The sequence below is a fragment of the Anolis sagrei genome, chromosome 6, assembly GCF_037176765.1.
Source record: "Anolis sagrei isolate rAnoSag1 chromosome 6, rAnoSag1.mat, whole genome shotgun sequence".
Taxonomy (NCBI): domain Eukaryota; kingdom Metazoa; phylum Chordata; class Lepidosauria; order Squamata; family Dactyloidae; genus Anolis; species Anolis sagrei.
Genome location: NC_090026.1, coordinates 51763215 through 52029873, shown reverse-complemented (window position 1 = coordinate 52029873; position 266659 = coordinate 51763215). Strand labels below are relative to the sequence as shown.

General features: G+C 39.8%; 3 protein-coding genes across 4 annotated transcripts; all 3 read right to left on the bottom strand.

The window, feature by feature from the left end:
- Positions 1-8094: 8094 nt before the first annotated feature.
- On the bottom strand, positions 8095-65288 carry MAP3K3 (mitogen-activated protein kinase kinase kinase 3). Its single transcript, XM_060781318.2, has 17 exons — positions 65029-65288; positions 49255-49373; positions 45577-45666; positions 43989-44029; positions 37571-37670; positions 36078-36191; positions 34524-34644; positions 32090-32223; positions 31069-31142; positions 29678-29745; positions 28405-28497; positions 27704-27895; positions 19534-19682; positions 18173-18304; positions 17927-18056; positions 16995-17172; positions 8095-12120 (listed from the first exon to the last, which is right to left on the bottom strand). The coding sequence occupies exons 1-17, from the start codon at positions 65030-65032 to the stop codon at positions 11892-11894; spliced, it is 1968 nt and encodes a 655-aa protein (XP_060637301.2). The 5' UTR covers positions 65033-65288; the 3' UTR covers positions 8095-11891.
- A 6914-nt stretch (positions 65289-72202) lies between these two features.
- Positions 72203-92283, bottom strand: DCAF7 (DDB1 and CUL4 associated factor 7). Its single transcript, XM_060781317.2, has 7 exons — positions 92010-92283; positions 80900-81058; positions 79931-80042; positions 79072-79190; positions 76803-77012; positions 74934-75051; positions 72203-72668 (listed from the first exon to the last, which is right to left on the bottom strand). Exons 1-7 carry the CDS (start codon positions 92145-92147, stop codon positions 72496-72498), a joined length of 1029 nt encoding a protein of 342 aa, XP_060637300.1. The 5' UTR covers positions 92148-92283; the 3' UTR covers positions 72203-72495.
- Positions 92284-101247: 8964 nt separating this feature from the next.
- Positions 101248-253842, bottom strand: KCNH6 (potassium voltage-gated channel subfamily H member 6). 2 transcript variants are annotated; one of them, XM_060781315.2, is made up of 16 exons: positions 253499-253842; positions 220866-221096; positions 187839-187994; positions 175157-175260; positions 157235-157553; positions 153016-153221; positions 136808-137233; positions 134957-135356; positions 128132-128331; positions 122883-123135; positions 120505-120698; positions 118127-118226; positions 115853-116140; positions 110980-111178; positions 105524-105713; positions 101248-103088 (listed from the first exon to the last, which is right to left on the bottom strand). In XM_060781315.2, the coding sequence occupies exons 1-16, from the start codon at positions 253572-253574 to the stop codon at positions 102804-102806; spliced, it is 3627 nt and encodes a 1208-aa protein (XP_060637298.2). In that variant the 5' UTR covers positions 253575-253842; the 3' UTR covers positions 101248-102803. The 2 variants fall into 2 exon arrangements, with proteins under 2 accessions (XP_060637298.2, XP_060637299.2); XM_060781316.2 differs by lacking the exons at positions 157235-157553; positions 175157-175260.
- Positions 253843-266659: the final 12817 nt, after the last annotated feature.

Genomic DNA, 266659 nt, shown 5'->3' with positions numbered 1-266659 from the left:
GGCTAGCAGTTCGAAAACATGCAAATGTGAGTAGATCAATAGGTACCGCTCTGGCGGGAAGGTAACGGCGCTCCATGCAGTCATGCCGGCCACATGACCTTGGAGGTGTCTATGGACAACGCTGGCTCTTCGGCTTAGAAATGGAGATGAGCACCACACCCCAGAGTCAGACATGACTGGACTTAATGTCAGGGGACTATCTTTACCTTTACCTTACAATAATAATAATATAATAAAACTTTATTTATATACCGCTCCATCTCCCCGAGGGGACTCAGAGCGGTTCCCAAGTAACATCACAAAACATACAAAGTAAAAAACAACATAACCATAAGATTAACAAAACAAAATATAAGCATAAAATTTGTCGCCATAACACACATATATTAAAAGTAGTCCTGCCTGATCAAGGGAATTAAAACATTTTAAAAGGCCGGGCCAAAATTTGTGCAAGCCCAAAAATTCTAGGGAGCCCGGGAATTAAGTGCAATGCTATGGCAGGCAACAATAATATTAGGTACGCGTCTGTGGCTGTTCATTCTGGGGCCGATTAGAGGAAAGAATCTGGGTAATTGGTAGGAAGAATAAGGCCGTATTCGACAATGTGTAGGGCTGAGTTAGAACTGGCCATTTTCAAAGGCTTGTTGAAACCAACAGGTCTTCAAGCTCTTACGAAAGGAGGGGAGGGATGGGGCCTGTCTTATTTCCTTTGGAAGGGCATTCCAGAGGTGGGGGGCCACCACTGAGAAGGCCCTTTCTCTCATCCCCACCAACCGCACCGAGAGGAGGGCCTCCCTGGAAGATCTTAGAGCTCGTGCTGGTTCATAGAAGGAGATGCAATTGTGGACTTAGGCGGGATCCGAACCGTTTAGTTTCCCTGCTACCATAGAACGGATGTGATTGCGAAGATAGGCGGGGCCCGAACCATTTAGTTCCCCTGCTACCGTAAAACGGATCCATGGCAATTAAAAGTGGCATCAGACTGCTATATCTTGTGTAGTGGGAATGTTATATACAGTAGACTCGGTCAACTGGCACCATTGAAGATTGGTAGATGCTGGATAACTATAGTTTCCGTTTGCTTAGGAGTTACTATTAAAATACTCCTAATATTGTACTCCTTAGTATACCATACTCTGTGTTGACTTGATATTGAAATACAGTAATTAAAAGCAAATCAAGACAAAAGCAAACTTGCATTTCTGCTAAAATTAATTCCGTTTGATTTTTTATTTGAAATATAACTTCTTCAATGTGTTTGCCAGTTGCTTGAGAGTTTTGGTTTGCCTGAGTTCTGGTTAACCAAGGCCTCTTGTACACTACCACATAAAATTCAGATTATCTGCTTTGAATTGGGTGATATGGCAGTGTAGACTCATATAATCCAGTTCAAAGCAGAAAATGTGGATTATCTGCTTTGATAATCTGGATCATATGGCAGTGTAAAAGGGGCCTGAGACTCTACTGTATTTAACAAGTAAGTCTAAAGTTTCAGAAAAAATGGAAGACTTGGGCAGACAGCAATGTGGAGGTGAATCACTTTTGCAGGAATAAGCTAAGTGTCCCTCACATACAGCCCCCAAGACTATTTTTGTGTCCCATATCTTGCACAATCATAGACACATGCTCCCGCCCTGTGTCTGTTTTTGGCAGAATGTCACCATCTGGTCATTTCTGACTGGGAAAAAGATACCCATGGATTGAAATAAACCTTAAATTATGAAAATGGCCTTAATTAGCCCATAATATTGTCTAGTCACTTTGTGTTTGTGTTAGTGCCCACTTTTATATCCCCCCCTTTTTTTGTAAAATATAGATGGCGGCGAGCAAAGAGGAAAACAAGTCAATAAAAGACAGATGATTTACATGTTATTCTAAAGCAGGGATCCTCAAACTATGGCCCACGGGCCAGCCCCAGCCCCCTGAGGGCATTTATCCGGCCCGCAGCATGTGGAGAGGGGTAAGTCCTCCTTTGGGGTCGTGTCGCTTGCTGCTTCCCTTGGCCCGGTCTGCCTTCAGGACGGGGCCTCGCCTCATCCCGAAGGTAGGAGATGGCGAGGGAGGCGGTGGGCAAAGCGGCTTTGGAGCCATGTCGCCTGCCGCTTCCCTGGGCTCAACTTGGCCTTCTCCTGCCTTTGGGATGGGGCCTCGCCTCATCCCAAAGGCAGGAGATGGCGAGGGAGGTGGTGGGCGAAGCGGCTTTGGGGGCATGTCGCCTGCCGCTTCCCTGGGCCCAGCCTAGTCTTCTCCTGCCTTCGGGATGGGCCTTGCCTCATCCCGAAGGCAGGAGATGGCGAGGGAGGTGGCGGGCGAAGCGGCTTTGGGGCCGTGTCACCCGCCGCTTCCCTGGGCCCAGCCTGGCCTTCTCCTGCCTTCGGGATGGGGCCTCACCTCATCCCGAAGGCAGGAGAAGGCGGGGGAGGCAACGGGCAAAGCGGCTTTGGCGCCACGTCACCTGCCGCTTCCCTGGGCCCAGCCTGGCCTCCTCCTGCCTTCGGGATGGAGCCTCACCTCATCCCGAAGGCAGGAGAAGACGGGGGAGGTGGCAGGTGAAGTTTGAAAAACTTAAAATTTGTTATGTTGCGTAAGTTTGCTCAAGGTGCATCTTTGGTGGGATTCAGTCCAGCCCTCCAACCATCTGAGGGACAGTGAACTGGCCCCCTGTTTAAAAAGTTTGAGGACCCCTGTTCTAAAGTGTGTAGAAAGAGTAGGCATGAACATCAGTTAAATAACACACATGCTTGGACTATAGGATGTCACCACCTTTAGATCACCCAACATTTAGAGCAGGAGTCCTCAAAAAGTAAGGAAGGAAAGAGGAAAAGAGTGAATGAAGAAATGAAATGCAAAGATGATGCCTGGCTTGACAACAGTCCATGTGAGAAAGATCTTGGAGTCTTCATGGACAAGAAGTTGAACCCAAGCCAACAGTATGATGCAACAGCTTAAAAAGCCAATGGGATTTTGGGCTGCATCAAAAGGAGTCTAGTGTCTAGATCGAGGGAAGTCATGGTGCCTTTCTATTCTGCTTTGGTTAGACCTCACCTGGAATACTGTGTCCAATTCTGGGCACTACAGTTCAAAAGAGATTTTGACAAACTGGAAGAGGTCCAGAGGAGGGCAACTAAAATGACCAAAGGTCTGAGACCATGAATCCCTCTGAGGAGCATCTTAAAGAACTGGATCTGTTTAGCCTGAAGAAGAGAAGGTTGAGAGGAGAAATGATCACCATATATAAATATGTGAAAGAATGTCACAAGGAAGAGGCAGCAGACTTGTTTCCTGCTGTCCTTGAAACTAGGATTAGGAGCAATGAGTTAAATTACAGGAAAGGAGATTCCACCTGAACATTAGGAAGAACTTCCTGACTTTAAGAGCTACTCAGCAGTGGAACTCTCTTCTTTGGAGTGTGGTGGAAGCTCCTTCCTTGAAAACTTTTAAACAGAGGCTAGATGGCCATCTGTCAGGGATAATTTGATTGTGCTTTTCCTGCATGGCAGGGGGTTGGACTGGATGACCCATGCGGTGTCTTCCAACTCTATGATTCTATGAAAAGGGAGGGAAGAGAAAGAGGGAAGGGAGGAAGAAAGGAGAAAGGGAACAAGGAAGGAAGGAAAAAGAGAGGGAGTTAAGGAGGGAGAAAGAAAAAAGGAAGGTAGCTAGGAAACAGAGCAGGAGGGAAGAAAAGAAAGAAAGGAATGTAGGAAAAAGAGGGAAAGAAATCAGAAATCACGGTGTAGTGGTTTGAACATCAGACTGTGACTCTGAACCCACTGGTTGACTTTAGGAAAGTCACACTCTCTGTCTCATATGAAGACAAAGGCAAATCCCTTTAAACAAATCTTGACTAGAAAACTCTGATAAGAGTTGCCTTAGGGTCGCTCTAAGTCTGCAACAATTTGAAGGCACACAACCATAACAATCCTAATTAACCTGAGGTATCAAATTAGCCAAAAGCAGACCCATACATTGAAATATGTTGGTTAAAATTGGTCTTCATTTTAAATATTCTTTCATGCTTTTTGCACTACAAATAAGGTATGTTTAGTGTGCACAGGAATTCGTTCATGTTTTTTTTCAAACTTGTTTTGACAGTCTGAGGGTCTGTGAACTGTCCCTCTGCTTTAAAAAGTTGAGGACCCCTGATTTAGAGATATATAGTTCGTCTGCCAGGTTCTGACATGGACTTCTAAACGTAACATCCGAGGAAACCAACTGCTGCTCACAACAGCTTCCACCAACAAATGCAGTTTCTTTAGGAAGTCACAGACATCATAGCTGCTCTTCTAAGACCGGGACATTGATTCTTACCCTTTCCACTTCATGGAGCAGAAACAACATAGATCATATTAAATGCAGGACATACCAGGAAGGTTTGCAGTAGACAGAACTCAGTAAAACTCCCTGCAGTATCACACGATGAGGGCTTTCCAAGTTGCTTCTGGAAAAGACATTTACCGACTACCAGAAAACTTTTGTTGTTGTTCATTCGTTCAGTCATTTCCGACTCTTTGTGACCTCATGGACCAGCCCACGCCAGAGCTCCCTGTTGGTCGTAGCTACCCCCAGCTCCTTCAAGGTCAATCCAGTCACTTTAAGGATGCCATCCACTCATCTTGCCCTTGGTCGGCCCCTCTTCCTTTTTCCTTCCACTTCTCCCAACATAATTGTCTTCTCTAAGCTTTCCTTTCTTCTCATGATGTGGCCAAAGTACTTCCATCTTTGCCTCTACTATCCTTCCCTCCAATGAGCAGTCGGGCTTTATTTCCTGACGTATGGACTGGTTGGATCTTCTCATGGTCCAAGGCACTCTCAGAACTTTCCTCCAACACCACAGTTCAAAAGCATATATCTTCCTTCACTCGGCCTTCCTATGGTCCAGCTCTCACATCCGTAGGTGAGTACAGGGAATACCATTGCTTTAACTATGTGGATCTTCATTGCCAGTGTGATGTCTCTACTCTTCATTATTTTATCGAGATTGGTCTTTGCTCTCCTCCCAAGAAGTAAGCGTCTCCTGATTTCCTGGCTGCAGTCTGCGTCTGCAGTAATCTTTGCACCTAGAAATACAAAGACTGACTGCCTCCACGTCTTCTCCCTCTATTTCCCATTTACCAATCATTCTTGTTGCCTTAATTTTGATTTTTTTTTTATGTTTAGCTGAACCCAGCTTTTGCACTTTCTTCTTTCACCTTGATCAGAAGGCTCCTCAACCCCTCCTCGCTTTCAGCCATCAAAGTGGCATCATCTGCATATTTAAGGTTGTTAATGTTTCTTCCAGCAATTTTTACCTCAGCCTTGCATTTGTCAAGAAAACTTTACAAACAATAATAATTGAAAACAATATTTTATTGTAAATAAAAGTTATACATTGGCCTAGCTTTGCACTGCAAGCCCTGGTCAGTATAAGTACTTATAAAAATTAGAAAGACACAAGTGGTTCAAGGTCTTCTGTACACTTCAGGTTCTTCATGATTGCAAATTGCCCAAATCTTCCACTTACAAATGAAGTTCACATGACATACTTTTGAAAATATTATATGGATTTTTTCTTTAGTGTGAATCTTAAACAAACTTTACTATAGGCCATTTAAAATGTAAGGATTCTGTGGGTTTTAATTCATATTCTCAATGACCTTGTAGACTAGAGATGAAGAACATGTGGTCGATGGGAGACTGCTGAACTACATTTCCAACACTCTACATTTCTGGCTATTTTGGTTAAGGATGATGGCAGCCCAACCTCAATTGGATATAGGTCCCCCTGTTCTGTTCTTCATGTGATAATTACAGAACTATGCAGGTGTGTGATCCATATTTACATCTTGGTAGATATAAATGTGTTGAAATCTGCTTGTTGGGCTATAAAACCAAACCAAAGTCACCTGCAGACATAAGCAACCAGATCTACCATTTTGGGGATAGGTTCCCCACCCGACTCCCCGCACCCTGAAACTTTGATCAGAGAACAAAAATTAAGCCAATCATTTACAACACACTAGGGGACACATTAAGAAATGAGAAAATTTTGTTTGGGAAAACTAGCTTTCTTCAATCCAAAAAAGTCATTTAGATATGACATTCCTTCCTGCAATAATAAGGATATAATACTGCAGTTCAGTAGAATACTGTTAGGTGAACCTGGAGTATACAGAATCGTCGTGCCAAGCCCAAACATCTTTGTTTCCTCACATATCATTAAGACTCAATCTGGGGAAAATTTGCAAATTATCATCAAGAAATCTCCGCTCTTTCACCTACACCCATAAAGATCAGAAATATTCATTGAAAGCAAAAATGTAAGACTCAGGATGCCACCACAAACAACCAAATTGGCTAGGGGGGCTTCCAGTACAGAAGAAAATAGCAAAGTATGTGCAACAAAAGAGAAAGCGGGCAATTGTTTTTAATACCAACTGGGAATGCAATTTCATTTAACTCAGTGACTTATTTTTGAGTTAAAACATAACCACACTCCAGCCCTTCTTGGTTGTTCTCCCTTCATGTCAGCTCTATCCTTGAGGAAAATGGGAATGAGCATGCTACCTTTACCTGTTAATTTTGTTACCCCCATATATCCAAAGGACAATCACATTTGCAAAGGAGACATGCTTCAATGATTAAGACCATCCTCAATATGTGAGTTCTGTAACCAGCTACATGGAGAGATCATAGATGTATATGGTAGGCTATGATTCCAGCCTGATCCAGAGCTCCATGAGGATCAGGATATTCCTGCACTCTCCATCCTCCCCTTTGGACAAATGGACCACAGGCAGCACCTCTCCAGACCCGTGTGTGAGGGACCATAGTAAATGCTCTCTGGGAAAGGGTGAAGGCAAAGAAGAGGGAAGTGGAGCTGGGTCAGGACCAGAATTCTATCATTGAACAGGAGACCAAAAGGAAGCACATTAACAGTTGAGGGAGCATACTATCGGAATCTGAGCCAGTTGTATGGCCTTCATGCCCCTTGTGGCCAAGCTCAACGATTCAGATGACATTCCTGGTCTTGATAGGGCCTCCTCCTCAAAATGTCTTATTTGCAGAGACATTATCTATGTCTAGCAGACAGTGAGACTAATGGAGGAAGAGAAGTTATCTTGGTATTCAGAATTTGCATGCAAGAAACAGGCCCAAATACGAGGGGTATTTTTTAAGTAAGGTCTGTTTTGTTGTAGTCACTAGTAGTTCGCACGCATACCGCAATGAGCGCGTGCGTCATGTACCAGCATGCCTCGGGAACAACTGTGCTCAGTTTCCACTCTGTAGCTAACCTGTACGGTTCTGTTCTCTGCTTTAAAAATGTTTAAGACTATCAACTCACCCTCCGCATGTGAGGTTCGCTCACTTCAACTGAAGCCACCAAATCGTCTGTAATCAAAGAAGGGCGACCGGAGCGGTCCTCATCATAGACGTTGTCACGGCCATCTTTGAATTGTCGTACCCACTTACGCACTTTGCTTTCACTCATAACAGTATCACCGTATACTTCACAAATCTGTTGATGAATTTCTGCAGCAGGCAGGTTCCTTGCTGACAAAAAACGTATCACTGAGCGAATCTCACATGCGGCGGGTGAGTTGATAGTCTTAAACATTTTTAAAGCACAGAACAGAACCGTACAGGTTAGCTAGAGAGCGGAAACTGAGCACAGTTGTTCCTGAGGCATGTTGGTACACGACGCATGCGCTCGTTGCGGTATGCGTGCGAACTACTAGTGTCTACAACAAAACAGACCTTACTTAAAAAATACCCCTCGTACATGACAGAGACCTATTTTATTTTTTAGGGAAAACTATTCTTCCTCCATATTGCTCTGAGTACCAACAATGCATGGATCTTTACCGACTGCATGCCACAAACCAAATGGCCTTCTCTTCCAAAATTCTTGTATTCCAGAATTCATATGGATCTGATAAGCGTGAAAGTTTGTTAGAAATATTGGATTAAATTCTGTGACCATACAGTGATCCAAGAAAGGATGGAGAGTGACTTCATTTGAGACTGTTGGCTACAAATGTTTTTAAATAATCTGCAGTAAATATTATTGCATCTCAGAAATGCATCCTAGAAAGTGGGATAAAAGCCCTGATGTTCTGTATCACAATTTATTTCCTATTCCTGTAAACAAATGTGAGATTTTCCCCTCTCCTTCCTCAACAGACCAGTGAGAAAACAAAGAGGCATTTTGGCTTGACACATCTTATTATAAAACTATAATATTCTTTGCAAAACCAGCTGCTTTTCTTCCCTTTTTCAAATTCATAAATGTTTCAATTTCCTCCCTCCCCACCCCAATAACCGTTGCTGTACATATCTATAAAACCAACAAATTATGATATAAATAAAAAAGTATGAGGCATCACAATTTGCTGACATGATGTAAAAAGCTTAACAAAGAGTGATATAAATACATTTGTAAAAGTGCATCCATACATGTAATGCTTTGGCTAATTTCTCATGCTGAATCAGCAGCCTGGGTCCAGGTACTGGAGTATATCATACAAATAGGTAGCCAAACCAACGTTTATCACATTCTTGGAGACAGGTAGAGGGAGGAAGTCTGCTGTTGGGTATTTGCTTAATCACAGCATATACTACAAGGGAGCAGATGCATTTCAGGACATAGAGACCTTCAAACTTCTCAAGCTATCTTCAAGATTTATGAAGAATAAGAAAAACTGCTGCTTTTTTTGGATCTCAGCTGAGTTAAGGACAAGTCATTCTACCTTGATCCTTGTGCTACACAAAAGCAATTATCTTAAAGCAATGTCCTGGAAAGGTGAACTATTCCTGGATCGTGGCTTCACACCTTGCCAATGCTACAAGGCCGTGGACTGAAGACATTTGCTGAATTTTTTTCCACTTCAACTGCATTCTGCTTTAAAGATACTTCTACTGGTAGAAGGCACTTCCTACTGTATTTCATCACATAATAACACATTTTATCTCTTTTTTGACATTATGCAATAAAAGAAATTGAGCAATTAATTCAATCTTTTGTCCGTTTTCCTTTTATGCACAGTGCTTCTTGCAGCTGAGTCAGAAAGCACTGCCTCTGAATGAAGTGCTGTGATTGAAAGGGGAGGAGCAGGCAAACAAGCACCCTTACTGAATCAATGTGCGAAAAAAGGAAAAATATGAATGTTATGAATTTTATGACTATTACGTGGTGATGACTAATATGCAATTACAAGTATATTGTTGTGTACCTTCAATCTGAGTTTATCAGGGTTTTTCTTGGCAAGATTTGTTCAGAGGAGGCCTCTGCCTTTCTCTGAGGCTGAGAATGCAAGTTGCTCAATGTCACCCATTGAGTTGCGATGACCAAGTGGGGATTCAAACCCTGCCCTATAGGATCCTAGTCTGACACTCTAACCCAGGGGTCCTCAAACTAAGGCCTGGGGGCCGGATACGGTCCTCCAAGGTTATTTAACCAGCCGTCGCTCAGGGTCAACCTAAGTCTGAAACGACTTGAAAGCACACAACAACAACAACAACTCTATCTCATCACCCAAAAGCAGGTCCACGCTTGCCACTGTAATACTAATAAGTTTATATTTGTTAAAATTGTTCTTCATTTTAATTATTGTATTGTTTTAAAGTGTTTTTTGCACTACAAATATGTTCAGTGTGCATAGGAATTCATTCATGTTTTTTTCAAATTATAATCCAGCCCTCCAACATTTTGGGGGACTGTGACCTGTCCCTTGGTTCAAAAGGTTTGAGGACCCCTGTTCTAATCACTATACCTTGCTGTCTTTCCGCTGTTCAGCTTTGCTGCTATTAGCAACTATTTGTGATTTAAGCATGCCTTATAAAATGTTTGATATTTGGGAGTAAATTTAACTCTGCACAAATGCCAATACCTTGACTTATCTTGTCAAAAGGTGTTGTCAAATCAAGGGTACCAAGGGCATATGGAAAAACTTAATGTGCAACACAATATTCTTTGCAGCATAACACATTTCTCATCTATTTTAAAAAATGAAATCTCAAATTGTTATATAGAACTGGAGTTTCTCAAAGATGGTAATTCTTACAGAGGCCCTGCATGAACCTACTTCTTTAGTTCCAAATCCAAACTTCTATAGCACAAACAAGAATATTTGTATTAGCAGCTCAAAGTTTGAAAGGGTCTCATGGGAGCCTCACGGGAGAATTATTTTCAAAACAATGCCAGGATTCCTAATGAAGACCTAATTCAGCATTGGGAAACAGGAGGTCTTACTCTTTATAACTAGAACTTTTGCATATATTTTCAAATTGCCTGTTTTGCTCACATCGCAAAAGTTCCACTGAAAAATCATTACATCCAAGACTAGGCTAAAAACCAAAAATTATTAAGTGCAGATGAGTAAAACAAAGAGTTCTGACAGATGCCTGCTCACCATGGAATAGAAAAGTTCTTTGTTTAGGCTCAACAACAGTGATTCGCCTTTCCCAGAAATAAATTTTGGTAGCACTGAAATAATATTTGTTTAGAAGGCTTGGCAAATCGAAATATGGCACCATTGGCATTCTGCCCAAGGGTGGACAAAGCCTTCTAATGGAGGTATAGAAGATTCCAATGTCTTACAAAGATTCAAGTCAGGATAATATCAAGGCTGCAGTGATAGTTCTCAAATATTTTTTTCTCAGCTGCAAAAAACAGCTATCCATGGGGAAACACATGCATGCCAAACGTATTTCACATTTCCATCATTTGAATGCATGTGCTAAAATAATCTATAAAATTGTGTTCTATGGTCTAAATAAATTAGACAAATCATGTGAAATTTCATATATATTCTTGGTTTTGATCATTTGGCTTTTGCTATTAATGGAAGGGGCACTGAATGTCTGCCCCAAACCAGCACCTGCTCAGTACCCCATGGCTTCTAGGAAGTCACAAGGCACATTCCATAGTTTCAACATTTATAGTTTCTCTGTTGCCGTAAGGACTAGAAACTTGCTTTTATTTTTTTAAAAAATAAATAAAGAAGTTAAAAGTGTTGAATCCCAGGATGCTGATCTTTGTGTGCCAGATAACTAAATTCTGTGTTAGCACACAATTATTGCATAGACACAGAATGCACAGTCCTGAATTGCACCCTCAAACAGGCCAGTCCTAAATAATAACAACAACAATAATAAAGCTTGTTTCCCTCATTTCATACAGGGACCCTACACTCCTTTGGCCCCATTGTGCTTGCGTTCCATGGGAACCCCCTATTTCATCATCCAGATATTTGGATAAGAGAGGGAGAAAGGTAAAGAAATAGAAAGAAGGATCAAAAGACCTTGCCTCCGGTTCTTCGGCTTGTCATTACAAAATAATACTATTCACATGTTTATCCAAATCAATATTTTCTGAACACTTTCAGATGCTGAATACTTAAGAAAAATATATAATAATTATTATATATAATAATAATAATGGAGTGCATGTTCTTTGTGGCACTTGACTTGATAAGGTCCTGGGGAGTTGTGAAACGGAGAACGAAAGCATGATCCCAAGACACGCTTTCTTAGCAGTCATCACAAGTTATAAGTACTCCTTTTTCACTTTGGTCCAGCATCTGGCACAGAGCTACATTCAAATGAGATGGCTCCCAACTGGCTTCCAGCTCATGTACTTATGGAGGCACACCACGGCATCATGTCAGCACCCCAACAAGGTCAGAGATATGGATTTATAGCTGCTGAAAACATCGATCTTAAAACGAAGATGTCAACCTAAAAAAAACTGACATCCTTGTTTTCTTCTGACACGATGTCTTTCTAGGCAAATGCCAAAGCTGGGTCAGCCCTTGGGGTTAACACTTTGCTATGGCTGCTGGACAGCATCTTCAGAAAGTTGAGTTTCAAACTGCAGGTAGAAGTGCTGTTTGCAGTGGGAAGGGGAGAGTTCAATATGGCAGTTGTGCAAAGGGATGCTGGAGCAGTTCTTCGGCTGAAGGTCTCTGCTTGGCTTCCACAAAGATCCGCCTTAGAAAGTCTCGACAAGTTTCCGATATGTGAGAAGGTAGCTGGGGATTTGTTGGTTGTGTGGCAATTTTGAAAATGGCTGCCATGGCTTCATATTCTGCCCAAGGCGGTTTCTCTGTTAACATCTCCACCACAGTACATGCCAGGCTCCTGGAAATAAACCATACAGACAAAAGCTCATATCACTATTAATTAATTGTTTTGAAAGTTCAAAGAAACTTAACTGTGGTTTAGTAAAACTGATAGAAAGGTAGATGAAATTCATTAAATTGTTTAGCAAAAGTACTTTGATGTCTTTGATACTTGTTTGTATCATCTAAATGATTTTAATACTTTAATGAATAAAATTTTTGTCACCAGCTTAAATAACAACAAGAACAAACACAGACCACACCAACTGGTCAAACCACACCCTGAAAAGTGGAGGCCTGAAATTTGGTATACAGATAGACTGTGCATGGAATGTCTGTTTTAAGTCTCCTTCAAAACAGAGGAAATAGTTTTTCCTCAATAAAAAATGTCAGCCCAGCGCAGAACAAGCCAAATAACTTAGAAAGTAAAATGTTGTGGTGTAGGTATAATTTGAGAATTTTGGGCCAGAAATGTTTTGGAGTTTTTTTCGACTTCAGATTATCTTTATTTGCATATACACTGATAATGCGATATCTTGGAGATGAGAGCCAAGTTCAAACATGAAACTCATTAATGCTTCATATATACCTTATACACTTAGCCTGAAGGTTAATTTTACAATTTGTAATAATTATGTGAATGACACAATTTTTTTTTCTACAGAAGGCAACAGGGTCACTGCCTCAGCAATTCACGTGAGCTACTTTGGAATATTTCAGATTCTGGAATTTCAAATAAGAGATGATCCACTGATATTTCCATTTATCCCTTAAATAAACTAGCCGTCCCCTGCCACACGTTGCTGTGGCCCAGTCTGTGTATATGTGTTCTGTGTTTGCATATATGTGTATAAAATGTGTGTATATATTTGTGTATATGTGTATTTGTGTGGTTATGCACATGTATTGTAATGGGGTTTTTTGGGCTTTTTAAGTCCCTTACACTATGTTTTTCAATATTTTTATGAGTGATGGTCACTTGTTAGCCTGATAGGTGTCTTGTGTCCAAATTTGGTGTCAATTAATCCAGTGGTTTTTGTGTTATGTTAATCCCACGAACGAACATTACATTTTTATTTATATAGATGCATACCAATACACACACTGTAAACTACACACAATGTATTAAAACCACTGTGGTTCCATCACTAGTATAATAAAAACACTATATCAGCATTTGTTTTCAATATGTACGTGGCAATAAAAGACATACAGGTTAAGCATTCCTTATCTGGAATTCCAATATCCAAAATACTCCAAAGTTGTTCAGATGGATAACTGACATAGCAACATCTTTGCTTTCCTATCATTCAATGTATGCAAACTGCATGAACACATTAAAAATATCATATAAAAGTAAAAAATACTACTGGTAATAAGCGTTTTGAATGAGAATACCCAACTTGTAGTGTATAAAGTTTCTGGGATTGCAAAATGAGACTGAATTTACTCTCCCTGTTACCTTGCCTTATAGTCCCTTCAAGTGTCTGCTCATTTTGATTACTTCTAAGTAAAAAACTTCCACTTCTGAATGCCAGTATTTCCGTCAAAAGTATTTAGGCCAGATAATATTAATGGTCTCCTAGAATCATAGAGTTGGAAGAGACCTCATTGGAAGAGACCTCATGGGCCATCCAGTCCAACCCCCTGCCAAGAAGCAAGGGGTTGGATATGTGATTTTTGGGGGGTGGGGGTTGTAGTTAAACGCTGAAATGAAAATATCTACTTTTATTATCTACTACAAGTAGGTTTAGAAAGTGCAAACCTTTTAAGCAGGAAAACAGGAAGCTTTCTGATTTTTTTTTTTACTGAGTATGAAATCCTGTTTCACTGTAAAATTCAGCATACAATAAGCAAACAGTGTATAGACTCTCTTCCCACAATAAAACCCATATATTTCACCATCTAATAAAGCACTGGGGCAGTGGCCAGCTTGAGAATCCTGTTTCACCCTGACACACACACACACTGGCCTTAGGCCTCAAGATCTAATCCCAAAAATAGTTGCTGTCAGTGCAGAGCTGGTATACAGCCCTTGACAGCTACACTAAAAAAAAAAAAAAAGGGGGGGGGGGAGAAGAAGCAGAATTCTACAGAGAAAGAACAGAATGTGCTCTACCAACAAAAATGTATCTGACTTAGGGCTAGCAGTTACCCAGAAGTCACCAAGAAGCTAGCAGATATGTGGAAGTGTGACAGATTCCATTTTTAGGCTGGCACTGCAGTTTCTAAATTTTAAAAACTGTTAATTCTCTGATAATGCTCCAAACCAAAGTTCAAGACCAGATTAAATATTTTATTAAGACCAACTGTGTTGTATAATTTGAGTTCACAACAATCTTTACAAAGCTGTCTGCATTAGTCTGTATCAGAAAAGCTAATAATGTTATTACAATGGTGCAAATAGCATGCAACTAACAAAAAGAATCATTTTATGATTTTCAAATAATTTTCAACAATATGCAGTGGACCCCTAATATTTGCAGGGGTTTGCTCCCTGCACTCCCCATGGATACAAAAAAAAAAGGATGCCCTAATCCCATTACAATGGCCTAGTACAATGGCATCCCTTGTGCCGACAAGACTCCAGTCATTCATCCTTCTCCTACCCCCACTTAATCCCCACTTGGATTGGGTATTTGGGCCTAAGGATAAACCCTCCCCCCACCGCTCCCCCCAGGCTTTGTTGTTTCATGAGCAGGTTGTGATGGCTCTGTTTTCAAAATGGCAGTTACAGCTTACTGGGAGAGGTATCATTGGTTATATTGGTTATCCTTATTTTCTTACTAGCATTCTTGCATTACTGACTGGATTACTGTAATGCACCCTACGTGGGGCTGCCCTTGAAGACGGCTGGAAATTTCAATTGGTACAATGGGCGGCAGTCAGGCTACTAACTGGAGCGACTTACAGGGAGCGGTCAACCCCCCTGTTTAAGGAGCTCCATTGGCTACCATTCATTTTCCGGTCCTGAACGGTTTGGGACCCGCCTACCTGTGTGACCGTATTTCTCTTCGATCATCTGGAGAGGCCCTGCTTTCACTCCCTTCGCAGGCGCGATTGGTGGGGACAAGGGAGAGGGCCTTCTCTGTGGTGGCCCCCCAACTTTGGAACTCACTTCCTAAGGATATCAGGCAAGCCCCCACATTGGCAGTCTTTAGGAGGAGCCTGAAAACGTGGCAGTTCCAGTGTGCCTTCCCTGAATAAGGAAATAATCCCCAGCAAAATGTCCTCAGAAGCACATTAACTACTCGTTTGATTGCTCTCCCCTCATTCCTTTTAAAACCCTGCTATCAGATACATCCTTCCTCTGTTCATGCCCAGCATTTATTTTTTAAATTTTAAATTATTACAGTTGGCCTGGCCATAGGTTTTTAAATCCTTGTGTGTTACTGTTTACATGTGAGTGATATTAATTGTATTGTTTTTGCTTCTTGTTTTTTGTTTTATTGATGTGTTGTCGGGCTTGGCCTCATGTAAGCCGCTCTGAGTCCCCTTGGGGAGATGGTGGCGGGGTATAAATAAAGTTATTACTATTATTACTATTATTATTATTGTCAGAGAAGGGGAAACATGTCTAGAGAAGGGCAAACACATCCAGTTGATTAGGTAAGATAGAAAACAAACTGTTGGAGAAGTGACCAGGGGCTTAACAGCTCAACTGAAAACAATTATTGGATCCTGCCATTCCAGTTGGTGTGCAGGGGTGAAACCCAATGGTTGGGGATTGTTCCTTCTTTCTATCCCAAGAATAGAAGTTTATTAAAACACAAAAAGCAACATGTAAATCCTGGCTGACCTATTTTTGTTAAAGGTCTTCCTATTCCCTATCTTTCTCAAATCAAAGTTGCCTCACTATGCAAATTCAACTGTATATCTGTGCATCTCACAGGGTCAAGCCTCTATTTTAGTAAGGTTTCTTCCCTGCAGGCCTTGTCAGCATTTCCTGAGCTGGATTGGCTGTCCACAGTCAGGCTTGTCCAGCTTTCCTTTTACACATAGCAACTCTCATCATCATAATTATCACCACCCTGTTCAGGTGAACCCTGGAGAAGTACAATGCAGAAATACAAAACACAACATACACACAAGCCCGCCATAGTGACAGAAGAAGCAGCTTCATACCTTATCATTCAAAACAGTGGTGCATTTTGTTTCACTGCAACTTTCATCATCCCTCATCGATAGTTATGGCAGCCCGAGCTAATGGAAGTTGCAGTTCAACAACTTGGTAAAGTATGGACATCTGACTCTGTAAGTTGTCTCTTAAGCACAGTGCTTAAAAATGTGGAAAAGATAACCCAAGTAGTAGCCTTTGGTAGGAAGAAAACACCCCAAACCAAGGAAGTTGCAATAATAAATTGAAATATCCTTTTGTTTTTGCTCGTGGAGACTATTTGGCTCATTGGTAGTAACTGTATTTTATTTAGATTATTTATACTGAGAGCCACAAATACTCTCAGAACAGTTCACAACATCACTGGACTCTCGTGCTTACAATATCATGCTTAAGATATAACAAATTAGGAAGACAGTGACAGGAGGAAAGATGACCATGAAGTCTACTCCTCAGCAGAGTTAAAGATGATGAAGATGGCATTCAGTGCTACTCCTATGATGTCTGTGCTTTCTAGAACACTGGAAACAAGTGTTATACCTACCTAGAGTAAGTGGTCTGAGTTTGAAAGAGAAAACAGTATTTTTTTTTCTTTTAAAAATCAAGTACTTACTACCAAGTGAACCAAATCCCTGATCATCCACATAGCAAGCAAAAGGCGTTATAAGGCTAATAAAGTGTCAGATGACTGCAACGCAACACAGAGGAGAAAGTCTTTGCAAGTCATAAACTTAAACATATACCAATCCCAAGGCAACAGCAAACCAGCTTCTTACCAGACATCGGCTTTTCTTCCATAGCCCTCTCCACTGATCACTTCTGGACTCATCCAATAGGGTGTCCCCGTGACAGAACGGATGCCAGTCCCAGACATGCAAATTGTCTGTAACCGTTTGCTGGCCCCAAAATCACCAAGCTTCACGTTACCAGCAGAATCTCGGAGAATATTTGCTCCTGAGTTCAAAAGCGGAATAAAAAAGTGGTATGTGTACAGTGCAAAATTCAGAGACACAACCTGCAGTTATAATTTAGTTTAAAATGCCTAAAATCTGATATAGGTTTACTATCTGATACAGATACTAGCAGCTTTTTATATGAGCACATATAATCCATACCATAGCCCTAACGCAGCCTATTGTAAAGGAGCAGAGGTTGTTAGCTTTTAAGTACATCTTTAATACAATGTACCTGCTGTTCAAGTTTGTTCTTCTAGGTTTCTCTCTCATTAAACATTTAGGCACCTTTGTGTAATTGGTCTAGTGGTATTTTGTGTCCTCAGACACCATGTTGCTTTTTCCATTAAAAAATATTTTTATGTCTACCTTAAAAAAAAATCTCACGACGTTCTTAAGAAAAAGTTACATTTGCCTACTTCGCGATTCCAGTTCATGCTTCTTAGAACAATAGCAATTGTGGGTTGTGCGGGCCAGAGGTTCAACACCAACAAAATTATTGGTAGTATTTTCAAGGTAAGAAAGTTGTAAGTAGATTGCTACTGGAACAGAAAGGGCAAAACTGTAAAGCTATGCTACACTACGCAGCAATCACAAAAGTGCACTTCTCTGGACTCTGGATGCACTCTAACAAATCCTTTCCTGTCAACATTTATTTCATTTTGAGATTTTAGGCATAAAAGGAACGTGATTCTCAAAGCACAGCATACAAATATGTTTATATAAAAGCTCCTTTCTTCAGCTGTGTCGCTTACCCTTTATATCCCTGTGTACAATCATGTTGCTGTGAAGGTAACAGACTCCTTCTAGAATCTGCCGAGTGTACTTCCGGGTCACATTTTCCGTCAGAGCACCATAAGCCTTCAGCTGGTCTTTGACAGAACCCTTCGGAGGAAAAACAGGAAGGCATTAAAGAATACTTTAATAAAAAAGAATGTTGCATCCCACTGTGGTCAGAAGCAGATTATTTCTACTTTCTGAAGGGCCAAATCAATTCTTACCCCTGGCATATACTCCATGAAGATGCTCAGAGTCTTCTCTGCTCGGTCCCTCAAGCATCCGTAATACTGAACAATGCGCTCATGTTGGAGGTTCTTCAGCAACTGAATCTCACATTCCAATGCACTCACTTCCTGCAGGCATGGAGAAAGCCACTTTATTTACCGTGTAAAGAAAGACCAACCTGGTCTTTGTACAGTTTTCTTCAGAGCAAGTAAAAATTACACAAGATGGTTCAGAGAGAAATTAAAGTATATTTAATTGGCCTTGCCCCTCTGTCCATACTTCTTTCCGGTTTTGAGAAAGACCCTGCAGTTTATTAAACTAGTTTGCTACTTTGGCTGAGCCTAAAAAATGATTGAAATTCAGCTTACAAACCATGATCCAAATCTGCAGAAAACAATTAGCCAAATATATGTGGTCTAATCAATCCTGCTTGCAATGAGAGCAGCTAAACAAACCATGGAGCATCAATCACTGATTTGTATTAACATGTAATACAAACACAGGAAACTGCTCTATCTTGCCTTCCTTTTCTACTAACACACCAGAAAAACAAACCTAGAACAAGCCATAGAGCCTGGCTTTAGCCTATAAAGTCCTAAACGGTTTTGGTTCAGCTTACCTATCCGAACGTATCTCTCCTTATGAACCATCTAGGATGTTAAGATCTTCTGGGGAGATCCTGCTCTCGGTCCCACCTTCTTCGCAGATACATTTGGTGGGGACGAGAGACAGGGCCTTCTCAGTGGTGGCCTCTTGGATGTGAAATGCCCTGCCTAGGGATATAAGATCGCCCCCTTCCTTCTGAAGAAAGGTTAAAACCTGGCTTTTTGAGCAGGCCTTCACTAATGCAGCATAATTATATGAAATCACTGAACAACTTGACAATGCAATTCAATAATGACTTTGATGAGGAGATGCTCATGACAATGTTTTATGGCTTTGTACGTTTTTTTATATTTTATACTAAATGTTTGTAACAGTATTTTATGGTTGTTTTAATTGTTTTATAATCGCTGAGGCATCAAACTGTTGCCAACTGTGAACCGCCGTAAGTTGCCTCCGGGCTGAGTATGGCAGAATACAAATATGGTAAATAAATAAATAAAGCGAAAAGGGAGAACACTTCTTTTATGATGACAAGTACACAGTTTTTAAAAGCACTTCCATTAACATAAAATACAAGAAAACAGTTGCCTGATAAAGGGAAGTTATTAATAAATTAGTCTAAGAAATTACTTGATTATAAACCAGGTCAATTAATTAAAAATCTGGTTGCAGTGACTAGTAGAACAGTAAGGATGATACAGAAGCATACTGAAGCATACTGATTGTCATGACATTATAATTACACAAATACCTTGCTGGTTTCAGGGCTGTCTGGGTCAAACTGGACTTGCTTGGCAGCGAGTTCTCTCCCTGTATCCACATCGTAGCATAAATACACACGACCAAAGGCACCTTGTCCTAGGAGTTTCCCCCTTCTCCAGTTCACTGGAGCACTTGGAGCTGTCAAGCAGAAGAGCGTATTCTTCTCAAAATGTCAATAAACATTATTTATTATTCCTCCCTGTTGGGCTCCTCTCCTACAAATGCACTTTTATCCCTATCTCACTCAGGGTTTTAACTTTTTAAACATTTTACCTCTTACATTTGGCCTGCCCTCTGTGTCTTGTTTTATTACGCTGCTTTATATTGTTGATTTTGTTATTTCATATTTTGTTATGATGTATTTTTATTGTGTGTTTATTATATGGTATTATTTTGGGCTTGGCCTCATGTTAGCCGCTCCGAGTACCCTTTGGGGAGATGGTGGCGGGTTATAAATAAAGATGATGATGATTACTATTATATAGAATGGCTTAAAACAAGGTCCTCAAAATGAACAAGGGAAAAGTGCCTTCAGTCTCTAAAATTCTGCTTGGGATGCCATTAACAGTTTTTTCTTCAGTTTATAAGAACAGCTAAGCCAAGACCAATAGGGCCTTTGTGTATCATTGGTCACCTAAAAGTTCCCAGAAAATGTATTAGCATGACCAAATAGCATTTTTTGTGTTCACCTTAGCACTGAGAAGCAGAAATGTTGAAGACACAGAAAATGTTGCCCATTCCCCGCCCCCCAAGAAAAAAATGTGAATCGAGTAAATATATATGTAATATATCTAATACTAATCTATTTTAAGCATCCTAAACACACATTACTACCTTGAAAATGAAATGCATTACTTTATTTATTTATTTATTTTTATAGATTTTTATTGAAGATTTTAAAGGGGGTACATTAAGGGGGATGTCAATCACTGACTACGGTATAAGATAAAAAGAAATAAGTAGATAGAGGTATGGGTAGGGTAGGGGGGGAAGTGGGAGGTAGAGGGGGTTAAAGGGATTTGGAAATGTGCAAGGGTGGAAGTGGGGAGGTGAGCGGGGGGTGAGGGTTAGAGAGGAGCAATATTGGTGGTATAAGTCTACTGATTGGGGTCCATTGTTCTGGTTAGTATATATGCCAAATAGGATTTCCTGCGCGGGCTTCTTCTTTTACTTTCTTAGTTAATATTTAGGTAAGTTTTGACTGGAGACCAGTCTGATTTGTTCTTCGTCCTTGTTTGTATACTTTTCAAGTATTCTGTTAAACTGTCCATATTCATTATATCTAATAGTTTATGTGTCCATTCATCCGTCGTTGGGGTTTCTTTCTTTTTCCAAGTTTTGGCCACCACAATCCTCGCAGCCGTCATCATGTGGAAAAGGAGTCTGTCTTTGTTTTCGTCCAACTCAAAATCGAAAATCCCGAGGAGAAAGTATTCTGCTTTCATCTCTTTGTTTATGTTCAATATGTTGTTTGTTAGATCATGAATCTCCTTCCAGAAACTTTTGATTTTTTCACAGGACCACCAACAATGGAAAAATGTTCCCTTCTTTTTCTGGCATTTCCAGCAAAGTCCTGAGACATTTTTGTACCATTTTGTTAATTTGCTGGGGGTAATGTACCAGCGGTACATCATCTTTAGCCAATTTTCCCGTAGGTCGTATGAATTTATCCATTTTAGCTTTTTGTTCCAGATCTCTTCCCAATCTCTTGTTCTAACTGTATGACCTATGTTTCTTGACCATTTCGCAAGGCAGTTTTTATTTTGATGCTTCTCCAGCTTCCATTCCAGTAGAGTCCTATAGGTTTTGGTTATCCCTTTTCTCTCTAGTCGCATGATCCTGTCCCATTGTTTTTCACCCGGCTCAAACCCCACTTTTTTGTCCGCATTGAAAGCTTCTATCAGTTGTCTATGTTGAAACCATGTGATTTCTCCATATGTATGTCTTATTTCTTCAAGAGTCTTAATTTTATATTCTTCTCTACTTTTTGTTAGGATGTCCTTATACCGGGGCCAGTTCTCCCAGCCTAGTTCTCTCCTTTGTGTTGCTTCAAGTGGCGACACCCAGAGAGGGGTTTTTGAATAGAATTTCGTTTTATACTTTTCCCATATTTTAATCAGGGAGGACCGGATGAAGTGGTTACCGAAGTTTTTTTCGATCGACCTCTTTGCATACCACATATATGCATGCCAGCCACGTAGCAGGTCGTGGCCTTCCAAAGTCAAATCTTTTATATTATTTATGTTGGACCATTCTCTTGCCCACATTAGACCACATGCATCGTGGTAGAGTTGGAGGTCCGGTAGACCCAGCCCTCCTTTTTCTTTCCTTTCAATTAAGAATTCATATTTAATTCTTGGTTTCTTTCCGGCCCATATAAACTTTTTGATTTCCGTGTTTCATTTCTTAATTATTTGAATATTTCTTATTATAGGGATAGTTTGGAAAAGGAAGAGGAGTTTGGGCAATACCACCATTTTAATGGCTGATATTCTTCCAAGTAGCGATAATTTTAGACTCTTCCATTTTGTTATCTCTTTATTTATCTCACACCATTTTGTTTCGTAGTTGTTTTTCATCAGATGTAGGTTTTTGGCTGTTATAGTTATCCCAAGATATTTTATTTTCTTCACTACTTGGATGCCACTTTCCTCTTCCAGCTTGTTTTGTCTTTCTTTAGTTATGTTTTTTGTTAATATTTTTGTTTTGCTTTTGTTCAGTTTGAAACCCGCTAATGCTCCAAATTCTTCTATTTTCTTCATCCACTTTTGTATAGACTCTAATGGTTCTTCTATGACACATATGACATCGTCCGCGAACGCTCTTATCTTATAGGAGTGCTTCCGGATCTTAATTCCCCTAAGTTCTTTGTCGTTTCTAATTTTGTTAAGTAGAATTTCCAGTGTCATTATAAAAATTAGCGGGGAAAGTGGACACCCTTGACGCGTTCCTTTCTGAATTTGTATTTTTTCAGCTGTTTGTCCATTTATGCATATGTTGGCTTCTTGTTCTTTGTAAATTGCCTTAACCGCATTTATAAAATGGTATCCCATGTCTAGTTCTTGCATTACCGCCAGGAAAAATTCCCAGTTAACTTTATCAAAAGCCTTCTCCGCGTCAATTGCCAGAAGGGCGCATTCTTTGTCGATGTTTTTTTCATAGTACTCTATTACGTTAATGATATTTCTGACATTATCCCTAATTTGGCGGTTAGGTAAAAATCCTGATTGTTCTTCCCGGATCCAGTTCCTTAAGAATTGTTTTAGTCTTTCTGCTAATACGGCCGAATATATTTTGTAATCTACGTTTAATAACGAGATGGGTCGGTAATTCTTGACATCAGTACTGTCAGAGTTCTCTTTATGTATCATTCTAATCGTAGCTTGTTTCCAGGTGTTGGGGATTATTTGCATTTCAAAGGCTTGGTTTATCAATTCCCTAATTTTTGGGGTCAATTCTTTTTCATATGTTTTGTAGAAAATTGCCGAAAATCCATCTGGACCTGGCGATTTGGTGGCATCCAATCTGGAAATGGCTATTTTTATTTCCTGATCCGTAACTTCTTTATTTAGGTGTTCTCTTTGGTCCTCAGTTATTTTCTGTAGCTTTTGTCTTCCTAAGTATTGCATAATTTCTTCTATTTGTGTCTGATCTTTCGAGTATAATTCTTTGTAGAATTTGTTAAATTGGCTTATTATTTCTTTATCTGTGTTATATTCAGTATTATCTGATATGATTTTAGTGATGAATTGTTTTTGTTTCTTTTTCCCGATTCTTCTAGCCAGCCAAGGTCCCACCTTATTAGCATTTTGAAAGTAGTTCTGTTTCGCGTATTTAATTTTCTTTTGCAAGCTGTTCCGTTTCTAGCTCAATCCTCTGTCTGTGGAATATCTCCATTTCTTTTTTGGTCTTGTTGTCTCCAGGGTTTTGCTTAAGTTTGTTTTCTGCCTCTTCCAAGTTTTGTAATATTTTTTGCATTTTCTCCCTCCGTTTTCTATTTCTTATTGCGTTCTGTTGTATGCAGATGCCTCTTATTACCGCTTTCCCAGCGTCCCATACCGTTTGGATGCTGACATCGCCTGTTTCATTGCTCTCGAAATATTTCTGTATTTGTGTCCTGATTAGTTGTTGGGTTTCCTGGTCCTTGAGTAGGTTCTCGTTAAGTCTCCAATTTCCTTGTTTTCTCCTATAGTTGTAAGTTGTTTCTATGGCGCTGTGGTCCGAGTCGAGTCTTGTAAGAATATTAATTTTTCCTATTTTTGAGGTGAGTGATTTCGTGGTCCATACCATGTCAATCCTTGTCCAGCTCTTATGGCGAGGAGAGTAAAAAGTGTAATCTCTTTCTCCGCGGTGGTGTTCTCTCCAAGCGTCTTGAAGGCTGAGATCTTCCAACAAATTGGTTACAGTTTTGGGTAGAATATTTGCCTTTTGGTTGTTCTTATTGGAGTCCGTTTTCCTATCCCACTGACTGTTTATTATGCCATTGAAGTCTCCCATGATGATTAGATGATCGTATTCTTGTTGTTGTAGGAAGTGTTTTAATTTTTGTGTAAAAGAAGTCTTCGGGCCGTTTGGCATGTATATGTTGCATATCAGTATTTTTTCCTTATCTACTGCTATTGTGACTCCTACTAGTCTGCCCTCCTCATCTCGAAATGTTAATTGAGGGTTTAGGTTTGGATTTATGTATAGTACCACCCCTTTTTTCTTTTCTGGTGCTAGTGAGAAGAATTCGTTCCCTAATTTTTTTTGGATTATGTGCGTTGAGTGTCTCTGAGCGATATGTGCTTCTTGAATCGCAATTATGTCATATTGTTTTTGACCTAGTCTATGGAAAATCCTCCTCCTCTTGCTCGGCGAGTTCAGACCATTCACGTTCTGGGAGTAGCAGTTAATTGTTCTTTCCATCATTGTCTGGTATTTCTGGGATTTTCCCCATTGCTGTTGGAATGGGGCCTGTTGCTATGTCTATTTTTTCCGGTGATTCTGTCCTTGACCTTTTAACCTGCATCATCATGCCTGGGACGTATTGGAAATCGTGGTCATCCTTGTCTTTTTTCAATTTCTTTAGAAAGTCCTGTGCTTTCTCTTCTGATGTAATCCATATTTTTTCATTTTTATACGTGGCCATCAGTCCTTCCTCTTTCTCCCAACGATATCTGATGTGACGTCTCCTTAGTTCTTCCGTTAGTGTAAGATACTTTCGTCTTCTTTGTATGGTTGATTGTGCGTGCTCCTTTAAGATGGTTATTTTCTTTCCTTGGAAGTATGGTGGGTTTTTGCTACTCTTTCTTAAAATTTCATCTCTTACATGTTTTCGTCCAAATTGGACGACCACGTCTCTGTCAACGTTGTGCCTTTTAGCGTAATTTGTTGAAACCCTGTAGGTGCGGTCGATGTTGGTCTCCGCGTCCCCTTCTGGAATTTCAAGTACAGCTGCTACTATTTTTGTTATTACTTCCCTTAGATTCTCTTTGGCCTCTTCCTGTACGCTTCTGAACCTTAGATAGTATTCCATATCTTTCTGCTCCAATTGTGCTTGTTTGGTTTCCAATTTGGCTTCTGCTAGACCCATGGTTTCAACTTTTTTCGTTAATTCTTCTTGCTTCCTTTCTATCTTTTCTATGGTTGTCTGATTGTTTCTCATTTCTTGTCTCATTGAATCCATGTCCTTTTTCATTTCACTCAATTCCGCTGTGATTTCATTTTTCAATTTTGTCATTTCCTCCTTAAAATCTTTCTTTAAGCTCATTCTTTGGTCCTCCGCTATCTTTTGGTAAGCATCTTGTTTTTCCTGTGAGCCTTCTAGCTTTTCTTGTATCTTTTGAATTTCTTTCAGTATGTCCATTGCAGTTGGGTTGGTGGTTGTTGGTGTAGGTATAGGTGTTTGTATAATTGGGTTTTCTGGTAGTAATCCTGGTAGAGAGCCTCTCCTTTGTTCTAGTTTATTCTTTTTGTTGGCCATTCTAATCCACTTCTTTATTAATTCCCCTATTTTGCTGTCTTGATCTTTCTTGCCGGGGTACTTCCCTTGTCTTTCCTTTTTGTTATATAATATGCGTATACTAGTATATTAGTATATGTGTATGAATGTATATATTTGTTTGTATATATTTGTTTATTTATTTGTATATTTATTTATGTTCTTTGGTTGCTGTTGTTTTTGCTGCCTCGATTATGTATGCTTTCTCCGTCCCTTCTCAATCTGTTGCTTTGGAGCCGCTTCTTTCTTACTTGTCTTGCTTATCTCTCCCTTGTTTCTATCTTTGATTGTTATAATGTATATATCTTTCTATATCTTTCCTCGTTATTCTTTCAGTAGCTCTCCTGAAATGCATTACTTTAAAATGTTTCCCCAAGTCAGAATCAGCCTCCAAAGTATAAAGGTAAATATATTAAGGAAAAAATTAAGGCGAAATTAAGTGGAAAACGCTACTAATTTTAGAGGGAATGGACTTAAGAGGGGGGTGGCACCTCTATATATGGTATAAAGGGAAAGAAAAAGAAAAAAAATTGGAAACCATTTCACAAGATCAGCGATTCTAAAAATATGGGAGAGATACAAAAAGAAATTATATAGTAAAACACCACTCTGGTTATCCCTATTAGAAGCGGGACAGAGAAGGTGCATGGGATGGAAGGAGTGGCCAGTCTACAAGGATATATTGAAAAAAGAGCAAAGAGAATTAATATTAAAATCACAATATGAATTAAATACTATAGACCAGAAAATTTCTTGGCTCCAATACTGGCAAAAAAAGGAGAAATATAAATCAGATAAAAAAGTAGGATTTACACAAGAAAAACATTTTTGGGATAAAATTATGGAGACGGAAAATAAGCTAATAACAAAGATATATAAAAAATTAGTAGAATGGTCCATGGAATCCAAAGAAGTTAAAAATTACATGAAAAGATGGAAAGAGAACATCGGGAGAAACATCAAAAAAGAAGAATGGGAAGAAATTTGGAAAAAGAGAATAAAATACATGTACGCATCGTGTGACAAAACAAAAGAATATTGGAGGAAAATACAGAAAGAGATCCAAAATATGCTAAAAATACAATTGCCATGGAAACCAGAACTATTCTTATTAGGCATGTACAATAACAAGAAAAATACAGACAAAATCTTATTTCAAATATTAACAGCAGCAAGAATATGCTTCGCAAGAAAATGGAAGCAAGAGGAGATACCAGAAGAGGATGAATGGCTAACAAAAATTTTAGAAATTAGAAATATGGACAGCATTACTTTTCTACTATTGAAGAATAAAGAAATGGGAAGGAAAGAAACAGATTGGAAAGAAATTACTGAATATCTGAGAAAAAAGAAAGAAACGATGATTTGAAACTGTTAAGAAGAAATGAAAGGTAACACAAAGAGAGAAGGGAAAGAAAGATGAGAGAAGGATAAGAAATGAAGACATAAGACAAGATGACTATGTAGAAGACTTCGGAAAGATACCAGAAGGTCAAAAACCTCTCACTAAATCATTCTTTTTTTCCTTTTTTTGTCTTTTTTCCCTTTACCTCTACATTTTACATTTCACCATTTTCACCTTTCTCACCTTTTCTCTTTTCTGGTTATTTTTTTTATTTCATTCACTATGGTGATTTTATAGAATATGTACTTCTTTTTAAGAAAACCTCAATAAAGATTATTTTTAAAAAACAAAACAAAGTATAATGGTAAATATACTCGTGCCTACTCAGAAATGTAAAGGGGACTAAGTCCTGAGTAAATGTAGATAGGTCTTTCAGCTTGCAGTAGCAAAAGGGTAGCAGATGCTGGTTGCAACTGTTTAAAAACCAGAGGCCACCAAGAGACCAGGAGAAATTCACAAGAAATCAAACACCCTGGCAGCACTCTCCAAGCACAAACATGGATTTTGAATGCGAGTGCTGCATGTGTCTACAGCATACACAATATCCATCAGTCTCCTGTGCCCTAGCCTTGTATGGTGAAGGTCTGAGTCCCTCTACGGAGGTTGAGAAGATCGGGATATAAAAGTTTTAAATAAATAAAATAAATAATAAGGCGACCACAAAGGTCCGATCAAGGGTCAAAATGACACACTTGCTTTTATCGATCTTGAATGTACTGGCAAATCATTCTATGGAGTTTTCTCTCTCAAAGTTTAGGACTATTTCCTTACATTTGGTTGGGATGTTCCTCTCCTGTACAGTAAGAGTGTTCTCACTGTCAGCACTTCGCAAGCGCCCACGAGGATCGAGATACTGCACCGTCAGGCCCAGATTCTCCCCGTTGGTGCTCAAAGAACGGCTTGAGGGCACCAGTGTAAAGAGGTTGCCTTGGTGCCGTCGAATGCGAGGAAATGTCCTTCGACCTGCAAAGTCAGCAAGTGTCAGAGAAGGAGAAGTGAGGTTTTCAAATAAAACAATAATCCAAAAACTAGGCTGTTGAGGGGGGGGGGGGGAGGGGAGAGGTGCAAAAATATTCTGGTACTTAAAAAACATTTTTCTAGTGATTACTTCCCAGAATCTGGTATCTTGACACATTCTCAGCACATGTTCTTTTCAGGATATAGCAAGGCTTATTCTCAGTAGACATGACATCTATCTCCTTATACCATACCAGTAGTTAGGGGAGATGCAGCGTGATTTCCATCACCCATCCCTTTATTTTCTCTAGCTATTTTACTACAGGAAACGAGAAAGCAAAATGCCAACTCACTTATGATCCTTTACCTACGTCTGTCCATCTACACAGATTCAAGAGGAGTGGAAGGTTTGGTAACTGAGGAAACTGATAGGTCTCTTTGGAAGAAACATGAAATGGCCACCTTATCATGAAGATTAAAAGTAGGGTGATTTATAACAGATAAAACACACCCACCGTCATTGTAATCTTTATGCTGCATGGAGACATGGTAACGTCGAGGGTACGTTCCACCTTTCTCTGCTTTGTCATAGATTTGATTCTCACGATCTAGAATGGAGACAAAGTAAGGTAGAAAAGTTTTATTAAATAAATACAGTAGAAGTTGCAGAAAACTACATTCCTCTCATGTAGGTCCTGTGATGGGGTTGAGCAATAAATGAACACTAGCACAGAAAGTAATGTGTAAGAACCTTAACAAGAGCTACACAGATAGATGTACGATCTTTTTTAAAGCTACAAATCAGCTGAGATGATGCAAACTGTCTTAATCTAATCAAGGCACAGGCTACTCCCCCCCCCCCCCCAAACTAATTTAGAAAGAGCTAAACTATGCGGCTTGGCAACTCATTACAAAAGAGAACCTCCTTCCTCACTGCTCAACCGACACACAATTTGTCCCACATTCATGCATATTCAATATACACAACCCCTACCCTTCCCCTTCCCTCCCTAATTCCTTTGATCTATCCGATTGCCCACCCTTTCCCTTTCCCAAACACTCACTATCCTTCAACCTAATCCTTTATCCCAATCCTACTATATTTACCCTCTTTTTACCTTTTTTGAACCCTAATTTTAAATGTATGTATAAAAAAGTCTCAATAAAAATATTATTTATATATATATATATATATATATATACACACACACACACACACACACAATCACACAAATGGTTACTCTCCCACACAAAAGTCCAAAGAAAAGTATTTTCTTGGAGAAGCTTTCCTATGGGAATGAAAAACACAAGACACATCAAAACTAACCCACATTTTTGCCTTGTTTCGTCCACTGCCCTCAAATGATTTAAAATTTGCGGAAGGGAGATGGTATCACCCCTGGATTGTTTGGAGCCTAGTGAAGCCCATCAGGTGTTTGTGAAAACTGTCTCTTACTCCCTGTACAGTTCCCCACTTCACTGTAGTAAGTAGTTCCAGGAAAATGAAGAAACAAAAGACAGATATGTTTTCTGAAGATTCTGATAGGCCACACCCAATCTGGAAATGGCAAGAGTAGGAGAAGTAACCTGACCCCTCACCCGTCTTCATCCAGTTGGGAATTGTCCAAAAACAGGTAAAAGTTGACAGCCCTATTGCTTATATACTTCTGAACATCATTATTTCATCGGAATCCATGTGGAAAACATAAACATACAGCAGAGGACAATAAGGAAGTTCTTTATCTCCTCACCCTTCCTAAGAATCGTCCCATTAAATCACTGACTTACCTGTAAAGTCTTGCCTATTGTCTGGGAAACTCTGAGCCCTGGATATGCAGGATTTCAGGAAAGAAAGGCTGTTGGAAAGAAAACACACTGGAAATTAGGGGAGGAGATAATTTAATTTAGTATCTTACAATTGGCTGGAATTATCTATATTACATTGGAACACAACAACAACAACAACAACAGCTCACTCCCTAAGATTAGACAAAGACTAGGAAACGTAAACAGTAGCAAATGACAGTAGAGTATTTGCATCGAATATAGCATTTTGGAATTTCTGCAATGTCAAATATAGGTCTTCTCATGACACTAAACAAAATCATTCAAATTTGGCATGAATCTGTTTTCATGTCTAGTTTCATCACAGAAACCCATGTCAAGAGAGAAACTGATTCTGCCACCTTCCCTGTTATTATTTACACCACCAACCAGGGTTATCAGCAACTGAGGAGAAGGAATCATCCAAACCCAAAAATAGAGAAAGAGTAACCAGAGATGTATCCTGAGTATCCTTTTCCAAGGAAGCTTCACGGTTTTTGTGAGATGGACCTGACAGCTGTCATGAGAGGTCTCCATCAGCTGAGGGGGTCAGGGTCCAGGACAACCAGAGAATGGCTTTACTGAAGCATTCAAGAAATTTACATGGCAAAGTTCCTTATCAGAGACATCTCATTTTCCTCTACATCTATTTCTGGCCTAGCCAGTTATGTAACTTAAATAACATATTAATTCCAGACTCAGGTTCTTAATTTTTGGCTTTATCAGCTTATCACTGCTCACTATTGACACTGGGGCATGGATACTGTAATGATGTGAGTGATTATAGTCTCCCTATCCATGAACAATTTCAATGTTAGGACACACATCAAGCAGCCCTAAAAATCAGCTAATACAAGTTCCAGAAGCAAATAACTGATGTAAATATAGGGAAGGGGTTACAAAAATAAGCCATGTCAAATTGTGTAAGTATGCATGTGTAAAGGTGTACAGTGGAATTCCAAAAGCTCATAGCCAAACTCAGCAGAGGCCAAACTCCTCAGAAATCCCAATATGCTAATCAGATGCATGAAGATAACACTGGACAACACAGATTTTGAAGCTTAAAATGTTAACCCTGTTTCTGGGTATATTTGACCTGAATATTCCAAAATGACATCAGTTTTACCCCATCAGCTCTAGTTTTTTGAGATTTGTACATCATATACCTGTCGTCATCTGCTCAACCATTGAAAATCATGATAACCATACCTAAGAAACTAGAGCTGATGTGGTCTATCCAATGCAATTTTCTGAATCAGTGCCCAAATAACCCCAGGATCAGGACTAAAAACAAGACATCGATATTTTTTTTGGTTGGGCTGTGTAATCTATTCCAAACCCATCCAAGTCCATACCTGTCTCCTGATTGGCTCAAGGACTGGCAGCTCCCAGATATAGAGTTTTCAGCACTGCTTAAAGGATCCAGCATCTATAAGGGAAAGCCAACGAAATGAATGTTGAATCTGGCCTGGTTTTGAAAGTATGATACAAAAAGGAAGTATGGAACATCTAAGAGACCATTCTGATTATAGTCTAGGACAGGGGTCCTCAAACTACGGCCCGGGGGGCGAATACGGCCCTCCAAGGTCATTTACGTAGCCCTTGCTCAGGGTCAACCCAAGTCTGAAATGACTTGAAAGCACACAACAACAACAACAGCTCATCAGACAAAAGCAGGCCCACAGTTCCCAATGAAATACTAATAAGTTTATGTTTGTTAAAAATGTTCTTCGTTTTAATTATTGTATTGTTCTATTGTGCATAGGAATTCATTCTTCTTCTTTTTTTTCAAATTATAATCCAGCCCTCCAACAGTTTGAGGAACTATGACCTGGCTCTCTGTTTAAAAAGCTTGTGGACCCCTGATCTAGGAGTCTGATCCATCTTAGTCATGTGACCCTGATTATGAGAATTATAATACACAATCTACTATTAGAATAACATAGTCAATTTATCTGTATTGTCCTCTAACATAAATTTTACTTGACTCTTATCTTTATTTACTGTGTTGATGGAGGAATGAACAGGGAGGGGAAAATCCAGTAACCAAAAAACCGTAAGAAAAACCATAAGAAAACCAAAAGAAATAGCCTTTCCCTGCCATACATTTCAGCATCTCAGGTAGCAAGCAGATTTTAATTTATTTCTGGTTGATTTTTCGAGTAAAGGCAGCGCTGTGGCCCATTAAAGGGAGGAAATTTCATCCCTGATGCACCACACTTGCATGGCTCTCATATAATTTACTGACAAAAGGAAACTAGACAATCAGTGGTCTGACTCCATAGTAGTGTATAGCAATACCAGATGAACAGCACAACTGAGAAGATTAGAAGTTATCACTGGTTCTCCTTTTTTTCATTTTTACTTCAAACTCACGCATTGTTCACTGGTTTCTGGAATGAATTCTCCTTCACTGTTAATGCTGGTATAGGAGCCCTGACGAGCAATTCGCTGCTGCCTCTCTGGGACATACCCTGGAGGGGGTGAACTTCGGCCCGTGTTTTGAGAACCTGAGGGTTTTAAAATGAAAAGAATGCACACATTTGAAAGGAAAATTGGACAGTTGTGTTCTCCTGTTCTTTTAACACTCCTGTTACAAAATAGTACGCATGCACTGTACAATAAGGGAAACGTGATGACTGTGACCAAGTGTCAGTATCTGTAGGTAACAGAGAAAATGCAGCGGCAGTGGTGTTCAGACATATATTAGGAATATGGCCTTAACAGAAAATAGATTACTTGAACTTGTTTGAATAATATTGTAAATAGACATCAGAAAAATATGTGAAAAAATATGTATCTTTTCCCACTGAGAAGCTTTCATGATTCATAACCTAAGACTACTATAGGTAGAGACAACTTGTATAGAGCAAGTCAACTAACTTAATTTCACAAGCTAAAAAGTATAGAAGTAGCCATATAGATGGACTCATTTACTGAAATCTGGTGGCCTTTTATTGTATATTCCAACAATTACAACATAATTTCCCATTACTCCAGTAACTCACAGTCACCTTTGGAATAATCAATTGTCCTAATTATCTATGACATTCCCAATCATTTGCCAATCAGCATTTCCCTCTTGTTTTTCTTGTTTATTTTTTGTGTGTATCTTCTGTTATTGTTTCATTCAACAAAACATAATAATAAAATCAACCACATTGCACACTCAGCCTTTGGCATAAGATAGGAAGGTTACCTAATGAAATAATTAACTGGGGACATTTGAAACCAATTAAATAATGTCAAATTCAGAATGGCAGGTAAAAGAGGCACCATCTAGCATGCTGCCTGCATTTTTGCTGCTATTTTGCTGGCTTCCTATGCTTAGGAATCTTTCCCTGATTACCTGACATACTTTGCTGGTCCCTCGTGTGCCATTTTTGTTCTGTTGATAGTATAATAGAAACAACATTTACTTATGCTTTAACATTATCAAAGGGATATGAAATTTTAAGAGAACTCTGTATTTCCCCTCTCCCCAAGCTAAAGCCTGTTGTTGTTGGCTGTGATCCAAAGCAGCTTCCAAGGCCTCATATACAGTTGGGCACTTGTAGTGACCATTCCTACCCATTCCCTTCTACCACTGTATCTGCAGGAAATGTTTTTGAAGTTGGGGTGAGTTTTGGTGCAGCTTATTATATATGAAGAACTGATTCCAGAAAAATGGGGTACTGTATTAGTAGCATAATTAGCCAACAGAATATATATTTATTGTTGTTGTTGTTGTTGTTATTATTATTATTATTATTATCTTTTTTTACACCCCGCCTTTTTTCCTGTGAGGACTCAAGGCAGCTAACAATCCACATTAGACAAGTATAAAAAGTACAATACAAAAGTTAAAAAACAAATAAAATAATAGCAGTGTGGAAAAAAGAATTTAAATAGAATAACTACACTAAAATTGCCTTTAAAACTCATATCAAATAAAGTATGATACCATGTTGTGTGTCTTAAAATATTTATATGTGTACAATTAAAAGTACTTTTTAAGTAAAACTTTGTTTGAATAAGACATTAAATCCATACAATGTACAAATGATTGAATTTTTCACCTTAATACTGAACATACGTGCCTGTATTTATTTCTAAGACTGTGAGCACACACACATGTATGTGTATGTATATAGCCTAAAAGATGGCTGTCTTGATTTTATCATAAACATAATGTTTTAGCTGTATGTTTAAAATATAGCCATGCTAAGTACATTTGCACCATCTACTGGTTATTAGAGGAAACAAGCAACTAAGAATTTTATTTTTGAAAGAGCTAATATGCAATCAAAAGAAAACCAAAATCCAACCCCTTTCAGATGGAGAACTGTGCATTTTTATCATGAAGCCCAACCACCAGACGACTAAGATAACGGAATAAAGCCTCTCTCTTAAGAAGTATGTCAAAATTAAGAGAATAAAAGTGGGGCTTTGCCTTATTCTGTCTGAAATCCACAGAATGGGAGAATGTGAGTGTGTGTCTGTGAGAAAGTGGGAGCAAGCAGGAAAAAAACCAAAACAAACAGTCCACATCTGAGTCTTTTCCTCCCAGGTAATAATAATAATAATAATAATAATAATAATAATAGTAATCTTTATTTATACCCCGCCACCATCTCCCGCAATGGGGACTCAGGGTGGCTTACATGAGGCCGAGCCCAAACAACAAATTACAATAAAATAAGATACAAATTGCAATAAAATAAACAACAACAACAACAACAACAACACTGGTTTGCATGACTGTATTTACGGTATTTGTGCTGCAGCATTTGTGTACCAAAAGTGTAGGTGCCAGATTATCAATACTCACTGATTGAGAGATGCCTACTTCTGGTTTCAGGTGGCTGGTAAGTAGTGCTCACATCACCCACAGATTGGGAAGTTTTGATTCTGACTTGCTTTGGCATTCCGGAATGTGATGATGGACTGGTCTGTTGAAAACATGTATACCGAGTGAGACCATTACGATTTTAGGAATTCAGGTTAAGGGTCTAATATATTACATCAAATAAACACAAGGTCAGGAATTCCAGGAAAAGCAGGGCAGATGTTTTGGACAATAATTAAGCATAGTGTCTGAAGTTGTTACAGGCAATATGGTAGTCAATGGAAAATATTACTTCTGCCAGACAGGAGATGTGGTTTTGATTCCTCTTGAGCTAGGGAGGATACCAACCTGAAGCACTTTAAAAAGTTAATGGTAAAAGGAGTTTTAATTTTATATGAGAAATATCCTGAATTCAATACATCTTGGAATTTAACCATGGGAAGACAAAACCCTGGACTATTTTTTGTATGAGGGGTTCAACATTAGCAGAGAGATTATTCTACCTTGGTCAGACCACACCTGGAAAACTGTCCAATTCTGGGCATCACAATTTAAGGGAGACGTTGACAAGCTGGAATGTGTTCAGAGAATGGCAACTAAAATGATCAAAGATCTGGAGAACAAGCTTAAAGAGCTGGGCATGTTTAGCCTGCAGAAAAGAAGGCCGAGAGGAGATGTGATGGCCATGTATAAATACACGAGGGGAAGTTATAAGGAGGAGGGAGCAAGTTTGTTTTCTGCTTCCCTGGAGATTAGGATGCGGAGTCAGGCTTGCCTTGCAATCCTCTGGTCTTAGGGGGAGAGTTGCCTGGTAGCTACGTGGGCCTCATGGAGCCGCTGCGGTGGCTCCAGCTGCTGCTGGGGCTTGCCTCGCCAAGCCCCCACCCCTCCGTTGGGCCAGGCCTTCTCCTTCCTTCCCTCTTTCCTTTCCTCAATCCCTCCCCTCCCCAAAAGAAAAGGACTCTGCCTTCCTGCATGGAAAGGGACATTTTTCTTTCTGGGGAGTTTTAAGTTATTTCCACTTCATTTTAAAGGTATTTTGTTTAAAAGGCATAGATCGGATTAGAATGTGTTTTGCTGTCAAATTTGGTGTCAATTCATCTAGTGGTTTTTGAGTTCTGTTAATCCCACAAACGAACATTACATTTTTATTTATATAGATACTCATATGTCCTATATACTTATTTGTAGGGAGGATACGTTTTCAGCCTTTACGTGGACACATTTAAACCATTGGTAATAGTGGGCCCAGTTCATATGAAGGACTTTTGGACAAAGAATGCCACAGTTGTATTGGTAGACTTGGAAAATATCAAGAGAGAACATGTTTTATCAGACATGGACAACTGAATCCAGTCCCACAGATATGGGAGTTATACTGTGCCAACAGTGGGTGGCCCTTCTGCACGTTGGAGTGTGGTCTGTCCATTATTGAGATGTTTGTTGTTGTCAAGATTCCCCATATGTAATCTAGGCATGACTGCACTACTTTCTGTTTAACAAGGGTCTGTAGCGAATGAGCCTGATTTTACTCACATGGTTTCTGTCCTGAGACAGCAGTAATATTCTAAGGCTTTTCACGTTTGAACTTCGGTCTAAAAGGTCTACTGCTTTGTCGAGATCATCTTGACTTTTCAAGGGAATAGATAACTGCAAAAGAAGAACAGAGACGTTTAATTAATAAAGATGCATTGCACTTTGAATTCTTCCTGGCACGAAGAGAACTAATAATGAAAGAATTACCTCTGAGTTTGGTGTTATTTTAAAAACGTAGGAGAAGTTGAAATCAGTATTGTAATACTTAACATTTTTCAGCACTTTAAATTAGCCTTCAGAGTTGTTGCGTTATATTATATAGTTTCAGGATTTACAACAACTGTACAGTCTAGTTAGAAGTATTAATGCCATGCTGTAGACTACAATTATCCAAATTACAATTTACAGTATTCTCTGGTGCTTTAAAAGGCAGCCAACAAAAGTGCTGAAATTATCAACTCACAAATATGTTTGCAAACGGCAAATTCTAAGATTCTCGCCCATGGGATGGCTTTTATTTTATTTTCATCTTGAGCCCCCTCGAAGAGATAGGGAAGGACAACAACAACAACAACAACAACAACAACAATAATTTAAACCAGTGGTTCTCAACCTTCTTAATGTCATGACCCCTTAATACAGTTCATATTGTGGTGACCCCCAAGCATAAAATTATTGTTATTGCTACTTCATATCTGCAATTTTGCTACTGTTATTATGTAAATATTTGATATGCAGGATGTATTTTTATTCACTGGACTAATTTTGACACAAATACTCGATACGCTCAAATTTGAATATTGGTGGGGTTGGGGGGGATGATTTTGTCATTTGGGAGTTGTAGTTGCTGGGATTTATAGTTCACCTACAATCAAAGAGCATTTTGAACTCCACCAATGATGGAACTGAACCAAACTTGGCAAACAGAACTCCCATGACCAACAGAAAATACTGGAAGGATTTGGTGGTGAACTACAACTTCCTTGAGTTTTGGAGTTGTAGTTCATCTACATCCAGAAAGCACTGTGGACTCAAACAATGATGAATCTGGACCAAACTTGGCTCAAATACTTAATATGCCCAAATGTGAACAGTGGTGGAGTTTGGGGAAAATAGACTTTGATATTTGGCAGTTGTAGTTGCTGGGATTTACAGTTCACCTACAATCAAAGAGCATTCAGAACCCCACCAATGATAGAATTGGGCCAAACTTCCTACACAGAGACCCCCAGGACCAACAGAAAATGCTGATGGTCATGCGACCCCTCTGAAACCTCCTTGTGACCCCCTAGGGGTCGCGACCCCTCCAGGTTGAGAAACACTGAATTAAACTGTGTTAATATAATTAGCACTCCATTTGAAAAGTTTGCTGCTGTTCCAGACAGGATTTGTTCAAATCTTTCTGTGGATTATTCAAAAGTATTTATACTACTACTACTACTACTATTTTCACTTCAGACTTCAGAAGTATTAATTTTAGTGAAAATTGGTACCTCATTATTCATATAATGGAGATCTAGCACTTGACCAAAAGCTGTTTTCACTTTCTGCTGCACATCTTCATAGCGGACAGGCCGGGTGAAAGGAATAATCCTGGAAAGGAACACCAAGACATTAACTATACAAACAAAATTAATTTTGCACAATAATTCATACAAAAAAGAGTTGAGAGACAGTCCACAAACATGGGTACTTCTCTTTAGTTTAAGCACCACTACATCAAAGTTCTTGAATAATGTATAGTAATATGGAGTTTGTCCCTTCCTCCATTAGAGAAATAATTTGATCATTGTCTCTCTAAAATTAATCTCAATTAGGTGATGGAAATTCTATGGAAAAGTCAGCGTTCAAAGATTATATCTTTAGATGTGCAATTAATAGCATATGCTACATAAAGATGATTAGCAGTTAGATTTTTAGAAAACTGCAACATCCAGGATCAGCTTTTTCCGTGGCTAGAAAGCCATGAGCAAGCAATGCTCAATACGATTTTAAAAGGTATACTCACATGGAGTTGTATTCCACTTTCCTTAATATTTTATCTATATATGAAGTTTGCATGAAAACAGCAACTCTATCCAAGATTATATGGAATTAAAAAAATCAATTCTAGCCTTATGGTCACCACAGAGACATTAGAATAGAAATCACAACATGACATTCTTGGCTAATTTATCCAAATGCAATGGTACACATGGAAGAGAACAAGAGTCAATATAGGATAATATAGTGTACTGCAGGAGAGTGATGTTCAGCCATAAAGAGATTGTGTGTGTTTGTGCACCTATGTATACATATACATGGAGATTGTGACTGTAAAAGAGTAGCTTGATTTTAAGTGGTGTGCTCTGCAATATGATTTCTTCATTTTATTCGGACTAGATGTGTTTATATTGTCTGTTTCGAAAAGGCCAGTTGGCTGATCAACACAATTGTTTCCTTTCAACTTCTTCATTTATATAACAGTTAGAAAGCAAAATCACAAAAACATTGGGTTGTTGTAGGTTTTTTCGGGCTATATGGCCATGTTCTAGAGCAGGGGTCCTCAAACTTTTAAAACAAAGGGCCAGGTTACAGTCCCTCAAACTGTTGGAGGGCCAGATTATAATTTGAAAAAAACATGAATGAATTTCTATGCACACTGCACACATCTTATTTGTAGTGCAAAAACACGTAAAAACAATTCAATAATTAAAATGATGAACAATTTTAACAAATATAAACTTATTAGTATGCCAATGGGAAGTGTGGGCCTGCCTTTCGCTGATGAGATAGAATTGTTGCTGTTGTTGTGTGCTTTTACATCGTTTCAGACTTTGGTTGACCCTGAGCGAGGGCCAGGTAAATTACCTTGGATAATTACCCTCGGGCCTTAATTTGAGGACCCCTGTTCTAGAGGCATTCTCTCCTGACGTTTTGCCTGCATCTATGGCAAGTATCCTCAGAGGAGGTGACTACCTCTGAGGATGCTTGCCATAGATGCAGGCAAAACGTCAAGAGAGAATGCCTCTAGAACATGGCCATATAGTCTGAAAAAACCTACAACAACCCAGTGATTCCGGCCATGAAAGCCTTCGACAATACACAAAAACATTGTTGTATCTATTCAGATATACTACCTTGGTTACTTTTTATTTTAAGCAAAAAGCGAACCACAACAACATTTTTTGTATGTCAATTAGGAATCAATCCAACTTCAAATCACTCCGACACTGGGTAAATATAGCTGAGCTCACAACTGCAGCACAACTCTTCATAAGACAAATGCACACTACTCATATACACACACCTGATGTTTTTAAAGTCTTAATGCATTTTGGTACTTTTAGACAGAACATTCCTCACTTAAATATTTGTGGCTAAATCTGGCAGCTCTGCTGAAATCAAGCCAGTGCATTTCAAGAGCAAGACTACATAGCTGCATAATTACTAGTTACATACAATTGAGCTTTTCATTTCAGTGGGTATGTAAAACACACACTGCACACCCTACTGAGCCCCCTGCCATGTCATTTCAAAGACACCTGCTTCACACCAGGAAAAGGCAAAAAATGGCAAAAACCAGTGAATGTTTATCACCACTGCACTGTAGATTCCAAAACACTATGCCTCTGTTGAACAGTGCATCCATCTGTTCCTACTGCGACAGTACACAATTATATTAGACATCCTGTCACTGTATTAACACATCTAGTAATCTCATGGCTATGGCTGCTTGTATTGCTCCATGTTTAAATTCCACAGTTAATGCCAAATAATTCTATTTAAATCTTCATGTCCAAAAAAATCCCATGTTTAGATATTTACTTATGGTGTAATGTGAATATTCTGGTTTATCTGGAAGGAGTAAAGTTCAGATTTACTTTATTTCACTCTAGCTGTCTCTGTTGTTCCCCAACTACTTGACTGTCTCAGCCTCTGAGTCTCAAAGAAATAGGGCTATTTGCATTTAGGAATAGTTGTTTTAACCCAGATTGGATTACTGTAATGTACTCTATGTGGGGCTACCCTTGAAGATGGCTCAGAAATTTCAAATGGTTCAACGGGTGGCAGCCAGGTTACTAACTGGAGTGACTTACCGGGAGCGGTCAACCCCCCTGTTTTAGGAGTTCCATTGGCTACCGTTCATTTTCCGGTCCCAATTCAAGGTGCAGGTTCTTACCTACAAAGCCCTGAATGGTTTGGGACCTGCCTACCTACGTGACCGCATTTCTGTTTACGAACCCACGCGATCTCTTTGATCATCTGGAGAGGCCCTGCTCTCGCTCCCACCCCTTTCACATGCGTCTCTATGGTGACCCCCCCCCCCCGACTCACTCCCTAAGGAAATCAGACAAGCCCCCACATTGGCAGTCTTTAGGCACACGTGGCTGTTCCAGTGTGCCTTCCCTGAATAAAGGAAACAATGCCCTGCTCTGACCAATTCCCTGCAAAATGTCCTCAGAAGCACTTTAACTACCCGTTGGGTTGCTCTCCCTACATTATCCTTTAAACCCCTCCTGCTTAGATACATCTACCTCTGTTCACGCCCAGTGTTTACTTTAAAATTTTAATCTATTACATCTGGCCCGGCCATAAAGGTTTTAAATTTTTGTGTGTTACTGCTTATATGTGAGTTATATTAATTGTATTGTTTTATTTGTTTACTGCTTTGTTGTTTTACTGATGTGTTGTTGGCCTCATGTTAGCCGCCCCGAGACCCCTTGGGGAGATGGTGGTGGGGTATAAATAAAGATTATTATTATTATTATTGTCAGAGAAGGCAAACACGTCCAGAGAAGGGCAAACATGTCCAGTTGATTAGGTAAGATAGAAAACAAATTGTTATTATTATTGAGATACTCTAAGATCAGTGGTTTCCAGAATTTTTACCTCTCCTTTACATCTGAATGTGAATATACCCCTACTCTCTGCTAGATATAGTATGTGAATAAAAATATTTTGTTTTTTTACTGTACTTACTATTGTGATATATAGAGATAGATAGCATGCCTATTATACTTCTTTATTTATTATTTATTCATTTCAAACATTTATATCCCGTCCTTCTCAACCCGGGAGGGGGGACTCAGGGCGGCTTACAACTGGCAATCATTAGATGCCAACAAACAATCACAATATGAACAATTAGCATTAAGTAGACCAACAAGATTATAAAATACATTAAAATATAAACCATTAAAATATTAAAACACAACCAAGCTTAAGTCCCCAATCCAAATCATAGTCCAGAATTCCAGTCTAAGGTATATTCATCGACAATTCTCAGAAGTTATTGCAGTTGCTGCTTGGTCAGCTGCCCAAAAGCTCGGTCCCAGAGCCAAGATTTAAACCTTTTTCTAAAGGATAGGAGAGAGGGAGTCGCCCTGATTTCAGGGGAGTGTGTTCCATAGATTGGGGGGGGGGGCACCACCAAGAAGGCCCTGTCTCTTGTCTCCACCAGTCGCACTTGTGAGGGTGGCAGGATCGAGAGCAGGGTCTCTCCAGATGATCGCAAACTCCAAGGTGGATCATAGAAGGAGATACGTTCTGAGAACTAAACTGGGATGGAACAGTAGAGGGCTTTATAGGTCAAGACCAGCACTTTGAATTGTGCTCTTTGCAACCTTCCTCTGTCATAATCCCAAAGAGAGACAGGGCTCCATATTTATACAATTTACACAATTAATTAATTTATGTAATTAATGTTTCAACCACCACATTTCCGCCACCATCTTGTAATAAATGGTGATAGAACTTTTCCTGTTTTTCTCTTTAATAAAGCTATATAAGACAAAAATAAAACCTGAATATTAATTACAATTATGAGTCTTTCATATCTGAGCAGAAATTCTTACTAGTGTTAATTATCACTGCTTTCAAATTTAACCTGTCTTTCTCGTCCAACACGGGATACCAATTACTGTATAAAAAACTAAGATAAAGGCTCGCGGACCAGAAGAAAGAGAATTTTCTCCTTTCACTGCTCTATGGCATTTCTTAAACTGTGGGAGCTAACTCTAAAAGGGTCTCCTTAGCTCAATGTTGGGGTCCCCAAAAATTTGGCAACAGTAAAAGTTTTCTGAATGTCATCTAGTGGCTGTTTTAGAGATTTATACTAATCTGTTGTGCAGTGTTTAGAGCAGACTCTGCAGAAGATGCTTCAGCTGTACTTTATAAAAAGGAAAATCAGCCAATTTGGCAAGTCTTGCAAATGCTGATTTATTATTAATACATGTATATAAATTGTATATACCTATGTACGCAGGGTCACATAATCATTTCTTGGGCCAAAAGGGGCCCCAGGTTTAAGAAGCAATGCCCTATGGTAGTGGTTCTCAACCATTTCTTCAATATTGGAAGATCAGCAATACCCCTTCACTTGATAAGAAAATTACAATTTTATAAATAAAGCAATCTTAGAGTTCTTTAAAAAAATGAAAGCAAGACTATAGAAAAACTGGGTAATTCAGTATGACAAAGCCATCACACTGACATGAACCCTGAAGGTGCCTCCTCAGAGAAAGAATTTAAAATATTAACACGACGGGATGTAACCACGCTCTGGTTACATCCCGTCTTGACTACTGCAACGCTCTCTACGTGGGGTTGCCTTTGAAGACAGCTCGGAAGCTCCAATTAGTCCAACGGGCGGCAGCCATGTTACTAACAGGAGCGGGGCGCAGGGAGCATACAACTCCTCTGCTGTACCAGCTCCATTGGCTGCCGATTTGCTACCGGGCCCAATTCAAAGTGCTGGCGTTGGCCTTTAAAGCCCTAAACGGTTCTGGCCCAACTTATCTATCCGAACGTATCTCGGCCTATCAGCCCACCAGGACCCTAAGATCTTCTGGGGAGGCCCTGCTCTCTATCCCGCCTGCTTCACAGGTGCGGCTGGCGGGGACGAGAGACAGGGCCTTTTCTGTGGTGGCCCCTCGGCTTTGGAACGCCCTCCCCATAGAGGTAAGATCAGCCCCCTCGCTGATGGTGTTTCGAAAAAGACTGAAGACATGGATGTTCGAACAAGCATTCGGTTAACTCGGTGCAATGAATCTGATGATCAAAGACTGGTAATCACAGACGATGAAATTGGACTGTGTTTTTAGTTAAGAGATGCATTGGTTCGATATTGGTGGCCCAATATTGTATATTATGTATGTGTTTTTATGCTTTTTATATTGAATATTGTTGATTATTGTAGTGTTGTAAACCGCGTTGAGTCGCCAATGTAGGCTGAGAAACAGCGGTATACAAGCGCAGTAATAAATAAATAAATATAATAATAGTAGCTATAGCAGAACAGTAATAACATTGATAGACAGAAATAGCAATAACAATAATAATGACACTTCTTTTCTTTCAAATTGCCCATTTTGGGAGCATTTATTCAGATTTAATTGCAAAAAAATTGTAACATTTCTTCAATCATTTGTAGACCCCATGATGACATCATGGATCCACAGGGGTACTCGGACTCCAGGTTGAGAACCACTGCTCTATAGTACTAAGCTCATAGGCCAAATTATCTCCCCACCCCATGAAGAAACTTCTGTTCCTGACTAGGAAATGGTGAAGATATAAAAGAGATGGTGCAAAATGGGGCTTGGGAGGGGAGATAATATGTTAAACTGGAATGACAGGGCATTATTGTCAGGTACCTAACCACACTACTTCTACTTGGCTTTTAGGCAAGTAAGTCTGGGAGTGAAGGGAATCCTTCACTAGGAGATTATATACTGTAAATGAGAGGAAATCCCAAATGATACCAAATTCTTCTTTCACTCTTTTTGAGAAAAACCTAGCCTTTCTGATGATGATGCACATGTAGAAATCTTTATTAAGCGAAATATAAATAACAATTTCATCAAAATCAAATCCAGTAGCCAAAGTGGAAAGAAATCTGAGAAATATATAGAAAGGTCAAATACTTACCTCCTTTCCCCATTATATTCAAACTTTATCCTTACGTCATTCTGTCAAAGAAAATATAGTTAATTCATTTGCTGAATGTTTTATTCCCTTTGTTTATTTTACAGGAAAATGATCAAAGGCCTTATTGACATGATCACAAAGTGTCTCAAGAGTATACATCTTTGTATCTTATTGAGAATGGTATGTGTGACCGCATCTCCCCCTCCCCCACACGACTTCAGTGGAGGCCTCCAGAACCCAAGGTCCTCCATCCCGATGGGTGCTATCTATTTGCATTCAGGGGGAGGGGTGTATCTTGGGGAGTTAGTCAATTCTTGACAAATGTCAGGGAGGAGTCCTAAAACTGTAACTGGTGCAAAGCTCGGCAGCCAGATTGCTAACTGGAGCTAATTATAGGGAGTGGATGACACCCCTATTAAAACAGCTCCACTGGTTACTGATAAGTTTCCGATCCCAATTCAAAGTGCAGGTCATCACCTACAAAGCCACAAATAGTTCAGGCCCTGCCTATCTTCGTGGCCACCCCCCCCCCCCCCCCAAGGTCCCGTGCAAGTGTTAAGATCTGCCAGAGAGGCCCACCTTGTGGTCCTGCCACCATCACAAGCGTGGTTGGTGGGGACAAGAGGATCTTCTTGGTAGTAGTCCTCCTACTTTGGAACACCCTTCCTAGGGAGATTAGACATGCCCTTACACCGTCCTCCTTCCGGAAGGAATTAAAGACTTGGATGTTTGGACAAGCCTTTGAGAATGGCTATCCTCAATGGTTCACAATTAATGACAGAGCATTGCACTTTTGTCCCATGCCCTAGTTCATGAGCTACAACTTGCACTATCTTATTCCCTTGTTCCTGTTTACAGTTGGTCATGTTTTACAACAGTTTTCACCATAAGTTATCGGGCGCTGTTTTGAGTTTAAATTGTTTTATATTCTACTGGTTTTATCTTTTATTGTATTTTGTGTTTAATTTATGTGTTGTATTAGACACACTGTGCTGTATGTAAGCTGCCCCAAGTCCCTTCAAGGAGATGGAGGCAGGGTACAAAAATAAAGTTATAATTATTAACATCTGTAAGGCTGCAGTCAGGCTAGTCAGTGTTTCAAATCATATCTGTGGATTTGATATCTGACTTTAAAGCACCCTTTAACCTGTCCCCAACTTCAGAGCCATAAGTGCTGTTGGGCTGCAATTCACATTTTCAATAGTGATGGCAGTTAGCTGGGGGTGTCGGGGGTACTTTGAATGCAATTGTCCTGCTTCTTGGCAGGGGACTGGACTGGATGACCCATGAGGTCTCTTCCAAATCTATGATTCTAGTGATCAATTAACATCTGGGGACCCAAACTGGCTAAAAACAAAAGAGCAGCAGCCACTATATAAAAAAATATAGTTGGCCTCCTTTATCCACAGATTCTCTGTCCATGGATTCAACAGCCCTTTAGAGGCAAACCTAAGGCTGTTGTGGTCCTTGACGAAAATGAGTTTAACATTCCTGCACTAGCAGAACAACAGCATCATATATTGTCTTTTCTATATCACATTTTACATTGATGTCTTGATTTCTGATTGAAAATACCAAGGCTGCTTACCTGAGCTCTTTTGTCCTCTCCTGCACGAGTGCATTGATTTGTTATTGTAGGGTTGTTCAGGACGCTTGGGTTGCTTGTACTATGTTTTTTCTTAAATGGGGAAAAAAACCAAGATGACATTTATAAATGAGGTTACTTTCTAAACAGTGAGCAAGAAAATTGGCAGTGAATGCTTAACGTCTCCAGGATTATGCTGAAAATTACCTGACCTATTTTCTTCCTCTGATTTTTTTTTCAGATTTTTATTTATAGACACATTTCACTACCAGATTCTCAAGGAGACATAATTTGAAGGATAACATACAACAAAAACACAGAAGTCCACAAAAGTAGCCTTGCTAATCAATCAAGTCAAAAAGACAAAATGTCGTCAGTTTGTCTTTTTCATTTGATTGATTAGCATTAAATATTTTGGAAAGTATGGACAAATTATTTTAAAAAGGCATTGCCAGGCATAAGAAAGTCAAAACTGGCAGCAGACAAATGTCTCTGGGAAAGGGCTAACATTAGTAAATGCTAGTAAGAGAATTCTTCTCTATTGTTTCTAGCACAACTTGGATATGGGATTCACTGAGAAGCTCCCCACACAAATGAAAGGCACAAATGTTGACATGTGCCCCAACATTGAAATCATGGGTGAGCATGGCGAGGTTTCCAGATGCTCTTGGGTTATAACTCTCACCAATCCTAGCCTGCACAGATAATGATAAAGATTGAGGGGAGTTGTAGCCAAAAACATCTGAAGGCCTTCACTTGCTCAGATTAACTTAAACCATAAATCCCTGTAGTTTAAGACCCCAGAACACAACACCAGGTGATCCATGAACACATCTGCCATGAACTTTATTTTTTCTCTCTAAGATGCGGAGTACTTTGGGGAACTTTAGAAAAAGAATGACTAGGCCCAAGGTATGGTTGAATGACCATGACAGAAGCAACAGCACAGGGACAGAGTTTTAGATGATATACATTATTTACATATGACTGCACAACAATTTCTTTATTGTAAACATATTCTTCAAGTAATCAAACAGATGACTTCAGACATGGACATCATCAGATGGCCAATACAGAAATCAAATGAACAGAGGAAGCAGAACATGTAAAAGCTCTTATCTTTGAAAAAAACACGGGAACAGATTATGTTACAGGCATGCCAATATCAAAATTAGAGTAAAGCTAAAGAAAAAGATTGAAGTCTCTTTCATACTACACAGTTTCAGTACTTTCATCCCACATTAACTTCCATGGCTGCATCTTAAGGAACACTGGGATTTGTTGTTTCATGAAATATTAAGAATTCTCTGCCACAGAACTTTAATGCCCAGTTAATGTAGGATCAAAGTGCTATAAATCTGTGTAGTATGAAGACAAAATACGATCTGAATAATATCCCTGCAGAAATTAGAGAACACATAGAGAACAGAAAAATGTTCTTTATGTAGCCTTGCTAATCAATCAAGTTAAAAAGACAAGGAATTAGAAATGAGGATTGGAACTCAGGTGTATACTCAAAGAAAAGACTGTATCTGTGATCAAAAAGAAGAAAAGCCTAACTGCACAAATGATTAACCCTTCAAACAGTTCTGAACAGAGGAGACACAAAAGTAAAAGGTGGTAACAGTAGTGTTAGAATATGGATTAGAATTGTTGAGCAAACTGTACATACAGACAAATAGAACAATAATCAAGATTCAAGAAATCAAAGGGAAAATTGAACCAAGAGTATAGATCAGGGGTCCTCAAACTAAGGCCCGGGGGTCGAATATGGCCCTCCAAGGTCATTTACCCAGCCCTCGCTCAGGGTCAACCTAAGTCTGAAATGACATGAAAGCACACAACAACAACAACAACAACAACAATCCTATCTCATCAGCCAAAAGCAGACCCACACTTCCCATTGCAATACTAATAAGCTTATATTTGTTAAATTTGTTCTTCATTTTAATTATTGTATTGTTTTTAAGGGTTTTTTTGCACTACAAATAAGATATGTGCAGTGTGCATAGGAATTCATTTATGTTTTTTTCAAATTATAATGTGACCCTCCAACAGTTTGAAGGACTGTGACCTGGCCTTCTGTTTAAAAAGTTTGAGGACCCCTGCTATAGATACTACATAATCAGCAAGGGAAGGAATTATAGGAACAAAATGAGAAGAAACTAAATATTAACAAAGTAATGACTACAGAAAATTATTTAACTTTACAGTAAGCAATTAAGATACCAAATTACTAAGAATAAATCAAGCCTGAACTCTTACTAGAAGGTAAATGTTTAACTCCTGTATTTTGGGCATACAATCAGATGACAAGACTTATTAGAAAATATGGTAATGCTCCATAAAATTGAAGGCATTAGGGAAAGAAGAATATGAGTTGACTCAGGCTGGATTTACACTGCCCTGTATCCCAGGATCTGATCCCAGGTTATCTTCTTATCCCAGATTATCTGGCAGTGTAGACTCATATAATCCAGTTCAAAGCAAATAATCTTGGATCAAATCCTGGGATACAGGGCAGTGTAGATCTAGCCTCAGTTAAGGAAGTTACAGCTCTAAGTTTTCAAGATTTGAGGAAGGCTGCAGAAGACTGAGATTTTGGGATGTACCTCATCATAACAGCAGAAGATGTGACAGCACATAGTAGCAAGAATAACCTGAATATCATGCATTAGGAACAGACAAGGAAATAAAACAAGAAATGGACAATCTCTTAAATCACCTCCTCTTCCTCCCATAAAAAACCCCCAGCAGATAAAAGATTAAGGAGCAGGGGAAGCAGGACCAGGCATGAGGGACAGATTTGGTGTATGTGCCCAGATGATGAGGTGTGTCACTCTAAAAAAATATGATACTATTGCCACTTGTAGTTTTCCTTACTGTAGAAGCAGCACAAATGGAGGTGAGAGGAACAGCTAATTCCAGACTCAGTGATATCCTTTCCTCTCCTATGTTTGTGTCTCATGTTTGCTATTTTTTTTTTAGATAGGAGTGCTAAAAAGAAGCAACTGCACAACAATAGATGAAAGTAAAGTAAAATGAAGCAGGACTAACAAGAGGATGGATATTTAGGGACAAAGACTTTGAAAAGTTTCAATTGCAAGCAGAAGCAGCCAAGAGCCCTTGCTGCGAAGGCAGAACAAGAAACCTTAGAAAGGTTTACTTCTTGGGAAACTTTCCATTTTTTATTATTAGGAAGTAGTTCTTTCCTACCTGGTCCTTTTCTTGATGACAGAAAGAAAGAAAAGAGAAGGGAAAGGCTTTGGACAAATTAGATGACGATGGATTCTCTTTTGATGTGTCTTTTTATACAGGTTGGATGGTCATCTGTCAACAATTAAGATCTGAATCTCATGCAATCCCCATGGGTGGCTGGGTAACCCTTGAGGTCTCTTTCAACTCCACAATACTAAGCAACTACAAAGGCATGTCAAATAAAAAACAACACAATCAAAAGCAAACATTCTGATTTCTAGATACAAGGACCACACACAGAAAACCTGTGCTTGGTACCGTCCTCATAATACTTCTTGGCTCCTTAGTAGTGAGGTAAATAAGGAAAATTCCCAAATAACATTTCTACAACAGACTATAAAACCAAGTTGGCTTGGAATATTTGGTTAGTAACAGCCAAATATTTAAAAATGGGCAAAGCCTTAGTTATGAGGCACATACTACCTGTCTGTTGGAATGACCATCCTTGTGCTTCATGCTATCAAAGCCAGATAATCTGGGACGTCGGCTCATCTGGAGTGCAACCAAATCCTTCATGATAGAATTCAGGGCCTCCTGTTCATCTGCAATAAAAAGTAAGGAATTCCTGTGAGTGTCCAACCTTCTTAAAGAGTGAGAACAAGCTTGCTCATATTTTTTTTTAAAAAACTTGTGCTCATGTATACACTTAAGATATTTTAAATTCTTTGCAAATATATTAAATGACATCCTGCCAACAACTGGCTCTCCAAAACAGCAAAACTGAAACAAAGGCAAATTCCAGTTGTTAGATCCAGTTAAAGTAGAGCAACTGATTAAAAAGAAATTTGATAAATGCCTTCTCATTAGGTTCTCATTGCTTCTAGTTGGGGGTCAAAACCTGGCTTTAGTCACAAATATCCTTATCAACAATGAAGCTGCAAATTTACAAATAAATAGCTACAATCATCTTGGTGAAATTTATTGTTGGGCAAAAATGACCTAAATCAAATTACTACTTTCTATGGTATACAGTGAAACACAATTGGAGACTTCAAAAACAATTGCAGTAATCCTGTTTTACCCTTTTAGCAGGAAATATTAATAGATTGTTAAAATCACCTCCAGATTTATTTATTTATTTACTATACTTGTATCCTGCCCCTCTCAGCCCGAAGGCAACTCGAGGCGGTTTACATTTGGCAATCAATGCCCCACAAGATAAAATGCAGCCAAAAACAATTACATATAGTATAAACCAGGGATCCTCAAACTTTTTGAACAGAGGGCCAGGTCACAGTCCCTCAAACTGTTAGAGGGCCGGATTATAATTTGAAAAAAAAAAACATAAATGAATTCCTATGCACACTGCACATATCTTATTTGTAGTGCAAAATCCACTTAAAACAATACAATAATTAAAATGAAGAACAATTTAACAAATGTAAACTTATTAATATTTCAATGGGAAGTGTGGGCCTACTTTTGGCTGATGAGCTAGGATTGTTGTTATTATTGTTTTGTGCTTTCAAGTCATGTCAGACTTAGGTGGATCCTGAGCGAGGGCCGGGTAAATGACCTTGGAGGGCCGCATCCGTCCCCCAGGCCTTAGTGTGAGGACCCCTGGTATAAACCATATAAATACAATAACAATCATAAAATACAGTTCTCAGCATCTCATCATTAAAATAATTTTCCATCGCATCATCCTGTTGTTCCACGAGTCTCAATTAATCATATTTATGAAAAACCTTACTAATTGTGAGGTATAAATGTTCCCTTTTATTAAATCTCAGGTCATTTTAGGTAATGACTTGACATATATTCCAAGGCAAGGGTTGGCACAACCAGGTCAATCTGCCTTTCAGTACAGCATTCCTTTCTTCAGCATGCAAACAAAAGACTAGGACATTCCCCACTACCAGCAGTTTCCCGAAAGTCACAAGTCACCTTAGGATAACCTCATGAAGTTTATAGTTTTGATAGGCAAAGAACACTCAGAGGTGGCTTTGCCAGTTCCTTCCTCTGTAATATAGCCTATAGCACCTGGTATTTGTTGATAGACTTCCATCCAAGTACTAACTCAGGGCTAATCCTGCCTAGCTTCCAAGGTCAGAAAGGAACTGATGCCTTTAGAGTTTTCAGGGACAAGTATGTATCACTGGCTAAATGGGAAGTTTAAAGACAAACATGGATATAAAATAAGAGGAAAATGTGTCAGATATAACAGGTTTTAAAATACTGTAGACAAAAAATTAATGTAACAAATAAACATTGTCAATTGCTCCAAAGTAACTATGAAAACTTATGGATGGATATTTAAAAAAGACCTATTATGATGGGATAAGTTATAATTATCACTGTTGGGCAGACTCTCTGTGATAAAAATGAACGTATTACCAAGGATTCAGTTTCTTTTTCAAACAATCTCTGTGACAGTGATAAATAAAACATTTAAATATTGGCAAAATTATACACATGCATGCACACACACACACACACACACAAATAAATTTCTATGGCAAGGGAAGAAGCCAAGAGTTAAATTTCAGGTGTTACAAGATGCAAAAGAATGTGTTGAACCAGGTGCACCTGATCTGAAACTTTGTCACTTGCTGTTTAATTTGAAAAGACTAGATATTATTGAGTAATACTAAGATGTTGGAACTGGAAGGACACGATTTGAGATATGGCTGACATGGGGACATGTGGTATGACAAAATAAAAGTGAATGTGGACTTTAAAATCATTATGTTAGACAAGCTTTATTACGAATATGGGAGAGATATAGATGAAACTTATGTCCAACTATGTCAATATGGGTATTTGCTCAAGAAGAATTTTATAGAAAAGAGACACAAGGCAAGAAGAAATTGTTAACTTATCAAGTCGTTCTAGAAAATGTACATGAAGAATATAGTTAAAACAAAATAACAATTGAGTACAGAGGGTTTTGGTTTTCAGTAGTTGTCTTATTTACTGTTAATGGAGAGATGTAGGCAATAAAAGCAATTATTTGGTCTCAAATCAGAATTTGAGTTGCAATTGTGTGCTAATCATAAACATTTAGTTGCTAAAATGAATAAGATGTTAACAAAATGGGAAATGAAAGATGGGCAAGTTAAATAATGTATGACAAAATGAGCACAAAATGTTGGGCACAATACAGGGTTAGTCAAAATGCATAGGCCAATAAGCCATTCAATTGAATGGCTTATTGGCCTATGCATTTTGACTAACCCTGTATAGTGTTGGATCACAATGGGAGAAATGTGAACTAAAGGGCTAAAATTCACATTATGTTATAATTTCAAAGAGATTTTCTATAAAATGATGTACCGATGGTATAAGACCCCTGAGAAGTTTTCTAAAATGTTTTGTGAGGTTTCCAAATAAGTGGGCCCTTTCTACGATATGTGGTGGACAAGAAATACTGGATTCAAATCCATAAACTGACCCAGATAATTTTGGGGAAAAATATCCAATTTTAAGTTTTGAAGACTAATTCGAAGTATTCTTGCTTGAGAAAAGAGGTAACTTTAAGAAACTTAGAGGGTGATGCCAATGTTATTTCTTGTAGCTAAATGAAGATAGATCGGAAGTCAACTATCGTACTTTTCTTTCTTTTTTTTCTATTTTCTCTTTCTTCTTTTTAATGTTTATTTCTGTGTTATTTCTTTTTTTTTTTGGCATTTGAAATGTTTTTATTTTATTCGTGTTTTTAACATTTTATTTTGTACATGTGGCCTGCCCATTGTCATTGCAATTGTGTTATTGTATGTTATTTTGTTACTGCATCCATTTTTTTTCTTTTTTGTTAATTTGATGCTGTTGCTTGTTGTTTATGTTTTGGTTTTATTTTTGCTGTAATATGTTATCCGGGCTTGGCCCCATGTAAGCCGCTCGGAGTCCCCGTCGGGGAGATGGTGGCGGGGTATAAATAAAGATTATGATGATTATTCTCTACTTCTTTTCTAAATTCTCTGTTTTAACTTTTAATGTAACTTTTAAAATGTTTCAATAAAATGATTTTTTAAAAAAGTTTTTATGGTAAATGAACATGGTACTTATAGTAGAAACCAAGAAAAATAAAACAACTGAAGCTAATTTTTTTCTTTAAAAAAATAAGTTTACTAGGTTGATGCTCCCTTTTCTTTTGATTGCTGATCTGTTCACTTCTGTTTTGTGTTCACCTAAAATTTAAGACCAGCATAGCCACCAAACTGCAACTTCAAAAGTGTTTCTGTATATTTTCCTGTGTTGGTCAGAAATAGGATATATATTTCATGCAACTCCCTAAAAACCATACCTCAAATTCAGTTTTTAGAGCAAACTTTTGAGACACTGGATTAAACCCAGTAGTGAATACAAATGAAGGCTTGGCTGCTGCTTAACAGCACAGAGGCAGTTTTGCAAGGTCTCCAGTAGGTCTGGGGGAAACAGTTCTGCTTTGTGCTGGAACGATGTTGTTCAGGAAATGCTTTTCATGTTTTAAAAGCCACACTCCACTTTATAATCATTGATAAAAAGAAATTTGAACATACATGGAAAGTTATTGCTTTGTGTCAAATATTTATTTTCCTTAATATTTAAAAATCATTTTTTTAAAATAGCAAGGCTACAAACTAGCAAAAATACAAAACTAAGAGTAGGAACATTTACAGAATTGTGAAACAGGAAGTTTGTCGACCAATGCACTACATAAGAAAAGAAAACTGGGCAAAATGTTTTATTTTCTCTCACAAGTAAATATTTTAGGGTATAGTAAAGTAAACCTCCTTAAAACTGCTGAAATTTGGGATATTAATTGGACATTATCATGGCATACACAGTGAGGCAATGGCTATTTTCATGATGCTTCCAGGATTAAGATCATAACAGTATATTCTGTGCAGTATTAGTATGCCATTGATACCAAATATATTTTGCAATCACAGAATCTTAAGGCCAAGCTAGCAATATATTATTAATACGTTTTTGTGTGTAGATTTCTTGACAAATATGAATACCTGGAGATATGCACTGAAAAGGTTGAATCATAAAATATGTTCCAGATGTCAAGGCAATTTTTAAAGTCTGAAAGCCACCCTGCAACAAAGAGGTACTAGCAGGAGGGTGAATTGGTTTAAATGTGCTTATTTGTAAGACTGCTGTAATTATGTACTTTAACTGTCTAAATGGAATTTTAACTGGAAATGTTATGTTTGCCTTATTCATCAGTTCAAATTACCACCAGCCATGAGGGCTGCAGCATATAATAAACTCAAGCAGCTACAATAAATTTTCAGCAGCTTTCTTTGGAAAACTAGGAAGTTATGGTTTTAACACTTCATGAACACTTTAAAAGGGACTGCTTTATAATTAACAACATCCATGCAAAATGATTCAAAGATACTCCTCTCATACATTCTTACAGAATACTAGAATCATAGAATTGGAGAAGACCACATGGACTATCAAGTCCAACCCCATTCTGCCCTGCAGAAAAAGGATAGACAAAGCATTCCCAACATATAGCCATCCGGCATCTGTTTAAAAGCCTCCAAAGAAGGGGCTTCCACTATACACTGAGGCAGTGAGTTCCACACTTGAACAGTTCATACGGTCAGGAAATTCTTCTCAATGTTCAGGTGGAATCTCCATTCCTGTAATTTGAACCCATTGCTCCGAGTTCTAGTCTCCAGGGCAGCAGAAAACAAGCCTGTTCCTTTTTCCTTATGATATTCTTTCAAATATTTAAACATGGCCATCATGTCTCCTCTCAACCTTCCCTCCTGTAGGCTAAACATCCCCAGTTTTTTAAGCCATTCCTCATAGGGCATGGTCTCCAGACCTTTGATTATTTCAGTGCCCCTCCCCTGGACACAGTCCAGCTTGTCAATATCCCTCTTAATGTGTGGTGCCCAGAACTGGACACAATATGGGTTGTTGTAGGTTTTTTCGGGCTATATGGCCATGTTCTAGAGGCATTCTCTCCTGACGTTTTGCCTTCATCTATGGCAAGTATCCTCAGAGGTTGTGAGATTGCATATAGCCCGAAAAAACCTACAACAACCCACTGGAGTTAGGAATGTCTTGCATTCTTTTGTCACAGAGACACAATATGTGGCCAAAAAGAAAGCAAGCTCTCATGGGATGACATACTAAACTCTTCAAACAGTTAAGGAGAGACAAGAAGCATAACTAACAACAGACAGAAATAGTGTAAGAATCCTGAACATAACTGTTCAATGACTTATGTGAAGAAAAATAACAAATTATGCGAACAAAGAGACTACTTGCACAAGATTTGAGAAATCAAAAGGAAATTTAAATCATGAGTGGGGATACTCTATGATCAGCAGGTAACACACTGCACAATCAAAAATAAATAAAAAATATATAATGGAAACAATAAACTGAATAACTATATTAGAAATGAAAGAACAACAGATTCATTCAAGGAAGAACCATTTGAAGATGAACCCACAGATGAAGTAGATGCTGCACTCCAAGTACCAGGGAAAAATAAATAATCAGAACTAAATGATATGCAAAGAGAGGTGTTACAAACAACAAAACAAATGATATGATCTACTCAATTCCTACTATAATTTGTCAGTAAATAAGTGTTCAGCTAACAAACCCCACTGAGGGAGCCAAGTCACATTCTCTCAGCCTCAGAGGAAGCAAAGGCACTCCCCCTATAAACAAATCATGTTAAGAAAACCCTGTGATAAGTTTGCCACAGGGTCGACACAAATCAGAAATGACATGCAGCACACAACAGTGTAAATATTAACAGGAAACTGATTTTTTAGAGTTGCAATCAAGTACACAGTTTCTCTTGTGTACAAAAGCTAACAAATTTCACTTATGTTATCTTGGAAAAGACTTTCAGTTTCAGATTTTTGCATGAATTATTACTGATGAAGCAGTCCTTGAAATATCCTGGTCCCAAGTTGTTTTGGGCTTTAAAGGCTAAATTCAATGTTTTAACTCGGAATTATATTTCCTGCAAGTGTGGATGGGACAGAATTGGAGTTATGTTTTGTGATCCCCATCATCATTCAAGCAGCCACATTCTATACCAATTGGCATTTCACATGAGTAACTGAAGCAAGTGTGGATGGGACAGAATTGGAGTTATGTTTTGTGATCCCCATCATCATTCAAGCAGCCACATTCTATACCAATTGGCATTTCACATGAGTAACTGAGGCCAGGTCTAACTAGTATGTTACGGCTCAAACTGGAAGACAAATTAAAATTTGCAAAATGTCCTTTTGACCATAGTTCTATCTATAACTAAACAGACAACCCCAGGAGAACCTATTCCGATATATGCCCTGAGTCGCCTTCGGGCTGAGAAGTGTGGTATACAAATATGGTAAATAAATAAATAAATATGTCAACATCTCACCCAGATATATGCCAACCTGCTCTTAAGCAGGTTTGAATCCATGGAGCCATATTAAAACGCATCAATCAAAAGATACAAAAGTTCTGATTATCTCGTTTTTGCTGTGTACCTTTAAGTTGTTTCTGATTTATGGAGACCCTAAGGTGACTCATGGGGTTTTCTTGACAAGATTTGTTCAGAGGGGTTTGCATTTGCTGGCCTCTGAAGCTGAGGAAACTTGACTGGCCACAAGGTTACCTTGTATGTTGCCATGGCTGAGCAGGGATTTAAACCTTGTACTCCAGGATACTTTGTTCAATGCTCAAACCACTACACCAGACTGGCACCTCTGATTACCATACATAGAAATCTTATAAAAACCGTTGCATTGCCAGAACTGTCAGTGTTAAGACAATATTGTGTGCGAACTAATGAAAATTCCTTTCTGAGAAAACCAGTAAAATCAAAAGGTAAATAGGGGAACCGGAACTTGCTGGGGAACAGTGCGCATGTTTCCATACAAACCAGTTTTTGAGTGGAATTATCTGTTTTCTTCTTCCTCTGAAAATGGGGCTGTTCATTATAATGTAATATAAATGGCTAAAACTGGCATCTTGATATTGATTACTTTCCTGTAGCCTAAAATACCAATCTGAATGTTTTACACAGGGCCAATCGGAAAACAAACTGGTAACTAGCTGCCTTGAGTGTCAATCTTGGAATAAAAATAAAATAAGTAAATAAAAAATAATTATGGATCCATAACTATTTTCACTGCTGAGTTTAGTGATGCATGATTCACAGTGATATAACAGCTCCAGAAATGCACCAGTGCTTCTATTGCCTGATGAGATATAGTGTTGTTTTCCCGAGATGCTGTTACAGGCATGTGAAGAGATTTGGTGTTGCAACGAAAAGTACAGTAGCAACAGAAAGATGCTAGAAATTTTTGATTACGATGTACAAGGTGTCAGACTGGAGGAACGTGTTCACTGAACAGGTGACCAATTGTTCATGAAGCAATGCACATGATCCTCCAGTCTGACACCACAGGAGGTTATCACCATGGCTAATAAGAGTGGCCTGCTATACAATCCATGTGACTGTTGATGCCAAGGGAATTTCCATGACACAGTAGCTATTTTCAAAATATTGCATGGTTATCCTTAGACAAGGGCAAAGCTGAGATTTTGCCAAGGATCTCAATAATATAATAGAAGAAACCTGGTTTGCAACTGGAGCCATATACATAGGCCCCATTCACACTGCTTTTTATCTCAGGATCTGATCCCAGATTATCTGCTTTAAATTGGGGCCCCTTCCACACAGCTGAATAAAATCCCACATTATCTGCATTGAATTGGAATATATGGTAGTGTGGACAGAGGGTCCTTCCATGCAGTCTTATAACCTATAACATCAAGGCAGAAAATCCCACAATATCTGATTTGAACTGGAGTATCTGAATCCACACTGCCACATATTCCAGTTCAAAGCAGAAAATGTGGGATTGTATTCAGCTGTTGGATGGGGCCTCAGACAACTCAATTCAAAGCAAATATTGTGGGATTTTCTGCCTTGATATTCTGGGTTATATGGCTATGTGGAAGGGCCCTGGAATATATGTGCCCTTCTTGTTCATTCGCTTCTGACTCTTCATGACTTCATGGACCAGCCCACACCAGAGCTCCCTGTCAGTCGTCACTACCCCCAGCTCCTTCAAGGTCAATCCAGTCACTTCAAGGATACCATCCATCCATCTTGCCCTTGGTCGGCTCCTCTTCCTTTTTCCTTCCATTTCCTCCAGCATAATTGTCTTCTCTAAGCTTTCCTTTCTTCTCATGATGTGCCCTTCTACACAGCCCTATATCCTAGAATATAAAGACAGAAAATCCAACAGTTTCTGATTTGAACTGGGTTATCTGAGTCCACACTTAGATAATGTGGGATTTTCTGCCTTGATATTTTGGGATATAGGACTGTGTGGAAGGGCCCTAAGACTCCCTACTGCCAGATTACCTGGGATAAACAGATAATCTGGGATCAGATCCTGGGATATAGAGGCAGTGTGGAAGGGCCCATAACTAAACATACTTCCAAATTGACAGTTCTAAGTGTGAAGTTATTCTAATTTTTCTTATTTAACTATTTTTTTTTTTAAAAAAAGGAGCTATGGGAAGGCACAGAAAAGAGACTAACAGAATACGAATTTGGGGCCCCTTCTCCAATAAAATTATATTAAAGAGTCATGTCAATTGCAAGATAAAAATCTCATCTGGAATCACTCCAAATATCGAGGAATACATTTATAAGACCTGTTGAAGGCAAAGATTTTGGATAGTTATTTTCATTTGATGCTATGCAGATGGCTTCACTGGTATGCAAGATAAGAAAGACCGCTAATGCGAGCAAACTGAGTTTCTAAAGTTTTGGTGAATATACTTTTCCGATAGAAAGTTATGCAACTCACACAAATCAACCAATTCACATTGAGGGGCATGGAACACCACTAAGTAACCTTAGGAAAGTAACTCTCCCTTACCTTCTAAGGAAGAATATGGAAATCTTGCTTTGAACAATTTTTGCCAATAAAACCCTTGGTAAGTTTATCTTAAAGTCACCAATCAGTAGGAAAGGACAACACTGACCTCCAGGAAGAACTAAAATCACCTTTCTCCCTAATTTCGGATCCGAAAGAAAGAAATCATGACTGAAGGTATCAAATGCCTCTAAGATATCCAGAAAAATACAGAGGATGCTACTACCACTACTCTATCTGCAACACATATTCCTAGTTGGAACATGGAGTGGACTTAATCTAAAAAAAACACCACTTAGATGGATACATTTTTGAGACTACATGGAAAAGAAGCAGCGCCATTCCATCATCTCTGCAGGGAGACCACTCATTGCACTTTAGCTTAGTCCTACCTAGCTGGCAACTTATTGAGACCATTTCTAGCTGAACACAGTAAGATTTCTGAGTCTTTTTTTCTTCCTCTCCTTTTTAACTTTTGTGTCATATATTTTAGAAGATATTCCACCTGAAAGCATGCACTGTCTTACTACAGATGCCAGTGAAATGCTCTGTGAGCTGTTTTGACTGAAGACGCTTTGAAAACATACTGTAATTTTCTCTTAAAACAGTATGGAATTGAGAGGTCACCACCTTAACCTAAAATAGGGTTGAGTATGTGTTTCATGAAGAGCAATGAAAGCCACCTTCTTGTATAGGAAATATGCTATTAGGTAATTAGGTTTGAGCTATTTTCTAAGAATTGGGGAATCAGGGTTTTATTTCTATTCTATGATGGAGACCTCAATGAACTGTATTTTCAATACTAATTTACGAATGCAAGGACTGACACTTATTTGTAGAGGTTTTCAAAGTCACTTGGTTTTCTTCAGAAATCATGTTTTAGTTGGTTTTCTTTTTCATATTTGGAAGCAGAGAGCATCACTCAATGTGTGACCACTAAGGGCCACGACTATTTGAGTTTACATTTAACTCTGTGCTCTGACCCTTTATCTCCCATTTTTGGATTATTGCCATCTCCAGTGTACATATTTTACTACAGTTAAACTGTCCAATAATGTATATCATAACTCAAGGCTCAGATTATTCCTAGTATTCAAGAGTCAAGCTAAACAATACGACTCCAACCTCTGCAAAGCATTGGGATGTTTATCATCTTACCTGGAAGCATTTTATTGAAAAAGGAACGAACACAGAGAAGAAGTCAATTATTTCTTACAACTAGATGTAGCTCTACTTAGAATGTAAACACAAAAGAAAATGAAGCAGAAATGTGTACAGTACCCTCCATCCACTACAAATTGTAGAGCAAGAGGTGGTCAAGAAATACATGAGAATCTACTTACTGGGAAGTCTTCAGTACATAAAAAGTCTGTTGTTTCTAATAATAAAAAATCAACTTTCCCACATGTAGATCAAATTGTTGAAAGAAGCTTTGGGTAATCAGGAGTAACCGATTGTATGAAACAATTGTGAGCCAAATGAGTGGTTCATAGGCACATTGTTATTTGGCTTGCTATGAGTTTTCCAGGCTGTATGGGCATATTCCAGAAGAATTAACTTCTGATGTTTTGCTCACATCTATGGCAGGCATCCTTAGGATGCCTGCCATAAATGTGGGTGAACCATCAGGAGAAAAAGTGAAGACCTGGTTGTTTGAGTCAGTGCAATGAGTGTAATGAACACAGGAATGGAACAATGGATGACGGACCTGAATCATGTTTTTAGTGATGAGGTACTAGTGAATGGCTATTGTTGTTAATTGTATATTATTGTATAATGTGTTAGGATGCTGACTGTTTTATACTGTGTTATTATAGCATTGAATTTTTGCTGTTCTGTTGTTAACCGCTGTGAGTCGCCTACGGACTGAGAACAGCGGTATACAAATAAAGTAAATAAATAAATAAATGCAACCAGAGGACTGATGCAGGGCAGCTAAAACTCCCATACAGCCACCTCAAAAGTAGCATCAAGCTTCAGTCTACCACACTGTAGAATGAATGTAGTTTGACACTTTAACCCTTCACTGCCAAAGAGTGTTACCAAACTACATGGCAACTTTGAACTGCAGTTGTTAAAGCTGTGTCAAACTATACTCATTCTACAGATGTGTCCCAAATGCTTCACAGTACAGGTTGAGTATCTCTTACCCAGAATTCCAAAACAATCCAAAACTGAGAGGGTTGAGAAAGTGGCACCTCTGCTTTTTGATGTTTCAATGTGTGCAGAGTTTTGCTTCAGGCACAAAATTACTTTCAAAGGATCTCTCTCTATATATCCTTTATATTCAAGCAGGCTGTCAAAGATTAAGCCATTTAAGATCTAGTCAGGGGATGCTGCGGATTTTAACTTTGAATGTTTTGATGGATTTTAACTGTAAAAAATTCAGTGCTGTTTGCATTTAATTCTATTTTAATGGTTGCATATTTGTATACTTTAAATTGAATACTAGCTGCTTTGAGTCCCCTTTGGGAGAGATTTATTTATTTATGTTGTATTCAAAGCATTGCATAAATAAGTATAAAATTGAACAAATAAAGGGGGCACAAGCAGCTAAATGATTTTAGAGCAAAAATGGGCAACAGCAACTGCATTGTCTGTAGCAGGGGTCCTCAAACTAAGGCCCGAGGGCCGGATACGGCCCTCCAAGATCATTTAACTGGTCCTTGCTCAGGGTCAACCAAAGTCTGAAATGACTTGAAAGCACACAACAACAACAACAATCCTATCTCGTCAGCCAAAAGGAGGCCCACAATTCCCACTGAAATACTAATAAGTTTATATATATATATATATTAAAAATCTTCGTTTTAATTATTGTATTGTTTTTAAGTGTTTTTGCAATACAAATAAGATATGTGCAGTGTGCATAGGAATTCATTCATGGTTGTTTTTTTCAGAGTCCCTCCAACAATTGGAGGGACTCTAACCTGGCTCTCTGCTTAAAAAGTTTGAGGAACCTTGGTCTATAGCTTTAAGCCTGTGCTGGTCAATGACCGAAAAAAATGATTTGATTTGATTGATTTGATATAGCTTTAAGCAGTTCTTCCTCTGCGCATGAGGCAGGGCATTATAGGCTAGCATACAGATGCGGAATTGTTTGTTCTGCTCCACAATCGCACAAGGTGGAGGATTCTTCTCAGCAGTGCCAATTTGCCAGGTTTTCTTTTGATCTCCCAACACCACTTCCGAGACTGTTTAGGGACTTCCCAAGTTGCCCTGGAGGAAGACCCTCATGAGGGACCATCCAGTTGGAACTGCCTCATTTTGCTTTCCACAGGGATAGCCTTGCTTTTGCTGGAGGAGTATTTAGAGGAGTGGTGGTTCTCTAAATGTGGGGTTGCATTTGGAAGTTTCAAGTAGTACAACAGGCAGCAGCCAGATTGCTCTCCGGAACAGCATACATGGAATATACAACTCCCCTGTTATGTCAGCTCCACTGGCTGTCAGTCTGCTACCGAGCAGAATTTAAAGTGATGGCTTTAGCCTATAAAGCCCTAAATGTTTGAATGTATCTCCCCGTATAAATCAGCACAGATCTTCTGGGGAGGCCCTGTTCTCAGTCCCACCCTACCTTCTCAGTGGTGGCCCCTCAGATATGGAACTCCCTTCTCAGTAACATTAGGCCAGCTCCCTCCCCCCTGGCTGTGGAACCAAGCATTTGGGGAGTAGTACAATCACAGTGCAATATGCAACCATGGAGTTAATATAAACAAATCGGCTTGGACTATGATTACGGGATTAGGTGCAATGCTTTTAACAGTTTATTTACACGTACTTATATGGTTTGTTTTATTATTTTAATGCTTAACGTGTTGTTTATTTTGTATGTCTCTATGTTGCAATGTGGCACTGAATTATTGCCAAACTGGAAGCAGCACTGTGTCCCCTTCGGGGTGGAGATAGAGCAGGGTAAAAGTGCAGTAAAATTTATTTCCAGTATTTTTGCCCTGTTCAATCTCTACTCTCGAAGGGGGACTCAGGGCAGCTTACATTTAGCAACAATTCAATGCCAGTACATATAACAAAGCAATATAACAACAATTAAAACAATAAATAAAGCATTAATTAAAACAATAAAAAGTATTAACTGCTGTATCATAATTCCTTTAGAATTCCATATCCAAAGTGCTATTTATGCCTGCTGTCCAAAAGCCTGGTCCCAAAACCACGACTTCAATTTCTTCCTAAAAGACAGGCGGGATGAAGCTGATCTTACCTCGCTTACCTCTGTGGGAAGCGAGTTCCACAGGCGGGGGCCACAGCTGAGAAGGCCCTGTCTCACATCCCCGCCAGACATATTTGCGACGCTGGCGGGAGCAGGAGCAGGGCCTCCCTGGATTATCTTAAACTGTGAGGCGGGACGTAGCGGGAGAGGCGTTCAGACAAGTAAGCTGGGCTAGAACCGTATAGACCTTTATACGTCAAAACCAGCACTTTGAATTAAGTTCGGAAGTGGACCTGCTGCCAGTGGAGCTGGCATAACAAGGGGCTGGTATGCTCCCTGTATATCCCTAAATAAAATTCTCATGAAACTTTTCCTTAAGACTAGTGGGAGGAGGTTAATAGTCATACAGTGGGTGGCTTTCTCTCACAATTGGGGGCAACTTCCCATCGCAATTTGGGGAGGGGGGGGAGCAATGCCAGAGATAATCCCGACAAGACAGAGGTCCTTCTGGTCGATTGTAAACCTGACCGGGGTATAGGGTGGCAACCTGTGCTGGACGGGGTTACACTCCCCCTGAAGCCACAGGTCCTCAGTTTGGGAGTCCTCTTGGATGCATCGCTTTCGCTTGAGGCTCAGGCGTTGGCGGTGTCTGGGAGGGCTTTCGCACAACTGAGACTCGTGCGCCAACTGCGACCGTACCTCGCGAAGGCAGATCTGGCCGGGGTGGTCCATGCCTTGGACACCTCCAGATTGGACTATTGCAATGCGCTCTACGTGGGGCTGCCCTTGAAGACGGCTCGGAAGTTCCAACTGGACCAACGAGCGGCAGCCAGGATGCTAACTGGGGCCCCTTACAGAGAGAGGTCAACGCTTCTGTTTAGGGAGCTCCACTGGCTGCCGTTTATATTCCGAGCCCAATTTAAGGTGCAGGTGCTTACCTACAAAGCCCTGAACGGTTTGGGACCAGTCTACCTGCGTGACCGCATTTCCATCTACGAACCCACGCGCTCACTTCGGTCATCTGGAGAGGCCCTGCTCATGATCCCGCCAGCGTTGCAAGCGCGCTTGGTGGGAACACGGGACAGGGCCTTTTCCATGGTGCCCCCCCCCGACTCTGGAACACCCTCCCCAAAGATCTTAGTCAGGCCCCTACATTGGCAGTCTTCAGAAAGAACCTGAAGACCTGGCTGTTCCGATGTGCCTTCCCAGATTAGGAAATCTCCACTGCCAAGTCCCATAAGCACTTTACTAGAACCAATGTTTGCTGCACACCGCACTTGCCCTGTTGTTGTTGTTGTTCATTCGTTCAGTCGTCTCCGACTCTTCGTGACCTCATGGACCAGCCGACGCCAGAGCTCCCTGTCGGCCGTTACCACCCCCAGCTCCCTCAAGGTCAGTCCAGTCACTTCAAGGATGCCATCCATCCATCTTGCCCTTGGTCGGCCCCTTGCCCTAGAAGCCTCATATATACCACCTGTCACATCAGCACTTTTAATCTTGTACCCATCACTCTGGCTCGGCCCAGTTTTATTCTGCTTTAGTGTATTGTTTATTGCCTCTTGTTCTTTTTGCCTTATTTTGTTTTAATTGTTTGATTTGCTTAGTATTGTTGTATTGTTGTTGAGGCCTTGGCCTGTGTAAGCTGCATCGAGTCCTTCGGGAGATGCTAGCGGGGTACAAATAAAGTTTAATAATAATAATAATAAAGCAGGGTATAAATATTATAATCATAATATCAGATATGGGCAAACTCCCGTTGTTTTGGACTTCAACTCCCACAATTCCTAACAGTTCAAAACACCTGGAGGGCCGAAGTTTGCCCATGCCTGACCTGATATAATAAGCAAGTTGTGTTTAGACTTGGGTCCCATCCCCAAGAGATCTCATTATGTGCGTTTATGCAAATGTAAAGATTCCAAAATCCGAAAGAAAAACAAAAACAAAACAAAGTTCAACTCTTCTGGCCCCCAACATTTCCGATAAAGGTGTCCCCACCACGACTATACAGCACTGTCCAAGGGCTTCCTCTCTTGATCTTTCTGGACCCCCCCCCCCCCCCCCCGTTGAAAAAAAATAATCCAGGCCTCCTCCTCCTCCTGCGCCCCCTCCCACTTCCTGACCCCGTGACGTCAGCAGGCCCCGCTTTCCCTCAGCGCGCGCCCCCTTCCTCACCCATCTCGGCGCCTGAGTGCGGGGGCTCCCCTTCGCCGGCCCCTTTCCTTGCCTCCTTCCTTCCTTCCCTCACAGCGACCACCTCCGTCGGCGCCTCCGTCGCCTCATTCCAAGGCTCTGGCCTCAGGTGCCCGCTTCACGCAGCTCCTTCCTGAGGCCCCGGGCGAGAGGCGGCAGCTCCTCCTCCTCCTCCTCCTCCCCTCATCCCCGCCTCCCGTCGGTCTCTTCTACTTCTTCCTTCCTTCTGCGCTGAGATTTGCTAGACGAGCCTCTCTCGCGCTCGCTCGCGCATGCGCACTGACGGTGGTCAACCCCGCGCTCACTCCCCCCTCCCGCGGGGAAAGAATCCGCATGCGCACTCTCGAAGTGGGCCATCCTTCCGCAACTGAGGGTAGATGCGCCATCCAGCCAATCAGGAGCGCCGCTGTCTCTGTTGCTTTCAGTCCTCACGTGGCCACAATAGTCAAGAAGCCCTTCCACACAGCCATATCACCCAGAATATCAAGGCAGTTTTGACTATTAGCCGTCTTGCTGTGGCCCACATGGGGGTTCTGTGTGAGAGGTTTGGCCCAATTCTATCGCTGGTGGGGTTCAGAATGCTTTGTGATTTTAGGTGAACTATAAATCCAAGCAATTACAACCAGGCCTGTAGCGAGGGGGTGGTTTTAGGGGTTCAACCCCCCCCCCTAAAATATTTCAGATTTTTTTTAAAAAACCTGGTTTACTCATGAATTTTAACTGGTTAACCAAATCCCCATGCTAAGTCTATGAGATGCAAAAAAAATTAAGAGTTCCTCCAGAACGGCAAGCACTATCTCAGGCAAATATTGACAATTTATTCACAGTCATTACTTGCAGCAATAGCTGATGTAGTGAAGCAACCAAGTTGTGTGTGTGCGTGTTGAATGCTCTCATTAAGGAGGCCAGACTTGGTGGAGGTGGTTGACAGGGGCGGAGCTGCAGGCTATTCAAGGTTGCTCTGTGCGCTGCTGTGCTCTTTGCTTCAGTGTGATCTAGGAGGCAGGTTTCAACCCCCGCCTCCTGAAATTTTCAACCCTCCTCGAAATTTTCAAACCCCCCCCCCCAAATTGTCAACCCTCCCCAAAAAATTTTTCTGGCTACGGCCCTGATTACAACTCCCAAATGTCAAGATTCTATTTTCCCCAAACTCCACCAGTTTTCACAATTGGGCATATTGAGTATTCTCGCATTATCTGCGCCCTACACCACTGGAGAAATTACACGGCTTAGCCGGTATTGCACCACCTGACATCCGCCGGGAAGTAGCAGCCAATAGTGAAAGGACCAAGGCAGTGACATCTCCAGCTCATCCCGTTTGGGTATCAGCCAGCACGTCAACAACTTAAATCTAGAAATAGTTTTCTAAGATCTACAGAGACACTCGCTGGAACACCAGCAAGCGAGAGTCCAAAACTGGCAGGCTCAAACCCAGAACCTCAACCCATGGCTGATACCAAATGAGAGACTCCCCCCTGGACACACAGAGGACTGGGCGACCTGGAAGGCGCTGAACAGATTGCGCTCTGGCACCACGAGATGCAGAGCCAACCTTCAGAAATGGGGCCACAAAGTGGAATCCTCGACATGCGAGTATGGAGAAGAGCAAACCACTGACCACCTGCTGCAATGCAACCTGAGCCCTGCTACATGCACAATGGAGGACCTTCTTGCAGCAACACCAGAGGCACTCCAAGTGGCCAGATACAGGTCAAAGGACATTTAACCAACTACCAGACTCACAAGTTTTGTATTTTGTCTGTTTTTTGCTTTCTTCTATTAGAAATGTAATATAATGGACTGGTTGCTCTCTGACACGACAAATAATAAGGTGAGTATTATTGTAGAGTTTGGTCCAGATCCATCATTATTTGAGTCCACAATGATCTCTGGATGTGGGTGAACTACAACAAGATATAGTCGGAGCATCATCCCTTAATTCAGAAAAAACAGTTTGAGCATCTCATTTCCAAACTGCTTGGGACCAGAAGTGGCTTTTAGGGCTATTTGCATCTCCCCCCCCCAAAAAAAAATTTCAGAATACTCCCATGAATATAATTAAGATGGGTCAGAAGTCTAAACACAACATTCATTTATAATTCATATGCAACTGTCTTATACACATAGTCTGGTAATCACTTTATGTTGTTGTTGTTCATTCGTTCAGTCGTCTCCGACTCTTCGTGACCTCATGGACCAGCCCACGCCAGAGCTCCCTGTCGGCCGTTACCACCCCCAGCTCCTTCAAGGTCAGTCCAGTCACTTCAAGGATGCCATCCATCCATCTTGCCCTTGGTCGTCCCCTCTTCCATTTGCCTTCCACTTTCCCCAGCATGATTGTCTTCTCTAGGCTTTCCTGTCTCCTCATGATGAATCACTTTATATATTAACATTATTAATGATTTTGAGCATGAAATAAAATGGCATACACTGAACCATCAGTGCCATTGTCTCATCCACTCATGTGGATAATTTTGGATTTTGTGATTCCGGATAAAAGATGCTCAACTTGTACTGAAAGATTTGGAACCTTATTCCTAGCATAATTCTCAGAAATTCTATTTGACCATACATGTAGCACACAGGCACAACTGTTAAGGCTGTTATGTATAATACATTGATATTTTGTAGAACTGTAGGAAATTATATATACCTTCATGCATGTAGCATGAAGCCTTGCTGCTGCAATTTTTTCATCACACAATAGTCGCACACTCTTTTTTTCAAAGAGTGCAACTATTAATCGCTGAAATACCGTAACAGTTTCGTTATAGTTTTACTAGCGGTCCCCTGCCACGCGTTGCTGTGGCCCAGTCTGGTAATCTGGAAAATAAAGTAATTAGAAAGTGCTGGTTTCTAATATATGTAATGTCTTTATGCTTGTGAGTAAACAGTACTTCTTTATTGTTTCTTTGACAGTGTTGACGTAGAGATTGTCTGGTTTGCCTGCTCTGGAACATGCAATATATAATTGTCCTTCTTTAGGGGTCCCTTTCAAATCAATGAGACTATATCTGTGTATCATATCTATCTATATCTATGGCTTGATGGCTCTCTGTAGCAGGAGGGCTTTGATTACGTTTTCTTGCCCTGGTGAAGGGAGTTGGACTGGATGGCCTTAAGTATTTTCTGTTGGTCATGGGGGTCCTGTGTGGGAAGCTTGTTCTGTCATTCGTGGGGTTCATTCAGAATGGTCTTTGATTGTAGGTGAACTATAAATCCCAGCAACTACAACTCTCAAATGCCAAGGTCTATTTCCCCCAAACTCCATCTGTGTTCATATTTGGGCATATGGAATATTCATTCCAATTTTGGTCCAGATCCAACATTGTTTGAGTCCACTGTGCTCTCTGAATATAGGTGAACTACAACTCCCAAACTCAAGGTCAATGCCCACCAAACCCTTCCAGTATTTTCTGCTGGTCATGGGAGTTCTGTGTGCCAAGTTTGGTTCAATTCCATCATTGGTGGAGTTCAGAATGCTCTTTGATTACCCCAGCAATTACAACTCCCAAATGACAAAATCATAATTTTTTGAGTGATGGTCACTCCTTGTGTAGTGAGACATTTTGTTGCCAAATTTGGTGTGATTTCGTTCATTGGTTCTTTTGTTTTTAAGGAACTCATTATGCACAGAGCATTTTTATATATAGAAATAGATTTACACCTCTCTACTCAATATTTTGTTTTAGGAGCTGCTCTTGACTTTTCTTGATGTAGAACGCTAATCTGGGATTTGTGGAAGCTAGAGGAAGTTATGAACGTTCAAATTCCTTTTTAAGATTCAGAGATGAACCTTTGGCAAGGTAAAGCTGATTGGTAGATGTACACTTAACGTCTTCCCTGTCTTTTATCAGTATGAGTAATTTAGAAATATCCCAGTTTATTAAAACGTAAGAAAGACAAAATACACACAGGGAAGAAGAAACAGAACAAATTAAAATATACAGAGGAAGCAAGATCAATATTTTAAAAATTCCAGCATTCTACTTCAAACCTTTTAAAAAACTGTTTTAAATTTTTACAGTATTTCAATACAATTCCAAAAATCAGGAGATCAAAAGCAAGATAAAGTCCATTTCATTGTAATTTCTCCATAAAAATCAAATAAGGATATTGCAACAAGTTAACCATTGTCTGCCACGTTAAAGAAAGATTAAAACTAGTTCAGTAACAGCTTTGCCCGACAATATTAGATAAGAAAATATATTAAATGCTTAAACCAAAAAAAGAAAAGAAGGATATAAGTCAAGTCAGTGCTATTGCTTATTTGAAAGAACAAAGAGTTGGGGACTTTATACAGTCATGCTACAAAGTTCACACCTTTAGGAAATCACACTGGGAGTACACAACATAAGCTAACATCATACAGTTTAGTAGTGGTTAGTTAAAAAAAATCAGATCATATTCATATCCTGTACATTCTTGATCCTTTTGAAAGAGATACCACGCATTAATATTAATAACTCGACTAATAATCCAACATCTCCCCACATTGCATTACAAGCATGCCTTTGTTCTGTTCTTGAGTGTGTCCTTAGCTGTATTCATTTCCATGATCCACAAGCTTTGGACCAGTACTGTCCAGCCCACATAAACAAAATTAAACCGAACATTTGGATTTAATACTGTTCCTTGGTTTCTGCAAGACCATACACAATGTACTTGTACTTCTGTGCCTTAACTAAAGATGTTTAATAGATGGGTGGGGAGAAGAGAATTAAGACGAGAAAGCCAGCAGTTCACTCTCACGTTACAGGTTTGTCTCAGGGCAAGAACTGGTATATCTTAAACAAAGACATTTATACGTCAGCCACCACATTTTCCCACCACTGTACTCAAGTACTACAAAACAAATAATAGGTTTGTCATATGCCCTCTCATCTCATTATGTACATCATGGGTGACTACATCTGATAGGGTCTATTCACCATATTCCCTCATATGCCTCATGTTATAATCAAAAGTGTCCGAAAGGAACCATTTCTGCTCTCATCTTTGAACTATGGGAAAGCCGTCATTTTGAGAAGGCAGTGGAAAAATAATACATTCAGTTTTTAATGTGTTATAGACAAATGTACACAAGCAGGTGGCATTATTGAAGCTTCAGCATAGATAACATGGACAGGAAGAAAAACAGTATATCCGTATCCACAGAAGACAGCCTCCACCCCCCACCCCCAGATACCTGAAACAGGGAATTATAATGAATCCTGTATTTTGATTATACTTGGGCGGGAGCATACTATATAATCACACTTGCAGATCTAGAGAAGCCCACAAATGATTCTAGGACTGTTTTGTTAATCTTATGTTTATGTTGTTTATTCTGTATGTATTGTTGATGTTACTTGGAAACCGCTCTGAGTCCCCTCGAGGAGATGGAGTGGTATATTATTATTATTATTATTATTAACTAGCTGTCCCCTGCCACACATTGCTGTAGCACAGTCTGGTGATCTGGAAAATAAAGTAATGGTTTCTAATCTATGTAATTTCTTTATGCTTGTGGATAAACAGTATTTCTTGTTGTTTCTTTGTCAGTGTTGATGTGGAGAGTGTCTGGTTTGCCTACTCTGGAATATGCAACATATCATTGTCCTTCTTTAGGGGTCCCTTTCAAATCTATGATATTATATCTGTGTGTGTGTGAATCATATATATCTATCTATATCTATGGCTGGATGGCTCTTTGTCAGGAGGGCTTTGATTTTCTTGCCCTGGTAAAGAGAGTTGGAATGGATGGCCTTAAGTATTTTCTGTTGGTCAGGGGGCTTCTGTGTGGGAAATTTTCCCGATTTCTGTCGTTTGTGGGGTTCAGAATGCTCTTTGATTGTAGGTGAACTATAAATCCCAGCAACTACAACTCCCAAATGTCAAGGTCTAATTCCCCCAAACTCCATCTGTGTTCATATTTGGGCATATGGAATATTCGTGCCAAGTTTGGTCCAGATCCGTCATTCTTTGAGTCCACAGTGCTTTCTGGATGTAGGTGAACTACAACACTTGAACTCAAGGTAAATGCCCACCAAACCCTTCTAGTGTTTTCTGTTGCTCATGGGAGTTCTGTGTGCCAAGTTCGGTACAATTCCATCATTGGTGGAGTTCAGAATGCTCTCTGATTGTAGGTGAACTATACATTCCAAAAACTACAACTCCTAAATGACAAAATCATTTTTTTTAAGTGAAGGACATACATTGGGTTGTTAGGTGTATGCTGTCCAAATTGGGTGTCAATTCGCCCACTGGTTTTTGAGTTCTGTTAATCCCACAAATGAACATCACATTTTTATTTATATAGATCTTTTTTGAAGTGGGGTAAAGTAAAACTGTGGCTACTGAATCCATAGATTAGGGAGTTGTACTCTGTATCTATGCAACAGAAAGTTACATATTTGGTAATGAATCACACAAATCTAGTCATATTATTGTTCTAAGAATAGGGGTTCAATCCCATATTTATCAGCATAACTAACAGTGATACTAAGCGTATTTTCTACGCTACCTTAGGGAAGCCATTCTGCATAGTGTTAGATACACCACCATGGAAGTAAATAAAACTGGTCTTAAATGGTTGAAGACAACAGCTGTCTTACAAAAATTCTTGCTGACTCTCAGATTAAATAAGATTACCTGTGGTGAAAGGATTTCCTACATTTCAGTGAGGGGCATAAATGGATAGTGGATTGAAATGCACACACAGTGTAACACCAGAGATAAGAGTTCTCCAGCTACATGTCAGGCATTCACTTGTGCCTCAGCACTATTACTTCTGATGAGCAGGGATGAAACTATAGTCATATTCCATGCAATTTAAAGCTTCATCTTAGGATATTTTTGCAACAGAAACATGTGTTCAGTGATATTTGCAACATCCACAACTCCTGCACTTAGAGCGAGAGAACAGATCTAATAGTAACAGACCTTTAATTACAGAGAGTGCCCTTATCAAGAATCACTACTAGTATCAGCTGATAGAAGAGATGGAAAGAAACTAAGAATAAAAGTAGATATAGAAAGTTAGCTTTGTATCCCATCATTAGAACTTTGAACAGTATCATGAGGCATGTAGGGCAGTAATAAATAATTTCTGCTAGGATATTCATTGTGACTAAGAGCCATTGCTTATTTAATACAAATGCTCAACACAAAAGGCTGTCATATATACACAACTTTAATGGAAAGCAATAATAAAATCCCCAAAGATCAAAAAGGCTCAGCATATCCCTGCAATTTTTAAATCATTGGGGCAAGGGGGGGGGGGGGAGGGTAGGGGAGAGAAAAAGGGAGAACTTAGTAAAATATACCCATCAACTCCAGTTGTGAGTCTTCCTAGAACAAGTTGAAAAGAAGTAGTGACACTGTCTCAACACAGTTTTGTTCTGAACTTTAGAAGAGAGGAAAGACTATAATCTTGCTCCATTTTTTTTTCATGTGGCTCACATGTTTTTAAACTCTCAAGATTTCCAGACAGTTGTTGTAACAGATAGCTATCCAGTCCGGCTGAGTGGATGCCCACTGTACATTGTTGATTTCTCCCTCTGCTGTGTAAGCCAAAATTGGGTCCTCAATGGCACGAGGCATTTGCTGGATATCCCAAATAAGTGCTTGATGGTCATCCGCTGCCCAAATTAAAATACAGGGTTAGAGCTAAGGAAACAGTTTTTACACAGGTGTTTAGCAGTCCCTACAGTCAAAGTGCAACAAATAAGAATGTACAAACAGATCAAAAATTGGATTGTTGTAGGTTTTTTCGGGCTATATGTCCATCGTCTACCTCTGAGGATGCTTGCCATAGATGCAGGCGAAATGTCAGGAGAGAATGCCTCTAGACCATGGACATATAGCCCGAAAAAACCTACAAAAACCCAGTGATTCCAGCCATGAAAGCTTTCGACAATACAGATCAAAAATTAATCCTCAGCTAAGTTACTAGTTTCGCTAGTGTTTTTTTTTTTGGGGGGGGGGGGGGGGGATGGGGTGGAATCACAAGGAACAGCAATATTTAGATTGCTAAGGAACAACTATCGATATCACTATGCAACATGATTTTTGTTCCTGGGTTATAAATGTAATTTCTTAATTTGTTATATCATAAAAATGTGAGAAAATTTATTAAACTGCAAAAACTCTGCTTTTGTGAGACATTCTGCAGCAAATTTTGCAGGAGGTTTAGCACAGTTGGTAAATCATCAGCAATTATAAGATCTATCAACCAAAAGGTTGCAAGTTCGAAGCCCCGGGTTGGCGTGAGCGGCCAACTGTCACCCCTAGCTCATTGTTTACCTAAGCCAGGGGTCCTCAAACTTTTTCAACAGAGGGCCAGGTTACAGTCCCTCAAACTATTGGAGGGCCGAATTATAATTTGAAAAAAAGAAGAAGAATGAATTCCTATGCACACTGCACATATCTTATCTGTAGTGCAAAAAAAACCCCACTTAAAAACAATACAATAATTAAAATGAAGAACAATTTTAACACATATAAACTTATTAGTATTTCAATGGGAAGTGTGGGCCTGATTTTGGCTGATGAGATAGGATTGTTGTTGTTGTGTGCTTTCAGGTCATTTCAGATTTAGGTTGACCCTGAGCGAGGGCCGGGCAAATGACCTTGGAGGGCCGTATCCAGCCCCCGGCCCTTAGTTTGAGGACCCCTGACCTAAGCAATTCGCAAACAGCTTTAGCTGTGATTAGAGAAATTAGGTACTGCTAAAAAAGCGGGGGAGGTGTTTTATGATGCCATAAAAGAAGGAAGAACAGAGAATGCTGGGCGACTAAAAGGAAGGAGGAAGTCCGGACAGCTCTTCGTCATAGAGGATGGAGCAACAGCACCCCCTGGACTCAAGCCCAACCTTCCATGGCACCTCCTTCTATTCTGTCTATCTGTGTATTGTCTATACGAAGCGGAATTGAATGTTTGCCGTGTATGTGTGCTGCGATCCACCCTGAGTCCCCTTCAGGGTGAGAAGGGTGGAATATAAATAGTGTTGTTGTTGTTGTTGTTGTTGTTATTATTATTATTATTATTATTATAGTTTTTCAATGAATATCTCACAGTCTCAAACAATTCAACAACATTTGTGGTAGTCACAAAAACAAAGTTTCTGGAGTATAAACAGAAAATAACACTTTCAAACCAGGAAGAGAACATTTTTCAAATTGTTACATTATTATTATATAATCAATTATATAATATAATAATATTAATATAAAATATTACATTATACAATTTACAATTGTAGCAACTGTCCTAGCAACTGTCCTTTTAGGGAAATTTTTGATATTAAATTTGTGCTACTGTATCTCCTGCAAATTATTATTACACATCTATCGATTTATTATATTTAGGAGTAGACTAGTCATACATCCAATTATTTTGAAACCCAAAATGTATGTCTGTACCCCTTAAAGTTTGGAATATTAGGATTAGTTAAAATGAAATTAATTTAGCCAATTTCTATATAACATTACACTTTCACAAAATACACTTTATTCTAGTTTTTCCTATTACTTCAAAAATGTTAATTATAACTGATCTACTTTGGGGACAAATTAATTTCGATACTATGGGCAAAGTAAATGAAAGTCAAAAGCATAATCTTGATAGGAGATAACAAAAGATAAAGCAACTATAACATACAAACCAAGAAAACTATGGCTATGTAAAATACATAACCAGGACTGCACTCTCACATAACTCATGTAACTATAAATGATTTTTATGGAATGCCTGAACTAATATACATTGGATTGGGTGGTGCGATCTAATTCTGTTTAATATTCTGAGTAACTCAGAACTTGCTCTTATTTAGGCAACAACAGTTTTGAAAAATACCAAACAATCCACTTCAGGTTTGGAGGCAACAAGAATAAATTCATGTTTACCTGCTGTGCAGATATGACAAGAAGAGTGTGGTGCCCAAGCAATGCCATTCACACATGCTCTGTGGTTGTTCAGTCTAGCAACAGGTGTACAAGGAACTCTGACATCTAGAATCACAACCTTGGAAGAAGAAACATACAATATAAAGAATAATATTAGAAAAAATATAGTTTAATCCCCTCTGAAATTAAAGTATTCTTAAAGAATACCATTATTTCAAGAGACTACACCCTTTTCATGTACACTTTGCCTTTAACAGGCAACATAAAAATGACAGTATTTTATTTATTTATTTACTGTATTTGTATACCACCTTTCTCAGCCAATCGGCGACTCAGTATTTCCAGACTACAATCTTGAACCTGTTTTACTTTAGTTAACAATTGCAGGCTATGCACTGGTACACTTTCTCGTTTTAGATGTGGAAAAATTTGCACAAAATGCTATTACTTTGAAACAGTACCTTTTATTTTATTAGAAGACTGTAATACAGGGGTCCTCAAACTTTTTAAACAGAGGGCCAGGTCACAGTCCCTCAAACTGTTGGAGGGCCAGATTATAATTTGAAAGAAAAAAAACATGAATGAATTCCTATGCACACTGCACATATCTTATTTGTAGTGCAAAAAACCCCACTTAAAAACAATACATTTTTTTTTGTCGTGTCAGGAGTGACTCCTGGTGTGAGAGAATTGTCCGTCTGCAAGGACGTTGCCCAGGGGACGCCTGGATGATTTTGATGTTTTTTTTATCATCCTTGTGGGAGGCTTCTCTCATGTCCCTGCATGAGGAGCTGGAGCTGATAGAGGGAGCTCATCCGTCTCTCCCCAGATTCGAACCTGCGACCTGTCGGTCTTCAGTCCTGCCGGCACAGGGGTTTAATCCACTGCGCCACCGGGGGCTCCAACAATACAATAATTAACATGAAGAACAATTTTAGCAAATATAAACTTAATAGTATTTCAATGGGAAAGCCTACTTTTGGCTGATTAGATATGATTGTTGTTATTGTTGTTGTGTGCTTTCAAGTCATTTCAGACTTAGGTTGACCCTGAACGAGGGCCAGGTAAATGACCTTGGAGGGCCGTATTTGGCCCCTGGGCCTTAGTTTGAGGACCCCTGCTGTAATATCAGGAAAATTAATAAGAAGGGATGGACAATATTCACAATCAAAATGACAGTAAAATAACCAAGGGAAGGATGCCATAAGGGTAATGATTTTCTCCCACTTTAGCATGCTCATGCTACTGTCAGCATTCCAGTACAGCTGTTATCCTTCATTTAATATAAAGCAACACTCAAAATATAAGCACATATATCTGATCCCATGCTACAGTGTGTAGGCAAGATGGCTATAACGAATCTGGGAAGAAAAAAAATGAAATCCTTATATATAGCAAAAACACTATCTACTGCGATCTATTAGTATAGAGCAGGGGTCCTCAAACTTTGTAACTAGTGGGCCAGGTCACAGTCCCTCAAACTGTTGGAGGGCTGGATTATTATTTGGAAAAAAAAAACATGAATGAATTCCTATGCACACTGCACATATCTTATCTGTAGTGCAAAAAAAAAAGCCACTTAAAAACAATACAATAATTAAAATGAAGAACAATTTTAACAAATATAAACTTATTAGTATTTCAATGGGAAGTGTGGGCCTGCTTTTGGCTGATGAGATAGGAATGTTGTTGTTGTTGTTGTGTGTGCTTTCAAGTCATTTCAGATTTAGGTTGACCCTGAGTGAGGGCCGGGTAAATGACCTTGGAGGGCCATATCCGGCCCCTGGGGCTTAGTTTGAGGACCCCTGGTATAGTGTCAGTACTGTCCATGCACAAACCACACTGGACACCCACACAGAGCAGTCTCACCTCCATGCCATCCATTGCCATTGTTGCAAGATAATTGGGGTCCTGCTTATTCCAGCAAAGGCGGAGCAAAGGATGGTGCTGGGGATCTTCGTAGATAATAGTGCTGTGCTCCAAGTGACGCAGGTCAAACATTCTTACTGAGCCATCAGCACCAACAGATGCAAACATGTCTCTCCCACCTCCTGCACGGCTGAATGCAATATCATACACCTACTCAGGCAGGGGACAAAAAGGCAATACAATGATGTTGCCTTCCATACCAGATTTTTTTGCTTCACACTAGCTTTTGTGTAAAGACAAAAATATAGCAGAGGTATGTAAAAAACAATCTTGCTTTAGATCACAAGTGTTAAACACAAGACTCAAGATGCCAAATCCAGCCTGCCAAGTTGAGGACTATAACTTCTGTGTTCCTCATCATTAGACATCATGACTCAAACTGATGGGAAATGTGATATAGTAACATCTGAAAGGTTGCAGTTTGTTATGTTTATCAGGATAGTGGGGTTTGAACTTTTTGGGATAAAAGATTGGTTTTTCTTTTTTCAATTGCATGATAGATTTAGGAAGGATGTAAAGATAGGAATTGCAGCTAAAAAATTAGAGTTAGAATTTATCTTTGAGAAGGGCAACAAAGGACTAATATCCAGGCTCTACAAATATATCTTAGAATACAATTTAATAGACAACCAGATAAAAACTGTTATGATTACGTGGCCCAAAGATTTAGGAAGAAATATTGATTTGAAAGAATGGGAACATTTATTTTAATTTTTAATTTTTTTTATTTGAAACATCCCATCAACAAAATTTTGCCATACATGACTTATTTCAATATACATTATTCCAAAAGTAAATATTCCTTAAATGACATTTTATACAAAATATTTTATAAAATATAGAATGGGAACATTTGTGGAAAAAAGGATTTAAATTTTCAGTGGCCAGCTCAATGTTTAAAATGTTTTATAGAACTTACATAACACCAGATTTATTGGCCAAAATAGAGAAAACAGGACAAGGGACTTTCTGGAGATGTAAGAAGGTGGAGGGATCATTTCTCCATGTATGGTAGACTTGTAATATAGTTAAAGAATTTTGGAAAAAAGTGATGAAAGAAACAAACAATATGATTAACAAAAAGGTTAAGAAAAACCCAGAAATGTGCCTATTAGGACTATTTAGAATGTGTATCTGTGCAGGAGATGAAGAAATTTGTCAATATTGCTTTGTTGCTGCAAGACGAATAATAGACAAAACTTGGAAAGGGGAAAAAGAGTTATATATTAAAGATTGGAGAGATACATTATATAGATTATATCAAAATGGTCAAACTGACAAATAGCAGCAGAGGAGTATTTGGAAAACAAGACAAAAGTAAACGTGAAGAATGCCATAAAGGGAATTCAGTGAAAGAAGATATATGGGTAGTTGCTGATTAGTTATGTGATCCTTTTTTGAGGGGCTTCGGAAGTCATGGGATGGGGGTTCACGGGTGGGGGATAGAGGGTTGGGAAATGTTAAGGTAAGCCAAGTCTGATTGTTTGTATGTTTAACAAGCATTGAATGTACACCATTTTGTAAATCTTTTGCATATTTTTTCTTTTGTTTATTTCTTTTGTTTCCTATATACACTATAAAACATTAAATTTTTTTAAAGGATAGTGGTGTTTGAATTTAGATACAGGGCTTGTGGATATGATGTCTGATTTTAAAATGTTCTTTAACCTTTCCCCAACCTCAGAGCCAAAAGTGTTGTTGGATTGCAATTCCCATTATCCCCAGTCCACATGCTGGATAATCAAAGGTGATGGGAGTTGTCATTCAATAACATCTGGGGACCCACATAGGGTAAAAATTAAAGAACACAAACTGCTATATTAAAAATATAGTTGGGCCACTGTATCCACGGTTTCTCCATCCATGGATTCAGTGGCCCTTTGAAGGCAATCTCAATGAAAATATGTTTGATACCCCTGCTTTAGATAAAGAAGGTATTATCTACAAATTATAGAAGTTGATATGGGCCTCTCTCATAGGACTATTTTATGTTACTTCATTGTATGTGTTCCCTATAACCCATGAATCAGTACAAGGAAGAAAAATAAACTTATTTCTGGAGCACTAACAATGTCCTCAAAACAGTTAATGACAGGTCAATCAATACCCCGCCACTCACCCCCATTTTATAGACTGGAACATATTTCACAAGATTCACAAGTGTGATATCTCCCAGTAAATAAAGCAAGAGAAAAAAATGCACACTCACCTCTTTATCATGAGCAATCAGCTGGGTCTTGACATGGCCTGATACCAAATTCACTCTTCCCAAGACCTGACCAGTCTCCAAACCCCAGATGGTGCATGTTGTGTCGATACTAGAGGTACCTAAGGCAAAAACAACAGCAAACCCCATTGATATTAAGAACTCTGCTTGGCTTCACGGCATATGTAATCACAGCAAAATAGTTTAGCTGCTGCAGATATGGCCAAATAACTAGTATGTCAGTCACATAAGAAGCTGAATTTACAAGTGGGAAAATAAATAAAAGTTTGGAGAGATTCATATGATTTTTTTAGTATTCTCATTTGCTTCATTTATTTTCTGTTTATGTATTTGAGACATACAGGAAGCAAGAAGCAGTCATTAAATGTAGGGATAGGTGAACACAAAGAATTCCTTTTTGGACAATATAATTCAACAACAGAGCCCAACACAACCAAGCCTTTTAACCTGCATGCTACACGAGTATGCCAGTTTGCCTGCTTTGAGTGTCTATGCAATAGTAATTAGAGTCCCTGTTTAATTGAACTAATATAAAAACTTTCACCATATACTAGATGCTAATTCAACTTATTATTTATTAAATAAGTAAATGAAGTAAGTCAAGAACTGTTTTTCAGCTTCAAGGGATTATTTACTGTTTGGAAAGTACTCCAGATTCAAAGAACTAGAGAAATCTCTTCCAAGTCTATATGCGATTCCTTGTATCGAGAAGAAATGACAGCCAAATGACCTTGAAACAGTAGCTATTTTATCACCTTTCAGCTATATCCAGACTGGCAAATGTTAACTACTTGAATCAGTCTCCCAACAGCATTCTTCAGAATTAGTGTTTCAATCTTACCCAGTAGATAGGGATCAACCTCATTCCAATCAAAGGATGTCAATGGAGCACAGAAGTCAGAATTCTTATTGTTGTTCAACAAACACTCTAGTCTTGTCTCTGTTTCACCCACCTGTAGCAAGAGATGCAAATATATAATTTTATCACAACAGCAAATCTACTTGCCTGATGAAAATACTGGTAGTGTGAACCCTCAAGTGCATAGTTTAGGAGATACTCTGAAGTTTTTCTACCAGAAAAGGCAAGATAACAGACAATAAATCATTATTACTAATAATATTACAATATGATGGTATAGACAATATAGTAATATATAATACTGATATTGTATTATGCATATATATATATATATATATATATATACATACATATATATATATATGGTGTGTGTGTGTATGTGTATGTATGTGTATGTCTGTCTATCTGTCTATCTATCTGTCTATCTATCTATCTATCTATCTATCTATCTATCTTGTAAGCCGCTCTGAGTCCCCTTCGGGGTGAGAAGGAAGGCATATAATTTTCTTATTGTGGGCACTATTTATTTATTTATTTATTTATTTAGTACACTTGTATACCGCTAATATCTCAGCCTGTGCGGCGACTCATTGCGGTTTACAACATATTTAAAAATACAATATTCACTTTAAAAATATAAAATAAAATATAAAAATACATACATATACATACATAGTATTGGGCCACCAATACTATGCTGTGCCGGTTGTTAGCCGCCCTAAGTCCTTCAGTGGAGGTGAGATAGGAGGGGATATAAATGCCCTAAATACAATTTAAAAATTCCTTAACTACTTTGCCCAAAGTAGTCCTTCAACAGAAACTGCAACATGAATATTATTGTATTTCTTGTTGGCAGGCAAATATCATGTTTGTCTGCCATTTGTAACATTTCCAGCCTCCATTGGTGGTTCTGAGCTACCCCAGAAAATGCATTCTGAACAGCCAACTTACTCTCCATACGCGCAAGTAGTCACCACTGGTTGCCAAAAGGTCTGGATAAACTCCTTTGGTATCTGGGATCCACATGAGCTTGGTAGTGGGATATGGATGATCAAAGGTATTCCTGCACATGAACTCTGAGCTTTCTTCATCCAATCCAACAAGTTGGACCTAGAAGAAAAGATTCAAGAGTCAAGCAGACTATTAAGGATATTTGCAGAAAACACATTAAAACCAAATATCATTGCTTGGTTATGTGGGATGTTCCACATACATTTATCATACCAAGTTTACCACTACTGAAATGTAAACTGATGTGCATTTATGCACATGCATACACATACACACACAAATCAGTCTGTATTTGCATATTTATAATACATATATATATATGTTTGTGTGTGTACACAAACACACATATCTATACTTCTTATTCTTTCCCAATGACCAAAGACCTTATATTTGCAGAAAAAGCACTAAGTGTAGGTCATTCCCATCAGCTTTTTTTTTTTAAAGCTTTAGGCCAGGGGTCCTCAAATTAAGGCCCGTGGCCGGATACGGCCCTCCAAGGTCATTTACCCGGCCCTTACTCAGGGTCAACCTAAGTCTGAAATGACTTGAAAGCACACAACAACAACAATCCTAGCTCATCAGGTCCACACTTTCCATTGAAATACTAATAACTTTATATTTATTAAAAAAAGCTTCATTTTAATTATTGTATTATTTTTAAATGTTTTTTTGTGCTACAAATAAGATATGTGCAGTGTGCATAGGAATTCATATATGTTTTTTTCAAATTATAATCCGGCTCTCCAATAGTTTGAGGGACTGTGACCTGGCCCTTTGTTTAAAAAGTTTGAGGATCCCTGCTTTAGGCCATAAGGTATATTTTAAAGTACAAAAGCATGTTTACAGAGTTCCTGATGCTATTGCTATTGACTTCTTATCTTTTTCCTGTGCCTTTCCCAGAACCTCTTCCCAAACCTAAGGAAAAACTGAGCAGAATTGTAGTGCAATGTCTTTATGGACAGAAAATTGTGATTGAGGAATGGGGAGGAGTTCTGTCCAAGGTAGTTAGAAGACACTGCTTGCATTTGTGTTTCAGAGCTACTTGTCACATAAATCTTTACCCTATTATTTCCAAATCTTTCTATTTATCTCATTAAGTCCTCTCTTATATACACATATATGCATCCATACATCTATGCCGATATACTGTATATACTCGAGTATAAGCCGGCCCGAATATAAGCCGAGGCACCTAATTTTACCACAAAAAAGTGGGAAAACTTATTGACTCAAGTATAAGCCGAGGGTGGGAAATGCAGTAGCTACGGGTCAATTTCAAAATAATAAAAATAGATACCAATAATTACATTAATTGAAGCATCAGTAGATTAAATGTTTATTAATATTTACATAAAACTAATATAAGACTGTCCAACTCTGACTAAACCATTATTCTAACCTTCTTCCATGTACATGTGTTTACGAATCCTTCCAATAATAATAGAGTAAAATAATGTAATAATAATAAAAATAATAAAGCACCGGGATTGTGGCGCAGCTGGCTGAGTGTCAGCTGCATTAAGATCACTCTGACCAAAAGGTCATGAGTTCGAAGCCAGCCCGGGCTGGAGTGGGTGTCCAGCCATTGTGTAGCCCGTTGTCGACCTTTGCAACCCGAAAGACAGTTGCATCTGTCAAGTAGGAAAATAAGGTACCACCTTGTGTGGGAGGCTAAATTTAACTAATTTATGAGGCCATAAAGAAAGAAGACTCCGGGGAATGTGGAATGCGGAAGAACTTCATCGGTGTCGTTGATGGACAATGAAAAGCAGCAGCTCCCCTGGCGGCCAGAAAAAAAAAAGTTAAATAGCCTTTGTCTGTTAAATGTTGTTTGTCAAACTGGCATTGAATGTTTGCCATATATGTGTTTACTGTAATCCGCCCTGAGTCCCCTGCGGGGTGAGAAGGGCGGAATATAAGAACTGTAAATAAATAAATAAATAAATAAATAAAGTTAGCCTATAAAATGCAATAATAATAATAATAATAATAATAATAATAATAATAGAGTAAAATAATAAATAACCTTGACTCGAGTACAAGCCAAGGGGAGCTTTTTCAGCCTAAAAAAAGGGCTGAAAAACTATGCTTATACTCGAGTATATACAGTATATCTGAAAACATTTCACTCTCTGCACCAGTTCAACAACTTTTTGCTCTCATAGAACACATAATCATGACCTCCACGCCTGACAATAAACTATATAATTAAAGGATTCAACTATACTGTTTGCTTGCGTGTTTCTAAACTGCAAAATTCAGAGTTAATGAAATACAAGCACCGATGAAAAATTAAAACAAGTTGCCTTGGTGCAAGGCAGGAAAACTAGATCTTTCTTTTAAAACAGGGTGTAAGTGAAAGGAATTTGGTGCTCTTGAAGTTCCCTGTGAAGTGATGTGAGGATAAAGAAGCTCAGCTTCACTTCTGCTTCCATTTACTGGAACAACTACAGTGCTTGCTTCTAAGTAAGCATGGCTGGTGACTATGTAATATGGGAAAATCTTAGCATCCATTTTGAGAAAAGTCAATGCAACATTTTAAAGAAATGGTGGTGTATTCCCAGCTGGCAAATTGATGGTATGTGCCTTAAGAATAATTGGCATATTGGTGAGATATCAAAGTTTCTGAAATCAGCAGCAGCCACCACAAACAGAAGGAATGAGACAAGGCTGGCGCTAGTGTTACTTATTGGGCAAGTAAGGTGGAGAGTGTAAAGGAGAGCAGAAAGCCCAGTGCAGAATCAATTGTACCCTTCATTCGCTGGGAAATGACAGAAACAGAGGGGCGTTCAAAATCATACCAAGCATCCTCTGAGGACTTACAAGAATAACCCAATCTATTTTTGCTGTTTTTTCATATCAAAAGGATTGCATAAATTAGTATAAAACCGATAAAAATAGAAGGAGTGCAGGTGGCTAAATATCTTTTGACCAAAAACGGGCAACAGCAATGGCACTGTCTGTAATCTCCAACAATTCTTCATCTGTACATGAGGCAGGGCATAGTGGATAAGCATACAGATGCGGAGTTGTCTGTTTTGCTCCACAGTCACACTAGGTGTGAGATTCTTTTAGGTAGTGCCATTTTGTCAGGTTCTCTTTTGATCTGCCCACTCCACTTCTGAGTCTGTTCAGGGACTTCCAAGTTGGCCATTCTTGGTTTGCCCCTCGTGGGGGGGGGGGGGGGCATCCAGTTGGGGTTTCCTGGTTTAGCTGCCCAGAGGGATACCCTTGCTGTTGCTGGGGGAACGCCAAGAGGAGTGGTAGTTCTCATAAAGCTTTCCCTTGATTTGAGTCTACTGGGAGGAGGCTGGTAACCTTGTAGTGGGTGGCTTTCACAGTGTTCAGCCTTATTTCTCTCACATTTATCAGCAATTTCCCGTCACACATCGGGGGGGGGGGGGGGGGAGCCAGCTAGCTTGTAGAATTTATCAACAGGTGTAGGTTTAAGACATCCTGTGATTATTCTGCATGTTTCATTCAATGCTATGTTCACCTGCTTTGCTGTTTAGATTCAAAGAATCTAAATAAATAGAATAATAGTAGATTACTATGAATTTTTTTGGGCTGTATGGTCATGTTCCAGTAACATTCTCTCCTGATGTTTCACCTGCATCTATGGCAGGCATCCTCAGATGTGGGAATGACGCAAGTGGGGTGTATATATATCTATGGAATTTCAGGGTGGGAGAAAAAAACTCTTGTCTGTTTGAGGCAAGTGTGAATGTTTCAATTAGCCAGCTTCATTAGCAATTCAGTAGCTTGCTGCTGCAAAGCCTGGCTGTTACTGCCTGGGGGCATCCTTTGTTTGGGCGGTGTTAACTGGCACTTGATTGTTGGCTGTCTGGAATTCCCATTTCTGAGTGATGTTCTTTATTTACTGTCTTGATTTTGATGTTTTTTTTTAATACTGATAACCAGATTTTGTTCATTTTCATGGTTTTCGCCTTTCTGTTGAAGTTGTCCACCTGTTTGTGGATTTCAATGGCTTCTATGTGTAGTCTGACATGATGGTTGTCCGAGTGGTCCAGCATTTCTGTGTTTTCAAGTAGCATTCTGTGTCCAGTTCGGTTCATCAAGTGTTCTGTTATAGCTGACTTCTCTGGCTGAATTAGTCTGCAGTGCCTTTTGTGTTCTTTGATTTGTGTTTGAGCAATGCTACATTTGGGGGTCCCTATGTACATTTGTTTACAGTTGTATGATATAGGGTAAACTCCTGGAGTGGTCAGAGGATTCCTCTTATCCTTTGCTGAATGTAGCATTTGTTGAATTTTCTTGGTGAGTCTGTAGATTGTTTGGAGGTTCTCTGGTTGAGTTAGTCTACAGACCCACCAAGAAAATCAAGACAGTAAATAAAGTAAATAAAGACCACCACTCAGAAACAGAGGAATTTCAGACAGCAGACAATTTCAGGCAGCAACAGCCAGGCTTTGCAGGTCAGGAGTGCTTACTATCACCATTTCCACCAGCTGCGCCCCTTCCTAGATTTGGAGGACCTGAAGATGGTAGTGCACGCACTGGTAAATTCAAGGTTAGAGTTTTGCAATGGGCTTTACATTGGGCTACGCTTGTACCAAGTTCAGAAACTCCAACTGGTTCAAAATATAGCATCCAGATTGGTTACAGGATCATCTAGGAGTGAGCATATTACACCTATCCCAAAGTCACTCCACTGGGTGCCAATAAGTTTTCGGGCAAAGGATAAGGTGATGGTTTTGACCTTTAAAGCCCTACATGGTTTGGGTCCAGGTTACTTAAAGGACCGCCTTCTCCCATACAATTTGCTCCACTTCAGTCTTCTGGGGGTGTCTAATCCAACCAGACAGAACCCAACTGGCTACCGTCACTCAGAAGACCTTTTCACTGGCTGCCCCGAGGCTGTGGAATGACCTGCCAGTAGACCTCAACGGCTAAATCAGCTGTTGGAATTTAAGATACAAGTGAAGACCTGTCTCTTCTGGCAGGCCTACCCAGACAGTCTTTAAACATAAACATGAATTTTAATGCATGCCCTTTCCTTAATCTGTTTTGTCTGTTTTAATGTATATTTCATAGATGCATTTTGGTATGTAACTTTTATGGAGGTATGTTATAGTGTATTTGTAGTGTTTTTGGTGTATTTATGTATTTTAATTGTTTTGTAACCCACCTCGAGCCATGAGGAGAGGCAGGTAAGAAATAAAATTATTATTATTATTATTATTATTATTATTAATTTACTGACACAGCAAACGAGATCTATATGCTGGATTTCGTATCACAAGTCGAACACTTCCCAAGTGTCTAGGACTGTGTGATGTACTTTCAAATTATGCGTGCAGATCCAAGTAAGGTGTCCTTTTGCAGCTGACAGATCGTGATTTTGTCAATGTTTATTATTTCCAAATGCCGGCTGAGATCTTTTGGCACGGCACCCAGTGTGCCAATGACCACTGGGACCACCTGGACTGGTTTATGCCAGAGCCTTTGCAATTCGATTTTGAGGTCCTGATTACGGCTGAGTTTTTCCTGTTGTTTTTCCTATTATTATTATTATTAATAATAATAATAATGCTATTCAAACTTGCTAATTGCAACATTCACACTTGCTTCAAACAGACAAGAGTTATTTCTCCCACCCTGGATATTCCAGATATATATATACACACCCTACTTGCCTCATTCCCAACAGACCTCTGAACAAATCTGAGGATGCCTGCCAGATGCAGGTGAAATATCAGGAGAGAGTGCTACCGGAACATGGCCATACAGGTTGAAACACTCACAGCAATCCAGGGCCTTTCCTCAGAGTCATATAACCCAGAAAATCAAGACAGAAAATCCCACAATATCTGCTTTGAACTGCGGGCCTTTCCAGATATGCCTTATATCCCAGGATCTGACCCCAGGTTTTCTGCTTTATACTAGACTAGCCATCCCCTGCCACGCGTTGCTGTGGCCCAGTGTGTGTATATGTGTTTTGTGAGTGTATATACTTGTGTATATTTATTTTTTATTTATTTCAATTATTTGTACTCCACCCTTCTCAACCCCCGCAGGGGGACTCTTATGTGTATATACACACGGAAATGAGCACCAACTCCCAGAGTCGGACACGACTGGACTTAATGTCAGGGGAAAACCTTTACCTTTACCTATGTGTATATATTTGTGTATATGTGCATATATGTGTTTTTGTGTATATATCTGTGGTTTTGCGTAGACGTTGTAATATATATTTTATTTTTTGGCTTTTTAAGTCCCTTCCGCTGTGTTTTTCAGTGTTTTTATGAGTGATGGTGACCTGTTGGCCTGATAGGTGTATTGTGTCCAAATGTGGTGGCAATTCATCCAGTGATGTTTGAGTTATGTTAATCCCTGCCATGCGTTGCTGTGGCCCAGTCTGTTGATCTGGAAAATAAGTAATGTGAAAGAGTGGGGTTCTAATATATGTAATTTCTTATTTCTTGTTGTTTCTTTGTCAGTATTCTTGTGTAGATTGTCTGGTTTGCCTACTCTGGAATATGGAACATATAATTGTTCTTTTTTAGGGGTCCCTTTCAAATCTATGACACTATATATGTGTGTGTGTGAGAATCATATATATCGAGCTATATCTATGACTGGATGACTCTTTGTCAGGAGGGGTCTGATTACATTTTCTTGCCCTGGTGAAGAGAGCTGTTCTGGATGGCCTTAAGTATTTTCTGTTGGTCATGGAGGTTCTGTGTGGGAAGTTTGCCCCAATTCTGTCGTTTGTGGAATTCAGAATGCTCTTTGATTGTAGGTGAACTATAAATCTCAGCAACTACAACTCCCAAATGTCAAAGTCTATTTCTGCCAAACTCCATCTGTGTTCATATTTGGGCATATGGAATATTCGTGCCAAGTTTGGTACAGATCCATCATTGTTTGAGTCCACAGTGCTCTCTGGATGTAGGTGAACTACAACTCCCAAACTCAAGTTCAATGCCTACCAAACCCTTCTAGTGTTTTCTATTGGGCATGGGAATCCTGTGTGCCACATTTGGTTCAATTCCATCATTGGTGGAGTTCAGAATGCTCTTTGAGTGTAAGTAAACTATAAATTCCAGCAACTACAACTTCCAAATGACAAAATCATAATTTTTTGAGTGATGTTCGCTCCTTGGGTTAGTGGGTGTCTTGTGGTCAAATTTGGTGTCAATACGCCCAGTGGTTTTTGAGTTATGTTAATCCCACAAACGAACATTACATTTTTATAAATAGATATTATTATCATACTAGCCATCCCCTGCCACGCGTTGCTGTGGCCCAGTCTGTGTATATGTGTTTTGTGTGTGTATATATATATGTGTGTATATATGTGGTTTTGCGCATGCGTTGTAATGTAATTTTTTTTGGCTTTTTAAGTCTCTTCTGCTGTGATTTTCAGTGTTTTTGTGAGTGATGGTCACTTTTTGGAGTGACAGGTGTATTGTGTCCAAATTTGGTATCAATTCGCTGTGGCCAAACTTCCCTTCCTCTTTTTCTCCTCCTTTCCTTTCCCTTTTTCTTCTTCTCTCCTTCCTTCCTTCTCTCCTCTTCCCTTCCTTCCCTCTCTTTTATTTCCCCTCCCCTTTCTCTCCTTTCTTCCTTCACTACCTATTCTTGGATTGAAACCCCCAACAGTCCTGATCAATCAATCTACCTACCTACCTACCTATCTCTATCTAATCTATGTTATCTTGCTGGGAGTTGCAGTCCAGGAATAGGAAATTGGAAATATGCAGGAATTGGGATGCTCTCAAAGAAATCCAAGGAGAAGCAAGCTTGGAAGCAGTGCATTTGGATCATCCTCCCCTAAAGGGCCTGGTCTAGGGGATGCTGGGAGCTGTTGCTTTTGTGCATGCGCTGCATTGTCGTTTAGCTTTTGGGGGGGGGGGTTAAGTCCTTTCCGCTGTTTTGGGGAGGCGTTTATGAGTGATGGTCACTCATTGGCCTGATAGATGTCTTGTGTCCAAATTTGGTGTCAATTCATCGAGTGGTTTTTGAGTTATGTTAATCCCACAAACGAACATTACATTTTTATTTATATAAATATACTTAGCTGTCCCCTGCCACGTGTTGCTGTGGCCCACGTGGGGGTTCTGAGTGGGGGTTTGGCCCAATTCTATCATTGGTGGGACCCAGATTGCTCTTTGTAGGTGAACTATAAATTCCAGCCACTACAACTCCCAAATGTCAAGATTCTATTTTCCCCAAGCTCCACCAGTGTTCACATTTGGGCATATCGAGTATTCGTGTAGAGTTTGGTCCAGATCCATCATTGTTTGTGTCCACAGTGATCTCTGGATGTAGGTGAACTTAAACTCCAAAACCAAGGACACTGCCCACCAAACCCTTCCAGTATTTTCTGTTGGTCGTGGGAGATCTGTATGCTAAGTTTGGTTCAATTCCATCATTGGTGGGGTTCAGAATGCTCTGTGATTGTAGGTGAACTATAAATCCCAGCCACTACAACTCCCGAATGTCAAGATTCTATTTCCCCCAAACTCCACCAGTGTTCACATTTGGGCATATCGAGTATTCGTGTAGAGTTTGGTCCAGATCCATCATTGTTTGTGTCCACAGTGATCTCTGGATGTAGGTGAACTTCAACTCCAAAACCAAAGGACAACACCAAACCCTTCCAGTATTTTCTGATGGTTGTGGGAGATCTTTGTGCTAAGTTTGGTTCAATTCCATCGTTGGTGAGATTCAGAATGCTCTTTGATTGTAGCTGAACTATAAATCCCAGCAACTGCAACTCCCAAATGACAAAATCAATTTTTTTTTAGTGAAGGACATATATAGGGTTGCTGGGTGTATCGTGTCCAAATTTGGTGTCAATTCCCCCAGTGGTTTTTGAGTTATGTTAATCCCACAAACGAACATTACATTTTTATTTATATAGACTAGCCGTCCCCTACCACGCATTGCTGTGGCCCAGTCTGTGTCTATGTGTTTTGTGTGTTTACGTATATATGTGTGGTTTTGTGCATGCATTGTAATGTAATTTTGGGGTTTTTTTTTTTTTTTGCTTTTTAAGTCCCTTTTGCTGTGTCTTTTTTTTTAAATGAATGATGGTCACTCATTGGCCTGATAGGTGTCTTGTCTCCAAATTTGGTGTCAATTCGTCCAGTGGTTTTTGAGTTATATTAATCCCACAAACGAACATTACATTAGGTTCTTGTGGGTTTTTTCGGGCTATAGGGCCATATTGTAGAGCAGTGTTTCTCAACCTTCCTGATGCCTGATGCCGCGACCCCTTAATACAGTTCCTCATGTTGTGGTGACCCTCAAACATAGTGTTATTGTCATTGCTACTTCATAACTGTAATTTTGCTCCTGTTATGAATCATAATGTAAATATCTGATATGCAGGATGTATTTCATTCACTGGACCACATTTGGCACAAATACCCATATGCCCAAATTTGAATACTGGTGGGATTTGGGGTGGGCGGTTGATTTTGTCATTTGGGAGTTGTTGTTGCTGGGATTTATAGTTCATTTTCAATCAAAGAGCATTCTGAACTCCACCAACGATGGAATTGAACCAATTTTGATGCACAGAACTCCCATGACTAACAGAAAATACTGGAAGGGTTTGGTGGGCACTGACCTTGACTTTTGGGACTTGTAGTTCACCTACATCCAGAGAGTACTGTGGACTCAAACAATGTTGGATCTGGACCAAACTTGGCACAAATACTCAATATGCCCAAATGTGAACACTGGCGGAGTTTGGGGAAACTAGACCTTGACATTTGGGAGTTGTAGTTGCTGGGATTTATAGTTCACCTTCAATCAAATAGCATTCTGAACCCCACCAACGATAAAATTGGGCCAAACTTCCCACACAGAACCCCCATGACCAACAGAAAATACTGTGTTTTCTAATGGTTTTTGGCGACCCCCCTGACACCGCCTCACGACCCACCCAGGGGTCCTGACCCCCAGGTTGAGAAACGCTGTTCTAGAGGCATTTCTCCTGATGTTTCGCCTAACGTCAGGAGAAATGCCTCTAGAACATGGCCCTATAGCCCGAAAAAACCCACAAGAACCTAGTGATTCCAGCCATGAAAGCCTTCGACAATACATTGAACATTACATTTTTATTTATATAGATTATATGTGTCCTCACTACCAGATAATCTGGGATAAACAGAAAACCTGGGATCAGATCCTGGGATACAGGGCCTGTCTGGAAGGGCCCTAGATTATCTGAGTCCACATCGCCATATATTCCAGCTCAAAGCAGATAATGTCGGATTTTATTCAGATAACCAGGTCAAAGCAGACATTGTGGGATTTTCTGCCTTGATATTCTGGGTTATATGGCTGTGTGGAAGGGCCCTCTGGAGCCTTCTGCTTGGAATAAATGCCCCAACTGTCACTATGGCCTGTGCGATGATGGGATGTGTAGTTTGGGGAGGTAATTGGCAGAGATGTGTGGTTTTGTGCATGCATTGTAATGTAATTTTGGGGGGGGGGTGGCTTTATAAGTCCCTTTTGCTGTGTGTTTTTTTTTAAATGAGTGATGGTCACTTGTGTCCAAATTTCGTGTCATTTCGTCCAGTGGTTTTTGAGTTATATTAATCCCACAAACGAACATTACATTTTTATTTATATAGATCTGAGTCCACACCGCCATATATTCCAGTTCAAAGCAGATAATGTGGGATTTTATTCAGCTGTGTGGAAGGGGCCTCAGATAACCCAGTGGGATTTTCTGCCTTGATATTCTGGGTTATAGGCCTGTGTGGAAGGGCCCTGTGGAGCCTTCTGCTTGGAATAAGCGCCCCAACTGTCACTAAGGCCTACGCGGTGATGGGATGTGTAGTTTGGGGAGGTATTTGGCAGAGATCGACAGCCACACGGAACTACAAATCCCGGCGGGAGATGTGGCTGTGGAAAAGGGGTCCAGCCTCTGCCTTTCCCTGAGGAGAAGCAGAGGGAGGCCTCCCGCAGCAGGCAGGCAGGCAGGAGAGGGGCCAGGCCTCCGGCCTTGCGTGGCGCCTCACCCGCGGCCTCCCTCCCTCCTCCCTCCCCGCTCTCCGCCGCCTACTTTATTGTTGTATTCCTCCACGAAGCTGCCGAGCGCCAGCCTGAAGCGCTTGTCGGGCCTGACGCTCCAGTTCATGGCGTAGACGGTCCATGGCGCCTCGTACTTGTAGATCTCCTTGCGCTTCCCGTGCAGCGACATGGCGGGAGGGAGGGAAGGCCTCCTCCTCCTCCTCCTCCTCCTCCCGCAGCGGCGGCGGCGGCCCTTCTCCCTCTCCCTCGCACACAACGGCGACCGCCAACTACTCTCCGTCGCCGTTCGCCCACTGCGACTCGGGCCCGGCCCTCTCATTGGCTGCCCGCCACGCCATTCCACAAAGCTCCGCCGCTCATTGGTTCCCCGGCAGCGTCGACGCTATTGGCGGGAATACTTGTCGCTCTTGATTAAAACCCGCCCCTCTGACAAAAAATAATAATCAGGCTATATCATAGCCACAGGTAGATAGATGTATAGAGAAAAACATAGAGCAAGTAAGCCTTTAGGGCAGAGGTCCTCAAACTTAGACCCGGGGGCCAGATATGGCCCTCCAAGGTCATTTACCCGGCCCCTGCTCAGGGTCAACCTAAGTCTTAAACAACTTGAAGGCACACAACAGCAACAACAATCCTATCTCATCAGCCAAAAGCAGGCCCGCACTTGCCATTGAAATACGAATAGGTTTATATTTGGGTTGTTGTAGGTTTTTTCGGGCTAGATGGCCATGGTCTAGATCAGGGGTCCACAAACTTTTTAAACAGAGTGCCAGGTCACAGTCCCTCAAACTGTTGGAGGGCCAGAGTATAACTTGAAAAAATGAATTAATTTCTTTGCACACTGAATATATTTTATTTGTACTGCAAAAAATCACTTAAAAGCAATACAATAATTAACATGGAGAACAATTTTACCAAATATAAACTTATTATTATTTCAGTGGGAAGTGTGGACCTGCTTTTGGCTGATGATATAGGATTGTTATTCAATCAATCAATGATTTATTACGGTCTTTGACCAGCACAGTACAGAATGGGGCATCGGTGCCCAAGGAAGGGAATCGCAGTTCCCAAGTAGATAGTAGGTATAAAAGTAGGTATAGTTCCCAAGTAGATAAGTAAGTATAAAAGCAGATTAAAAGCAGACTAAAAACATGTTATAAAAGAGACAAATTAAAAAGATAAAACAGACTAAACTTACAGTTTAAAGTGCATGTATGAATCTAAAATAGGGGGCGGCTAATAACAAATATCAGACGACTGGGAAGTTATAAAAGGAATGAGAGGGGAGCATTTACAGGATTGTTATTGTTGTGTTGTGCTTTCAAGTTGTTTCAGACTTAGGTTGACCCTGAGCGAGGGCCAGGTAAATGACCTTGGAGGGCCGCATCTGGCCCCCGGGCCTTAGTTTGAGGACCCCTGGTCTAGAGGCATTTCTCTCCTGGCCATATAGCCTGAAAAAACCTACAACAACCCAGTGATTCCGGCCATGAAAGCCTTCGACAATACAAGTTTATATTTGTTAAAATTGTTCTTCATTTTAATTATTGCATTGTTTTTAAGTGTTTTTTGCACTACAAATAAGATATGTGCAGTGTGCATATGAATCCATTCTTTTTTTTTTCAAATTATAATCCGGCCCTCCAACAGTTTGAGGGACTCTGACATGGCCCTCTGTTTAAAACGTTTGAGGACCCCTGCTTTAGGGGTTCAAACCACACCTGAAAAATTTCCCATGAATTTTTCTTGGTTAAACAAATCTCCATGCCAAATCTATGAGAAGAAAAATTAGAGTCCCTCCAGAACTGCAAGCACCTTCTCCACCAAATCTAGATGGTTCATTACCCACTTTTCTACCAATTTACATTGTATGGGGATACTACATCACCTTGTCTGTCTCCTGAGGGACCTGAATAAAGACCAAGTAGCAACAGTAAGAACTGACCATGGAACAACAGACTGATTCAAGACTGGGAAAAGCGTACGGCAGGGCTGTATACTCTCACCCAACCTATACAGCTACGGAGCCCCCAGTGGCGTAGTGGGTTAAACCCCTGTGCCAGCAGGACTGAAGACCGACAGGTCGCAGGTTCGAATTCGGGGAGAGGCAGATGAGCTCCCTCTATCAACTCCAGCTCCTCATGCAGGGACATGATAGAAGCCTCCCACAAGGATGATAAAACATCAAATCATCCTCTGGGCAACGTCCTTGCAGATGGCCAAGTCTCTCACACCAGAAGCGACTTTCAGTTTCTCAGGTTGCTCCTGACACGACAACCCCCCCCCCCCAAAAAAACAAAAACAACAACAACTATTCAACTTGTAGGCAGAACACATCATGCGATGCGCGGGACTTGACAAATGCAAGGCTCGGGTGAAAATTGCTGGAAGAAACATTAACAACCTCAGATATGCAGATGACACCACTCTGATGGCCGAAAGTGAGGAGGACCTGAGGAGCCTTCTAATCAAGGTGAAAGAAGAAAGCACAAAAGCCGGGTTGCAGCTAAACATAAAAAAAACCAAGATTATGGCAACAAGAATGATTGACAACTGGGAAATAGAGGGAGAAAATGTGGAGGCCGTGACAGACTTTGTATTACTAGGTGCAAAGATTACTGCAGATGCAGACTGTGGCCAGGAAATCAGAAGACACTTACTTCTTGGGAGGAGAGCAATGTCCAATCTCGATAAAATAGTAAAGAGCAGAGACATCACACTGGCAACAAAGATCCGCCTAGTCAAAGCCATGGTATTCCCTGTAGTAACCTACGGATGTGAGAGCTGGACCTTAGGGAAGGCTGAGCGAAGGAAGATAGATGCTTTTGAACTGTGGTGTTGGAGGAAAGTTCTGAGAGTGCCTTGGACTGCGAGAAGATCCAACCAGTCCATCCTCCAGGAAATAAAGCCCGACTGCTCATTGGAGGGAAGGATATTAGAGACAAAGTTGAAGTACTTTGGCCACATCATGAGGAGACAGCAAAGCCTAGAGAAGACAATTATGCTGGGGAAAGTGGAAGGTAAAAGGAAGAGGGGCCAACCACGGGCAAGATGGATGGATGGCAGCCTTGAAGTGACTGGACTGACCTTGAAGGAGCTGGGGGTGGTGACAGTCGACAGGAAGCTCTGGCGTGGGCTGGTCCATGAGGTCACGAAGAGTTGGAGACGACTGAACGAATGAACAACAACAACATTTCTTTAAAGAGCTTTTTTCTTTGCTGCTTTTTACTTATCTTTAATAAAAGGATTGTTTTTTTCCTATTCAATGTGTGGTGTTTAAAGTCAGAGGATTATCCCTGTTCTGGAGTACAACAGTCATCGCTTTTACTTTCCAGGCCAAAACAAAAACTCTGTGGAACAAGGATTGGTGATAAAGCTTCAGTGTACATTTGGGGACTGCCTGTACTCCACTTGCCATATGCCTTCAAGTTGTTTCTGACTTGTTGCAGCCCCTTTACAGGACTGTCTTGGTAAGATTCGTTCAGAAGAGGTTTGCCATGGCCTTCCTCTGAGGCTGAAAGAATGTGATGTGTCCAGCATTACTCACTGGGTTTAAAGGTCAAGCGGAGATTCAAATCCAGAATTGTAGCCCAATGTTCCAACCACTAGCCTAGTTGACTTTCCACTTATAGGAGTGAAATATCTCATTGATCCTAGTAAAGCTTATTTCCAAGTGGATAAAAAAATATGAAATTATAAGTCAGCATTTCTCACACAGGCACTTTGGTCACCTGTGACATTGATATCAGCACAGACTTTAAAATACTGAATATACTCGAGTATAAGCCTAGTTTTTCAACCCCCTTTTTAGGCTGAAAAACCTCCCCTCGGCTTATACTCGAGTCAGTGTTATTTACTATTTTACTCTGTTATTAGTATTATTTTTATTGCATTTATTATTTTACTCTATTTATTATTATTATTATTATTATTATTATTATATTTATTATTTTACTCTTTATTGTTATTATAACATTTATTGTTTTACTCTATTATTGTTGTTCTTACATTTATTATTTTACTCTTTATTGTTATTACATTTATTATTTTACTCTATTTATTATTGTTATTATTACATTTATTATTTTATTCTCATTACTGTTATTACATTTCCATTATTTTACTCTATTATTATTTTTATTACATTTATTATTTTACTCCCTTTATTATTATTGGAAGGATATGTGAGCACATTTACGTTGAAGAAGGTTAGAATAATGGTTTAATCAGAGTTGGACAGCCTTATCTTAAATTACAATTTTATGTAAATATTTTTGAATATTTACTCTACTGATGCCTCAATTAATGTAATTTTATTGGTATCTATTTCTATTTTGAAACTTACCAGTAGCTGCTGCATTTCTCGCCCTCGGCTTATACTCGAGTCAATAAATTTTCCCATTTTTTTTGTGGTAAAATTAGGTGCCTCGGCTTATATTCGGGTCGGCTTATACTCGAGTCTATACGGGTAGTCCTTGTGTTTCCATAATGCACTGTCAAGAGTTTAATAAACAAACTATGGATGGACAAGACCAAACTTCTTGTTTCTAAAATAAGCTGAAATGCACACATACTGGTTTCATGTGATAAATCAGTAATGCAAAACGATGTTCCCTGGGGGCTGCATGAAGCCCCATCAATACTGCTATATAATCCAGTTACTGGCAGTGTAGACCCAAATAATCCAGTTCAAAGCAGATAATATTGATTCCGAAACTGGATTATATAGCAGTGTAGATCCAGCCTAAGGGAAAGGGCATGTGAGGGCAGTGGGGCTCTAGATTACTACGGGAACCAAAGAAAGGGCTAGAGGAGTAACTGGCCTAAAAACCCTAGAGAGCTGCTGTCTGAATTGACCATACTAGGCAAGAGGGACCAATGATCAACGAACCAATGTAAGATACCTTCTATGTTCCTGTCTGAAACTGGAGATGCCCCAAGAGAGTAATGTACTTAATTGAACCTTTGTTGATATCTCAAATATACTTTTTGGGGGGGTTGGGGGGATCTCCCATTGAAATCCAAACCAATCAGAAACCTGGGAGTGTAGTGGAAAGAAATCCTATCACCCAAACCGTTATAACCATTATCCACTGATAAACCTTAGTTGAAAGTATTCATGGGCTGTTTTAGTTAAGAAGGAACACATTTAGTACGTGCCCCGTGTAATCTCAGTGCAGCAGTGGCAGCTCATTTGAGTTGAATTGAACAGCTGAACAGCTGAAGGTATTGCACAAATGGCATGAGTGACGAAAAGGGATGTAACATGAAAGTAAAGCAGGAAAACAGGGCTCAGCACATTCAGAAGTCTGTGCATTGACAAAAAAGAAAAAAAGAAAAAGAAAAGAAAAGAAAAAAAAGAATGTTAAGCTGCACTCCACACTCCGAGGAAGCAAAAGGCCTAAGAACAGGGGCGGCTCAACCCGTTACGCAAAGTAAGCATTTGCAGTATAGTTGATTTTTCCCAGGGGTGCTCTTGAGACGCTCTTGGGGGAAAATAGACCTTGACATATGCGAGTTGTAGTTACTGGGATGTATAGTTCATCTACAATCAAAGAGCATTCTGAACTCCACCAATGATGGAATCGAACCAAATATGGCACACAGAACTCCCACGACGAACAGAAAATATATATCAGTGATTGGTTTGCTTACCATTGAAAATTACCTAGGGCTGCCTCTGCCTAAGAAGTACCAAATCAAGTAAAAGCTTTATCTCAGAAAGAAATCTTAATGTGCTTCATGGCCCCTGAATTATAGGTTCAGTAGAGAAAATATGAATGCTTGCAAGGTTTAGAAGAGATAACACAACCCATTTTTTTTAAAAAAAATCTTGATGTTTTTGTTTTCAGGCCTGTTAATGGGGCTATTTATTTGCTCTATTTGTATACCGCCTTTCTCTACCCCAAAGGGGACTCAAGGCGATTATTTGAGGCTCTAATTCAGAGAACTGCATTGGATAGATCACATCAGCTCTACTTTCTTAGATATGGTTGTCATGATTTTCTATGGGTGATCACGAATGTGGCACAGCTGGCTGGGAGTCAACTGCATTAAGATCACTACTGACCGAAAGGTCATGAGTTCAAAGCCAGCCTGGGTCGGAGTGAGCTTCCGACCAAATTTGTGTAGCTTGCTATCGACCTTTGCAGCCTGAAAAATAGTTGCATCTGTCAAGAAGGAAATTTAGGTACCGCTTATGTGGGGAGACAAATTTAACTAATTTACGAGACCGTAAAAATCTCCAGCAAGCATGCAAAGAATGAGGAAGTACTTCATCAGTGTCACAAATGTTTAGTGAAGGGACAGCTCCCCTGGTGGCCAGAATACCCTCAAGAAAAGCTGGAATGTTAAATCTGTGTCTGTCTATATATGTTGTGTGTCTATGGCATTGAATGTTTGCGATGTATATGTACATTGTAATCTGCCCTGAGTCCCCTGCAGGGTGAGAAGGACGGAATATAAATACTGTAAATAAAATAAGTAATTAAGGGTGTGTATTCAGTATCTCAAAAACTAGAGCTGATACGGGAAAACCAGTGCCATTTTTGGAACCAGCAGGTTAAATATAGCTGGAAACAGTACCAAAAATGTGTGTTTGTCAGTGTAACGGTTGATGGGGGCAAGTAGTGCAATTTAACTAGATTACCGTTTGGTATTTCTTGAATCTTGGAGTGTTTAGTTTCAACATGATTTATGATGAGATGACATCAAATGATTAAGATACATCAATACTATTAAAAACGTGGCCACTTTACATAGAGCCAGTTTCCCTTTATAAAATGAAATATTGTAGTCAGAGCTGGTATCTAGTATATTTTCTACCAAAAAAGATCACACAGATGATAGTATGAACCACTAACAGATGACAGGCTCTCATAAATCACTATCCGGCTTTCTACTTTGTGCAATAAGGGGGGGATGCTAATGAAGAATTACACTGCAGCGCTATTGCAAACAGTCTCATCAGAATCAGCTCTTCGCAATATAAGCATATAATATCTCAGACTCAAATAGGTCTATGTCTGGTTTGGAACAGTAAGACTTGGGCAGTTTATTTTTCCATTGCTAGTATAGGGAACAATTTTAAAAAAAAATTGTATAAAGTTTCACCCACAAAACCACATTGTTTTCCATAAAGGAAAAGCTGTGCTTGACAGAGATTGAATTCTTAGATTTGCTTTTACTTCATTAGGGAAGGTGAACAATACTAAATCACTACAGTGAACAATACGAAATCGGTACAATGGACTGTCCCAGACAATGATTTCTAAACTGGCGTGATTTTAATCAAATGTTTTTAATGTAATGTATTTTAATTATCTGTTTAAATGTGTCTATGACTGTAGTTAGCACTTGAATGAGTGCTTGTTGTAAAGCCACCCTGAGTCCCCACCCACCCCCCAGGGGTGAGAAGGACAGGATACAAATGTACAATAATAATAATAATAATAATAATAATAACAATAATAATACACAAATTTCTTACCTGTCCCTATGGGAAGCTCTCTGCTGCTGTAGTCAAGATGTCAAATATAAACCAAACAATAAACCTATTGCTTTTAAAATTAGCTGTAGGAAACAGTTGGTCCCAGTTAATAAACATTATAGTTGCCTGGCCCATAATTAGCTAGTCACTATCCACTTAGGTGACACCCACCTTTGAGGAAAACAGGCAAGAAGGCAATATTGGTTCCAGACAGGCCCGTAGCCAGGATTTTGTTTCGGGGGGAGCTGAGTTTGATTCGGGGGGGGGGGGGGAGGGCTGAGTCTGAGTGAAAGAGGGTCTACCCAAGCAAACGTTTTGTATCGTTACCCCAGTACCCCCATGCATATGGGATATATTGAGCATGGTGATCAGATCATGATATGAATAAACATAACAGTTTAAATAATATACCAGTAAGGCCTTCTCACGGACCACCATGAGAATTTTGGGGAGGGGGGGGCTGAAGCCCCCCGAGCCTCCCCTGGCTACATGCCTGGTTCCAGATTACCAGGTGTACATACACAGGAGTTTGAGAAATAAGTCAAAATTAGCTGTTCTGCTATATTTCCCCCTTCCTAAGGAAAGTCACTTTTTTTTCCATATATACACTTCAGCCTCAGAACCCGAAGGAGAGTGTCATCAGACCACATAAAACACAGACATGCGCCTTTCAGCTTAAGAACAGACAAGCATCCCGAGCTCTGAGGATTACCTGGGAAGGAATCCCACTGGAGCATTGCAGCACACCCAAATACCTGGGAGTCACTTTGGACCGTGCTCTGACCTACAAGAAGCACTGCCTGAACATCAAACAAAAAGTGGGCGCTAGAAACAACATCATACGAAAGCTGACTGGCACAACCTGGGGATCACAACCAGACACAGTAAAGACATCTGCCCTTGCGCTATGCTACTCTGCTGCTGAGTATGCATGCCCAGTGTGGAACACATCTCACCACACTAAAACAGTGGATGTGGCTCTTAATGAGACATGCCGCATTATCACAGGGTGTCTGCGCCCTACACCACTGGAGAAATTACACTGCTTAGCCGGTATTGCACCACCTGACATCCGCTGGGAAGTAGCAGCCAATAGTGAAAGGAACAAGGCAGAGACATCTCCAGCTCATCCCTTGTTTGGGTATCAGCCAGCATGTCTTAAATCAAGACATAGTTTTCTTAGATCTACAGAGACACTCGCTGGAACACCTCAGCAAGCGAGTCCAAAAGTGGCAGGCCCAAACCCAGCACCTCAATCCGTGGGTGATACCAGATGAGAGACTTCCCCCTGGGCACACAGAAGACTAGGCGACTTGAAGGCGCTGAACAGACTGCACTCTGGCACCACGAGATGCAGAGCTACAGGGTGGAATCCACGGCATGCGAGTGCGAAGAAGAACAAACCACTGACCACCTGCTGCAATGCACCTTGAGCCCTGCGCTGAACAGACTGCGCTCTGGCACCACGAGATGCAGAGCCAACCTTCAGAAATGGGGCTACAAAGTGGAATCCTCGACATGCGAGTGTGGAGAAGAGCAAACCACTGATCACCTGCTGCAATGCAACCTGAGCCCAGCCACATGCACAATGGAGGACCTTCTTGCGGCAACACCAGAGGCACTCCGAGTGGCCAGATACTGGTCAAAGGACATTTAATCAACTACCAAGTTTGCAAAATCTGTGTTTTTTTAAAAAATCTGTTTGTTTGTTTTGTTCTGTTAGAAATGTAATACAATGGTATGGTTGCTGATGACAAGATAAATAAATAATCAGACCACATTAGGTGTCAAAATAATCTTTATTTGCAAAGTGTACACTACCACTCCTGAGAAGAAAAGAAAAGAAAATGCTCACAGTTATTTTCCCTTGCTATTCTCCACTGGGAGTTTTAATATGTTATTTTGGGTAGGTGGCCTAGGGCCATTGCAGCATCTAATTGAGGGGTGGTAATGGGGGCGGGGATGGGAGGGAGGATTTGAGGATTCATTTACAATGCTTCTATGTAGTGTTTTGGCATGGGGATACAACCAAGAGGGACAGGCTACACACACATAGAAAAAAGAGAGTTGTTTGTTTTACTTTTCCTCTTCCAGGATTTTCTGAAATTGTGCTTATACTAGCTTTGCAGATTGGTAAAAAAAAATGTATAGCCTATTTGTACGTACCTGCATTTTGCATATCTGACAAAGTACAGTACTGGCCCAGAATATCAGTTATTCTCAGCAATTGGCTAAGTACAAGACAGACTTCTCCTGAAATGTAGTACAAAGCTAGCTAATTGGAATGTTTTCTCCACTCAGTATCTTTCCCAAAGTTCATGAGAAGAGTATTAATTTTATTTTAAAAATTCAGTAGATAGAGCATGGGTCAATAGAAGCTTAGGATCCGATTTGTTTGTTGCAGGGTGTTCAGGAGAACCATAAGTTTACTTGGAAACAGCAGTCCTATGATAGCTTATTTGGTATTAAAATGCCACAGAATTCTGTGGAACACAGTTCTGCACAATCGTGTATACAATCAGGCCTATACACAGGGATAGTTTAATTTAATGCCTGGGGGTTTAAAGCATTGGTAGGAACTATGTAGTCAGGGATGTGAATAGAAACAGAATGTTCAAAAGTCCTATTGAAATCCCTGCATGGGACTGAAGTGAACACTTTTCCCTGTCATCCTGTAGTTTTTATTCTACAGAGAAAATGTCCATGCAAGGAAAAACAAACACATGAATTGGTCCTCCCTATGAGCAGAACATGTATGGTTTAGTGTGTTGAAAATGATGGCCTTGTTTTAATTTTCCTTCCTTTACAGGGCCATACCTGATGAATTATAAAGCTCTGATACTAGATACATCAAAGAAAGTTACATTCATTCTTTGTAGCCTACAACTGAAGATTTTTTTCCACTTATCAATCTCCTCTTCCAGAAAAAAAAATCTCAATATTATATGACTAAAGTATGGAAATGCATCTGTGTCCCACCATGCTAGAAAGACAAGTGAATGTAAACCCTGGCATCACATTGCTTGCAGCCAACAGATGCAAGATTGAGAGTGTGGAAGAGAACGTCAGTCAGCATATACATGTCACTCCTCTCAGAACTGGTGAGGAGAAAATGTGCACCTGAAGTCTACTTTATGGAGTATCACTTCTGAGATCAATGGTCTTGGAAGCCACTCCATTTTTTAAAATTTCACTCTCTTCAGAGAGGGCAAGAGATGGCTAAGAGTAATCTCCTGAGCCATCAGTATCTTCTTCCAAGTGCAACAATTAAAATCAGCTAAGTAGCTTGTCAGTTCAACTTCCTCTTGCTTGAGGCTCTGAGCTGGAATTTGATTCCTAAGTCGCAGGAAGCAATGGGTCAGAGAGATGTCTCTGAATGTCCAAGTGCTCCGAAGGTGCCTCAAGGTGCTCAGGAAGGGAAGGGAAACGAGATCCTCGGAAGAGTCCCAGTTCACCTGGTGCCCTCGGGTGGGGTTCTTGGTTTGGCAGGATCTGTGGGTAGTGCTCTTGCTCTGAACTGATTGTCATGGTTTCATCTGAAGCCACAGTTAGGTGTACACCACTCGACAAGGAGTCCCTGGATTTCAGCTGGGTTTTTTCAGTTTCAGAGTAATTTGGATTCTAGTGAGAAAAGGGAACAAAGAATAATACAAACATGGTCAAACTGTTGCTATAGGAATCTGAGAATCTGTTTTCATTTGGGGGAAAAAAGAGTTTCCATCCAGATGACTGAAGAAAATATGCTCAGAGACATAATGACAATCAATGCTGAAGGTTCAGAAACACAGCAAGTGAAACACAGTCAAGCTTCGCAATGCTACTAGATCTCCTTCAACAAGACAAAGTTAAAATTGAGAATAGTAGATGTTGTTTATTTGTAGGTAACACTTGTCAACATACATTTTGGTACCTCAAATGATAGCCCTGTTTCTGGGTATATTTGACCTGCTGATTCCAAAAATGGCACCAGTTTCCCCTATCAGCTCTATTTTTTGAGACACAGAACATATGTCATCGACCAATCTTCATCTATTCGCCCACAGAACTGACTTGGCCATGGTAGTCTATGCTCTGGTTACATCCTGTATAGACTCTGTGGCCCCCCAACTCTGGAACTCACTACCTGGAGAAATTAGGAAAGCCCCTATCTTAGAAACCTTTAAAAAGGATCTTAAAACCTGGCTCTTCCACTGCGCTTTTGATGAATAGGCTTACATTCTCACACTATTGCTTAGCCTCAACGTTTTGTCATTGGAGTATATGTCCCCCCCTCACTTTGTGGGAAAGCCTGATTCCACAACCCCCACTATAATGAGTGCTCCTCCGCAAAGAATCTGTCTCTCTCTTATCTCGCCTGAGTTTTAATTAGTTTTAATCAGTCTCTCTTTTAATCATTACATGTAGCCCGCCCATTGTCATTGTGATTGTGCCCATTGTAATTTTATATTGCTATGTTTTCATGTTTTATGTAATTTGTTGTTTGTTGTTTATTGTTTGTGTTTTTGGTTTTATTTTATTGTAATTTGCTGTTTGCGCTTGGCCTTGTGTAAGCAGCTCCAAGTCCCCATTGGAGAGATTATTATTATTATTATTAGATTATTATTATTATTATTATTATTATTATTATTATTATTGCAACACGCTCTACGTGGGGTTGCCTTTGAAGACTGTTCGGAAACTTCAATTGGTCCAATGGACAGCAGCCAGGTTGTTAACAGGAGCGGCACTCAGGGAGCACACAACTCCTCTGTTGCACCAGCTCCACTGGCTGCCAGTTAGTTTGGTACCAGGCACAATTCAAAGTGCTGGCTTTAGCCTTTAAAGCCCTAAACGGTTCTGGCCCAGTTTACCTGTCTGAACGCATCTCTCCTTATGAACCATCTAGGTGCTTAAAATCGTCTGGAGAGGCTCTGCTCTCGGTCCTGCCTTCCTCGCAGATCAGATGGTCAGGGATGAGAGACAGGGCCTTCTGAGCAGTGGCCCCCCGGCTATGGAACGCCCTACCTAGGGATATTAGATCAGCCCCCTCCTTCCTAACATTTTGAAAGAAAGTTAAAACCTAGCTGTTTGAGCAGGCTTTTGCAGACGCAGTGTAATTGATTAATTGAGACTCATGGAATGATTGGATGATGTGATTTTAATGATGAGATGCTGAGGACTTGTACTTTATGGTTTTAATTGTTTTATTGCTTTTATATTGTTTTATTATATGTAATGTTTTTGACTGTATTTTACTTTGTGGGGCATTGATTGCCTATTGTAAACCGCCTCGAGTCGCCTCCGGGCTGAGAGGGGCAGTATACAAATATAGTAAGTAAGTAAGTAAATAAATAAATAGAAAACCAGGATAACCATATCTAAGATAATAGAGCTGATCTGGTTTTCTTTATCAGTGCTCCAAATAACCCCAGGAACAGAGCTAAAAACCAAGGCACCCTGGGTATATTTTTGTTGGGCTGTGAAGAGAAACCGCACATGCATACCTTGCTACAGATGTATATTAGGAAAATCCAATTAAAAAAACAGGAGTCGGGAATAAAGAGTGGGAGATTTTCCATTAGAATGTAACAATTCAGTTATGTAGATTTTAGTTATACTGTCATAACTAAAGGGTACACTGTACTTTATTCCTGCTATTTATATATTCTTTCAAAAGTAGCTTCTGTGGGTCTGGGTTTGAAAGAAAAATGCAGATATAATCCTACGTATACTTATGGGGAAGCCATAGGCATCAGATAGAGCAAGACCAAGTTCAAAAAGAATGTGCATAAAATTATACTCTAAAAATAATTGGTCCCTATATGAATGGAAAAAATGAAAAAAATATGAATACAGTTTTATGATGACTCTGCTTATTTTAGAAGAATGTACTGTCTTTTAGCTGCAGACACATTCACTCTTGTGATTCAAAGCAAGACATAACTATTTATACTTATGGGGGAGCCAGAGCCATTTGGCTTGTTCCCATTTGGTCAAACTCTGCAATGTTCACCAGTAGAATCCTCGTCCACCTTACTGTAAAGAAACCTTCTGGGTTCCCAACGCCCACGTCTTACCTCCTTTGTGGGAGTCAGCTCCTCTTCTCCTACAGGTGAGGCAGGTTCTGTGCTCCTCAGGCCCATGTTGTACAAAGCCAAATTGTGGGAAGAGGGTGAGATAGAGCTATATGAAGGTGGCACTTGAGACAGCTGTCGCTGCAACAGCTGCAGGATGAGATTCATGTCAGAAGACATCCTGGATTCCAATCTATGAAAGAGACAGTGACATGTTAGCTTGATCCAACTGCTGCTCTGGGATCAGAGTGAAGAGAGGGGCCAGGAAGACAGTTCCACCTTGTCTCCTGTGTCACCAGTTGGGAGCCCCTCCCCCCAGCACCAACTGTTGCTCTGGGACCAGAGTGAAGAGAGGGGCCAGGAAGACAGTTCCACCTTGTCTCCTGCACTGTGCTAGTAATATAATATAATATAATATAATATAATATAATATAATATAATATTTATTTATTTAGCAGTTTTGTATACCGGTCTTCTCACCTCTGTTCGAGGGACTCAGGCCGGTTTCCAACATCAATATTACAGACAGTCATTAAAACATCATATTCTAAATCACACTAAAACATTAAAATAGCAAAATACAATCATATAATTACAGTGGTCAGTCATCATCAAAAATCATTATTCGTCGTCATCCATCCATATCACAGGATCATGGCTCATTCGTCGAATGCCAATCCCCAAAGCCAAGTTTTCACCTGTTTCCTGAACGTTAAGATAGAAGGGGCAGTTCTGATCTCCAGTGGAAGGGAGTTCCAGAGTTGAGGGGCCACCACCGAGAAGGCCCTGTCTCTCGTCCCCACCAGCCGCACCTGTGAGGCCGGTGGGATTGAAAGCAGGGCCCCTCCAGACGATCTTAGCAATCTTGATGGTTCATAGGGGAGGATACGTTCAGACAGGTAAATTGGGCCGGAGTTGTTTAGGGCTTTATAGGTTAAGACCAGCACTTTGAATTGTGCTCGGAAGCTGACTGGCAGCCAGTGGAGCTGGCGCAACAGAGGAGTAGTATGCTCCCTGTACCCCGCTCCCATTAGTAGTCTGGCTGCCGCACGTTGGACTAATTGAAGCTTCCGGGCAATATTGATAATATTATAATGTAATACAATATAATACTACTACTACTAATAATAATATGATATAAATTTTATATTACATGTAATATTACTAATAATATTACAGTATAATGGTATAGTACAATATAGTAATATATGTCACGAAAATTTAATGTGCAGATTTTATAAATGTGGATTTAATATCAATGGAAGATTGGAAGAATGTATGGAGCTAATAATTTTGGAAACACCAGTAAAAGACCCAGGCCTGCAATGACTAACTACCTGCTTGCTGGACTATAATTAAAAGTTGCTAATGAGAAATGAAAAGTAAACTCTGATAAGAACTGGGACAGTGATAACAGAAATGTTTGCAACCTTCCTTATGTTAAGAAGGAAGTCAACACAAGCCTTGTGTTTGTCAACACCAATCAAGAAGAATCAACATCTGGCCAGGAAACTGAGATGGAGTCAGGATGGAAGATGTCTATCATTAATTTACAACTCTGGGACTACATCAGCAGAATATTCCTATAAAAGACTCAATCTAATAATGCTCAAAGTGTGGCAGACCAGAGGAGTCTGTTCCACCCGCTATGCTCTGCTCCATAGGAGGAGACAGATAGTGTACCTATGGATAGTGGCAGATTTGCAAGGGAGCAGTCTGGTCACTTTGGGGCGTCTTTCTCAAAGGAAGAGGAAGAAGTGCACTTTGGAGTCTTGGATTTTGTGCAGGGAGGCAGGTTCTGCTGTATGGAAAACAGAGATCTGGTCCTTGGCATTGTGCTCAGGGAAAGAAGTTATGGCGTTATGGAAGTTTTGGAACTATGCGTTGGAAGGGCTGCAGGAAAGCAGTGTCTGGCCTAACAGGTGCTTCTCCAAGGAGGGAGAAAAGGATATAATAATATTTGGGTGCATGACGATGAATGCATGTACATGTGTGTGAATGTTGAGTGAAAATGTAATTCCCCTTTGTTCATTTGTTAACCAATGTAATTGTAAATCCAACGTAGTTGCATAGAATCTGTATGTCTGTACGTACAATGTCATTCTTTGTCTAAATGTTTTCTGTAATTTGATATACCCTCTAATACTGGAAATTGCAATAAAAAGAACCTATGCTTCAAAGTTATTGAAAAGTAATTCATGACAAATGAGAGTTAGAAGTGGGCTATTCTTTTCCGATGTGGGAAAGTTATTCATAACATATATAATACTGATATTCTGTTATGGTAATAATATAATATATTGTATTTACATATTACTTGTAAGCTGCTCTGAGTCCCCTTCGGGGTAAGAAAGGCAGTATATAAATGTCGTAAATAAATAATAAATAAATTCATTATGATCTGTACAACTCCATTATACATGGATTTAACATCCATGGCTTCATTTACTCACGCTCCAAAAATATATATCCCTTCCCCAAAAGACCTGTGGGTCCCTTTAGATCAGGGGTCCCGAAATCCTTTAAGTGAAGGGCTGATTAATGGTTCCTCAGATTGTTGGAAGGCAGACTTTAAAGATGTGCGCATGTATGCATGCATGTCATGCGTGTGTTGTGTGTGTGTTGGCCATGTGTGCATGCATTGGCTGTGCCACACACAGGCACTTGCACTTGCCGCCACCACCACACACCCACTGCTGCCACTCACATTTATTTGCCATGGCTGCTGCCACACACATACGCTTGCTGCTGCTGCCATGTGCATACATCAAATGTGTGGTGTGGATGCATTCATGCATACTTGGCAGTATTGGCGGGAACTGGGGGAAAGACCTTGGAGTTCTGGATTTGGCCAATGGGCCTTAGAGTAACTCTAGGTCCTCCAGAGCTATTCAATGCTTTCAATCCAAATATAGTCAAAATATAGCATTCTTATCCATGGTTTCAGGTATCAACATTAGAGGCGGGGGTGGTGGTGGGGGTTATAATGTATCTTCTGTATATATGGGGACATGCCTTTTATGCAAAAGTAATCTTCAAACTTATGGAGTTTTCTTGGAATACAGTTCCCAATATAACCAGCAGGGAGAGCACGTATCATACTAATGCTCTTTCTTTACACATCTGGTTTTCGTTCAGGTTCTCAGGAGTCAGTTCACCACAACCAATTAGCTGTTCATATGTGAACAGTTCACTTGACCGAACAACATAGCTTGTTATCTGGATGCTCTCAGGTTTTTTCAAAGGAACAATCCATGTTATCCCAAAGCTTGCACACTTATAATTTATGAATCCAAATGTTATATGGTTCAGAGGAGTAGGACATAATGTGAAAAGCCACAAAGCAATTCAGGGGAATAAGCAAGCCTCATCTGAGATGCTCAGTCATATGAAATAACATGCTCTAACAAAGGGAAATTACACAGACAGCTATCCGATTAAAAAATCTAATAGCAAGCCTCTCTCAGTTCATAGCACATAGAAGCTAGCTTTTATTGCATGAACAAGGATAGGAAAAGTTCCTTGTTTGGACTAAAATTAATACAATTTCTCAACCAGTATGGGCCTTTTTGCAAACTCTAATATGTAGGCAGGCTTGTGTTAAACATTAGGGGAGGGGAAATTCAGTCCAGTGGGGGCACCTGATTGGTTTGGTGCCTTGGGAGTCCTTCAAACTGGGAGTCCTATGGAAGAATGGGCCAAAAGTATAATGAAAGGGCTTTAAACATTAGGGCAAAAATGATTACAAGGTACAAGTGTGACAATTATCTGAGATCTAGTTAGTTACGATCCATTTAGCATGCCACTAAAGTTGTCGTCTGCGTATTTCATTAATTGTTTAGCTGCTCCCCTGCTTTTGCTCTGGGTATAGAACAGCAGGCAAGGGACTTGCTCAGCTCCTTGTCCCCCAACTATGGATGGATTGCTCCTTCTTCATGAGTGCTGAAGAGCAGATATGATGGACACAGGTATGTCAATCAATGTGTTCATGGAGGAGCAAATCTGTCCTATGGTACATCTCCTCTGTTGTTGTGTATGATCCTCATTTGATCAGAACTACACTGTTGGTCTTGGTTTCCCTCTCCCTTGTCCAATCATACATGTATAAAGTGTCAGTGCCAGCAGAGGTCAAGCCTATATGCACACATTTATCTTGCAGATATCCAGACCTAATGTATGGACATTATGGATAGGAGGAAAAGGAAAGCCATGAGACCACAAAAGTGGGAAGAGTATTATGAGGACACCCCATCTCCTTATGAGTATAACCCATGAAGAGCTCTTCTCTTATCCCCTTTCGATATGTTTTATATTTACTACACAATATCCCAGAATACTTGTAGGGTAACAGAACAAACACAAAACAATCTATGTAATGAGAAAGTATAATAGCAAAAGAGCATATAGTATGCAATTTACTAAAATCCCCAGTACATAGCTCAATTCAGTGGCATAAAGCAAAATCAACAGGAGCAGACGTTCTCAAAGTAACATCCTGAAGAAGGGGATTTCTTTCCAGGGTACAAAAATATCAGGGCACCCCTGTTGAATGCTATTTGGACTTTTCCTTTAGAGACTTTTTTTTGAGAAGCAGTGCTGCATTTTCACTGGACTTGATTTGGATTTTATCCATGAAGATTATTTTGAGAGTGGTGCTCCATCTTCATTATTGTCTTCAGTCTACATATAGCTTCATGACTCAATACTTACTTTGTTTAAATAATTTTTCTCGTTGCATGTATCCCTGAAGCCTATATACAGCGGAACCCTTATTCAGACCTAGAACTGTTACGTTTGAGAGCAGCTGCTCCTGTTGATTTTGCTTTATGCCACTGAATTGAGCTATGTACTGGGGATTTTGTAAAATTGCATACTATATGCTCTTTTGATATTATACTTTCTCATTACATAGATAGTTTTGTGTTTGTTCTGTTTCATATTCACAACATATTAGAAATTAGTCATTTAATAGAAGCCAATGAGGGTGAGTTTTCACTTTTAAATGATTTCTCATTCCAAACATCATAGCAGTATGTGAAACCTGTATTTGCAAGTGTGTAGATTTGTACAAAAATGTAATGTATGGGAGACATTTTCAAAGGTATTATTTGTATTCAAAGAATTCTTGTCACAGATGTAGTTTCTTTCCAACAAATTGTTTCTCAAAACCTCTTTTGGTCCTTTCCATAAACTGTAGAAACAACTCAGTAATCAAAGAAGTTGCCTAGGAAACTTCTTGTTTACAAGAAAAGTTGGATGGATAGACATTTGAAATGAATGTGTTAAGAACACATAATCCATTTCGACAGCTCGGTTACATAATCTACCTTCCAGTTTTCTTATTTTACTTTTTAGAACATTGGTTTCTTTGTTTTGTAGAAATCAAGAGCTATTGGAATTGAGATTGGTGCCTCCCACTCCCACCCAATATTCCCAGACCTTCAGGCAACAGAACTTACCTGCTGATTTGTGCCTGGAGGCACTCCAATTTGGATTCAATCTGTTGTGGTCTGTTATCAGAATTTGGAGGCATCTCCAATGGGCTGTGCATGTCCAAAGGGCTATGTACCAGGGACATATGCTGGAGAGGCTCTGTAAGGGATGTAGGCCTCTTGTCCTCCCAGAATGTGAACAGGTTGGATACATCCAATGGTGTTGCTAGCAAGTAAAAGAAAGAAAGTTACTAATCTATTTTTAAAACTAGCTGTACTCACCACACATTGCTGTGGCCAACCTTCTCTCGTTCTTTCTCTCCTTCTTTCTTTTTCTCCTTCCTTCCTTCCCCTCCCTTTTTCTTTCTCTCCTTTCTTCCTTCTCTATCTATTATTGGACTGTAACTCCCAGCAGTCCTCCTGATTTATCTATCTACCTACAATCTATCGCTATCTAATCTATATATTTTATCTATCTGGGAGTTGCAGTCCTGGGAGTTTCTATTCCTGGACTGCTGGGAGTTGCGGTCCATAAATAGGAAATATGTACGGATTGTGATGCTCTCAAAGAAATCCCAGGAGAAGCAAGCTTGCAGCCTGGAAGCAGTGCATTTGAAGCATCCTCCTCTCCTAAAGGGCCTAGTCCAGGCATGTAGCCAGGGGAGGGGGGCTTTGGGGGCTTCAGCCCCCTCCCCAAATTCTGATGGTGGTCTGCGAAAAGGCCTTACTGGTACATTATTTAAACTGTTACGTTTATTTATACCATGATCTGATCACCATGCTCAATATATCTCATATGCATGGGGTAACAATACAAAAAGTTTGCTAGGGTAGACCCTCTTTCACTCAGACTCAGCCCCCCCCCCCCGAATCAAACTCAGCCCCCCCCCCCCACACCGGAATCAAAATCCTGGTAATGGGCCTGGCTTAGTCTAGGGGATGCTGGGAGCTGTCGTTTTCACGTATGTATCGTCATTTGGCTTTTTTTGGAGGGGTTTATGAGTGATAAGTCACTTGTTGGTCTGTTAGGGGTGTAGTGTCCAAATTTTGTATCAATTCGTCCAGTGGTTTTTGAGTTATGTTAATCCCACAAATGAGCATTACATTTTTATTTATATAGATGTATATAATAATATAGAGTTTGAAAAAAAAAGTCTTTTGGGACTGCAACTCTCAAATTCCTCCAGCTACCAAGGTGGCTGGAAATCTACAGGAACTTATCCAAGGTTGCTGAGATTTTCAGTCTTAAGCATGATAATGTCTGAAAATGCTATTCATAATAAAATCTAGGTGTTCTCCTATTATGGAGTTGGGCACTGAGAACTGATGTGGTGAGAGTTTCATCTGGCCAAATTTCAAAAATACCCAATAAAAACTGGCTGCATTACAACCATTCTTAAACACTAGACAAAATATCTCCAGCTTACCAAAAATGAGATGGAAAGGAAAGAAACATTTAATTCAAGTTGGTCCTGTACCGGCATCACTATGTCTTATGTACTTAAGACATTTACATTCAACCTTTTAAATAGATTTTTTTTCCTAAAGTGGCTTCCACCAAGTAAATTTCTACAACTATCAGCAGTGGAAAAGATAAAAAGTCTGTTACTCAGGAACAAAATAAAATGCTATAAAAAGCCTTAAATGGGTCAGTTCAGGATTAAAATGCTCTTTAAAAGTTGAGGGAATGTCTTTGCCTGTTATGAAGCACAAACCACCCTAAGCATCAAAAAAAGTGGGCATCACTGCTAAGAAGGTTGTCTCCCCAGTTGCCACCTGTGCTGTCAATGAATACAGAAGGCAATTCTTTCCAGCCCCCTGGATACATGTTTGAAGGGCTTTAAAAGGTTAACACTAGCATTATGAATTGTACCTAGAATGGTGATAGGGAAACAATGAAACTGCTTGGATACACAAGGAATCCTCTTTACAGACATTCTGCTGAAATGAAAACACAAGGAGTGGGTCAGCAGGGCACAGAAATGTCCAGCATTGTCCCGTGGACGTGTCTGTTCTGCCTCCCTTTTGATGCATTTAGATCTGGAAGGAATGGAAGAGGCAACAGAGTTGGGTGTCATCTTCCAACTGAAAGCATTGAATTCTTGAACTCCAATAGCCCATCTATACTTGCCCACCCAATACAGGTGGGCAAGTATAGCCCTCCAAATGATGTTGGTCTTCAATTCCCATTAGCTGCAGCCATCATAGGAAGGCATTATCGGAATTACAGTCCAAAAATGTTTGGTGAACCATGCTTGCCCACCTCTGATATAATAATAATAATAATGTGTGAGAGAGTGAAATGAGCTAAAGTATGTATGAGTGTATATGTGTAAGAAAGCAAATTAAGGGATATCTAATCACCTCTCAACAAAGGATTGCTCCAGGCACTGCCAGGCAATCAAATGCTAATCAAGGTGGTCAGTTGAAACATTCACACCTAGCTCCAGCAGACAAAAGTCCTTTGTCCTACCCTGGTCATTCCACAGATATATAAACCCATTTTCCTAGTTCCAACAGACCTCACTACCTCTGAGGATGTTTGCCATAGATGCAGGCGAAATGTCAAGAGAAATGCAGAACATGGACATATAGCCCGAAAAAAACCTACAACAACCCAGTGATTCCGGCCATGAAAGTCTTCGACAAATTAATGTTAATTATTTGGCCACAAATTAAACAACATTAAAATATTGAAAGTTCAGTATTTTATATGAGACATTTGTTGCTGTTATTGCTTGTGAGAGATAAGGCAGAAGGAATTTGTTATGTGGGATGTTCTATTGTGTTCTATTGTATATTGTGTTATATTGTGTGTAGAAGATATGCTGTAGCCTTACAGTGGGAGTGAGGACACTGGAGTGTATGTATATGAGAAGGATTGTGTGTGTGCACTTGTGAGAGAAAGTGAAAGGAAAGGAAGGAAAAAGGGAAGAGGACTGTTGCCGCCACCTGAGAACAACATGGGGGAAACAATAATATACATTATATGCTTGAAGTGCTCACACCTTGGAAATAACTGCCTCGTCATTTAAATCCTTAAATGCCAAAAGTGTCAAAGGGTTGAGTAATGGCTAGTATTTCATTTTTTTACTCTGATCATTATTTTGGATTTAAAAAACACTTTTAGTGATTCTCTTTTTTAAAATTTAAAAAAAAGTATTACTAATGTTCAATGTAATAAGCTAATTTTCATATTAATTTTAACAAAATACGTTTGAAACCATCAAACTACATTTCTAGAAACATTAAACTATAAAGATTTATCAACAAAATATGTGTAAAATGGGAAAAATAAAATGGTGTATATTACTGATTTAGGGTAAAGATTATAGCAATAATGCATATGAAGTACCTTAAAATCCTCACATTCTTTCAGAAGGGCTCAGTATTATTAGAAGCACAGTGTAGTTACATATTGCTGTTCCTGTCCTTCATAACAAGCCTCATGTAATTGTTCACTTTCCTTTTAAAAACTTTACAGTTTTTATTTTAGAGTATAGTTCAAGACTGTAGGTAAAGGTAAAGGTAGTCCCCTGACATTAAGTCCAGTCATGTCTGACTCTGGGGTGTGGTGCTCATCTCCATTTCTAAGCCGAAAAGCCAGCGTTGTCTGTAGACACCTCCAAGGTCATGTGGCTGGCATGACTGCATGGAGCGCCGTTACCTTCCCGCCGGAGCGGTACCTATTGATCTACTCACATTTGCATGTTTTCGAACTGCTAGGTTGGCAGAAGCTAGGGCTGACAGTGGAAGCTCACGCCGCTCCCTGGAATCGAACCTGCGACCTTTCGATCAACAAGCTCAGCAGCTCAGTGCTTTAACCCACTGCGTCACCGGGTAGACTGTTAAATTATTGCTTGGTAGTAAATCCCATTCAACTTGGAGCAGCTTACTTTACAACCAAACATGCATAGGCTCAGACTGCCATTAACACATTCTGCAGTTTCACACAACTATGTTCTGCAGTAACTTATCCTCTGTCTATTCCTCTCCCACCACCACCTACTTAACTTTCTGACCCAATCTTCTGCCTTTCTATGTTGAAAACAATACCAAAGTCCAGGCCACTATGGGAATACAACCATTTAACCCACCTAAATGGCCACGATAAACTATGCTGCCTATGTTTAAATTGAATGTTTTTTGATCCTAAAATTAATATTGCATTAGTTTGTCAAAAGTGAAAAAGAACTATTATTTGTTATTTATTTATTGGGAGCATTTCTATCCCATCCTTCTCACCTCCAAAGAGGGACTCAGAATGGCTACCAGCAGGCACCATTCGGTGCCGAACAATAAATAACAAAGCATAAAAACACAGGATACATAAAAACAATTTAAAATATACATTAAAATAATTCACCATTTCACGTCATCTTCCAAATCAGTCCAATGCCGTTCACTAAAACAATCTTACCATTAAAACAATCTATTCTGCAAACACTTGATCCCATAACCAACAAAAGATTCCCCCAGGCACTAACAAGCCACACCAAAAAACTGCCAGGCCATCAAATTCTAATCAAGGTGGTCAGCTGAAACATTCACACCTAGCTCCAGCAGACAAAAGTTCTTTGTCCCACCCTGGACATTCCACAGATATATAAACCCAATTTTCCTAGTTCCAACAGACCTCAATACCTCTGAGGATGCTTGCCGCAGATGCAGGCGAAACATCAAGAGAGAATGTCTCTAGAACATGGCCATATAGCCCAAAAAAACCTACAACTGGATAGCTCCTTTTTGCATCTGAACCTAAATCTGGAGCATTGTTGCTTTCCCACCAATATGGAAGTCACAAGCTAACAATGCTCCTAAGACAAAGTTATTACTAGATCACATAACTCAGGCCAAGCAGATTGCCTTATCCAATGAGAGTGCCGAGTGAGTGACATACCTGCGAAGGGTAGGCTGTCATCAGCCATCAGTTTGTCAATCTCAGTGTCATCACTAATCAGGCTTATCACTGCTGGTGCATAGTTGTTCTTTTCAGTCAATATGAAAGATTCACCCTTGGTGGGGCTGGGCAATTTGGCCTCCTCTTCACTTGTCTGGGAGCATGGTGTTGTAGTACTGCACATATCATCCCAATGGTCCTTGCTGTGGGGGCGCTGCAGCTGGGTCAGCTCAGAGTACGCATGATACTGCTCTGGGTCTGAGATTCCGGTGTCCAAGCCATCTGGGTCTGCCATGAGGATAAGGGTTATATCAGATTGTCAGAGAGATAGTACTGTCCACAAACTACAGTTTAAGTGCCTGCAGCATCTATGCTAAGCAAATGATCACAGACATCTGAAAAGTATAAAACAAAACATCTGATTCTAAATGGTCATCTGAATTATAAATTATAATTGCAAGCTGTTTCATACCCTCTAAATATGGCAGCACTAAAAGACAATATATTTCTCTGCTTTGCTGTTTTCACCTTTACCTACATCTCGAATAAACAAGCAGCTCCATCCCCTGGTTTGTTATGAGCCTCTATACAGTATCAGTATAGGGACAAACAGTAAGGCAAGCTTCTTGGCCTAGATCTTGTCAGTATCCCAGTGCCATCTGTCATGCAAAAGCCATGACCTAGCTTTTCACTCTTGATTTTCAAGATCCTCAGAAGGACCCTTTTAAGAAAGTCATGCTGCATAGAAGGGGAAGTGATGATGGGAAAGTGACTTGTCCCCAAGGCCATGATGAGTCCATTATACTTCACAAACAACTCTCTGGTATTTTCTTCTTTTCTAGCAATTGGACCACACTACATTTTAGACACTTAAACTAGACTTAGCAGGAGTGATAAGAACATTGCCCAGACTTTGTTTGCATTAGCAACACCTATCAAATTTACTCATGAAGCCCGAGTGGAAACGTGACAGTTTGTTAATGCAGGCTGGATCATCTTTGATACATGTGGGATAGGGATAGATACCACTTAGCTCTCCTTGTATTCTCTAGAAGAGTGGTTCCCAATCTGGGGGTCCCCAGATGTTTTGGCCTTCAACTCCCAGAAATCCTAACTACTGGTAAACTGGCTGGGATTTCTGGGAGTTGTAGGCCAAAACATCTGGGAACCAACAGGTTGGAAACCACTGCTCTAGAAGCTGTGGATCCTAGCTGGTTCCCCAGATGTTGTTGGACTACAAACACAACAATTTCCAATCAGCATAGGGAATGTAGCAATGCTGAGAGTTGTGGTCCAAAAATATATGTGAAACCAGGTTAGGAATCATCATTCAGTACCTTTAAAAAAATGGATACAACTCTTTGCCAAAAGGGATTGTCCATGTTGAGCATCCCTTATTTCTAAATCCAAAATACCCCAACAACCAAAATTGGTCACATAGGTAGCTGAGAAACTGCCATCTTTTCTTTCTGTAGGTTCAACTTTGTTTCATATACAAACGAATTAATAGTATTGCATGAAATTCTCTTCATAAGGTGTCTGTGAAACATAAATTCTGAATTTAGGTTTTGGTTCTATCCCATGATATCATGTATGTTTACATGCATTATGAAATTTTAAAAAACCCAAAACACCAAAACACTTCTGATTTTAGTCATTCCAGATAACGGAAACTCAACATGTACTATGTAGTGTATGTTGTCATTGCATCATTTGTTCTACTCTCAAGTTTAGAGATGACAAGTGTTGTGATGTACTCAGTGATACACAATTTAAGGAGTAGTTACATTAACGAACAACAGGCTTACCATAGTGATCTTCCAGGACAACTTAATGGAATTTCAATTTTCGGAGGTAATACATGTGCAAAGAAACAGAAGAATCTGTTCATCTAGCTCTTGCTAAAAGTTGTCTCAAAGTAATTGGTTTGTCATTAGCAGAGACAACCTCTGGACAGGCCGGACCTTGGATCAGATCCAGCCATGTTTTAAGTCAGTGATTCTTAAGTGTGGTGCTGATAGACTTTAGTACCCAGGGGTTTCAGGATGGATGATCAATGTTGAGGGACTGTAGAAGATATAGTCAAACAACATCTCAAAAACAAAAACTGAGGATCCCTGATGGAAATAGACAGAAAAATAAGAGGCCTGCTTTCTTCCTTGCTCTGTTGTTAATGCAGGAATTCTGAGCAACTGATGGAGGCTTATGGACTGAGCAAAGGTGGCTCAATATTTGAGATGCCAGTGGCTGTACCATCCCAAGAGTCTGACTCACCAATTTTGTTAACTTTGCAGAGGGAACGCTTATGGCGACGTGCCCGACGATAGTTGCAGGCGTACTCTTCGCTGAGTGGTGAACGAGGAACACTGTCTGCCTAAGAAAGCAAAGTGGTGAAAATTAATCTTGATCAGACAAGATCAGTGAGGCTCCTTTGAACAGTCTTCCCAACCTAATGCACTACAAGTATGGACTGCAATTCCCAGAAGCCCCTCCCCACATATCTGAGGGATTCTGAGAATAGTTGTCAACATTTCTGGAAAGTACCAGGTTGGAGGAAGCTATAGTGAATTTTCCACAGGCCTGCATTACAGTCGTTTGTAAGGAATCATCTTAATTAAAGTAGCTTTCTAGGACCTAACTTGTATCTTTCAGTATGGTAACCTGAAACTAAATGAGGACACATTCTAGTTGACTATGTACAGCAGGGGTCCTCAAACTTTTAAACAGAGGGCCAGGTTCACAGTCCCTCAAACTGTTGGAGGGCCGGATTATAATTTGAAAAAAAAAAAGAATGAATTCCTATGCACAAAGCACACATCTTATTTGTAATGCAAAAAAAAAAAAAAAAACCCCACTTAAAAACAATACATTAATTAAAATGAAGAACAATTTTAACAAATATAAACTTGAATTGTCGAAGGCTTTCATGGCCGGAATCACTGGTTTGTTGTAGGTTTTTATTGGGCTATATGGCCATGTTCTAGAGGCATTCTCTCCTGACGTTTCACCTGCATCTATGGCAAGCATCCTCGGAGGTAGTGAGGATGCTTGCCATAGATTCAGGCGAAACGTCAGGAGAGAATGCCTCTAGAACATGACCATTATAGCCCGAAAAAAACTACCACAACCCAAATATAAACTTATTAGTATTTCAATGGGAAGTGTGGGCCTACTTTTAGCTGATGGGATTGTTGTTGTTGTTGTTGTTGTTGTTGTTGTTGTTGTGTGCTTTCAAGTCATTTCAGACTTAGGTTGACCCTGAGGGAGGGCCGGGTAATGACCTTGGAGGGCCGTATCCGGCCCCCGGGCTTTAGTTTGAGGACCCCTGATGTACAGAGTTCTTTCTTTCTCTTTCATCATTGAATTACATTCTATTTCTTTATTTATACTCTGCCTTCTTCCTAGGGCTGAGATCCAAGGTGCTTACAAAATACTAAGACATATGTGCAAAAATCCACATTAATAAAAATGCACAGTTACATTTTAAACTGCAATTCCTTTACCTACAGAATTAAAATATTATTTTAAAAAGCACGTTGATTTTTCAGTCACTCTTTAGCCACATAAAATGCATCATATGAAGATATAACTAGATGTTATATATAATAAGAATTGAAGTGTTTCTGGTTGTTGCTTATGATGCTTGTCTTACTATTGTTATCATGTTGGTTTATGTTGTTTTTATATATTATACGCTATTCTTTAACTGTATGTGTTTGGGCTTGGCCCCATGTAAGCCACCCCGAATCCCTTTGGGGAGATGAGGGTGGGGTATAAAAATAAAGTTATTATTATTATTATTATTATTATTATGTGCAAAATTGTCATGGATCATGAAGAGCATGGTTTCTAAGCCCAGAAGTATTTTATGTAGGCTCAAGCATTAGGCGAATATGAGCAATCGGGATAATCTATCATCTGTCATGAAGAATTTGAAAAATTTTAACATAATTTTTCGATATGGCTCTTATGCACAACGTATTGGAGCTTATTTCTAAGTAGATATTATTGTACTGTACACATAAATTCAATATTGCTCTGCAGAGTCACAACTTCTCTTTCATACAGATATACCCCTTTACAGAAATAAACACATACACAGAGGAATACAGTCCCCTCTCTCACAAGAACACAAGTGCATTCCCAAACCACCTTTCTGTCTCTTTCAAAGTCAAACACTTCTCCCCTTACACAGATGTGCATCCACACATGCATCTACATACATATACAATCTTCCCCTTACAATGATAACACAAACATTGTCCTCCCACTCTTACACAAATACACAAAAAAATGGATACACTCTCCCCATAACCTTTCCCCTCAGACACGTGGATATAGAAACATTGCTCCCCCTGCTTTCTAACTAACAGGGGGAGGGTGAAGGAAGGAGAAAAAGGACTAAAAGATCCAACCAGTTTTAATTGGTTGAACCTGCCAATAGTTTTAATGCTGCTGGTGGCAAGGTCTGAATTTGTGGATCTGCCTGGACAAGAAATATATAAAGATCACTATGTATTCCCTGAAGCCTTCATTATTGGGACATTTGAAGGAGCAGGAATGTTTTTTGGAGCATGACTGCGGAATAATGAGGTCACACTATGTTAACTGCCCATTTCTCCCCCCCCCCCCCCGCCACAGCAGACACTCACATCTCTTAAATTGAATGTTATCTCTAGATTGCTCCAGAAATTGTCTGAGAAAGCTGGGTACATATCCAAGACTTCCAGGAGGTCTTCGCGCTGGATCTTGTGCAAATCGCAATAAGTGAGGGCTCGCACATCAGCGTTGGATTTCCCAGGCCTTGCGTACAGACTGATTGGTTCGCCAAATATGTCATTCTTCCCTATACAACATAAGAAATTCAGTTAGTGTGCAACTGTCTCCCTTTGCTCTCCTGGGAGAGACCAAGCATCCATAAAATCATAGGTTTGTCTCTAGTAGCAGTGGGCTCCAGTTAACATATTGCAAGAAACTATACTTCACTCACACATCTTGCAGCTAGGCTTTTGAACATCAGTCCCTGAGAGACAAAGGATTATTTGCACAGCTTTGTAAAGTGATTAGGTTGTATGTCCCTGAATTAATTTCCGAGGCCGGCAGATGCCTACCTACAGTAGGAAAATGCTCAGTGTCACCCCCTACTTTTTAAACATGAAAAAGTGACACTGTGCTATTTCCAGCTAAAGCAGGGGCCTGCATTCCCAGGGCAGGGTTTTTTTTGGAATTGCCGTATTTACTCAAGTATACTGTACCACTGAATGTAATGCACACTTCAATTTTAAAGGTACACAATACAAAAAACGGATTTGCTTTGAAATGCAATGTGCCCAATGCTGTACTCAACATGTCAGGGAGGCAGGCAGCATGAATGAGGCCTTTTATGTCATACCCCTCTATCAGGTTAAAGCTGACGATTCTCAACTGGCCTAATTCAGAAGGCCTTTGAAATTGAGGGAGAGGTTTTGAAGACCTTGTGAATGAGGCCAGTTGAAATCTGCATGGGACTGAGCTGGGTGTGCTTGTGAGAGAGAGACCTTGACAGTTGACCCGGAGAAAGGATCCAAGTCTAAGCATCAGGAATAACTCGGTTACCAGCTGGGCTCTCTTACTCCTTTTCCAGATGCCATGGAGCCCTGAGGCTGCCACCACCACTAGGAAGAGCCTCTTCACACACCTCTGCAGATGCCCACACCAGCATAATGGGGTAGCACCATTACCATATTTTTAATAAATGGTGAAAGAGAAGGAGTGCTTTTGGACAGATATTTTCCAGCGTTGTTCTGGTGAGCCCTCAAGTGATCTTGGAGTTTATTGGTAATATTTGTTGGGGTGGGGAGCGGGGGGGAGGTTGCCTTTGCCTTCCCCTGAGGTTGATAGAATGTGGCTGATCCAAGGTCACTCATGGCTGAGTGGGGAAACAAACACTGGTCTCCAGAATCATACTCCATTGCTCATACCACTACACTAGACCCATAGTACCACCTTTCAAAAGCATAGCCTATGGTATTCTATTTCTCTCTCCTCAAGTCCAGCATGACCAGAAGTCATAGTGGATGGCGGTTCTGAATAATGAGCTGGCTGGATTCGGTCTGCCTTTGCAATTTCTGGGTGTTTTGGGTCCAGGGGCAGGGCAAGTGATCAAGTGGCGCATTAGGGATGTCTATGCACAGCTGGACCTAGAGAGCATAGGCAGGTCTTCAGCCACAAGGTTTTTAGCTTCCCACAAAAGGAATATTCATTTAGAGCACTACCTAACTATTCCACTTCCTCTACCCTTAAGAAGAATATACACTAGGGCTAGGTTTGAACAACTCGGTACTATGGTGCAAACCGGGCGCTACTGTAACATCCCAAGAAGTGAGAGATTCTGCGTCTGGGGAGAACAAACAGTGGAAGACATTGAACATTTCTCCAGCATATACTGAACTGCGAGACAGATATTTACATCCAATATTATCCAACTGCAGGTCCCCCAACAGAAATGATATTCTGACATCCCTCTTGCAAGGGCAGGAAAGAATAATCAGAGTAAGCCTTTTTATTCTGAAAGCTATTAAGAAAAGAGCAGATTTCCTGAAAGAAGAACCAGGAAAAGAAGATTCTGACTATAAATAGGAGGTCAGCTGCTGTCTTCACCTTGTTGCCTTGTTTTTTACTCGTGTTCTATTTTGAAATGGTCATATGACTGATCAAATAAATAAATTTTACTATTTCTCTCTCCTTAATACAGATTTTCTGTATAAAGAAAAAAAGTTGGAAGAATTGGAACAAAAACATAGAAAATGAACAAAGAAAACGTGCTGTCACCTGGACCAATTTTCAAATTCTGCAAGCAAAGTGCTTGTACAATAAAAACCTTGCTTGGAAGTGCCCAGAGATGTAATATAACATTCTTCCATTTGACCCAGGGGCAAATTCCAACTTATCACACATGAACAGTGAGCTGAATTACAAAGAACTTCCTGCCACTCTTTCTGTATGGTTACCCTCCTTCCCATCACCCTCACTACCCGGAGAAGTCATTCACCTAGAATGGCCACAACGATGTCCTCCCTGAGGATCTCAATGGAGCCACGTGAGATGAAATATAGAGTGGTGAGAACATCACCATAATGCACCAGGGTGTCCCCAGGTGGTGCATGAGTTGTCCTGAACTTCATGGCCAAAGCCCTTAGGCAGCCTTTGGTAGCACCCCGGAAGGCCTTGCAGTTTTGGAGGAGAGTGCGGTTGAGGTGGAGGCAGATATCAGCCTGCAGGCAGTCTGGAAACCCTTTCAGCACCTGAAGAAGAATGAAAGTAGGCAGACATCATAAAAGGGTAGAATCTGGAAGGGATTCTAATGCCACCTTTTCTTCTCCAGATCCTTTTCTTATCCCAAAGAGGTACTTTTTCCTTTCCAAAATTAAATAATAATAATAATAATATAATAATAATCTTTATTTATATTCCACCACCATCTCTACAAAGGGGACTCAGGGCGGCTAACATGAGGCCAAGCCCAAAATTACAGTACAGCAAAATAAAATACGAGAAGCAAAAATACCATCAAAATAAATACATGAAATAACAAAATAAAATAAACAGTTTTAAAATATCATGATAGAGAAATAGAACACAGTGGGCAGGCCAAATGTACTAGGAATAAAATTAATAAAATTGATAAAACCCTGGATGAGATATGTAGTATGAGTTTCTGAGGGAGAATGGGTTTCTGAGGGAGGAACACAAAAGGACCGGAACAGTAGAGTTAGGCCCTCATTAAGGGCGGGGAGAAAGTGTCCCATGAGGATGGGGCAGTAGTTGGAACAGACTGCATATGGGAAGGCACATCGGAAGAGCCAAGTTTTTAGGTCTTTCTTAAAATCTGCCAAGGTAGAGGCTTGCTTAATTTTACCAGGCAGTGAGTTCCAGAGCCGAGGGGCCACAACAGAGAAGGCTCTCTCACTTGTCACACAAATCGTACATTTTATGACAGTGGAAGTGAGAGAAGGGCCTCCCCAGAGGATCAAAGAGTGCCTGCAGGTTTATAGAGGGAGATGCGGTCATGAAGGTAGGCAGTCCCAAACCGTTTAGGGCTTTATAGGTGACAACCTGCATCTTGAATTGGGACCAGAAGATGAATGGCAACCAATGGAGCTCCTTAAACATTGACTGATAGATTAATTTTGCATTAGAAAATCCTTTAATACATGCCGAAGCTCATATATAGTTTCAAGTGATTTGGAACTTAACAGATGGTCAGTGTGATGCATTCTTTTGCATCCTTATTATTGTAACAAGACATAGACTCCTGACTGTAAAGACGAATGCCATTTGTCTTTCAATGGTCAGAACATCTTATGGCTTTAGCTATGCACCAAGATATGTTTTACAAATGTCAGCTGTGAGCGAATTTATTCTTTGGATATATGAACCATTTATATTAGTGGATATACCTAATCCATAATTGTATCATAAAAATCCTACTGTTTCCCATTTTTCTGCATCCTTTTTCCTTTCCAACCTTTCAATATTTAGAATAAAATAGATGATTCATTTATTTATATCCCACCTATCTTCTGTTACAAGACCAGAGGCAATACAACTAAGAATAAAATTCAGCTGAAAACAGTGTGCTATAAAGATGGAAAGAACTGCACAATAATTGGATTCTAGAAATGTCTGCTTCTGATGCAGTAGGAGAAAATGTTTAGCGAGCATGGCTTTTTCCTGAGCTTGCAGAGGTATTTTAAAGCTATTTTGGTGATGCTTTTTATCTTTATTATATCTATATTCTATACTCCAGTGTGCTTTTTGTCTGGAAGAAATATTGGAGAACATTAGAATTTCATTGGCTACTGATAAAGATAAAGATTGAGTCAAAATGTGTCTTGCTTCTTTTAGTATCTTGGGCCATCTATTCTCCTCCCACAATTTATTTATGTCTTCCAGACTTTTCCTCATATTGCTCCTTATAGGTTTGGACTGTGTGACTTCAATTTATTTATATTAAAGATTTATTATATTTGTTCATATTTGTGGCTTACTTTGGCATACATATATACAGTATGTATCCCAAGTACAGTTCTTTCCCTGGCCCCACAGAGTCTTCATTAAGACAACATTCTTTCAGTGATCTGTCTTGACAGCCATGATTCACTTTGAGAAATTCCTTCTCAAGATGTGCATTTCAAGGTAGGTTGTGCTTATTGAGAAGTAAAGTTGACTTTTTTTTTGCCTCAGCCAGTTTGCAAGAGTCTGTTATAGACCATAATGAAGAATGTCTCTGCATCCCAACCCAATGAGCAAGAACAGCTCATCCTTCTTTCAGGGGATCTATACTGAGGTTTCCTCTTCAAATGCTACTTTCTGCTTTACTATTGATCCCCTCCACTCCCTTTTACAACAGACTAATTAAAATGGATTGAAGTTTATTTCGGCACAGTCCTATTCAGTTTTTGCTTAGCAACCAGCCCTTGGGAAGAAAAGTGGAATCAATATGGCTTTGGAACCTCTTCTTCATGCCCAGGAAAAGCTGACCCAGCTCACAATGAGAGGTTTTAGGTTGTCATCTTAATGTCCTTCCTCATGGACCATTTTTGGGGTCTTCGTGCTAGACTTGGAGACTTTTAACAGTCCACTTGTTCTTATGACCCAAACAAACTATCTGTTTTTGTTTCTGGTATTTATGAGAGCAGGATACAAATGCCCACTTAGATCTCAATTCAGAACCATGTCTCTTATTTCTTTTTGCTACTACTGAAATCACCTAACCTGGGGACTAATTCACACAACCAAATACATTTGGATAAATGTGTGAATGTATTTGGGTGCAATGGAAAACACCTCACATTGCAATAACACCCAAAATTCATTAAAAAGTGCTAACTTTATTGGGCTAACCAAAAATTCACAAATAATATAAATTTTTTTCGTGTCAGGAGTGACTTGAGAGAACTGACCGTCTGCAAGAACATTGCCCAGGGGACGTCCAGATGTTTTGATGTTTTACCATCCTTGTGAGGGACTTCCCTCATATCCCCACATGGGGAGCTGGAGCTGATAGAGGGAGGGAGCTCATACACACTCTCTCTGGATTCGAACCTCTAACCTCAGTCCTGCCGGCTCAAGAGTTTAACCCATTGTGCCACCGGGGGCTCCAGGTACTTGAATAGGTGGGTTTGTTCTACGGCATGTTGATCTAAAGTCCATGTATACTTGGGACAATGTCTATCAAAACCCATAATGCTAATCTTGGAATATTGACAGGTATTCCTGTTGGCAGTAGGTACTGAAAGCCTCCAAAAGATTCTAAAGACACAAACAAGACAGGGAGAAGAGCATTAAATCATCTGTGTACATCCAGATCAAAATCTTTCTTTTCCTAATTACTGGGGAAAGAGAATCAACTTGAGCTGAACAAGGCATCAAATCATTAACATAGATGTTAAAAAGAGTGGGAGCCAATAAGAATGTATTAAAACAATAAAGTATCAATCATAGTCTAAGATTCTGCATTATCGCATTCTATCGTCCATCCCTCTCCAAGTCACAGACATTTATGGACTACTTTCCTGTCAGTCTGTTTTTGTTGCTTATTCATTAAGTCGCTTCTGACTCTTCATGACCTCATGGACCAGCTCATGCCAGAGCTACCTGTCGGCCATTGCCACCCCCAGCTCTTGATACATTATTATCTATTATATATTTCTGAATAAAAGACATGTTGTACTCATCTAATAAAAATATTACTTGTTCTGAACGTGGTTTTAACTTGCTGTTAGACCTTGCACAAATAGCTAATAAATGATTTCCATATAGCCTTGAACAAATTCTCTTTTATTTCTCCTCCCTCAAATCTTACTTTGTATATTATTTTTTATGATGGAACTATGGCCCATATTCTGTTTATCTAATTCTGTATCAATACATTCTCTATTTTACACATACTTTAAGAATTCTATCCATGAAGTGAATACCAACAATACTATAAAGACTTTGTTTGATAGATTTTTATTTGTGTTTTCAAATAAAGAAAGAAGCAGTTATGCTCCTCTAAAATGGACTTTTTCTCATATTATACAACTTATTCCAAAACACTAGTACCTTTGGACATGACAGCCAAATATGGTTCCAATCTCCTAATGTTCTGCATCCTCTCCGGCATAATTGGGATAAGCCATTATTAATCCTGTGTAATGTGAGTGGATATTAATGCCATTTATGGATAGTTTTCAGTGCGTTTTCTCTCATTTGAACAGAAACTGTTTTGTAAGATAGATTTCCCCAAATTGAGTTCCACTTGTTTCCTTCTATTATTATTTTCAGATCTGGTTTCCAAACAAGCCTTGTTCCTTCAGAGTTGCCAAATGTAACCTCTTATATTATTCATTATAATTCTGAAGTTTGTCCTTCTGTATTGTTTAAAATATTTTCAAATTTAGTGAGAGCTCTAGATATTATTATTATTATTATTATTATTATTATTATTATTATTTTACTGACACAAAACCACAGTATGTTAGAGCAAACAGGATCTATATGCTGGATTTTATATCACAAATCACAAGTCAAACACTTCCCTGGCGTCTAGGACTGTGTGATGCATTTTCGAATCATGTGTGTAGATCCAAGTAAGGTGGCCTTTTGCAGTTGACAGATCGTGATTTTGTCAATGATGATGATGATGATGATGATGATGATGATGATGATTACCACTTTTGCCTGATGAAGCTGCTTGTGGTATTTAAAAGCTTGCATATGGGATTTTTTTGCATTTTAGTTGGTTCAATAAAACATTATGTCCAAACAGAAATAGTTGAAGTAAACGTGAAATGTGATAAAATGTGGTAGAAAGCCAAATATGTATTTTATCGATATTTGTATTATATATATTTTGAAATCTTCTATCAAATTAATTTAAAAACATTTTAATGCCTTGTCCTGCATTACCCCAGATCAGTTTAATGCAGCATTTGGTCACTACGGAGATGATCCAAGGCACATTAGACCAAAGTGTTCAGTGTAGCTGTGTTTATTGCATGCTTTAAAGGAGTTATCCAATGTGCCAAAGCCTATCCCCCAAATGCACCAAGAACAACTATTACAAAGTGAGTGAGTAGGTCCACTCAATCACTGACAACTATTGTATTAGCTGACAGATGGAGAATTCTAAGATGTTTTGTGCAAGTACAGATTAAATGTAGATTTATATTGGTTTTGGAGAATCACATTTGTCTGCTCCCATTCTCTAGTTGTCAGGCCTATGTAGGAGGGAATGCACCTTATCTGACATACCGCATTCATATCGATACCATTGGTATAGGACCAGGCGTGCTGGAAATATTCTTCAAGGCGCTGGCGTAGTGGGTTGGGGATTTGATGGAAACGGATAAACTCCTTAACCCTCAGCATCTGGGTGTGGTAGCGAGCTGTACCAGAATACAGGCGTTGGATGATGGCAGAGACATTGCCAAAGATGCTTGCATACATGAGAGCTGAAACAAGAGGACAAGGACCAGCGTTAGGAAGGAAGAGCACCATTGCCTGTCATGTTGGAACCAGAGCACTGACACATATGAAAGGTCTAAGATCTTGCATTTTAAGCATAATAGTGGTTTATAAATGGTAACACCGTTCCTATTTACAGGAATAAATATTTAACCTTCTTATCAAGCAGAGAACATTGATGATCTTTAAAAAAATTAAAATCCCTGTTTTCAAAACCAAGATGTCTGACTCACAAGACCAAAACTCTCAATCCTAAATATTTGGAGAGAGCAGTGTTTTTTTTATTAGTGAAATAAACATACTTTCCACATGCTTGGAGCCACTAATATGACTGCTTCTTGTGTGCCATTCTGAAACAATTACAGGCTTGAAGCCTGGCTCAGCCTGGTTCTCAGTCAGTACGTGTGAACAACAAATAACACAGAAGTCAAACATACGAATAGGAAGGCACTGCGCTAATTTGTCATTTCCCAAACTTCAATATCTTCTCACTGCGTAATTTTTGCAAAGCAAGCACACCAGCTCTAGGGCAGGGATTCATAAACCTTTTCTACTTGCAACCCTTTTTCGACCAAGAATTTTTTACATAACCCAATATATATAGGTATATAAAATAGATATTATCTATACAAATAAAAATGTAATGTTTGTTTGTGGGATTAACATAACTCAAAAACCACTGGACGAATTGACACCAAATTTGGATACAATACACCTATCAGGCCAACGAGTGATCATCATTCATAAAACACTCAAAAACACAGCAGAAGGGACTTAAAAAGCCCAAAAAGATGCTACAGCGCATGCACAAAATGAATCCTCCTGGCAAACAAAACACAGAATAGTATATCTATCTACACTCTCTTCCAGACTACAGCTCCTAGCATCCCTTAGACCAGGCCTTTTAGGAGAGGAGGATGATCCAAATGCACTGCTTCCAAGCTGCAAGCTTTCTTCTTCTTGGATTTCTTTGAGAGCATCCCAATCCCTGTATATTTCCAGTTTTCTATTCCTTGACTGCAACTCTCAGCAGTCCTCCAGATAGATAGATTAGATAGAGATAGGTAGGTAGATAGATAGATGGATGAGGAGGACTGCTGGGTGTTGCAGTCCAAGAATAGGTAGAGAAGGAAAAACAGGGGAGAAATAGGAAAGGAAAGGAAAAAGGGGGGATGGAAAGGAAGAAGAAGAGAAGGAATGAAGGAGAGGAGAAAGAAAGAAAAAAGGGAAGGAAGGGAGGAAGGGAGGGAGGAAAGAAGGAGGGAAGGAAGGAAGGAGAGAAAGAAAGAAGAGAAAGAGGGAGGGAAGGTTGGCCACAACAATGCGTGGCAGGTACAGCGAGTTATTAATAAATCTCAAAATATGTATTGTAAATTCTTTGTTATAAATATAATTCTATCATATATTAAAAATGAAAGCAAATTTCCATACAAAGGAGATGGATGTGCTTGTTTATTTTTACTTAAAGAATAAAATCTTGGCTCAATATTTGATACTGCAGTCCGTAGAGCATTTTCAACATATTTCATGCCACACTTGCATTCTAGATTTGCAGCCTCAAGTGGCACAATATAGTCTATTGGCTCTCCTTTTTTCTACTGAATTTTGGGAACACAATGGGGTGTTTGGGGAGTCTGTACCTCCAACTTAAAAGGTCTCAAGTTGCAGAGTGGGCCATGTGTGTCAAAAAGACTTACATTCACCTTCCTCTTGTTTCCATCATGGTCTTTTCACATACATGCATGTGATCCATATCACTTCCTCCCCACAAAACTCTGGTTTCTCTTCAGATCGTATAAATTTTTCACCCCACAAAACGAATATGTACTATTAACCTTTCACATTCTGCACAGATTACAGGCAATTCTTGAACTTTTAATGGCAGGTGACTGATTGTGTTGATTTCAATTGAGTATGGTTTATGAACCCAACTTCAGGCCCGTAGCCAGGATTCTGATTTGGGGGGGGGGGGGGGGCTGAGTCTGAGTGAAAGAGGGTATATCCTAGCAAACCTTTTGTTATCGTTACCCCAATACCCCCATGCATATGGAATATATTGATTATAGTGATCAGATCATGATATTAATAAACATAGCAGTTTAAATAATGCACCAGTAAGACCTTTTTGCGAACCACCATGAGAATTTGGGGGGGGGAGGGCTGAAGCCCCCCGAGCCCCCCCCCCCGGCTACATGCCTGCCCAACTTAATATTTTTAGAATCAACGTTTGAAAGAAGTATTTCTCAAACTGAAAAGAAATACATCAATCAAAAGTAGCATTTGTAAGTCTTGCTAAATAAGTCAGACCAATTAACCTTTTATGAAGTACAGCTAAAGCATTCACCACATGCTGCTGCTAACAGAATCATGTAAATGTTTAAAACAGCCATCAGATGGCAAGCTACAAAGATTCTTTGTGACCCCCCCCCCAAATTTAGTTAGGGACCCCAAATTGGGTTGTGACCCACAGTTTAAGAAACTATTTCCTAAAAAACTACATTCGTATCACAGCTGACATTTTTCCCTTTGCTCCTGCTGTCTCCTCCTTTTTTGTGATGGGAGTAGGAAATAGAAACCTCCAGGAGACATGATCAGCCACTTCAGGCATTTTTTTCATCATCATCTGTACCTATTTTAGACTCATAGTAGCTTTATTTTGAAAATTGGAAGTAATCAGAATTGTTAGGGTCAAGCCCGTAGCCAGGATTTTGATTCGGGGGGGGGGGCTGAGTTTGATTGGGGGGGGCTGAGTCTGAGTGAAAGAGGGTCTACCCTAGCAAACCTTTTGTATCGTTACCCCAATACCCCCATGCATATGGGATATATTGAGTATGGTGATCAGATCATTATATGAATAAACATAACAGTTTAAATAATGCACCAGTAAGGCCTTCTCGTGGACCACCATGAGAATTTCGGGGGGAGGGGGCTGAAGCCCCCCAAGCCCCCCCCCCCCCGGCTACATGCCTGTTAGGGTTGAGGTTGAGACTGAATGGTGCTTCCAGGAGGTAAGACAAAGGTTAACCATTGTTCTCAGTGAACTTGTATTGGATTTGAGAGGCCTCAGGTTAGCCCATCATCTCCAGGAAGAAATCACTGTCTTGAAAAGTTTATGTGTGTATTTTCATTTGTTAAACTTAGGTTTTATTTGAATGGCATTGATTTTTCAACTAAGGTTGATACTAAACATATAATTAATGACATTTTTCATGGGCTGGCCCTTGTAACATGTCCCTTGCAACATCACCAATACCCATCCCTGTGATTGTGTGTGTGTGTGTGTGTGTGTCAGGAGCGATGTGAGAAACTGCAAGTAATATACAAGGGGAAGTCACCTCAAAACCTCTGAGGATGCCTGCCATAGATGCAGGTGAAACATCAGAAGAGAATGCTTCTAGAACAGTGGTTCTCAACCTGGGGTCCCCAGATGTTTTTGGCCTTCAACTCCCAGAAATCCTAACAGCTGGTAAACTGGCTGGGATTTCTGGGAGTTGTAGGCCAAAACACCTGGGGACCCACAGGTTGAGAACCACTGTTCTAGAACATGGCCATACAGCACAAAAAAACCTAAAACAACCTCACCTCTAGGTCTCAGACTTGGTTCTGAGATCTCAAGTCCTGACTTAGAAATTCTATCCTCAACCCTGTTCTAGTCATTTGTTATCTGCACAGGATGTCTTCTCGCAGCTACTAAAAAACTTGGTTAGAGAGCTCAAGCAACTGACTTGTGAATAAACTCAAGGAAGAGTCTCATAGGCTGGATCTGTGGTGCAGGTAGCTGGGAGTCAGCTGCATTAAGATCACTACTGACCAAAAAGTCATGAGTTCAAAGCCAGCTCAGGTCGGAGTGAGCTTGTGATCAATTTGCGTCGCTTGCTGTCGACCTTTGCAGCCCGAAAGACAGTTGCATCTGTCAAGTAGAAAATTTAGGTACTGCTTATGTGGGGAGGCTAATTTACAACGCCATAAAAATCTCCAGCAAGCATGCAAAAGAATTAGGAAATACTTTATCAGTGTCACAAATGGATGGTGAAGCAACAGCTCCCCTGGTGGCCAGAATACCCTCATGAAAAAAGCTGGAATGTTAAATAGCCTCTGTGTCTGTCTATATATGTCTATGGCATTGAATGTTTGCCATGTATATGTACATTGTAATCCCCTGTGGGGTGAGAAGGGTGGAATAAAAATACTGTAACATAAAAATTTAAAAATAGGCTGTTCTGCCTTACAGACAAATGTCAGACTGTTATTCATTTCCATGGAGGAAAATAATTTAAAAGGCTGTACTCTGATATGCCAATGGAATTGTAGCAAAACCTGGACGTCAGGCATGACAGTCACAGCCTGTCTACCATGGATAGTGGTGGCCCTTAGACAAGGCTCCTTTGCTTACATCCTTTCTACTAACATGCGCACATCCTTTTTGTACAGTGGGACTCCAATACAGAATCATAGCCCTTTCTTGCTACATGGCTATACCTCTTGACTGTCTTAATTTGACAATGATTAATCTTGATTATTCCTCTGTCATTCCACTTCTTCAACTGCTTTAAAAATATTTCCACTTTTTTTCTTCCCACTTTGCCCTTTGCCCTTGGCATACTTCCATTGCTGCAAATTGAGTTTAAACTGCCAAAGTAGTTTAGGCCCAGTTAGCTCAGCAGGAGGCACAGATCAAAGCTAACCACAGCAGCATGTCTGTTCTTCCTGCAATTTTGACCACAGCTTGATGTTCTTGGCCACATGCACCCCAGTTTTCACCTGTAAATTGTTGGAGGATATAGCATGGTTTAATTTGTATCTCCCAAATTCGAGTCCAAATTTCCAGATTGCTTTAATGTATTCTTACAAACTGTGTAATGGACACAGTTCTTAGACTCAGAGCTTTCTGCTACAATCTGAACATTGCAGAATTATTATTGTTATTATGATTATTATTATGTTTATTTGTACTCTGCTTTTTCTCTCTGAAAGGGGACTCAAAGCGGCTAACATTAAAAGCATTTCAGTACAATTTAACATCTACAAATATATAAATAGTAAAACAGAACGAAATATTATTGATATTAAATAACTTCAGTTAATATCAATAAATACATATTCAAACTAAAAACCTCAGTAGAATTTCCCCTGCAACACAGATATTATGGATATAGAAGTTTTCTACTTAGCTTCATTTGACTAACTAACTATATGCTCTTCTGGGTTTCAGTTCTGTACAGTCCTTGTTTCTTTTTAGCCTTAAACAAGTGCCAATGTTGTTTCTATTAGCTTTAAACCAAGCAGTGCTGATATTGTTCCTCTTGGTTTTTAAAATAGTCAAAGCACTGTCCTGACTTTTATCCTATAGGCTGAGCATCCCTTAAACCAGAATTTCAAAATCCAAAATCCAAAACTGTCCCCTTGGCTTTCTAATGGATTAATATACCATATATTCTGGCATATAAGACGACTGGGCGTATAAGATGATCCCCAACTTTTCCAGTTAAAATATAGAGTTTGGGATATACTCGCCGTATAAGACTACCCCTCTTCCACCGCACATCAAATAAAAATTTCAAAAGCATCAGATTTGATTTCAATATGGTAATTTTCCTATTACTGTACCTCCTTCTCTGCCTCTCAGATCTTGCACATGCACACCTCCACCGTTTCACTGCAGTCTTCAGGAGCAAGATTTCAGAGGCAGATGAGCAGGTACAGTAATATGATACAAGGGCGGGCCAGACAGGTAAAAGAGGTGTGTTTTTCTGGACCAGCGCCACACTATCTCTTTTTTCCCTACCCCGGGTGCCCTGGATGCATGCAGTTTGCTCTGCCCTTCACTTACACCTTCCCGGCGAGGTGCCCCTTCACCTCACCATCTGGACCGCATTAAGTCCACAAATCCTGATGAACAGATTTTCTTCTACCATACTTGTACATCGTTGCCCTTAATGCTTTCATACAGTCGATGCATATGGCAGGGATGCGGCTACTGCCATTTTTGAGCTCCCCCCGCAATATGCAGCAACCACAGATTCTCCTATCCGGATTGGAAGTTTCAGCACCCAGCGTATAAGACTACTCCTGCATATAAAGATGACTCCCATGCATATGGCTACTCCAGCGTATAAGACGACTCCCATGTATAAGACAACCCCTGACTTTTGAGAAGATTTTCTTGGGTTAAAAAGTAGTCTTATATGCCAGAATATAAGGTACATAACTTTGCTTCATACACAAAATCATTAAAAATATTGTATTAAATTACCTTCAGGGTATATGTATAAGATATACATGAAAAATAAGGTATCAGAGATATCTCATTTTGTACATATATGCAAGTATAGATATTCTAAAAACAAAAATTCAAAACACATCTGATCCCAGGCATCTCTAATAAGTGATACTCAATCTGTGTTGCCTTTAAATTTCTTAGTAGAGTAGATGCTTTCTTCACTTTGGCCTGGCTCAGAGGCTGCCCTTATAACAAAGAAGCTGTAAATACAGGAATGTATTACAAATGCAGTATTAATATAGGGTAAACAGCTTTCTGAGTCCGGTTCTAGTATATTAAGGAGTGAAAAAGCACCAGGGTTCACACCAGAGAAAAGATAAAGAATGACTTACAGCCAATCAACATGACACAGATGGAGAAGATCTTCTCAGAGTTGGTATTAGGAGAGACGTTGCCAAAACCAACACTGGTAAGGCTACTGAAGGTGAAGTAGAGGGCAGTCACATATTTGTCCTTGATGGAGGGTCCAGATGAGAGGTCACTGTCATTGTAGCGCTTCCCAATTTGATCACCAAGGTTATCTAGCCATCCAATTTTATGCTCCATGTAAGGTCGCTCCACATTGCCAATGGCGTACCAAATGCAGGCTAGCCAATGGGCAATGAGGGCAAATGTGCACATGAGCAAGAAGAGCACAGCAGCCCCATACTCAGAATAGCGGTCCAACTTGCGGGCTACTCTCACTAGGCGGAGCAGCCGTGCTGTCTTCAGCAGTCCTATCAACGTTGTTGTCTGTAGAGTAGAGGAAAAATAAAAATAAACTTCAGTGTTCTATTTATAATTTTAAGATATGTGTGTATGTGAGAGATAGAGACGTGGGAAACTGAAACAGTTTTAAAGACAAAGACAATGTCACACAGGAAAAACCACAAATGCTTCTTTTTAGAAAAAGAGGGACAGGCATAAACAGAAACCACTTCCAGACACATTGTTGCAAAGTATTTGTCCTAAATCAGGCATGGGGATGGCTTCTACATGTTAATGAATTATTGCTCCGATCACATCTCACTATTGGTCAGGTTGGCTAGAGTTGATGGGAACTCAGTTTATCAACACTTCACACTTATATTTTTTTGGCACTGGCGATGGCATTTTCAGACTACCACCCCGGAGGACTACCTCCTGGGTGGCCCCATGGCTTAATTGCTACCACTACTGAAAAAATGGCAGTGGCGGACAACAGTAGGAACCCCATCTTTCCATTAGAAAAGATGGATCAAGCCATCGTAAACAGGTTTCCTCCTGCCTGATGAGGCAGGGGGGAAGCAGCAACGGTGTGGGGAGCAGGGCGACAGGTTCCCATGCCCCCTGCGCGAGTGTCACTGGGACACAGCAAGACACCTCCATTCTGTTAGCACATGTGACAGAGTTAAAAAGCACAGGTTGTCCAATCCATCCCTATCATTACTCATGACTTTTGTGATATATTTATTTTGATATTCCCAAAACCAGGCCTTGAGATTAATGTTTTCTTTAAAGGATATGGGAGTTTAAAGGCATTTTTTTTCACCAGAGAAATACCACAGATAAATTTGCATTGCATCTTCTCCCATGTAAACAATCTAGGGCCATATTTCTAAAGAATTCTGCCTCTTTCTGCATCTCTATATCTGAAAGGGGGTGCTTGCAACTTCCAAAAAGTCAACAGTTCCTTGCCAAACCTATGCCAATATTCACAGAAGAACATGTTGGTTAAATTCCTGATCATCCTTACAACTTTGGATGAAAGCTCTAGACATCATCATATGCCAAAGACATCACTTGTACTTGCTCAGTCTTGGAAGGGTGCTTCCCAATCATGGGGTTGCAGATATTGTTGGAGTGTATGTCCCAGTTACTCAAGATAAAAAAGCCAACTGTTCCTGATTCTGAGGGTTACAGATTAACAAAATCTAGGAACCCATAGATTGGAAACACTGGGTCTAGAGCACCATGGATTGGAAAGGTCTGCATATTGTTTTATCGTTTGCCTTCATGTTGCTTCCAAATTATGGTGACCAAAAAGGCAAACCTAACATTTATAGGTTACAAAACTATGGAGATTGCATGTGAAACACTAACTCTTTTCTTCCTCCTCATCTGGAACTTGTGAAAAGCTCTCATTTTTTAGTGTGTTCACCTATTGTGGGTCACAAATTTGTATGTTTCTTCTTAATGTGAAGGCTATACTTAATAGAACTCACTTCGTCTGATCCAGTGCGGTAGATGAGCAAATCAAAGGGGATGGCAGCCACCATGTCAATGAGAAACCAGCCCTTGAAGTAGTGGATGGCAATCTTGGCTGGATGGCTTACTACCTCATCATTGATATTGACATAAGTGGTGCGGAAGTTGATGATGATGTCAACAATAAACATGATGTCCACAATGAGGTCAATGATGTAGAGTGGGTCACATGTATAGTTGCATTCGGAGAGCTTCTCCTCTTGCTCTTCATTGAGCAGGAAGGCGGCTGAATAGGGTGTGAAGACAGCTGTATAGATGACCAGCAACAGAATGAGCCAATCCCATACTGCCTTGAATGGACTGTAGTGCAAGATGGTCCATCGGTGGATGCGTGGTGCCTGCAGTTTGTATTCGGGGAGTACATCAGCTCCCAGTGAGAGGACCTGGGAAGGAAATAAACACCGATTAATGATACATATTAGGCCTGGGTAACAACGCAAAAATTTGTTTCTAAAATCGATTTGTATTTGGGGTTTTTTTTTGTTTCGATATTTAAAATAATTACAAAATTTTCCCTTAAAAAAGTTCGGTATTTACGAAATTTCGTTAATATTTACAAAACATTTTGTAAAAATGGCGCCCTTTTTTCCCAATATTTTTTCAATATTTTTTAAATTTAATTATTAATTTAGTAGAATAGGGAGGAGAAATTATTATTAAGGAGGGAAGGCAGGCACTCACTCTGGCGGGCCCTCAAGCGCTGCCGCCGAGTCGGGCCCGGCTCCTCCGAAGCAATGCGAAATTGGGAGAAGGGCTCCCCAAAGGCCATCTAGCTCAGCCCTCCGCTAAGGAATTGGGAGAATGAAGCACACCCACCGCAAAGGTGAGGAAGGAGGGACGGGCCGCCTTCCCGCTGAGGGTCGCTCGCCCTCTCGCTCGCTTGCTCAGCCGGCGCCTTCCCCGCCCTCTCCTCCTCCTCCTCCTCTTTCAGGCTCTGACTGGCTAAGGAGAGGAGAGAGAGGAGAGCTCCCAGCAAGCATCTAGCCAAGCCATCTTACGTATTTCCGAAATGGACGGAAATACAAAATTTTTTGGCGCATGCCGTTTCGATATTTAAAAACACTTCCGGGTTTAAAAATAAGTTTTGTAATTGTTTTGTAATTGCTAAAATTAACGAATATTTAACGAATTACAAAATTAACGAACGAAACCGCCCAGGCCTAATACATATAGTTTGGAGAGATGTGAGTGTAGGATTTGGCAGCTGAAATGAACACAGAAGCTGAACAATTTACATAAAACTAATACTTGCATCACAGTACAATATGTATGTTTTGCACAAACGAAGTTTCGCAATTTAGAATGTTACTTATTAATCTTGTCAAGAATAAGGAAGAGGATTTATTAATCTTTAAGGTACTATAAGACATACCCAGATAACAGTATAGAAAGTGAAACAGAGAAGTGAAACAGTATTAAAGTTCCAAGAAGGGATTGCTTCATTAGTATTTGCGATTTTCAAAATCTTATTTTTCATGCTATATACTTAGCCTTTTTATAGAAGAGAAGTCTCATTAAAATGGACCAAGTATAGAAAACAAATGATTGCATAGTAGACACTATGGTTCCCGAAATGCTTATCTAACACTTGAGTCATCAATACCTTTCTTTTTTTTTCATTTTGGAACTCTAGGGAAAGGATCAACATCTTGATTAAATATAACACAAGTACTTCAAAACCTGCTCAGGAACACCATCACCCTTTTCAAATGAGTTGTGCCAGTCTTCTGACCCCCACGATCCTGGAATTCACGCAAGAATAATGTCACTGTTATCCAATTTTCTTCCACGAGGAAACTCAAAAGCTTAAGAATAAAAAGCTAGGAGCCAGTCCTGCAGTATTCTGGAAAATACTAGGAGCCAGTCCTGCAGTGTTCTGGAAAATATTCACACCAATTGCAATTACTTTATTTATTTATCTATTTATCTATTTATATAATTATCCTTACTATGCCACAGTTCCCAGTGTTAGGATTCATGAAATTCTTATCAAATCGTTTATTATACAAGCCCAAGGCCATGACAAAAAGGTACAGGGCCAACAATCACTACATTTCAATGTCTAGAGCACCATTATGAAATTAAGGAATCTGGTTCATACCCAGCACCACACAGAATATATGAACTCACTCCAAGTGCAAAACAAAATACAGCATAGACCTCATAACCTCTGAGGATGCCTGCCATAGATGCAGATGAAACGTCAGGAGAGAATGCTTCTGGAACATGGTCATACAGCTCAAAAAACTTACAACAACCCAAAATACAGCATGACACCCATTTATACAGGGGAAATATTTCTGAACTTTCTATGGGCATGTGAAAGTTCAGATAATAGCAAACTCTACTGGAAATATACCATAGAATCACCTTGGATGATCTATAAAATGATGTAGAAAAGTCAATATGGAAGCCATACTGTACCTGTTGAGACCTCCCACATCCTAGTCAGCTTCTCCATCCAGATGTCTTACAACTTTGACTATATATGGTTGAAATGCCTTGGGTTACATTCAGAATGCATAGGAACATCTCCTCCCCCCAAATACGGCAGCAAGAAGTAAACAATGTTTACACACTTGCAGATAATACATTTGTATTGGAAAACTGTGTGAAAGAAACACTATTTGCAAAGGAGCCATGTGGAAAACAAGGAACAATTTGAGGGAATGTTAAATAGGCAGCACAGTGCCCTGGCTTGTAGTTCAGTGGGGAAAAAGAAAGGCAAGGGGAACTATAGATTGGCAATTAACTATAATTTGTCTCAGATGTTTAAACTTAATATAAGAAAGCAGATAAAAGATATTGCACAAAATTTAGTCAGATGGGCGAATTTAAACTGTATTTAAAGATGGGTGAGTTTGTTGTTGTTGTTCATTTGTTCAGTCGTCTCCGACTCTTCGTGACCTCATGGACCAGCCCACGCCAGAGCTACCTGTCGGCCGTCACCACCCTCAGCTCCTTCAAGGTCAGTCCAGTCACTTCAAGGATGCCATCCATCCATCTTGCCCTTGGTCGGCCCCTCTTCCTTTTGCCTTCCACTTTCCCCAGCATAATTGTCTTCTCTAGGCTTTGCTGTCTCCTCATGATGTGGCCAAAGTACTTCAACTTTGTCTCTAGTATCCTTCCCTCCAGTGAGCAGCCGGGCTTTATTTCCTGGAGGATGGACTGGTTGGATCTTCTCGCACTCCAGGGCACTCTCAGAACTTTCCTCCAACACCACAGCTCAAAAGCATCTATCTTCCTTCGCTCAGCCTTCCCTAAGGTCCAGCTCTCACATCCGTAGGTGACTACAGGGAATACCATGGCTTTGACTAGGCGGATCTTTGTTGCCAGTCTGATGTCTCTACTCTTTACTATTTTATTGAGACTGGACATTGCTCTCCTCCCAAGAAGTAAGCATCTTCTGATTTCCTGGCCAAAGTCTGCATCTGCAGTAATCTTTGCGCCTAGAAAGTTTATTGTATAACTTAAATATGAACAAAATGAAGATTATACTTATGATTGTTTATGCTATATAATCAGCCTCCAGTATCCACAGCAGATTGGTTCCAGGATCCCTAAAAATACCAAATTCTGAGAATGCTCAAATCACTTGCACAGCAGCTCTCACCTCTTTCTCAGCTATGTGGCTAAGCTCTTCTCACAGGACTTGCAACTTCAGAAGAAGCATCACGTGGTACTGGGCCGAGGGTGGGTGGGCATGGGAATTATGAGTGACAGGGGTAAATATATATGGAGCTGCACACTCTAAGGCACCCTCCTCATCTTAGTTTGCCTTGGGTCCTGACCCTGGAACATCTGCTCATCAAACAGGAGTCTATAGATGGACAATCCCTGTATGTTGCCTGGCACCAGCTCTTCTTTCCTCAGCCTCCTTCTACCTTTCCTGCTGGGCAGATGGGTCTGAGCCCTCATCAGCCTTGTCCAGTGGCTGAAAGTGACATGAATGCATGCATGAGCTCCCTGCAGTATTACCCACAGAGCAACCGTCTGACTATCAAAACTCTAGAGTTTTGTTTTTTTTAGTTTTTTTCAAATCCACTTTAAATCCAGTTTGTGCCTCCTGCAGAATTCTGGGGCTTGTAGTTTAGGGAGGGCCCTTTAAACAGCTCAGCCAGACAAGTCCTGGGCCTCACTAAACTACAAATGCCAGAATTCTGTAGGCACAAACTGGATTTAAACTGGATCCATGCTTTCCCACCTGTCCTGCTTTCCAACTGACCCGCCCTGATTCCACCACAATCACAATTCAGGACATAAGATACATGTTTAGAAATACCGGTATTTCCAAGATAATTTTTATTAATATTATATTTATATATACCACACTTTATCTCCCCAAAGGGGACATTTTCCCCCAAGAAAAAAGTTTATTTTCCCCAAGAAAAAGTTTGTTAAAATTGTATTAAATGCCTCAGATAGGAAAAAAAGCATTTTCACTTCCAAACCAGAGGAACATTGTATGTTCAGCCAGGACTGGGATCAAAGTAAGAGTACATTATTTTGCAGATAGCATTTCAGCCTTCTGCTTATACCTACATTTTCTAAAACTAAATGTTTTTGACCAATGTGGGTTTTTTCCCCCTACTTTTCTGTTTTTATTTTCCTGCTTTTGTTACACTGATTGGACTATTACTGTATGCATCTAAGAACCCCTTTGAATGTCCATAAAAACATTTTGCACAAAAATACTATGTGCAAAAGACCTGCTGTATCCTGACAAAAGCCTCTGACATTGTCTACACTGGCTTGGTGCTGAAGTCTCAGGGACAGGAATGATTACAAGATGGCCTTCTTTTTTGCTTAATCCTTGTTTAAGCAACAAGGTCTAGTGTGTTCCTGTGACTTTTGTTATGGCCCACATTCGTCGCACAGAGGTATCAATCAATTCGTATGGAAGGCCAAGTGGAATTAGAAAGGCCTGTAATTAAATTAACAGACCCACAAGGCAGAGATTCTATGATTCAGCAATTAGGGATGTTTTGACCCTGCAAGTTCTGGATCAGGAAGGTAGTCTCTGCACTGACCCATCTGAGCATCTCTGTGCATCCACAGACAGACAGCATGGTCATTGTGTGTTGAGAAATGATAGAATGTCAAACTCTAAATATGGTGTTGCCCATCTTTAAGAGTCTCAATTCTCCAGCAAGGCATTGTCAAACTGAAAGATTATATCAGGGTAACAACAGTATGGCCCTCTAGATATAATTAGTATGTACTTTCCAGCATTCCTCACTATTGGCTATGCAGGCTAAGGCTGAAGAGAACTGCAACCCAACAATATATTGTGGCCTACATGATTCCTGTCCTTGGGCTTTATGAATGATTTCTCAGCCACCAGCTTTTGCTTGAACAAATTATGAATTCTATGAGAGCTGTCCAAGGTGCTGAAGGTCTTGTCTTTTTGCAACTCTTTTTTCTAGAACAATATTCTTGGTTAGCTAGATTGCTACACAGACTTTTCTGGCGGGTCTCTTTGACCAACCTCCCCTAGTGTGGGTTTGCCTTGCTAGGAGATCCTCTGGTTCTACTTTAATCTAATGGGAAAGAGCAGAAAGGTGTCATAACTTTCTGCATGTTGAGACTTAAACTGCCCTGAGTTTCCTGCCATGTTTCAAAGTGGTCCTCATCTTCAGCCATTCATTGAATGATAAAGTTATACCTAAGGAAGGCTGAGCAAAGGAAGATCGATGCTTTTGAGCTGTGGTGCTGGAGGAAAGTTCTGAGAGTGCCTTGGCCTGCGAGAAGATCCATCCAGTCCATCCTCCAGGAAATAAAGCCCGACTGCTCACTGGAGAGAAGGATACTAGAGACAAAGTTGAAGTACTTTGGCCACATCATGAGGAGACAGCAAAGCCTAGAGAAGACAATTATGCTGGGGAAAGTAGAAGGTAAAAGGAAGAGAGGCCGACCAAGGGCAAGATGGATGGATGGCATCCTTGAAGTGACTGGACTGACCTTGAAGGAGCTGGGGATGGTGACGGCCGACAGGGAGCTCTGGCATGGGCTGGTTCATGAGGTTACCAAGAGTCGGAGACGACTGAATGAATGAACAACAAACAAGCTGTTCATGGCCAGGTCTCTTAGGATTGCTAGCATCCTTGTTCCAAAAAGATATTCACAGTGCTTCTATTGGCAATGAAATGTGTTTTGCAAACATTTCCTGGCTCTCAATAATAATTTCAAAACAACTAGGTATTCAAAGCCATTATGATGAGATACAGTTTGAGGAGGCACAACCTACATGGGCATAACAACAGGGTCAGGCCAGTTCCTTCTTCTCCAAACCCTTACTACACTCAACCCTGGAGGCATAGGCTTCAAACAGTGTAGAGCAGTGGTTCTCAACCTGTGAGTCCCCAGGTGTTTTGGCCTACAACTCCCAGAAATCCCAGCCGTTTACCAGTTGTTAGGATTTCTGGGAGTTGAAGGCCAAAATGTCTGTTGTTTGTTATATTGTTGTAATATTGTTGTTTTATGTGATTGTTATATTTTATATCCCATGTTTTTACTCTGTGTGACTAGGCTTGGCCCCATGTAAGCCACCCTGAGTCTCTTCAGGGAGATGGGGGCGGGGTATAAAAATAAAGTTATTCTTATAAAGTTATTATCTGGGGACCCACAGGTTGAAAACCACTGGTGTAGAGGAAGTAGGTGATAGACTGAAAACATCTGGAGGAAAATGTTTTCAAAAAGTTCCTCTCTGTAAGCAAGGCAAGGAAAGCAAGGAATAGCTATGGTTCAACCCCCAAAGAAAATTATAACACCCACTGAAATTCCACACATGGCCAGACAAGATTGATTTCAAATCTGCATTAGAATACTATTTAAAATAAAAGGAATTTGAGCCTCCCACATGACAACTGTTAATAATTTGGACTCTACAAATTCCTGTACTACAGATGTGCTTGCTAGCTCAGAACATTACATATTCCCTGCTAGAATAATGATCTATGGATCTTATCTACTGACTAAAAGTGTCTGGTGGTATATATACATTTCAAAGAACTCAAAAGGATACAGACCCTTTGCGAACTCCCACTCTCTCAGCATAATTTTAAATATTTTTTTTCATGGCAGTCTCTTTAAGATATTAACTACAGTTTGTTTAGTGAGTCACATACTGGTTTCAAGTGGATTCATGAACAATATTTGCTTTCCACTTATTCTTAAAGCTTAATCTGCGATTTCTTGTGTCTCAGTGCAAACAGCACAAATTTACGAGAAGTGGATGAGACACATTTGTAATGCTAGCCAAAGGAGCTACATCTATCAGACATGCAGTAGCTTTTACCCTTTTAACCTTTTTATTAAAACACATGGCTGAACTAGATGACCTTTGAAGTCTCTTCTATTACTGTGATTCAAAGACAAATGTGTGGCCAATGAAGATGAGTGTTACCCATCTAGTTCTCTACAGTAAAACTCTGTGTCATATTCTCTGTCTATGAATCTGAACACTGTACATCTTGTTACTATAGCCCATAACTACTGATAAATCTGTCATTCTCTGCAAATTTATTTAGTATCATTGAGAGCCTTTTACGTCAGTGACCATTAAAACATTAATCAGCAATGCTGCTGAACAAGGGCATGAATATTAATAAGGTTTGCTTCACTTTAAGCCTGCTACCTACTGAAATCAGAATTTTATGTTTATTTCAGCTTATCGGTATCTGGCATTTGGGGCTCATATATAGCCTTTCAGTTTCTTGTCCAAGCTTCTTGCATTTGCACTTCATCAGTTTTCTTTCTGTGAAACAGGCACTGGAGCAAAAAAAATGAACTTGCTCTCTCCTCGGTGTTTTGGCCATGTTACAGCTCTTTTACTCCAAGGGAGAAAACCATGTATCCATTCATCTGTTGTTGGACTACAACTCCCAGCATTCCTCAATATTAGCTATGTTGTCTAGGGCTGATGGGAGTTGTAATAATTGTGACCGGAGCTCATGGAGCTCTTGATAGTAAACAACAACAGCAGTAGTAGTGGCAACCAAAGATAAAACAATGAGAACAAGAACAACAATCTTAATCATTTCCCCATTGGGAAATTGATGTTTTACAATATTATGAGAGGTCACACCGACCATTTTGTAAGAACATGCAAGGCTCCACATGCCAAAGCCTCTGAACAACAAACCTATACCAACACATGATTATGTCAAGGGATGGTCTACTGAACTGCACTATTAAACAATCCATAATTTGGGGGGGGGGGGTCAGGCATAAATGTTAATTTATAAAATGTGATAGTTGAATGATGAAGAATGCAGACTGCAGTTTTTACTAGCAAAGAATAGGATGGACCCCAAATTCTGAACCCCCATTAGTAGTGGTGGCTGTAGCAGCACATAAAATTAGTTAGATGATGTAGCAACCTACCCAAGCCAGCCAATCTCATTTTATGCTGGACTACAATTCCCACAATTGCTTGTCAATATGACCATTGGGATGCATGGAATACATGGGAGAGAGCTGCAATCCAGAAGTTTTGAACTACAATACCCACCATTCTCCAGCAAGTAGGTCAATACCCAGACTATTTGAAGGTAATGCACATAACATCTAAAAGGTGCCAAGTTTGAGAATGTATAAAATTGTATTTTGCAGTCCCACTACCTGGGTCAGGCTCATATTCCATATATAAAAGTGAGATGGCCTCTTTCTCTTTCAGCACATATATGCACACACACACACACAAAATATATAAGCAGGAAACATTGGACTACAAAGGGCATTTGGGAGCTTGGTGGAGATTAATCAAAACCAATCAATCACTGATTCCTGGAATGAGAGGAAAGCACCAATCAGGACATAAGAAACCAATTACGTGGCTCTTGGGGGAGGGCTCAGGGAGTAGGAAAAAGTGACTGCAATGCAATTTTTTTCCAAGAGACAGTGAGAAGGTTGAGTGCACCGGTTCCATGACAAATGGAAATGAGATGATGCCCCCCAAGAGGTCTGGGAGGCTGGACAACAAATCCAAGGAAGCGATCAACATCCCCAGAATATACATCATAAAGACACTGGCAGAGAAAACACAGAGACTTTTTTTTCTATGTTTGATAGAAAAGTTTTTGTGTCTTGTAGAATATTTTCTATTTCCCACTCCCAATGCTGCATAATAACTATTGAGTTCTATAACCCATTTAAGCCTTCCATAAGGATCTCCACAGTGACCAGAAACCTGCCAAATTCCTATCAGGAGACTAATCTTTCATTTTACTCGGTGCAACTGTAAAAATTTAATCAAATAATCTGGATAGCCTTGGTAGCAATCTCTCTGGGCTGAAAATGCTGCTGCTTAATGCCAGGTTGGTAAATGGCAAAATAGCTGCCATTCAGAACTTGATCCTGGATGAGCATGCCAACCTGGCATGTATTACACAGACCTGGCTGGACGAGACTGAGGGAGTCAATCTCTCTCAGCTCTGCCCACCAGGATTCTCTGTGCAGCAGCAGGTGAGGCCTGGGGGGCAGGGAGGTGGAGTTGCAATGATCTATTGGGAAAACAACCCCCTGACCAGGCACCCTACCCCTAAGTCTACAGGGTTTTAGTGTGTTTACCTAATGGTAGGGAGCTGGGACAGAATAGAGATCCTGTAGGTGTACCATACACTCCACCGCTCTACAGTCTCCCTTCCTGAGCTAGCCAGTATGGTCTGGGGATTGGTGTTGGAGTTTCCACGGCTCACAGTACTGGGGGACTTCAGCATCCATGCTGAAACTTCCCTGCCAGTAGTGGCTCAGGACTTCATGTCTGCCATGACAACCATGGGTCTGTCCCAATTGGTATCTGGCCCCACACATGCTGCTGGACACACTGACCTTATATTTTGTACAGAGGGTGGGAATGCTGATCTGAGAATGGAGGAGCTCTCTGTGGTTCCATTGTTGTGGACAGATCTCTACCTGATCAGGTTTAGACTGGCTGGAACTCACAACCTCTACAGGGGTAGGGAACCCATTGAGATGGTCCACCCCAGATAGATGGCTCTTGGGGAAATTCCTGCTACCAGAACAGGTGATTCTGTTGAAACTCTGGTAGATCTCTTGAAAGGGGAAATGACCAGGGCTGTGGACACAATTGCGCTGAAGTGTCCTTTCTCACAAAGTGGAGTTGACAGTAATAAAACATGTGAAACAAGGACTAGAGCGACAGTGGCAGAGAACTCAGAGTGATTCTGACCGAAAAGAAGCAAAGATGTATCTAAAAATCTATGGTGGGGCAATAAAAGCAGCAAAAAGAGCATTTTATACAAATACTATTGCTGCAGCGCAAAATTGTTCAGCAGATCTATTTCAGGAACTTAGAGGCCTAGTCCAGCCTGGCCCAAAAGAGAATGTTGACCATACAACAGCACACTGTGAGGAGCTTTCCGACCATTTTGCAGATAAGATCACTCGGATTCACTCTAACTTAGATGCCACAGTTGATACAGCTCCGGTGGATGTAACCTTGGCACCTGCTTATCCTGTGTTGAGGGATACTTTCCATTTGTGCAGCCTGAGGATGTGGACAGGATTCTTGGAGAGGTGAGAGCCACCACATGTGCTCTATACCCTTGCCTTTCCTGGCTCATAAAACAAACCAGAGGAGGACTGGAGGAGAAAACAGGCTGGAAGCAGAATGGCTCCACAGAGCCCCTAACTATCACCCCATGGGCTCCACAGAGCACAGTCTGAGAACGCCTGCTCTAGGGTAAAACCAACCTGAGAAATGATTTTGATCAGGAATAAATGGCACAAAATGAAAACTGATTAAGAAGCCCTTCCCCATGATACACTTCGGCTTTAACTATAGCTTTAAAAAAAAAGAGGGGAACTCTCTCATAAAACAATCATCTGGAGAATACTGTCAAGGTCTCTACACTAAGTACACAAAAGTGAATGACATCTATCCATAAAAAATGAAATTGCTTTCCTTTAAAAAAAAACTTCCCCTTATATTCTTCACTGACATTTTCATTGATACAGATATGCAAGCTATCATAAACAGAAAGGTTCAAGATTTCCTGCAATAAGCAATTACTATGAAGTGGTGTAATACAACAATCCAACTCCTCGTTTGTTCTCTACCTATGCACCTCTTTGTACCTCTAGGATCCTTGCTATCATTAATATTTGTCTCAGATTCAGTTAGTTATCCAGTCTTTCTTGAAAAATACTAGGTATTTGCATATCCTTTCCTTCTTAATTGTCAGACTTTAATGACAGAAAGCTAAAGATTTCCAGTAACAACCAATATTTCTAAATGTATACAGTCCCCTCATTGCATATACAGAATTATAATTTTTGCTTTAAAAATCTATTTCAGGTATTGAATATAATCATTCTTTCTAAACAATCTACAATCTGGAAGAGCTGAATGGAAGGGGCATCCAGGACAGTGGTGTTCAAAATGATGGTCCCTGGACTGGTGCTGACCTGTGAGTTATTGGCTGCTAGTTCTACAAACAAAGGAAAAAAATTGTAGCTAATGAGCACAAATATGGTACTTGGCTTTACCACATTAGAAACCTGGTTCCCCACATCAGAAAGCCTGAGAAGCACTGATCTGGAAGATTTTTGCTAAGAAAATCTAAGCCAACACATTCTCACTTAAGCTTCTTGCTTCCCCAGCTAAAAGAGACATCTAAATTTGACAAAATTCATGACTGAAGAACTGAAACAAGCAAGGCATTTTTGGGATGGCACAGGATAACCTAGAAGGCTAGATTGTGGTCTCTACATCAAATACTACGTAATACAAAATTCTTACCCCATTCTCTTATTCGTACCCTTCAGAAGGGCAGAATATCCTAAAACTGCATCTTTCTCTCCCAAAGAAGTCATCTTGTCTTGAAGTTAACCACGTGTAACTCTCTCTCTATGCCCTGAGACTGTTGTGGAACATGTCTCTGAATAGAATACAAGTTGTGCATGTTTTCCCCTTCAAAAATATTGCACCATTTATTTGCAATAGTCTTTTTCAAATTTCTGGTTCATTCACAATACTTTCAAAATAGACAATACATCTACAAGACTCTGTAAGCAGATTCCATTAGCAGAGGATGCCCAATATTGCAATATTGGTTTTCATGGCCAAAATTCAGCCAAGACCGAGAGGCATGCAAGACAGGAAAAAAAGATGGATGGGGCAGTCTACCAAGCAACCCTGGGTATGCGAAATGGTGTCTACTCAGAGTTTACTAAAGTCAGTCAAAGCACTTCCTTCTCTTTTCTGAATAAAATAAAATAAAACTCCATACAAAAGACAAAAGAACTGAATTCTTGATCATCTTCTAATGTTTGCCTGAGATCTGACATGTTAGATCTCATGTCCTTATCCATGCCACAAAAGGAACCCAACTAACGAAGGTTTAGAAAGAATTAGAGAAGATGGTCTTACTGGGGCTTTTAAAAGATTCAGCCTTCCTTTTCTGAAACACTATTTATCCTGTCAGAGGAAAAGGTGAATTTTAAACCATAACACACACCCCACCTGCACTTCTCCAACCCTTTCCTCCCATCACTCACCGGTTTCAGCTTGAGTTTCAGACTCATTTCTATCTCAGTGTTGAAAGTAAGTGCTGCCTGTGTGATCAAGGGAGCCAGACTCAGGGAGGGGAGAGGGGAGTGGTGTCGTGCTCCCCAGCCTAGGCAGTGGGTTGCTTACATCACTCCCTGGAGTGGTGGGGAAGAGCTGTGATCATGCTCAGAAATACACTACATGTACCGTTCCCTGATGTAGAAGGGTTGAAGTTACAAGTTTTGTGACATTTTTGGAAACATCTTTAATACCAGAATCTTGATTTCTTTTCTCCATATCATTCTAAATCTCAAAATCCTGTGCGAGTTTGATCCAGACTATTTCCTTACCTCTGCAAAAGAATACACTTGAAAAAAAATTAAGAACCTCATAAGCATTTTGCAAGAAAGAGCCATAAATAGATCTACAAACTGCTAATCTCTTCATTTAACAATGTTAGGTGTATTTTATACATTGATGTTAGAACAATGTTCTAGAAAGCATCTTTTAGCAGCCAAACAGCATCTCAAGATGGGGAGGCAATGTAGAATGATAAATTTTTGGTCTTTGCTGTGGCTGACATTTCTTGTGCTTCTGTCTATACGTATTTTCTTTCTTCTTCTAGAAGAGGATGGGCGAAGTGTGGCCTCCAGATGTTTCTGAATTGAATTCCCTTGCCAGCATGCCAAGGCTGAATAAATCTGGGAATTGTAGTCTAACAATATACACAGAGCTGCACTTTCCTCTTTTCTATTCTAGACTTTTCAGCTCCACTTTGAGATGGACCAAACACTTCCTAATTTTGGTACAACCCAAATCCATAGCCCAGAGCATTAGAAACTTGCCAATTCCAGTTGCATAACCAGAATTTCACTGTTATTTTATTTATTTATTTCGTATCAAAAGTATTGCATAAATTAGTATAAAACTGATAAAATGGAAGGAGCGTAGGCGGCCAAATATCTTTTGACCAAAAATGGGTAACAGCAACGGCACTGTCTGTAGCCTGCAACAATTCTTCCTCTGTACATGAGGCAGGTCATAGTGGACAAGCATACAGATGCGGAGTTGTCTGTTCTGCTCCACTGTCACACAAGGTGTGGGATTCTTTTAGGTAGTGCCATTTTGCCAAGTTGTCTTTTGATCTGCCCACTTCACTTCTGAGTCTGTTGACATGTATCAGCATAGTTTTTCAAACACAGAAGTTTGAGCAAAGCAACATTTCCTATACATTACAAGATGCACAGAAGCACTTGTATGCCATGGACTGGGGAGTGAAGAGGGAAAGTCAGTGGGTGACCATATGGCACAAATGAGGCCTGTCAATGTCAAAGAAAAAAGTTTGCTTTGACTAGAAAGTGCTCCTTGTGTTTTCAAGTTAATTTAAACATGTGCAACACATTCTGAGATGTTTCAAAACATTGTGACATGTTCCGCTGATAAGGTAACAGCCAGAACACTGGAATAAGATACAAAAACCAAATGTGGTGTACATAATTTGGAAATAACGCTTTCTCCTTACTGATGAGTTTATTTATATGCCTTTGGCACCTCAGTTGTTGCCTTTGGTTTTTTTGGTAAGAATTCTAAATCAAGTTGGGCTACTAACTAGACTACACCCTGTCACTGTGTTATTTATTAAATTAACTCCTGGGTTCCATCTATTATCAGATTCCAATCATGAACCTTAAAAATTACAAATTCATCTTCAAGAATCGGCTTTCCTGCCATTACTGAGGTTGCATCTACATCAGATCAAATAATGCAGAGTAGCCTGCTCTGAAGTTGCCCCGGACACACCATGGGAGATCCACACATATTGCTGAAAAAGTGCCCCTTTTTGCAATCCAGATGATTGACCAGGGTGATAGTGCATCAACACTGTCCTCTTGGGGTCTGTCAAACTCGATGGCAAAGCCGTGCTAGCAATGCCGCTTCTAGTAAGGTCACAATAGGGATCTGGCTATGTGATCATCAGAAACAACATCTCCTGCTGGGGAGCTGCTTCTGACTGGTGAAACAGCAGAACCATCCTGATTTGCTTTCCATATACCAAAAACATTAGGAGTCTCACTGGAGTTTCTTGGAATTGAAATAACCCGAGTTTCTTTTTGTGATGAATTAAAAGCTAAAATAAGTACTTATATAGTAGAGCAGTCCATATTTCATCTGGTCTGTTGCCAGCAGGCCCGAGGTGAGAATGTTTCATTAAGGCCATGTGGACATGGGGAGCCCCCAGTGACACAGTGGGTTAAAGCACTGAGCTGCTGAACTTGCTGACCAAAAGGTCACAGGTTCTAATCCGGGGAACGGCATGAGCTCCTGCTGTTAGCCTCAGCTTCTGCCAACCTAGTAGTTTGAAATCATTCAAATGTAAGTAGATCAATAGGTACCGCTCTGGCAGGAAGGTAACGGCACCCCATGCAGTCATGCTGGCCATATGACCTTGGAGGTGTCTATGGACAACCCTGGCTCTTCAGCTTAGAAATGAAGATGAGCACCAACCCCTAGAGTTGGACACGACTTTGCTTAGTGTCAGGGGAAAACCTTTACCTTTAGACAGGAGGTAAGATATCTGTGAAATTGTGGATACACTATGCAGTTTTATTTTTCATCTCCTTTTTGCTATTTGCTAATTAGCAAAGGAAGATAATGGCAGAACATGGGGAAGTTACTCTTTGGACCAAAGTTCCCACAATCTTCCAGCCAGCATAGTCACTAGCCATTCTAGTTGGGAGGCTTCTGGGAATTGTAGTGTAAAACAGCAACTTCTGCAAAAACAGCACACGGGAGTTCTCACATGAGGAAACAGTTGGGTGGAAAACTATTTAGCAAAAAAGTGGTGGAATTGTATGGGGGTCACAGTGAGTTTATCAAGATGACCTGCATATTGGATTCCATCACACACTGGGTAAAAGGTACAGAATCTTGAGAGCTCCTCCTAAAACCTTTGTAGCCTGCAGAATTAATGGTCGATGTTTGCTGGCACGATGACTGATCCACAATAGCAAAGCGCTCACAGACTCTGCCCTTTCTATCCAGCCTCCAGCAACGACTTGTCAGATGCCATCCCATCACCCTCAGCCAGCTAATGACCCAATATTGACAAGCTGGTGTTGCTACTGATCAGGCATCAATTCTGTTGCCTAGCAGCAGCTCCTATGTGGCAAGTGTTCATGTCCTCCCTGCTCTCTGGCACTAACAGATGCAAAGGCTAAGGCAATGAACTGAGAAAGCTACAAAAAGGAAATGATTTATTTCAAAAAGTTTGAGGTGGGCGGTCTAGCCTGATGAAGTTCAATAGGTGAAAAATCCACAAAGCCACAAATACTAACAAGAGTGTAATAAGGGTGAAGCTTTCTTGTTTGTTTAGTCCAGCATACTATTTCCAACACTAGTCAGCGAGATACTGACTAGAGGCCGCAAAGCAGGATAAGATTGTATTGAGGCTGCATCTACATGGTAGAATTAATGCAGTGGTGTCAACCACTTTAACAGTCTGAGTTCAACTGGGTAGAATTAGAAAAATTGGCCTTTCTTTGACAACATCTCTTACATTGAACATGTTGACTCTTAGTTCTTGTGCTCATCCATCTTTCACTTCTGCACTCTAAATTTGATTTAAATAGATGATATTAATGATTTACATACCTGTGTGACCTTTTCCGTTACATTTTGGGTTCGCTCCATCACTTTGTGGGGTGCTATGATCTCGATCTCTGTGGTGGAACCTGATCGGTGCTTCTCTAGATTGAACTCTACGAAGTTGAGGGTGAACTGTGGAATCTGACTAATTGTTCTATACTTGAGGTCAGAATCCGATGTGGAATTCTGGCTGGTCTTGACATGAGATGAATCTGCAGGAAAAGTCAATGAAAAGTTTATCTAGTTAGGTTGGCAGAAAACCCAGCAATTTTTGTGTCTTGTGGTCCAAATATGTAGAGTTAAAGTAACCTACTTTCTATTGTAAGGGGCTAGAATAACATAGGATGGTGAATCCAGATTTTTTAAACGTGTAATTTTACTTTGATCGTAATTATTGGAAATGATTTTGAAATAAGGGACAGCCATTGAATTATATGGGATTGTAATATTTTGTGAAAAGTGGTGCATCATATTAACAAAGAATAGTAGAATAATTTAATAATATTTCAAAAGTGCCAGCATGGAGTCGTGGTTTGGGAGTTGGACTAGGAGACCAGAGATGGAATCCTCACCCACCCATAGAAACCCACTGGGAGACCTTGAGCAACTCACACACTCAACCTCAGAGGAAATCAATGGCAACTCCTTCCTCTGAATATTTTGTCAAGAAAAACCTGTGATAGTGTCAACTTAGGGCAGCTAATGTAAGTTAGAAACAATTTGAAGACTCACAACGACAAAAACAGCAACAGCAACAGCAACAAACAGATTTATAAGCTACCTTTTAGAGTAACAAAACCTTCTTAAAGTAGCTTTCATTAAAAAATGACAACATAATCAACTTAAAATATTAGAAAGAACAATAGCAATAACATCCAAAAATATCAAGCCTAGAAATATACTAAAACAAAAAAAGTAATTATAGCAAAAGCAACAGAAGCCAATTAAATCAGTCTACAACATACAAAACAAATAAGTCTTTAAGCATTCCTAATAAGAAACTGAATTTTTCAATGCCAGGGCTGTGAAATATTTGCAGTTCAGAATATTCAGAAAATGTTGTTAAATCAGTATCCAAAGTTGAATTTTAGAAATAATCAGCTACAATTCAAGTACGCCAAACAGTAGCTAATTATTATTATGATTGCTATTCTTTAAAAGTAATGGTTTGCATTCTCATAAGTTAAAATCATTTAATTTTAAACTTCAGAAAGCCACAAGTCACTGGCCTGTAGTTCAAAACACTGAGGCCACAACACTTGCCATTATAAAGGTAACTTAACAGTTGCAATCACAGTGCAAAAGAAGTCATGTTAACCTCTGCTGCACTACACAAAAAAAAATTAATTTAAGTAACAGCTTATTTCTAATTAGTTACTACCAGGCTCTGATTATTACTATACACTTCTTCAAGTTTTTCTTCCTAAACCTTTCCTTCCACCTTCCACAATTAAATTTACTGTTTTTTTGTTAGCTTTAACCATATTTTTTAAAGTTTGTTGTGTGAACCAGAATGGCACAGTTGGATCTGAAAGACAAACACGAAAACAAAAACACAAAAAAGACAAACACATAAAAAATAAAAAATAAAATTTGTATGCGCTAATTTACATGTATAACTTCAAATGTAGAAATAATTAAAATAGTTGAAACATAAATACAATGGGCCCTTGCTGCCCTCTTGGATTTGGTTCCAGGACTTTTCATGGCCACTGTAGAGATATGTTTATTATAAAGTGTTATTTATAATGTGTTTAAACTGTATTTATGTTTTACATTGGTTGCCATGTCCTAGCTGTGAGAGATAGGTTGCCATGGTGACAAGGCAAGAAGAGGAGGTGGGCGGAGCTTAAGGAGAAAAAGGTTTGAAAGTGACAGTTAATTTTCAGTCAGGAGGATGAGACCCTGAGAGGAGGAGCAGAGTCAGATAGGACTCTGGAAAAGTAGTTTAGTCAGGAGGATGAGACCCTGAGAAGAGGGCAGAGTCAGTTAGGGCTCTGTGGTGTGAAGCAGTATAGATTCAGTTAGTTTTAGTGTTTGTGAATATTTCTTCAGCAAGGGAGCTGAAGGGAAACCTCGTTAGATTGCTTGAGTTAAAAAGAATCTAACAGAGGGGGTTTTAGGATCGCCAGTAGTGGAAGACTGGAGATCAGTGGTTTGATCCGGTATAGGACAAACAGTGTGAATATTCACAACAGGGAATACTGAAATAATAAAGCACTTCACTGAAGAAGGAGTTTATAAGATTGTAACATCTAAAGCCTGAATGTATCTCGACCAAGCCATATTGTAACCATCAAGCATGTGTCAAGTTCAACATCTCAATATTGCAACAATTACGCTTTGTTAATAATAAACTTGTTCTCTTTGTATTTTAAACCTGCCTCCTCCATTGATTTTATGTTCGGTGCATTCCACTCTACCAAAGTTACCTCACAACGTAAATAGGGATAAACAGAGACTTTAAGACCAGCGTCTCTAAACTTATTGGTGGCAGTTTAATTTAATAGCAGTCTAGGAACTTTCTTTACATTTTTGGTGGTCCCATTTGGTGGGATTAACACCACGTCTTTACATTTTATTGGTGGCATTGATACGTTCTTTACAGTCACCAAAATCCATGGATGTACAAGTCCCATTATATACAATTACATAGTGGTTGTCCACCTATGAAGTGATAAAATCAAGGAATTGGGGGTGTGTCAAGATATGGATATTGAGTCCATGGATACAGGATCTGTGCATATGGAGGGGTGACTATACAATATATCTTTCCATTCTGGAGAAAAAGATGACCATCCCCCTTTGGTCTGCTGTCTAGTTTTAATACCTAGGAAAATTGGGGATGTTATCACTCTAGGTACCTTCCCATTTGTCAGAATCCTCCACAAGGATGGTTTATAGTTCTCTCGTTCTTATCTTCTTCTACATCAAAGTTCCGAAAAAACATTGCCTTTGGTGGCTGGGGAGAATTGCAACTGCAAATCCCATCAGACCTAGTCATCATAGTCAATGGGCTTTATTGGGCCCTTGCTGCAGAGCAGACCCTGGGGCCTGAGTATTTTCCATCCAACTTTGCTGCCTGCTCAGCCCTGGACTTGCACACAAGGAGACCTTCAGCCACACCCTCATTCCAGCCAGTTGACCCAGTAGCCTCCAAGGAGAGAATATGGCCCTCGCAGCCTTGCCACGTGGCTACTTTAATGGCCGTACTGCCCATTGCCCGGCTGCTGGAACAACTGCGCTGGGTGCCTCCATGGACCCCACTGCCTGGCTGTGTGGCTACTTTAACGGCCACACCGCCCATCACCCAGATATTGGAACACCTTTGTGTGTTCTCGTTTTCGCGGTTCCCTTGCCTCGCCTGTTGTCTGCTGCTTCTGGCAGCTTATTCCATCAGCCCACTTTGGTTGGGATTAAATGTTTACTTTTAAGATGTTTTATTGTATTTTTATTGAATTGTTTAATTGATATGTCGTGTTTATTACTGTATGTTTAAATTGACATACTAATTGTTTAGATATATCATGTTTATTATATTTGTAGTGAGGCATTGTATGCCATGATCTGTAAGCCGCCCTAAGTCCTCCATTGGGGTGAGGAGGGTTGGGTAGAAATGTAGTGTAATAATAATAATAATAATAATAATAATAGTCTGACCACTTAATGTATTCCTTATCACTGGTGAAGAGTGAAAGGTCGGCAATTGAAATGAGGAACTGATCTCATTTTGCTTTCCAGGTTACTGAGTTTATTTATTTATTTACTACATTTATATACTGCCCCTCTCAGCCCAAGGGTGACTCAGAGCAGTTAACAATAGGCAACAATTAATGCCAGAGTAGTTACAACAAATTAAAACAATCATAAATACTTTAAAAAACTAACAGCAATATAAAAACATAAAAACCATACACAGCATTTTAGGACTGTGATCTACTTCAGACCAAGTTAGTTAACAATTCAAGAAGTTCCTGATAGGAATATATTATCTTAGCAGACAGTCAAATTAGTGCAGGAATTTGCTGTGCTTTTGAAACACTAATAAAGACATAGTTGGATGTTATTGCCATATACACAAATCATCATACCACCACCAGTTTACTTCATTTAGGAAGTGCAACTCCATGCCTCATGTTTAAACATTTTTGGTAAAGGAGAGAACACAGCCAGCACCATTCCAATGGCAAAGGGTTGTCAATACTGTACATGCTTTCCTCCCTACCTGAGTTTGCCCTTCTTTCCCTGAATTTTCTCTGGAACTCAGAACTTGAGACCTCCAAACTCTCCAAGGAGGAGACCTTGCGGAGGCTATGGAATCTGCCCCTTGGCTGGAGCTGGCCCAGACCCCTGGCAAGGTGTGGCTCTTGAGGCCTGAGGGGAGACAGCTCTGGCATTGGGGGTAAGGTGTGTACTTCGGGGTCAGCTGCAGTTTCCAGGCTTGGTCGCCTCTCTTTCCCCAGGAGTGCTTCTGTTTCGGAGTGCGCATAGTTCTCCACAGGCAGGTTCTTCAACTCCCTCAATTTGAAGGAGTCCCCTCCAGGCTTCAAGACAGCCAGGAAGAAAGTGTTCCATTAAGAGGAGCTCTTGTATGTTAAAAGCAAAAGAAGTAGAGGGAGGGAAAAGGAAAGGAGAAAGGCCTGGGAGAGAAAGCATGGTGGTGGTGATGGTGGTGGTAATGGGTGATGTCTTCTCAGTAGGTTCATTCCCAAATTACTAAACCCTCCTGATGTAGATAAACATTCTAAACATTTCATATACATTCCCCTAGTAACATTACACTTGCTCTGTGTGTAAGTCACTGCTTTTATGTCCATATTATAGATAGGAGTCTAAGTTTAGAGTAGCTTATCTCCGGCTTCCTAATGGCTCAGTGGCAGTGGTGATGTATGAACCAGAATCTTCTTTGTTTTTAGATCAGTCTCTTAGGCTGAATCCATACATATTGTATGAACACATGGTATTTCTCATGATTTGAAGTAAAAGTGGTTCTTTTTGATGTGTGAAGCTTTAATCCATTAAAAAAAACATGGCAACATTTGTTGGAAAAAGATTTTTTTAAAATCCCACATCAGGTTTGGGGTTGAATCAGAGGGAGAGGTTGGTCAGAGGTTACTTCTAGACATCAGCATGCAAGTGTGGTGTTGTTACCCCCCCCCCCCCCCTTATTGTAGTGTTGTGGATCTAGCTTTACTCTGGCTACCCCATTGGATTAGACTTGTAGCACCGGGACTGTGGCGTAGCTGGCTGGGTGTCAGCTGCATTAAGATCACTACTGACCAAAGGGTCATGAGTTCGAAGCCAGCCCAGGTTGGAGTGAGCTTCCGTCCAATTTATGTAGATGTTGTTGACCTTTGCAACCCAAAAGACAGTTGCTTCTGTCAAGTAGGAAAATTAGGTACCACCTATGTGTGGGGAGGCTAATTTAACAAATTTACGAGGCCATAAAAATCTCCAGCAAAAGCATGCGGGGAATGCGGAAAGTACTTCATCAGTGTCACAGATGGACGGTGAAGCAACAGCTCCCCTGGTAGCCAGAAAATTGGAACGTTAAATAGCCTCTGACTGTCTGTCTATATGTGTTGTATGTCTATAGCACTGAATGTTTGCCATGTATGTGTACATTGTAATCCACCCTGCTGGTGAAATGGGACAAACGTCATGTGATAGGACTCATTCGGAATCGCATTCAAAAATTACAGAACAAAGTTTATCCCAATGTGATAAGATAGTACATTAGTTGCACTCAGTTTAACTGGAAACAATGGAAGTTATTTATGAATAATTTTCCTTATTAGTTTCAATAGGAAAACACAATTATCAAAGTATGCATCCAACCCTGTATTCTTGCTTGTTAAGTCATACTACACTATACTTCGTGTTCTGTCATTATTAAGGGGAATTTCTGTAATCTCATTGCTAGAAAAAGAAGATGGTATTTCCTCAGAATTCTTCTATGGCAGGTTTTTTTTTTAACTTTAACAGATTTCAAGGGACTTGTGAATTTGTATGGGGGAAATTACATCTTGATATCCACTGATCTCTTCAAATAAAATTTATCATTGCATTCTCATAACAAAGCACACTAGCATTAGTAGTACCTGTGTCTTCATCATCAGTGCTTTGAAATTAGTTTAGATATTAGGGAAGGTAATGAAACTATGGACTTGCTGCAATACTGAAAAGGGACTTGTAGGGTTCAACAGATGGCCAGATGTGTCCATAGAATGAAAAAAAGTCAAAGAACCTCTGTTCTGTAGTGATTTATCATGCAAAAATACATTCTTGTAGGATAAATCATACTATAATTCCAGCTGATTCATTTACTGAAATTAGCATTATATTTCTCATGACTGCACCTCAAATTACACTGTGTCAAAACACAGGCAATACAGAAACTTTCCCCTGAAAGTGGTATAGTTCTGCTAACAGCAAAATCCTTTCCTCGATATATCCTTTCCACAATGAGTCGCCGATTTAGGCTGAGATATTAGCGGTATACAAGTGCATTAATAAATAAATAATAAATAATAACTGGGCGTTGCTGTGGCCCAGTCTGGTGATCTGGAAAATAAAGTAATGAGAAAGTGTTGGTTTCTAATATATGTAATTTCTTTATGCTTGTGGGTAAACAGTACTTCTTGTTGTTTCTTTATCAGTGTTGATGTGGAGATTGTCTGGTTTGCCTACTCTGGAACATGCAACATATCATTGTCCTTCTTTAGGGGTCCCTTTCAAATCTATGATACTATATCTCTCTTTGTGTGAATCATATATATCTATCTACATCTATGGCTAGATGACTCTTTGTCAGGAGGGCTTTGATAACGTTTTCTTGCCCTGGTGAAGGGAGTTGGACTGGATGGCCTTAACTATTTTGTGTTGGTCATGGGGGTTCTGTGTGGGAAGTTTGCTCCAATTCTGTCGTTGGTGCAGTTCAGAATGCTCTTTGGTTGTAGGTAAACTATAAATCCCAATAACTACAACTCCCAAATGTCAAGCTCTATTTTCCCCAAACCCCATCTGTGTTCATATTTGGGCATATGGAATATTCATGCCAAGTTTGGTTCAGATTCATCATTGTTTGAGTCCACAGTGCTCTCTGGATGCAGGTGAACTACAACTCCCAAACTCAAGGTCAATGCTCACCAAGCCCTTCTAGTGTTTTCTGTTGGTCATGGTAGTCCTGTGTGCCACGTTTGGTTCAATTCTATCATTGGTGGAGTTCAGAATGCTCTTTGATTGTAGATTAACTATAAACCCCGGCAACTACAACTCCCAAATGACAAAATCAGGGTTTTTTGAGTGATGGTCACTCCTGTGTTAGAAGGTGTCTTGAGGCCAAATTTGGCGGCAATTCATCCAGTGGTTTTTGAGTTATGTTAATCCCACAAACGAACATTTTTATTTATATGGATACACATTTAATCTGAAAGGGGATTATGAAAGGGAGTGAATAGAAATTAACATTTCTGGAATAAAAGGGACATGAGCCTGCCTCTCCAGCATTTGTTTAGTGGTACACAATAAGGTGCTGCCCAACCTACAGTGTTTATAATGGCTTTTATTGAAAGCGGCTCTACAGCAGTTGTTGTGACTTATGGATGGCGTGCTTAATAATGGCTTGAAAGGAACACTGCAGAACACATAAATCCATGTAATTCTTCCCACAGGAAAACAAAGGAAGTGTGCGCCTGTAACTAATGAGTCTGTTCATGCTATCTGGATGTAGCATGGGCAAAATTTTTAGGCCATTTGGTATCAGCCATTCATCTGTGATGGTAGATTAAGGATGTGTGATGCATTAAAAATGGTTCAAAAATCATTACAAAACTGGGCATACTGGTGCTTCATTTCTAAAGCATTTCTAAAGTATACTTAGTGAAAAATTCATTACTATAATGAGACTAATGAAATTTCGTTACTACAAGGGTTGGATAAAAAGTAATGCCTTCACCTTCGTAACTCCTCAACAGATGTCAGTATTGGTATGTGGCAGGTAATGGCTTGTTCAGTAGACTCTCCCCTACAGTTCCATTTTGACAGAAAGCCTTAGCATTGAACAGTTGTGTTTTTGAAGTGCAAAATATGGAACCCTGCGCAGACAGTCAGTCAATGCGACTTAAGCAACACACAGTCATTGAATTCTTGACAGCAGAAGGTGTCACCTCACCATCTTTAAACTTACTTGCCCAACGATGCACAGTACTCACATCAACACAATCACCATGAACAGCTTGCATTCTCTGATGAATCTCCTTTGGGGTGACACCATCTGCTGTCAAGAATTCAATGACTGTTGCTTAAGTTGCTTTTATTACTTTGAAAGTAGTTGTCCTACTCCAAAAACTTTGCCTTTGTGGTAGAAACTTTGCTAAATTGGTGGAGACTCAACAAAGCAAAATGTTTTATAGTACGATGTCTCTTGTGCAAAAACAAAGTTTTTTGTAGTGTAATAAGCTTTTGCCATGTTTTTATGACAGAACCAATTAGGAACTGCCATTTATAACCCAGGAACATATATTATAGTTTAGAATATTAACAAATGTTCTGGCTGGCTAGAGACCAATCTCCTCTCCTAATTGGGGCTTTCTGATGCTAATGCATACTAGGAAATGTAGTTATGGGTAGAACCTTTTGAATTCTTTGGCATAGGGCTCCTCCCCATTCCAAAATGCACTGCTCCCTCTTTTCACCACCACCAATGCTGAGAGACTCCATTAATTCCAGAGAGAGGAATGGCAGACAGGCAGCTTTTTTGGCTTAATGGCTTTGCTCCTTGCACTGAATATGAAACTGATTTTGGGAACCTTCCAAGATTTGGAAAATTAAAATGAAAAAGGATGGAGTAAGTCGATTCTAAAATATGTGGTGTTGGCCACACAAACACTTCGGATATGACCTCCAACTTACAAAATTTCCAAATTTCTTGTGATTTCTGACTGATGTTTTTGCACATGCCTAGTAGATATATAGCAACACATCGATCTGGGAGGAAGACTTCATTTATGGGGCATATGTGTGCGGATTTTGGGATTCTACTATTTTGATGTGAACATTAAAATAAAGTGAGACATCTGGGATTTTATGGGCTCTTTGCAAACAAAGCCAAATGAATAGGCATCTTTTAAGACTGAGAGAGACAGAATGCCATGAGAGTACCAGATGGAGGCAGCCACTGAATCAGCCATTGAATCATTGACAATTGACTTCACTTTCTTATTAGAGTGGCCTGGTAAAAGGATGGAATATTCCAAAAGTAGACCATTCTGCAGAAGGTAAACATAGAATGCAGCAGTACACATGTTGGCAAAATTAGTGTAATGTTTTGTCGAAGGCTTTCATGGCTGGAATCACTGGGTTGTTGTAGGATTTTTGGGGCTGTATGGCCATGTTCTAAAGGCATTCTCTCCTGATGTTTCGCCTGCATCTGTGGCAAGCATCCTCAGAGGTAGTGACCTCACTACCTCTGAGGATGCTTGCCATAGATGCAGGTGAAACGTCAGGAGAGAATGCCTCTAGAACATGGCCATATAGCCTGAGAAAACCTACAACAACCCAAAGTTAGTGTAACATTCATGGAGAAATTATGGGGTGGTGGTGGGAGCCTAGAAATGTTTTTTTTAAAAAAACTACAATTCCTAGAATTTTCCAGCTGTCATTATAGGTGGACATTCTGAGAATTATAATAAAAATGGCTTTTTCATATTATTGGGGCAGTTGCAATCTTCTCACCACATGTTTAGAAACTATAGCCAATTCTTTGGGCTTTGAGAACAGCAGTGACATAACATCAATTTGTTTTATGCGTCTTCACATACACACTCTCATCAATTCACATAACACAGAATTTATCTGCATCTGGATTTCCTGGTGCTGCATTAATTGTTCCATAATTCTTACTTTAGTACTCAATGAAAGACAAATTTCAGAAGCTCATCCATCTTTTCTTCTAAATAAATAATTTACACATATGGCTTTCAAAAAACATTTGCATAATTTTCTCAAAATATACTGTTATCACAGTGTAATGTAGTTCCTAACAGTGGCTAGTCAGAAGACATCAGGGGTCAAGCCATGAAGTTTATGGGGAGACCTAAGGGTCCCTCTGCCAGTGCTTACACCCATCCCCATACCTCCAAGTTGGTAAGGAGTTATTTCACCATACTTTATCCTTCTGAAAAGCTGTTTTACACCCAGGAGAGACATTTTAAAGACAAAAACAAACCAAATGTTTCAGGTCCAGCAGTGGTCTTTTTAAAATCAGGAAGTAAACAAGAACAGGTTTATATTCTGGATTTAAAAAATCAGCTGAGTACTGATATCAAGTTCCAATTCCTCCTGATTCTCCCACGTGAAAAACCTCATTAGATCATCTTTTTACAATTGGAGCTTATTTCTCTTATTAAGTACAGTTATAAAATGAACTGCATTTTGTGCAACAGAAGTGATATAAATACGAAATAAAATAATTTTGCTAAAGACAGAAAACACTTTGAACTTTCCAAATTAAAAGATTACATAGTGGATAGTGAATCCATACTTGAATAACTATAGCTATAAATATTAATACTTTTTTATGTACTAGAAATATTTGAATGTATTTCAAAACTAATGAGGAATGAGGGCAATCTGTTATGAAGCAATGACACTATTAATAGACTCTATTCTGCTTTGGTTAGACCACACCTGGAATATTGTGTCCAATTCTGGGCATCACATTTCAAGAGAGATATTGACAAGCTGGAATGTGTCCAGAGGAAGGCGACTAAAATGATTAAGGGTCTGGAGAACAAGCCCTATGAGGAGCGGCTTAAAGAGCTGGGCATGTTTAGCCTGAAGAAGAGAAGGCTGAGAGGAGATATGATAGCCATGTATAAATATGTGAGAGGAAGCCACAGGGAGGAGGGAGCAAGCTTGTTTTCTGCTTCCTTGCAGACTAGGACGCGGAACAATGGCTTCAAACTACAAGAGAGGAGATTCCATCTGAACATAAGGAAGAACTTCCTGACTGTGAGAGCCGTTCAGCAGTGGAACTCTCTGCCCCGGAGTGTGGTGGAGGCTCCTTCTTTGGAAGCTTTTAAACAGAGGCTGGATGGCCATCTGTCAGGGGTGATTTGAATACAATATTCCTGCTTCTTGGCAGGGGGTTGGACTGGATGGCCCATGAGGTCTCTTCCAACTCTTTGATTCTATGATTCTATGACTCTCATGAATATCACACTGAAATGTATTCAGATCAATTTTATAAAAATGTATACACAATAAATAAATATATAAATATCTATTACGGAGTGCTGAACACAATTCTGTATAAGAATATAGACATGGTACTATGTAATGACGATGTAAGACAAAAGTAGCATATGTATGCCATTAACACAGACATTACAGTATAAGCAGTTTATGGACAGTAAAATTGATAGCAGATTCAGCAATCTTGGAGGTGGCTCTGGAATTCTATTCTTTTCCCCCTCCCTTTTGTGTAAATGTATGTTGTGTATGCATCTATCATCTTGTGTAATATTTATATTCTGTACACTCTTCATAATCTGTACACAAATAATAGGAAAACAATGCTGTAACTACATAGAAAAAACATTTCCATCTTTTTGTTTCCACTTTTTTGTTTTCTAATTTGTGACACATGTGTTATGAACCTACAAAAATAGAAAAATTCTCTTCAGGCTACTGAAAGTTTGATTTTGGAATGGTATTGTTTCTGTTATATAGTTGGAAAGCCTTCTAAGTGTTTAAAAAGTTACTTTGGCATCCAGTATCAATACTGACTGGTAAATTCTGGGCATTTTGCAAACTGCGTATCAGGTGTCATGCCCCCACATAAGCTTTTAGTTTCTTTTAATTGAACCTCAATTGTCCTCTTAGTTAGAATGGGTTCAGTTCCTTTTTGTATAATTTTCTGAGAGAGAGAACCTCAAATACTCCCTGTCCCTTTAAGAAACTCCCAGTGGCAGAGCTTGCAGTCCTCCTCAGCAGATCCTTTGCAGCCATTAGTTAGTCTAAGGGTGCCTAAGAGTCTAGAGCAGGGGTCCCCAAACTTTTTAAACAGAGGGCCAGGTTACAGTCCCTCAAACTGTTGGAGGGCCGTATTATAATTTGAAAAAAACATGAATGAATTCCAATGCACACTGCACATATCTTAACGTATAAAAAACACCTAAAATACAATGATTAAAATGAAGAACAATTTTAACAAATATAAACTTAATAGTATTTCAATGGGAAGTGTGGGTCTGCTTTTGGCTGATGAGATAGGATTGTTATTGTTGTTGTGTGCTTTCAAGTCGTTTCAGACTTAGGTTGACCCTGAGCGAGGGCCGGGTAAATGACCTTGGAGGGCCGCATTCGGCCCCCGGGTCATAGTTTGAGGACCCCTGGTCTACAGGCTGCAATATATTCCACATCTAAGGTTTAGGAAACTTGTTCAAAGGCTGAGGAAACTCAGTTGAAGAAATCAAAAGTTAAGAAGCCATTGGTTGAAGAAATTCAGTTTAAGACTTGGAAAAACAAGCTTGAATTTTAAAGGAACCCAGCCTGTAGTTTAAGGATGAAAACAGACTTAACAGGAGGTGTTAACAGAAGACAAAACTAGATAAAGGACACAGAAAAGAGGCCAGAAATAAGATATCTTCAGAAGTAATCAAGAGAAATCTAGGTAAATTCTGAGCTCCCATCTGTTCCTTCAAGCGATCGTTTGTTAGTCAGTTAGGGTACTGATCTTCAATACAATTAAACTCTTTTTTTGTTTATCATTACACCTTTTGTTGTGGATTTCCAATTCTGTTCTTGTCAAGAATAGGAGAGTTAGCTCAGGGAACAGAAATCCTTCAATTTCCCTTCTGAGGTTGATTTGGAGTTCCCAACCCTTCCAAAAACTTAGGTGGGAAGAGAAATGGCACATCAAATTAAGGGAACTTTTTTTTGTTACCAGTACAACATAAACCAGCACCATTTTTGAAAATTGAGCACTACACAGCTTTGCAATTAAAAACCTACACTCACAATCATTTTTACTATGCAGAGAAAACTGCAGAAAAGAAAACCCTCAACTGCTTACATTGTTTTTCACTATGTCCTCAGGGAAAGTACAGAAAATTCAAAATTAAACTGTACATTATAAACCTATACAAATATATGGTGAAGCATTCCATGTTATGGCTGAGACCTTTGCCAATTTGATAGTTGCACAATCCAAATGGAGTGTATCATGAGATCAGATAAATTAAAGAGACTCACTTAGAAAAGAATGTTATGGTCACTAAAAGTCAACGTGGGTTTCTCGAAAACAAGTCATGCTAGACTAATCTCTTTTTTGAGAGAGTTACAAGTTTGGAAGATGCAGGGAATGCTCTGGATGTAACATATCTTTATTTCAGGAAGGCCTTTGACAAAGTCTCCCACAATATCCTCACAAAGAAGCTGGAAAAATGTGGACTACAATGCTACAGTTAGGTGCTTACTAATGGCTCTTTTTAATCCCAAAGAGAAGTGACTAGTGGGGTGCCGCAGGGTTTTGTCCTAGGCCCAGTGCTGTTTAACATCTTTATTAATGACGACGAAGGTTTAGAGGGCATCCTTATCAAGTTAGCAGATGACACCAAATTGGGAGGGATAGATAATATTCCAGAAGATAGGATTATAATTCAAAATTACCATAACAGATTAGAAAGCTGGACTAAAGCTAACACAACGAATTTCAACAAGGAAAAGGAGGAGGGAGAATGCTTGTTTTCTTCTGCCCTGGAGACTAAGACGCGGAACAATGGCGTCCTAGTCTCCAAAGGAGATTTCAACTGAACATTAGGAAAAACGTTCTGACCATAAGAGTTGTTCAACAATGAGTTGTTCAACAATTCATTCCCTCGGAGCATACTGGAAGCTCCTCCTTTTGAGGTTTTTAAACAGAGGCTAGATGGCCATCTGTTGGGGGTGCTTTGATTGTGCATGGCAGGAAGTTGAACTAGTTGGCCTATGTTGTCTCTTCCAAATCTATGGTTCTATGAGTCTATGAATAGAAACTTGGGTCAAATGAAGCATACATGGTTTTGTTGTGCAGTTGTGCTGATTTTGCATAATATTTTTGTTCTACAATGTTTTTCCTGTAAAACCAATGTATTTACTATGTAAAAAAAACTTGCACCCACTAAAATCTTGCACCCACTAAGCTATCCAACAGCAGTTCCTTCTATCTTGAAAGGGGGGCAGTTTGGAGCTTTCAGAGAAAAGTTAAGCAGGCTTTTTTGCCACTGTGAGGGAAAATTCTGAGTGTTTCCAAGTTATGGAACAAAAACCTGCTTCAGTGCTCTGGACATCTCTGGGGGCTTTGAGAAATGGATATTTATCATTTCTGTCCTGTATTAAAGATGATTAAATTTAGCTAAGCTGTTTATCTTTCAGATGCTTTTTCAAATACCTTTTCATATGAAACATTTTGCAATATCCTGGGTTTTGCTCACAAATAGGTACCCACAATCTGTAGTAGGATCCATTAATTCTCAATCCACTAGCATGATAAAAGCAACAAATCAAATCAGTCTCTTACCTCCAGACCCAAGAAATGTGTGTTATGTATTTTCTTTTCTTCTAAATTCTAGCAGTACTTATTTCACTGCTAAATAACTGACAGTGCAATTATCTTGCTCTGAAAAAGTTACCCAGGTATGCTGTCATAGTAGTCTACTCACAACTAGTACTGTGCTTTCCCCCCTCTTATCACTCAATTGATTTATTGGTGTAATTTAAGGTCTGAGAGGAGTTGAGTGTCACTTCTGGACTGAAAGGTGTCCAAATTTGGCAATGGTGTAATGATTGTGAATAAACTGAGATAAAATCTAGTCAAGACATCAGCATTCTTAGGCTGGATCTATACTGCCCTATATGCCAGGATCCAATCCCAGATTATCTTATTATCCCAGATTATCTGGCAGTGTAGACTCATTAGGAAGAACTTCCTGACTGTGAGAGCCGTTCAGCAGTGGAACTCTCTGCCCCGGAGTGTGGTGGAGGCTCCTTCTTTGGAAGCATTTAAGCAGAGGCTGGATGGCCATTTGTCAGGGGTGATTTGAATGCAATATTCCTGCTTCTTGGCAGGGGGTTGGACTGGATGGCCCATGAGGTCTCTTCCAACTCTTTGATTCTATTATTCTATATAATCCAGATCAAAGCAGATAATCTGGGATCAGATCCTGGGATATAGGACAGTGTAGATGCAGCCTTAGTCAGTAGAAAGCCTGGGATCCAACTTATTCTGGAATGAGAACAAGCAGTTTTTGTTCTCAATTTGACCCTAGATTTTCAGATGGCAACGGCCGAAAGAACCACACCTGCATAGCTACTCTTAGCAAGCCAATTGGGTCCTTTACTAAAACAGTCAGATTTTTTGTAAATCCTGCTTGGTTGCAAACCATAGAGACTATTGCAGTGAATGCAACTTGGAATTACTTTTGAAAAGTTCAAGAAGATTCAAATGACATAGTTGGACTGCTAACGATGGCATCCTTTAGAGTTCACATTACACTGATTTTGAAAGACCTGCACAGGTTGCCAGTTATTTTCTGGGATCAACTCAAGGTATTAGTTTTATCCTTTAAAACCATAAAGAGCTTAAATACAAGCTATCTAGCAGACCATGTGTCTCCCTATGACCCTGGATACTATGATATGTGAAAGAGGATCTTTTGAGGATAACCCCCTTTAAAGAAACCTATTTCTTAGGCATATGGAAATTGGTCTCCTCTGCCTCTCCCAAAACTATGAAATTACCTCCCTTTAGGGTTATGATTAACTCCCACATCATCTCATTTTTTTTAAAAAAAAGAAAAGGTTTTCTTGACAGATCTTTCCTCTGGTGTTTAAAATCACATCAGTATTTCTTTGTGATTTAAAATTTCGAAGGCTTTAATGGCTGGAATCATTCAGTTGTTGTAAGTTTTTCAAGCTGTTTGGCTATGTTCCAATAGCATTCTCTCTTGATGTTGGGTTGTTGTTCGTTTTTCCGAGCTGTATGGCCATGTTCTAGAAGCATTCTCTCCCGACGTTTCGCCTGCATCCGTGGCAAGCATCCTCAGAAGTTGTGAGACCTCACAACCTCTGAGGATGCCTGCCATAGACGACTTCAACAATACATTCTCTCCTGATGTTTCGCCTGTATCTATGGCAGGCATCCTCAGAGGTTGTGAGACCTCACAACCTCTGAGGATGTCTGCTATAGATGCAGGCAAAATGTCAGGAGAGAATGCTTCTGGAACATGGCCATACAGTCCAAAAACTTATTTCAAAATGTGTTTTACTTTTTATTGTTTGTATGGTTCTTTTCATTGGTGTCCAGCTCGATAGCTTTGAGAAGACAATAGCTACACAACTAAATAAATACATGTAATCAACCAAGTGAGTCAAATAGTACATGACACTTATGCATCTCACTATTGTTCTAAGACCCCACACCTTAATGTTTTTTGTAATTTAGCACGTGTTGTTGACTTAGACACATCTTGAGCATAACAGAGACATCAGTAAAAACTGCTTATGGTGTCCAAGACAATTTCTGAAGTACACCAACAGTGTCTATATTCTAACCAACCCCCAGATATGGACATTCAAAATAATGAACCTTCAATATAATCAATGAATGAATGAAAATGTGAATACAACCCATGGGATTCTGAATCTTTGGCAGTTGCCTACACAATTTAAAATCTCTAGCCAAAATTAATGAAAATATCTTCATGCATACTCATAGCCATACTGTGGAAGGATGGAGTGGAGACTAAGCCATGCCAACCATCCCTTGGGGTTTCCTTCTCAGAACAGACACAGAGTGGACCCTGATCAACTCAAGTTACATTTCCTCTGTCTACATTCATTTTTATTTCCTCTTAGAAGATATAGAGACTTTTTTTAAGTAGAGGAAACATAAATTAAAAGACAAAGTGAATAACCAAAGGGAAAACAACCTAAAGAACATTAAGAAGTTTTCATCTGTTTCTTGTCTTTGCTTAATTACTTATATTTCACAGAGACATAAACAAATTAAGTTAGCTCTAGGTTAATTGGATGCACCAAAGACCTATGATGTTTTGGGAGAGTTCACCACAGGAAGTGAAGTTCTTTGTTGGCTGCTAATTAGACCCCTGATGTGGAGCCTATTTAATTATGTGTTTACAGGTACTATGCCTCACCTTACTTTTTATTTCATTATTCTTAGTCACCCTGATTATAGTCCAGGCTGATAATTTTCTGGCTTTTAATATGTTTAGGTGGACATGTTGCTTGCAGATCTTAGACCTCAACAGCAAAACTATAGTATTTGGCTTGGCCATTCTTAAAATCCACAGCAACTCTTCACCTGCCTCTTATTATGCATGGCCCCAGGGAATGTTATCTGAAATGTTTCAGGCAAGGATTGTGAAAACAGCAGGCTTTCAACAAGCCACATGTTTTATATAGGAAGTGTTTTTTCCTTTCCCTGGTGGTATCCTTTATACATACAATTGTTTTAATGTCTAATGCATCATTAATTTTTTAACAGATTTTTTTTTAACCTGGAGCACAGAGAAGGTGGGCAAGATATCACATGACCTTTATTGATGACATGCTGAGGTTTTCCATAGATTTACAAGGATAATGATTTCACTATCCTTTCTGTGCAGCAATGTTGGTAAAGGCCATTACCCAAAATTATATAAACGTCATATCAGCCAGTTTCCAACGAGCATTATTGTTTCCATTCACACATTTATCCTGGATGTGTCTCTACGCCAAGTGACCTTTTATGGATCTCATATTACAGTACTCCCTGATATATTATCCTCGTTTGGAAAACATGGTCTTCTCGTACATCTTCCCTCTCAGGGAGCAACTAAGCATGGTGGAGATTTATGATCAGCACTGAGCACAGTGCTGTTGTTTTTAATTAATCGCAGCCACTGGAACCTGCAAATTAGATCAGGATCATAATGTTGCCAAGGACAGGGTGCGTGGGTAAAATCTTCCCATGCCTCCTGCACCATTTTCTCGATTGAAATCACACGCATGTATCAAAACTGTTATTCTACCCTATGGTGCAAACACAGATATTTGCAGGGGAGAAAGATTTTAATTTGGAAACTGGTATGTAGGGAAGAGAAATGGCCCTTTCCATTTCAGTATTTTCAAAAGTTCAGCCCTACTTTAATGTTAATTTTTGATGTGTTTTTAGCTGTTCCATGTTTTTAAATTGTAAGCTGCCTTCAGTCATTGTCGTCGTCGTCATCATCATCATCATGGTACTAGGGAAATATTTCTTGTTCATTCACTGTCTTCCTAAATATTTTTATTTATAAATTAGCTATTTCTTTATGTTGTGGCTTTTTATGGTAAGTAAAAATATGATGTTATCAAGAACAGGGAGTTTATCAGAACCAGATGGGCTAGGGATGATGTATTGTAAATGTTTTGAAGAGCAAGTTTTAATACCCATACAACGAACAATAAACTTAATTCTACAATCCCGGGTAGATGGAAAGAAGCTGACATAGTTTTTATACCTAAAGAAGATCAAGATTTGATGTTGACAAAAACATTGCAGGCCAATATCATTATTCAATAATGATTACAAGTTCTTTACAATGATTTTGTCTGACAGATTGAAAAAGATTCTTCGGGACTTTGTTTGTGAAGGTTGATATGTGTTTCTATCTGAAAGATAACTGAGTGACAATGTTAGAAATGTTGTCTAGTGTTAGATAACATACTGTATAGAAGTACCTGGAAGAAAATAATAAGTATCAGACTGCATTGATCTTTTGGAGTGAAGAAAAAACTTTTGATAAAGTGAATTGGACTTTCCTTTTTCAAGTGTTAGAAGAGATAGAACTTGGAGACAATTTTATGACATAAGTTAGATTGATTTATTCAACACAAACAACACAAATAACAATTAATGGAAAGTTGTCTAACCTATGTGAGAAACAAACGGGAATCTGACAAAGATGTCTGCTGTCGCCATTGCTATTTATTTCAGCACTTGAAGTTCTGAACAGAGAGATTAAACAAGATGAAAAGATTATAGGTATTAAGATAAAAAGGGAATCATACTGAGGGCGTTTACAGATGACTTTCAGAGATATTAAAAGAATTGGGTGGGGGTTAAAAGAATTGGGGGTCATGGTTTAAAATTAACAAAAGACGTTAATGTTAACTAAAATATGACTACAAAAGATGAAACACAATTGATAGATGGAAATTGGGTGTAGACATGAAAAGAAGATGAAATATCTATGTATCACAATGACAAATTAAAATGGAATGAGATATCAAAACAATTATGTTAAGACATAGAATGAAATCAAGAAGAACATGAAGACATAGGAGAGTTTACAATGGTCTTACTCAGAAATAATCTCAGTAGTAAAAATGAATGTTTTTTTGTGTGGCTAAGATTGATTATCTCTATATGTGTGTGTATGTGTACACACACACACATCAATGGCAGAACGATTTATCCAGATTTATTTGACGAAAGAAGAAGCTAAGAATAAAGGTTAAAATATCATAAGATGCAAAACAATGAGTTCTTGTTTTACTAAATTTGAGATTAAATTTTGCTCCGTGCCAGGCTTATGAAAAAGTGATACAGGAGTCCGATACATAATGTGATGCAATTTTTAAAAACATTAATATCTAATTAAAATCTTATTTTTTTTCTTTTGCGACTGATGGACAATGAACAGGAAAAGAGAGATGGGAAAATCCAGTATATGACAACAACCACAAGAATATTATGTAGTCAGTCCAAGTTACAAACATCCGACTTACAAACGACTCATAGTTAAGAACGGGACTGAGACAACAGGAAGTGAGATAAATCTACTCTTAGGAGGGGAAATTCACTTCTGGAAGTGTCATCATGGAGAAAAGGTATCTCTTCTGAAGCTTTATCACCAATCTTTGTTTCCACAACAAGCCATTTTTTTCAAAATCCAACCTATCTTGTTCGTAGGTTGGGGACTGTCTGTACTCAGAAAGGGAAGAAAGCTCTAATATCTACTAAAGTTCTAAAACTTTATGAATTAGCAGAAATAGACAAACAGTCTATTTTGATTACACAAAAGATTAAGAACTTGGTCTTTATTTATCAGAGTTTTTTTACATGTAAGATTGCAGTCATAATTATTACTCTGGAACGGAGCAATATCCCATTAGGAAAAAAAAAGACAAAATTACATATGATTGTCTTCAACTCAAAGGACAGGAAGTTAATGCAGTGAGGTGAGTGGTTTGGAAGGAATGAATGCAATTAGGAATTTATATTCTACTACATATGTTACATAATTATATAAATGTGTGTGTGTAAACAAGGAAGAACATGGACAGTGTGGTAAGGAAATTATGTAATGTATAATTGGTAAGTATGAAATATGTGAATGGCAGTATTAATGTGAAAATATAATTTAAAAATGAAACAAACAATGCTTTTGAAGAACTATAAATCCCAAATGAGGGTGATTTGATGGTTATTGTTTTTATGAATTAATATGAGTTACATGTACAGATGAAGTGTAACTTACAGATAAGATAGACAGTTTTTTAAGAAATGACATGTACCTGCATAAAATATAGTAAGAAATCATATTTTTCTTTTCTAGTAATAGTTGTTTAAATTAATTTTGCTTGTAGTTTCTGTAGTGTGTAGTCCATAGCTTATTTTCGCTCTTTGTGTATTCAATGTTTATTTCATGTACTGTAGATTTTATTCAACAAAAATGATTTAAAAAGAAAAAATGTGGGAAAATAGCTACGCTCAGTTATATATCTTCCATCACCATGTTTTGTTTGGCCCTCAGCCTGCAACTAATTAAAAACCAAACCACAACTTTCTTTGCAGCAAATGTATGTGGAATCCACTGCTCCCTAATGGCTAAATTGAGAACTGCTTTAACACACTGTCTTCAATCCCACCAGTTGCTGCCACAGCAATTTGCATTTAATACAAACCAAAAAAGCAGGCCCTGAAAAGCAGGAATACAATGCAGCTTCAGTTAAGGGAGGCTGGCGCATACCCTTGTGAATCATTCTTTACACAAAATGATTTGTAGCAAAATAGACATGCACTTTGACCAGTTGTGGGTATTTTGGCAGGTCAGGCCACTGCCGTCTTTTGCATTTGATGACCCTTGCCCTGTACACCTTCCCTTCTATATTAAGGTATGGCATGTGTTGCCTTCCAGATATTGTGAACATATCTCTCAAAGTTTCACAGAACATGCACACATGCAACCAAACAGCATCATGAGACCATGGTCAAGATGGAAAAAGTTATTAATGAAAAAAACCCCACAAGCTTGAAGAGGCTGCAGCAATTTGCTTTTGCTGAACATTTTGGGATCCATCCCATCCTATCTTCTCTTCTCCCCCACCCTCTTTTTTTTTTTTTTTTGCTACCTGGCTCCCACTATCCTTTCTTCCTTGCTGAGTTAACTGCAAGCTACTTTTGCATTTGGCAGTTACCACATTTCACCATGTAATCATTGCCAATGCATAATAGTTGCACTGCTTTTTTCAGGTGCCAAAATTGTTTATGGGTAAGTCATGTAATGTGGAATGCCTAGATTCTTCTCGTGATAGCTAGACTATATACAGCTCATATGCTAATAATACATTGACATGATGAATCAAAGCATGTGTTGATTATGTAATACTTGCACAATTTGTTTTAGTGTAATAATTGCACCCCCATTTTTTTCCAAAAAAGCAAAAACTGCAACCATTAGGTAGTGAAATATGGTAGTTTGCAGCAAATGGCGTAAGCTGAATACAAAGTCGGAGGAGTGAAAGGATGAGAGAGAATTTGGGACATTTTAAAAACAGCTGAAGAAGAGGAATAAAAGACAATGAATTGGGATGATCTCTGCCAAACATGGATATTTCGAAGGGATCACTGTGAAAATAGGCAATGGTGAGCAATGAGTAGAGCTGCAGAGTAATACATATCACATTCCTGCACTACGTTGTCTTAGCCTAGTCACTGCTGAATGTTTTCTCTTTGATAAATTTGCTGAGAGAAGGTGAAATGAGGGAGCAGGGGAATAGGGTTGAGGGATCCTAGCCAAATAAGGGGCTTAGTACCATACAAAGTCTATGTGATTACCTTTCCACAGTCAATGGCTACTCCATCAAACTCAGTGGTAGTCACAGATTTCCGTCGGAGTGCGAGATGCTGCAGGGGTGGGAGACTATACTTCAAGCTCTTACCTTGTTAAAAAAAGAAAAAGGAAAAGCACAAAACAAAAACACACAGAAACTCCAAATGTAACCTATCTGCAGCATGCATCAGGCAAGGGGTGGTTGGGTGAGAAAGGGAAAGGACAGGAGAGGTAAGGGAGGATTAGAGACACACTAGGCATAGTTGCATTGTGTTCTACTAGGGGATACCACAAAACCTGGCATTTCAGAAGTGCACAACTCAGGAAATGCTCAGTAAAAGGCACCTCTGTACCTAAGATTCAGTTACAAAGGGCAACAATTCTTTTGGCCTCTTCAAAAATCTCTAGAAATTGAACCCCTTTCTGTCAAAAATCTACTATCAAATCAGTTTTCCTTCCACAAAGTCCCTTTACTAGTTTCTTGAAATAACTGTATTTAGTGGCATCTGATAAAGGTGGCCAGAAGTGGAAAGTTCGCTTTGGGAAAGAAAGCATTTTTTGTAAAGTTTATAAACAAAGTTAGAGTCCATTGCATGTTAGATTCACAAAGAATAAGTTCTACGTGCAGAAGAAACTTTCTAGCTGTGATTTGATTTTACTGAGTAACTTGTTTACATCAAGATAATTATGACTGCTTCATGTATGAAAATAATATCTATATCCCAATTCCAGTACAGCTCTGGGTGTATCCAAATGATGGCTTTTTCCAGTGATCATTGTGCTTTGAAGGACACAAATGTTCTGGTTTGCCAACCATGCCAGGATTTACTAGTAAAACTCTCAGTGGTTTGAAGTAGATCATCTCCCAATTATTAACTTTAGCAACAATGCAAAAACTCCCTCTTGTCCCAATGAGGCAATTTGAATATCTGAAATAATATAGTTATGAGCTATCGCAATAAATGGCTTATGGGATACAACAGGTGATTGAACTTGGCCTCAAGCCACCATTTTGCATCTAGCTTTGTCTCCTGAGAGTATTTTATACCTGATATTGACTCACGGTACTTTCAAGAAACAGCCTTTCAAGAAACAGTTTATCTTGCTAGTTCCTTGTGGTTTTTGGAATAGCAGGCATAATCCATATTGGGATCATAAAAGAGGGAAATCGGGGATTAACGTGATATCCCATCTTGTTTTTCCAGGTGCTATGTGCTGCTTGACATCTTTGGGGACAGATGGTAGCTTTGAGGGAGAAATAATTTTCACAAGGGAAATGACTTGAGCGAAAGGATTAAGCACCTGCTTTCTCATACTGTAGCTGTTTTTTTTAATGGCACATCCTTTCCTAAGCATGCCATTGGGGACAGAGTAAAAGGACACACTTTTGACTCTCAGGTGTGGAGGGAGACAAGAGATATAACATTGTCTTCTGCTTTTGGAAACCTGCCGGCTATTGTTAATAGAATTCTGAACTAGAGGAGCCAGTGGGCCAGCATTGGGTAGTGGTGTCTGTTTAATAAGGGCAGTGAATCAATTCCAGGCTTCAGCCTTGACATTAAATTAGCTATTCAAGGTTCTGAACCCTATTCCTATCTGGTATGTAGTGAGCATGTACATAATGTAAGCTGTAGAATCAAAGAATCATAGAATAATAGAGTAGAAGAGACCACACGAGCCATCTAGCCCAACCCCCTGCTATGCAGGAAAAGCAAATCAAAGTACGCTTGACAGATGACTATCCTGCATCTGTTTAAAGGAAGGAGCTTCAACCACACTTCGAGGCAGAGAGTTCCACTGCTGAACAGTTCTTAAAGTCAGGAAGTTCTTCCTAATGTTCAGGTAGAATCTCCTTTCTTGGAATTTGAATCCATTACTCCAAGTCCTAGTTTCCAGGGCAGCAGAAAACAATTCCTCTTCCTTATGACATCCTTTCACATATTTATACATGGCTATCATGTCTCCTCTTAACCTTCTCTTCTGCAGGCTAAACATGCTCCTCATACGGCATGGTCTCCAGACCTTTGATCATTCTAGTTGCCCTCCTTCCAGCTTGTCAATATCTCTTTTAAACTGCAGTGCTGAGAATTGGACAGTATTCCAGCTGAGGTCTAACCAGCCCAAAATCCCATTGGCTTTTTAAGCTTCTGCATCACACTGTTGGCTCATGTTCAACTTGTTGTGCACAAAGACTTCAAGACCTTTTCCACATGTACATACTGTTGTTGAGCCAGGTGTCACCCATTCTGTAATTGCATTGCATTTTTTCTGCCTAAGTGTAATATCTTAGTTTGTCCTTGCAGAAATTCATTTTTTTTAAGTTCTGGCCCAGTTCTCTAATCTGTTAAGGTCATTTTTAGTTCTGATCATATCCTCTGAAGTATTAGCTATTCCTCTTAATTTGGTGTCATCTGCAAACTTGATAAGCATGCCCTCTAAACTTTTATCTAAGTCATAAAGATGTTGAACACAGTACTGGGCCCAGGAGCAAACCCTGCGACACTCCACTAGTAATTTCTTTCCAGGATGAAGATATATCATTGGTGAGCACCCTTTGGGTTCGGTTGCTTAACCAGTTACAGATCGACCTAACAGTAGCATTGCTTAGCCCACATTTGACTAGGTTTTTTTTACAAGGAGGTCATGGGGGATCTTGTCGAAGACTTTACTGAAATCAAGATATGCTACATGCACAGGTATCCCTGCATGTCCCAAGCATGTAACTCTATCAAAAAAGTGATGAGTTTGGCATGACTTGATTTTGAGAAATTAATGTTGACTTTTAGTAATCACAGCATTCCTTTCTAAGTAATTGCAGGCTACCCTCCTTAATGATCTGCTCCAGAATCTTTCCTGCTATTGATGTCAGGCTGGCTGGACTGCAGTTGTCTGGGTCCTCTTTTTCCCCTTCTTGAAGATAGGGACAACATTTCCCCCCCTTCAGTCTGCTTGGACTTCTGTTCTCCAATAATTCTCAAAGATTCGTCTACTGACTTCTACTAGTTCCTTCAATACTCATGGATATAGTTCATCTGGCCTTGAAGACTTGAATTCATTTAGAATTGCCAGGTATTCTTGGACTACTTCTTCACCTGTTTGGGTTGCATTTCCCTATTCACTTAGGTTGAATACCAACTTTCTTTTTGGGAGAAAACTAAGGAAATAAGGTGCTGAGCAGCTCTGCCTTTTCCCTATTCCCTGTTAGCATTTCACCACTGTCTCCACGCAGAGGCTCTACCATTTCTCTTTCCTTCCTTTTTCTACTGACATAACTAAATAACCTCTTTTAATTGTTTTTAATCTCTCTGGCAAGTATGAGCTCATTTTGTGTCTTAGCCGTATGAATCTTTTCCCTACATTTGTTGGTTATTTGTTTGAATTTCTCTTTGGTAATTTTCCCCCTTTTCCATTTTTTTGTGCATGTCTCTTTTAAATCTTAGCTCAGTTAAAAGTTCTTTGGACATCCATTCTGGGTGCTTTACACTTCTCTCTTTTTTTTCCTCCTTGCTGGCCCTGTTTGAAATTGTGCCTTTAGTATTTCACTATTAAGAAACATCCATCCATCATTATCTCCCTTCTCTTTTAGTATTTCTGTCCATGGAATCACACTCAGTTTTTCCTTAAATTTCCTGAAGTCAGCTCTTCTAAAGTCTAGAATGCATGTTTGACTTCTCTTACTTTCACCCTTCCTTTGTATCACAAACTCTAGGAGTACATGGTCACTTCCACCTAAGGATCTCACCACTTCCAGTAGATGTTTCATACTACCTTATACTCTACATGTGGCATTTAAAAAAAGAAACAGGCCAATCTATTATTTTTACACTTTGGATATTTTTTAAAGAAAAAATAAAAAAGAGTTTTGTTATGTTGAAAATATACACATAAATGGCAAGAACATTGGGGGTTATTGCAAAATGATGTGTTAGTGCAAACAGGGACCAAACACAAATGATATGAGGCCAGCAAGAATAGCATACAAATAAGCAAAATCAGAAAATTGTTCTAAAATGATCTAGAAAAAGGGAGTGGTTGTAGATTAGAATTTCTGCTATTTACAAATAAAAAAAAATGATGAAATACTAACTGAGTTTGAAGACTCCTTTAGAGAGAGATGAACTTGTGGGATGATCTTTTTTTTCTAATCGAGGAAAGGCTTTTTAATCAAACTTGCTAATGTTAAAGGTTAATAGAAAAGTTCCTTAGGTTTCTTACCATTGGACTATTTCATGTCTGGTGGCAATTATGAATAAAGAATCAGGTCCCGAACAATATCAGAAACTGATAAATGTCAGTGTAAAATCTTATCTAAACAAAATGGTGAAAAAACAATTGAACTTATGCTAGCAGGTAATTGAAGCTGTGCTGAATTCTAATCCCGCCCAGTCTGGGAATATGGGAAATTAATGATGTTCTCTCAGGCCTTATTTCAGGGGTTTAGCAATGGAGATACCTCCAAGTAAAAATTCTGCTTCACTAATGAAATTTTCTGTCAGCTCCTATATTTCTAGTACTGCAGTTATTTAAAATTTCATTGGAGCATTTGGAAAAATAGGTTAGGCATTCAAACAAAAGCAGGCGGCAAAGTAATCAAGGGGACCCATCAAATATGAGTTCTCACTGTAAATGATTTTTAATGTTTTCCTTTCTGCAATGCTAAAAACTTGGGCAATGAAGGAATTTTTTTCTGGGAAGATGCAGAATACCAGCTGCATCTCTGCCTAACTTTGTGTTGACACTGAGCTATATGCCTAAGTTGGATTTATGGATCTGGCATGAAGTTAGTTATCTCTTGTACTGCACCTTCTCTTCACAATTTGGTTCTTTAGTCAATAGATAGCAATTCCAATGTCTAATTGCACTATAGGTAAATCTCTGGGCACATCTATATGGGCACCTGTATCCAGAGTCAGTCTGGAGTGCTCATCAGAAGTATTTATATACTCTACTCCTGAACTGTGGCAGCAATGGAATTAGAGTCCAGATTATCCAATCAGGTTGAACTCAGTTCAACCCGACTGGATGGTGACCCTCATTTTTGCTGTTGTTCGTCGCTGGGGAGCTCCTGGTTGTAGCGATAATAATAACAATACTAATGACAAGTGACCCCTCCTTCACTGGTCCTTTCCCCAAGTCATGAAGTGCCTGTGCTGTGAATGAAAGCATCCAGCAACAGCAAGGAGGATTCTGGAGCTCCATGCCATTGACACAGTGACAAACAAGAGCCATGGAGAATGGGAAAATGGGATGGCAACACTGGCTCGTGTGGACAGCTGAACAAGTTTGAATTTGAACTGGTCCAGCTGTCCTCACTAGCTCTAAAGTGTCTAGCTGTTCTGGATTTATCCTAAAACTCAAGAGCATTCTTCAACTTCTGCTAATTCAGGCTAAAATTTGTTTAACTGGTTTTATCCTGCACTAGGAGCTGGAAGTTGTTTTGTGGACAACATCTGCCCCAATTCAGGGTTTGTGGCCCATGTAGACTGATTAGGGAATTGATTTATAAATTTACTTATTATCTAAATATATTTATATTCTATTAAATTCACATCCATTCCCATGGGCCACAATGTGATATTCTGCTGCTCATTCCCAGTCCCTTAGTACTGATATCAGGGCCATAGCCAGAAAAAAAGGGGGGGGGGGGTTGAATTTTTTTTTGTGAATCATGAAGAGTAGTTTCATAACACAAAATAATTTAAATAGTATGGTTCATTCTATATTTTATATATTTTATATAGACTTAATTAAATCGATGTTCTGTACTCCTACATGGAGGGCTTCAAATCCCTCCCATGTCTTAGACTCTTCCTGTCAGTTATGGGTGGGCCAACTTGGCAACTTCCACTATATCAGTTATTGCTGCAAGTAATGACTGTGAATAAATTGTCAAAATTTGCTAGTGTTAGTGCTTGCAGTTCTGGAGGGACTCATTTAATTTTTGCTTCTCGTAGACTTAGCATGGGGATTTGGTTAACCAGTTAAAGTTCATGAGTAAACCTTGGTTTTTTTAACCTGAAATTTTTTGGGGGGGAGGGGTTGAATCCCCTAACCCCCCCCCCCCCCGATACAGCCCTCACTGATATTCTGTTTCCTAGGTTTGGGTTTCTCATCAACTCAGCAGATATATTTCTCCAAGTCCATGAACATTGTGCACTATTACATACACTACACTACATCTCTGAAAAAGAATCTTTTCCTTCACATCCATGCCAGCACCGTGATGTACATTGCTTATAAAAGTAGTGTAGTGATAATTACAACTGAGGAATGGTTTCTGAATTCATTCTCCATGATTTAGACTAAGATAAATTCTAAGTAATTGTATTTCAAACCAGAAAAAGTTGACCAGACAGTCGGTTGTTTGATACGACCAAAACTGTACACTCAGATAAACATGCAAACTATTTACATTTATTCAGAACTGGATTATTATCATAATTTACAAACACAGTATCCTTGGAATTAAGAGGTATTGGAAATGTTGGTAAGACATTTTCAGTAAATTCCTGGCAGAGAAAGCTTCAAGGATGTATAGCAACACTGACTGGGAGACAATCAGGACTGGAAGGTTGGAGATAAAGGGAGAAAGTGGATGGTAGTTGGAGCAGGAAGATGGGCTAAGAACTGGTTTGCCCTTTTGAGGAGAACCAAAAGAGTGTGGCAATGCTATTTAGCCAGCTAGATGCAGATGAGAAGGATGTATAGAATATGTTGTATCTTTTTGTTTGACCTCACCAGGTTAAAGAGTCAATTTTGTTCTGGGAATGGTTGCAAAAGCAAGAGGCTTAAAGACTGCCAAAAATGAGACCACAGTGAATGGCAGGGTAAGGAAGCAAATTGCCCTAGGCAGTGTACGAAGATGTTCAATTAAAGCTGAAAATGGAATTAATAATTTAGGAAAAATGAGGCAGATGGGTCAGTGGGGTTATCAACATAGATTTTGAAAGCAAGAAGGTGAAAACAAGGGTAGCATGAAGAGTCAAGATCTGAAATGAAACTTGAGTAGCAGAGGGTTTAGGGAACGCTGAATGTCTATATGTATTGCTGCTGAAAAGGATACAAAGATAACACACCACTCACAGCAATGGTTACTGATGACAACCCCTATCACTACAGCAAGGACCAATTAATTAACATCAATGCCAAGATGTTTGTGTAAGCATAATAACTCCTGCTGTGAACGGCCACTTTGGTCGTTTAATGCTTTGTGTGCAACTGACACCTTTTTCATTCTGTTGTGAAAAGATCAGAATGGGAACATAAGGCAGAGTCCTGCTGAAGAAAAACTCTTCTTAGACACAGAAAAAACATTTGAAAATGCTGCAGCCCTCAATAACATCAAGTTAAGTTAAACATATATAAAACATTATGTGTCATGTTCTAAAACAATGTGATACATTCTGCAGAAAAAAGATACTAATAAGAACAGTGTAAGATACACAGAAGTGTGATGTTGCAAATTGTAAATAGTGCTTGTTCCTTCTTAGTGAGTTTCTATGACTGTTGCAGCCTTTTGTCGCTGCTACTGCATATTTCTGTAAGAATTTTATATAGAGGTAGTTTAATTACTTGTTTGGGTGATATCTAAGACAGAATCCACTCAGTGTTGCATCATTACATAAATGTTTGTGTTCAGTCTTCTAATAAACTCCATTTGTGAATCTTAAAGGATGGAAAATTCTCTACTAAAAGGCATTTCAATACCATCTCGAGTCTCTTAAGTATTTCTTTGGACAACCGAAATGCAGAAAGGCAAAGATCATATAGGAGAACAAAAGTGATTAAATTAGAGCCACCGGCCTACAATGTAGTTTAGATGTTATTCTTTTTCAGTTAAGGTGATCTAGAGCGATTTCAATGTAGGCAGAGACTACTTTTCTGGGAACTGGGGACAAAAGGTAATAGGTAATATAGGTAATAAAACTTCAACTCCATTAGCATCAGAAAAGTAATTTCTCTTGAGATCCAAAAAACTTGGCTGTTCCAGTGTGCCTTCAAGGAATTATTAACTGAATTATAACCTCTGACTTGACCAATCCCTGCAAAATAATTGTCCTCGGAAGCACTTTATTTTCTACGTACTAGTGCAATTAAATCCTACTGTCGTCCCTCTGATCCCCTTGTCCAGATACAATAGATTGCCTTCTCATCCAGGGTTTTTAAACTTTTAATCCTTTGCTATCGGCCCTGCCCACTGTGATTTATTTTATTGTGTTTAAATTATTGTGATTTTATATTGTTGATGTTTATTTATGTTGTTTCTTGTATTTTATTTTTTATTTTTATATTTTACTGTCATTGTATGTTGTTTATTTGCATTGTTGTATTATTGGCCTTGGCCTCATGTAAGCCTTCCCGTGTCCCCTTGGGGAGATGGTGGTGGGGTATAAATAAAGATGATGATGATGATGATGATGATGATGATTATTATTTTACCCTGTAGTGCTTGAAACTAACTGCCCCTTTCTTTCTCTCAAGAAGCCCCATTATTGTTAGATCTTCAGAAATGTTTAGGTGTTCCTATAGGTAGAACTTGCCAATGCAGTCCAGATGCAGGAGTTTTAGTTTTATTCGGGAGTATTTATTTATTTGCTTTACTTCTATACCGCCTTTCTCAGCCGAGATGGCGACTCAAGGCGGTTTACATAGTAAAGATCAACACAACAACATCAAAAAGGCAATTAAAAATACACTATACAACATATCAAGTCAAAAACAATCATTATCATAGACGTGCGCCTCAGCAAACAAATCAGAATCCGTAATCATAATCCTTTATACCAGTTCCTATGTTCAGTTGTACCATCTTACTGTAATTCATTGCACTATTTAGCCAAACGCTTGTTCGTAAAGCCAAGTCTTGACCTTCCTCCGGAATGCCAGCAGTGAAGGGGCCTGTCGGATGTCCACAGGTAGGGCGTTCCACAGCCGAGGGGCCACCACCGAGAAGGCCCTGTCTCTCGTCCCCGCTAACCGCGCCTGCGATGCGGGCGGGACCGAGAGCAGGGCCTCCCCAGATGATCTTAATGTCCTAGTCGGTTCATAGGAGGAGATGCGTTCGGAGAGGTAAGTAGGGCCAGAACCGTTTAGCGCTTTATAGGCTAAAGCCAGCACCTTGAATTGTGCCCGGACTGATAAATAAAGTAAAGGCCTGATAAATATATATCCCAGTCCACTGCTCCTTTTTGTCAAAGTTCACAAAACTTTTATTGATAATTAAAATATTCTGGCACTAAATAAGCCAATTAACACATGGCAGGTTATGCATCTGATGAAGTTGGCTATAGTCCAAGAATGATAAGATTTTAATAAACCTTCTAGTGATGCTGTAATAAATCTGTTAGTATAATGCCACAGGGGTGCTGTTCTTGTTGCCGCTGCTGCTCCTTCTGCTTCCTCCTCCTCCTGTTGTGCACCCCATGTGACAGATCTGGTAATAATGCCAAATAATGAAGCTACTATGAGTCCTTCCCACAAAGGATTAGAATCCTTTTATTCATGCCTTTTTATTTGGGCCTTTAAAGCAGAAAGATCTTAAGAATGAGCCGGGGTGGCGGCGGCGGCGGTGTTTTATGGCATTTCAGTTGTTTTAAACAATTGTTTACTTATTGTTTAAGTAAAGAGGTGAGAAGGGTGGGGTACAAATATAGGAGATAAATAATTTAACTGACTTGTCATAATAATTCTGTTTAATTCTATTTTGATAATTATATATTTTAGGTTTTAAACTGTGCTGTTTTTAATGTTGCAAACTCTATCACAGCTATGACTTGTGGGAATGAGGGAGAGAGCCTTCTCTGCTGTGGCCCCCCAGCTTTGGCAAGCCACCACCCTAGCAGCCTTTAAGAAAGATCTGAAAACTTGGCTTTTCCTATGTGCCTTTGGAGAGTGACCATACATCTCATTTTTGTTTATTCCATCTACAGTGTTGTCCTCATGATGCACTTTCCTCCATCCTTAACGAAGGCCCAACCCCATTGATTGTCTTTCTTGGGCTCCTCCCTCATAAGTACACTCCCTCACAAATACACCCCCCCTCCTATCTCATCCAGGGTTTTATCATTTTATCTTGTGCATTTGGCTTGCCCACTGTGTTCGACTTTCTATTATGTTATTTTGCATTATTTATTTTATCTTGTTACATTATGTATTTTATCGTGATGTAATTTTTTGTTGTTTTGTTATTTTATTTTGCTGTATTGTATTTTTGGGCTTGGCCTCATGTGAGTTGCTCCGAGTCCTCTTTATAAATAAATAAAGATTATTATTATTATTATTATTATTATTATTATTATTATTATTATGATGTTGGGTCATAGTCCAAGAGGAAATATGGGGTATAAATTAAAATATACATAACAACAACAATAGTTCATTTTTTCTTAACTGACTGTGGCAGACATTTACACACCTTGGACATTTAGAAACATGTCTTTGCTGCTTTTGTATTGCCAAAAAACTCTCTCCTTCCCTACTACGTTTCACGACAAATTGACTGGAATTTCTTGCAGGAGTCTACAATGGGCAAGATAATTATGAAATGGAACAAGCAAGAAGTAGAAAGGAAAAGTTGCTCTCCAACATCCCTGCAACACATATAATGGTAATAGGAGCCAACAATGACACAGGATTGCACAGTACAGGGATAGCTAAAGGTTGAGTGATAAGAAAGATGGAACTAATGCTAGTAGTATAGCAATGTAATGAGATAAGTTCCTGAATCTGGGAGTATATCTTCACTACAAGTTTGAACTGTTTTGATACTACCTATTGGGCCTGTGAGATCAATGAAAAAAAATCAATACTCATTACGAAATTAGGAGGTGGGGGGATCGTTTCTGAACTATTTCCAAAATTGGACAGGGTCTGTATTGTGACTATAACAAGTTAACTACTTTTTGGTTACTTTTTGTTAAGTAATTGTGCCAATGGGGAAACTTCAGGGGCTCCTTTCTCGCTTATCGTTAGAACTTGCTACAATGTTAGAATACATTTATCATTGTTAGCCCATCAAGTTTCAGAATGTTTCATCCATTCATTGGTTTGGGGGAAATTTTCAAGTTTTTCCAAACAATTTTTTTTTAAAAAAACTACAAGACCTATCTCCTTGAATGTTTTATAAAATGACACAAGATAATGGAATGATTCCCTCCACATTTCAGAAAGATTCATACATCTACTGATTTTTGAGAATTTTTTAAAAAGTTTTGATAAAAACATTTTTAAAAGACACAACAGCTATCTTACTGAATGTCTGTCCCTATATGACACACAACACATTACCCAATAGAACTTCAATTTTGGGATTTCCTGCCAGTCCAGCACAGATCTTACTAGTATTGAAGTAGCAGTCCTCTTTGCAGATTCAATTGGAAATCTGTCTGCTGCTAGCAGGGAAAAATCTCCCCCCATCCTAACCCGAGGCTTTCTGATGCTAAGCAGAATTCTGGGAAATGTAGTTTAGGGCGGGGCCTTTGAAGTCTCCTCGCCTTCCCAAACTACATTTCCCAGAATTCTATGTTTTCTCAGTCTCTCAGTCTCTTTCCCAGCTTACTCAGCTCATCCTGCTCAAATGCTTTCCTCATGGTGAGAGGCAACCTGTCTTTCTTAATGTAAAGAGGAATGGGGACGTATGGGCTTTGCCTTGCTTGCTTGTGCTGAAAATGAAACTTTGGGAAGCTTCCAAAGATTACAGAATTTAAACAAAAATATTGGGCGAGAGGTTCGATTCTTAAGTTTCTGCATGGGTGCCCCTCTGTGTTTCTTAATATTTGCTCATATATACAAATCTTACAAATTAATTATGGCTAACAAGTTATGAATGAATTTTTGCAGACTCCTAATAGCTATCATGTCTCTCCCGGGAGGACATTGAGAACTATTATAGGAATTGCCAAGAAGGTATGAAAAATTCTGCCTAAGTAATTTCTAGTTCTATCTATCACAAAACTACAATTTCTCCCCACTTTCAATTTCTCCCCAATACCACATAATCTCTGGAATCAATAACAGGCATACCATACTTAAAGCATGGCTTTCCCCACCCACTGGAGGGCTCTAATCCCATTCATTTTATCTAATTCCTGTTTTTCAGGAATGCTCCTAGTTTATATAAGACCCTAGACTTCCACATACTGAAAAAGGCAAATATTGTGCATCTCTGAAGCGTACACTTTGAAGCAAAGAAGTATAAGCTTGGCAGCTTCTCAAATAACGGACACAAGAAGGTGATAATAGAGGTACCATTATAATAATCCATGGTCAAGGAAAGCTATGATAACTTCAAAGGTATTGTGATGTTAAGGTCATAGTTCAAGACTTTATCATCTCTTCCACACTTCCCTCCACCCCTTTCTGGTGGCTTGACTTCTTTCTTGCCTCTATGTACAATTTCTTGTGAATTTGAACCATTTTGGAGTTTTCAATGCCTAGGAGTATGGAGTTCTGAAGATCTTCCTCAAACAAAACATTTTTCCACCAGTGCTGGCCAGTGCTCTCTCTTCTCTCTCCCTTTCAATAAGCACTGGACACTTATAGAAAGAAAAGTGCAGCCCATGCTCTCCATCACATGCATTCCCAGTTCCAGAGAAAATCAACTTCCCCTTTTACAGGCATCTCCTGCCTCCCCCATCTTCCACATGCTTTTGTTCTAGCTCCATGATTCTTAGCCACACTGCCTCTCACCTGATCGCCATCCATGGGAAAGACGCTGATGTAGAGTCTGTCGAGCACTTTTAGCTATGATAGCTGCTAGATCCTCAAAGTTCAAGATGAACATGATGACAACACCTTCCTCATTCTTCACAGGAACCACATCCACCAAGCATCGGATGCAAGATGCTGCCATGAAACACAAAGAATGAAGGTAATGTGAGTAACAAATTAACTGAAGTAAACTATTGTGGTCCTCCATTAGATTATGCCCAATTTCAATCTGATTGCATTCCACAATAATCGTTATGGAGAAAAGACATCTTGTGCTGAGGAGTTTTATTCCCCCTGCCCCAAATTTCTGTCAATATTTTATCCTAAATATATTTACGACAAGGTAATATAATTACTATATCATATACCAGATAATATGCACACACTTAAGATACCGCCTGTGCTTCTGTATGTATCATAAAGTTAGAAATATACTGTACTAAATTACTCTGAATCACATATAATTTTCTGCCTGCATGAGCTCAACTCCCATTTTCTACATATTTTTCATATTCCACAATTTGAAGCAGTGTAGATACAATATTGGCTGTCTGAAACACTTCAGCCATCCTAGCTCCATCCCACTAAATCATTTATTTATTATTTATTTATTTATGACATTTATATGCCACCCTTCTCATCCTGAAGGGGACTCAAAGTGGCTTACAAGGTATATATTACATACAATATATTATATTATTAGCATAGTACAATATCAGCATTAAACTTTACTATATTGTACCATACCACTATATCGTAATATTATTAGTAATATTACATGTAATATAAATATATAATTATAATATATTATTATTATATTGCATTACATTATAATATTATAAATATTATATGAATATACAATATATTATATTAATTAGAATTGCACAGGAGACAAGGTGGAACTGTCCCTTGGCCCCCTCTCTCCTCACTCTGGCCCAGAGTGACAGTTGGTGCTGGGGGGAGGGATTTGTAGTTTGGTTAGCCATTAAGAATTCTCTCTGAGAGAGCTCTAAATAACTCTCATCTATATAAATAAAAATGTAATGTTCGTTTGTGGGATTAACAGAACTCAAAAACCAGTGGGCGAATTGACACCAAATTTGGATACAAGACCCCTAACAACCCAATGTATGTCCTTCACTCAAAAAAAACTGATTTTGTCATTTGGGAGTTGTAGTTGCTGGGATTTATAGTTCACCTACAATCAAAGAGCATTCTGAACTCCACCAATGATGGAACTGAACCAAACGTGGCACACAGGACTCCCATGACCAACAGAAAACACTAGAAGGGTTTGGTGGGCATTGACCTTGAGTTTCAGAGTTGTAGTTCACCTACATCCAGAAAGCACTGTGGACTCAAACATTGATGGATCTGGACCAAACTTGGCACAAATACTCCATATGCCCAAATATGAACACTGGTGGAGTTTGAGGAAAATAGAATCTTGACATTTGGGAGTTGTAGTTGCTGGGATTTGTAGTTCACCTACTATCAAAGAGCATTCTGAACCCCAGCAACGATGGAATTGAACCAAACTTGGCACACAGTTCTCCAATGACCAACAGAAAATACTGGAAGTGTTTGATGGGTGGTGTCCTTTGGTTTTGGAGTTGTAGTTCACCTACATGAGAGCACTGTGGACTCAAACAATGATGGATCTGGACCAAACTCTACACGAATACTCAATATGCACAAATGTGAACACTGGTAGAGTTTGGGGGAAATCGGATCTTGACATTTGGGAGTTGTAGTTGCTGGGATTTGTAGTTCACCTACAATCACAGAGCATTCTGAACCCCATCGACGATAGAATTGGGCCAAACCTTCCATACAGAACCCCCATGACCATCAGAGTGGGCCACAGCAACACGTGGCAGGGAACGGCTAGTGGACAATAAAAGCACTAGAGCTCTCTAGGATACCGTTTCTTATACTGTGTTCCTGACCCCTTAGCTCAATGTTGGAGTCATAAAAATTGGCAATAGTAAAAGGTTTCTGAATGCCACCTATTTCCACAAAACTGTTCACAACAACGTGTAGTGTTTACAGTGGAGTCTGTTTCAGCTGCCCTCCATAAAAAAGAAAATCAGCATGTTAAGCAAGCCTTGCAAATGCTGATTTGTTATCAGCAAATATTTGCTTTTTTTAACCTATTTTATATACCTACATACCTGGGGTCATGCAAAAATTCTTGGGACAGAATAAGGTTGCAAGTGGAAAAAATTCAAAAAGCCCTGCTATAGAAGAGATTTTCCTAACAAAACCACAAATCCTCGGATTACTTTGAATGGCTCCATGGCAGTTAAAAGTGGCATCAGAGTACTATGATTATGCAGCACAAAACATACTCCAAGAGTAAAGCAAAACAAAATGGAACTGACATTTAAAAACCTGTTCCTATACATTTTGACTATGTCATTTATTATAGCTCCTTGTACGAAACATGTAGAAGGAAGTTCTGCTTCTTTCCCCTCTGCTTCATTGTGATTCCACGGACAATGTTGCCCATGGGGATACATTCAAGTTTAGCATTAGTGTGGCATTAGAAAGAGCTACGCTTGATTAAAGTTATGCTCCAAGCATTCTTTTTGCCAAAGCGGAGAGAGATTTTTTAGCCAATGTCAGGGCTCAGGTTCTGAATGAGGATGAAGAGGAAGAGTTCTTCCTTGTGCCTTGAACTTCATGTGTTGGTCCTCTGGTGGGCTTCATTATAATTGACCCTTGGAGTGAAACATTGCGACTTTTTGCCTTGTCCTCTGTATGGAATAAGTACTGTTATGACTTGGACTGCCTATGACTATGCTTGCTGAAAAAACAGCTGTAAGCTTCTGACGGCCTACAAGATTGCTAGCCTACAAGTATCCATCTCTGGCCAGGGGTCATATGTAATAAAATTACCTTTCCTAGTATTGGCAAAAATCAGGCCTGCACAATTTGAGCCTTGTAAAAAGCCAATATTAACAAACAAACAAAAAACTTCTGGAAGACCCACCCCTTTACCAGCCTCGATCCCATGAGAATGGTGCCAGACTGGGGAGGGACCTGGGTTTCTCCCTTGCTGCTCAGACCTTGGCATAACAAGAGCAGGGCAGTAAAGGGGAAGCCCAACCTTACCTGCAGGCTTCAGAGAAGGGCTTTGTAGGCCACATCTGGCCTGCAAGCCAAATGTTGTAGCCAGGATTTCATTTCGGGGGGGGGGGGGGTTCAGGGGGGGCTGAGTCCGAGTGAAAGAAGGTCTAGCCTAGCAAACCTTTTGTATCATTACCTCAATACCCCCATGCATATGGGATATATTGAGTATGGTGATCAGATCATGATATGAATAAACATAACAGTTTAAATAATGCACCAGTAAGGCCTTTTCACAAACCACCATCAATTTTCAGGGGGGGGGGCTGAATTCCCACAAGCCCCCCCCCCCCCCCCCCCCCCCCCGCTACATGCCTGGGCCTAGCATAAATGCAATGGCTTCTGTTCTTGCATCAGAGGGTTTTCCACCATCTTTTGTAGCTATGGTTTCACTAAGTGGCTGTGGCTCTGGCCCAGAAAATCTTTGAAACCTCTAGAGCAGATTGTAGAGGAGGGGAGAAGCAATGTATTGTACCAGTTTCTAATTTACTGGTTTGCCAACTTCTGATCCATCAAGTGATACAAACTTGATACAAACACCACCATCATTGCTTGATAATAAGCACCACCATCATTACAACATCAATATGTGATAAATTACATTTAGAGAGCCACGTCCAACTTAGTAGATGTAAAAGCTTCATGAAGATTATTGTTCTCATTATCTGGTTGTCTGATTTTTTGTTTCCTTGCTGCTTTGGTGACAGAAGTTCAGAAGTTGGTGCACTATCTGATCTGCAGGCATGTAGCCGGGGGGGGGGGGGGGGGGGGGGGCTCGAGGGGCTTCAGCCCCCCCACCGAAATTCTCATGGTGGTTCGCAAAAAGGCCTTACTGGTGCATCATTTAGGCTGTTATGTTTATTCATATCATGATCTGATCACCATACTCAATATATTGCATATGCATGGGGGTATTGGGGTAATGATACAAAAGGTTTGCTAGGTTAGACCCTCTTTCACTCAGACTCAGCCCCCCCGAAACTCACCCCCCCAAACCCCACCTGAAAAAAATTCAGGCCCCCCCCCCCCCCCCCCCCCCGAAACGAAATCCTGGCTACGGGCCTGCTGATCTGCCTTTATGTTGGCATGGGTATTAGTTTGTGAGGGATCATTGCTCAACTGTCTTAGCAGCCTCCATGTCTTCTGACTGTTTCTGCCTGTGTCGACTTCTGTTATCAGCTTTATCCACTTTTTTGGCCTCAGAGATGGAGGACAAAATGCTCTGGCTGCCTGAAGAGTTTGCTCACTGAATGAGTCTTCATTGTGGAGCCTGTTATAGTCTTCTGTATCATGAGTAATGCCCTATTGGTATAGAGGCTTGTGAGCAGGTTTTTACTATTTCAATAAAATGCTCCTATTCCTCAGGGATTGGGGTGACCAATATGATCTTGTCATCTAACATGTCTGAGAATTTAGTCCAATCTGCCTTTCTGGAGGTGAATCTTTGTTTAAATCGAACTTCCTGAGGCATTATAGTTAGGAACAATTGGCATACTATTGACTGATGCTGTGTGTTTGGAATTGGTGGTCCCACTGATTTATTGCATTGTTGCACAATGCTGTCACTCACACATAGGAGGTCTGCGTTATATCCTCGGTGCCACCTCCCACTGTTGTAGGATGGTGGGAGCTTACTATCATGAATAAGCGATAGTTTGTGCAGTTCAGCCCATGAGAGGACAGCCTCTCTATTTTTATCCTCCTGAACATAGCCTCATACATGGCTATGGCTGTTAAAGTCACCAATTACTACCACCCTTTGATGTCTATCAAAGTTCTCAGGAGAGGAGAAACAAAACTTCATTTGGGGGCTTGTACATAGAGGTAATTGTGATGTTATTAAGCTTAACTGTTATAACCTCTATATTGTTTTCTTCTGTGTTATGGGCACTGCTGACTTGGAAGCCTGGTTTTACAAAGACAGTGTTTCCATACTGCGCATGTGGGTCTTTCCACTACTAAAATCATTCCGGGGAACTTTTGATCATTTCTGTTGTTTATCCCTGTGTGCAGGGGCGCCTCAACCCATTACGCAAAGTAAGCATTCGCAGTATAGTTGGTTTTGCCCAGGGGCGCTCTTGGGGGAAAATAGACCTTGATATATGCGAGTTGTAGTTACTGGGATGTATAGTTCACCTACAATCAAAGAGCATTCTGAACTCCACCAATGACGGAATTGAACCAAATACGGCACACAGAACTCCCACGGGGAACAGAAAATATATATCAGTGATTGGTTGGGGGGGGGGGGCAAAATACTGTTTGCTTACCGTCGAAAATTACCTAGGGCCGCCTCTGCCTGTGTGTTTCCTGTTTACATGGTAAAAGACAATTATTCTTTAAGTTAAGGAAGCAAACACAATGCACCTTACTTAAGAAGGAAAGCTAACGTTTGGCTGGAACTTATGGAGTCAGCATGTTTAATTGCAAAACGACCTGTCAGTCATTTACAACTTTTTGGAACAACAACAGCAGAAAATTGCTACATAAGAGACATTTTTACTATCCAAAAGTGTTTCAGATTAGCTTGGGAATGCAGAGTCTGGTCACCCACCTCTTTCTCCAAGGGATGGAGAAAGGTGGTATATTCAGCAGAATGACAGATTTACAGGGACTACAATCTGGCCTACGTTTAGTTCTCTTCTCCAGCAGATGGAAGAAGAGATGGTAATATATTCACAGAGAGCGAATGTTTATGTGTGTGTGAATGCTGAGTAAAATGTAATATCCTCTTTGTGTAACTAATGTAGCTATATAGTCTGTGTGTGGCATATTAGTTGCTAACATATTACTTAATGTCTAAAATAGCCAAGAAGTGACATTCTGAAACCTTTTAGTGTTTTGCAAAATTTTTCATGACCCCAGAATTGAGCTGAGTGTACCCCGTTTCGGATTGGAGTCCACAGTTTCAGAAGCAGTATCCTAGGACCTCTTCACATGGGGCTAAAACAGCTCCGTTTTGCCGCTTTTGTCTAGGCCTGGACAGAGACTGCTGTGCATCATCAGACAACGCTCAGCAGGTCCCTCCCACATTACTTCCAAAATGGAAGGAAAATGCAGGAAGGCATTTCCTCCACCACCACGGGGAAAAAAGTGTGCTTTGGGTAGCTCCGATGAACGTACCTGCACTTTCCTCCCCCTTTCCTTGTATAATGGGGGGAAAGGCGGTGGGGCAACACAAATCCTGTCCCATCCCCACTGTATGATAGGGGAAGGGGGGAGGGCACGCTGGGTGCCATGAGCCATCATGAGCAAATGCTGGTGAAATGGCATGGCCCAAAAGGGCTGTGTGAAGAGGTCCCTAAACACAGAAGATTTATAGATTCATTGCCAAATCCTTTCTCTTTCCTTCTTTGCATGAGCAAGGAAGACTCCTATGTCTACTTGTTTCAAACTTCAACTTCTTTTTGAGGTAGTTGATATTGCCAAAGCTTTTTATTGGTTTAAATCTTACATTCTGATTAGATTAGTTTCTAGAATTAAAACAGTAGCATGAAAAATGGCTCCTTTCGTCTTTTATCATTTGTCAGCTCCGAATTGCCTTTTCATTTGTATGGCCTTAGAGTCACCAGTAAATTATATCAGAAAGGGTTAGAGGATGTTGCCTAATGGGATCAGGGCAGGCATGGAGTGGAAAATGAAATCCTTTCTGACTCTAATGTAATCCTGAATAACATGCCTCTTCTGCTGCTAGGATTTGTGTTGGTGAGGGGTCCCTCATGGTATTGCTAGCACATTTAGTTTGGCCCCCAGCCTCAAGTTACTTCACAAAGAGGCAGGTTCTCAACTTTGGCCTTTGCATTCCTACTCTCTGAAGCTAGAAGAAGAGAATTGCTATGTTTTGGGAAAAGGTGGAAAGCAAATGAGGGAAAGACAGAGAATGAGAAAGAAAGAGAGAATATTCTTTTTCTTCATTTTGTTCCCTGTATTTTCCAAGGTCAGCCTGGCTTCTCTTATCAGTAACAATTAGTCTCTGGTTGTGTAAGGCACAGATTTCTTGCTTCAAATGATCAAGCAATTGTACACAGAGAGAAGCTTAGGCTATCATCCACCACTATGTAGCGCTGAGCCTATACTTTCTCTGGCAGTGTTCCCCTCCTCATCTGTTGCTGGTGCAACAGGAGGACAGAGCGAATGAGATTGCTTTTGTCTATACAGTTTTAAAGAGCTCAGGTTCCCATAATCAAGAGCAGATGGCCAGTGTCTCAGTACTTCAAAATCTATAGTGACGTCAGTTATGTGTTATGTACAGAAGAAGTCAAGTGTATGTATGTAAAAGAGAGGGAGATGGCGCGAGGAGGAGGGAGAATACATCCACTTAAATCCTTTTCAAGTCCAAGCTCTGGGATTTGAAAATCTATTTAAGAAGCAGGTAGAATAAAAATCAACAAGAAATTGCATAATTTGGGGACTCGAATGTATCACATTGTAATCAGTGGAACATAATGAGGCCTTAAGCACTGGTTCATTTTGTTAGTGGGTTTAGCTAAAAGTTGTTGCAGACCCTTATCGCATTGGGATATACTCTGAGACTCTGAACACGATTCCAAAAATGTCCAATCACATAACACTTGTCACATTCTGTCAGTAATCCATTGGAATCCATCTGCAAAACTTCACAGAAATTGAGTAATTTGCTCATGGGATTCTAATCATTATTTTTAAAAATATAGTTTTTAAAATGCTTAATTGTAAAATCATGATATGCTTAATTGTAAAATCATGATGTTTGTCATCAGCTGAAATCCAGGTGTGCAATATTAGATATCTTTCTTTTGACAAAAGGTGATATAGGGAGGCATTTGAACAGATTGGGAGGAGTCGGTCTTCTGTATTGTGAGGAGTCGAAACACAGTACTTTTAAAACATAAGCATTGGGTATGATGGTGTCAATATGCATCTAGTCTGAGTCCCCTCAAGGAGATAGGGTGGGATTTAAATAAAGTTTTATTATTTATTATATAAAGTCTGACTATAGTATGCATCCAATCCTTAAAAATACAGGATGCATACTATAGTCAGACTTTATATAATAAAATACTATAATAAATAAATACCACTGTGAATAAGTTCCCAAACATGAATCAAGGAACATGAAAGGCACTGCAGACTACTTCAACCAGAGAAGTCAGCCATAGCAGAACACCTGATGAACCAACCTGGACACAGCATATTATTTGAGAACAGAGAAATGCTGGACCACTCTCACAACCACCATGTCAGACTACACAGAGAAGCCATTGAAATCCACAAACACGTGGACAATTTCAACAGAAAGTAAGAAACCATGAAAATGAACAAAATCTGGCTACTAGTACTAACAAACTCTAAAATTACAGCAAAACAACAGAAAGGAAACAATCTGGGACAGTTAATCACCTCTCAACAAGATTCCTCCAGACACTAGTAAGCCACACCAAAAACCTGCCAGGCCATCAAATGCTAATCAAGGTGGATTGTTGTAGGTTTTTTCAGGCTATATGGCCATGGGTCTAGAGGCATTCTCTCCTGACGTTTCGCCTGGCATCTATGGCAAGCGTTCTCAGAGGTAGTGAGCTCACTACCTCTGAGGATGCTTGCCACAGATGCAGGCGAAACATCAGGAGAGAATGCCTCTCTAGACCATGGCCATATAGCCCGAAAAAACCTACAATAACCCAGTGATTCCGGCCATGAAAGCCTTCGACTAATCAAGGTGGTCAGTTGAAACATTCACACCCAGTTCCAGCAGACAAGGGTTCTTTGTCCCACCCTGGTCATTCCACAGATATATAAACCCAATTTTCCTAGTTCCAACAGACCTCACTACCTCTGAGGATGCTTGCCATAGATGCAGGCGAAACGTCAGGAGAGAATGCCTCTAGAACATGGCCATATAGCCCGAAAAAACCTACAAGAACCAAGTTCCACACTCTTTAAAGACCTTAGCAATACTGGAGTCTAACATATATTACAAAACCTTTAAATTGCTGCCAGTGGAGGACACTGTCTCCAGGATAAAATTTAAAAAAGCAAAAACAGCCATCCTAAAAAAGTTTCAAAGCCTTAATAGTAGCTATTTATTTCTCAGGTGCACAGCATTAGTGATTTTGTGCCTCAAGGTTACAATTTGATTACACCCTGGACTAAAGGAATAATTGTTCCAAATAGCAACTCTGGCAGTACTGACAAAAGTCTGGTATTTTCTAGTCTCCCAACCACAATTTCCCTAATCTGGGAACTTGTTGCTTGGTTCCTATTGTCATTTGCAACTGGGTCTCACCTTAAATTAAACAAAACTCTATTAAATTCATACTGTTATCATAAATTGACAGGCTACTTGTGAGTCCATACACTCACACAAAGGAAGTGGGAGAAAATGGTTGAAAGGGGTACAAAGCTGGGGTATAAAGCATAAAAAAGATGGAGCAAAATGAATTATTCATGAAGAGAAATACCACACTTATGTTTTCACAGTGGCAATAAATATTAATAACGGCACTGTAGAAAGAACACAAAAAGGGCAGCTTGACTAAAATTAACTCCCTCTAAAGATATGTGGCATGCTGTAAGCACCTGTAATATAACAAACTATGAAAGGTGGTGTTGTCTGTTTAGGCAGAAAATATATAATCCACAAAAGGTTAAAGATGTTCATGCCAAGTTTGCCTGCCCACAAGCTACCCTGAACTATAGAACAGAAACTTAAAAAAAAAAAAAGAAAGGGGGGGGGGGTAATTCCCTATATCCATTGAACCGATGTTATAAGGAATGTATTTTTAATAGAGAGGTAGGTAAGTAGATAGATAGATAGATAGATAGACAGATAGAGGATTTGAAAGAATCTGTTAATTGTAAGAGTTGGTTAGCAGTGGCGTGTCGCTGGTTTTCAAGGGCATCTGAAGGTTTAAGGTGAAGACCAGAGAGGGATATGCTAGGGACATTTTGGATAGTGTAGCAAATCAGTAAACATTCAAAGATTAATTCTGGAGATACAAAAGAGTAGAGAAAGCTAAAATGAATTAGAAAGGCAAAAGAAGGCTGTTCATATCCCATATATTTATATTTGTGTGTGTATATGTGTACTCTGAAGGAGAACAAGGCGGTATTGTGTAACAATTTGTCACAGCATACATGTGAAGGGCTTCTTTTTCAAACGGGATTTCAATACCATGTGTTATTTATTGTATTATCTTCTACAATCTGAGTTGGTGAAAATCCAACTCACTTATTTATACTGAAAATGTCATTTCCCATTGGCTACCCACTAATCTAAATGCTTGGGGAAATAACAACAAGGATTTTTTTTTCTAAACCGAGGATTGCTGGACCTTGTTTTGCCCTCTGGAATCACTCTCCCATAATCCCAGGTGTGATCATCTCTGACATGCTCACAGGCACTACATTCTTCACTGTTGCTTCATATATGGGATACACATGCTATAATACAGAAAAACATATTCAGTTCAGTGCAGCACCGAATAACAGATCCAAAACAAACAAAAGATGCTAGGGGCACAAGGAACAATAATATTTTTAAAAGATAAAGCAAAGAGGATTGGATCAGATTTAACAAGGTTGGCGGTAGAAGACTTCCCCCCCTCCACACAGCAACTACTCTGGTTCCTGAGAATACTACATATGGGACACCCTGAAAGGTGTAAGCTCTTGTACAGGGGTGAGTAGGATCCCCAGAATTGGGGAACTTTTCTGTGTGAGTTAACCTGACCATCAATATACAGAAAAGTTCCGGATCTATATCCCAAAGCTACCACATACACAATCTCTAGAATCAGTTGCTCAGTATGTGCCTCCAAATGCCAGTCAAAACAAAAATTTCTTCTGCTCCTGCCAAAACCACATTTTGGAGAACTTCTAGAGATGAGATAAACAACTGAAGAAGCTTAGCAGCAAGAAGGCTGATACATATGATACAAATGGGTCAAGTCAAATTTAATATTTTGAAATATGCTCAGACCATGATAGGAAGTTCACTGTAGATGCTGTAGGAATTCCCAATTTAGGAGGTAGAATGACAGTCTGTGTAAGGCACATATTACTACTATACCAGGTTAGGGGAGCCTCTAAATCATAGACAGGCAACTGCAGCTTTCATCAACTTTCATTAACATAGCTATGGAGGATGCGGTCCAAAAGCATCAGCTGACCACCCTTGCTTTAACAAAGTTTCAGTTTCAACAGATTATTGCGTATCTAGAGACAAGGTGGTGTAGTGGTTTGGGTCTTGGACCAGAATTTTGGAAGACCAGGATTCAAATCTCCACTGACCATAGGAAATCACAGGGTGACCTTGGACAAGTCAAACTCTCTCAGTCTCAGAAGAAGGAACAAATCTTGCCAAGAAATCTCTGTGATAAGTCCAATTTTGGGTCACCATAACACACTTAGGAGCCCCCGGTGGCGCAGTGGGTTAAGCCACTGAGCTGCTAAACTTGTTGACCGAAAGGTCGCAGGTTCAAATCTGGGGAGTGGGACTACTGCTCTGTTCAACGTTTCTGTCACTGGAGTACACGTGTCCCGTCCCGTCCCCCCCTCGTGGGAAAGGTTGGTTCCACAATCCCGTTTTTATGAGCTCCCCTCTGCAAATAACCTGCTCCACCTTTTATCTCACCTGAGTTTTTTTTATTCTGCACATGTGGCCCGCCCACTGTCACTGTGATTGTGTTTATTGTAATCTTATATTGCTAATGTATGCGTATGTTTTATGTAATTATGATGTTGTTGCTTGTGTTTTTGGTTTTATTTTGCTGTAATCTGTTATTTGGGCTTGGCCTCATGGAAGCCACCCCAAGTCCCTGTTGGGAGAAATGGCTGTGCTCTTTGCTTCAGCTTGAGGTAGGAGGCAGGTTCCTAGTGGGGAATTAGGAGTTTCCCTCTTTGCTCTCTTCCTTCCCCTTTTCCAGAGGATAATAGGGTACCCATTGCTATGCCTTTGTCCAAGGGATTCACCATATAATTTTGGTAGTTTCTTTATTGAGTCCATGGCAAAAGAGAAAAAGCCAAATATTGAAGACAAACAAGACAGCAGGTTGAGAACCATAGCAGTAGCTGGTACTAATGAAGAAGCCAGAACATGCACACCTGGACTGCAGGTGAAAGCTGAGGAAACTGAAGTGTCTACCACTGGTTCATCTATCTAGTGGTTCTCAACCTGTGAGTCCCCAGGTACATAACATACATTTGATTGATTAGCCCATTGGCCGTATCAAACATATAACATACAACATACAACCCATATTACAATCAAAGTTAAAATAAGCAAGCTATTAACAAGGTCCTGATCCAGATCAAATATTTGCATCACCTCCACTGTTTACCCCAATCAACTCTAAATATGCAATTCTCAGCTGTGTTGCTTTAAATAGAAAAAGGGCTGTTTTGTATGCTATTTTCAAGAGTTGTAGGCCAAAACACTTGGGAACCCACAGGTTGAGAACCACTGCACTAGAGCTTATCTACAGCATATATGTAGGAATATTGGCCACATCATAAGAAGACAGGAAAGTTTAGAGAAGACAATGATGTTTTGGAAAATGGAAGGAAAAAGAAAGAGGGGCCAACCAAGGGCAAGATGGGTGGATGGTATCCTTGAAGTGACTGGCTTGACCCTGAAGGAGCTGAGGGTGGTGATGGCCAACAGGGAGCTCTGGCATGGGTCCCGAAGAGTCGGAAGCGACTGAACGAATAAACGACAAAATATGTAGGAATGTCTTACCAGGTTTTATGTTGCTGTGCTAGAACTAGTGGAAAACCCATCACAGCCCTCTGAGAGCTCATCTCCCTGCCAATATCGTGCTGCTATTAATGCTGCTACAGCTTCTAGAACAAAAAGGCTGGAAAAGTGCAATATTAGCACTCTAGTATATGCTTTGTTGCAAATTGCATATATTCACTTGATCTTACAGAGTCCTTTAACCTCATGCATGTCTTTTTAGTTCATTAATATTGCAAAGGGTCAGCATGTATACAATACCTTTGTGCTGTGCCCAAGAGTGTTGGCATGCCAGCAAGGGATGGTGGCCCCTTCATCATGGGTTAAAATATGAATGAGAACTAATTTATTATGAATCTACCTAATAATATTAGCCATTTAATTAGGTAGATCATAGTCCATGAACATCTAAGGCAGTCTAGTACATCAATTCCTAAATTATTCTTCCATAATTATTTGCTAAGATGAGTATAATTCAGTTATTAATACCACAATTTTAAAACTGTTCTAAAGCTGTTATATAACCTAAGAAAAACAGTTGAAGTGACATTCCCAAAACACAAATATCACGACTAATATTTGCAATAAAATTATAAAGGTGCCGATTGCTCTTGTAGATGTACAGCTCTGACAGACACCCAAGATTCCTCAGTTAACCTTGCTTAATTTCATTAGAGTCAGCTCCAACTTACACAAGTCCTTGAAATAATTTCTAAAGATATTAGTATCAATAGTTATTTAACCTCATTAAGAAAAATTGTTCTACATTTATGAGCTGAAAAATATCTTCTCTGCCGGATGGCTCCTCATTTCCTCTGAACCTTTGGAATCTTTTCCTGCTCTTTCATCTCAATCTGCATTAATATATTATTTAACCTGACTAGCAGTCTCTCTTTATGGCTTTTATTTAAATCACAGGTCTTGCAAATTATGTGAGCCTCCTGGTCATCCTATATTGTATTAGCACATAAAATCATTATGGTCCTATTCGGAAATTTGGGGGAAACAGAGGTCTAATATTTTCTTGTCCTTAAATTAATTTCCCATCCTATAATTTTCAAATTCTTTACCAGTAAGTCTATATTTTGTACTATATTATAAATGGTAGAGATTACTTTAATTTTATGTTTTCCTCCAGTTAAGATGTAGTTTATAAGAAGGACATTATTGCATGTGACTTTAAGCATGAATCCGAAGATCCTTAGCCATGAATGGAACCACCATATGACATTATTATAAAGCCATTCCAAATCAGTCTTCAAGTCATGTCAAAGGAGTACTTATTTTTTCAAAAAATAAGGAATTCCCATTTTTTAGGCAGATGAAAACACTTCAAACAGTTCAAAGCAGTTTCATCTGCCTAAAATTTGGAATTCCTTGTTGTTGTTGTTGTTGTTTTGTAAAGTACTCTTTGACATGACTTGAAGACTGATTTGGGATGGCTTTATAATGATGCCCTAGTCTAGCCAGATTTTGAACTCATGCAATTCTTCCAGAAAGAAGTGGGCATGGAAGAAGAGCGGTTCACATAGATTGGAAGGAGACAATTCCACAGCATCTGTGATTACCTTAAAGCACTTTAAACTGGTGTTCAAAGTGCTTTCAGGTCATGTGATAGTCCAAAAGCATTTCTTCAATGAGTTGGGGATAGTGATGTGCCATTACGGGTATGTTGAGTTTGAAGTGTTCCACTTCCTCATGGCCAAAGTGCTAGTCATTTTACTTCTGGTGAGCAGACCAACAGGACCTCTAGATGCAAAACCATATTTTGTCCCATTTACTTCCTTTTAAAAATATTTTTAAAGGCATAGAACTGCGCAGTTTTGTGGCTAATTCCATTAATCAATAGAGATTTCTCGTCTTAATTAAGACTTCTGTACTGTTTGCTAGTCTTTATTATTTACACAAAACAGTTAAAGTCTTGCAATTGCAAAATGTATCCTTACTTTTTATTTATTGAAACCATCCTTCCTTTGTTCTTTTGCAAACTTTTCTGCGGGTTGCAAGTTAGCCCTGGCAAACCTCCAGCCTAAACCAGGTTTGGCAGTCAAAATAGCACCCCCCCCCCCCCATATTGCTAAATACTCGAAACAGAGAAAGGATTGTAATTGCAAAATGCATCTTTTTGAAGGGACTATTAAGTGGCTTAAAGGGACAGTGCTTGTGACCTGTTAGAAAAAGCGGAAGTAATTAAGTGTGAAGTCCTCATCTAGCCAGATTTTGAACTCACGCAATTCTTCCAAAAAGCGGGGGGGGGGGGGGGGGATGGAGAAAGAGGGGTAATACATGGATTGGAAGGAGACAAATTCCCAGCATCTCTGATAACCTAAAAGCACATACATACTTGAGAAGTAGAATGATGCAATAAGAAGAGCGGCTATCCTGGCATGCTTCAGTTCAAAGCAAGACAGGTTTGCAATGCTAGGATCCCTTTTTAGAGTTTTCCAAAATTTTGTCCAAAATTTCTTTTTCAGTCTATTTGGTACCACAGTAGTATATCCACTGGAATGTGTAAACCATTCCTTCTCTTTTAAGGGAAATTGGCTCTGCTCTCACCTGTTTTCCTTTCATAAATGATTTTTTTCTGTGCCATCTACTGCCCAAGATTTTTTTTTAAAAAAATATTCCTTTCCCAGGCTAGACTTATATAAATGGAAATACTTTTTAAAAGTATCAGGGAGGAAAAAATCCTGAAGAAAGAGTCGTCTTGCTAAAGATTACATCTAAAATGCTGTTCTGCTCCTTGTTTTATTGTATTTTATATTTGTGCATTGCTATTCCTGCAATTGAGCTGCAATGCAAAATAAAAATCTGAAGAAGTGCACTCATTTTCCAAGGCAGGTCTGCTAAGCAATTTTTCCAGGCAAGGGCTGTGTTAACCTTCCACCCACACAGTAGATAAGCAGCTATTCAGTCCTACTGTTAGTCATGTTTCTCCACTGCTTCTCCTGAAATGTCCTCTGTCCCATCTTCTCCCCCGCCCACCCAGCTCCCATGCAGCACACCTCCACTTGAAGTCAGAGAACAAGACCTGGAAGGGAGTCACCAGAAAGAGGAGACTTCCTTTTCCAAAGCTGGGAGATCAGGAAGGAGACAAGGCTAGTTGAGAGGGGCAGACCTGCTTGCCCCTGAACAACCCTATGATACTGCACTGGTGGGTGAACAGCTGCATTTTTAAACCAAATCTTGGGAAGATTATTTGGTGGTGTGGGGGGGGGGGGGGGGGCTGGAATTTACACAATCCTATAGCCAAGACCTTTCCAAACCTTTCCAAACTTTTCATTTTGGTGACATGCTTTTTAGACATGCATCCTTTTGCGCCATGATTATTCGGTTTTACTGACAAACCAGAGGTTTGGAGTGTTTCATACTATCTATATAAATAAAAATGTAATGTTCGTTTGTGGGATTAACATAACTCAAAAACTACTGGACGAATTGCGCCAAATTTGGCCACAAGACACCTACTAACCCAAGGAGTGACCATCACTAAAAAAATTGATTTTGTCATTTGGGAGTTGTATTGCTGGGATTTATATTTTACTTACAATCAAAAAACATTCTGAACTCCACCAATGATGAAATTGAACCAAATGTGGCACACAGGACTCCCATGACCAAACACTAGAAGGGTTTGGTGGGCATTGACCTTGAGTTTGGAAGTTGTAGTTCACCTACATCCAGAGACTCAAACAATGATGGATCTGGACCTTAGCACTGATACTCAAATATGAACACAGATGGAGTTTGGGGGAAATAGACCTTGACATTTGGCAGTTGTAGTTACTGAGATTTATAGTTCACCAACAATCAAAGAGCAGCTTGGGAGTGATCCTAGACTCATCGCTGAGCTTGGAACCCCAGGTCTCAGTGGTGGCTGGGAAAGCTTTTGCACAATTAAAACTTGTGCGCCAGCTGCGCCCGTTCCTTGGGATGTCTGATCTGGCCACAGTGGTCCACGCTCTTGTTACATCCCAAATAGATTACTGCAACGCGCTCTACGAGGGGTTGCCTTTGAAGACTGTTTGGAAACTTCAACTAGTCCAACGGGTGGCAGCTAGACTTCTCACTGGAGCATCATACAGAGAGCATACCCCCCTTCTGTTATGTCAGCTCCACTGGCGGCCGATTCAGTTCAGAACGCAATTCAAAGTGCTGGTCTTGACCTATAAAACCCTATACGGCACCGGCCCAGCGTACCTGTTCGAACGTATCTCCTTCTACGTCCTGCCTAGGAATGTAAGATCTTCTGGAGAGGCCCTGCTCTTGGCCCCGCCCTTGTCACAGATGAGATTGGCGGGGACGAGAGACAGGGCCTTCTTGGTGGTGGCCCCCCGCCTGTGGAATTCACTCCCCGAGGAAATTAGATCATCTTCATTCTTCCTCTCTTTCAGAAGGAAATTAAAAACATGGATATGGGACCAGGCTTTTGGGTAATCTGGCAGACTGACAAGGACAATGATGACTAAAGCTTTGGAAACGGACTATGATAAGCAGAATGAATTTATTAATCGCGGACTTGGCAAAATGATGGCCACCAGGCTGGCTTTTTATTGTATTAATGTAATGTTTTTAACTATTTATAATTATTGTTACTATATATTTTATTGTATTGAATTGTAGGCATCAAACGTATGTCGGCTGGAAGCCGCCCTGAGTCCCCCTTAGGGGGTTGAGAAGGGCGGGGTACAAGTACCCGATATAAATAAATAAATTCTGAAACCCACAAACGACAGAATTGGGGTAAATTTCCCACACAGAACCCCCATGACCAACAGAAAATACTTAAGGCCATCCAGTCCAACTCCCTTCACCGGGGCAAGAAAATGTAATCAAGCCCTCCTGACAAAGAGCCATCCAGCCGTAGATATAGATAGATAGATATGATTCACACACACACAGATATAGTATCATAGATCTGAAAGGGACTCCTAAAGAAGGACAATTATATGTTGAATGTTCCAGAGTAGGCAAACCAGACACTCTCCACATCAACACTGACAAAGAAACAGCAAGAAATCCTGTTTACCCACAAGCATAAAGAAATTACATATATTAGAAACCAACACTTTCTCATTACTTTATTTTCCAGATCACCAGACAGCATATCTATCTATCTATCTATCTATCTATCTATCTATCTATCTATCTATCTAATCTGTACTGTATAATAATAATAATAATAATAATAAACAACTTTATGTATATACCACCCTATCTCCCCTAGTTCGGAAAACAGAGTGGTTTCTACATATGCAAAATAATACAAAAACACAATATAAAACAAAAACATAGGCATAAACTGTTAACACAACATATATCTATGTTTCCCTGGCCGGCATGAACACCGGCCATGATTGCAGGGAGGTTCTGGGAGGTGTAGTCCGAATTTTAACATTTTCAAGCTCTGCTTCACACCTTGATGCCTCTTCCTAATTGGTTTGTTCATGTTCTTTGGCATAACCAGTTTGTTTAGTGGATCTGACATGACTACAAAACCACAGTTAATGCAGGTAGAAGTGAGAACTACCTGGCTTTCTCCCATTGCTAACGTAGATGGACATCATTTTGAGAACAGCTCCACATTTACCTCATTTTATTCCCCAGCAAAAATGTACAACTTGTAGCCTTATAATAATATGAGTCAGTCAGAAACAAGTACTTTGAATATGAGTCATTCAATTACTTGGGTTCATGTCTTGATGAGTACTAAAGTCCATTTAAACCAGTTGATCTCAGAACAAGATGCTCCACTTTGTTTTGCACATCCACTGAGTCAGCCGGTATTGTGTCCCATGTACCCTGCTGGCAATAAATAGGAGGATTGCATTTCCATCCAACCCTCCTTTTCCACTTGACCTTGATAAAAGGGCAAGCACTTAGCATTTAATATCATAAAATATCATCACAGTGGAGCTTTCACTCCCTCCTCCCCATCCTATTTCCTCAGCAGGATCAGGGTTGTTTCAGTGTATTTATCTGTATCATCAGTATTAAACTAATCAGGGAAACATGGGAGTTTCCAGAAGCTGGACATCAGAATATGCGAATTAAAAAGGGAGCTATTAATCTTTTGTCTTTGAGCTAGTTTGAAATCTCTTCCTCCATTCATTCATTCCTGCTTGGCCTGCTACAGGATTTATTTTCTAAGACTGCATAGCAAGGATAGAGAAATCTATAGCAGTATTTTATAAGATAAAATGCCTGCAGAAACACTTTCCAGGTGGGTTGGAGCATGCCTAATGATCCTTTTTGCACACTAGTACTTACTTCACAATCTCTTAAGGGGGAATGAATGCCCTTCCTATCCATTTGAAAGCACACAACAACAACAACAACAATCCTATCTCATCAGCCAAAAGCAGGCCCACACTTCCCATTGAAATACTAATAAGTTTATATTTGTTAAAATTGTTCTTTATTTTAATTATTGTTTTGTTTTTAAGTCTTTTTTGCACTACAGATAAGATATGTGCTGTGTGCATAGGAATTCATTCATGTTTTTTTCAAATTATAATCCGGCCCTCCAACAGTTTGAGGGACTGTGACTTAGCTCTTTGTTTAAAAAGTTTGACGGCCTCTGTTCTACAGAATACAACAAATAATGAGACATAGGTTCCTTGCATTCACAGTATCAGATGGTAAATCTTCCTTGTAGGAGAGAGCTTGCAATCACAGGTTCTTTGAAATAGATTCTTCTCTGGAATCTATGGGAACAACTGTCCAGTACATTCTCCTCCAATTTGGTGCCCCCCAGATTTGTTGGATTTAGAGTTGCCAGACTGACAACTTGAGATCTTACACCTTTCAAAGTTGCAGTGGAAAAGACAATTTCAACAGGACACAGCTGTCTACTGCAGTTTCTGCTATCCTGATGTCACCCAAATGAGTTGGACTATAACTCTCATCCAGAGGTTTTTGAGCTACCTTAGGCATCCTCAGATGAGGAAAGCTGGGAGTAACCGTGCATTCAACAATCTCTGGCCAGTATCTTTGCTGCTGAGGATAATAAGAGTTATAGTCCAACTCATTTGGGTGACATCGGGATAGTGAAAACTGCAATAGACAGATGTGCCCAAATTACACTTCAGTGACTTCACTGACGTTATTCCAGTGTCAATTTATCATTAAATTGCCATAATTATAGTATTGTCTTCAAAGCTGAATTAATATGGTTGGGGCATTTGGAGGAATTCCAACCTAAAGGAACATGTGGGTTTCAAACACTGTTTTAGGAGCACTGGCATTAACACTGAATGGAATCCAGAATTTTATTTATTGGGTATGTTTGAATCAGAGACATTTAAAGATATTAACAGAAAAACTGTTTATTTTTTTTTGCAACAGCAGCCAGAATTGTGTTTGCTAAGGTATGGAAACAAGAACAAATTCCTTCGAAGATGGAATGGCTGGATAAGATAATGGAAATCAAGGACATGGACGAATTGACGTTTTGGCTTTGACAAAGCAATGAGAAAGGAATTAAAAGAACAGACTGGAAAGTTTTAGAGGACTATTGGAAAATGAATACTGAGAAGATGGGAGGGAAAAATGGATGGTAAAAATAAATCTCTATCCTCATCTCTATTTGATGTTGTTCCTAAAGAGAGAGGAAATAGAGAACTAAAATTGAAGTAGAGAAAAGGTAATGGAAGAAGAATGGAAGTCATAAAGTTTATTTTAATACCCCTTTTTCCTTTTTCTTTCTTCTTTTTTCCCTTTTTGTGTAGGGAGGTTGGTTGATAGTTTGATGTGTGATATAGATGGCTTTTTTCTTTTTCTTCCCATTTTATTAGATATTGTTATGTTGTTTTATGTTTTTCTGTGAAACTACTAATAAAAATCATTAATATATATATATATATATATATATATATATATATATATATATAAACACTGAATGGAATCAAAGGAGAAAGTACAACAAAGAGCAAAACAAAAACCTTTCTTAATAACCTCATTTCCAGCCCTACAACTTCCTTAAAACCTGCACTTGAGTCCCATAAATTTTAGTCCATCACTCAGGTAACACAGGAAATACTGTTAGCATCCAAAACATTGGAAGGTTCAAGAAAGGATTGAGGAAAAAGCATCAGCATGCAAAACTTTTCCTTTCCATCTCTGGCCCCAATGAAGGGCCTAGAAAAATTGCACCAACAGGTAAACTGTGCCCCATTGTCCTAAACCTTTGCTTGGCCATTTTTTCAAATCAGTCTTTCAGAATCAAGCCAATCATTTATTTAATGGAATATCACAGTCTAATGTTTGTCATTATATCACAAATATCTGTTGAAATGTTATTCCCCAGCAATGCTGGAATCTGAAACATTTTGTGATCTTTTATAGGAACAGCAATTTGGTTGCTTCAAGTTATGTGATTCATTGGACTATACACCTTAAAATAGAAAAACGCATAATATGTTCAAAATATGTATTGATTCCAAGCGGAAACCTCTACCATCCATATTGCATATGTAACATTTATTCAACAATCCACTCAGGAAAAGCTACAGTACCTAGCATATTTTACTCATGAAGAATATATTGTGCCTATCGTGGCTCCTTATCTTCTAGGATAAATATTCTCAGTAATTTAGATGTTCAAGGTGGGTAAGGAGAGGATGGAAATTATATTGATCCACAGATGACATAGCAATCCACTCCTTCCCAAGGTAAAGGTTAAATCTGAAAAAATATTGACTCTTCAACATCTATTTATTTCAACGGGCTATGTGCACAATGCATCCTTACTGGATTAATAGATGGATCAGTCTAGGACAGGGGTCCCCAAACATTTTAAACAGAGGGTCAGGACACAGTCCCTCAAACTGTTGGAGGGCCGGATTATAATTTGAAGAAGAAAAAAGAATGATTTCCTATGCATACTGCATATATCTTATTTGTAATGCAAAAAAAAAAAACTCCACTTAAAATAATACAATAATTAAAAAGAAGAACAATTTTAACAAATATAAACTTATTAGTATTTCAATGGGAAGTGTGGGCCTACTTTTGACTGATGAGATAGGATTGTTGTTGTGTGTTTTCAAGCTGTTTCAGACTTAGGTTGACCCTGAGTGAGGGCCGGGTAAATGACCTTGGAGGGCCATATCTGGCCCTTGGGGCTTAGTTTGAGGACCCCTGGTCTAAGATCTACTTGCATTTTCCAGCATATCATGACAACAATGATAAATTCTCTTTCCTCCAGATTAACAGCCAGTTGTAACTGACTCCTAAGGTTTGAATATGGGGTTGCATTTTTATTGCTTGATAAGTTCAGCTGGTTTATCAAGCAATAGTCAGCATAGTTGGGGAGCAAGATTCTGAGAGTTGTAGTAAAAGAGATAACCTTTCAAAAGCTCTGATCTAGATATATAGACTCTGGACACACTTCGCCAAATAACAACCCTTTAAAAACCAGCCTTTAGGAACACATGCTACTCTTTCAACATAGTAATTTTCATGGCCGGAATTACTGGAGTGTTATGTGGGTCTGAGATGTATGGCTATGTTCTAGCAACAGAGAATACTCTGAAGATGCCAGCCACAGATACAGGTAGAACATCAGGAGAAAATATTGCTAGAACATGACCATACAGCCCAGAAACCACGCAACACACCATAGTAGAGGATCATCACAAGTAACATTATTAATTAACACCACAAAACTTTCCTTGAATTGAGGCAAAGTAACAGGTTCATGGCTTTATAAAAACATAGCAGAAACCTTGAACCAGCACAATAGATCTTTCTTTCCTTTTCCCTTCAGAACAGATATCAATCTGATTTGAGGGAAATTCTGCCTATTTCCAAATCGGCTGCTAACTGAAGAAATAAAAAGGTTGACGAGATAAGAAAGCCCTGTTTCATGGATGTACGCTTCCTGTCAAACAGCTCCAAAGATTATAGACAAATACAAAACCGGTAGGCAACCAAATTGCTAGGGTAACAATAATTATTTTGAATATTATCAACCGAACAAGTTCTTGGCCTGCAGTTGTTAAGACTTATGATGCAAAACTGTGTATGTACTTTAAATAATATTTTCCAAGACAGGTATCAACTTGACAATGTAATCTGAGAAATCACAATTGGTTCAAGCCTTGGAATGGAATAGAAATACTGCTGTCCAGTAAAACATTAGCACCAAAATGAACAACAGTATACAGAGGCAAAGGGGGCTTTTCAAAATATTCTTGGTGAGGGAATTTAATGTGTAGGGAGAATCTTGTTTGATGGTCTTGCTTGGCCAGGAAAGTCAATAGAATAACCAGCAAGTTTAAAATCAATTTTCCTTTAACGAATAGCTGCAATTGCACTAAGCTGTGCAGTTTTGCTTCGAGTAAACTTTAATCAGGTTTCCACAGTTTCACTTATACTGAAAGAAGGATTCTAATGATGTGATTGCAAAGGTATGCTTAACAACAGGAATGAAGCATTTGTGACAAATACGTAGGAAAATATCCCATTTCATTATGTTCTGAGTTCAGAAGCTTTAAATCTCAAGCCCATTTTAGCCTACACATAAAAAAGATCTTCAGACCAGCCAAATCCCATAAGGGCTGAAATTTCCAGCATGGAGGAGACCACGTTGGACCTCTAACACAATTAGGCATTAAACACGAGGAATGTCTCTCAAGAGGAAAAAAGGATGTCCAACCCCAATTCAATAAGAAGCCTGGAATAAACAGGGATTACTCAGATTTTTAAGTAGTGAAGCCATGATGCATATATTTCTCAATTTTGGTTTCTCTTGAGTCCTGCTAGCCCCTGCCTCAAGCTCACATTTTGATGTAAATACATTTGTGAGTTGTGATACATGATTATAAAAATGAACTGAAATTATGTTCTCTCATTACATACCCATCAACTGTCCTGATTAGACAAGGAGAATCCCAGTCCCACTTTTTCAGCTGCTTTAAAAATGTCTCAATTTCTCTTCCTCCTCCCATTTTCTGTTTGCCCTTGGCTTACATCCAGTAGTAATTTGCTTTCAATTAACTTAGCAGGGAGAAGAGAATAGGAGGAGGGCATATCTTGGCCATCCCAGTACGCTCAGGCAAAAGTAAGATGCTGCAGCATCTCTTTGCTTGTGGTTTTCACTTCATATTTTTTTTACCTCTTGACCTACACTCTGATTTTGTTTGACCACAGATATCCTGAATTCTATCTGTGAAATGTGGGAGGGCATGTCATTCCAGCCAGCCAGTGATCTGTGGGTCAAGTATTCCTGATTCCTTACTCTGCAGTGACCCTTTCCCATAGTAAGTACGGCTTCCACTGCACTTACTTAACACTTTCTCTATAATTCCCACCCCTCCTTCCTTTCCATTACTTTCCAATTATTTTAGAGCATCTGATCTAACATAGAGCAATATTTCAAACTATTAACTCCTGGTGCCAAATGATATAATCATGCAACATTTACATAATCCGCATGATCTGTTTTGTTCATAGTGCATTTGCACAAATTGGTTTTTATATGTCTTAGAATGTTGGGGGTTTTCATTGCACAGCCAGTAGTTCTCTCACTCTTCAGATCTCTGATGGTTCAAAGAAGCCTGAAAAAAAATCCTGACATTTTCTTCCCTGTGTGTCTCAAAGAGCAATTTGCTTTACTTGAAGACCATTGTGAACATAGTGCGTGTGTTCTCCAGGGCTGAATCCAAAAGTGGAATGTGATGATGTCCCAGAAAGCAAACCAAATATCTTCCTAGGAGATTGATACATCAGAAATGGTTCTCATGGGCCATGGTTTTATTTTTTAAAAACCAGACTGGCTACTTTGCTTAACAATTAAGCTGTCAGACAGAAGAAGTTGAGGAAACAGTAAAAGACCCTTGTTTTAATCTAGTTGCTTTCATAGAAAGAGCACCCAACTCATAATTAAAATTATCCCACTTTGCTATGGACTACCAATTCCAAAGAGCAGTGCAATGTCTGAGCCATGCACCAATCTTATAAGGAATCAGAAACATATACAAGGGATGTGGTAATAGGATTTTTGAAGATTTGATTTTAGCCATGTTTTCACTTTGTATTGTATGTTTTATTTTGTTGTAAGTCGCCTTGGGTCTGCTTGCAGAGAAAGGCTGGGTAAAAATATCTTAAATAACAAAATAATTTTTTTCTCCTATCCAGTGAATCCAGGAAGCTAAAGCCAGTCATCTTCTCTGTTCCCCCATCTGTGCCTCCCTCTCCTGTTCATTTTCACTCACAACTCTACTGCCCCAGCTTTAGAATTCACTGGTAACTACAACAGAAGAGGCATGCTTGATCAAACAACAGATTACCTACTCTAGGCATTTTATTCTCAACAGAGCCTAGCCCGATGCTTATTGAAAGTCCGAAAGCAGAATAAGAATGGAATAGTACCCTTTCACTCTTGTTCTCCCTCAACTGCTATCCAGACATAGAGGACTGCTGCCTCTGGTATTGTACAGGATGGATATACATTCATATCACTATGTCTGGCGGATGAAGAGTCTTGAGCCTACTTGTGATGCAGTTACAAGTAGTTCCATTTACTCCCTCCTCCACTTCAACACATTTTTCCCGTATGCACTCCAGGTTAGCCAACTCTTGGGGGGGGGGGGAATGATTTTTCCTAGGAGTTGCACCAGTTATCCATGCACTTCTTGCAGCTGCCTACCTTTTCAATGGCATGTAATGTGGAGCAGACTCTCCCAACGGTTCCTGTATTTCTTTGTGAATCTGTTTCACCATGAATCCATTCAAAAACAGATAGTGTAATACAGCATGACCCACATCATGGTTCTCAACACTGGGAGTTACAATTTTTCCTGACGTTTCCTCCTGTCATCAGAGAGCACACCTTGCATGCAGGTGAAATTTGGAGAAAATAATAATGCAGAGTTGTTCTTCCCCAGGAAACATGTGGTCATCCCACATTGACTCCTTCACAGGAAGGCTCAAGATTTTTCATCCACTCCTCATAGGTTGACAGGTTCCAGTAGAATGTGGATGAGAAAACACATATAAATGTGTACCTGAATTCACATTCAACTGAATATTATGTGCAAAATAATCCTCTACATCTAGATGTGAACCAGAAAAAAATCCAGCATACGTTACTCTGGATTTACAGTCTACCCCTCATAATATCTGATGGATGGACTGCAGTCCGTGCTAATTCCCCCCCCCCCCCCCCAGTTCATCTCAAAATGTTATACTACAAGATTTTTTCTCCAAGAAGTAGCCATGTCACTTTCAGCAAAGGATGAAGGGAAAGAGAGAAAAAATAATTGCTGTAGCACCTTTAATTCTTAAACCATGCCCCCCCCCTTTTCCCTCTCACTTTCTTGTTTTTAAGATTTTTCCCCCCAGTTAATTTCAAAGGGCTACTAGATTTCTTTATTTTTATATTAGTGCATTGTTAAAAGAAAGGGAACATTAGACAGTTATTTGGTGGGAAGAAAGTTCCCTTTCCCCCGCTTTGTTTAAGTAGGATGGCAAAAGCTTCATTTGATCCCACATTAATCACTCCTGACTGCCCAAGGTCCTTTCACGTAAAATAAAAATGCAGCTGACTGAGAAAGAATGGCAGTATAAAATAAAGAACATGGATTTAGTTTCTCAAGTCGCTCCTGACATGACAAAAAATGGATTTAGTTTTCTGCAATAACCTTTCTTTCTCAAAATGGCAATGTTCAAATTGAAAAACAATGTCCATCCACGTATCTCACTTGTGTAGCTTACAAATGGTAGAGAAGAGAGGGAATTTCTATTGCATGCAGTTTGGTTTTGGGGAAACAGATGCCACTGTGCATATCAGCACTATCTGCTCCTCCATGCACAGAGCTACAGCTGTCATGTCAGACTACAGTGCCCACCTTCCCCAGCCATGCTGGTTTTGGCATTCTGGAAGCTGTACACAAAAGAACAGTATTCTGAAAATACAGTAAACTCTCCACTGTTTTTCTGTTCCAAGCAGATCATTCCTGCTACTCTCTTTGTCTAGGTCTCTAGAATGTCTAACCACACTTAGCAAATACATTTATCTATAATTGTTGTGGCTCTGCTTCCTTTCAAAGTTACAATAGGCAGACTAGAGAAAGCTGACTTCTCACATCACTTGGCAGCTTAGATCATGGAAGGTGGAGAGGATGCTATTTGTAGGCTTGGTTTGGTGCAATGAAGTAGATTATTAACTCCCAAGGCTTACAAGAGTTCAGTGATTGCTGTTTTAGTGTTATTCCCTGCAAGTGGAAGCAGCCTTTACGCTCCTCTTTGACGGATTCAAGTGACTTAGTTTGTAATGAACCATAGTACTCTGTGCTTGGTCATTGTCAAGCCCAGCTGTCAAGCATCTTGTAAGGAAATTAACTTTTGACTTATCCTCAACAAGGCTGGATTAGCTCTTCTGACTCAGCTGCATAAGGGCGTAGTGGCTTCCCCCTGCATACCAAATGAGATGGCCAGATGGGTAGAAATCAGTGGAACAGGCAGGGAAACGGAGGCTAAAGAATTGCCAAGAGGGAGGGAATACTTCTAGTCAGTAGTCCTTTTTGAGATTCGGAGACTCTATTGCTTCAGCTGCCTTCTTGACCCAATCTTCCTTTTCCTAACTCCTATCTGAGTTCAGGAATACAAATTATATACCCAAAAACTCCATTATGGTTTCCCCCCCTCGAGTCATCTCAAAGACAATTACTAAGTTGGGCCAATTGGCCAACTTATAAAGAGACCCTGAAGGAACAAGAAGGTAATTGGATTTTAAAAACTCAAGAAGAAATAAACAAAGATTATGGAAATATCTCTTGGCTCCATTAAAACCAACTTAAATAACATTATAAGGAGGATTATAAGATAGGATTTATGGATAAAGAAATATATTGGGATAAAATTATGATCTCAGAGAAGAAAATAATTACAAAAATCTATAAGAAATTATTAGAGTGGAGCACGGAGAGGGAACAGATGTTGTGGCTCAGCCAACTGAGGATGATGATGAGGGGTTTGAGGGGGCAGGGCCTGTGGGGCCTGATGCTTCTGGAGGTGCTCAGACAGAGGGGATGTCAGAAAAGGACAGTGATTCCCCAGTTGGGAGAACGGAGGGGGATTTGGTTGATTCTCTGTGTGAAAACAAAACTGTTTTAGAAGCTGACAGGCAGAGAAGGGAGGAAGGGAGGTTGGACAGAGAATCAAGGCTGCTTCTGCGGGGGGAAGGATTCCAGGTAAAAGCCAGGCCATGGGAAAGGGAGGCCAGAGAGACTACTCAGGCCAAAATAATGCTTTCATGCATTGCTGTCCTTAATTAGGGAAAGAATAGCTTTCAGTTCTCAGATCAAGCAAAGTAGCAAATACAGCAAGAAGCTCCTGCCTTGGTCCTCACTTCAAGCTATGTCTTGGTCAAGTTTTGCTTTCAGTCTTGGGGATTTTACCATGGACTCAAGCTCATATAATGTTTTTTGATCCTTGGACTACTCGAGTTGATGTTTTATTCCTTGTCTTTTGGATTACTCAAGCTCATGATTATACCCTGCTCCTTGGATTAATGTTCATGCTTTAACCTTCGCATTGGAGATTTATTTCTGTTTTTTGAGACTTCTTTTATCTTACACATTTTTTATTTTTTTACTCTTTTACTGTGTGTGCTTTTTCAATAAACTGTTTATTACTATGCTTGGCTTCCTGGTGAGTGCTTGAGAAAGGTGAACCCTAGCTGAGGTGCAACAATAGATAAAAGATTGCATGGTAAAATGGGCATAGAAGACAAATAAGACTGGAAGAATGGGAGTAAAGTTGGAATAGAAAATTAAATAGTCTTTATGCATATGATGTTAGGGAAAGTTGGTTTAACATTATGTACAGGTGGTACAACCCCCCCCCCCCCCCCCAATTAGGCTTGTTCTGCCATATGTAGTGGACATGTAAGAAAGCCAAACAAAATTGAAATAAAATTCACAGGAACTCAAAAAAATATGAATATAACATTTCAAATACTTCCGGAAGTATATTTATTAGGAATAACAAAATGAAATCTTAAAAAGAATGAAGAGACCCTACTAATATATATATAAAACAACAGCTGCAAGAATGATATATGCAAGAATGTGGAGACTAAAAGAAATACTAAAAATTGAGGATTGGCTAATCAAAATATTAAAAATCAGAAACATGGATGAATTGACCACTCTTTTTTTAAAAAAAGAAAAGAAATCATGGAATATGCAATGAAGAAATGAACTGGAACCCAGTGAGAGACTACTTAATTCAAAAGAACATCAAAATAATGACATAGACGGACAGATCAACCCACTGCCAGGCCATTCGAAAGAGGAGAGAGAGTACAATTGGGATAATAGAAAGACTAGAAAGAAGAAATACTAACCACGATAAAGAAGATTGGAAGTTTTAATCATATCCTTAGTGCAGTATCCCCTTCCCCTCCCTATCCCAAACCCCAGTGGCTTTACCCCTACAATCTTCCCTATCCCGTTTCCCTAGCTTTTAGTGTGTTTTTCTTTTGCTGTTGTAGTGGTGGTGGGTTTGGGTTTAGATGAGGGGAGTTAAGTAAAATAATAATAATAATAATAATAATAATAATAATAATCTTTATCTGTACCCCACCACCATCTCCCCAAAGGGGACTTGGGGAAGCTAACATGAGGCCGAGCCTTAAGATACAATACAGCAAAAAATTATTATGTCATTGTTGATAACATATTGTTTTTGTTAACCCTAATTTTTAACTTACAGATCTAGTTTTCTGTTTTTCTTTGAAATATGGTAAATATTCAAAAAACATTTAACCTTCTGATGCCTCAATTAATGTTATTTTATTGGTATCTATTTTTATTTTGAAATTTACTAGTCACTGCTGCATTTCCCACCCAGGCTTATATTGAGTAAATAAGTTTCCCCGGTTTGCTTATTATTCTAGAAAGATGAGTTTTCACTTGCTTTAGTCTTTCAACTTTAATTTTAAAGTTGTTTTAAAAAATCAGATGTTCAATTGTAAGTCAATACAGGCAGAATTAAAAGTATACAGGATGATCACCATATCCACACTGATACATTCCTGGACTTACTGCGAATATGTGAAACAGCAGATAGCAGTGAAACTCTTGAAATGGACTGCTTCTGATGGAAGTATACCATAGAATCACACTGGAGGACTTAGAAAATGCCTAAAGAGAATCCGTAGGTCATTCAGCATGACTCTAGGGTAGACTTCTTGCAGAAATAGACCATCAGTTGCACTAGAGGAACTAGAAAACAGTCCCATGGAAGTGCAGGTTGTACTGTAAGTGCAATGCCTGGCAAAATATCAAATTATGAAGGGTGGAGAATAACATTTAAATGTCCAGTGCCACACATAGCTCCTAGCTTTTCCGATTTTATAAAATACCCCATGCTATTACTATTATAATTGATATGTTGCATAACACAGATTTCTTGATACAGATTGTGCACACTGGCAACTGTTAGCCTTTAACTGTGTAATAACCGCTTAAAAAATAAACAGAATGGAAAACCTTATAGCAACAGAGAAAAGCATTAATCTGTAGCTTTTGACCACATGCTATTCCTGTGTTGCCTGATCTCCCATGAAGTCCTTAACATTCCTGAGAGAATGTTCTCAATTCACAGGGAGTGTGGAGGGGCAAGAATGGGAAACCTACAACCTTTAAACTAATTTCAAAACACTAGGTTCTTGATTAATGTTAAGGAGAATGCCTTTTTTAACATTAACACCTTTTGCTCTCACAACAGGCTTTCACCAAGATATATCTCTGTGGTTCTATGTATCCTAGCAATCACACTTGCAAATTAGGCCTGTGTTTACCTTCCAGTTACCAATCACTAAAAAAGCAAAATAAAGGCAAGGTACAGGTGTGAAAACAATTATGGAACATGCTATGACAAAAGTCTCTTGAACAGGAACCTCTCCAAAAACAAACAAAAACGTGTCACTTTAGGGAAGAAAATAATGGGCTGTTTAATTAGACTTGGCATCTAAATATGCCAGAGTGATCCAGCATGTCCATTCTATATTCTGAACCAAGATGAGGGCTCTGTAAAGAGAGCAATGTTGTCAGTGTCTTACAACACAGCCCATACGACCACCATTTTAGGAGGCCTGGAAGTGATTTTCCAGTAACCAAAAGTTTCTTCTGGGCAGTATTGGGGGATACTTTCTACTCTTGCAGGAGAGGGCATATTTTAAAGAAGTACATGCACAAATATTTTTTCAGCAGAAAAATTGGAGAAGAAGGGGTGGCTTTTGCCAGAAATTGAGGTGAATACAGGTCTAGCAAAATTCTGGGGATCCAAGGTTTATGTGCAACATGAGTACTGTACAATGCCTACAAACATGCATTCGTTTAAAAAAGCATCTCCTTCTATCTGTATTCTGCAGAAGAAACGCAAAATATGATTGTCTGGAGAATTGCAGCTTTCTTCGCCTCCTTTCTCAAACCCACACCCCACAGTCTTCTATTCTCCAGCCGTGATTGCATTAGGGTTTGATCTACATCTGTGAGCAATGCTTGGTGAGTACTCAGATGCCAGAAAGTGGGTTGAACGAGATATTCAGATGCCTGTGGAACACCCTGACTGTATTGCCTACCTCCTTATTCTACACCCTTAAAGAGAAGTAGCATAAAATATCAAGCAGAATAAGCAAAGATATCTTTATATGTCAAATATGGCCTATTAATACAGATAACAGTGTTCTGTATGTGGCATACTGGATATATACAGATACTAATTTTCCATTTCTTACACTGCTCTGCTGTTCGTGCAATTCAGGGTGCCTTGTTCAGTGTTTCATCTCTTCTGAGAAACGTGGGCAATCTGCCCACTGTTTATTCTCTTTCTCTGGCACCAGACACTGTTTTTGAACATGAGCCACTAACTGTTTTGTCTCTAGTGGATTGCAAAAGCATGGAAAGGACCATACAAGTCACAGAGCAATAAACTGCAGACAGGTTCTGAAGACCGCTGGCAACACTGTGAGAAACAGACCTAATGGATGGAGGCTCTGTCATCTAATTAAGCTGCAGCTGCCAATAACACTGGGTCTTTCCCCAGCCAGTAACACCACTTTATAATACAGAGATGAATGATCACAGACTGAGGGTCAAGCAGCAGAGACAATGATATTCACCCTGTTAGTGGGACAGAGTTTTAAAAATAGACATGAATACTTTCTCAAGGCTGGCAAAGAAGAAAAATGGAAGGGAGGGAAATAGGCTGGGGGGAGGAAAGAAAAAAGAGATTAGATGTGTGAGAGAGGGAGGGAGTGAAAGGGTCTGTTATCTAGGACCAGAAGCAAAATGTAACTCATGGAAAAGAAAATTAGGATGGGAAGTGGTTTTGTATGAGAGTGTTGAAATATATGTAGATGGAACAAAGTAGAAAGCAAATCCAGAAAGGAGAAGGGGAACACAGGTGTCTTTCAAGTCTCCTTGACTGTCAGTGACTCTCCTATTACGGACTTCAGCTTTTCTAATGTTGCAGCTGCATCCTTTAATCTTCTAGCTTTCATTGTTCATGACTGTATTTGGAACTGGCACATCTGTTGTGTTCCGACTTCTAGGAACTCTCAGAAATAAAATTCTGGGGGCATACCAAGAATTTTAGAAATGTAGTTCTTTCCTTGCTTTCATTCACTGACAGACTGCCTATGACTTGCCACTCCTAGGACCTCATCAGGCGCAAGTGCTCTTCATTTCCACACACTTCTAAGACATTTCAGGAGCCCTTCACACAACATAAAACTACTTTATCCCTGAAATGTAGTAGACATGTAGAAGGGAGGAGATGGGTGAAACTAACTGCCCACTCAGCTAGTCGCAAAAAATAGTGGAGCGGATGCAGAGCAAGAACTTTCCTGACTCAATATCTGTGGGTATTCTTTTTCTGGTTGCTTCAAAAGGAATGAAAAGAGGGAGGAAATGAGGATGGGTTATTTCCATGGAAGGGAGTATCCCAGTAGCTCACTGAGTGCCATGTAGCCTAGAAATTTCAGCTACTAGCACTTTCCCTTGTTTCATCTTGGATTGTCTCATCACAGGATTTTTCATAGTAAAAGATCATCAAAAGGAGGTTTACACTGCTTCCTTTTTCACAGTACTAACAAGCGTTAGCTACGATCTAGTTACTAGACTCTAAATAGTAAAATAATTTCTTACTGTCTTTTCTGTAGTAGAGAATCTCCAGCTTACACTCCTCCGATCCAAGCAATGCCTGGCCCAGCTGTGCAATGGAGTTGTGTGTAGTGTCAGGCCCTCTGAGGAAATCACAGGTGCATGGCCGCTGCATCACCTCCACCCGGGAGTAGCCAAACATCTCACAGAAACCATCATTGCAGTAAATGATGGCACAGCTCTCCATTTGTGCATTGGCAATGAGGAACTTGCGATCTGTGGTGAGGTAGGATGGAAAAACAAGAGATAAGTTATATGAGTTACCATGAACCCGTTGGGTGGACCAACATAAAATGGAAGACAGAGCAAAAATGTATTTATGCGAATGCCAGTTGTGGCTGATGGTTTTGTTGTCAGTATCCTGGTGAATCCATACCACATTTTGCTTTAGATTTTATAGATGACACTCAAGGCTCTGAACTATTTTCCAGATTCAGAATCTTGGAGAGTTTCTCTAATGCTATACAAAGCCCAGAAGAGATCTGTTGCTCCATACACAAGACCCACCAACTGCCAATGGCCAGTATGTATCACAGAATGGTCAGTTTTTACAAACATGCTTGCAGTCCTCTGCCACACATTGCTGTGGCCCAGTCTGGTAATCTGGAAAATCAAGTAATTGGAAAGTCTTGGTTTCTAATATATGCAATTTCTTTATGCTTGCGGTTAAACAGTATTTCTTGCTCTTTCCTTGTCAGTGTTGATGTGGAGATTGTCTGGTTTGCCCACTCTGGAACAGGCAATATATAATTGTCCTTCTTTAGGGGTCCCTTTTAAATCTATGATACTATATCTGTGTGTGTGAATCATATATATCTATGGCTGGATGGCTCTTTGTCACGAGGGCTTTGATTACGTTTTCTTACCCCGGTGAAGGGAGTTTTCTTGCCCCGGTGAAGGGAGGATGGCCTTAAGTATGGGGGTTCTGTGTGGGAAGTTTGGCCCAATTCTGTCATTGGTGGGGTTCAACATGCTCTTTGATTGTAGGTGAACTATAAATCCCAGTAACTACAACTCCCAAATGTCAAAGTCTATTTTCCCCAAACTCCATCTGTGTTCTTATTTGGGCATATGGAATATTCGTGCCAAGTTTGGCTCAGATTCATTATTGTTTGAGTCCACAGTGCTCTCTGGATGTAGGTGAACTACAATTCCAAAACTCAAGGTCAATGCCCACCAAACCCTTCTAGTGTTTTCTGTTGGTCCTGTATGCCATATTTTTTTTCAATTCCATCACTGGTGGAGTTCAGGATGCTCTTTGATTGTAGGTGAACTATAAATCCTAGCAACTACAACTCCCAAATGACAAAATTAATTTTTTTAGTGATGATCACTCCTTGGGTTAGTAGGTGTCTTGTGGCCAAGTTTGGGGGCAATTCGTCCAGTGGTTTTTGAGTTCTGTTAATACCACAAACAAACACTATAGTTTTATTTATATAGATGTAGTTGAGTTAAACTCTGAGCTAATGTTGCTATTATGAGTCTATGATCTCACTATAGGAATGGTAGTTATCAATATCAATTTTCCTCCTGCTGTAATCATCTTTTTGTTGTTATCATCCAAACATAGCTGCTTGCTGAGTAGCTTTGCAATAGTAGTGCACTGAATGTGAGAGACTCTTGTGCTAATTTTTCACTATATCCCACCCCCCTTTCTATATATAATATCCTGACTTTCCTGAAAATGTTTTAGCATTCTGAATTATTCAAATCCATCTTCCATTGGCTAAGCTAAACCTTGGACCACAAATAAATAATTTGGGGGCAAAAGAGTCTTGGAGCTTTCCTCTTGCCCCCTCAAGCTGTCAATAGATAAAATAGCACATCAAAATGCATTGGATATCTACATAATAAATGTATTATATAGTTTAGTGTATAGCATTTAATGATAGTGAATTCATTAATAATAATGAATGCCAATTCATTAAGTAAGCAAATGGAAAATTAATGGAATGCAAATGAAATGTATTTCTATCCCAGGAAATTGTGAGTCATCTTATTACCCATAAACACCACTTGTCGTTCCTAAAATTAAGAGCTGGAACTACCAAACATTTTCACAACACAAAAAAACAACGTTATTACAATAATTAATGGTTAACAGGAATGGTTCCTTGAATGACATCTTCTTGGCTTTCATTCTGGCAAAATTATCAGTTAAAATAATAAAAGAGATTTACCCAGAATTTCTCTGCTGAGACATTATTAGGTTAATTTAAAGTTCCTTTAGCCACGGCTGACCCATTAAAAACAAACAAAATAGAAATTTCCAGAATCCACAATTTTGATTAGTACCACATCATAAGCATCACAAAACAATAAGCAAGCTTTGAGACCTCCAGTTCAAGACAGTATAAGAAGTTTGGATAGGAGAAACAAAGAGAATAAACATTGAGTCAGATGTTGTGTAAATGTTTGCATTTAACCAGTCTCAAGATAGGGACTGCAGTCTCATTTGCCAAAGGTCACTGCAGAGTATACTGAGGATGTCAGATTGCAATTTATATTTTGGGACAAAGAAACAATAGCTGGCTCCCATGTCTGACATCATCAAGATGGGGATGCAACTACATTGTTGTTATGTCTATTACATTTATATCAAAGTAGTTTGGGTGCCTCCATTTTCTTTCACTGAGGACTATTCATGTTATAAATTGTTGTTTGGATAGTAGTGTAGGATAGAACCCTTACCAATTGAGATAGGAAGCCAGACTGCAGAAGATCAAAGTTGAAAAGTGTCAATAAATGTAAATGTGCATGTGAGTTCAACAGCACACATCAAGATTTCTTTCGGAAACTATTCATAATTATAACTAGTTGCATGTTTAGCCCTACAATTAGGTAGTGAGGAGATCACTTAAGGCAGCATATTGCTAGGAGCAGTTCCTCTGGTCTCAGAGGGCCCTCTGCAAAACTCTGAATTTCCAGCATGCTCCATGCAGCTCTCCAGAGACAGTTGTTTCCCGAAAGCCTGGTTTTGAGAGGGCCTCAGGACCAGACATTGTAGGCAGAGTGACCTAAAAACCCACCTCTGTTGTGGCACAAGAAATTTACCAGGTATTTTGCCAACAATGCCTACTACTTTGAATCCCATAGAACCTACATTTGGGAAATAACCATTCTTAGGAAGTGCCATACTAATCTACCAATGACCCTCCTAGCATTTAGGAGGCAATATCTGATGTGTATAGGCACTGAAGCCTGCCCTTTCTGCCATGGAGGGGTTATATTAATTCACATTTCAGGTGGTAAAAGGTGTTGGGTCACCCATGACTCATTGGGAACAGATCTGATAGAAGAAAAAGAAATAAAAAGAAACAAGTTCAATTTAACAAATAATTTTCCCTGTTTCCAACTATAAAATAAATAAATAAATAAATAAATAATATCTCCCCAAAGGGACTCAGGGCGGTTTCCAACAAATATGGCAAATATTCAATGCCAAAAGAAAAGCCATACTAACAGTTTACATCAGGGCAAGACACGTTAGATAATATAGAACAACATAACCATAACTTTATAATCAAAATAGCGAAAAATAAAAATAAAATAAGAATAAAAACATCATAAAATACAAAAAACCCTGATAAAAGACACTGAAATAAAATAAAATATAAAACTGAATACATCAGCGCTCCAACAGTAGCAATGGCCAGGAGTGCTAAAATGGCCCTATGGTAATCAACTATAGAAGAAGGGCTGGGCGAGGAATACTGCAAACAGTGTATCATAGGGCCAGGGAAGTGGATGAAGTGCAGAACTGAGTACTATCTCGCAACCTAGCGACTGGGCCTAGGGATTATGCCATTGCATATATATATATATATATATATATATATATATATATTCTTCAAAAGGCTATACAAGCATCGCTACTCGTTTATACTGTATTGGAGATGTGCAGTTTTTTTCTTCCTGTGAAGTCACATAGACAGTTCATGTTAGCTTGTACCCCTAAAGAGCAGTAATGCATCAGGTAATTGTTTTTTCTACACTAGCCTTGCCTAAAGTTCCTTAATAATATATTAAGAATCTTCAGCCTTGTGAGAATTCTTGAGACAACATGTCTCCTTCATTTCTCCCACTATCATTGTTGCCAAATATGAGAAAGGTTTAGGGGTTTTTTGCTTTATTTTTAATATTCAAACAAATTAATGGCCAATATGGTAATAGAACTAAAAAGATTCAATTGAGGAAAACCTACATTGCTTCAAACAGGAACCAAGGCCTGCAATATTCATGCAGGAATAAAATATAGTGGCAATTCCACTGTGACATAAATCTGCCCCCCCCCCCCAAAAAAAAACCCCAAAATAAAACACAAATCTGGCTGTACTAATCAAGGCCAAAGCAAAACAAAAGAAGTTAATTGCAATTTAGAATTTTGCCGTTATATACAGTTAAAGCTCAAAATGAAATTGTTGTCCATTTTTCTGCATATAAAGACAAAGAAATCTGTATTCAAGTAGGACAAGAGGTGTAAAATATCCCAATTTTCTTGGTTTGAGTAGTCAAAATAATAAAAGAACCATTATTTCAGGCATACATCAAGACAGAGATAGTATAAAAGAGACAAAAGTATGTCGGGGGGAAACTACAGTAATGCAAAACAAATCCGGGAAGTCCTTATGAAAAACACAATTTGTTTGTTTGTAATCTTGCCCTTCCCCTTGCACAGGACCTAAGATGGCTTACATCCAATTAAAAGTAAGGTGCAAGCCAAAACAACTACTAGTAAAAAAAGTTAAAAACCAATTCAACAAACATTTCTACTAAAAATACAAACTAAAGCAGTCAACGTGTGCAAAATTAATTATGAGCCAGAGTCATTAGGGAATATGGTGTCCTCCTCACAAGTGCATCACTAAACTAGATAGTGGTGAAAACTGAAGACTGAAGGACAGAAACAAATAAATGCAGACACCACTATGTCTAGGCATATAAAGCAGACTGAGAAAATACTGATCTTCAAGATTGCTTGGAACAGAACATTTTCTGCTTTGTCCATTTTTGACTGAACTGAGCAGGCTGAAGTTTAGGCTTGGGAAGGGTGACTTGTTCCAATGTCCCTTGATCCGACTATGCTGAGAGTTCAAAATAACAAGTACAGAGAAAGAAGAGCGCCAAAGGGGAAGTGTAGAAAGTATAAGCAGAATAACTGCTATTCTAAAAGAGCAAGTTTAGTTTCACTCCAAGAGAGTTTATCTGCTTGATCCTCTGCTATAAATTACTTTGAAAGGAGTAGAGTTTGGACGGATGACTGGAGTTTGCAAGGAAGGCTGAACTATGTTCTTTCCCTGTAGTTCTTCCATCAGTAGGCAGAGATCTATTTATTAACCAGGCAGAGTATTGACAGCTGACTGGCAACTAAGGCTGGGGCTTTTAACATCTGAGTACTTTAATTTTTAATTAATATTTTTACAACAATTTATTCTCTGATTTGAATATTATAATATTTAGCATTTGTATGTTGTTGTTGTTGCCTCTTTTCAAGTAGGTTCAGATTTATGGTGATCCTATTGTAAGATTTTTCTTGGTGAGATTGCTCAGAAGAGGTTTTCCATTCATTTCCTCTAAGGCTAAAAAAAAGTGTGACCTATGGGCTTCCATAACTGAGCAAAGACTAGGACTGGCAACAATTTATTATCTGGGAATTATTTTTATAGAGTCTATTAGCCTGCAGGGAAAGTTTATATATAAACAATACCACTGTAGTACTACAGCCAGTTTGATCAGAAAGGAAGAGAGGTACAGATGAGGATGTTTCTATGCTTAATGGCTCCTAATGAATGATTGCAGCTAAGCAACTGGAAACAGAAGCTCTGGTATGTAATAGCATCTGGTCTGTAACTCAGGGAACATCTGGTGTGTAACAGAGAGGAAGTTAGTCGCATTTTCCTGAGATACAGTACACATTCTACGCCTGAGGGAAAACCCCAGGCATCTGATAAATCATGTTGACATGAGTACTACCCATAGAATACCTATCCTGTCCTGTGCTGCAAATTGATGTTATAATTGAGAAAAGATGGAAGAGTTGATTTCTCAAACAGAGCTGGAGCAATCTCTCTTTGCTTTCAAAAACAAACTATAAAGGAGCTATCCTTGGTACCTCATCTTGAATAGCTTTTTAAAAGTTAACGGCCCAAAGTAGATTTGCAATCCTACTGATAGTGAAGCACCAGCCATCACTGGGAGAAAATGGGATAGACAAGCTTGATGTGTGGGTAATTCCAAAATTGAGCTGGTTTCTTTTTTGCCCCTTCCACTCGAATTATTCTCTGAAGACTGTATGTGCTCTTAAGTTGTAATTGCCCCATATTTTATGAAATGTTTTACAGGTTGGCAATGAACAAAGAGACAGCAGTCATTCAAAGAATTGGAACTGTCACAGAAGGAAATGGACATGCCAAATAAATTTAGTGAACAGGGTAAATGTTTAGATGGGGGAACTGGAATGCTTGGTGCTAAATGAGAATAGAAAGTCAGTGAGCAGATAAAAGAGCCAAGGAAGCAGGTTTCACTGGGATAGAAATTATACTTCAATATAAAATCTATAGAAAAGCTGGGAAAGGTCATATGGTGTGGGTGGTAGGTCAGAAAAAAGACATTTAGTCCAATAAACTAAACGAACATGGTAAGAAGACTGCACTCCTCCACATAGTTGATATGAGTGGAAATACAAGGTCCAATGAGCAGGTGAGTACTGCAGATATGCTCAAGCCAATATTCTGAAGGTGATCTTGAGGTGGAAAAAGGAATAGGGAACACTAGCAAAGGAAATATAATTTGTTCTAGTGGTTTCAATCACCCTTATTGATAAAATGAACACTCAAATTTCACCAGAGTGTCTTGGACCAACCTTCTCCAACCCATGCTGACTTGGAGATAATAGAAATTGTTGTATGACACATCTGGATGATATCAGGTTTGGAAAAGCTGCCTTGGAACATTTGCTCATATAATGAATTAGAGAGGAGACAACCTTGAAGAGGTCATATAGCCTTATGCAAAATGTATATGTTGCCAAGCTGAGTTGGAATAAACCACAGTGTTATCAAATGCAACATACAAACAAGCAGGAAGTTGCTAACAATGTCCAAAGTGACCACTATGAAATTATGAAGAAAAACTTTATTTAAAAAATTAAAGCCATAGTTAAAGGGAAACTGATGAGGAGACTTTGTTTTGATGTTGGAATTCTTGCCCAGATGGAGCATACAAAAGGGATAGCAGACGCTGGCAAAGGAAAGGTAAGCTAATCATAAGGAAAGTAGTAAAAACACATTTGATGATTCTTAAATTGTTTGTCTCAATACAGGTTAAGAAGAATAGGACTTGTAGTTACATCTGGAAGATGTCACTTTGAGAAAAACACTCTTAAAGTCTTAGCAATGTGTTCCTCAATCATTAAAAATATTAATAAACAAAAATGAATGAGGTAAATAAATGAAAATCAGGAAACCAGCCGGTTGAATCATTAGATAGTGCGGGAATATGTTGAAGAAGGGCAGAAAAATTGCAGAGAAGTTGACTAAAATCATTGCATCCATCTTCAAAGCAGAATATTGGGATATTAAATCTCATGTCTCTCCCCAAATCCCAAAAAGAAAATGGACTGGACACCCCTGAAATGTTATTTGAAAAACAAAAATCTGGAAATAATAGTAGAAGCTATTATATGAAATACATGGAATGATTGAATTCAAACTTTAAAAGGACTAGCACTATATAAATAACTCACTTTTACCTTTACCTTAGATATTAATTCTTCGAGGCGAAGATAGGAAGTACCAAATTTCTGTTCCACTCTTGCTCTATTTTAGGATTTTTTCTTTTTTTCTTTTCTTTTTTCTCTCTTCTTTTAGAAATTAGTTTATTTTTTTATTTCTCACTTTATTTCCCACTTTTCTATAGTCATGAAATGTTCTCCCCCTTTTATTGTATCACTACAGATTTTTTTTCTTCAGAATAAAAATTATAATTAAAAAACCAAAATATTGGGAAAGTTTCTCTCTTTTGAATCAATCTTTTCCCAGGAGAATGACTGAATGACTCAATCAAATAGAAATGATAACAATAAAGTTGTAGGGCTAATTGCCAAAATAAAAAAGTAACAAATCACTCCGCCCCAATGGCACACACACCAGAGTTATTAAATAATTCAAATCTCCTAACAAAATATGCTAGTAAAATTGTCATTCTCCCCAAAAGCACTGGAAAGTAGCCATTCTAATGTGACTCTTTATTACAGAAGCCAGTTGGCTTAAAGCCTATTCAAACTAAATGGGTGGAAAATATTGTTGAAGACAGAATGAAGAGGACTTGGCATGGGCTCTTCCACTAGAAGTCTCACTAACCTTTTGTCATACTTTGAGAGTGTTAACAAGCACACAAAAGGGGTGATTCAGAAAATGCTGTATATTTGGAGTTCCAATGAGCATTTTGCAATATCTCCTGATCAAAGCCTCCCAAATGGATGTAATGGTCAAGCAGTAAGAAGCTGGCTTCTTTTACAGATTAGTAATTGGTGAGTGAACAGGGAACAGAAGGCAGGGATGAGTGGACAATTAATACAACAGAAGAAACAAAAACAGTGGGGTTCTCCAAGGAACTTATTGAGATATCTGTGATATTTAAACATTCATCAGATATGTTGAGCCAGGAAAGCTACAAGGCAGTGAGTTTAGCGCATTGCATCAAATGATTCAAAATGGGGAGAATCCAAGTAGACTGAGAGAAGCTTATCTCCAAATTGAATGAATGACCAACAAAGGAAGAAAATGAAATTCAGTTTAATCCTAAATTGTTACACAATGTGACAAAAAAACCCCAAAAATCATAACTACATTAATGGTGGCTGAATTGGCAATAACTACATAAGAGAGATAACTTTGTAACATGGTGGATAGATCAATGAAACATCAGCACAGTGTATAGTCGTTAAACAGAACAGGCTCCATACTAGGGATGATGACGAAAAGAATGAAAATAGAATGATCAGTGCTGAACAGAAATCTATGCTTTGGCCACATTTGCAACAGTGTACAGTTCTGACCTTCTGCCTTTGGGAAAAGTGGCAGGGAGATGATACAGAATTGGAAAAGGTTTAGAAAAGGTAAGTTAAATGATCATGGGGTTGAACACCTTTCCTATAAAAGAAAATTTAAATTAAAGATGAGCAATATAACTTCCGTATCTCTTTTGAGGTGGTTTCTCTATTGGAGGGCTACACATTCCTCCCAAATTCACTCAGGCATCATGAAAATCAAAACCAAAAGTGGCTGCTCTTACCAAAGATGCCCATTCTTGGCTTAAGTACTGGGCACTGAGTAATTCAAAAGTATCATTCTCACTGTTTGTGATATCTGGTAGCTCAGGCACCTTTAAAGAAGGATTGGACAAATTAATGGAACAAGGATTGGAATTATAGACCCCTTGAGAAGTTGTTGATCTCCAGATAGTATCCATTCTGGCCATAACAGCCTGGAAGTAAGGATTCATGGGAGTCTGAATTCAACAACTTCCAGAGAACTGCACATCATTCTCCTTTTGTGTTGTGAGAAACTGGCCTGTCATTGGCTATTGTGGCAATATACAGCTATAGCTGAATTGAATCCCTGTGTTTAGAGACCATATATAGTTGGAGGAAGAGGAGAGATCCCTCCTGCCCTTCTCATGGGCTGTTTGAAACAGGATGCTGAACTGAATGGGTTTCTGATGTGATCCAGCAGGCTCCTTTTACATTCTCATCCCTGGTAAAGGAGCATTTTCTATTGCGAAATGCTCGCTCTTTTAGAATAAGCAGGCCTGTTCACTGATCCATGACTGCTGTTTTACTTTGATCTTTGATCCATGTCTGTAATTTAATTATCTCCATATGTTTGGATCTAACAGATGGAAAGGAACTGAGCAATCAATGGCTAAAAAACAGGACTACTTATTTATACATTAACTTTCCATCTTGCCTTGACTCCCGTGAAGTGGCATGTATGACTTTGCTCCTCACTTTGTTTTCACAACAATCTTGTGAGGGAGATTTGGCTGAGAAAGGTCATTTGTGAGTTTCATGATTGACTGTGAACTCTTTGAACTGGGATCTATCAAATCCCAGTCCAACATTTTAAAAAAGCACCACTGTTTCTTAGTGACTAATCTCTGTTTGCCTGGATTTACAAGTTGCAATTCTGTACTTATTTAGCTGAATAAGCCTCATTGAACACACTTATTTCTCAGTAGACATAGTTAGAAGTGTTAATGTATTTTCTGATATGTCCATTACATTGTTGTATCATCTAAATAATATTATCTTCCACTCCAGTGTTCTACTAATAAGCTTTTATTTTAATAATCTCCCCAAAAGGGTTTTATAAACAACTATATCTCATCTCCCTCAAGAGACTTTAAAATTATAAATAACAGATAACATTTTATAGGATTATCATATCTGTAGGCATGCTCAATTCATCAGCATGGGTTCTCTTATATTTTCTTATTCAAGGTGATACAATCATATAGTTTCTTTGAATTAAAAATGCACCTTTCTATCTTAAACTAGATCTCTCTATCTGACTCCCACTCATCAGTGCCAGAGTCTCAGCCTGTTTCCTAGGAAGAAGAAAGAGTATAGGATGCTTAAGGAAGAGGATTTTTCTGGAAAAGAACACAGAATAGTAGAGCATTGACACAATAGTGCACTGGTTCTGAACTAGAACAAGGTATTTACATAATATTCAGGTTTCTGGAGTTCTTGTGGCCCTCAGAGATGCTTCCAGTGCCTACATATGATGCTGCAGAGAAAAGAACCTTTCTCTTCTCCTTCACAAGGGATGTTCTACTCTGCACACACCTTCACCTCTGCAACATCCAAAGCCATCCCATGTAAGACTCAGTGTCAAGCTGTAATAAGCTCCCTTCCTCCAATTCCATTGCTGGTGGAGAGCACAGCAAACTGGAGAAGCCTCCAGTTATGTTACATAGCCAGAAACAGATTAATGATGTGATTAACTGAGATGTCTGATCCTTTTCGCTCTCCACTAACAACAGAATGGCAGGTGGGTGGGTATGGGCAGCTATTGCAGCACAAAAATGAATCCAGGAATTGTTACAGAGAAGCCATTGAGACTTCTGCATGCGTTGTACTTGGCCATGTAAAATCTCAGCCAGTGTGTGTAAATAAGCACACATTCAGGCGTGCACACATACACAAGACAGTGGCACAACCCACTGGCACTCAACTGCTAATGGCAGTTTATCTCACAAAGAGACCACATTATACAGAATGGGAGAAGATCCTCTTAAACAGCTCTCTGAACCACCTCCTGGGCTGGAAAGGAAAATCCACTGTGACTACTGGTCCTCCTATCTACTACTGACAATTGGCAATGAACTAGCAAGCAGCAAGGATCTCCTTGGCCAGACATGGCCTTTTCTTTGAAATCTCTACTTCTGGGTAAAAAGATTAACCATGTGCAGAAGAAACTCCATCCCCAGTGTGTGAGAGAGAAAAAGATAGGAAAATCTGTCAATTTCATTTGCTCCTACATTTGGATTTTGAAGCCTTGATTCCTTTCCTCTCAAATATGAAGAAATGTTCAATTACTCGTACATTCTTACCAGAAAGGGATTCTGGAAGTTAACATCCAAAAAGTGACTTTTCCAAGTTCTGGCCAGTCCTTGTCAAAAGATATCCACTCAGGTCTCAGTTATTTTTCAAATGTTTCTTTATGGATCACAATTCCCAGAATTGCACAGTGGTCCCCCAATCTTTGCCCACTCCACACAAGATATTCCCAGCTCAAAATATAGTGTCAATGCTATCAGTGCTGAGACAGGCAGTTTGGCAACACCTGCAGCATTGGATGACTCCTTTCTATATAATAAATGAGTATAACATTGGACACTTACTCCACTGTCACCAGTCCTGTTATATGACATCGCCACCTGAACTTCTCTGACAGTCCCATAGGAACCAATCTGAGAGAGAAGACAGCATCAGACACCTGCTCCTGCTAGGAAATATTTGTTTTGTTCATGGCTGTATGGTTTGCAATATATACCTACCGCATTACATAAAAGTTGTGAGCTGCTATGAGGCAGAGCCAAAAACATTACATTTTGAACTGTGCCTCCTGTAGCAGCCAGTGAGGATTTAGAGGATTTTATCAGTGGTAGTTGCCAAATATCACTTTTCCAAATTTGCTCTGACGTCTTCCAATCCCAGAAAAGTAAGATATAAAACAAATAAATTAATATTGGGGGATAAAGCATGGGGAAAATATATTGGTTCACTTTCCACTAAGTTAGATTATTTTTGTTAAGCCAAGTTCTTTCTGCATTACAATAAGGAAATTGGCAAATATTGGGAAATTCTTCAAAAGTGAACAAGTGAAAAGTTCTCAGTTTTGTTTATGCTAAATTCAATAGCTGTAGCTATTATTCTAAATATATGGAGGCAATGCTGTTCCTGCCTACATATATATGTCAACTACTAGGAATATGTTAAAGGGTAGGAATTAGTGCAACGTTAATCAGCATTAGTTTGGTTGAATGTGCAGACATTGGGCACTTTAAAATGCTGTGCCTCTTGACTTGGCATCAGTTTCCACATTAATGTTGTCCCAAGTCATTTTCATCTTAAATATAAATAAATTGAGTAAATTCTTTCAAAAAACTAAAAGAATATAATTGTACATTCCACATTGGGGATCCAACTTAGAAAACATTAACTACATCATGTTTTACAGCAATTACTCTCAAGATGCAATTATATACTGGCAGATATGAGCACAGGAAGAACATGTTGAGCTGGACATCAGCCATTGCAGGTGGAAAAGATAATCCAATAAAAGGCAGTAGTGTTTTCCAACCTGTTGCCTTCTAGAACTAAACTGCCTAGTCAGCATCTAACTCAGTGATTTTCAACCTGTGGGTACCCAGGTGTTTTGGCCTACAACTCCCAGAAACCCCAGCCAGTTTACCAGCTGTTAGGATTTCTGGGAGTTGAAGGCTAAAACATCTGGGGACCCACAGGTTGAGAACCATTGATCTAGCTGTTGATAGATGAACTCTAGTTCCTCCAGGTGCCCCTAAAGTTCAGGTGTTTATGGTAAGATTTTTGTTGATGACCAGAGCCTGCAATCAAAGCATTGAGGAAGGAGGTATATTGTACCTCCTTGCATGATAAACTTGTGCCAGATGACAAAAAACAACCTCATGGTTCTAAGACCCCTTCCACATCTGTATGAAATCCCACATTATCTGCTTTGAACTGGGATTTCTGCCTTGATATTCTGCGTTATATGGCTGTGTGGAAGGGACCTAGGACTCTAAGGGCCCTTCCACACAGCCATATAATCCAGAATATCAAAGCAGAAAATCACACTATGTCCACACTGCCATATATTCCAATTCAAGCAGATATTGTGAGTTATCTGCCTTGATATTCTGGGTTATATGGCTGTGTGGAAGGAGGCAAGGATGTATTTCCCTCAGTCACTAATTGATTATTATCTGGGGGGGGGGGGGGGGCTGGTTCAGACCACTGAAGAAAGAACAGTCTTGTTGTAGGCCTGGGGCAGCATTTCTTTCACCAGGAACTCAGGGATATCAAGATGGGAGACAGAGGTGAGTCTTGAGCCCCTTCCACACCGCTGAATAAAATCCCATATTTTCTGCTTTGAACTGTGGATTAAAATAACCCAGTTCAAAGCAGATATTGTGGGATTTTCTGCCTTGATATTCTGGCTTATATAGCTGCGTGGAAGGGCCATCAGAGTCACCAAGCTATTATTGTGCATCGAGAGAAGAATACAGTAAACTGCTGTCACTCTCCAGATCAGCAGCACAGGTTTTCTGGGGGTTATTTACATTGCTTCAACACTCAAACAGGCTCTTGCTCCACATGTCCTACTTTATGGAGGACCATGGTTTATTTGCAGAGCTGTTTAGTTCCTGTCTAGATCAATGATAAAAACTGTAAAAGATAGTTGTTGCCCATTAGCAGTTGGCACCTAAACGCTGTTGTTTGGATACAGTCTTCCTCACTATTATTCTCTCTTTAAAGTACAGTAAAATCCCCAAATTTGTACAAAAATACAAAGCAGACCTGGGGCCATTTGTCATTCTATTTTGCAATGCATTTCATTTGAAAAGCAACAACAATACGTAAATTATATTTATTTCCTGCACTTCAGTTAATCACTATGGAAAATCCCTGGTTACACTAGATAATTTAAGACCCTAGATCCCATCTTGATATTCCTGAATTCCTGGTGAAAGAAATGCTGCCACAGCCCTACAAGACTGTTCTTTCTTCACAGGAGAGGAGGCTTTATATTACCATGGCCAAAATACCACTTCTTAATCCCAATCTGAGTCAACTGTTGAATGGTAAATCAATCTATAATGTAAATGCTATTAATTCATTTGGTCCATTCTAATGTGGGTTAAGAATCTGTATTACTCAAGCAACACTTAACTATTATATCTTTTCTTTTCCTCTTCAGTGCCATTGTATTCTCTACAATTGCTTCTACATATTCCTAATATAATAAAGAAAAATAAACAATAAAAAACTGAGCGCCAATTTTGATTTTAAAAATAAATGAACAAATGAATAATTTGTGCCTTTGCTGTTTTGCATTTAAACACAGTGCCATCTTGCCTATAGGAATAAAATACTTTGCTTGTATGCCCTGATGACTGTACTCATTATTTGGGAACAAACACCATTTTGTTGCAGGAAAAGAATATGTGTTTAATGTAAAAATAATAAAATGAGCATCAGTAACCATATACATATCTAGCCTGTTGGCCATCAATACATTGTTATTTTTTTAAATAAGAAAAATGAAATGGGCCCTAGTGTTGATATATGGGCACAGATGCTGACACTGGACTCATTTACTGCTGCCCAGTGTCTCTGAATGAGTGCTGAGGCCACTGCACTGAGTTCCAGTCAGCTGTACTACTATTGGGTTACAGTACATCGTACATCTCTTCAAAGGAAAAAGAACATCAGTAATTGTTAGAAAGTCCTTGAGTACACCTCTTTATACTCTCCTGGCTGCTAAAACGGCACATGAACGGCATTGTCAAGAGCACTTAGAACTGATGTTAAACATGATGTAATAAAGGAGAGATGGAAATCTTCTAGGTATTATGCTGGGAAAAAGCCATTAACCAGAACTCTGATGTGGAGCAAGATAGAGGATTGTAAAATTATGAACAATGTGAAGTGGATGAATGGAAGGAAATTATTCTGTGTCTCTTAAAATAGTACAACATAGACTTCAAACTGTTCAGATCCAGGACCAACCTGTAATCACAGACTGCTACATGGATTCCATTTCAGTTTTTGTTTTTCTCTTTGGTCCAGTCCATTCATTTATATGGGAACTAGAGGCCAAAGAGAGCAGGGGTCCTATTTTTCATTGCTATATAAATAGGACACTTTCTTTAAAGGCATAGACTAGCATTTGGGGAGAAAATATTACATCCACTAATCAATATTTTTCCATGCAACTATCTATTTAAGAAAAACAAGAACTCTATCTTCCTTTGTATCTGGTCACCTTTTGAGGATAATATCTTTTGTGCATGCATGGACAACAGCCCCTACCGGCAGAACTAAAGAAGACACATACACAGAGTTAGGATAACATATGGACACAACTTGTTTAGTGATTACAGGAACAAGGATTGACTGCCATGCATGGTTCCTGGATCATGGATCGGGCAGCCCACTGTTGACCGATACCACTGCTGACCAATACCAGGGTGCTACCAGTACAATACCGGGCCTATGTTACTTCGGCACCCATGGTAACCACCAGCCCCTCTCCCCTTCCAATGGTGGCGGGGGGGGGGGGGGGATAAGGCAACCAGAACCAGGGCCCATGCCACACACCAGCCTAGAAGTTGTGGAAACCAAAAACATAACAAATATGCAGGGTGGGTGGAATGGATTGACTAAAGCAGGCACGGTGCCTGCATCCGCCCAAAGTAGCCTTAAATAGGCTGCTGGGCCAGAACAGCAGCAATTCCTGGAGAATCAGGTGATGAGGCAGTGATAAGCGGTGGGAAGCAGGGGGCTTCTGGGAAGAAGAAACCCCTTTGTCAATGCCATGGCCATCTGGAGGGTGCCCAGAGCCGCAACAGCTCTGCCCAGTAAGTGGGTCAATTTCCTTTTTACCCCTTCCCTTCTTTCCTTCCATTTCAAGAACAATCGTAGCAAAGAAAACAAGGATGTCATTGGCATAAGATATTTTAGGCGAGAACACTCCATACATAAATTCACTAAGGCCCAATGTGCTCATTTTGTGTAGAAAAAGTCCAGGAAGTATCACTAGATGCTGATAATAAACCACTGCATGGAAAAGTAGCCTTTCTGCACCAGAATTCTTCAAATACTTTAACCAACCAGAAGATTTTGGAAACTGTTGTCCAGCTTTATCAGATCCTAGTAGCTAAGTAAGATCAACTATGGTTAATACTTGGATGGGAGATGGTCAATGAATATCTCAGAGGAAGAAACTGGCAAAGCATCTGAGGGTTCCTAATCCTTGCCTAAGGGAGACCTGGTAAACCATCAGTGGTGTTCATTAGGAGGACCATTTTCGTTAGGGCTAATGGGGTAATTTTTTAAGAATCGAAAGAAAAAAGACTTCAACAACTGTTCCAATGGCTGCAGAATGGCCCTGGTATGCAAAGACTAGGGATCAATCAACACTAAAATTAATACAGTTTGACACCACTTTAACTATCATGGCTTAATGTTTGTGGGATCCTGGTATTTGGAGACTGGCAATTTTTTTTTTAGAGAAGCTAAAGACCTTGTAAAACGACAGCTCCCATGATTCAGTAGCATTGAGCCATGGCAGTTAAAGTATTGTCAAACTGCATTAATTCTAAAGTGATGTACCCAAGGATAAATATCCTCAAAGCCTGCTTTCCTGCAGTTAGCTTCCCTCTCCCTTATCTTCTATTCCTGATTGGCTTATGGTGCAGGTAGACATCCTAGGAGCCAGGACCAAAGTCCAGGCTCGCAAATAACAGTTGAGAGGGTCAGGAACAAACAGTTCGGTATGAGTGCCTGAATCAGCATGGGCATGCTGAGGGCGACTCTGGTTGCCATACAAGTCTTTCCTTCTGCCTATTTTGAAAACCACTACATAATCTGGTAGCAAAGAAAAAAGGGGTGAAGCATTGATATCATGTAGCCCTCTAAATGCAGTTAAACTGCAATCCCAGCATCCCCTATCATTGACTATGCTGCTTTGGGCTGCTGGGAATTTTAATCCAGTCACTTGGGGGGGGGGGGGGGGGATCATAGGATTTCTATAATAGGTGCTAGGGCTATTATTTTTTACTTTACAATTTTCTTTTTCTTTTCATAACAAAATGGTGTGTGTCCCAGCTAAATTGGTGTCATTTCAGGATAGTATAAGTGCATTCCTTTTTACTTCATGATCAAGTTATGATGCAAGCAAGTTCAAAAACAGAAGCAAATTTTACACGTTCAGAACATTTCTCAGGATAGGCAAACAGTTTTCCCTTTCATGTACCAGAAATACAAAAGCACCTGTAAATCATAAAATTATAGGTAGGTTTTGGAGAGACATGTCAGTTGTGTGCTTGATTGTTGAAGTGACAGCCATTTTAAAAGGGCCATCATCACACCTTGAAATCCAGCAAAAAAACTTACTCGCTGCACTACTATATTTGGGTTCCCTCGAAAGATTATCCAGTTGCAGGCTCTCAAACCCACTTGCGCTTTCCATGGAGTTATCCTTCCTCCGAACTGATTGAGGATTACCCAAAAGGAAGTACTTAAACTTCTGGTGCCAACAATAACTACTGCTTAATCCTTATTTTCCATATCTTCCATGCAACCTCTGTTTAGCTTAAGTGAGCATTATAGGCATATATAAGACTTCACCTGCCTCTGCCCAGTTTATAGACCCGTAGAGTATAGTTGCTTTTCTATAAACTATTAATAGTTCCACAATTAATTGTGGGTTTTGCTGTTTGTATGTATTTCTGTGATGAATAATAGTTTCTTCCCTCCTCATTCACTCAATGTCTTAGATGCACACATATTCTTACACTTCCTATTCAAAATATACTAACTCAGAGAGAGGATTATCTGTGAAAAGGAAACTCTATCACATTTCTAGTATTTAGTTACATTTAACAAGAAGTGCAAATTTTACTGGTGTATATCTTCCAGAATCAAGAGTATGTTGAACACAAAACAGAGAGAAAGCAGGCACGCACCTCCATGATCAACAACCCCCCCCCCTGTGTTGTCACTGTTTTAATTGAAAAAAAGTCTGATTATCAATTTAATTAGAACACTGGTAGCCTAACCTCAACTATTACAAATGTCAGTGAATCACACCCAAAAGTAAAATTCTTCTATGGTAAAAAAAATGCAGCAGAAAATATCATATGACCCTCTAGATGTTGTTAGATCGTAATTCTCATCAACCCTCACCATGGCCATGTTAACCAGACCTGCTGGGAATTGCACTTCAGCCACATTGTGGGAGCCACAAAATTTCCACTTCTCTTTTAAAGATGGTAACAAGAATGGAAGCCTGTTGAACTCATTGGAACTTTCTTTTCTCAGTAAAGATTGGGCCATGAAGGAGGAGGACTGGGCTGTATGCCAGCAGTATCTTGATAGTGCTAACTTGTGTCCCGTTAAAGTGTGCAATGCTTCCCAATTGGTGGGAAAGTATTCACCTCCAGCCTACATCTGTCCTCAGTGTGCTTGGAAAAGCCTTTCAACTTGGCAAGTCACTAGAGTCGTGATCACATGCTCTCCACAACAGATCAGGATGTGAGGATCTAAATAGAAACATGCGTAAACGTTTGGCAGTTCTGCATTTGTACCAGAGTCCCAGAAACTCTTTTCAGTGCCAGCGGCGCTCAGCTCTGGAATGTGTGAAGTGATCTGAATGAAGAGAGCACCTCTCAGCTGGGGCAGATGACAGAGCCTTTCCCCCAGCACTGAGTCATCACCACCACCAGCTTTCACACATCTGGGTGGAAAGGTTTCATGGCAGACAGCATGTGGTATCAAAATCTTGACCCCTACAGCATCTCTTTTTAAGGAAATCAACTGTTAGCATTTTGCAAGAACTGGTATGGTTTGTGTCGGACCAGAGTTTGAATCCTTGCTTAGCCATAGAAACTCACTGAGTGTCCTTGGCAAGTCACATTCTCTCAGAGGAAAGCAAAAGACAAACCTCTTCTGAATATATTATTGTGAAGGAGACCCCATGATATAGCTCCAAAAAATAGGAGTTGGAATGAAAACTCATAGCAATAGTACTCAATTTTACAAAAAATCTGCAGAATGAAAACTTGAAATGCTTGCCCTTGGCTTGCCTGATTACCCTTGCTAATGCAGCATTTAGATTTCAGTAGAATGAAAATCTGGCTTCCTGTGTTGGGCAGGAGCAAATTCAAGGTGCAGGGAAGCTGGTAGGGAAACTGCATCGCAGATGGATGCATACTTTCTGTGTAATCAGAAATTAATTAAGGAATGTGCTAATAGTTCTCTTTCCAAATAGCCTCTTGGTACCGAGTAATTTTCTACAGTTGCAGCCAAACCAGATGCTAACACATGAGGCAATCATGCACAGAGGGAGGAAGAGTGCCATTGCTCAACTCTGCTCTCAATTAGCCTTAGCATGCATAGTTCCTATTTATTATTTATTACATTTAGGACACATTGTTGATGCTCATAACAATTTTGTGAGATCAGTTATGACTGAAAAGCAGTGACTAGCCCAAGATTACACAGGCTGTTTTGAGATTTGAACCTGGTTTACCCAAATCCCAATTGCAATCAATATAAACTAATCATATTGTGGAGATGGTAATCATGTAGCTTTCCAGATGTTCTGGAACAATCACTAGCAAGGCATACTAGGAATTGTAGACCAACATCATCTGGAGGGCCATATAATTCTTACCTAAATATCCCTTTTTTATCTACTGTTATCTGAGGGCCCTTCCACACAGCCATATAACCCAGAATAATCCACAATATCTGCTTTGAACTGGATTATCTGAGTATCTATCCTTGAAGTGACTGAGTCTAAGGCATGGAAGGGGCCTTGGTGTGAGAGAAATTACAAAAGGAAAGGGATATTTGATTTTTGGAGGCCATCTTCCATATATTTCTTTAGATACATATTTAATTCATTCAACTGTTTCAAGTACCATTTCAGAATGACATACAGCAATCAGCTACTTATGAGTAGACTGTTTGGGGTGTTTGTAGGAGGGTTTTTGATAGCTAAAAGGCATGGTTGGTTCAGAAGAATGTTGATGCTCTTTGAATTATTGTAATAATCATGTAATAATAATTATGTTTCTTTTTATTTATTACAGTATTTATTTGTTGTTTTTATGCCCACAAGGGCTTCCAAAGTGATGCTCAATAAGGGAAACCTTATTCAAAAAACAGATTCAGATATTGATTGATTGGTTGGTTGGTTGATTTTTAAAAATTGAAAACCAACACTCTAAAAAATAGGTTTCAGAAAATTGTAAAGTGCATTTTAAAAAACAGATTTAAGGACTAAAGACCATATAAAATGATACCACCCGTCTGCATTGCTGGAATACCAAAGGGAATAAATTTTAACTGTTTCACAATAATTGCTCTGCTACAAAAAAAGACTATGTTTTTACTCTAACATCTTGAGACTGTGGAACAAAAGGGAGACAGAGATCTCAAATTCGGAACATGGTTATACTATATTTTTCTATAAACATAATTTATTCTCTTACTTCAGGAAATAAGCCTGACTGCTCACTGGAGGCAAGGACATTAGCGACAAAGATGAAGTCCTTTGGCCACATAATGAGAAGACAGGAAAGCTTGGAGAAGACAATGATGCTGAGAAAATGGAAGGGAAAAGGAAGAGGGGCAGACCAAGGGCAAGATGGATGGATGGTATCTATCCTTGAAGTGACTGGCTTGACTTTTAAGGAGCTGGAGATGGCCACAGCTGACAGGGAGCTCTGGCGTGGGCTGGTTCATGAGGTCATGAAGAATTGGAGGTGACTGAATGAATAAACAATAAAATTTATTCTCTAAGAATAGGTGGATATACAGATATAGGAATACAATATGGAAATTCCTATGGGATTATTATGCATGTAGAATCCTATTAATAGAAGGATTTTCCCACCAGGAAGGTGGCACATTTGGGACAGCCTTATGATATGTGGCATAAATGCACTACATAGTTGTACCATTTAACTACTATAGCTCCATCCTATGAGATCTTGGGATCTGAGGATTGGTAGGGCACTTTGATATCTCTGCAAGAGAACTCTAGCATTCTATTTCAGGGTTAGGGTGCTAGATTCCTTGGGATGAAGCCATGACAATTAAAATGTTATTGAACTAAACACAGCTTGGTTGTGTAAATTTTATCTTAAGACACATTTGTATTTGATGAATCAAGATGGTTGACAGGAAACAGGCCATGTGATTTTTTAATTTTTTTTTGCCGTGTCAGGAGCAACCGCTCTTGTTGTGAGAGAATTGGCCGTCTGCAAGGACGTTGCCCAGGGGACTCCTGGATGATTTTTGATGTTTTATCATCCTTGTGGGAGGCTTCTCTCATGTCCCCGCATGAGGAGCTGGAGCTAATAGAGGGAGCTCATCCGCCTCCCCCCGGATTCGAACCTGCGACCTGTCGGTCTTCAGTCCTGCCGGCACATGGGTTTAACCCACTGCGCCACCAGGGGCTCCATGTGAAATATGAAAAGTTTTGTACCAAAGCGAGTGGTGGTGGTGTGTGTGTGTGGGTGGGGAGGTCCTGCTCTAAGCAAGGACCACAGCTGTGCTTACTTAAGGACATTCATTTTTAAGCCAGACCCCTTTCTCCAGGGCAATTGCAGCATACAGTATGTGTTCCCACTGCCCATTCAAATGCATTGCCGCTGCAAAGAAGCCAGCTGGACTCAGCTCCACGTATCTTGGCACAGGCACCAGGAGAGGATTAGGTTGCTTACCAATATTTCAGTGAATTAGAGCTTAAAGTAGGATGGATGGGTGAGGGAGCGGGCAGCTGCGTAGTTATGTCTATGAAGGGGCGGGAGAGAGAGATACTGGTTTTTAAGTTGCCAATGCAATTCTGTTTACAGGGAAACTGAATCAAAAGTACTAGATTGTAAATCATAGACAACGGATCTTGATTTTTTTGTGCTCAAATATATCTGTACATCTATATAAATATGCTGCTCTGTATTTACAGTATATCAGGCACCCTATAACAATTTAAAAAACAATGGGCTGGGGAATCATGGGAGACAAATGAAGCAGCCTGCTGGGCATACGAACTTTCTCTTCCTAAACCTGTTGCTCCTTTACCAGCTAGGTACAACCAGGATGGTGTCTTTTCTCCATTAACACCATTTCTCCACTCTCCCAAAGCTGGGTTTTCTTTTTTCTCTCTCCCTATGCTTTTCCCCTGTTCTACGATCAATTCTGGGGAACAAACAGAATTTAAATCTTGTGGTTTCAAATCCCCACTTGACTTTCCTTGGACATTCTTATAACATGTCCCCTCTCTGAAGCTAATTTGGCCGGAGAGAGAGAAAAAAACTCTTTTGAGTTCCTCTAGACATGACTTGACCATTTCAGGGTCATGAAAAGGCCCCCCCAAAGTCCCGAACAGACTCCAGAGCAGGAGTGAACAAAGGAGGCTCTCTAGGTGTGGTGCTGCAGCTGTCAATAGCTCTAGCCTGTATAGGTGATGGTGGGAAATACTGGGACTTGCAATATCTGGAGAGCCAATAAGGAACTTGCCCACTCCTGTGATAAGGAATGAACAAGCTGGTACGGTAAGAGATGGTATCCTGAGTCCAAGCTGTGTGAGGCTTCAAAGGGAATGATCATAAACTTAAATTACGAATGAAAATAAGTTTAGTGAGAGTTATGGCTGTTGTAAAATGTACGTGATATGTTTCCATAAGCATGCACACATAAACTTTTTCATTACCACATCCTACCCTAGACCAACTGACATTTCCAGAGATTTTTGAAGAATTTCCCCTTACACAACACACAGCAGTACTCCAGTCTGAAAGTATCTAAGACTATGTGGACATACATTAGTTATTATCATTGCTGGTGGACCAACCTGAACTGTGCAGAAGTACTGTATCTCTTGTAAACATATTTTTATCTGATCAAGAATAAATAGGCATAAGCATCTCCAATGAAGGCATCCAAAAGGGAAATGAGAGAGACTTCATAGGATGCCTTCAGCAAAATTCTCCCAATAGCAATTATTAGGCTCGATGGAATGTCTTCTTCCTCTAATGTGGCATCTACCACACTTCACTGAATGTCAATTATAAATTACCTTTCTGAAGTTGATGCTCTGACTGATACCCTTCTTGAGGCAACATAGTGTTTTTCAAGTTCAAACTATTCTAGCACACTGGATGTCCCTATTTTTTATTGTTTTAAACTATTTTGGAGTACTATTTTCGTGAGAGTTTGCTATAAAATGCAAATACTATTGCCACCATTGCAGCTACTGCTACAAAACCTGCTTAATACAAGTCACAGTAGGTAGGCTACTAAGAGGCTCTCACTGCTTGGAACATCTTATTGATGTTCAACCACCCTGGCTCCCAGCCAAGTTCAAAATAGAAACCAAAATGCCTGTCCTTATCTTTCAGACCTGTGCACCTTGGGACATAGATGCCTAAAGGAACTTCTTAGTACTTATATCAGTCTGTGCTGCAATCTTTGGAGGGTGTTCTCCCAGCTGCTTCAGTGTCCCAAGATAAGACACATGATGTTTCTGTACAGGGCTTTCTCTATTACAGCATTCTTCCTCCACAGAAGTTTGCCTGATGCCTACTCTAAAATATGTCTGGTGTCATGTCAAGAATGTTTTTAAAAATCCAGGCTTTTCAACTCTGAAGATGACATGTTACTAGTGGTATTGTTTGATATATTTTATTTATATCGTTAGGGTTTGTTTATGTGCATGATGTGCATTTATTATAATGTCACAATTTACTGAAATACATATTTACTGAATGGTGGTACAAAAATAAACAAATATTATGTCTTGAAAAAGAAAAAAGATCAGGTACAAGACAAAAGAGTGTCATCAAAATATAGTGCATCTATAAAGTGATGCTTATCTAGTATTTTTAAGTGCATATCCTTGGGGCTAGGTTCAAGAAGAAAGAAACTTTTCTTACCGTTGTAGAACTCAAGACCTTGAATAAGGTCTGGTATGCATTTATTTCTTTATTTACTACATTTATATTTCACCCCTGAGGGGGCTCAAAGCAGTGTCCAACATAATAATGGCAAAACTCAATGCCTAACATATATGTGAAAACCAAATCACAATATCTAAACAATAACATATAACTATGAATTAAAATAATTAAAATGATATTAAAACACGAAACATAAACAACATTAAAACATTAAAACATATAATTAAAACACCTTAGTATAAACATTAAAAAATCACATAACCCAAAATCATAGCCCGAAGCCATTCCAATTGTCAATTGCACATATTGTCTCTCATCCCCACCAACTGCACCTGCGAAGGATGCGGGACTGACTGATACCCTTCTTAATATCCATGATGGTTTATAGAGGGAGATGCATTTGGACAGGTAAAATGGGCTGGAACTGTTTAGAGCTTTATAGGCTAAAGCCAGCACTTTAAATTGTGCTCAGTAGCAGACTGACTGGCAGCCATTGGAGCTGATGTAACAGGGGTTTGTATGTTCCCTGTACGCTGCTCTAGTAAGGAATGTGGCTGCTGCCCGTTGGACCACTTGGAGTTTCCGAACAGTTTCCAAAGGCAACCCCACATGCGTGTTGCAGTAGTCTATTCAGAATGTAACAAGCATGTGGACCACCATGGCCAAGTCTGATTTCCCAAGGTACAGGCGCAACTGGCACACAAGTTTTTTTTTAACTGGCACACAAGTTTTGATTGTACGAAAGCTCCGTTGGCCACCACTGAAACCTGGGGTGAGTGATGAGTGATGAGTCCAGGAGAACTCCCAAGCTGTGAACCTGTGTCTTCAGGAAGAGTGTAACTCCATCCAGCATAGGCTGTAACCCTATACCCTGTTTGGCCTTACGACTGACCAGGAGCATCTCTGTCTTGTCTGGATTCAATTTTAATTTGTTCGCCCTCATCCAGACAGTCACAGCTGCCAAGCACCAGTTCAGGACCTGAACAGCCTCCTTAGCAGCAGGTGGAAAAGAGTGATAGAGTTGGGTGCCATCTGTGTACAGATGACATTGGACTCCAAAACTCTGGATGATCTCTCCCAATGGCTTCATGTAGATATTAAACAACATAGGGGAAAATACTGAGCCCTGCGGGACCCCACAGGACAAAGGATGCAGGACCAAGCAGGTGTTCCCAGGAACACACTCTGAAAACAATCTTCCAGGAAGGACTGGAGCCACTGCAAAACAGTACCTCCAAGAACCATTCCCATGAGGTGTGCCATAAGGATACAGTGGTCTACAAAGGCTGCTGTGAGGTCCAGGAGAATCAACAGAGACACACTACTCCTGTCAAGTTCCCTACGCAGATAATTCACTAAGGCAACCAAGGCTGTTTCAGTTCCATGACCTGGCCTAAAGACAGACTGCATCAGATCCAGATAATCCGTTTCCTCCAAGAACATCTAGAGTTGGGAGGCCACCACACATTCCAAGACTTTGCCCAAAAAGGAGAGATTGGAAACTGGCTGCAAGTTGTTCAACTGAGTGTGATCCAGTGATGGTTTTTTCAACAGTGGTTTTATGATGACCTCCTATAGGCCCACTGGAATTTTGCCTTCTCATAAGGAGGCATTAACTACCACCTTTACCCATTTTGCCAACCTCCCTCTGGTCTCCTTTATCAGACAGGATGGGCAGGGCTCTAGCATGCATGTGGTTGCCCTTGCCTCTCCAAGGATCTTGTCCATATGCTCAAGCTGCATCAATTGAAATGAATCCATTAAAACCGGACAAGCAATTGCTTGAGTTACATCTTCAAACACTGCCGTTAACATGGAAACCAAGTCAGAATGCATCAGCGCAACTTCATCCGCAAAGAACCAAGTAAATGCTTCACAGTGAGATGCCGAACGGTCAGGGATCCCATCTTGTGAGATGGGATTTAACAGCCCTCTGATCATTTGAAACAACTCAGCTGGATGGTTCTTGGCGGACACAATGTTGGCCACAGTGAGAGATCTTATTGGAGCTTCCACTGCTGCGGCATATGCCCTTAGGTAGGCACACGGCCGTGTTTGGTCTGACGCACAGCAAGTTAAATGCCACTCGTGCTCTAGTTCCCTCTTCACACACTTCATTGCTGCCAGCTCCTTGTGGAACCAAGGAGGTTCCTAGAAACCCACCTTCTGAACTCATGTGATGAATCATCACTTCATTCTGCTAATGTTACAAGCTTTTAATTCCATAAAGAAAGCCCCACAGATAGGTATCAAGTTGGGAAGATTTGAAGTTTCATTATCAGCAGTTGCCAGGGCACCAATTACATCTTTCTGTTTCTTCAGGTATTCCCATAAGGCTGTATAATTCTATAAAAACATTCTTTCCAGGAAGTAGCTTGACCATAAGTCCTTAGTTGTACAGATCCCATGAAAGCAAACACACAAGATTTATATAGGACCATAGGATTACCACTGTACATACGCATATATAATGTGAAGGAGTGTTTGAAGATCAACATTATGGATTTTTATATTTTCCATGGGTAACTCAAGGGTTATTCTACAGATTGGGGAAAGCACCAGTGTTGCTTCAGGGTAACAACTTGCCCCGGATACGCCACCATATTTCTACCCAGTCATTCAAAAAGGTCAAAAGCAGTGCCATGGCAGAGAGAGTAGAGGGATTGGTGCATCTTTAGGTTCTCTCAGAACAGACTACAGTCTCACATTTTGCGACTATACTCACAGTAGAGGATGGTTCCCTTTTGATAAGAGTTAAAGAACATCACTTACATTGACGCATGGATAAATCAAATTACTAAAATTTCTATACTTATACATTACTATATAGGATGTTTTACCATCCTTGTGGGAGGCTTCTCTCATGTCCCCGCATGAGGAGCAAAAAACATCCAGGCATCCCCTGGGCAATGTCCTTGCAGACGGCCAATTCTCTCACACCAGAAGCGACTTGCAGTTTCTCAAGTTGTTCTTGACACGACAAAAAAAAACAAAACTATATAGGATAAATTTGCATAATTTATGTACAACATGCCCCTATTTCTAGGGTTGCCTAATTTGAACACAGTCATACATATTTTGGTTTCACATTAGATTACTCTAAGTTGTTCTACATGAGAATGTGTCTAAGAATGCTTGGAAACATTAAGTTGTCCAAAGAACTGCAGCCAGATTGTTAACTGGGACTGGTTACAGGAGACACATGATTGCTTTGTTTCAACAGCTCCTCTGGCTGTCAGCCTGTTTCCAAGTCCAATCATTGTGCTGGCTATGAACAATAAATCCCTATATAGCCTATGTCCAAGCTATCTAAAGGATAGTATCTTCCTATGTGGGCCTGAATAAGATCTCTCAATCACATTACACTCACAGGTATGTTCAGTGGGAATGCTAGAGATGACCTTATTTGTGGTTGTTCCCAGGCTTTGGCACTCCCTTCCTAGGGGAAGGTGAAGACCTTTTTATCCCAGCAGGCTTTTGAGAATTGGTTGTTTTACATGAAAAGAGCATTTCTTGATGTATTTTGCTGTCTCTGTTCTTTGCTTTTAAACACACGTGATTCTAATTTTATATGGTTTAGAATGGTTTTAATTTTATAGAGAGTCGAATATATTTTAGTTGGAACATTTCTATATTTTTAGTTGCATGTGTTTTTACTGTTATTTCTTTGAAAAATATTGCAAACAGCCTTGAATCCATGTATAAATGAAAAGGATATGTATAAATAAAGTAACAGAATCAAATGAAAACATGGGATCTTTATTGTGAGCCAGAGATTGGAGTCTGAAAAAACTTTACAAATAATTCTGAAAGTTATTTTTTTCATCATAACTTTGACCGGACCACACATGTCTTAGAGTGATTCTGCACTGTAAAATGAATGCAATTTGGCACAATTTCAACTGCCATGCTTCAATGATATGGACTCATGGGAGTTGTAATTTTATAAAGTATTTAGCTGTATCTGACAAAGAATACTGATGCTTCACCAATCCATAAATCCCCAGATTACATAATATTAAGAGAAGCCAGTTAAAGTTGCTTCAGTTGCATTATTTCTACAGTGTAGATGCACACTTATGTCCCATGAAAACATTAGCATCACCTCTTACCCACAGCATCTGGGCTGTCTAGTTTTCCTAGAAGCTTTGCTGCTATTGCCTCAAATGCTTTAACCACTGCTTGGAGGTAAAGCTGGACTTTACCTGATCAGGGCACTGAGACAGAAAGACAACCTTTCTTCATATAGTGCAGGTCATTTGGCTCTTATCTTTAATCAGTGACCAAAGAGAATAAAAGATATACTGTTTAAATGTCTAGCTTTTAAAATATCTTTCAAATGTATCAGTATTCAAGGAGTAAAGTGTTTAAACCTGTGTGACTTCTGGCTGTGCTACACTTCTGTGACTTATTTCTAAATAGGCATGTACAGTCCAGTCTCCACATTTGTAGGTTTGATTTTTGTTGACTTGTTTAAAATGTTTTCTCTAGGAATTTCTAGTTCCTCTCTTGCGACTCTACTGTCAACTGCCTGAGGACTAAGTGAATCTTAAACAGATCATTTTAATCTATTTGAACCTTTGATCAGATCTGCAAAAGTTGACCAGTGGAAATTGACCATGAAGTTGTGCTGGAAGTCCTACAGATTCCTAGAAAGGCATTATTTCAAGAGGAAAAGCTAATTTTTGAATTCATGTTTTCCCACATTTGTGAAATCCTGCATCTCCAACTCCAGCATATGGCATTGAGGAAGCCAAGAAGTAGTAACCAACACTATTGCCATGGAAGAGAAGCTACTTCTCTGTAGAGCCGTAAAATAAAGCATCTTATGGTGTGAACATTTTCCAAATGAACACACTTGCTTGTTCGTAGTATCAAAAGCAAATGGGAACTACTACAAATGCAGAGTTGACATGTAAGTCAGTCAACACTTGACAGTATTATTCAAACACTAGTAGACCAGAACTTGGGGTAATATTCTTTTCCAAGCACAACTGCTAGAATCCTTTAGCTGGAAAATCAATGGTGGTGCTGCCTGTGGGGTTCTGGGAGTTCTGGTTCAAAAAATATATTTCTCACAGTCTGTGCCAGAGTCTGTTTAATCCAACAGGTCTCCTTTAATGGCTCATAACAATGAACAGCAATGCATAAAGGGCACTAGGAGCGCAACTAGTTATTTTTGAACCATTTAGATTCACCCAAGCAAACTTTTCAACAGGAATTATTCTAAATTAAATGGGACAACTTGATGGTGAAAAAACATACATAGGGAAGACTGCAGAATAAATCTATGATTTACATGCATGAACTGATGAGAAAACATTTTGGATTGAAGTGAGTCTGGTTTATGTACAGTATCTTTGTGTGAATGCACGTACATGTGTGCATGCATTTGTTTTTTCCAATATCAAAACCTGGGAAAGATAGTGTTATTTAATATACAGTGCCTGAGTTACAAAAATGCATCTTAGAAATTACTAATAGTTAAGAATGGGGATAAGACAACAGAAGTGAGAAAAATCTACCCCTTGGATGGGGAAATTCACTCCTGAAAGAGTTATCACGGGGAAAAGGTGTCTCTGCTGGACCTTTATCTTCAATCTTTGTTTCCACAACGAGCCATTTTTTTTCCAAAATCCACTTGTCACAGGAACAGAAAGTGAGGTGAAATCATCTGAACAGGGGCACAGACAGAAAAACAAAGGCCACAGGGATTTTAACTCTTCCCTATGTTCTCCAAAGCTATAAGATAGATATAGATATAGATATACTTAATTGGTTGGAGTTACACTTAAAAATGTATCTGCTCTGACATATACAAATTCAACTTGAGAACAAACCTACAGAACTTCTCTTTTTTGTAACTTGGGGATTGTCTGTATTTATATTTCGAATAATAACTTTGCATTAAATGCATTTAGAGTTATTGTATACATTTTACAATTCACCTTTGTGCTTTTTATTGGTTGTAGTCAACAACAAATCCAACCTATATATGGTCTATATGTCGGTCTAATCTGTTTTGGCAGTAATTTGTGCTAATGGATGTAACTGCTCCCAGTGGCCCTGTGTTCCATAGGTTTAATTGTGGTTATGTGAAAAAGCAATCATCCTTTGTCAGAAAGAAACCTTTAGTCTATCTATTTCATTTGGGAAGAGATGCAAATAATTGATTAGTGTGCCAGTAGAAGCTGCAGTATTTCAGATAAATAGCATTTAGAGAGTTATGTAAGTTCATATGGAATTTTGTAACTTGTATTCTTATTAACCTCATAACATTGCTGTGAATTACATTAGGGTAAATGTGGTGTTAGAGAACAACCCCCACTGTTGCTGCAGTAGTGCAGTTTTGAATCTTGGGGTGCAATTGATGCAGTTTGGTTCCATTTTAACAACTATGGCTCAGTGCTATGGAATTGTAGAATATGTAGTTTAGTGAGGCTCCAGCACTCTTTAGCGGAGAACGCTAAAGTGTAGATGGTCCCATCATATCTCTCTTTGAGTGCTCTATGGTATCAACAATGTGGTGTTGGTGGTGAATTTGAAGCAGGCTCAATCGGGCAAGTGAAGCTTGCAATGAGGAAATCCAGATTTCCTCAGGTCATCTTATATAGAAGTTTGCTATAGTGAGAAGGTATACATATCTTGCAGTCCACTAATGTAACTTGAGACCTATGCATTATCCCAGGAATGGGCAAACTTTGGCCCTCCAGGTGTTTTGGACTTCAACTACCGGCTGTTAAGAATTGTGGGAGCTGAAATCCAAAACACTTGGAGGACCAAAGTTTGCCCATGCCTGCCTTATCCCATAGAGATTCCCATCATACTACAGGTATGATAACAGCAGTCCTCTAGATTGTAGCCAATACTTTATCTGGACTTTCAAGTAACCAGAAATTGGTCTAATAGAATATTTATTTAGCCTATTTTTTTCTGCTCAGTGCAATCCTATTATTATTATTTAAAAGCCTGAGGTTTTATAGGTTTAAAATTATGTAAGAAGAAAAAAGAAAATTAAGAAATTTAAGATCGTCTGGGGAGGCCCTGCTCTCGATTCCGCCTTCCTCGTAGGCACGTTTGGCAGGGACGAGAGACAGGGCCTTCTCATTGGTGGCCCCTTGGCTATGGAACTTCCTTCCCAGGGATATTAGATCAGCCCTTTCCCTCCTGACCTTTTGGAAAAGAGTAAAAACCTGGCTCTTTGAAAGCACGGCGTAATTGGACAAACACAGTATGATGAAATAACGAACATGGAATGGCTTAGCCGATGTAAATAGATAAGGAGTTGAACTGGAAAACATTGATTATTATAGTTTTAAGTGGTTTTATATGGATTTTATTATGGATTTTTATTTTATTATTATGTGATATTAAATGTTTTTAATTGGTATGTATGTATGTATGTATGTATGTATATTGTGGCATCTAATTATTGCCAAACTATACGCTGCCCTGAGTCGCCTTCAGGCTGAAAAGAGCGGAATAAAAATGCTGTAAATATATAAATAAATAAATTTGAGTTTTGCGGGGGGGGGGGGGAATTATATAAACTTCATCTTAGTCCAAGAGGGGATTCCAGGGTGGTACGCATACAAACTGGAATATAGAGTTAAAACAATAAATGTGCTTCTTAATGGAAAGTTCTGCCTTATGGGATGATTCTAACACACCACATTTTTTAATAGTGGAAAATATCAGGGTTGAGAGCATGACAAAAATAGCAAACAAACAAACAAGCAAAAAAAAAACTAATTTGCACTAATTTCCACCATTCTAGCCAGCAAATTTCTGGAATAATCATCCCTTTTCTTCCACAAAACCCCAAGGAACCAGCCTTTTTTTTATTTTAGAGAGACACACAGAGGGATTTTTTTAATGAAAGTTATCCTTCTCTCTCCCCCTGCCCCATCCTTTAATCCCATACATTACCTTGATAAATCCCAATCGCTGCTCTAACAACATCAGTAGGTTTTGTTCTAGGTTTGTACATGTGGGGAAAACTGACATTTTCCCTTTTATATATATAAAAAAGAATCTAGTATAATGTTGTGTGTGTGTCTGGCCATTTCCGAGGAAGTGGGAAATCCCAAATTGCCCGGAAGTTTGAACAAGAAGTAACCCAATCACTCTCCCAAGCAATTTTGCCAGGCACCCAGGCGGTCTCCACATTTGACATCATTATTATTGGCAGGCGAAAGAATGGAGACTCCCCTCGGATTCGAGTTTGGTTTATAAAAACACCCCAAACTCTGGCTAGTTCTGACCTTCAAGGGAAGCAAAGGCAGAGAGGGAAGGGAGGCAGAGAGGGAAAGGAAGAGAGAGGCAGCCTTACTCACTTTGCCCTTCGAATTTCCGGATGATTGTATCCAAGTAGATGTTCTGGGGGGCCACATGCCCCCTCCTGACAGGCATCTTGTCGGGTTTCCCTTCGCATCCAAGGCTTCAACGAGGGAAAGAAAAGTTCGGCTTCGCACAAAGAGCTCCTCTTTGGGGGGTGGGTGCTAGGCTCTGTTTTGGGGACTCCCTGCAGGGGAATGGGGGGCTTTTCCTGCAGGGCTGGGCGGCCCCCCGGCTCCTGTCGCCCTGCTGCTTTGGAGAGCCCCTCCTTCCCTCCTTCTTCCCCTCCTCCTCCTCCTCCTTCTCTTCGAGGCTCCCTGACTGGGCGGCCAATGCAATGCCATCAAAGGCACGGGGAAGGGGAGGCGGGGCGGGGCCGGGAAGGGAAATGAAGGGAAGGGAGAGAAGCCCTGGGGGGAACGTGGAGGGGGGGGGGCGAGTCCCGGGTTGGTGCCGGCCTTTCCCTTTCCATAATAACGCTCCTGCTGCTTAGTCATCAGGGTCCCATTCCCTGCGGAGAAGTCTGGTCCGCAGCAACAGCTGCCAAGCTGACAAGAGGCAGGAAGAAGCACCTTTCTGGCCCTCTCTTCAGGGAGGCTCCCTAGAACCTGAGGGAATGGGCGGGAAGGGCGAGACCATTGCTTCAAGCAAACCCCCTCGGAGCTCTGTCCATCGAGCCAATTCCCACACGTCTGGTTCCATGGAGCCTCCTGAAGGAAGACAACTTCCCTCTGGTTCAGCAACATTGAGCCAATTCCCTCAGGTTCAGGTCCATGGAGCCCTCAAGTTCCTGTCCATGGAGCCTCCTGAGGGAAGACAAGGTTCAGCTCCATTGAACCAATTCCCTCAGGTTCAGGTTCATTGGGCCAATTCCCTCAGGTTCAGGTCCAAGGAGCCTCCTGAGGGAAGACAAGGTTCAGCTCCATTGAGCCAATTCCCTCAGTTTCAGCTCCATTGGGCCAATTCCCACTGTTCCGGGTCTGTGGAGCCTCCTGAGGGAAGATAAGTTTCTGGCCAGTTGAACCAATTCCCTCAGGTCCAGGACCATGGATCTTCCTGAGGGAAAACAAGGTTCAGCTCAATTGAGAAAATTCCCTCAGGTTCTGGTCCATGGAGCCTCCTGAGGGACGACAAGGTTCAGCTCCATTGAGCCTACTCCCTCAGGTTCAGCTCCATTGGGCCAATTCTCACTGTTCCAGGTCTGTGGAGCCTCCTGAGGGAATATAAGTTTCAGGTCAGTTGAACCAATTCCCTCAGGTTCAGGTTCATTGGGCCAGTTCCCTCAGGTTCAGGTCCATGGAGCCTCCTGAGGGAAGACAAGGTTCAGCTCCATTGAGCCACTTCCCTCAAGTTCAGGTCCATCAAGTCCTCAAGTTCCTGTCCATAGAGCCTCCTGAGGGAAGACAAGGTTCAGTTCCATTGAGCCAATTCCCTCAGTTTCAGCTCCATTGGGCCAATTCCCACTGTTTCAGGTCTGTGGAGCCTCCTGAGGAAATATAAGTTTCAGGTCAGTTGAACCAATTCCCTCAGGTTCAGCTCCATTGAGCCAATTCCTTCAGGTTCAGGTCCATGGAGCCTCCTGAGGGAAGACAAGATTCAGCTCCATGGAGCTTATTCCCTCAGGTTCAGCTCCATTGGGCCAGTACCCACTGTTTCAGGTCTGTGGAGCGTCCTGAGAGAATATAAGTTTCAGGCCAGTTGAACGAATCCCCTCAAGTTCAGGTCCATTGGGCCAATTTCCTCAGGCTCAGGTCCCTTGAGCCCACAAGTTCCTGTCCATTGAGACTCTTGAAGGAACAAATTTTCCCTCCACTGAGCCAATTCCTTCAGGTTCATTTCCATGGAGCCTCCTGAGGGAAGACAAATTCCCCCAGATCCAGGTCCATTGAGCTAATTCCCATGGTTCCAGGTCCATGGAACTTTCTGAGGGAAGACAAGTTTGCTCAGGTTCAAGTTGGTTGGATCAGTTCCCTGAGATCTAGCTCCATTGAGCCCATTCCCTCAGGTTTGGGCCCATTGAGCGCTCAAGTTCCTGTCCATGGACTCTCTTGAGGGAATGCAAATCCCCACCTTTGAGCCAATTCCATCAGGTTCATGTCCATAGAGCCTCCTGGGGGAAGACAATGTTCAGCTCTATTGAGCCAATTCCTTCAGGTTCAGATTCATGCAACCTCCTGAGGAAAGACAAATTTGCCCAGGTTCAAGTGGGTTGGGCCAGTTCCCTAACATCCAGTTCCACTGAGCCAATTTCCTTGGGTTTGAGTTCATTGAACTCTCAAGTTCCTATCCATGGAGACTCTTGAAGGAATACAGATTCTCACCCTTGAGCCAATTCTCTTAGGTTCAGGTCCATGGACACTTCTGGGGGAAGACAAGTTCACTCAGGTTCAGGTCTATTGAGCCAATTCCCTCAGGTTTGACCCCATTGAGACCTCAACTTCCTATCCATGGAGATGCTTGAAGGAACTTAAATTCCCTCCATTGAGCCAATTCTCTAAGGATTGGGTCCATGGAACCTCCTGAGGGAACACAAATTCCTGCCATTGAGCCGATTCTCTTAGGTTTAGGTCCATTGAGCCTCCAGAGCCTCCATTTTAGCTGGTATTGCACCACCACCTGACATCCATTGGGATGTAGCAGCCAATAATGAAAGGACCCAGGCAGTTACATCTCTGGCCCATCCTCTGTTTGGATAAATAATAATAATAATAAACTTTATTTATGTACCGCCCTATCTCCCCAAGGGGATACCTATCAGCAAGCCAATTCCTTAAATCAAGAAATAGCTTCCTAAGATTTATAGAGATACTTGTAAGAACACCTCAGCAAGCGAGAGTCCAAAAGTGGCAGGTTAAAACCTGGAATCTCAATCCATGGCTGATACTGGATGAGAAACCTCCTCCTGGGCACACAGAAGATTGGGTGACTTGGAAGGCACTGAACAGACTGTGCTCTGGCACCACGGGATGCAGAGCTAACCTTAAGAAATGAGCCACAAAGTGGAGTTCACGACATGCGAGTGTGGAGAAGAGCAGACCACAGACCACTTACTACAATGCAGCCTGAGCCCTGCCACATGCACAATGGAGGACCTTCTTACAGAGACACCAGAGTCACTCCAGGTGGCCAGCTTCTGGGCAAAGGAAAATTAGTACAATGCCAAGTTTTTAAGGATTGTTGAAGGCTTTCATGGCCGGAATCACTGGGTTGTTGTGGCCATGGCCATGTTCTAGAGGCATTCTCTCCTGACGTTTCACCTGCAAATATGGCAAGCATCATCAGAAGTAGTGAGGTTTGTTGGAAAATGGGTTTATATATCTGTGGAATGACCAGGGTAGGACAAAGAACTCTTGTCTACTGGTGCTAGGTGTGAATTTTTCAACAGACCACCTTGGTTAGCATTTGATGGCCTGGCAGTGCCTGGGGCAATCTTTTGTTGAGAGGTGATTAGATGTCCCAGATTGTTTCCCCTCTGTTGTTTTGCTGTTGTAATTTTAGAGTTTTTTTAAATACTGCTAGCCAGATTGTGTTCATTTTCATGGTTTCCTCCTTTCTGTTGAAATTGTCCACATGCTTGTGGATTTCAATGGCTTCTCTATGTAGTCTGACATGGTGATTGTGAGAGTGGTCCAGCATTTCTGTGTTCTCAAATAATATGCTGTGTCCAGGTTGGTTCATCAGGTGCTCTGCTATGGCTGATTTCTCTGGTTGAAGTAGCCTGCAGTGCCTTTCATGTTCCTTGATTCGTGTTTGGGCAATGCTGCATTTGGTGGTCCCTATGTAGACTTGTCCACAGCTGCATGGTATACGGTAGACTCCTGCAGAAGTGAGAGGACCCCTCTTGTCCTTTGCTGAATGTAGCATTTGTTGGATTTTCTTGGTGGGTCTGTAGATAGTTTATATGTTGTGTTTCCTCATCAGCTTCCCTGTGCAGTCAGTGGTTCCACACCTGAAATATTGTGCCCAATTCTGGGCACCACAATTCAAGAGAGAAGTTGACAAGCTGGAATGTGTCCAGAGGAGGGCGACTAAAATGATCAAAGGTCTGGAGAACAAGCGCTATGAGGAGCGGCTTAAGGAGCTGGGCATGTTTAGCCTGAAGAAGAGAAGGCTGAGAGGAGATATGACAGCCATGTATAAATATGTGAGAGGAAGCCACAGGGAGGAGGGAGCAAACTTGTTTTCTGCTTCCCTGGAGACTAGGACACGAAACAATGGCTTCAAACTACAAGAAAGGAGATTCGATCTGAACATGAGGAAGAACTTCCTGACTGTGAGAGCCGTTCAGCTGTGGAACTCCCTGCCCCAGAGTGTGGTGGAGGCTCCTTCTTTGGAAGCTTTTAAACAGAGGCTGGATAGCCATCTGTCGGGGGTGATTTGAATGCAATATTCCTGCTTCTTGGCAGGGGGTTGGACTGGATGGCCCATGAGGTCTCTTCCAATTCTTTGATTCTATGATTCTATGATTCTTGACGTATGGCAAGAACACTTTTCCTCTGGGTGGATCTTCGTCTTGATCCTCGTGGCTTGTTCTTGGTCTTGCAGCTCTTCTGATGTCTGAGGTGGAGTATCCATTGGCCTGTAAAGCCCGGTTCAGTTCATCTTGGAGGAGGTGGGGTTCGCAGATTCATTTTGCACGGTCTGCCAAGGCTTTAATGGTGCTTCTTTTTTGACTTGGGTGATGTTTGCCTCTAGAACAGGGGTCCACAAACTTTTTAAACAGAGGGCCTGGTCACATTCCCTTAAACTGTTGGAGGGCTGGATTATAATTTGGAAAAAAAAAAAACATGAATGAATTCCTATGCACACTGCACATATCTTATACACAATACAATAATTAAAATGAAGAACAATGTTAACAAATATAAACTTATTAGTATTTCAATGGGAAGTGTGGGCCTGCTTTTGGCTGAGGAGATAGGATTGTTGTTGTTGTTGTTGTTGTTGTTGTGTGCCTTCAAGTCGTTTCAGACTTGGGTTGACCCTGAGCGAGGGCTGGGTAAATGACCTTGGAGGGCCGTATCCGGCCACCGGGCCTTAGTTTGAGGACCCCTGCTCTAGAACATGGCCATATAGCCCAAAAAACCCTACAACAACCCAAGTTTTATTTATTTATTTATTTATTTATTTACTGTGCTTATATACCGCTGTTCTCAGCCCGGGGGCGACTCACAGCGGTGTACAACATAGAGAGGACAGGGTGCAAATTACAAGACACAATCTAAAATCAATCCAGCAATAACAAAAGCATCGTCATCAACAACATCAACAATATCAATATCAATAATACAAAAAGCCATTCGCATCGTCTCATCGTTAAACCACAATCCAGTATCATATTCCGTTGTTCCATTCCTGTCGTCATTACCAATTATTGCATTTCTTGTTCAAACGCCTTCTTGAACAGCCATGTCTTTAATTTCTTGCGGAATATCATCAGGGAAGGGGCCAATCTGATGTCCACAGGAAGGGTGTTCCACAGCCGAGGCGCCACCACCGAGAAGGCCCTATCTCTCGTCCCCGCCAGGCGTGCCTGTGAGGGCCTCCCCGGACGATCTCAAAGTCCTCATGGGCTCATAGGCCGAGATGCGGTCAGATAGGTATCTTGGGCTGGAACCGTTTTAAACTTTGTGGTTCTTCTATAAGTTATAACTTTGTGGTTTTTCTATAAGTTATAACTGTATTCTCAATTCGCTTCTGTCAGGATAAATAAGATCAATGTATCTCTAAAGTTCCTGTCCACGGAGCCTCCTGAGGGAAGACGAATTCCCTCAGGTCCAGCTCAACTGAGCCAATTTACTCAGGTTTCTGTCTATGAAGACTCTTGAGGGAACTGAATCCTCTCCATTGAGCCAATTCCCTCAGGTTCAGGTCCATTGAGCCTCCTGAGGGAAGACTACTTCCCTCAGATCCAGTTCCATTGAGTCCTTTTGCCTCAGGTTCGAGTCTATGGAGCTTCCTGAGGGAAGGCCACACATTTCCTCAGGTCTGCCTCCTGAGGGGCAGAGGGGCGCCTCCTGAGGGGGGGCAGAGAGGTGTCTCTGTTATTATACTTCCAGAGAGGGAGAGCGGGAACGCGCCTGTGCCCCTGCCGCCCGCTTTCCCAGCTGCTCCTCCTCAGGGGCGAGGCCTCCAACCGCCCGCCACTTATTTTCCCTCCCTTTTTTTCTTCCTGAGGCAAACGAAAGCCGGCGCTGTCCCCAGACTGTGGTGCTGAAGCGCCGCCCGGCCCAAGAGCCCACCCGCGTCTCTGGCGGCCGAGGCGGAGGCGGAAGGAGCCGGAGAGCCGCGGGCGTGGGAGGAGGAGGAGGAGGAGGAGGAGAGGGAGAGGAGGAGGAGGCCCACGAGTTGATTCCCACAAAGAGTGGAAAGTATTATAGCACAATGCATTCAAGATTCAGTCAGTTACACAGTTCTGTTTTTTATTTTTGCAATGAGAACCAAATATTATTAATTTTTTTTGCCTTTGCAGTCATAGAATCATAGAATCCTAGAATCTAAGAGTTGGAAGAGACCTCATGGGCCATCCAGTCCAACCCCCTGCCAAGAAGCAGGAATATTGCATTCAAAGCACCCCTGACAGATGGCCATCTAGACTCTGTTTAAAAACCTCCAAAGAAGGAGCCTCCACTACACTCCGGGGCAGAGAGTTCCACTGCTGAACGGCTCTCACAGTCAGGAAGTTCTTCCTCATGTTCAGATGGAATCTCCTTTCTTGTAGTTTGCTCACGACTTAGCCATCTATATATATATAAATGCTCTGTGCATAATGAGTACCTTAAAAACAAAAGAACCAACGAAATCACACCAAATTTGGCAACAAAACATCTCACTACACAAGGAGTGACCATCACTCAAAAAATTATGATTTTATCATTTGGGAGTTGTAGTTGCTGGGATTTATAGTTCACCTATAATCAAAGAGCATTCTGAACTCCACCAACGATGGAATTGAACCAAACTTGGCACACAGAACTCCCATGACCAACAGAAAACACTAGAAGGGTTTGGTGGGCATTGGCCTTGGGTTTGGGAGTTGTAGTTCATCTACATCTAGAGAGCACTGTGGACTCAAAACAATGATGGATCTGGACCAAACTCAAATATAAACACAGATGGAGTTTTGGGGAAATAGACCTTGACATTTGGGAGTTGTACTTACTGGGATTTATAGTTCACCTACAATCAAGGAGCATTCTGATGAAATTGGGGCAAACTTCCCACACAGAACCCTCATGACCAACAGAAAATACTGTATTTTCTGGTGGTCTTTGGTGACCCTTCTGACACAGCTAGTTAAAAATATATATGTATATTAGCTGTCCCCTGCCACGCGTTGCTGTGGCCCAGTCTGTGTATATGTGTGTGTATTTGTTTATATGTGTATACAGGGGCAGCTCAACTCATTACGCAAAATAAGCATTCGCAGTATAGTTGATTTTGCCCAGGGGCGCTCTTGAGGCGCCCTTGGGGGAAAATAGACCTTGACATATGCCAGTTGTAGTTACTGAAATGTATAGTTCACCTAAAATCAAAGAGCATTCTGAACTCCACCAATGATGGAATTGAACCAAATATGGCACACAGAACTCCACAACGAACAGAAAATATATATCAATGATTGGTTGGGGGGGGGGGGCGCCGAAATAGTTTGCTTACCGTTGAAAATTACCTAGGGCTGTCTCTGTGTGTATATACGAGTGTTTGAGTATATATGGGTTGCTGTGCATATATGAGTGATAGTCATTCGTTGGCCTGATAGGTGTACTGTGTCCAAATTTGGTGTCAATTTCTCCAGTTGTTTTTGAGTTATGTTAATCCTACAAATGAACATTACATTTTTATTTATATACTAGCCATCCCATGCCACACGTTGCTGTGGCCCAATCTGGTGATCTGGAAAATAAAATAATGAGAAAGTGTTGATTTCTAATATATGTAATTTGTTTATGCTTGTGGGTAAACAGTATTTCTTGCTGTTTCTTTGTCTGTGTTGATGTCTGGTTCGCCTACTTTGGAACACGCAACATATAATTGTCCTTCTTTAGGGGTCCCTTCCAAATCTATGATACCTTCTAGTGTTTTCTGTTGGTGATGGGAGTCCTGTATGCCACGTTTGGTTCAGTTCCATTGTTGGTGGAGTTCAGAATGCTATTTGATTGTAGGTTAACTATAAATCCCAGCAACTACAACTCCCAAATGACAAAATCAATTTTTGAGTGATGGTCACTCATTGGCCTGATAGGCATATTGTGTCCAAATTTGGTGTCAATTCGTCCAGTGGTTTTTGAGTTATGTTAAACCCACAAACAAACATTACATTTTTATTCATATAGATTAGCCATCCCCTGTGTGTGCATATGTGTAAATGTGTGTGTATTTGTTTATATGTGTATATGTGTGTATATGTATCCTGAGGTTTTGGACTGGATGGCCCATGAGGTCTTTTTCAACCCTTTGATTCTATGATTCTATGATTGATTCTATATGTAGTTTTGAACATGCGTTGTAATGTATTTTTGTTGTTTGTTATTTTTGTTTTTAAAGTCTTTTTAAATCTCTTCTGCTGTGTTTTTCAGTGTTTTTATGAGTGAGAGTCACTCGTTGGCCTGATATGTGCATTGTGTTCAAATCTGGTGTCAATTTGTCCAGTAGTTTTTGAGTTCTGTTAATCCCACAAACAAACATTACATTTTTATTTATATAGATTAAAATATTTAAAAACTATCACTCCTCAAAGCTTCCTCGCCACACATCCTCCTTATAACCAATGGTTACGTTTTGTTCAACAATGACATGGGGAAGCCCTCTTCCCTCTTGCAAATTAAGGCAATGCTTTCTCTCCCCTGGGGGACTTCTCAGACAAGCAGGCATGGATTGCTTTTATTAAGTTGAAAAAAGAATTGATTGAAACCTTCTTCCTAACCAGCCCTTCAAAGATGGATCTGCAGACAGTCTCCAAGTTTCAAACATCCAACTTACAAATGACTCATAATAAAGAACAGGGCTGAGACAACAGAAAGTGAGAGAAATCTACCTCTCGGAAGGGAAATTCACTCCTGAAAGAGTTATCATGGGGGAAAGTGGTCTCCACTGAAGCTTTATCACCAAGCTTTTCCCATATTTTTCAAAATCCAATTGTCAAAGAGACAGAAAGTGAAGTGAGATCCTCCTAACAGGGGCACAGACAGCAAAACAAACACCACAGAGGTGTTAACCTTTCCCTATGCTCTCCAAAGATAATATATATTATGCAAACAACTCATAGTTAAAAATGGGAATGGGACAACTGGAAGTGAGAGAAATCTATCCCTCTGAAGGGAAATTCACTCCTGAAAAAAACCCCATCTGAGATCTCGCACCAGGCACACTGCCCTATTCATCCTTCTCACCCAGGGTTTTTATACTTTACAGTTTTAACTGGCCTTGCTCGCCCTGCTCACCTTACTATTTTATTTTATTTTCATTTCCTGTGTTTGTATTAATTTGCTCTTTATTTTTATTTGATGTTATTATTTGCTGTGTATTTGATTTTGATCTGTTGTAATTTGTTGGGCTTGGCCTCATGTTAGCTGCCCCGAGTCCCCTTTGGGGAGATGGTGGTGGGGTATAAATAAAGTTTTATTATTACTATTATTATAAATGTCAACATAGGGAAAAGTTGTCTCCACTGAGCCTTTCTCACCAATCCTTGTTTCTACAACAAACCAAATCTACCAAAATCCAATTATCACAGGGACAGAAAGTGAGGTGAAATCTTCTGAACAGGGGCACAGACAGCAAAGCAAACACCACAGGGTTGTTAATCCTACCCTATGCTCTCCAAAGCTTGCTCCCCCCTCTCTCTATATATTCATTTTAATCTATATATATATATATATATTTATAGAGAGAGAGAGAGAGAGAGAGAGAGAGATTATATATCTCTATCTATCTATCATCTATCTATCTATATTCATTTTAAAAGTGTAACTCCATAGATAGATAGATAGATAGATAGATAGATAGATAGATAGATAGACAGATAGACTAGCTGTCCCCTGCCACACGTTGCTGTGGCCCAGTGTGTTGATCTGGAAAATAAAATAATGAGAAAGTGTTGGTTTCTAATATATGTAATTTCTTTATGCTTTGTGGGTAAACAGTATTTCTTGCTGGGTTGTTGTAGGTTTTTTCGGGCTATATGGTCATGTATTTCTTGCTATTTCTTTGTCAGTGTTGATGTGGAGAGTGTCTGGTTTGTCCACCCTGGAACATGCAAGATATCATTGTCCTTCTTTAAGAGTCCCTTTCAAGTCTATGATACTATATCTGTGTGTGTATGAATTATATCTATCTATATCTATGGCTAGATGACTATTTGTCAGGAGGACTTTGATTACGTTTTCTTGCCCTGGTGAAGGGAGTTGGACTGGATGGCCTTAAGTATTTTCTGTTGGTTATGGGGGTTCAGTGTGGTAAGTTTGCCCTGATTCTGTCGTTCGTGTGGTTCAGAATGCTCTTTGATTGTAGGTGAACTGTAAATCCCAGCGTATACAACTCCCAAATGTCACGGTCTATTTCCCCCAAACTCCATCTGTGTTCATATTTTGGTGTATTAAGTGCTTGTGCCAAGTTTGGTCCAGATCCATCATTATTTGAGTCCACAGTGCTCTCTGAATGTAGGTGAGCTACAACTCACAAACTCATGGTCAATGCCCATCAAACCCTTCCAGCATTTTCTGTTGGTCAAGGGAGTTCTGTGTGCCCAGTTTGGTTCAATTCCATCACTGATGGAGTTCAGAATGCTCTTTGATTGTAGGTGAACTATATATCCCAGCAACTACAACTCTCAAATGACAAAATCATAATTTTTGAGTGATTGTCACTCCTTGTGTTGTGAGACGTTTTGTTGCCAAATTTGGTGTGATTTCGTTCATTGATTCTTTTGTTTTTAAGGTACTCATTATGCCCAGAGCATTTATATACATATAGAAGATATATATCTGGAGTTACACTTTTAAAATGAACCTGTTCTGACTTACATACAAATTCAAGGACAAACTTACAGAATCATAACTTTGGGACTGCCTTTATAGTCATTTTAGGAGCTGACATAACACTGAGGAGAATTGTGCCATAAAAATACTGAGAATGCCAATGGGAGTAGTGAAGGGGGTCAAGAGCAGGAGTCCAAAAGAGACTGCATTTCATTGGAGGGAGTCTGAGGTGAAGAAAATATGGGCCATAAAGTGAAAGGAAAGCACACTTGCTCTGTAAAAAGAGAAATAAAGGGCAAGACTTATATCTCCCCCGCCACTTAAAAAAACTCCACTTTATTGGTATGTACCAATAGTAATTAAATCAGGGATCCTCAAACTTTTTAAGCAGAGGGTGGTTCATGGTCCCCCAGACTATAATAATTTATTTATTTGACCAGTCATATGACCATTTCAAAATACAACACGAATAAAAGACAAGACAAAAAGGAGAGGACAGCAGCTGACCTTCTATTTACAGTCAGAATCTTAGTGCCCCAGACTATTGTGGAGCCAAACTATAGTTTGGAAAAAGAATGAATAGATTCCTATGCACAATGGCACATATCTTATTTGTAGTACCAAAAAAGATGAAAGACACAATATTTAAAATGAGGAACATAAACTTACCAGTATTTCAATGGGAAGTGTTTGCCTGCTTTTGGCAAATGAGAAAGTCAAGTTATCTAGGATTATGGCTATTGTTGTGTGCCTTCAGGTTGTTTCAGTCTTTAGAGTGACCCTAAATCTAAAGTTTAGTGCAGGGGTTGACTAAATGACCTTGGAGGGCTGCATCAGATCCACAGGTCTTAGTTTTGGACCCCTGGTTGAAATCCTGGTGTGTCAACAAACACCAAAAGAGAAACTCCTGTCAGGTGATAGCCTACATAGGAAGGTCTGGTGAGAAAGGTGAAAGGCCTTTCTTCGGTTGCATGGTCTCACAGTATGGAAGCAGGATGGGGGCAACTAACAATTATACGTCCTTAAAAAGTATGGTGACATTTATCTGTTTGCAAATTAGAATCAAGGGAATGGAGAGCGTTTGTTGTTGCATGCCTTCCAGTCTTTTCTGAGTTCTGACGACCCTATCATGAAGATTTGTTCAGAAGAGGTTTGGTTTCACCCTCCTCTGAGACAGAGAGTGCAAACTGCCCCAGATCACCTAGTAAGCTTCCATAGTCAAGCAAAAATGCAAACCCAGTTCTCTAGAGTCATCATCTTTTTTCTTCCCTTCTCAGTCTTCTTCAGAATTTCATTCAGCTGGCATCAACATTTCCTAAATTCGTGGGTTATTTGTGCTATGGTAGGTTCTTGCTGCTTTGACTGCAGACTATGAACTGGAGAGGGCTTTGGCTAATACATTTTATTGAACTAAACTCCTGAAGCATTTCAGATGCAATGAAATGCATTTCTGGCCTCAAGGAAAGAATTTAAAATAAGTACTGGAGGATGAGATGCAGGAGCAACTCACTCAATAATACTTATTACTCAATTGTTGATGGCATTTGAAGCAGGGGAAGAAGAGAGGCAAAGAGGGAAAAGGAGGTGGAGGAAAGAATGGGTGTGGGTATGAATCTAAAGTAGGAGCATCATGCAAATGTTTGTCAGACTGTTCCAGATGTTGTCAGACTGCAGTTCCAGCATCACTTCCTAGTATAGCCAATGGTAGGGAATTCTGGAACTACAATCTAACAACATGGATGCCACATGTTTCCTACCTCTGGTGAAAGAAAATCATAAGTAGGCAGGTGTTGTGAAAGCTGCTTGATGCTAAAATAGTCATGTGTCAATAGAAAATAGCCCATTCCTAAACCTAGTTAGGATGTGACACATTTTATAGTACATTACTTTGGTAACTGACTGTTCTTTTGTGGCCATAAACTGGCATAGAATTACAGTCATGGCTGTAATTCAACAGTTTCTTTAGGACAGAAGGAATACTTTGCGACATCTTTTGCATTTTCCTCAAAAGTTCCATGTGAGGTAATTGAATTAGCCACATGGGGAAACCAGAGAATAGGCCCCTGTGTTTTCCAATGGCACAAAAATCACAGTACCCTGGAATAAGAAGTCACCCAGCAAGTGACCCTTCTGTACTGCAGGATAGAAGAAGACAAAGATCAGCAAGGTGATTAGAGCAAT

What these genes read in the sequence shown, in the direction of transcription:
- MAP3K3 (XM_060781318.2), bottom strand. An exon ending in GAATATAATGGGGAAAGGAG is followed by an intron (nt 37,671 to 43,988) that starts GTAAGTATTTGA and finishes GTTCCTTTCCAG; the next exon opens with GATTATTCCTTTCACCCGGC. An exon ending in GGAAGAAAAGCCGATGTCTG is followed by an intron (nt 12,121 to 16,994) that starts GTAAGAAGCTGG and finishes GTTTATTTCCAG; the next exon opens with GAGCCTGGCATGTACTGTGG.
- DCAF7 (XM_060781317.2), bottom strand. Translation starts at nt 92,147, where the DNA reads ATGTCGCTGCACGGGAAGCGCAAGGAGATCTACAAGTACGAGGCGCCA. An exon ending in ACTACTTGCGCGTATGGAGA is followed by an intron (nt 80,043 to 80,899) that starts GTAAGTTGGCTG and finishes CTCTTGCTACAG; the next exon opens with GTGGGTGAAACAGAGACAAG. An exon ending in TGATTGCTCATGATAAAGAG is followed by an intron (nt 77,013 to 79,071) that starts GTGAGTGTGCAT and finishes CTGCCTGAGTAG; the next exon opens with GTGTATGATATTGCATTCAG.
- KCNH6 (XM_060781315.2), bottom strand. Translation starts at nt 253,574, where the DNA reads ATGCCTGTCAGGAGGGGGCATGTGGCCCCCCAGAACATCTACTTGGAT. An exon ending in ACCGCACTGGATCAGACGAA is followed by an intron (nt 135,357 to 136,807) that starts GTGAGTTCTATT and finishes TCTACTCTACAG; the next exon opens with ACAACAACGTTGATAGGACT. An exon ending in AGCTGACTCCCACAAAGGAG is followed by an intron (nt 103,089 to 105,523) that starts GTAAGACGTGGG and finishes TTTTCTCACTAG; the next exon opens with AATCCAAATTACTCTGAAAC.